Source organism: Antechinus flavipes, chromosome 4 (assembly GCF_016432865.1).
Source record: "Antechinus flavipes isolate AdamAnt ecotype Samford, QLD, Australia chromosome 4, AdamAnt_v2, whole genome shotgun sequence".
In the NCBI taxonomy this organism is placed as follows: Eukaryota; Metazoa; Chordata; class Mammalia; order Dasyuromorphia; family Dasyuridae; genus Antechinus; species Antechinus flavipes.
In genome coordinates this window covers 435,619,592-435,884,817 of record NC_067401.1, presented here as the reverse complement: position 1 = coordinate 435,884,817, position 265,226 = coordinate 435,619,592, and the positions used below count along the sequence as shown (strand labels likewise).

General features: G+C 41.2%; 4 protein-coding genes, 2 long non-coding RNA genes, 55 other non-coding genes and 1 pseudogene across 64 annotated transcripts; 35 read left to right on the top strand and 27 right to left on the bottom strand.

Moving 5' to 3' along the window:
- Nucleotides 1–21,805: 21,805 nt before the first annotated feature.
- TRNAE-UUC (transfer RNA glutamic acid (anticodon UUC)) lies at nt 21,806–21,877 on the top strand. The gene has a single exon. It is a non-coding gene; the product is annotated as a tRNA-Glu (tRNA).
- An 8,977-nt stretch (nt 21,878–30,854) lies between these two features.
- On the top strand, nt 30,855–30,926 carry TRNAD-GUC (transfer RNA aspartic acid (anticodon GUC)). The gene has a single exon. It is a non-coding gene; the product is annotated as a tRNA-Asp (tRNA).
- A 1,225-nt stretch (nt 30,927–32,151) lies between these two features.
- On the top strand, nt 32,152–32,223 carry TRNAG-UCC (transfer RNA glycine (anticodon UCC)). The gene has a single exon. It is a non-coding gene; the product is annotated as a tRNA-Gly (tRNA).
- A 4,000-nt stretch (nt 32,224–36,223) lies between these two features.
- On the bottom strand, nt 36,224–36,294 carry TRNAG-GCC (transfer RNA glycine (anticodon GCC)). Its single transcript has one exon. It is a non-coding gene; the product is annotated as a tRNA-Gly (tRNA).
- A 3,213-nt stretch (nt 36,295–39,507) lies between these two features.
- Nucleotides 39,508–39,579, top strand: TRNAG-UCC (transfer RNA glycine (anticodon UCC)). The gene has a single exon. It is a non-coding gene; the product is annotated as a tRNA-Gly (tRNA).
- A 4,098-nt stretch (nt 39,580–43,677) lies between these two features.
- TRNAE-CUC (transfer RNA glutamic acid (anticodon CUC)) lies at nt 43,678–43,749 on the top strand. Its single transcript has one exon. It is a non-coding gene; the product is annotated as a tRNA-Glu (tRNA).
- Nucleotides 43,750–44,272: 523 nt separating this feature from the next.
- On the bottom strand, nt 44,273–44,343 carry TRNAG-GCC (transfer RNA glycine (anticodon GCC)). The gene has a single exon. It is a non-coding gene; the product is annotated as a tRNA-Gly (tRNA).
- Nucleotides 44,344–44,733: 390 nt separating this feature from the next.
- On the bottom strand, nt 44,734–44,816 carry TRNAL-CAG (transfer RNA leucine (anticodon CAG)). The gene has a single exon. It is a non-coding gene; the product is annotated as a tRNA-Leu (tRNA).
- Nucleotides 44,817–47,507: 2,691 nt separating this feature from the next.
- On the top strand, nt 47,508–47,579 carry TRNAE-UUC (transfer RNA glutamic acid (anticodon UUC)). The gene has a single exon. It is a non-coding gene; the product is annotated as a tRNA-Glu (tRNA).
- Nucleotides 47,580–50,321: 2,742 nt separating this feature from the next.
- TRNAG-GCC (transfer RNA glycine (anticodon GCC)) lies at nt 50,322–50,392 on the bottom strand. The gene has a single exon. It is a non-coding gene; the product is annotated as a tRNA-Gly (tRNA).
- Nucleotides 50,393–53,771: 3,379 nt separating this feature from the next.
- On the top strand, nt 53,772–53,843 carry TRNAD-GUC (transfer RNA aspartic acid (anticodon GUC)). Its single transcript has one exon. It is a non-coding gene; the product is annotated as a tRNA-Asp (tRNA).
- Nucleotides 53,844–55,970: 2,127 nt separating this feature from the next.
- TRNAE-CUC (transfer RNA glutamic acid (anticodon CUC)) lies at nt 55,971–56,042 on the top strand. Its single transcript has one exon. It is a non-coding gene; the product is annotated as a tRNA-Glu (tRNA).
- Nucleotides 56,043–56,597: 555 nt separating this feature from the next.
- Nucleotides 56,598–56,668, bottom strand: TRNAG-GCC (transfer RNA glycine (anticodon GCC)). Its single transcript has one exon. It is a non-coding gene; the product is annotated as a tRNA-Gly (tRNA).
- A 2,221-nt stretch (nt 56,669–58,889) lies between these two features.
- On the top strand, nt 58,890–58,961 carry TRNAD-GUC (transfer RNA aspartic acid (anticodon GUC)). Its single transcript has one exon. It is a non-coding gene; the product is annotated as a tRNA-Asp (tRNA).
- Nucleotides 58,962–60,000: 1,039 nt separating this feature from the next.
- Nucleotides 60,001–67,352, bottom strand: LOC127561653 (pre-mRNA-splicing factor SPF27-like; annotated as a pseudogene).
- On the top strand, nt 62,580–62,651 carry TRNAE-CUC (transfer RNA glutamic acid (anticodon CUC)). Its single transcript has one exon. It is a non-coding gene; the product is annotated as a tRNA-Glu (tRNA).
- On the bottom strand, nt 63,037–63,107 carry TRNAG-GCC (transfer RNA glycine (anticodon GCC)). The gene has a single exon. It is a non-coding gene; the product is annotated as a tRNA-Gly (tRNA).
- Nucleotides 64,593–64,675, bottom strand: TRNAL-CAG (transfer RNA leucine (anticodon CAG)). The gene has a single exon. It is a non-coding gene; the product is annotated as a tRNA-Leu (tRNA).
- Nucleotides 67,221–67,292, top strand: TRNAG-UCC (transfer RNA glycine (anticodon UCC)). The gene has a single exon. It is a non-coding gene; the product is annotated as a tRNA-Gly (tRNA).
- Nucleotides 67,353–69,478: 2,126 nt separating the features above from the next.
- On the bottom strand, nt 69,479–69,549 carry TRNAG-GCC (transfer RNA glycine (anticodon GCC)). Its single transcript has one exon. It is a non-coding gene; the product is annotated as a tRNA-Gly (tRNA).
- Nucleotides 69,550–71,063: 1,514 nt separating this feature from the next.
- TRNAL-CAG (transfer RNA leucine (anticodon CAG)) lies at nt 71,064–71,146 on the bottom strand. Its single transcript has one exon. It is a non-coding gene; the product is annotated as a tRNA-Leu (tRNA).
- Nucleotides 71,147–75,246: 4,100 nt separating this feature from the next.
- Nucleotides 75,247–75,318, top strand: TRNAE-CUC (transfer RNA glutamic acid (anticodon CUC)). The gene has a single exon. It is a non-coding gene; the product is annotated as a tRNA-Glu (tRNA).
- A 476-nt stretch (nt 75,319–75,794) lies between these two features.
- Nucleotides 75,795–75,865, bottom strand: TRNAG-GCC (transfer RNA glycine (anticodon GCC)). The gene has a single exon. It is a non-coding gene; the product is annotated as a tRNA-Gly (tRNA).
- A 584-nt stretch (nt 75,866–76,449) lies between these two features.
- Nucleotides 76,450–76,532, bottom strand: TRNAL-CAG (transfer RNA leucine (anticodon CAG)). The gene has a single exon. It is a non-coding gene; the product is annotated as a tRNA-Leu (tRNA).
- A 4,601-nt stretch (nt 76,533–81,133) lies between these two features.
- TRNAD-GUC (transfer RNA aspartic acid (anticodon GUC)) lies at nt 81,134–81,205 on the top strand. Its single transcript has one exon. It is a non-coding gene; the product is annotated as a tRNA-Asp (tRNA).
- Nucleotides 81,206–89,352: 8,147 nt separating this feature from the next.
- Nucleotides 89,353–93,668, top strand: LOC127563006 (uncharacterized). Its single transcript, XR_007953860.1, has 2 exons — nt 89,353–90,585; nt 93,293–93,668. It is a non-coding gene; the product is annotated as an uncharacterized LOC127563006 (long non-coding RNA).
- TRNAG-GCC (transfer RNA glycine (anticodon GCC)) lies at nt 90,705–90,775 on the bottom strand. The gene has a single exon. It is a non-coding gene; the product is annotated as a tRNA-Gly (tRNA).
- On the bottom strand, nt 91,436–91,518 carry TRNAL-AAG (transfer RNA leucine (anticodon AAG)). The gene has a single exon. It is a non-coding gene; the product is annotated as a tRNA-Leu (tRNA).
- On the top strand, nt 92,284–92,355 carry TRNAD-GUC (transfer RNA aspartic acid (anticodon GUC)). The gene has a single exon. It is a non-coding gene; the product is annotated as a tRNA-Asp (tRNA).
- Nucleotides 93,669–97,066: 3,398 nt separating the features above from the next.
- TRNAE-CUC (transfer RNA glutamic acid (anticodon CUC)) lies at nt 97,067–97,138 on the top strand. Its single transcript has one exon. It is a non-coding gene; the product is annotated as a tRNA-Glu (tRNA).
- A 1,072-nt stretch (nt 97,139–98,210) lies between these two features.
- TRNAG-GCC (transfer RNA glycine (anticodon GCC)) lies at nt 98,211–98,281 on the bottom strand. Its single transcript has one exon. It is a non-coding gene; the product is annotated as a tRNA-Gly (tRNA).
- Nucleotides 98,282–98,951: 670 nt separating this feature from the next.
- TRNAL-AAG (transfer RNA leucine (anticodon AAG)) lies at nt 98,952–99,034 on the bottom strand. The gene has a single exon. It is a non-coding gene; the product is annotated as a tRNA-Leu (tRNA).
- A 2,132-nt stretch (nt 99,035–101,166) lies between these two features.
- Nucleotides 101,167–101,238, top strand: TRNAD-GUC (transfer RNA aspartic acid (anticodon GUC)). Its single transcript has one exon. It is a non-coding gene; the product is annotated as a tRNA-Asp (tRNA).
- A 9,004-nt stretch (nt 101,239–110,242) lies between these two features.
- On the top strand, nt 110,243–110,314 carry TRNAE-CUC (transfer RNA glutamic acid (anticodon CUC)). The gene has a single exon. It is a non-coding gene; the product is annotated as a tRNA-Glu (tRNA).
- Nucleotides 110,315–110,605: 291 nt separating this feature from the next.
- TRNAG-GCC (transfer RNA glycine (anticodon GCC)) lies at nt 110,606–110,676 on the bottom strand. The gene has a single exon. It is a non-coding gene; the product is annotated as a tRNA-Gly (tRNA).
- Nucleotides 110,677–111,146: 470 nt separating this feature from the next.
- Nucleotides 111,147–111,229, bottom strand: TRNAL-CAG (transfer RNA leucine (anticodon CAG)). Its single transcript has one exon. It is a non-coding gene; the product is annotated as a tRNA-Leu (tRNA).
- A 1,541-nt stretch (nt 111,230–112,770) lies between these two features.
- On the top strand, nt 112,771–112,842 carry TRNAD-GUC (transfer RNA aspartic acid (anticodon GUC)). The gene has a single exon. It is a non-coding gene; the product is annotated as a tRNA-Asp (tRNA).
- A 1,123-nt stretch (nt 112,843–113,965) lies between these two features.
- TRNAG-UCC (transfer RNA glycine (anticodon UCC)) lies at nt 113,966–114,037 on the top strand. The gene has a single exon. It is a non-coding gene; the product is annotated as a tRNA-Gly (tRNA).
- A 9,256-nt stretch (nt 114,038–123,293) lies between these two features.
- TRNAE-UUC (transfer RNA glutamic acid (anticodon UUC)) lies at nt 123,294–123,365 on the top strand. The gene has a single exon. It is a non-coding gene; the product is annotated as a tRNA-Glu (tRNA).
- A 631-nt stretch (nt 123,366–123,996) lies between these two features.
- On the bottom strand, nt 123,997–124,067 carry TRNAG-GCC (transfer RNA glycine (anticodon GCC)). The gene has a single exon. It is a non-coding gene; the product is annotated as a tRNA-Gly (tRNA).
- Nucleotides 124,068–126,061: 1,994 nt separating this feature from the next.
- TRNAD-GUC (transfer RNA aspartic acid (anticodon GUC)) lies at nt 126,062–126,133 on the top strand. The gene has a single exon. It is a non-coding gene; the product is annotated as a tRNA-Asp (tRNA).
- Nucleotides 126,134–130,641: 4,508 nt separating this feature from the next.
- On the top strand, nt 130,642–130,713 carry TRNAE-CUC (transfer RNA glutamic acid (anticodon CUC)). Its single transcript has one exon. It is a non-coding gene; the product is annotated as a tRNA-Glu (tRNA).
- Nucleotides 130,714–131,236: 523 nt separating this feature from the next.
- TRNAG-GCC (transfer RNA glycine (anticodon GCC)) lies at nt 131,237–131,307 on the bottom strand. Its single transcript has one exon. It is a non-coding gene; the product is annotated as a tRNA-Gly (tRNA).
- Nucleotides 131,308–131,649: 342 nt separating this feature from the next.
- On the bottom strand, nt 131,650–131,732 carry TRNAL-CAG (transfer RNA leucine (anticodon CAG)). The gene has a single exon. It is a non-coding gene; the product is annotated as a tRNA-Leu (tRNA).
- A 7,567-nt stretch (nt 131,733–139,299) lies between these two features.
- On the top strand, nt 139,300–139,371 carry TRNAG-UCC (transfer RNA glycine (anticodon UCC)). Its single transcript has one exon. It is a non-coding gene; the product is annotated as a tRNA-Gly (tRNA).
- A 1,858-nt stretch (nt 139,372–141,229) lies between these two features.
- Nucleotides 141,230–141,301, top strand: TRNAE-UUC (transfer RNA glutamic acid (anticodon UUC)). The gene has a single exon. It is a non-coding gene; the product is annotated as a tRNA-Glu (tRNA).
- Nucleotides 141,302–141,825: 524 nt separating this feature from the next.
- On the bottom strand, nt 141,826–141,896 carry TRNAG-GCC (transfer RNA glycine (anticodon GCC)). The gene has a single exon. It is a non-coding gene; the product is annotated as a tRNA-Gly (tRNA).
- Nucleotides 141,897–149,834: 7,938 nt separating this feature from the next.
- Nucleotides 149,835–149,906, top strand: TRNAG-UCC (transfer RNA glycine (anticodon UCC)). The gene has a single exon. It is a non-coding gene; the product is annotated as a tRNA-Gly (tRNA).
- A 27,951-nt stretch (nt 149,907–177,857) lies between these two features.
- Nucleotides 177,858–177,929, top strand: TRNAG-UCC (transfer RNA glycine (anticodon UCC)). Its single transcript has one exon. It is a non-coding gene; the product is annotated as a tRNA-Gly (tRNA).
- Nucleotides 177,930–178,422: 493 nt separating this feature from the next.
- On the top strand, nt 178,423–178,494 carry TRNAE-CUC (transfer RNA glutamic acid (anticodon CUC)). Its single transcript has one exon. It is a non-coding gene; the product is annotated as a tRNA-Glu (tRNA).
- Nucleotides 178,495–178,940: 446 nt separating this feature from the next.
- TRNAD-GUC (transfer RNA aspartic acid (anticodon GUC)) lies at nt 178,941–179,012 on the top strand. The gene has a single exon. It is a non-coding gene; the product is annotated as a tRNA-Asp (tRNA).
- A 792-nt stretch (nt 179,013–179,804) lies between these two features.
- On the bottom strand, nt 179,805–190,541 carry LOC127563005 (uncharacterized). Its single transcript, XR_007953859.1, has 2 exons — nt 190,455–190,541; nt 179,805–181,227 (listed from the first exon to the last, which is right to left on the bottom strand). It is a non-coding gene; the product is annotated as an uncharacterized LOC127563005 (long non-coding RNA).
- TRNAG-GCC (transfer RNA glycine (anticodon GCC)) lies at nt 179,853–179,923 on the bottom strand. The gene has a single exon. It is a non-coding gene; the product is annotated as a tRNA-Gly (tRNA).
- Nucleotides 181,212–202,612, top strand: LOC127563003 (heat shock 70 kDa protein 6). 2 transcript variants are annotated; one of them, XM_051999165.1, is made up of 2 exons: nt 181,212–183,269; nt 202,324–202,612. In XM_051999165.1, exon 1 carries the CDS (start codon nt 181,291–181,293, stop codon nt 183,220–183,222), a length of 1,932 nt encoding a protein of 643 aa, XP_051855125.1. In that variant the 5' UTR covers nt 181,212–181,290; the 3' UTR covers nt 183,223–183,269; nt 202,324–202,612. The 2 variants fall into 2 exon arrangements, with proteins under 2 accessions (XP_051855125.1, XP_051855124.1); XM_051999164.1 differs by lacking the exon at nt 202,324–202,612 and adding an exon at nt 192,497–192,786.
- LOC127563001 (heat shock 70 kDa protein 6-like) lies at nt 190,378–202,612 on the top strand. Its single transcript, XM_051999162.1, has 2 exons — nt 190,378–192,230; nt 202,058–202,612. The coding sequence occupies exons 1-2, from the start codon at nt 190,518–190,520 to the stop codon at nt 202,274–202,276; spliced, it is 1,932 nt and encodes a 643-aa protein (XP_051855122.1). The 5' UTR covers nt 190,378–190,517; the 3' UTR covers nt 202,277–202,612.
- An 8,632-nt stretch (nt 202,613–211,244) lies between these two features.
- LOC127563002 (heat shock 70 kDa protein 6-like) lies at nt 211,245–214,683 on the top strand. Its single transcript, XM_051999163.1, has one exon. It carries the CDS (start codon nt 211,510–211,512, stop codon nt 213,439–213,441), a length of 1,932 nt encoding a protein of 643 aa, XP_051855123.1. The 5' UTR covers nt 211,245–211,509; the 3' UTR covers nt 213,442–214,683.
- A 7,061-nt stretch (nt 214,684–221,744) lies between these two features.
- TRNAL-CAG (transfer RNA leucine (anticodon CAG)) lies at nt 221,745–221,827 on the bottom strand. Its single transcript has one exon. It is a non-coding gene; the product is annotated as a tRNA-Leu (tRNA).
- Nucleotides 221,828–224,123: 2,296 nt separating this feature from the next.
- TRNAG-UCC (transfer RNA glycine (anticodon UCC)) lies at nt 224,124–224,195 on the top strand. The gene has a single exon. It is a non-coding gene; the product is annotated as a tRNA-Gly (tRNA).
- A 659-nt stretch (nt 224,196–224,854) lies between these two features.
- TRNAD-GUC (transfer RNA aspartic acid (anticodon GUC)) lies at nt 224,855–224,926 on the top strand. The gene has a single exon. It is a non-coding gene; the product is annotated as a tRNA-Asp (tRNA).
- A 6,984-nt stretch (nt 224,927–231,910) lies between these two features.
- Nucleotides 231,911–231,984, bottom strand: TRNAI-AAU (transfer RNA isoleucine (anticodon AAU)). Its single transcript has one exon. It is a non-coding gene; the product is annotated as a tRNA-Ile (tRNA).
- A 10,003-nt stretch (nt 231,985–241,987) lies between these two features.
- On the top strand, nt 241,988–242,061 carry TRNAN-GUU (transfer RNA asparagine (anticodon GUU)). Its single transcript has one exon. It is a non-coding gene; the product is annotated as a tRNA-Asn (tRNA).
- A 9,308-nt stretch (nt 242,062–251,369) lies between these two features.
- Nucleotides 251,370–262,444, bottom strand: LOC127563000 (low affinity immunoglobulin gamma Fc region receptor III-B-like). Of its 3 annotated transcripts, XR_007953858.1 has the most exons (6): nt 262,362–262,444; nt 261,408–261,428; nt 260,855–261,112; nt 257,471–257,725; nt 256,062–256,449; nt 251,370–253,027 (listed from the first exon to the last, which is right to left on the bottom strand). XR_007953858.1 is itself a non-coding variant. In XM_051999161.1 (5 exons), exons 1-5 carry the CDS (start codon nt 262,396–262,398, stop codon nt 253,235–253,237), a joined length of 750 nt encoding a protein of 249 aa, XP_051855121.1. In that variant the 5' UTR covers nt 262,399–262,444; the 3' UTR covers nt 251,370–253,234. The 3 variants fall into 3 exon arrangements, 2 of the variants coding, with proteins under 2 accessions (XP_051855121.1, XP_051855120.1); XM_051999161.1 differs by lacking the exon at nt 256,062–256,449 and having other exon boundaries at nt 251,370–253,413; XM_051999160.1 differs by lacking the exon at nt 251,370–253,027 and having other exon boundaries at nt 254,406–256,449.
- Nucleotides 262,445–265,226: the final 2,782 nt, after the last annotated feature.

The following is a 265,226-nucleotide window of genomic DNA, read 5'->3' as shown; positions in this document are numbered from 1 at the left end:
TAAAAGAGATATAATTCACAAGTCTTGATTCTTAAAGTCCATGCCATATGAGAAACACGCAAAAGAAATGGGGAAGTCTAATAAGACTCTGTGCACTTAAATAATCCTGGTGTGTTTCATCCTGGGTTCTGCCACTAAGTTTTCTGAGTACATAGTACTGTATTCTTCAAGGATCATGGCTCAGGCCAAGAACTTAAAAACTTTTATCAGGCTCTATAAGTCTTATCAAAAGCACAGTCTTATCTCTACCCTGCTGAGCTTGTCAGACCAAAGTTGGGGTCAAAGCAACACAACTGCAGATTTGCCTCCAGGGTAGACCTCCAATAGAGAGATGAGAGCCTCAGTCAGTCGGGATGGCTCTGCAAGTTTAGAAAGAAAGTATGGCCTGTTTACTACTTGTTTTTCATCTATGCATTACCCATGATCCTGTTTTAGTATCAAAAACAGCATAGCCATTGTGGCCTGCCTCTATTTTAAGCCCATGACTTGAGTCAGAGATTCATTAATACTTTGACCTTGTTCTGAGTTTAGTGGCTGAATCAGGGATCCCATCCCTGTTCCACAGTCCTGACTTAGTCACTTGCCTATGAGTTGAATTTGTGGTCACAGACTCAAGAAATTACCATGGTTTCTCCTCAGATAGTTGTGCTGGATTCCTCCTACTCCTACATCTTGGGTATTTTCTTTGCGAGCTGTTTCTCTTAAATGAAAGGTAAGTTACTAAAAGATAGAAGATTCTGATTTAAGCCACTGAATTGGAGCATAACCTGACATTGTATCCTGACATAACAACTTAAGGAAAAGAACTAACACAGAAAGGGGGATGAAAAGTTTCTTCTGATGGAGTTGTAGAAGCTAGAAGCAGTCAGCTAATAGAAAGCTTCAGCTATTTGGTTCCTAATTGGTGAGGGAGAGTTGATTTCATTGCTCAAGGATGACAGTGACAATTGTTGCTCTTCAGCATCACCTAGAGATAAAGAGAGATAAAGCTGTTCACCTGCTGTTCAATGCTGTCAGTTCAGGTTTGATAAGAAAAAGTGGAGGGGAATATAGAATTTACAGCTGCTTTGTGTCCTGGTGAGCTGGCTAGATGTGGTTATATTGCTTAAAGAGTAAAACCAAGTATAGACTGATCAATATGGTGGAGTAGGAAGAAGCAGCAAAGCCCTGCTCCCCTAACATCTACAAAAATTCAAGAATGCCAGCCACAGTAGGAGTGATCAGGAAATCTAAAAAGAAATCCCAATCAGTCAGCATAAAATCACAAATTTTATCCATGGGCAAATAACCAGAGAAGGAATTAAAGGAGTAGATTGGGATTGTGGACCCAGAACCCCGGCACAAAACAGGGGCTCAGAGCTATTTCTATGATCCAGAGAAAGAGTCTCAAGACTCAGACTCTTTGCAGAACAGGGCTTCAGCCTGTTCTCCAATCCACAGAGGTGATCGTGGATTCAGGTCCTGGAACTGAACAAGGCACTCTGACCAAGAAGACATTACAAACTCAGTCCAGGATTTAGAACAGGGCCTCAGCATTGTCAAACTGACCCCAGAGCAGGACCTAAACCTGGAACAACAGAGTAGGCTAGCAGTGGCTGAATTTCTTGTCTGATCCCAGAGGAGCATTGCAGACTCAGTCCCAAGGCTCAGAATAGGAGTAAAATGTATCTCTGAACTTGCTGAAGCTTCAGTTTACTGACAAGGGTTGGGGATAGCAAGTATTTATCTATTGAGCTTCCCTTGTGAGCAAGTATATAGTTATATTGCCTAGACACAAACCAGGGTTTGTATCCTAGAAATCCCAGGAAGAAGGATATTGTTTTTTATCATACCATATAGAGTTCACTGAAATGTTTCAGTGACTTGGCCTGAGCTGCCCCATCCTTTAAGAACATTGTGTGTGTGTGTGTGTGTGTGTGTGTGTGTGTGTGTGTGTGGTGCAATGTCAAAAAACTGGATAAGATAGACCAGAATCATACAAAAACACAACAATCCTGACAAAAGAGCCCAATCCTAACACAAAGTCCAAATTCAGGAAATAAGGCCAAAAGAAAAAGTAAACCAAAAAAAAAAAAAAGTTAGAGAGAAATATTATAAGTACAAGGATATCCAAGAACAAATCCAAAAGAAATTAATAACTCAAAAACACCTATATACAAAACCTCAAATAAAAACATCACTTAACCACTGGATCAATTAGAAATTAAAAAATAAAGAAATGTTCCAAGAAGAAATGAAAGAATTTTTAAAGAATTTTAAATGATATAAATAAAATGAGTGTTGGAAGAAAGAATTGTTCTAATTTGAGAACTAAAGTTTCAAGAAGTATAAAATGTTACTCAAGTAAGAGACACCCTGAAAATTAGAATGAACAAAATAAAAGTTAATGATACCATGAAGTAATGAGAAATATAAAAACAGTCAAAAAATTGAAAAATTATGTAAAATATAAGATTTCTCAAATCCAAAACAATTGACTTGAAAAAGAGATTCAGAGAGAATAATTATAAATCATTGTCTGAAATCCATGACCAAAAAAAGTAACTAAACTTTATTTTTCAAGGACTCATAAAAAACTACTCAGTTTTCTTATGATCAAAGTGAAAACAGAAGAAATACACCAATAACCTCCTGAAAGAAACCCCAAAATTAAAGAAATCCTGAGAAAATCATAACCAAAATCCAGAGCTTCTGGGTCAAAGAAAAAGTACTGCTAAGAGAAAGAAAGAGTTAAAAGTATCTAAAAATTAGTCAACATCACAGGAGATTTCACAGCTACCACCAAAAAAGTCAAGAAGAGTATAGAATATGATATTTTGAAAGGCAAAAAAGAGAGAATTGCAGCCTTAACCCATCAGTTAATCAGGAGGGTGTCTACTACAACCATATGACAGAGGGGATACTTGTATCATCATTCCAGTCTCACTCTCATTATAAAGTGAAGAATTCATTCGTATAAAACTTTCCTGTTGCTTACCTTTTTATTTTTCTCTTGAGTTCTGTTTGTATTCCAGATTTTTTTTTTTTTTTGCTGAGGCAATTGGGGTTAAGTGACTTCAGGGAAGGGGGGAGGGGGTCACACAGCTAGGAAATATTAAGTGTCTGAGGATATATTTGAATTCAGATCCTCCTGACTTCAGGGTTGGTGCTCTATCCACTTTGCCACCTAACTGCCCTAGTATTCCAGATTTTTTATTCAGCTTTGGTCTTTTCATCAGAAATGGTTGGAACTACTTTCTTTTATTAATTAAATAAATTAGACAGAATTTGTTCCAATGGCCATGAAGGTGCCTAAAGTAGGGTCTCTGGAGCACTTTAAGCTTGGTCAGACATCACAGATGCCAAGATCATCCACTGCATCCTAGGCCACCATTTGTTGTCCTGACTTCTGTCTTGCCACTGGATTTTGAAGACTCAAGAAGAGAGAATGAGGCTGACAACTTTACAAATCCCTGCTTTACTTAAATCAAATTCAGATGCAATTCGAGACATCATCCCATGATGTCACTGATCTTCAAAAACAAAGGACGAACAACATCCAATAATAACTTATCAGCAAAACTGAGTATAATTCCACAAGGGAAAAATAATATCTTTAATGAAATAAAGTAGTTCCAAGCATTCCTGATGAAAAGACCAAAGCTGAGTAGAAAATCTGGAATACAAACATAGAACTCAAGAGAAAAATAAAAAGATAAGTACAAGTAAGTAACTGGAGGATTTTATAAAAATGAATTGTTCACATTATAATGAGAGGAGGACAGGAGTGATAATACAAGTATCCCCTCAGAACCCTGTCATTAGAAGAAATAGGAGTAAAATAAGTTATAAAACCTGGGAATCACTTTGTTATTTTTGTTTGTTTGTGAGAGGTAATTGGGGTTAAATGACTTGCCCAGAATCACATTGCTAGGAAATGTTTGAAGTTGGATTTGAACTCAGATCCTCCTGACTCCAAGGCCAGTGCTCTATTCACTTTGTCATCTAGCTGCTCCAATTTTGTTATTTTTGATGATCTTAAAATAAAGAGAGGAAAGAATAAATACAGAAGAAAATAAATAAAAGTCTGAGAAAGTGTGTGTGTGTGTATATATATATTCAGGGTTCACAAGTAGAAATCAGTAGAAATGAGGAAGGGGTTGTGACTCCAAAAGTAAACAAATCAGATGATGGGGAAAGTTCAACTGAACTGTTTTGCTGTGAGCTCTATTGTTATTGGACAATACAAAAAGTCATTTTGCAATTTGCTTTCATATTAACTGGTAAAATGAGGATAAGACAGGGATAGAGACAGACAGAGAGAGTGTGCTTGATGCAAAAATTCATTCAATTCAACTGGAAAACAAGAGATAACAGGGAGAGAAAAGGGGAATGGAACTAAAGAAATAGTTGACCCAGAGAGGGTTTATTCATAAAAAAAATAAATCTTAAGGATGAATTAGGAAACATGAAGAGATAGCTAAATGGAAAGAAAGAAAGGATAAGATTCTGTGTTTGAGGTCTGGGCAAAGGGAAGAGAAAATAAACAGAGAAATAGAATCTGATTATTACAAGCATAGAGCATCAGTGTTAAACACACTACTTACACATGACCTTCTTTTTGAAGAGGATGAAAAAAGCAAAGAAAAGGGGAAAAATGTATGTGTAAGAGAATAGGACAGAGAGAAATGTGCAGTGGATGATCATAACTGTGAATGGGATGAATTCATAAAACAGAAGAGGTTAGCAGAATAGGTTAGCAAAAAAAAACAGAATTCAAAATAACATTGTCTACATAAAACATAAAGACTCAAACAGGGTTAAATAAAGAAGCTAGAGCAGAATCTATTATGCTTCATCCTAAATCAAAGAAGCAGAGGAAGCAGAGGAAGCAAGCATGATCCCAACAGAAGAGTTCATTCAACTATGTGTTGCCTGCTATCTTCTCACCTACATATTTTCTCAGATTTCTGTTTACTATTGGTCTGGATAAGTGTATTTATTTGTTGTGTTCTTTCAGAAATTTTGTGGAAAGAGAATCAAGCCTTAGATATAATAGCTGGGGGATCACTCCTTTCCCATTAAGGAATAATGATCAGGATCTCAGCTTGAACCTAGAACTATTTCCCTTAAATAAGCAATACTTAGGAAGGCAGATAAATGTAATTCAAGTCTGAAACCATTTTTCTCCCAAGACAACAATATAGCCAGCCTCTGACCCTAACCTCTTGCTTCTCCTCTGGTCCGAAATCAAAGTTTCTCGTAAAAGAGTAGATGCAGGATGCTCTAGAAATATTTATTCATACCTCCCAATGAACAACTAGACAGATCCATGTGGACACACATGGACATACACGGGCAACACATACCACCCCCATTATATTTGCATTTATCTTTTTCCTAGATAAATACACCAGATGATGGGGAAAATTCAACCTGAACTGTTTTACTGTGAGCTCTATTATGATTGGATAATACAATATACAGGGAAGTGAATGGACTGGGAGGGGCTGGACTGGACTGAGTTGAATTGGACCGTACAACCTAGAGGTGACCAATCTGATGAGCTTTGAAGTTCTTTCATTTAAAAGGAATTGCTATTCATATAGAAAGATAATACTTTCTAAAAATTCTTTTAAGATTGCTTTTAAGTTGAGTTTATAAATACAAAAGAAGAATAAAGAAGGGGGGAACTTACAGATATATAGTAAACAATGATAGAGTATAAATTCCTAAAGAAACAGATAGCATCAAAAAAATTTATTTCAAAGTAGCAAACTATGCCCCAAAGGCTTCAGATAGAAAGAAGTGATTAATCTGATCTTGAAAAAAAAAAAAAATCCACAGGTTTCTAAATGTTAGAGTAGGAATCAGGAAAGAGTATTTATCAAGCTGGGGACCAGTCAGTGCACCAGTTTGGAGATATGAAATGGAGTGTTATTTCTGAAGACTCATAAAAAGGACAATTTGATTTAATCATAGAATAAGTGCAAGAGAGTGATGAATAAGTCTAAAAAATGCTGTTTAAGCCCAGGTTGTTAATGCATCAGTATAAATCAACTCTTAAAAGAATGATCTAGAACAGAGTCTCTTACACTTTTTCCACTTGCAACCTCTTTTCACCTGAGAATTTTTATGCAACTCTGGGCATATAGGTATATAAAATAGGTATACAAATCAAACATTTACTGATAACAAACCATAAAGAATTTTATTTTAAAACAAATTTTTGGCATACATATAATTTTACCATTTATTAAAGATAAAGGAAATTTGAATACTAATGAGATAGGTGAACTTTATTTTTACATAAATAATTAAATTTTAATGTAATATTTGATACTTTTTACTGTTGTCAAATTTTTCACAACTTGTAACTTTAGTTAGTACCCCATATGGGGCGCCAATTTAAGAATCTTTGATCTAGGAAATGATTCTGCATTTTAAAGAGTAAAGTAAATTTAAAAAATTATAATCACAATTAAGTGCTAATTGTTCCAAACACTAACACAATTAATCTCACCCAAATTAATCTCATACATCCTTAGCTTTGAAATTTTCCATGTAATCTAGATTGTAGATTTCAAGCATTGTAAATCAGCTCCAAATGTTGGCCTTTATCCTCCCACTAAGTAGTCACAGTCAAAAATTAAATTTTTTGAAGCTTACAAGACCATATTTGGTGTCATTTATTGTTTAGAGATAGTCACAGGAAGGAAGGGGGAGAGACAGAGACAGAGACAGAGATAGAGACAGACAGAGAGGTCTATATAGATATGTAAGTAAGGGGAAGACTACTTTCAAGATATTTGAATATACATTTCCCAGAGCTGAGACCTAGAAAGCTGGCCATATTTTTTTTTTCAAAAAAAATAATGATATGCTAAAGATCATATAGTATTTTTATAATAATCCTTTAGTCTCTGGACAATCTTACCCTCTAGCAAAATGTATTGTTTTGACAAGCACCAGGTGTTCAATAAGAGATTTAAAGTTTTCATGTTTATCAATAACTGTTTAGATTCATTGGTGCTCCCTCTATTTCCCATGGACCTAAGGATCAATGTGTTACATATTTCCTACAGCCACCCATCACATTTAAGGGAGCCTTGATTAAATATTTATTATATCTCAGGCATTGAGACACATACTGTGAATTCAGAAATACCCCAAAAAAGTTTTGTTCTCAAGGAATTTCCATTTTACTAGGAAGATACAAAATGTCCATAGATGAATACAGAATATATAAATGAATATTGACAGTCATTATACACATATAAATAAGCATGTATATATAACACATATTTATCATTTAGTGAGGAGAGCTTCTTTCAATTGACTTAGTGGACAAAAAAAAAAGCTGCATCTTTAAAAACTGCTGGAAGGAGACACTCACTTTTTTTCCAACTGCTTACAGAAAGGATGAAGATCCATGTCCAAGGCCAGAAAAAGAGATTGGATCCAAGTTATGAGAATGTCTAAGAGATTATGCAGTTCAGATTCACTCCTGCAATGTTACCACTTTTAGCTAAATAAGATAGTTTAATGACTATGATAAAAGTAGAATAGTACAATTGCAACAACAACACAATAGTAATAAGCAAAATAGCAAAGAGAAAAGAATAAAAGTAATAATATTGAAAGAAAAACATCACCAGTTCAGGGAAGCAGCAACACCTGAGTCAAATAGCTGGGGAATCCAGAGTCACAACTCTTAGAATCCTGATTGGGAAGGTCCCACGCAGGACATCCTCTTCATGGGTGAGATTCCAAAGAGATTCTGCCTTAAAGGGTTTAAATATTATTTTAGACAAAGAAGGCTTAGGGCCAACCAAGAAAGCAACCAAGAAGGCCGAATTTTCCCAGGTGCCTGCTTGGGGAAGGGGAAGGATAGCCAGCCCCCTCAATGAAGCTCTCATGAGTTGTTTATTTTGAGCGAACTGGCCGGGTTCCTGAAGATAAATCACCCAAGATGTTTTGACCTTAAAGAACTGGCAGGATACCTCAAGGTTATATATTGGCCTTCATCTAAAGTCTATCACATCTCCAGGTTTAGTCTCATCTTTAGAGCAAATATGTGCAGATCCTGCAATGATACATGGAGGAACTTCTATACTATGTATTTACCAATCAGATAAAAAGTAGCAGGGTAATATGGCTTGAGTGTCATGAATTATCTGACTAGAGGGGGAAGACCTAACTTTCTTCTCCTCCTCTTTTCTGTAAAGGACTGAAACTCTGAGTAGATGCACTGGAATCAGACAACTGAGCACTTAAGACTAATTACCATTGGACAATACTCTATTAGCATATGCTTGGAAAATGCCTTTCCCACTATTCTGTGCTGGCTTGAACTTTTGGTGTATACAGAGAAATGTAGGAGGGATTAGGAGGTGGAGTAAGACAAGCCAGGGTCACTTTGGCTGAGGATGAGGAGAAGGGAGGTAGGGGAGAGCTTGTGTTCATTCCCTTCACTTCTCCCCCTAAAGACCAAGAATAAAGACCAAGGCCTTTTGCTTATCCTGGCTCCAGCTGATTCTAAGGCATCCAGGGTGCTAACCCGGACTTCATACTTCTTCACTTTTACCCCATGCCTCTGAGAAATTTAGGGGCTTGGCACTGGGGCTGGGATTGGGTTTTGGCTTGGTTGTTTGATATTTTCAGTTCCAGGTACAAAGAGGTATAATTCTTACTAAATCCAAAATCAAACCATAGCAAATTTGAAGGCAAAATTCCAGATCTCACATTAGGCAACCTTGCAGAGAAGCCCTGAGAAGACAGGAAGGCTGAGATTTGAACCCAGACAGGAATTTGGACTTGGGACTGTGCTATGTAATAACTGAACTAAGTTGTAAGCCTAATCTTTTTCCCCTTCCCAAAGGGAAACAGAGAAGGGATGAAAGGAACAGGGAAGAAAGGGAGGTTATGCCCCACTTGTTGCAAACATGTTTTATACCTTTGTTTTTGTTAAACCTTTGAACTAAATCTTCCTTTTTTAAAAGCTAACCTGACTGTTAAGTAATTAAATAGAAGTGAGATGCAGGGAATCTCCTAAGATTAGGGGAACACCATCAAAGGGATGCTAGAGCCAGTGATAGATAACCTAAACATCTGTTAGGATGCTGGATAACACTGGGGAGGAGTGAAATGTAATACATCAAGTTTCCAGGCAATGGGACCCTAGGTTAATGACTTCTACACTAAGTATAACAAGGGGCTATGACAGATTGACTGGAATACTGACTGTTGTTGTGACACAGTTCTCTTCTAATTGTCCTGATTCAGTTTCCCTAAATTGTTCTGCCTCAGTTTCCCTAAATTGTTCTGCCTCAATCCCCTCAGTTGCAAACCCCCCCCCAGACTCTGGTTCATTAAGATTGAGGGTCACTTGCTCTAAGGTTATAAATTGTCAATGTGAGACTCAAGATAAGGGGGAGTTCAGACTTCCTGGCTCCTAACTCCTTCTGTCATCAAGAATTTATGGTCCTACCCCTTATCCTGTCATTGTTCTTCTTTATCTCAATTTACCAGAATGGCTGGTGTCTCCCACCACCCTGTCAGAACCAGATTGATAGTCTGTTCCCACTCTCAATGTTCTGACTCCACCCCTGCCTTGGTCTACTCCTGTAGCTGAGCCATATGTGTATATATGTCATTGAGAACTCACATTCACTACAGGATACTTTGAGATGAGAGTCCTGTCCAGTCAATCAATCAAACTCTCCAATAAATAAAATATTAAAACTCTCTAATCTCTAGCTTGCCTCAGTTTCTCCGGCATTACAACTGTCAAGAGCTGTAATGTGAAATAAGGCCACAAAGAGAGATTAAAGCCACTTTGTGAGGGCTTTATATGATAAGCCAAAGAATTCATATTAATGATATAAATGATAAAGGGAGCCACCGGAGATTTTCTGGAGACTGGAGGAATTACATAGTAAGTCCTGTGCTTTAGGAATATCATATTGGCAACTCTGTGGAGGATGGGTCATCCTAAGGAAGAGATATGTAGACTAGAAACCTATTGCAGGAAACTAAACAAGAGGTGAGGAGAATCTGAAAACTATCTGTTGTTTATGAATTAGCCTGACTTGATTATAAAACATTTGAGTACTTTTAAAACCAGAACAATCCATATTGACTTCAGGCAAAGAGTACTCCATCTGAATAAATGGAGGAAAGGGCCACACTGAAGTAATCCTGAGTCCTTGCAGTACTGAAACAGGTATTTTTTGTTTCATTCTTTGTGTAGAGAGAATTCAAATGTGTAATGTCTTTGGAAATATTTTACCAATGAAGCATATGTACCAATTTAGCATATCAGTAACTTATCCTCAGATACTTGTCTGGCACTCAGAGGCAAGGTGATTTCCTTATAGTCACATATCTGGTATGTGTCAGAGGAAGAACTTAAATGACTTCAGATCTTTCTATTTCTAAGATCCATTTCTCAATGCTGGGCCACATTGTTTCTCAAATGTTGCATATTAATTGAAATAAAACTATAAGATTTAATAATTCATAATAATAATGTTGCTCTTCTTTCTTTAAGGAGGTAATCCGGGTTAAGTGACCATGGTTATACAGCTAGTAAATGTTGGAAGCCAGATCTGAACTCAAAGCTCAAAACTGCTTTCCTACCCACTGTATGACATAACCACCCCACTCATTCTTTTTTTAAATAATATTAATAGTTCAGTGAAGCTAGTCTACTGGCTCCTCTCCATACTTAACATTCCATTCCCCAACCATGGTGCTTTTCCAAAAGTTATTTCTGATGCCTGCAAGGTTCTCTCTCCTCCCCCTTGCCTCTTGAAATTCTATTCAAGTGGCAAACATATGTGGTTCTGACATCTAAATCAAGGAAGGATAAAGCAGAAAATGAAAAAACTGTTAGATCTAATGTTAGTACCAATGAAAAATAAATACTAAAATAGAGGTTATAGCAACATATTTTGTTTTATTTCATTTTTTTATTTTTCTAATTAACAAGTACATGTTTTCTCTTCGTCTTTCTAACCTTCTTCCCCTAAACATAAAATAAAAATAAAACTCTCATAACAAATATGCATCATCAAGTAAAACAAGTACTCTCATTGGTCCTGGCCAAAAATGAATGTTTCATTCTGCATATTGGATTTAGGAGATGGGTAGCAGTTACAGAAACATGTAAATGTTTTATCCACTATGACCTAGTTGAATTTATGCCAAGATTTCAGGGGTAGTTTAACTATAAACATAATGGAGTGCATTAATACACTCTCTTATGATGTGACAAAATCATATGCAGAAACAGGGTTTTTTAGCACAAAAAAAAAGTCTATTTTTAAAAATACTAAAATAGGGCAGCTAGATGGTACAGTAGATAGAGTGTTGGCCCTGTAGTCAGGAGGACCTGAGTTCATGGGGACACATGGTTCTTTCTTCATTAGCATAGAGAAATGTCAGATGTTCACTGTCATTGTTATCATTGGTTATAATTCCAGAAATTACTGTATAATAATATCAGATCAATTAGAGGAATATGCATAAGTAAAGTGTAAACAAAGTGATTTTTCTTCTGTAAAGATATGGTTGTTTACTTAGAGAACTCTAGAGATTCAACAATGTAATTGTTTTAATACATAACTAAATGAGTTGCTTCTTGAATTAATCAAAAAGAAAAAAGAAAATCCATTTGGATAGGGAAAAAAGTGAAGAATCTCAAAGGGGAAAAATTTTTTTAAGTGGAAAAGGTTTAGCAGTATCAAATTTCAATCTGTACTACAAAGCAATAGTACCAAAATATTTTGGTACGGATTAAAAAAAAAAAATAGAAAAGTTGTTCAATGGAACAGAGGCCCCAGAATGAATCAAATGTAGTTGTCAGGTTTGATAAACCTGAGTACTAAGTACCTCTTTAAATACTGCAGTAAGATACTTGGTATTTGATAAAAACTATTGAGAAAACAGGAAATCGAATTGGCAAAAAATAGATTCAGACTAACACCTTGTACCAAATACCACATTTAACTCCAAAAGGTACATGTGACTTAAATATTTAAAAATCAAATTATAAATTAAGAAGGTAAAAATCATCTGTCACAACTATGGATAAGGGAAGATACAAATGGACAATTCCAATTATATAAAACTGAAAAGCTCTTGAACAAATTGTATCAATTAGAATTAGAAGGGAATGAGTTAATTGGGGGGACGAGCTTTATAGCCATTTTTCTCAAAACAGCTCTGGTATCCTGAAATACATAAGGAATTTACATAAATATAAAAGAACAATAGCCATTCCACAGCAGGAAAATTGCTCAAAACATATGAGCATCCATTCAGTCTTCGAAAGAAGAAACAAAGCTATAAACAATTAAATTTAAAATGTTCCAAATCATTAAAAACAAGAGAAAAACAAATTCAAACAACTCTAAAGTTCCATCCCACATCCATTAAATTAACAAGAGTGACAAAAAAGGAACATGATCACTGTTAGACTATGGGAGTTCAAACATACTAATCCATTCTTGGTAATGAAATGAATTGGATTTTCTTGGCAAAACTACTTGAGTACTTTACTATTTCTTTCTCAAGCTCATTTTATAGATGAGGAAACTGAGGCAAACAGGATTAAGTAACTTGACCAGAATTCCACACTAGTAAGTGTCTGAGCTTGAATTTGAACTAGGTCTTCCTGGCTCCATATCCAACACTTTATCCACTGCAACACCTTGTATATAAGTATTATTTTTAAAATCATCTTGTGATTATAATGAAGCAAAAAACTTTGTAGAACTCTGATCAATGCAATAAATAACCATGATTTAAAAAAAAAAAGAAAGAAAAAAGGATAATAAAACATCTTCCCACCTCTCAGGAGAGAGGTGATGGACTAGAAATACAAAGTAAGATATATGTATTCAGATATTATATCTCTGTGGGTTTTTGTCTGAGTATTTTCACAAAGAATTTTTATTATTTAAGGATGGGGTAGTGTTTTAGGAGGTCGATATTGATAACAAAAAAAATTATATAGAAAGGAGCATGAGAACTTTTAGAAGGGATAGAGACAAGGAGGCAGCATTAGATTTACTGTGCAAAATTACAATGAAATATATGAAAATAAATGGCATACTATAAGTTCAAGGTTTAATGTGCAATTTTCTTTCTCTGTTCTTTATATATGAAAATGTTCATTTTGTTGATAATCATTAGATTCATAATAAAAAGTATTTTTTAAAGAGAAAATCTGACTAGATCTCATGAAACAACTCATAAAACATTTTAATTACTTTCCTAGAGAAGAAAAAAAACTATTTCCCAGACTTATAATTCATGGTATGAGATCAAAACAAACCTTTGAATGATTGTTTTAGAATTAAGTTAGGCAGGTACAGTTGTTCCTAAAGTTTTTTACATATGTAACATATGCTCTGCAGTTCTTCTACCAACCCACACTTGCCTATCAGATTGAACCTGAAAAACAAGACTGCTACTAGTCCCCTCTGTTAGAAATGAAATTTCTTGGAGTGAAGGAAGGCTTTATTACATTTCTTGTAAGAAGTGGACACCATATCTCTTTGAGGGGGCATAAACATTTATAATTCCATAATCTCACCTCCCTCTTTATCTCCTCCTCAGAATTTTCAATGGAGGAGACCCTTTCAAAATCTAATATTTCATGACACTCCCATTACATGCACTCCTTTATATGTTTCCATGTTCCCTCTCCCCTTGCCACATCATCATATGTTCTGTTAATGAGGTCCTAATTTTAGAGTCAGTTTATATGAATGAGGATTATTAAGCATGCTCAATTAAAAATGTTGTTTGTCTGGGGCATATATCCAAGTCATTTCCACTCAGCCAGCACCTGTGGTCACTTTTGTTGACTTAATTCCCTTCAACCAAGATGTATTTATATCCCATTCTTTTTAACCACGGCAATGGAGAGGGAGGTTGTAAGACTAAAACTTGTGGAAACAAAACTATGGAAACAAAACTTTACGATTTTACTTCTCACACCTCTGAGTCTAGGGGTAACCTGAGGAGTTGGAGAGATGTTTTGTAATCTGTAGCTGACAAACTCATAATGATCATCGTTTGATAAGGATTAGTTAGCTGACTCTAATAAGCTTTGGACTTGAGTATTTACAGCAATGGCTTAAATGGTACAAAATATCTTACAAAAAGTCTGTGACACACTCTCCTACCAATACAACTAGAATCCAAGAGAAAACAGACTCAAGTTCCCAAAGGTTCTACATACAGCTTCTATATTCTTTTTCTAAGATCCTCAAGATTTTTTTTTTAGATATGGTGGAGTACTTTTTTTTTAATAGGATTTTTCCAATAACTTATAAAGACAATTTTTAACTTTCACTTTTACCAAATTTTGAGCTCAAAATATTTTTCCTTCCCTCCTTTCCTTTCCTTTATCCCTAAAACAGTAAGCAATTTGATATAGATCAAACATATCCATTTTAGTCATGGTTGTGAAAGAAGAAACAGACCAAAAGGAGAAAAAAAAATAAAAAATAAAGAAAGTGAATATAGTATGTTCATATCTGCATTCAGAGTTCATTGTTCTTTCTCTGCATATGGGTAGCATATATATGTCTTTTGTATTTGTCTTGGATCATTGTATTGCTGAGAAGAGCCAAGCCAATCATAATTGATCATGATACAATGTTGCTGTTACCATACACAATGTTCTCCTGGTTCTGCTCATTTCATTTTCTATCAGTTCCTCTAAGTCTTTCCAGGTTTGAAAGGTACCTGCTCATAATTTTTTAATGCACAATATTATTCCATTACAAGCATATATCACAGTTTGTTTAGCCATTACCCAATTGGTGGGCATCCCCATGATTTCCAAATTTTTGCCACCACAAAAAAGATGGAGAATTTTTCTGCTGGACTCCTTGTAGAACTCTGACTCTGTTTTTCCTCATCATACCCAATCTGTCTTGATTAATGCAGACATTGTTGTCAGCTGATCCAACAACATTTCTAGAAGGGAATGTTCCAGATCCTTTAGACTGCTTAAGGTTACAAAGTCCTGGAAGGGAAAGAGGTTAAATTGAAAATGAGAGTATGGTTCTTCTCTAAAGAGAACTTTCCAAAAGCAAATTTTAAGCTTAAGTCTCTCCCTCCTCACTGCTAATTCCAAACTGACTTGCTTTTTTGCACAAAATCCATCAGGAGTAGCAATCAATACAAACATATTTTTGGTTGACTTTTCATTTAACTTCATTTGTGTCTTTTATGCTTTCCAAATTGATAAAGGGTTTTTTTTTAATTTTTTTCTAAATTTGTTATAAAATCTTGACTGTTGCTTTAATAAAAGTATTTAGGCCTGGTTCATATCTCTAACACATTAATTCATAGTTCTCATATGTAAAAGGTATTGTTTATTAGCAACTTTTCATTTATTTTAATTGAGTGATAAGTTTCCACCTTGATATTCATTTATATAACAATGTTTATATTTACTCCTGTGGATATGTGTTATTTTTGTTCTTTAGAATTTATTCTGCCTGGAGGCAGAGAGAAGTTTCAGGTTTTATCTTTATATTCTTAGTTCTTCATGCAATGCTCTGCACATAGCAGACATTTAATAAATATTTATTAAATTGAATTGATCTAAATTAAATTGTGGATACTAGCACATATTCTAAGTGAGAATTGAATGATTTTCCATTTGAACTGTTTGTCTCATGTCTCCAAATATATGGGTTTCTGGAATACAAACCCCTACTTGCTAGTAAGTGGGCTAACAATTTTGTGCTATTTTAAAATGCAACATTTGTATTAACATCTTTTAAAAAGTTAAATAAGCAAGATTTAAGTAACATTGGGCTGATTAAGGAAAGATGCTACCACTAGATGGCAGAATTTACCCAGTTATTTAACAAGGGCTGCTAATCTGCCCAATTTTAATTGCTGCTGATTCAAAAAATAAATTAATCAATGGGTAAATGGCATGTTTAAAATACACACACACACACACACACACACACACACACACACACACACACACACACACACACCACTTATGTAGAACTCCTAATAAAGCACACATTTCCATCCCATCTTCTTCATGGATTTGGACACAGGCCACATTTCAACCTTTATTTTTAATCTCAATAGTGTCTAGCAAAAATGAATTGTATAATCTCAAATTTAAAAAAACTTCAGAGAACCTGAAATCCTATTATTCATTTCACAGAAGAAACTGATGTCTATCAAGAGAAAGGAGGTTACCTAAGATCACAAAGGGTGTGAATGAAAAGTCAAGAAAATTCAAAACCTCTGATTTTCAATCCTGTCATCTTCTCACTGTACCAGATTGTGCTAAAAACACAAAATTTTCCTATTTATTCATTAAGACAAATGATGCTTCAAATTTTCCAGTTTTATAAATTAGCAAGTCTTTGTTGTTTAAAAGTATTTGTATTTGCTAAATGATTTCCATTGATCATTGAAAGTTTATACAGATAACTGAGTGGTGATTCCATCCCAGATTAAGAATTTTTACAACTCTATACAAAAGTTTATCACTAAACTAAAATCTAAAATCCCAAACTAAATTTGTTAGAGACACAAACTCTGTTTTTTTAAATGAGCCTGTAAAGTTCATTAGAAATATCATACCTATATTAATTAAATCAATTAATTTCTCTCATCCTCATTTTCTTCATATGTAATATGAGTTGAGGATACAAATATAAAAAAAATCTTATACATATATATGTACAAAATAAATATAAGGTCATGGGGGAATGGGAAGACAATAATGGGGAAAAGGAGGGTGAAAATCAAGAAAGACATGCTTTCATCATGTAGAAAATGGCACTTGAGTTGAAGTAAGGATTCTAACAAGTAGAAATTTGGAAGGAGAAAATCCCAATCATGAGGTATGGTCTTTTCAAAGACATAAAGAAGGAGATATGGTGTTATTGTGAGGATCTTGAAAGAAATAGAGAGAAGTCTATAAAAAGTATAGAGAAAATAGAGCCAGATTGTGAAAGAATTTAAATGCCAAGCAGAAGTTAGTATTACCTGGGTAATTAATATGCCCTGTAATCCACTGAACAAGAAAAGAATTTGGTCAGATCTCTACTTCAGTGAAAATCACTTTGGCATTTGTGTGAAGAATGCTTGTGAAAAGGAGCTTAATTAGGCATGAAGACCAATTAGAAAACCATTATAATCTTATAGGCAAGAGGTCATGAGAACTAAACTAGAGAAATAGCCAACTGAGTAGAGAGAAAGGTGAAATTCACCTCTGGATTCAAGGTTGAAGTATTTCACAGATAAATCCTAATTAATGAATCTCAATGTACAGGTAGAGAATGAAGATACAATATTGAAGATGTTATCATTCACTTCTTGAACCTGAACTGACAGAGTCTAGTTTCTCATATCTATAAAGATACTACATAAAATTATTTATTTTATAAATATATAAATTATATTAAACTATATATAAATATAAAATTATTTACTTTTATAAAATTATTATTAATTTAGTACCAGGGATTTTAATCTAAAAAAGACTTAGGAGAAACATAATGGTGTCATCAAGTATTTATTTGAAGGTGTTATCACTCAAAAGCAGAAAAAGGCTTCTTCTGATTGGCCCCCATTATACTGACTCCTTGAATCATGCATGACTCTCTAGTCCCAACTAGCACATTTGACAGTTGAGGAAGATCCCCCAGCATATTTAGGAAGGCCACACAGAAGATGAGCATCAAGCATAGAAAAAGTTTTCACAAGTATATAAGTATATTCTTCAAGGAATTTGGGGGTTTTATTTAGAAGAAAAGACCTGATGGGAGAGGTGAGGCACATTATTACTTTTTTTTTTTTTAACTATTTAAAGGTCTGTCCTGTGGGAGCAGAGAGGAAGCCTACTGTAGTGACAACTGATAGAACAAAGGATTTGGAATCATCAAGACTTAGATTCAAATCCTAACCCCCCTGTAACCCTGAGTAAATCAATTAACTTCTCTCAGACACACTTTATTCATGTATAATCTGAGAATAACAATACCCATAGCACTATGCCCCAGAGATTTTGTGAAAATAAAATGATATATTTTATGCAAAGTGCATTGAAAACTTTAAAATGTATGTATGTAATATTATCAGTTATTGTTATGATTATTATCAGATGATTTTTTCTTCCTCAAAAGGCAGATCCTGTAACAGTGAAACCCTAAAAATCAATGCTGCCCCCAAATGGAATGAACTGTCTGAGAAGGTTGTTTCCCTGTTTGACTGCTTGTCAAAGACAACATAAAGGGAATTTATACTTCCTATGACCCCAAATGACTTCTGGAGGGTTTTTCAACTCTATAATTCTACAAGTCAATGATTTTTTTTAATTAAATGTACTAAATAGGAGATCTAAAGAATCATTATTATCAATATCCTGATCATCATTGATTGGAAATTTTCAGAGCTTAAAGATTTATGGTACTTCACTAGACTTTATCCAGCTAGTTCTGAAATCCCAGACTGTTGGACCCTAAATAATGATAAGGAGCGTACTTTTTCATCTTTTAGCAGGTGGTTTGGTGAATAGTATATTGAAAGCTGAAAAACATGACTTCAAATCCCAAGTCACTAGCACAAGGAGACTGAATAAATTACTTAACTTTTCTCAGCCTGAGTGTCCTCACCTGTAAAATAGGAATTCACTTACTTCACAAGATTATTATGAGGAGTTAACATTCAAAGCACTTTGCAAACTTTAAAACTCTATATGCATGCTAGCTATTATTATTCTTTTCATTTTACTTCAAAACCATACAGAAATTGAAAGGAATCATTTTAGGAACCATTAATGTCATCCCAAAGATTCCAGGGATGTTCCCAATCAACCTATCCTAAAGTGACTCTTCCCTCCTCCCAGCTCCTAAAGTAATTGTTTACTGTCTAAGACATAATAGCAAGGCTTGGATTGGCTGCTTTCCGATTTCATAATGATTTCCTCCCTTCCTGACCAAGGAAGAAATTAACTCCCAAGATTTTTAGCAACTTAGCTTCTACTTGCAAGAAAGTAAATTCCAGCCTTAGCAAAATGGATATCATCGTTATATCATCATTTGACAATTCCTTTTGTCCTACCTTAAAACATCTGTAAAAATCACAATCTCAGAGTTAAAAAGACCCCAGAGACCATCAAGTACAATGCATAACCACCTACAACACATTTGACATGTGGTCATCAAACCTTTGTTTTGAAAACAACACAAGAAGAGGAACCCAGTATTTGCCAAGGCAGTTTGTTCCAAGATCTCAAGAACAGATTAGAGTGCTACAGGCTTTCATACCAAAGAGGTCTGGCCCATGACAAAGTTTGAATGCTGCCCCTCTGGTCTGATCTCTATGATTTGAATCTGGACAAGAGCAGATGCCAGTGGATTTCACCCCATCAGTCATCTGGAAAAACTATGTCTTGAGAGTAACAAAATAGTAGATTCCTTTTTGGTCTGGAAGCCCTGCCTCCATTATTCCTGTTTAGACTGGAAGTGAGACTTTATTTTGTTCCAGGACCAAATACTACCACTGCTGCTGCTGCTGGCTTCTGAACATTTCTTTTGCTCAGTATACTGCCCTGGGCCTCTCTTCCAGGATCACCAGAGGTGCTTACTAGTCCACTTTTCACTACACACTGAATATTTAACCAGAGACTATGTAACTATGGTCCAGGTTCTCAGCTCCTCCAAGCACTCTAAAACTTTAATCTGGTCCATAAACTTTTTTTTTTAATTTGGCAACTCTATTTCAGTAAAAATGTAACATGAAAGTAGGTGGCACAGTGGATAGAATGTAGCAGTTACAATCAAATAGATTTGAGTTTGAATCCTAGCTCAGATGCTGACTAGGACAAATATTCTTTTGTATGTCATTCTCATGATAATAACATCTCCCATCCTAAGGTGGTCCTGGGAATGCAGTATGATGAAATTTATAAAGCACTTTACAAAACTTAAAAGCACCATATAAATGCTACCTGTAGTCAATAATTATTTTATCACATGCTATGTTGAACTGGAAGTCTGGGGGGAAAAAAACAACAACAACTTCAAGTTTCATGGCTATTTCTTTGGGACGTATAAAAGCTAAACACTTTTTAGCCGAATGATATAAATAGCAAGTTTTTGAAAGAAAAAAAAATCCAAGAGAGCTCTCTGTATCCAGAGAGAGGATTGAAGAGGGACTGAATGTGGATCACAACATAGTATTTTCACTTTGTTTACTTTTTGTTTTCTTTCTCATTTTTTTCTCCTTTTTGATATTTCTTGTGCAACATGATAAATGTAAAAATATGTATAGAAGAACTGTAGAAGGGAGGAAGGAAAAACTGGGGAAGGAAGGGAGAAAATTTTGGAACACAAGGTTTTGCAAGAGTGAGTGTTAAAAACTATCTTTGCATATAATTTGAAAATAAAAATCTATTATTTAAAAAAATCCAAGTTATCAATAGTTATATGAAAAATGCTCGAAATTACTAGTCACTAGTAAAAACGCAGATTACAATTGTTGGTAAAATTATGGATAGTTTTTTATTATTATATCTTTTTATTTACAAAACATGCATGGGTAAATTTTTCAACACTGATCCTTGCAAAACCTTTTGTTCCAACTTTTCCCTTCCTTTCCCCCCATCCTCTCCCCTAGATGGCAGGTAGTCCAAAACATGTTAAATATATTAAAGTATATGTTAAACACAATATATGTATACATATTTATACAATTATCTTGCTGCGCAAGAAAAATAGCATCTAGAAAAAAAAGGAAAAAAAAAACCTGAGAAGGAAAACAAAAATGCAAGCAAACAATAACAGAAAGAGTGGAAATGCTATGTTGTAGTCCACACTCATATCCCACAAACTATGGATAATTCTAACCATTCTGGAAAGTAATTTGTAACTATGTCCAAAAAATTATTAAACAATGTATACCCTTTGACCCAGCTATATCACTACTTTGGTTTATATACCAAAGAGACCAAAGAAAGAGGAAAATGACCATTATGTACAAAAATATTTATAATAGTTATTTTTGTGTAGCAAAGAATTGAAACTGAGGTGGTGTCCATCAACTGAGAATGACTGCACAAGTTATGGTATATGTGTGTGATGGCATACTAACGCCTCTGTAAAAAATGCTGAAGGAAATGATTTTGGAAAAACCTTACAAAGCCTTTTATGAACTAATTCAAAGTGAATAAACACAACTTGGGGAACAATGTATACAAAGAAACAATTTTGAAAGAAATAAGATGACTCCAAACCATTTTCAAGCAAAAAGAAAGACATGGCACAGAAGAAAAGGTGAAGCAAAGTTGATTCAATAAATTAAATATGGAAGGCCACCCAACACTGGTAAAGTGTGGAATCAAAAGAGATTTGATGCAAGAACTCATCATCACCACCACCATCATCTGCAAAGCCAAAAAACAAACAAACAAACAAACAAAAAAGATATCATTATCCCCACTTTACAGATGAGGGAACTGAAGCAAAGAGAGGTCAAGAAATTTGCCCACTGATAAATAGCTGAGAAAAGAAGAAAATGTAAGAAAAGAATCTGGTCGGAATTATTGCGTAAATTATTTGCTTTGCTCAGTCCGGGTGAGCTCTTTGAAGCTTTTAAGGGAATAGCCTGAGAAAGAGGCGGAAGTGGAGAGAGAGCAGTCGGAGCTGAAAATGAAAGGGAGAGGTTATTGTGTCGGTGACAACAGATAGGCCTTGAGAAAGCGCAAGTAGTCCAAAATTGCAAAAGGCAGAAATTACAGTGCAGGAGGAGTATTGCTATAGAGTCCCTGGTGGTCTAGTGGCTAGGATTCGGCGCTTTCACCGCCGCGGCCCGGGTTCGATTCCCGGTCAGGGAAGTTATTTTGCAGACTCCCGATTACCTTCATCCAGACCCCTCGGTTATGTTCTCTTTTTACTTTCATCCTTTCTTCCCTGAAAGTCAGACCCCACCAAGTCCCCAAAAGCAAAAAGAAATCTTTATTTGATTGCACACCCTTTCTATGCGAGGGTTCCTCTCACCTGCAGGACCCATGAGAGCAAAAATTCCAAAGGACAAAATTAACTTTGTCTTAAACCTTTAGATCAACAGAGCTGAATACCAAAGTACAAGGGCTCCAGAAGGCTAAGCGCCAGGGGGTGAGGGGAGGCAAAGTGTGCTTGAGCCGAACTTCCCAGAAAAGGAAAGATACTCGAGATTTTCTCTCACTGGAGAGAGACTTCACCAAGGAGAGGGTCCAAACTAGGATGGTCTCTGGGAAAGCAGCATGCAAGATACTTCCAGAATCCACCAGAAAATGAGTGGGGCGAGTGTAATATGAGCTCCGGAAGCTGTAACAAAAGGTTTAAACCATTAGATTTAAGGACTGAGAATACTTCGACTCGGATAAGATACTGCCGAGAGATGGGGCAGATATAGGAGTGAAAGCGGAGAAAGACAGAGAGCTACAGAGATAGGGATCAAGAACTGTGCAAGACTGGACGTAAGAAGGAATAGGAAGAACACTGAGCATAAGTGAACAGCGAGCCGCAGAGAAGAAATTGGTTTCGAGCAGAAGCCGAAGAATTCCGGGAGAAACCATCTGCTCTGATTATATTCCCGCCGCGTCCAACTAACTTCCACTCTAGCTTCCAAGAGCTTTTTCCTCCTGGCTCTTTTTCTCATTCACCACTCCCTGTACTGCCTTTTCTCCTCTTTCTCCTTCTTTTTCTCCCGCCTCCCCCAACTTCTCCAACTCTTCCCTTTTCTCACTTCCTCCTTCGTCTTCACATCAAGCTTCAATCCTCTGGAAAGAAAACATTCACATGGTAACAACGGGCATCCTGGATCACGATGGACACTAGTTGTGTTGGCTCGGGCATGGAGTGTACGAGCTGAAGGGGATGAGTCAAGCTACTGTGGTAAGGAAGGTGGAAAGGTCTGTGAAACTCTGGAAACTGTTGAACTCTTTCCATGTTAGTATAGTGCTAGTATAATATATTTGATGTTTGTTTTAAATACATACATACATATATATATATATATATATATAATGGGGGGGGTGGAGTATTTCCCACTTCTGTCGGACAAGAAATTCCCAAATGGGAAGCACAAAAAAAATTGTTTTCACACCACTCCACCCACCTTACTTCCACTCTTGAGTTCTCTACCTGCCCAAAGGACTTCCACAGAGGCTTAGCAAAACGTAGGGTTTGGGCACACTAGCTACTCTCATTACCCATTTGAGGGCCCTTCCCTGACCTCAGGAGCCCAAGGGCCTCTCTGTCTCCCATTACCTATACATGCAACCTGGGATGACCCTCTCTCCCTCTCTGGGCAGTTGGACAACTGATGGAATCTTTACAAACTGCTAACTAATTAGAATTGATCTGATCTTACAAGAAGATGTTTGGGGCCAGAACCTGAAACAAGGTACTAAGTAGAACTAATTACTACAATGCTTGTGTTTGCACCTTTACTCATTGGAGTTCACAAGTATGGGAGTTTCACAAAGTAAACTTTGTAACTTTGTGAATTCACACCTCCCTTGAAGCTCTTAAAGCCAGAGAGCACTATGGGAGAAAACCCATAATCCCCCTCTCTCGTATCCCACAATTCCTCTCTCTCATATAAAAGAAACAGACAGAGGCTCTCGGTCAGATTTTCAGTAGAGTTATACCAGAAGCCCTCTCTCCGAGGCAAGGGAGAATATTTTCCACTTGGCGGCTGGTGGCGGAAGAGAGTTCAGTTGGATTGGAGAGGAGCACTCTGGTGCAGACACAGAGCACTTTGGGAGATTGAGAGCCAGAAGCCCTCTCTCGGAGGCAAGGCAGATTCATCTTGGAGCTGGATTGAAGGCTGGAGAAAGCAGAGGCAGAGGCAGAGGCTGAAGGACAAAACCTTTGCATTTGGAGAAATTCGGAGGGCTCTAAGCTAACCGGGCTATATTAGAGACAATAAAAGATCTGAACTTTTTGTCACCTGGCTGCATTTTGAGAGCTTTTTTCTTGTGTAGCAAGATAACTATAAATATGTATATATATATATATATATATATATATATTGGATTTAACATATTTTAACATATCTAACATGTATTGGACTACTTGCCATCTAGGGGAGGGGGTGAGGGAAGGAGGGAAAAAATTGGAAAAGAAAGTTTTGCAAGGGTCAATGTTGAAAAATTACCCATGCATATGTTTTGTAAATAAAAAGCTTTAATTTAAAAAAAAAAAAAAAAGAAGAAGAAGAAGAAAAGAAAAGTCATAGTAGGCAGAGGGGTCAATTATTAGGCTACTGCCATAGTCCAGCCAAGATATTAGGAGGCCTTGAATATGATTCTAGGCAGGGATTATATCGTGCACAGAAAGGGAAAGTTGTTATAAATATAAAAGTAAGAGATAGCAACTGATTGGCTCCATGGATATTGAAAGAAAGGGAAGGTGAAAGATGACCTAGATATAAATCCAAATGACTATAAGGAAACTGTTTCCATCAACAGAAATGCAGAAGGTTAGAGGCAGAGATTGTATGCAGGTAAGTTTTAATAAGCAAAACAAATAAAAAGTGAGACTGGAATTTCAGGGAAGTTAGGTCTTCACTTCTAGATTTAGGATTCATGTGAAATCTTCATAGAGACAATAATGGGACTCACAGGATGTAAGAAGATCACCAAAGAAATTGTAAATGGAGAGGAAAAGCCTACATGTGGGGTGAATGGGGAAGGGGAGAGTATGAGATGCTCATACTTAGGGGACTGGCTGGAGAAAAAATAAGACCTGCCAAAGCTTGCTACAAAGACTATAGGTAAGGGAATCCTACATGGGGCAAGCGGAAGTTAGAGAGCTCCAGATCACAGCACAGAGAGACAGACACAGAGACACACAGATAGCTAGAAGAGAGTCAAATTGAGACATAGAAAAACAGAGAGAAAGGAGGCAAAGGGGAAAACCAGTCTAGAAAGGAAGCAGTGCCCAATATTCAGATAAGTGCCCACTGGAGGGAGGGTTAGACAAATGTCCTCAGTTGATTAAGCAGCTGAGTTTAAAAAGCCCTTGATTGTCATAGAAAGGGCAGTTTCAGTATAAAGTCTGAAATCTGATTGCAATCAGTTTCAGGAGTGGGAAATGAGTAAATAAAGGCAACTAGCTTGCATCACCTTATCTAAGAGTTGGGCTGTGAAAAGGAAAAGAAATACAATTCCATAAACTGGTGGAATGGCAGGGACAAGAGAAGTTTGCTTGATGATGAGAGAGGCCTGTCAGTGAAAGGTCAAAAGTTGAATAAGAGAGAAGTTGAGTCTGGAGAGAGTAAAGATGAAACAAAAGGATGGAGGGAATAAAATTCCAGAGGAGACAGAAGAGCATGAGATTAAGAGCACAGGAGAAAGAGTGAGTGTTGGTAGGAAGGCCTACTTCATCAATTGGAAAATGGCATAAAGTAGGGAGAAGGCAGAAAAGGGAAGCTTTTTAGGTATGGAATGAGGGATTGGAAGAAGCTGGCTGATAGGGTAATCTCCATAAAATCAGTCAGTTCTGCAGAGGAAGAAAGGTTGCTTCAGGGGTGCAGAAAGTTTTAAGGAGAGTCAGAATAGAAGATGCTTGAGGAGGAAGAAGGAAAGGGGTTGTATCTTCAAGGTAAGAGGACTTAGGGGCAGTGGTGGTGTAGGATATGCTAAGCCTAGGCTGGGACAAAGCAGAGTGACTGTCTGGGAAAAGGGGAAGTAGGGGAATGGTTGAAAATGATGTAAGAGAAACCAATGTCATACTTTTGAACTGTGCACTCTTGGTGTCAAGACAGGGAAAAGATGTGGAAATGGGAGTAAATGGAGGGAGGGCATGGAAAGGGAGCCTAAAAGGTCTAGGTAGGAATGAAGAAGAATTTTAAGTAATCTGGAAATTTTCATGGTCTCCCAAAAGGCCCTCCCTGTTTTTCCTTTTCTGTATACAGCTGGAAGGGCTATCAGAATGACAGTTCATCTTCATTTACCTTGGATATCTCCAAAAACTTAGGAAATGGAGGATTACAAAGTTCACTTCACCTCAAAAATACCCCTAAAGCTTTCCAAAAGTTGTGAAAACTACTAAGTGGTGTGAAATTTGTCCCAATTTCAAAACAGTGTTTTTCTTTTCTGGCTATCTAGGACAATGTATGTGAGAGAAGGTAAATGAGCATCTCTTAATAGTACAATTAGAATGTCCAGGGGAAGAAAGGAAAGATCTGTCTTGGGTCTAATGAGTCTCTAATAGTGGTTGAAGAGGATACAGGAGGGGTGTAAATGTTATGCTGTACTGAATAAGGAAAGTCTTCTGGCTTTTCCCTAGATAAAGACATGCTCCCTAATAGTCTGGTGGTTAAGCTTGGGAACCCTTTATCTCAGTGACCTGTTATGATTCCAGTTCATAAAAGGCCTTTTGCAGTTCTAAGAGGCCCCTCAACTGGCAACCATCAGTATCAAAAAGAGTATCCGTTCTTCTCAGCTCCACTACCTAGTCCTAGCTACAAATGGTCCCCAAATGTTGCCCACTTACTGTCTTGCTTCATTTCATAAGCCAAAATGCCAAGTCCCAGGGAAAAAAGAAAAAAAAAAAAAAAAAAAACAAAGTGAAATGACTCCTATCTCAAACACCATCAGTTCTGCTAGCCTTTGCTGTCCATCTTGAGGAGAGAGAAAGATGAGGAGAGAAGCATCTGATAGATAGTTGGAGACAGAGCAGGGTAGGTAAGATCAAATTTTTCCAGAAATCTAGGCTTCAGGGTGCCTTGGAAATTAGCCAGAGCAGAGGCTCCTCTTAGATCGCCTCCAAGATTTTCTCTGACCATCTTGTTAGTGTGGACAGGGTGACAAAGTGTGCAGAGACAACTGTAGATGACCATCCACCAGAAGTCAGGATCTTAGTCCTGGTGTTGCCAGAGTATTGAAAGGAGAGAGTCCAAAAGGAAAGTCACAATCAGAGTACTCAAGGAAGAGATTCTGGTAAGAACATAAGTGCATGGAATAGGTCTCGAACCAGTGGCCTCCGGTGTGGCAGGCAAAAATATTACCATTGAACCAGCCAAGCAAGATAAAGAAAGCAGTATAGAAATGAGCCTTTCTTTTTCGTCTCTTATTTCTTAAAACAGCCTGATGAGTCAGGATCTGCACCTTCAATTTTATACCATACTTGAAGAATCTTACCTAGACTTTTTACTTTCTGCTTTGGACTCTCTCCCCAATCCTTCCCCTAAATTCTCTTCCTCCTACTAGATGCTCTTACATCTAAATGACCTCAAGGTAGGTTATCTGAAAGATTTACTGTTGAGGAGGGTGGAAAAAAGCTGAGTCCAAGTATACTTTTTTCTTCCAATCTACCCTCCCAAAAAAATCCAATAAGGATCCTCCACACACCCCTCATACAAACACAAGCTTATCCAGTTCGTGGCCTAAAAAGGACTGTGAGTTGGGAAGGTGGGAGTAGGGTTTGAGTCCAGGGCCTAGGCGAATAGATTACTCTTGTTCTGGTCACAGACCTGTGTCACGAGGTGTCTCAAAAGAATTTACAGACTTGATCCCACATCCAAGTCAAGGGACAAAGTTTATTATAATTGTAACACCAATTGAAGCAGGCTAAAGTCCAAAGATTTTAGCAAAAAACCTGGAGCAAGGATACAAATTTATCTAATTCTTCATGTCACTGATATGCTAATTTTATGGCCCAGAAGTAGAACTGAGGAGTGGTCTCAGGAATTTGGTTATTACTGACCAGTAAACCTAGGACCATTCTAAAATCAGAAGACTTTAGAATCATTGACAGACAAAATAGAAAAATAACATCCTAAGATTAGAGAGTCTCAGGATCACTAATATATCTTCCCTAAAGTTTAAGGGAAGAAATCATATTATATTCCCAGGCCAGAAGACTTTTATAATCATTGACAAAACAATAGCATTTTTAGATCAGAGGGCCTCAGGATCACAGATTCCAAAGCCAGGAGATTTAGAATCACTACTAGATTGTTAATACAGAAGCATCCCAAGGTCAGGGGACCTTAAAATTATTGCTATCTCCCCTAGAAGTCACTTTCACACATGCTGAGTGCCTTCCTGCTAAATTCTCAGTGCAGAAACATCCTACTACTCTTCCCAAAACCAGAAAAATAAACCATCCTCATCTTTCCACAATCACCATCCCAGACCCCACTCTTTCCACTCCCTGCACAGCAGCATCTGTGGCTTTCCACAACTGCATCCCAGACCTTGCCTCTCTCTTTAGGGAACATCTGAGGCTGAACCACGAGGCTAATCCTTCCAGAACTTTTCTCTTTCCAGCTGGTCTCAAGAACTTACTGCTGATAGCTCTTCAATGACTCACCCAACACTGGGGCAGAGGACAAAAGTGGGGAAGTCTCAGGCAGGGTCCCATCTCCTTTGGGAAAACAATTCCATGGAATGTATCCCAAAGCAGAAGGGTGCCTGCAGAGACTTCTAAGTGCAACCCAGACAAACCGGAGAATGAGTGTACAAGTATTGTGTGGATTGTAAGGTTTGAGAGAGAGAGAGAGAGAGAGAGAGAGAGAGAGAGAGAGAGAGAGAGAGAGAGAGAGACAGAGAGACAGAGAGAGAGAGAGACAGAGAGACAGAGAGAGAGAGAGACACAGAGACAGAGAGAGAGAGAGAGAGAGACAGAGACAGAGAGAGAGAGAGACACAGAGACAGAGACTCAGAGGCCTAGAAGCAATGAGAAAATTTCCACCTGATAAAATGCTGGGGAAGAGTATCCCAAAATGAGTGGACAAGAGTGAAGGAGGAAAGTATTGCCTAAGGACCAAATCAACCTTTCAGTGAAAAAAAAAGTTGACCAGGAAGGAAAGAGGCTGGCTTAATGGAGGAGTGTATAAGGTTCCAGATCCTACAGATGCTCTGCCTTCTCAATCCACTATCTATCAGATTGCACTATCTTCCCCTTTTAGGAAGAAGCCCACCCAGTTATTATCAAATATAACCAGATTATTCTGTTTGTACAGAATGATGTCAGGTTGGAACTCTTTTCTATCCCTCAAATCTCTGTGCATCTTTAAACAACCTTTAAGATATTGATTAGCATATCTTTAGACAGGACTAGGACCTGCCCTGCCAGGTGCATTCCATCTGGTTCCATAATCACCTACCTCTGAGCTCCCTGGCACTTCCTCTTTCTTTGATCCTTCTTCTGACTTCTCTCCTGGGAAACCATAAAGGCTGTATTTTTCTTATAAAGGACCTGTTAATGATGTTAATGATGAAGAGCTTTGCTAAATTCTTTTCAGGACTAAACCCACCATGGGGTACTCTCTCCTTCATAGTGCTTTTCCAAAGCGCATCAGTACCCTAGGTAATCTGATTAGTCTGCTAAACTCCTCTATGGCTCTCACCTGGCAGTCATCGGCTTACTCCCACCTCATGGAGTATTTCCTTTCTCCTGATTAATTGTAAGTTCCCCTGGGAACTAGTTTTTTCCTTGCTAATTATATGTTCTCCCAACTCTTTCAAATTTGCCACTTCTGGTGCCTGTTTTACCACTTCTTTTTTTACTTTAACCCCTTCTCTTAAACCTTTCTTTTGGCAAAGAGAATGGCCATTGTGAATTTGTCATGTTTATTTCCAAGTAGATATTGCTACCCTTACCTCACCATATCCACCTTCAAATAATCTTCCAGATCTGTTTCCTCACAGTTCCATCTTTCTGAATTATATTTCCTCAGCCGCTTTGGTCCCACTCCTCTTCGATCCATTGTTTCACCTTCTCCTTTTTTCTACTCTCCTCTTCCCTCTCCACTTCCTGTCTCTCCCTTGGATTCTGAAAGAGAGCACACATGCACACATACCCCTCCGATGGAGAAAAAAATAAGGATTTTAATTTGAGTTCATGAACTTGGTTTCTGTATATATATTTTTTAATATATTGATATCTCTATTTCAATAAAAATTTGTTTCATGGCTAATTTTTTGGATTTCATTTTAGGCATTCAAAAATGTTTCCTGAGAAGGTTGCAACAAACATTTAAAGAGATCAAATAATCACTCACATGAAGGCACCGTAAATAATCCCATCCTTGGGAAATCCGTCTTTAATGACGGAAAAGGTTAGAGGTTTTAGAGGACATGAGAGGAAAGGAACTATGAGATCATTCCTGGACCTTCCTCTTTCTAAAGACATGTTCCGAGAGCTTGTTGCTAAGAGCCCAGTAATGACTAATAGATCCGTGGTCTCTCGAAAGGTTAAGTTTGAGAGGGGTTTGAGGAGGGTAGCTGAGATAGCTGAGGAAAGGGGTCTTCCAGGTTTGGGAAGAGTGGAAGCCGTGGGGCCTTAAGAAACTCCAAAGCTGACGCTGACTTGGAAGAGAAAAGGGGAGGGGATCTGGGTCTCTTTAGTTGTTGTCCTTCATTGGCGAAGAGGACCAAAATGACATCACTATGTTAGAGTCCACTTAAGGGTCCAGCTGTGGCTGATCAGACCAGTTCGACCTCGGAATGCTCTCCACAGGTCAGACACAAATAATCCCTATGAACATTTGGAGCAGGTTTTCTAATTTTACGCATCTCGCATTTGCTTTGGGCTAAATGGTTTTGCTCATAGAGCATCTTCTGTGATGAGCGCACGCCAGGACAAGGCGATCCTGTGCCAGTGTCTCCCATGTCATACTAATGGATTCTAAAGTGCTTCAGTGTCCTTGTATCGCTTTTTCTGACCATCTTGTGAGTACTTGCTCTGAGTTCTCTATAAGATATTTCTTTTTGGCAAGAATACAATTGCTAGAGAGTGGTGAGGGGAAGTAATCACTTTGTGTCGGTGTCTTGTATTTCTGGGATGCTGAAAGAGTAGCAGCTACTAACTCGTTCCTCGTTAGTATAGTGGTGAGTATCCCCGCCTGTCACGCGGGAGACCGGGGTTCGATTCCCCGACGGGGAGGAGTTGATACATTTTTGATTGCACAACGTCAGTCCACCTACTTACCTCCTCTGCCTGACACACACACACACCCCTTCCCCCTAGGCTCTCGGTCCTCTTTGGGAGCAAGAAACATCTTTAGCATCTTATTGATCACAACTCCATCTCAAAATTCCCCTCCCCCATCCATCTCTGAATGCAAAAGATGTCATTGTGGCGCTGTGGGAACAAGAGTCACCCGCAGCATCTCCCGTAGTATTTAGCTAACCAAACGAAGAATTGTTGATAGACTAACCATCGTCAGCTGCAGATGCCCAAGGGCCTCTGTGTCTCTTAGATATTAAAGCCCCAGACATGGGTTCCCTTTTTCGCCCGATCCCCAGCCTTCCACAGAAAAGGAAGACAAAGCAAAAGGCAGAACTTGACTCTTGACGTACACAGGAAAAGCTTGTGGGCCGCTCACAGCTGCCGACTAGAGTTGGAGAAGGCTCTGGGATTGCCCAGTCGCCCCGCTTCCAAAGGGCTCACCTGCCCAGTCTCTGACCCCACGTCCCCTTGCCTACAGGTGGTTCGCAGCCTATCCAAACACTCAGTCCCATTCATATGCAAGAATACAATCCGATAACCAGAAAGTGAAGAAAAAACTCCGTGGCAGGGAGGAAGAGAGAGCCTTGAGAGCTGCCAGGGACGTAGAGGACTGGGACAAGACACACGGAGGGCAACCCAATCCATGGAGGTCATAATTCGATTCAGGCGCCGTTTGGGGTTTTGGTCCTGAATACCTAAACCGAGTGTAGCTCAGTCTACCGCACTTGTTCCATCGCCAACCCTTCAAAGATGACGGACTCCGGCTGGCCTGCCAGCGGGTTGTGTCTATGGTGCAACCAGTCTTAATACCTTGGTACTAAGTAGCCTTGATACCCGCCTTGACTACTTTACCGACGTAAAGCACCCCTCAGGGATGCAGAGGCGCTGAAAGACCGGGGACATGAAGAAAGCGGCTGAATTCGTGCGGCGCGCACCATGTCTCGGCAGATATGGCAGGAGCCATGTGAGGGCTGGAGGCTTCGGGAAAGGAAAGAGACCCAGGGGATTCTAGGCTGGCTTTGGCTCACGTGAGGAGCTAGCCAGCCTGCCAGAGAGTACAATTCCGAACAGAGCTCTAGTACTGGTCCCAGCTGGATCATCTGCCAGAGAACTTGAGGAGCTCTCACTAGACCTTGGGAGACAGCTGTTGCTAACAGAAGCGTTGGTGGTATAGTGGTGAGCATAGCTGCCTTCCAAGCAGTTGACCCGGGTTCGATTCCCGGCCAACGCAACAACTCTTTTCTGCAATTTTCTCCTTCCCCAACGTGTCTCTACATTGCAATGTGTCTTTATTGATTTCTCACTTCCTTGGCAGTCATTGAGTATATTCCCCTTAGCTCTGGGATGCCAAGGTCTCTCCCAACACAAAAGACACCTTTGTGACATTAAATGTTTTTCTTCCTCTCTCATCCTGTGGATCTTTCCCTTTTTTCTAGATACACACTGGATATTGTGTCCAATATTTCACTTCAACTTCACAACAGCTGAGTATTTATTCTGTGCAAAGGGACTGCATCTTTGGAAGATAAACCCGAAAGGTAATGAACTTTCATTCTGGCCCACTGAAGGATGAACCCAGAGATGTAATAGCTTGCATAGAGCAACAGCAAGGGGGAAGATGTCATTGTTAGGGTATGTAGAAGGAAGTGAAATGGAAGACAACTGGAAAGGAAAGAAAGGGCTGTGGTAGAATTAAATTTGAAATTAACCCTCAGGAGTCATTACTCACCAATCTCAGTAGGTTCGTGAGGATGGAATAAGTATGAGTCCTTAGATAAAATCTTTTTGGCTGGCCAGGTAAATACTCTACAATGTGAAAGCATCTACAGCAGTATTCTGCAGCATTAGCAAGAATAGTTTAAATCAAACATAACAAACGTCAATTTTTACATTGGGAATGGACAAGTGTAGTTTATTTCAGAGATAGATTTCCAGAACAAGATACCTTGTCCCATGAAAGGTAGGGGATCATGCATTTTTCAATTTATGAAATTTAAAATAACAAAAGTTATTTCCACAACTATAATCTACAATCTCATATCCCCAGGGCCAGATAGATTTACAAATTTATTCCACACACATTTAAAGAATGATTAATTCCAATATTATATAAATTGGGAAAAGGAGTCCTACCAAATTCTTTGTATGACACAAATATGGTGCTGATACCCAAACCAGGAAGAGCTAAAACAGGGAAAGAAAATTATACTCCATTTTTTCTGATAAATATTTTCTGCAAAAAAAATAAATAAAATATTAGCAAGGAGATAACGCACTATATCACTAGGACCATACTCTATAATCAGATGGGATTTATGCCAGGAATGTAGGGCTAGTTCAATATTGAAAACTATCAACATAGTTGATTATATCAATAATAAAACCAAAAGAAATCATGTTTTTATTTCAATAGATGAAGAAAGCGCCCCTGACAAAATACAGCTCTTTAATACTTTAATACTCTTTTAATACTCTTAATACTTACATTGGTAAATTTTAGAGAAGGAACACAAAGGAGGTGGCTTATGGGGTGGAATGAGAGAGTAAGTGGGGTTTGAGGCAGGAAACATAGATAGGGAAAGGAAAAAGTCCCTTCCCGGATTGCAAAACTGCAATTCTGAAACCCAAGAACCCCAGAATAGAAAAAGATCTGCAGAGCAAAGCTTGTGTTTGCAAAACCTGGGATGCAGCCTGCAGAATGCCACCATCTGGTGCTTTTCTTGTTCCTGTGGTGGTGAATATCTCTGGTCAGTCATATAGGACACCAGGATTTGATTCCCCTTAAGAGAAGATTCACCTTTTATTGCACACCTCACACACTGAATCCTATTCTCTCTCTCAATGCCAGCAGCACAGCTCCAGAATGCCATGGTCCCTCCCAGCACAAAAGACACCTTCATAACATTAAATGTCTAAGAGGTAACTTCAACATGATAGCCAACCAAAGGCACTCTCTATGGAAGCCTGCCATGCTGGCCAACCTTGCTCACCTGTCCTCCCAAATCTCATAGGCCTTCTTTGTCTGGCACCCATTGTACTTGTGGCCCCAAGGTGCCCTCTTGTCAATTTTTTGTTTCCAATGGAAAAGGAAACCCAAGCCAAGGCCCTGTTCCCAACCTCAACAAAAAACTGAGGGCCAGTTCACTCCCTTGCTTCTCTAATCTGAGAGGCGCCTGGAGGTGGCCAAACCTAGCACACCAGAATGATGAAGGACTAAAGAGTTTGCCTACATGTAGCATATATATCGCCAGACTCAGTCCCACTCATGCAACAACAATTTGCAGATGCAACTGATAAAAGTGGGCTCAAGAGAACTCCATGGCAGCAACAAGAGGACAGTCTCCAGAGCAAAGGCAGCGAGGTGAATTGGGACAGGACACTCCAGAGGCAAGAGCCATGGCAACCCAATCCACCAGAATTGTGGGCTTCCAAGATCAGAAGTGATATTGGGCTTTGGTCCTGGGGGCTTTTTTTGGTTCAATCCCCCTCAGCAAGCTAACTGGCTCAGGAGCCACCTTCAGCTGCTAAGTAATCCCCATCCCAGGAAATGAGAGCAGCCCTCTAGCTCTGTTCTTTTGCAATCTCTCCTTCTTTCCCATTGTTTGCCTAGATTCTGGATCTTCAACTCAAAACTTCACTTCAGTTGAGCTACAATGGAGTGCTTACTTAATCTGTGCAATGTTCCTCACCATGCTGCTGCATCTTTGGAAAACTGAGAAGAAGACCCTAACTTCCCCTTCAAGAAGCTTTTGTCCTGCAGAAGACCAATTTACTCATGTACTACAGTGGATCTGGAACTTCATCTATCAAGACATTCCTTCCAGAGATGGAGATCCAACTTAAGCCAACTTAAATTCATCTTTTGGCATTTCTGTCCATCTCCTCCAATAAGATTTCGACAGGATATCAGATGCCACTGAATATCACTTCTTTTTTCCATTTTCAGTGCATTAAAAGGGAAAATAAAGGAACAAATTGTATGTATCTTTTTTTTTTCAGTGTGTATGTGCAAATCTAGTCCTTTACATAACAATCTACTGAATCCATTCTTTTGGTTATAAGTTAATCAGTAAATTTATATTATGTGAACACTGTATCAAACAATATGCTAAACCCAAAGGATATAAAGTAAGGCAAAAGACAATCTCTTCTCCAAAGGAGCGAAAAAACAGTCTATTGGGGGGAAGATTACTGGTGAACAGCTCTGTTCAATCAGATAAGTGTGTGTGCATATATGTGTGTGTGTGTCTATCTGTCTGCATATATGCATAAGAGCTATTTTACATGGTAGTTTCAAAAGAAAGAGACTGGGATTGGGGAATAGGGAAGGCTTTTTACCAAAAGTGCAACTTTAACAGACTTGAAGAAAGCTAGAAAAGCTAGAAGGCGGGACTGAGGAGGCCTAGTTCTGGTCAGAGACTGGATGAGAAAATTCATAAGTGAAGAAGAGTGAAATGTAAGAAGACTGAAAAGATCAGAAAGGGTCAGGTTATGAAGTAACCCCTATTACTATTAAAGCTAACAGATATATATATATATATATATATATATATATATATATATATATATATATATATATATATATATATACACACACATATATAAAGGTATTTATGAATGTATATGTATATATGCACATACATACCTCAAAACAATAGGAAACACGGAGCATTTATTTGAATGAATAAGCTAGAGCTAAGTCTAAGATCAATTTGATAGATTAGAGGAGGTTAGATTGCAATGGAGAGAAAATGGAAACAAGTAAATTGAAGAAATGTTAGGGAAGTAGAAATGACTGGACTGAACAAGTGATTGACTATGGGAGGGAGATGGAATGGAATTAAGGAAGAGAAAGAAGAGGCTAGGGTGGCATTAAAGCCTGGGTGCCTGTGAAAAAATGGAGTAGAATGGAGTTCATCTCAGGATGATCCCCTTCGTTTTTCCTTTGGAAAAGTCTGGGTGGAGATGAAGAAGGACTGCTGGGAAGAACGGCTAGCGTCAGATCAATGTGGGCTTTTTCCACAGGAACATCTTTGCATCTTTCCTAACTCCTCTATTTCATCTTGTCCCCTTAATGGAATGAAACTTGAGTAGCACAGCTTTAATGACCAAGGTTTAAAGATGGCTGAAGATTGAACGAGTTCTCTATCCTGGAAGATGCAGGAGTCCAACTTATAACTTAGGTACGACCAGTCTGTTAGGGTGTTACTGAACTTTCAAAAGTACACATATGCATGGGCCGGGAATCGAACCCGGGCCTCCCGCGTGGCAGGCGAGAATTCTACCACTGAACCACCCATGCGTTATAGACTTCAACCTCTGTCTGCCCCAAATAGCGATGAATTCTCAGAGATAACGGGTTAGGTTCAGTGCCAAAAATTGGAAACATACATTCACCACAACCTAAAACTTTCGCCATCCTCTTTGATTTTCTTCTCCTTTTTAACCTTTTTTCTTCTTTCTCCTCGTTTTCCTTCTCCTACAAACTCCTTCCATTTCTCCTCCTACTGCTCTTACATTTTTTTCTTCCAAAAAAGTTGGAGAAAAAAATCACCCGAAGTCAATTGTATTGTAGAGGGCTGATGTCCAAATGTGCATTTCTCTTATCTAAAACTCTGGTCTTCAGATGGGACCGGCTCTCTCTTACAAAGTGTAGCCGTTCCCTGCCTTTGAGAGCAAGTGGATCGGGAAGAAAGAGAATGACGTTAGTGGAATCTCTAGCCTAGCCTGGTCCTTCTCTCCTTGTAGGGCGCTGAGGTAGCCGCGCCCACAGTAGCTGAACAGAATATTCTTCAGACATGGGATTCGAACCCCAATCCCAATAAAGGGACTGTAAACTGTCTGTAGTGCCTTAGACTAGTCCGCCAACTGCATAACACTCCTGCTTCACCCCCTCCCTCTTTTCAAGTGATCTCTGACACAATGTAATCTCGATCCTAGATTATTATTCGGTTCATCTCACCCCCAATCTTTCCAATAAGACATCACTTTTCACATGCCCTGCCTTCTCACTCTGGAACGAGCACTGTCTAAGCAAATCCACAAGTCCAGAACCATCCTTCCACACGCGCTGCGCACCTTCCCTCCCGAAGGTCCCGAAGACAAGTATCACAATGAACCCTCAACTAGCCTGACCCATCCCACGCTTCCCGCTCCCAGCATAGCAGCTCTGCTGTGGCCTTCCCCAGCTGCATCCCCTATCCCACGCTACGAAGGCCATTCTTTCCAGGACCCACATCTTTCCAAAAACCAGATCCCAAGCGCTGCTGAGGGCTCAGCTAAGATTTTCCCGACCCTCGACTGGGGATGAAACAGCGAAGAGGGACTGACACAGGCGCCTGCGGAGGGAACGTCAGGGGAGCGCGATCGGGAAACGCAAAGAACCGGAGACTCGCTCTCACGCCGCATGCAATCTTCCGAAACGAAATGGGATTTTGCCAGTGAAAGTGTCCCCAGCAGGAGAGCCTCTGCGGAGGCACCTGCGTAGATGAGACCCAGACAAACTGGGGGATGGGTGTGCAAGCGTCGTATCGTCTGTGAGCCGGAAGCAAAACTTAGAACGGGAGGGGCCTAGAAGCAGATTCCTCCATTTCCACTCTGTGAACCACTACCAGAGAAAAGCTTTCAAAAGTAGAGTGGAGGACTGTAGGGAAAATTAAAATTGGCCAAGAGGGAAGAGCATGGCTCAAAGTGGAGGTCACTTGTGATGTAGTTACAGTGGGAAAGAAGTATGTGAAACATGCATAGAAAATGGGCGAAGTGTTAGCTATACCTTGCTAGGACACAAGAATTACAAGGAAAGAAGTAGAGAAAGCCGGGTAATTTATTCAAGCGTTATTAGATTAACGATTTACAGTAGTTCCTGAAATAGCATTGGGGAACAAGTAGCAGGCCATTCGTCTTTAAGTTATCTATATGGGTGGTTGTGTGTGTGTGTGTGTGTGTGTGTGCCCGCGTGTTGTTGAAATTACTTAAGGAAAGAGTGACCTGAAACTTGCAGAATATAGTTGAAATAGTAGGATGTTCAACCAAGACAGAGTGGGCAGCTAGCTTCCCACACACATCATTCTTGACTTAGCCAGACTATTTACGAGTTTCTGCTATAAAGATTTTTTGCACATATGGATTCTTTTCCCTTTATGATCTCTTTTGGATACATTAGGGTTGCATTAAAGGGTATGCACAGTATGATAATCCATTGGGCGATTCAGAATGGTTGGATCAGTTCACAACTCCACCAGTTTTTTGTGTCCCAGTTTTCCCACATCCCCTCCAAAATTTACCATTATCTTTTCTTGTTATTTTAGCCGATCTGAGAAGTGTGAAGTAGTATCTCAGAATTGTCTTAATTTACATTTTTCTCATCAATAGTGATTTAGAGCATTTTTTCACATGACTAGAAATGGCTTTAATTTCATCTGAAAATTGTCTGCTTATATCCGTTGACCATTTATCAGTTGGGAAATGACTTGTATTCTTATAAATTTGAGTCAGTTCTTTATATAATTTTAGAAATGATGGGCCAAGAAGATTAAAGGAAAGAATGGCAGGTAGAGGTGTTGGATGCTTTCCCCCCCCCACCCCCCTTTGCAGTTAAGACTGGATATGGAGTCTTACATACCATTATGACACAATGAAGGATGGAAAACAAAAACAATGATCCAGGTACTCACCACTCTGACTCCATTCTGGAGTAGAATTGTTATCTCGCTTTCTGCCTATGCCTTCATTAGAAGTCCCTATCTGTCTATCCAAGAATGGTCCTATTCCCTTCTCTGAAAGGAACTGAGCGGGGATCCAAGGCTGTAAATACTTAGTTGACTCTTCTCTCTCAGGTCTTTTTCTAAAGTAAAGACAACAGCTGTAAAATGTTAGACTAATTGCCTTTTCAGCTCCTGTATCCTGCTTGTAAACGCTAATTAGCCAAGGACCCTTTAAAAGTTCCCTAAATTGCTCCGGTCAAATGATTTTGAATGTGAGTTCCGTTCCACCGGGTAGTCTAAACTCTCCACAATTAAAAAATTAAAAACCAATTTTTGTCTTGCCTCAGTTTCTCTGACATTACAGAGGAAAATGTGTGTTTGCAGAGCCTGGAATAAGGGCGACATAAAGTCACACAGCACCTTCTTCCTTTAGTGTAGTAGTAAGTAACTTTGGTTGTCATGTGGAAAACTGAGATTTGTGTACAAAGCGCACAGACAAACCAACTCTTCTCCAGGCCACCAAAATTTCTCCAAATGTAAAAGGTCTTTGTTTCTAATGTGTTATAGCCTTGGTCTAGTGTCCCTCACACCTCTGAGTTGGGGCAGCAACAGGCTGAGTCTCTGGTCCCTGCGACAAGGAGAGCAGCTGCTAAGAGCTAGGAGGAGCTCTGGACAAGCCTCACTCAAGTAAGGAGCGAGCCAGCCTCAGGGAAGGGGGTGTGTCTCTAGTGATGAACCATCCTCGCGGATCAGGATCATAATAGCCTTGATTTTCCCAGTGCTGTGACAGGGAAGACGCAAGTAAGATATCTGCGTTGGTGGTATAGTGGTGAGCATAGCTGCCTTCCAAGCAGTTGACCCGGGTTCGATTCCCGGCCAACGCAACTCTTATAACTAGCCTACTCTTTTTCTCGCCACATTGCCTTAGCGCTAACACGTAGTTATGAATGACTCCTTTGCGCCGGCTTCCTGACCTGTCCGCTACTTGATTTCTCCCCTCCCTTGGTAGCGCCTGGGCCTTCGAATTGCCTTTAATCCTTCAGATCTTTCCCGTGGACTCTAACATAGTGATGTCATTTTGATCCTCTTCGAGGATCAACAACAATCTTCTCGATCTGTCCGGTTCACAGGCCGGATGCTACGTTTCCAGCCCCAAACTCCACCTCAATTCACTTCCCTTGAGGTGAAATCGGGTGCCTGATCTTAGTAAGATACGAAGATGTCAGCTTCTTTCAAAGACAAACAGAAAATAGGGCCCTTCCAGCTCAGGGCAATTTCATGCTGGAGGGCTGCATGGCATAGAATGCATACTCACACACAGCAAAAGATCTGGGATCTCACTCATCAGAACATTCCCTCTAAAGATAGAGATCCTGGTCTGCCCATTCCTGTCCCTCTTCTCCAATAAGATTTCAATAAGAATTCCTGTGGATCTGGGTTTTCTCGCATTTTTCTCTCCTGGCTCTCACTCCTTGTTCTTTTCAGTGCAATTAACACTGAACGGGGGAAATGTGTGAATGCTTTTTTTTTTTTTTTTTTTTGCATTTATGTATGTCCACGTTTGATGTGTTACACACTCACCTGGAACAAAAAGAATCCGATTAATCCATTTTTTTTTGGGGGGGGGATATCAGTCTGTTAGTCAATCAATAGATTTGTGCCTACAATGTATAAGAAAAGGGGGGAAAGCCTCCGTTCTCAAGGAGCTAGCATTCTAATAAGGGAGACAATATGCAAACAATTAAGTACAAGTGAGATCTGAGGAGTGATGAACAAAGGGTTTTTCGTTGCTAACTCTTCCAAATACCTTTTTAGAATTTGGAGTTAATCAGGGAAAACACAACCTTGGAGAAAGACACTTGTTAACAGTCACACTAAACCAAAGTTATTGATACGTGATAGTTATTGTGGTTCTTGTAACAAACAATTTGAACACATGGTTCTCCAACTCTACATCTTTTTGTCAAGTGTATGATAGAGATATGACGTGTCTAAAGGAAATATCATTTGTGAAAGCCTTTCCGTGTCCTTATAATGCAACAGAATGTTCCGGACTGAATAAATGTAAAGTATGTGCAAAAAAACCCTGGAAAGTCCTGGGAAAAAATCTAGGGTGGGACGAGGGTGGGGGATCGCAGAGAAGAGGCTGAGAGTTACAGTCCTAGATATGCCACTGAATTTAAATCTTTCTTCCGGCATTTAATAGTCGAGGTAATTTCTTTAAAAAAAAAAAAGTTTTCCTTATTTCCAAAAGCATATGATAAGCTGAAAGAAGTGAGAATCCTTTCTGTCTAAAAACGGTTTCCAACACTACATTTAAGATTGGAGCAAGCAAGTGGCTTCTGAGCTGAGCAATGAAGGTATCTTGGGATTATTCCCATCTGAAACAAGAGGGAATACTACTCAGACACGGAAGACCTCAGGTGGGAATCATTTACGTTATGTTTGAGAGGGCCAGCTTTGAATGTGATCCATGGAGGATACTAGCAAGCCAGTGTGACAGCAATGGAGAATGTGGGAAGAGAAGCGAGTGGCGTGGGGAGGTGGGGAAGAAGCAGAAGGGGAGAGGACCCGTATTAGTGTTGGGAAGAGGAATAGTTCTTGCAATAGGAAAGAGGTCCTGGAGGTTAATGATGGTGGCAGGATGTACTAAACCTAGGCTGGAACTTGAGCAGGAGTGACTGTTTAGGACCAAGGAAAGTAGGGAATGGAGAATGATTTAAAGGCAGTTGGTGAAATATTCTGAACTGTTCAATCTTAGGGTCAAGACAAGGAAGGAAAAAGAAGTGGAAATGAGAATGGAAGGAGGAGGGAGTGGGAGGAGGGGTTTTCATGATCACACAGATCCTTCCTGCTTTTTAGATTTTCGTGAGAAATTAGAGGGACTACCAAAATGATAGTTCAATCTCATTTGCTTGGGAGAAATCAACAAAAACTCCGGAGGCAGAATTACAGTCTGCTCGATATCAAGCATATCCATTATATTTCCCAAGAGATCAGGGGCTTGGATAAGGGGAAAGCTATCAAATGTGTGAAAGTATTCTAGTTTATGAACAATGCTTTTCTTTTCTGATTGTGGAAATGGCAGTTGAGAATAGTCAATAAATCAACAAGCATTTATTAAGTCATTACTGCAATATGCCAGGTACTGCGTCAAGTGCTCTGTTACAAAGAAAGGACTAGGAGGAGGGGGAAGAACGCTGGGGGGGAGAGGGGGGAGGAGGAGAGACAATCAGTTTTGGCTTCCGTCCAAAGCAAAAGACTATCTGCAAAGAACCCCATGGTGGGGGGGGGGGGAGAGGAAAGGAGGAAGGAGGGGGGGAAAGAGGAAAGGAGGAAGGAGGGAGGGAGAGGTGGTGGTAGTCTCAGAGGGAGTCCCCAGGCCTAAAATTAAGGAGTGGGAATGAGAACAGAAGCTGTGAGACAAAGTTCCAGGCATAGATGACTCCCAGTGAAAAAGTTGAGAGTAAGAAAGATGGATATGTGGAAGAGGGGTAAGGTTGACCAGGTTTAAAAGGACTTTTAAAAAGAGGATTGTAAGTATATATGATACTTCAGCAACCCCTGGAGTTCTGAATGAACAGAGTAGCAATATTATCAGACATTGGCTTTAGGTGAATCAGTTCAAAAGCTTGGAGGAAGCTGAATTGGAGTGGAGAAAGAATTAAATCAGGGAAACCAATTAACAGACAAATAGGGGAAATATTAGGAAGGTAGAATTGATTTCATTGGACATTTGATTCACCGTGGAAGAGGTGTATAAAATTGGAAGTGATAGTGAAGAATCTAGGATATCACCTGTTAAGAACCATGCCTAAGTGAGGGGGGCAGGTCAATTCTCTGAAAGCCTCCACAGCTGTGAATCATAACACCTTAAAGAGTTGCTAAGCAGCCTTTGCTAATACAGATGTTCCTTGTGGATTGGGAATGAAATAAATTGGAGGTAAGAGGGAAGAAGACAATGCAACTGCCTCTCAGTGGAGAGGTCAGGCAACACAATTGCCTTTCAGTCTCCTTGTATCGTCATCATTCTCTCACATGAAAAGATCCATTCTACTGGTCTGAATTAGACCTCCAGCAGCTACTGGCAGGTGGCTCCTGTATCTCAACAATCACCTAGTTACCAGACTGGGAACATCTGGGAAATTGGAGGTACTCTTTAGAGTTAGGGAAAGGAAAAGATTTGGGAAGATGAATCATGACATCAGTTTTGGATGTGTAAGATTAAGATTCTATGGGATTTCGGCTTCAAGAAGATCTAACAGGGACAGAATAGGGGCTTTGCTTGAGCTCTTCACGCTGCCCCGCAGGGACTTCGTATTTATAATTGCACATGCTCTAAGATGGAGAACAAACAGTACAGAACTTGGAGCGTTTGAAGGTGGATTCTCCCATGGTTGAACACATCCAAGAGAGCAGAACTCCTCTCCGAATGTGCAAGCCCTTCCTCCTTCAAGCGCTTAGCGCAGAACCAAGTTGTCTCTGGATTACTCCTGCCATATTGATGGAGTTGATACTGACTAGAAAAGAAGAGAAAAAGCCAGAGAGGAGCACAGGAAGAGGCTGTGCAAATGCACCGGAGTATCCGCAAAAGTCCTGAAGAGAGAAAGCATGAAGCAAAAAGGCAACTGAGGTGACCCGATATGTAAGGGTGGTAGGCGGCAAGGTGTGGAATGAGGGGAGGTTCAGTCTGGGAAAGAGGGCAAGGGACGTAGGTATTGAGGCTCCGAATTTGTATTGTTCTTATTTGTTTAGGCGAGGTGATAAGATGGCAGCATTTAGGGGAATGGACCACCGTGTGGGAGAGGGACAGAGGGGGACGTTGGGTCCGTTGGCAGTGCAGTAGAATGGCGAGGGTCAGAGGTCTAAGAGAGAGGCTAGATTTGGATCCAATGGATGTGGAAAAAATTCAACAGGAAACTGGAGGGTTATAGGAAGGAAGTGTTAGATTCCTTAGGAAAGATGGAACCCTTCATAAGCGTTCCCTGGTGGTCTAGTGGTTAGGATTCGGCGCTCTCACCGCCGCGGCCCGGGTTCGATTCCCGGTCAGGGAAGTTCGACTTTTGGCCAAGAGGATTCCGACCTTCCCTTCTGGGCTTCGGGCCTGAAATTGGTTTCCTTCTCCAGTTCCCCTTCATTTCCCCGCGCAGCCCCCAAAGCGTACATTAAGTGGTGCCCATCGCAGGGATCCGTTCTATTCAACTTCACTCTACAAAACTTGACCCATAGACTGCGGGGAGAGAAATCGCCTCAGGTGAGGAAGCTTGAAGGCCGAACACTGTGGGCAACATATATTTTCGCCAGAGAGCTCGGCATTTTGGTGCCCTAGAAATTATAAGACTATCTTCAACCGGGACCGCTTTCTCTGCTGTCTTAGGGACCAAGAGCCAAAATCTTCTCTGGCTTCTTAAGGTGAGTAAGAGATGGGTAATGAGCTGGAGAGTCAAGGTGTGAGAGCTGGTTTGCCTGAGAGAGTGCTGTATTCCAGGAATGCAAGAGTCCATGCTTAACGATCCAAAATGTAGTTAAGGGAAGGACAAGAGTCCTCAGAAGGGGTACTTTTTAAAAGAATTTCCTTGCATGGGCCGGGAATCGAACCCGGGCCTCCCGCGTGGCAGGCGAGAATTCTACCACTGAACCACCCATGCAGATAATAAAGGAGGATCCCTTTTATTCTACCTTTGATCTGGATGAATATATTTTTTAATGTCACAAACTTGACTTTCAAAATCGAAAGTGGGATGTGTTCATTCTAATGCAGAAATGTTCCAACTCGTACTCGAATCCTCGTCTTTCTCTCCTCTAAACTTTTCCTCTTGTCTTTCTCCTACGTACTCATCCTCTTCCTTATTCTTCTACTGCTCCTTCCCCGGGGAAGGTCGAGCAAATGCTCGGAAGGTAAATGCATGAAACTATTGGTGGATAAAAGCGCAAAGCATTCGCATTTCTCTTCCAATCTGCTCTATGGCAAAACGTCCAACTCGGTACTAAGATGTGGTCTGGCGCTCAGAAGGATCTGGTGAGGTTCCCATAAGAAATGTCAGGAGTGGGATTCGAACCCACGCCTCCAGGGGAGACTGCGACCTGAACGCAGCGCCTTAGACCGCTCGGCCATCCTGACTTGGCGCCAACTGTTTCCCCTCCCTTTATTCTCCCGTTGTCAATTTCGAAATTACCAGGTGTTCTGATTTTCATTTCACCCCAGGATCGTCTTCATTCATCCTGATCTGTATCTTGCCACTGGACTCGGATGTCTCTGGCAGTGAGACTGACGACTTTGCACGGCACTGCTTCACTTAAATCCAATCTCTCCCAACAAGACAACGCTTTCCCATGCACTCCTCACCTTGGCATCAGCAGTGTCCAAGTAAGTCTTTTCATATCCTTTCATACACAAGCCCCTTCCCGCCCACCTCTCCCGGCAAACACTGCGGTGCCGATGCACACACAAGAAACTAACCTCACTTGGCTCGATCCCCTCCCGCCCCCGCCAGCTCACGCTGCTTCCTGCATCGATTGCCTAATGCCCTTTTTATTGCACAAACTGTAGGAATACACGAACGCGAAGAATTTGTAAAAGTAAGATGAGATAATATCAAGAGGGAGAAAGTGATAAGAAACGAGCGGAGTAGTGTAGGTTTCGGATTGGGAGGAGATGGGGAGATGAGACAACAAAGAGACTCTCCAAATAGGCTGCTGAATTGAATCTGGAAGTATCGGAGTCCAATCCAATCTCAGATGCTTACTAGGTGCAGTAAATCTGGGTAAGACACTTGACATGTTTCACTTTCCCTATTCCAAAGTGAGGAGATGAGGGGAAGTGATGATTTGACTTCTAAAACTTCCAGCTCTAAAACTCTAAGTGGTGCTTTGTAGCAAGTAGGTCACACCTGAGCTGAGCTTTGAAGCACTAAGAGGGATCTTTTCCTATCCGAATCCGGGAAAGAGTGAGATCCAGAAACCCTCGATTCTAGATGGGAACTACTTATGCTATGCCCGAGAAGCCCAGGTATGAATGTGATCCAGAAGGAATAAGCAAACTAGTTTGGGAGGGATAGAAAAATAAACCAGAAAGAGAGATGAAAGACATTCTGGGAAGGAACTTCAGTGTCAAGCTAAGGATTCAGTATTTTATCTTATTATCTATATGGAGCTCCTAGAGGTCATTGAATGATATTTTTCTTAGAGTGAGTGTGGGTATGTGTGTGTAAGAGAAGTGATATATAATTCATCATATGTTGAGGTCGGTGTTTTAGGAATATCCACAAAGCAGCTATAAATACAATAAGTTGGCAAGGAGAATGAAGTGTGGGGGGGAAAGGAGGAGATAGTGTGATAATGAAGTGTGGGGGGGAAGTGTTGGGAAGAGAGGAGATAATTATGAGATATTGCCAAAGTCTAGGCAAGTTATTAGAAGACTTTGAATGTGAGTTTGGGCAGGGATTCCTCCATCCATACAATGGTAAATTATTGGTTCCATAGAAAATGAGGGAAGGGAAAAGTCAAGGACGAGTCCAAGGACGTGAATCTGGATGATTTGAAGGGAAATGGTTCCATGGGAAGAAATAGACAAACTTAGAGGAGGGTTGAACCTCAGAGGAAATGAGCTCAGTTTTGGACATGTTACCTTTAAGATACCGGGAAGTCCAGGAAGAAATTTTGTACAGTAAGTATTTCTAAATAAATAAATAAAAACACATATAGATTGGAGTTTGGAAGAGGTTAAATCTAGACTGTTAGATTTAAGAACCATCTACTATTTGCATTGAAATGATCATTGGGACTCATGAGATGTTTAAATTACCAAAAAGAGCCATATTTAGAGCTTCTATGGAAGGTCTTCCAAAAATTAGGGAACAAACTACAAGAACAACATTGCTTGGCAAAGCCTACCACAGATGTTGTGAGTAATGTGGTGGCTATGTCTGCAAGGGGCAAGGGATAGATTCAGAGAGCCACAGAGACAAGAAAAATACAGAAACAATGAAAAAGAACAGTCTGGCGGAGAGAATGAAAAACAGAGAAATGGGGGAAGGGACAGATTCTGTCAAAATTACAGATTCCAGGAGGCACCAATCTAGATGGGATTTCGGCATAGAGAAATCCCCATTTCAGAGAAAGTGAGGGAAACACCTTTTTGCCTTCCAAAGATTTTTGTAGTAGCACATACGTCAATATGAAGAACTGCTACTGGACTTAAAAGGATTTCACAAGCTCTTATGATTTAGCAAGGTCGGAAGAACAAGACTCCCCTTTGGATGGGCAAGCTTCCCCCCTTATAGGGTTCGGGGCTCTATCAAGTTTTTTTTTCTGAGTAATTCCTGCCATATTAGTGAAGCTGATGTTAACTAGGAAAGAAAAGAAACAGAAAGTCAGGACAGAGCCAAACAAGTTGTTTTTAAGGCCGAGGAAGAGATTTTGCAAAAATATCTAGGTATCCGCAGATGCTCTAAACAGAGAGGAAGATGTGGAGACAGCTGAGAAGACCGGATGAATGAAAGATGTAAAGGGGAAATGACATTTAAACCGGGAAAGATGGCAAGGGGTTGTAGGGCTGCGAGTTTTAGATTCTTATTGTGTAGCGCAGTGCTTTGTTCAGGCGAAGAGAGTTGGTGGAATTTAAAGGAATAAATTTTCCTTTATTCTCCCTACTCTCCCTATTATCCCTATTCTCATGAGAAAGGGGCAGCGAAGTAGTGGACATCAGTAAAGAATGATGAAAAGTCAATTGTAAATTCAGTGAAATCCTAAAAGAAATTGGAGAAGCAATATTGAAGGGCTGAGCGAGTAAGGAAGTACAGTGAATATGTGTTCCCTGGTGGTCTAGTGGCTAGGATTCGGCGCTTTCACCGCCGCGGCCCGGGTTCGATTCCCGGTCAGGGAAAACTACGTTTTTCCAAAACCAGAGAGCTACTGTTCTTCGTGCTCCATTACCAGCTCCCAACTATATGTGGTTCCGCCAATCTACTCCCTTACAGTCTCGTCTCATTTCATCCGCCCTGCCACCAAGACCCTAGGGCAGAAAAGAAATTAGAATAGAACAAGACATCCCAAACATTCGCCTTGTGAGATTTCACAGGCTAGGAGAACAGAGGAACTCTATTAATAGTGAAATAGTGATGAATGAAAGATATAGGTATGTATGAAAAATATATAACACTTGCAAAAAAAGGGGCAGAGCCAAGAAGAAAGATTGAAGTAAGAGTAGGATGCCCAAGATCAACTTTATCACAACCGTTCCCTTTAGGTGTTCTAAAATCTTATGGATCTATTTTGTATTAAGACGGCTTTCATTAATTTCCAAGAGCCAGAGAGCTCCTTTCTCCTATGGCTCTTCTCAAGAGGTCGAGGGGTGGATGGCTAAGATTGGCCAGATAAGATGAATGTGATGTCCTTGATAGGACAAGGGGCTCCCGTCTGGGAATGCTACTGATCACCAGGGAGCTGTCTGTCCAAAAAGTGCCAAAGGCTAGCCTGAATACTCGGGAGTGGATTTGTATATGAGTGAACAAATGAATAATAAAATGAATGAATGAATAGCTCGTTTCTTTAGATCGGGAATCGAGCCAAGGGACTATTGTATGACATGGGAGAATTTCGTCACTGAATTACCCACTTGATACCACTTTGCCCCGGACTCCATGAACATATGATGAGTTCTGATGGGATAAGATCCATACTCAAAATTTGACACAATAAGAATCTATTCTTATGTAAAAATTTTGCCGTTCCTTTAACTCCTCGGTTTTGCACTTTCTCACCATCCCCACAAACACTACAAGCTTTTCCTTTTCACCTTCTCTCCTTCTCCCCCGGTAGCAATGCATTGCTACTGAATCATAAGGAAAACTTGAGCAAGACAGAATCAGCGATTTAGAATTCTAGTGCTGGATACTTTTGAGAATCACCTAGACAGCAAAGAGATCAAATAAGTCAGATTAAAGAAATTAATTCATATTGAAAAGTCAAACTTTGAAGCTGAAGCTTGAATATTTTGACCACATAATGAGAAGACAGGAATCAATGGAAAAGACACTGAGGTTGGGAAAGACAGCAAAAGAAAGAGGAAATGGCAAAGAATGAGATGGATAAATAATGTCACGAAAAAAACGAACATGAGTTTGTATAGATTTTGTGACCTAGTGGAGATTAGAAAAAATCTGGGATACTCTAATCCATGAGATCACGAAGAGTTAGGAAGGAATGAACCTAATAAATAAGCCCGATAAACCAAATCTTTGAAATGTCAATCATTCAGTAAAATTGTGTGGCAGGTAGTATACTGATTTCAGGTGATAAAACAAAGGCAAAAGAAAATCCCTGCTTTCAAATTACTAACAGCCAAATAACAATGTAGAAACCCGATAATTTGAGGAATGACTGAGGTCGCTGAAAAAGGGATCGCCTCTCCCAAGCATTACTGTAGAATTGGGAAGTAAGGAGGGGAAACACTTTGGGGAAGAGTCAGTGTTTGTGTGCAACAAAATCAAATACTGTTGAGTTGTATTGGTGATGGGAATTCTTGTGAGATTCCACAGGCTAGAAGAACAGAGGACCTCTATTAATAGTGTAATTGTGATGAATGAAGGATATATGTATGTATGTATGAAGAATATATAACACTTGCAAAAATCTGTATTCCTTTTGATACAACAAATTGTACATCAGAATGAAAACATGTGCAAGAAGCAGAAAAAAGTTTGTCAAAAGGAAGAGAATATTAAGAAATGGTCTAGTAACGGCCATAGAGCACCAGGGATCTGAGAGAAAAAGCAAAAACAATTCCAAAGCAGAGACTGTGGGGGGAGTGAAGTGTGTGCTCAGAACTACTTGATGCTTCAAGTATAATTAACCTGCGGCCATCTTCGTTAGTATAGTGGTCAGTATCCCCGCCTGTCACGCGGGAGGCCGGGGTTCGATTCCCCGACCGGGAGCACTTTTGCCCAAGCCACCAACTTTTCTTTCTATATACCTCTGTGGGGGAGAGGGGGAGAAGTCTCTCCAAACTCAAAAGAAGCCTTTGTAGCAATAGGCTGCCAAGAGTTACTCTCAACATCTGTGCGGGGTCCAGATACACGCATATTTCTTGGAAGCTTCTTGCTGTCTCAGTGTTCATCTTGCTCTCCAGACCCATCTCAGGCACTCAAGGGCATCTCGGTTTCACATTCAGTGTAGCCGAAACTGATGGGTTCCCGTCTTGCACCATTAATCTCTCGCCTCTCCCAAAGGAAGCACTAACACGAGCCAAGAACGTTGTGTACCGACTTTCTCAGGAGAAACAATTTGTCCAGCTCCTGGGACAAATTTAAAGAAGGACCTGGGGCTGCCAACTCCCAACGTTCCAGTTCTCGTCCGACGCAAAAAGCCATGTGGGTCTGAAGGTTGTAGGCGAAGGAGGCCGGCTGCCAATATGCCAAAAGGTCTTGTGGGCTGGTCTCTATTCGAGTGTGAAATGAAATAATTGCCAAGTGAGTTAAACCGTGGGCAAGAGGCTACTAATCCTTGAGAGATGAAGAGATGTACAGTGACTTCGTTAGTGGTTATAGCATGATAATCGTGACAAGCAAGGTTTTGTTTTCTGGAGATAATAGCGTCGGGTGGGCAGTGCCAAGTAAAAGTCCAACTATGCATGGGCCGGGAATCGAACCCGGGCCTCCCGCGTGGCAGGCGAGAATTCTACCACTGAACCACCCATGCAAGTTTCACTAAAGTTCACTGCAATGTCTCTAATCTTTGTGGACATACAGGTAGACCGCGAATCAAGCTTAAAATTTGATATATTATGTGCCCACCCTAATCTAATAACTTACTTTTCTTGACTTCCCTCCTAAATTTCTTTTGTTCTTCCTTTTCGTTTTCCTCCTACGTACTCCAATATTCTCTTCCTTTCTTCCTCTCCTCATCTTCCTTCTCTTCTTCCTCCATCTTTATTCCGTTTTCTTGCTCTTTCTCCTCTCTCATTTCCTATTCCTCCACTTCCTCCTGGTTCTACTGCTGCTGCTACATCAACAACTCCGGGAACGTATTGTGTGTGTGATTGCCTCGAACCTGAGTGTCTGAAGTAATATATGTTGGGAAGTTTCCAAAAGTCCGCGTCCACGCCGGGATTTCTCTTCAAATCTACATACTGAAGTTACATGGCTGAAGTTTGGTCCTCAGGTGGACTGCAGTTCCTCATTCAACCTCTAGCATGTGGAGGTTCGGCCAGTGAAGAGTGAGAGAGAAGCATCCGGAAGCCCCAGCAAGTCAGTCTCGCTCACTAGTCTGAGGCTTCGGCGGGACCGTGGGACAACAGCAGGAAGCAAGAGAGAAGGAATCAAGAGTGGGATTCGGAGATTGCGCCCAGAGCAAAGAGCTTTAGGATGATCAGCTGTTATGACTCGGTCCCCAAAATCTCTGTCACTCTCTTTGGGGATTACAGTCGCAGAAGTCACATTTACAATTCCTCTAGCCCTTCTTCCAATGTTCCCTCACCAGCACTTTCTAAGAAAGTCTACACGACCCAAAAACACTCTTCTACAACCTTGCGCGATTTCCTGCCCGCCTCTGTACTTCAGCACGTAAACCTGAAGACCACTACTACAAACTTCCTTCAGTTGACCCGGCTCTGTCCAGCATCGCCAGTTTCCTGATCTCCAACTGCGCCCACCACTTTGCCTCTGTCTCTCTGCTGAATACGAGCGCTCAATCCTAAGACCATTCTTTTAGGGTCCTTTCCCTCACAACAAGCAGGTCCTCCGCACCTGCGGAGAGCCAAGCACTGGTTCTCCCTATACTGGAGCTGCAGATACAAGTGGACAGCGTCTCAGAGAAGAGAGAAAAGGAGACTTGCTTTCATGCCCTGTCCAATCATCTGCGGAAAGCCCGATTTCGCCTAACATATTTCCAAAGCAGGAAAGCCTCTGTGAAGGCTCCGACTTACGCATACCTGGGACACACACGGGAACTGTAGTGCAGACCTCATTCAGACTGTGGGGCCTGAGCCAAAGTTTAGACTCGAGTAACCTAAAAACTCTGAGAGGATTTTCACCGAGAACAGAGTGCTGGAAAGGACTATTGTCAAATGAAGGGAGGGTTGACTGGTAAGAATGGGGTTGGCAAGGAACTGGGTACTAGATTAGTGTTTCAAGGAAAACGTCCTTCATAATTTAGTGGTTAGTATCCCTTTCACGTGGGAGATTGGGTTCACCTTCCCCCACAAACACACATACCACCCAATCATACTCTTCTCTTTCTCCTTGCTGCCATTTCAACTCCGGGCAATCTAAGTCACTCCAAGAGCAGAAAGTGCCAAACCTCTGTCAAGATGGAAAAGGCAGGAAGAGGTAGGAATGGGGGTGGAAGAATCGAGGGAATGAAAAGAGAATAGTGGGATGTGAGGGCGTCTAGAGATAGAGAGGAAGATTTTTCTCAGACTTATCTTGTTCCCTTACTGTTTTGCTTCATTTTATTTGAACACACTGCTATGTTAAAGGGGTGGATTGAGGTAGAAGTAAAACCAGAGGAGATTACTTCTCATCCCAAGCATTCGTTCTGCTTGCCTTCACTGTTAGCCTCAGCAAACTAGGAGGTTGAGGAGTGATTGGAAGGAAGGTTGGAAGTAAAGCAACCTGGTAGAGATCTACTTTTGCCAGTGGCTTTAACCTTCATATGTTCTGGAAGCCTGAGGGCCTACGATTCTATCTTGTACAGGGGGAGTGCTTTAGCAACTATCCAAGAGCCCGGAGACTTTTAGGACTTGTTTGGCTTCTTCAACTAGGTATGGCTGGGTGGCAAGATTGGCAGTCCTTTTTATTTTTTCTATTAGGGTGAGAATAATAGTCCTGACCAGGCAAGGTGCTTCTTTCGGGGAGCTATCCAAAAGGTAAAGTGGATAACAAAAGATCCCAGGAAAAGACTTGTGCTTAAAACGGAAAAAGAAAAAGCATAAGTGCATGGATGCACAGAGAAAGGAATTCAGGCCTCCCACCTAGCAGGTGAGAATTTTACCATTATAATCTAGTGCAAAGAGTAATTTAGCTGAATTCTTAGCCTCTGACCTTACTGAACACTTCTATTGGGCCAGAACCAAAGTCCCAAATATGACAAAACATGCAATCATTCTTCACTCTCCTAATCTTTTCTCCTTACCTTTGCCTTCCATTTCCTACACAGTCCTTTCTTCTGCACCTCTTTTTTCTTCTTCCCTGTTCTTCTACTTCTCCTTCCTCTCTTTTTCCTTCTCTTTCTCCACCTACACCTTCTTCTTGTAGAAAGTGGGGTGAAAGCCCTAAAGCTATATTGCTGAGTTTTTTTCTTCCAATCTAACCTCTGACAAAAATCCAACTTGGTCCTCAGGTGGGGCCAGCTCCTTTACACACTAGAATGAAACTCGAGTCTGAAACTGAAGGCCAGTGAACTGGGGAGAAGGGGTTTGTGTCCATTGGAATACTCGGTATAGGCGGCCTTCGTATCCCTCTTCCTCTTCTTCCTATCTTCTCTTCCTCTTCTCCCCTTCCCTCCCCCCCCCACTCCATTTAACCCCAGCTCCGGAGACTTCTTCTTTATGCAAAGTAACTGCCAGCTTCCTAAATGCTTTTACCCTAGAATCCCTGAACTTGGTTAAATTTTTTAAAAGCATATTGATAGTTCTATTTAAAAAAAATCGGTTTCATTGTTAATTTATTGTATTTCATGTTATGCACTGAAAAACATCCTGAAAAGGAGTCCATAGACTGCTGGAGATTTTGAGGGAGATCAAACACACAAAACATACACACTCACATAAACTGAGAGACTAGGTTGAAGAATTTTTTTTGGAAATGAGCCTTTTTAATTGCAGCCAAGGAAGGCAGTCCTAAAGGACAGTGGACAAAAGGTATGGTAGCTATATAGGTAACTTTCGGGATGAATTGAAAGCAGGAGATTGCTTTGAGAAAGGCAGGAAGCAAAGCTAGGGTACGAGGAAAGAACCATTGTGGTTTGTCAAAATCCGAGGCTGAGAGGCCTAGAGAAGCCCAAAGCAGAGATTGGTGAGGAGAGCAAAATGTGTCGTGGAAGCTACTTGAGGCTTCATCAGAGACTCTAACTGGCAAGTTCCTCGTTAGTATAGTGGTCAGTATCCCCGCCTGTCACGCGGGAGGCCGGGGTTCGATTCCCCGACGGGGAGTGCACGTTACTTTTTGAGGAAGTCCCTCTTCCCCTCCGGGCGGCCAAAGGCAAAAGAAACCTTTGTGGCTTTAGGCTGCCAAGAACCACCTTCAGAAACTTCTCAGGAGCTAGACATGCAAGTTGCTTGGAAGTTCCTTGCTGTCTCACCCGCGATTCTTGACTCGCCAGCCCAGTCTTAAAGTAATCAAAAACAACTCCGCCTCAATTTCATTGTAGCCAAGGCTGATAAGACCCCTTCTAGCTACCTACCCAAAACGGATACAGTTGAGTCTGAAGACTGTAGACAAGTAAAACAAGTGCTAGGGAGTCTAAAAGAGCTCTAGGCCAGTCTCTGTTTATATGTGGAGCGTGTGAGCCTGATAGAAAGTGCAGGTGCAGGAGCACAGGATTCTAGTGCTTGGCCTATCTGCAGGAGAACTGCACGGGCTTTCACTGAGGGGATCTTGGCTGAGAAAATATCACCGGCATCGGCGTTCATGGTAGATTGGTAAGCTGCCTATTTGGAAGTAGTTGACCCGGCTTCGATTCCCTGCCCACGCAACCTTGAATGCCTCTCTTATTTTGACACATCCTAAAGAGAGGTAAGAATGTCATTTCTTCATTTTACAGCTCTATGGAGCCCTCTGGACCTGTTTTCCAACGCTCACATAAGTGAGCTTGTATATCCCTCCTCCAATATCCCCGGCAATTTTCCCCTACTTGCTTTGGATGCTAAGTGTAGTGTCCAAAACTCCAACGCTCAAGTATTTATGTGAGCAAAGTATGGCGTCTTTTTTTTTTCTCCAAATGTTGGTGGCGTGGGAGCCCGGGACTTTGATGTCACCTTGTCCAGTTAGGGAAGGAAGAGTCTAGGAGGGCAAAACAAACAAATATATAAATAAATCGCCAAATGAATTTTGGGCATGGTGAGTTTAAGATGTCTTTGGAACTTCCACATCCAAGAAGGCAGATAGACATGAAGGAGAGACATTGGAGATCAGGAGAGAAATTAGGTATTGTGAAAAATCTAGGAGTCATCTTCACAGGGATGATCGATAAAGGAACAGGACCCCCATTCTTGAGATTTTGTAAAATGGGACGGGACACTGGACTTTTTGACGAATCTCCTCACCTTGAATCTCCTATTCCCAGTTTGGATGAGTAGTTACACATGCTCCAGAATGAAGATAGGTAAGACGACTTGAAAGATCTGGAAAGGAATTCTTTTGCGATTGAGGACATCTAGGAGAATGAGACTCCCTGTTTCAGGGAATCCGGTCAATCGAGCTCTGGAAGGTTTTTTGTTTTGTTTGTTTGTTTGTTGTTGTTTTAATAGCTTTTTATTTACAAGTTATATGAATGGGTAATTTTACGGCATTGACAATTGCCAAATCTTTTGTTCCATTTTTTCCCCTCCTTCCCCCCTTCCCCTCCCCAGATGGCAGGGTTGATCAATACATGTTAAATATGTTAAAGTATAAATTAAATACAATATTAGTATACATGTCCAAACAGTGATTTTGCTGTTCAAAAAGAATCGGACTTTGAAATCGTAGACAATTAACCTATGAAGGAAATCAAAAATGCAGGCGGACAAAAATAGAGGATTGGGAATTCTATGTAGTGGTTCATAGTCATCTCCCAGAGTTCTTTCGCTAGGTATAGCTAGTTCAGTTCATTACTGTTCTATAGGAACTGATTTGGTTCATCTCATTGCTGAAGAAGACCACGTCCATCAGAATTGATCATCATATAGTATTGTTGTTGAAGTATATGATGACCTCCTGGTCCTGCTCATTTCACTCAGCATCAGTTCATGCAAGTCTCTCCAGGCCTTTCTGAAATCATCCTGTTGGTCATTTCTTACAGAACAATAATAGTCCATAATATTCATATACCATAATTTGTTCAGCCATTCTCCAATTGGTGGGCATCCATTCAGTTTGCAGTTTCTGGCCACTACAAAGAGGCCTGCCACAAGCATTCTTACACATACAGGTCTCTTTCCCTTCTTTAAAATCTCTTTGGGATATAAGCTCTGGGGTAGGAATTGATCCAATGGGTCCCCAGAAGAGTGAAGAAAGCATGGGAATAATACAAAAGGCCACTGAAATGTGGAAAGAAGAAGGTAGGTACCACAACCCCTTCCCTGGTGGTCTAGTGGTTAGGATTCGGCGCTCTCACCGCCGCGGCCCGGGTTCGATTCCCGGTCAGGGAACGTGCTTTTAAGCTGGTTATCTCTTAACTAACATCACAAAATCTCTTCAAGTACTTTTAAATTGTTTATCACTAACATCATGACAAGATATCTTCCTGCTGCTTTCTCGCATCTTCTCAATTTCTTCACTAATGAAAATTTGCCCTCAGTGTAAAAGGAAAAACAGAAGTATCAGTCCCAACATATCTGCCCAAATAAACACTTTTTCAGTTTCCCCAAGAGAAGTGACAATCCCAACATCCTCTTCGGTCTGTCAAAATAAACTGCTGGATGAGGGAATGAGGGGGCGTGAAGGCAGAGAAAAGGGACCCAGCTTACTTCTCTTTTACTAGAATCCTGGTTCTTTCTTTAGATGCTTAGGAAGGAAAGCTCTCCCGTTGTCCATGGACTTCTCTGTTGTCCGCAAAGTTGGGGGTAAGGATAGCAATGGCAAGCGGAAGGAAGTAGGGATAATGTTCGTGATGTAGAAATAAGCTGATTAGTGAAGTAAGAGTCCTGTGACAGCAGTCCGAAAGGACTAGATCCGGGGAGACTTTTGTGCTAAAACGCCTGTTCTGCATGGGCCGGGAATCGAACCCGGGCCTCCCGCGTGGCAGGCGAGAATTCTACCACTGAACCACCCATGCAACACACGCCAAGTTATTCGTATCTTAAGTGACATCGCTGACTTTCCTAAAGAGGTAAGTTTTTTTTTTTTCTTTAATCGCGTCTCCAATCCAAAATTTGACATATCACGTACTAACCCTAACCTACAACATATCTCGCCAGGCTTCATAGGTCTCTTCCATCCTAAACTTCCCTCTTCCATTGCACTTCTTTCCTTCTACGTATTCCTCTATTCTCCTTCCTTTCCTCCTCTCTTTTTTCCTCCTTCCATCCTCTCTTGTTTCCTCCTTCCATCCTCTTCAGCTTCCTTTTCTCATTCTTTTTCTCTTTCTCCTTCCCCTACTCCTCTCTTTATCTTCTAGGTTCCCCTACTGCTCTCTACATCACACTCTCAGGGAAAGTCCTATTATTGCCTTAAAGTCAGTTTCTAAAGCTACATTGTTGGAGCTTTTCACAAAGCGCGCGTTCCAAGTGACCGTTTTTCTTCCAGCCTATGGCAGTAAAAGAGTAGTTTGATGCCCCTACAGGAGCGCACTGCTCCACCAAACTTTTCCATATGAGGGCCGCGAGTTTCAGATAAAGGACTGTATGTAGTCTGAGAATTTAAGAACCTGAACAAGTTGTGGTCCCACTTCATTATCATTGAGGGACAGGATTCAAATCCATATCTCTAGGATACGTAGAGTGAACGTGAACCTCAACGTACCGGTTTAGACCGCTTGGCCATCCTGAGTCAGCACAAACAATTGTCATTTCCATTCCCACGTAGCAAAATAACCAAGTGCCCAGACCTCTCAGCTCACCTACCCAGTTCCTTCCACCCTCTCTAACCTGTCCCTCCCGCACCCAACGCTGTCTATGAAAACACATGTACAGAAACACTCTTCCACGACTCTGCTCGCCTCTCCATAACACGGAAACCCATAGACCCGCGCCACTACAAGCTTCCCTCACTTGCCTCAACTCCTCGCGTTCCTCTTGTTCCTGGCCACGCCAGCTCCCTGATCTTCTCCAACTGCGCCTCCAACCCCTTGCCTCTGTCTCTTTGAGGATACACGCTCTCATCCCCGAGATTCCCTTTTCCCAATAAGCAGGTCCCCCGCATCTGCTGGAAGCCAAGCACTGGCTCTCGCGACACTGGAGCTGAGGATACAAATAGAGAGCAGATCAAAGAAGGAAAAAAAGAAAAAACGGAGACTTGCTCTCACGCCGCGTTCTGGGAAAACCCGACTTCACCTGATACATATTTCCAAAGCAGGAACAGGCGTTCTTGTTCTAAGAAGGCACCGGCTTAGGCGTGACTAGGACCCATCGAGGAATGGTTGTGCAAGAGTCACGTCTCCTGTGAGGCCTGCGAGCCAAAGCTTAGACTGCGCGTGACCTTGAAGCTCTGAGGGAATTTCCACCAGAGGAGAGGATGCTGCGAAAGGCCATTCCCAAATCAATGGAAGGCTGACGGGTAAGGATGGGCTTGGCAAAGAACGAGGGACCAGATCAGTATTTCAGGGGAAGTAAAGATTGTCCAGGCGGGAAAAGACCGGCTCAAAGGAGCAGCCGTTGCGGCCTCTGAGCAGTCAAATTCTCTCCCGTCTCGCCCCAACACCCACCTGCCCATCGCCCACCTCCCTCCCGGCGCAGCACCCTGACAGCACCGCTCTTTCTCGGACACATCTCCCCTCCCACGCCCTTGGTAATCTTCCTCCTGCGGCACCTCTCCCTCCTCTTTTCTCGCCCCCCCTTTTAACTTGTTCCGGAGACTGACTCCCTTTTATCAATAGCAATTCCCAGTTTTTTGTTTTTTGTTTTTTTTTCCAGAGGATATGGTGAAAGGAAGGCTGTTTTACCCTAGTAGTTTTCGAATATGCTTAATTTTTTTCAATCGCATTGATAGCTCTCTTTCGGTATCTTTGGCTTCTTTGGAAAGGTACTGGGTTTAATTTCATGGATTCAAAAATGGTCTCCTGAAAGGTCCATAAGCTGCTGGATACTTTCAGAGAGCTCAGACCCAGACGCACACACACACGCTATGGGGAGGAATTTCTTCTTTTGTAAATGAGCCTCTAATTGTTGGAGTCAGGCAGACCGCAGAGGTAGGGGAGGCGGAAGGGGGCTTCAAGGTATTTTGTAAAAGTGAGAGGAGGCTGTATCCTCTAAAAAGGCCCAGAGCAAAAACTAGTAGAGGATGAGCGAAGTGTCTGGGGGAAGCAAGCTGAGTCTGCAAGCTGAGAGGTCCTATCATCTTCCTCGTTAGTATAGTGGTCAGTATCCCCGCCTGTCACGCGGGAGGCCGGGGTTCGATTCCCCGACGGGGAGGACATAACGATTATTTTACCGCAGAGCCTCTCCACTTTGGAACGGCCAAAATCTACCCGAACGCAAAAGAAGCCTTTGTGCCATTACGCTTCCAACAACTACCTTCACCATCTTCCCAGGAGCTTAAACACACAAAAGCTGCGTGGAAGCTCCCTACGGTTTCATCCGTGATGCCTTCGCTTACCGGATCTCTTCTAAGCTCAAGTAACAAGGTCATCTCCTCCTCAAATTCATGTAGTCAAGGGAGGGCATCTACCTTTAAAGTCATCCATCCCTAGCTTCTTACTCAAAAGGGGCGATCAGCAAGACCCAAAAATCTGTGCCCGGACCTCCAACAGGGAAAGCCTGTGAGTTGTTCACATCAGGAAAAGGGCCCGTGCTTGCCATCGCACAGCGCCCCAGTTCCTGCTTTCCAGAAGCTCCGACCCGAAGGCCCACTTTACAACTGCAAGCATTCCTTCTGCTCTTGCGCCTCTCCCACATTCCCAGACAGTTCTATTCACATGTAAACTCGTGTGTTCACATCATAAGCAGAAGCCGTGCTCAAGCGAATTGGGAGGCAGGGAGGCAGGGAGAAGGGAAGATTGATATGGGCCAGGCAGGCAGTGAGGGACTAGAGGGAGCGCTAGGAAGATATGAACTTTGGTGCGGGTTTGCTCTCCAGGGCACGTTCCTGCTTCACAAGCTCAACTCAACAAATATTGTCGATGAGACAATTGATGAGAGGAGGAGGGACTGAGGTAAGAGAAATTGAAAAGACATCTGAGTTGACAGTGTGGCATAATATTATTTTTTAAAGTAAAAATTTATTTGTCAAGAAATATACAAATATAATTAAGTATAATACAAAGAACTATTAATTCACGCATTCTGTACAGTTTCTAAGTTTCTTTCATATTCTTAAAGCATTCACAGGCTATTCGGGTTATTATCATTCTCTCAACAGGTTCTTACCATGATTTAAGAATCATTCAACTTCATGATGCCTTAAGAATTCCTAAGATGCCCTTCCTCTCCCTTCCCCCTATACTCCAGTTTTTCAGAAATCCTGCTGGATGTTTTCTTGTTTGCTTCCCCATGCTGTTGCTCGATTTGGAAGATTTCATTTTCTAGCTGTACAATTGTCCAGTCGATCTCATAATTTTTACTGACGAGACCCAAGCCGACTCCATTTCTCTTAATTTAGATCCAGCAGTGAGTTGCATGTTCTTCCTCTGCCACTTCAAATCCTGAATATGTTTTCTTAATTTCTTCAGTTCCTTCTGGGCTTGTTCAATCATATGAACTAGATTTTCATTATATACTTTCCAGGCATTGCAAGCATGCTGTGACATCAACTCAAGGTTTTCAATGTGAACTGCCTGATGCTCCAGTTGGGCCATGGAATTGTTTACACATTCCTGCCATGCAGTGATATCATTCTTCTGCTCAGAAGAAGGAGCTGAAAGTTCATATCGTTTCATGCTAAGCAATTCTAAGCAATAGCTGTTGTCCGACAGCCAATCTTTCAAATTCATTTCTCATGTCAGTCTCAAAGGCTGAGTAATCTGGGGCTGGTAGGTATAATGACGGCCTATTTAAAATCAGCCGGAGTCAGGAATTCAATATTTATTGAAGTGAAGAGGTGAATAAAGATTGCAATAGCAATATGGGCAAGAAAGATTGCTATAGCAATATGGGCAGCTGCGACAGGAAGCCAGCTAACAGAGAGCGATCTGAGCTGAGCAAACCGTTGCAATAGCAATGCCAAAAGTCTCTCCTTCCCCTTCCTTTTCCACTCCCCTGCCTCCACCCACCAAAATCGTCATTTCCTATACAACACATCAGGACTTGCACAAAGAGTGGGCAGGGGCCATTCTTTCTCCAAGCTTATATATTAATAGAGTATGGTCCAATTACTATTTAGCCTCATGTGCTTGGGACCTCAGTGCATCAACTCAAGCCTCAGCCCATTACAAGTAGGTAGCTCAGATAGTTCTTGGTAGGCCGGTACCTATGTGTTTCTTCCTCTATCAAGGCAGCAGCAGCCTCCCGCACACCCGGAGCTTTGTAACCCTGATCGAAGTAAGACAGGGATCCACCACCTCCTCAGCACTTAGACCGATACTGCCATCCTGCAGGTAATGTAATATTCTCTTCTCTAAAATAAAAAGTTCTCTGGGAGCAGGTTTCTTGGGGGGCTTCTGGAGGCAGCCTTAGTTATTAAAGTCCAAATCCTTTATTGTCTCCTTCAAAATAGCCCGGTTAGTTTTTTTAAGGCCCATCTCTCTTCTTGGTTCTGAGAGCTCTTGCCGCTAGTCCTTTGTCTCTTCCAGCTTCAGCCTCTGGCTCCCTCCAAATCCAAAGTCTCCAGCCAGCACAAAGGTGGAAGTCGGAATGAATCTAACTCTGTCTCCAAGAGTGGACTTGTGGGCTTCTGTGACTTTGTGAATCTTCTCCACTGAATCCTGACTTGTGAATTTCCCCAAAGTCAATCTCTAGTTGAGCCTCCTAGCTTATATGCGCTCTCTAAAGGTGTGAACTCTAATGTGTGAACTCTCTTAAAGGTATGAACTAAGTATATAAACATTATCTCTATCAATTCCAGTGACAACACCTTGTTTCAAGTTCTGGCCCATAACAGTCTGGGACATTGATAATACCTTGTTCAATTAGTGGAAGAGAAAGATGTGAGAGTAAAAGATCATGAGATCAGTTTTAGGCATGGTATTTAAGATATTATTTAAGGAACTGCTACATTCACTAGAGCGGGCAGATAGATAAGATAGGTAGATGGAAATGAGAGACTGGAGGTCAGGAGAGAGATTAAGTTTTGTATAAGAAAGTTTAGAAGTCACCTCCATTGGGATGATCGATGAAGGAAGGGAACCCTCATTCCTCAGAGTTTATAAAATAGGACAAGACACGAAGTTTTTGTCTAAGGTCCTCACTCTGACTCTCCCACACTCGGTTTGGATGACTATCCAGAACGAAAACAGGTGAGACAATTTGAAGGATTTGGCGAGAGATGAGAATGAGACTTTCTGCTTCCGGAGATAAGGACCAATTAATTTTTTATTTTTATTATTTTTTTTTTTTATGAGTGGGTTCCTCCTGGCGCACTGAGGGAGCTGATATTGACTAGAAAGGGGGGGAAAAAAACAGGCAGCTAGAAAATAGCCATTCAGATTGCTCCTTAAACAAAGAAAAAGGAGGTGCAAAAGCATTTATTCAGGTATCAGCAGAGACCCCGAAGAGAGAAAAACGTGGCACGGAAAACAAAGGGGCAGTTGAAGGTTCCCTTTGAATCAAATGACAGGCAGCATGTAGTAAGATATGGTATCGGGAGATGCTGGGGTCGGGGAAAGATAGATAGAGGTTAGGGATTCGAATTCTTATTATGAAGGTTCTCTGTTCATTCGAGGAAGGGGATGATGGTATTTAGGGGGAGAGACTGGAGTCTAGGAGAGGATCAGCTAGATAGGTCGTGACTAGTGGTGCCTGTAGGAAGACAAGTGAGATCAGTTCAAGGAACAGGCTAGTGATGAATCCAATGGATTGACAGAAGAAACTAAGAAAAGCATGGGAACATTGCAACTGGAGACTGTAGTACAGAAGAGGAAAACATCTTAACAGGCTTCCCTGGTGGTCTAGTGGTTAGGATTCGGCGCTCTCACCGCCGCGGCCCGGGTTCGATTCCCGGTCAGGGAAAGTTGTTTTAAGTTCAAAACTCAAGAATTTGAGAGCGTTCTTTGCAACTGCTAACCCCCTGTTGCCTTCCTCAATTGCTTCACTTCCCCTAGCCACGTCGTCCAGACTTAGAAAGAAAAACCAACAATAGAAATAAATGACAAAAACTTCTTAAGGATCTCTCACACTCCAAATTAGTTCTTTAGATGCCTAGGGACAAAGTCCCTCCCTCACTCACTGTCAATCTCTATCCTCGGTAAAGTAATCGCAGGGCGTAGAGATAGAAGTGACAAAAACTAGTGGAAGAGAGTGGGGATAATAATGGTCATGAACAGAAAATGCGACTCTTCATAGAGCAGCAAGCGGTCCAAAAGCACAGAAAGGACTTGTGTTAAAAAGCTACCGTTGCATGGGCCGGGAATCGAACCCGGGCCTCCCGCGTGGCAGGCGAGAATTCTACCACTGAACCACCCATGCAAGATACTCCAAACACCACATTTGGTTCACTGACGTCTCTGATCTTCCTGAACAAATGCTTGTTAATCGTGTCCCAGACCCAAAAGTTGACTATGATCTCACCCTAACCTAAAACTTATTTCTCTAGATTTCATAGCCCGCCTTCTTCCTAAACTTCCCTCATCTTCCTTTCCTCCTATCTACTCCATTCTCCTACTTTTCTTCTCTCTTCTCACCTTCCTTCTCCTCTTCCTCCTTTTCTCCATTCTCTTGCGCCTTCTTTTCATTTTCTTGCTCCCTCTCCTTTCTCTAATCCTTTTTTTCTTCCATGTTCTTACTGACTTCTACATCATTACTTGAGGGAAAGTCTTATGATTTCCCCTGAAAGTCTGTGTCTGAAGCTATAATGTTGAGCCTTCATTAAAGGTGCACTTTGCTCCTCCACACACCTTTCCTCCATCCGCAAGAGGCTTGGTAGAGGCTATCTCTGAAGGCCTAGGAACTGGGGAGAAGAGATCAGTATAGGTGGAGTCAGGGGCTCAGGCAAGTCGTTCTCTCTTCTTCCGGTAGCTCTCAAGGCTGTCAAATGCCTTCAATGAGGACAAACATGGAATCACAGTCAGCTACCTCACTGGTGGTAAATTCTTCATCTCGTGAAGGCTACAAGTCAAAACTAAAGTGGAGGGAGTGTTGGAGCATGATTTTTTATTTGCAGGTGATTGTGCACTCGATGCAGCCTCAGAAACTGAGGTGCAACAAAGCACGGATCAACTCTCTGTTGCTTGTGCTAAGTTAGGCCTAATAATTAACACCAAGAAAACACAGGCCCTCCATCAGCCAGCAGCACGGCATCCATATGTGGAACTATCAGTTACAGTAAACGCCTTTGAACATTGAGAATAAGTTATGGATAAGTTCTCTCACCTTAGCAGTATACTTCCCAGGGATGTCCACATTGATAATGAGATTGACACAAGCATTGCCAGAGCTAGCTCAGTGTTTGTGAAACTCTGAAGGAAAGTGTGGGAGAGGAGAGGTATTAGGCTGATTACCAAACTGAATGTCTATAAAGCCGTTATGAGAACACAACTCCGTTGTTCCAATGTCAAATGTACACTGGCCAAAAGCATGATTTTATAGAGAACTCACACAGGGCAAGCACTCACAAGGCGACCAGAAAAAAAAAAAAAAAAAAAAAAAAGCGATACAAGGACACTTTCAAGGTCTCGCTTAAGAACCTCCCAGCATGGCGTGTCCTCATCAAACAATGAGAAAAGCAGAATTCAATTGGCCCAAAAGACACGTGACATAGGAAATTCAGAAAAGATTCCCCAGCTGTGCATATGGACTATTTGTGTCCGACCTGTGGCAGAACACTCTGATGCACAGTGATATCATTTTGGTCCTCTTCAACAACGAAGAACAACAAGCGGTCAACTGAGTAACCAATCGCCTCTCAGCCAGCCGCAGAATTTTGGTATCAGACTAAGAAGCTTAAAAGGGAATTGTCAGAAGTGGGATTCGAACCCACGCCTCCAGGGGAGACTGCGACCTGAACGCAGCGTCTTAGACCGCTCGGCCATCCTGACTCGCGCTAACATTTTTTTCCCTCTATTATGGGAATGGGAGTCACAATACCACTGTTTCACACAGTTCACCTAGCTAGTTCCTTACACGCGCTCTAACTTCTCCCTCTCCCATCAGTGCTAAGAAAATTCAAATGTCCATAAACACTCTTCCACAACCCTGCTCCCCTCTCCATATCAACACGGAAACCCATAGACTCGCGCCACTACAAACCTCCCTCACTTGCTTCGACTCCTCCCGTTCCTCTTGTTCCGGGCATCGCCAACTCCCTGGTCTTCTCCAACTGCGCCCCCACCCCCTTGCCTCTGTCTCTGTGCGGAATACGCCCGCTCAGCCCCGAGACCATTCTTCTAGGACCTCCCTTTTCCCAACAAGCAGGTCCCCCGCACCTGCTGGAAGCCAAGCACTGGCTCTCAGGACACCGGAGCTGAGGATGCAAAAAGGGCAGATCAAAGAAGGAAAAAAAGAACAAACGGAGACTTGCTCTCTCATGTAGCGTTCTGGGGCCCGACTTCACCTGATACACATTTCCAAAGCAGGGACGCCTCTAAGAAGGCACCGGCTTAGGCGTGACCATTAAGGAATGAGTTGAACAAGCGTCACGTTGCCTGTGAGGCCTGCGAGCCAAAGCTTAGAGTGCGCGTGACCCTGAAGCTCTGAGGGGATTTTACACCCGAGGTGAGGATGCTGCGAAAGGCCATTCCCAAATCAATGGAGGGTTGACGGGTAAGGATGGGCTTGGCAAGGAACGAGGGACCAGATCAATATTTCAGGGGAAGTAAAGACATAGCTCTCCTCCCTCGCCCTTTGTACCCTTGCTCCTGCGGCTCCTCCCCCTCCTCTTTTCTCGCCCCCCTTTTAACTTGTCCCAGAGGGTGGCTCCCTTTCTATCAATAGCAATTCCCAGTTTTTTCCACCCAGAGGATATGTTGAAAGGAAGGCTGTTTTACCCTAGTAGTTTCGAATGTGCTTAATTTTTTTTTCAATCGCATTGATAGCTCTATTTCGATATCTTTGGCTTCGTTGGAAAGATACTGGATTTAATTTTATGGATTCAAAAATGCTCTCCCGACTTTCAGAGAGCTCAGACCCAGAAGCAGACACATACGCTATGGTGAAGAATTTCTTCTTTTGAAAATGAGCCTCTTTAATTGTGACAGTGTTTGTGGAGGAATAAGGAGAGACGACAGGTGTGGTGACTGCGTGGGTAGCTTGTGAGGTGAAGAGAGAGAGCTACAGTGTGGTTGGAGTCAGGCAGACTGGAAGGGAAGGTGGAAGGGCAAGTGCGAGATGGCTGTATGCCCTAAAAAGGCCCAGAGCAGAGACTGGCGGGTACGAACGAAGTGTCTGGCGGTATGTACTTGAGGTACAGGCTGAGACACTTTAACATCTTTCTTGTTGGTATATTGGTCAGTATCCCCGCCTGTCACGCAGGAGGCCGGGGTTGGATTCTCCGACCCGGAGGGCAAGTTATCTATTTTCCGCGATGCCTTTTCAATTTGAGGCGACCAAAATCTGGCCAAACGCAAAAGAACCCTTTGTGCCATTAAGCTGCCAAAAACCACCTTCAACAACTTCCCAAGAACGCAAGTTTCTTGAATGCTCCCTACCGTTTCACCCGTGATGCGTTTGCCCCCTTCCAAGCTCAAGTAACGAAAGTCATCTCCTCCTCAAATTCATGTAGTCGATGGAGGGCATCTACCTTTAAAGTCATCCATCCCTAGCTTCTTACTCAAAAGGGGCGACCAACAAGACCCAAAAATCTGTGCCCAACATTCAACAGGGCAAGACTGTGAGTCGTTCACATCAGGAAAAGGGCCCGTGCTTGCCATCACACAGCGCCCCAGTTCCTGCCTTCCAGAAGCTCCGACCCGAAGGCCCACTTTACAACTGCAAGCACTCCTGCTCTTGCGCCTCGCCCACATCCCCAGACAGTTCTATTCAAGTAAACTCGTATGTTCACATCATAAGCAGAAGCCGGGCTCAAGCGAATTAGGAGGCAGGGAGGCAGGGAGGCAGGGAGAAGGGAGGATTGATATGGGCCAGGAAGGCAGTGAGGGACCAGAGGGAGCAATTGGAAGATATGAACTTTGGTGCGGGTTTGGTGCCCCCGGCGCGTTCCTGCTTCACAAGGTCCCTCAATTAGACCGCACGATTTGCTGGGCTGCAGGAAAGAGCGTGTGCCGAGATCACACAGCTAGTTTGTCTGTAGCAAAAAAAGGTACGGGTCTACCGGTACCTTGAAGCTAGGACCAGAGGCTTGGGACAACTTGACCGGGAGAGGTGTGGCAGAACTGGAGCAGCAACAGATTTACGTGAATGGCTGGAGCCAGGTTGGGTCTGAAGACTGTAGGGAAGGAGAGCGGCTGCCAGAGGGTCTAAAGAAGTTCTAGGCTGGCCTCAGTTTGGTGTGGAGCCGCGCACAGATTAGTTAGTAAGTGCCGGTGCAGGAACACAAGACTCTGGTGCCGGCCCTAATTGGCCAGTCTGCAGAAAAGCTACATTGTCTGTCACTAAAGACGAACAGAGGAAGTCTAGTTACCCCCTGCGTTGGTGGTATAGTGGTGAGCATAGCTGCCTTCCAAGCAGTTGACCCGGGTTCGATTCCCGGCCAACGCAGTCGTTAATTCTGATCTTGCCACGTTGCTGAAGGATTCGAAGGTTTTCTGCGTTCGCCATGCCTCTTAATAATATCTCTCTTCCAATAAATAATCCCCTACATCTCTCTCGCAGTTGCGTTGATTGCTGAGTCTCGATTCCAAAACTCCACTCCAACCAAAATGGAGTGCTTACTATGTGTTAGATATGGTTCCTTTTTCTGTCGCTTCCAACTCTTCGTGATCTCATTTGGGATTTTCTGGGTAAAGATACCGTAATGGTTCCTTCAGGTATGGTGAGATCTTAAGGTATGGTCTTAAAGAGCTGCGTCTCTGGTAGATAAACAGAAAAAGCTTTTATTCTGGAGGCGACTAAGGATCTGGGGCTTATCCATCAGGATATTCCTTCCAAAGATGAGATCCAAGTGAAACCATGCCTGTCCATTTTCTGGCATTTTTATCCATCTCTTCCAGGAACATTTCGGCAGGGGGTCGAAGCTATTACAACAGTCTTGTTTGAGATGGTGAGAATTTGTCCTGGGGGTGATAGCACTGGACGTAAATGGGAAATTTTAGGAAGATAGAAAAGACTAGAATCGACAAATATTGGTTATTAGAAGTAGGGTGAGAAGAGTGGGGGCCGAGGTAAGAGAAACTGAAAAGTCTAGGGAAACATCTGGGTTGACAGCCTGGGACATTGGTGACAGGCACCCTGTCTAATTAGTGGAAGAGAAAGATGTGAGAGTAAAAGATCATGAGATCAGTTTTAGGCATGACATTTAAGGTATTTAAGGAACTGCTACATCCACTAGGGCGGGCAGATAGATAAGATAGGTAGATGGAAATGAGAGACTGGAGGTCAAGAGAGAGATTAAGTGTTGTATAAGAAAATCTAGAAGTCATCTCCACTGGGATGATCGATGAAGAAAGGGACCCCTCACTCCTCAGAGTTTATAAAATGGGACAAGACACTAAGTTTTTGTCTAAGGTCCTCACTCTGACTTTCTCATACTCGATTTGGATGAGTATTTATGCACGCTCCAGAATGAAAGCAGGTGAGACAATTTGGAGGATTTGGAGAGAGATTCTCTTATACTCAAGAACATCCATGAAAAGGAGACTCCCTGCTTCCGGAGACCAGGACCAATTAGTAAATTAATCAATTTATGTGTTCCTATTGGCACACGGATGGAGCTGATATTGACTAGAAAAGCAAAAAAAGAGGCAGCCAAGAAGAGCCATTCAGATTGTTCCTTATCCAAAGGAAGAGGAAGTGCAAAGGCATTCATTCAGGTATCAGCAAAGACCCCAAAGAGGGAAAAGCGCGGCACGGAAACAAAGGGGCAGCTGAAGATTCCCTAGGAATCAAAGGATAGACGGCATGTAGTAAGATATGGAATCGGGAGATATTGGGGTCGGGAAAAGATAGGTAGAGGTTAGGGATTCGAATTCTTATTACGAAGGTTCTCTGTTCATTCGAGGAAGGGGGTGGTGGTATTTAGGGGAGAAAACTCGAATGTGGGAGAGTAGCAGCTGGATAGGTCGGCGTGACTGGTGGTGATAATAGAAAGACAAGTGAAATTAGTCCAAGGAACAGTCTAGAAATGAATCCAATGGGTTGCTGGAAGAAATTAAGATGTGTGAACAATGCAAACGGTGATTAAGCTTATCGGCTTCCCTGGTCTAGTGGTTAGGATTCGGCAGCGGACCAGGTTCGATTCCCGGTCAGGGAAGGTTGTTTTAAACTCTTCGCTAATCAAAAATTGAGTCAGTTCTTTCCTCTTTCTACGGGTTATCTGCAACCGCTACTCCTTATTCCCTTTCTCAGTTGCTTCAATTCCCCTAGCCACGTCGTCCAGAGTTAGAAAGCAAAAGCAGAGGAAGAAGTGATTTAACTCCCAGTCCAGTCCTAATGTCTAGCTGGACAACTAGGGGAACGAAAAACAACTTTTGGCAGAAACCTAGTTCTTTAGGTGCCTAGGGAGGAAGTCCCCTCTCCCCTCCCTCCCCACTCCCCCCACTGTCAATCTCTGGTCTCAATAAAGTAGTAGCAGGGCGTAGAGATAGATAGAAGTAACAAGAGCTAGCAGAAGAGAATGGAGATAATGGTCATGAACAGGAAATGCGAGCAGTAAGCGTCCTGTGGTAGCGGTCCAAAAGCACAAAGATAGGACTTGAATTTTAAAAAAATAAATAAATAAGTCAGTTTGCATGGGCCGGGAATCGAACCCGGGCCTCCCGCGTGGCAGGCGAGAATTCTACCACTGAACCACCCATGCAATATGTGTTAAGTGTTATGTATGTTCGCTGACGTCTCTGATCTTCCTGCACAAATACTTGTTAATCATAGCCCTAACCTAAAACCTATTCTAGACTTCATACCCCGCCTCCTTCCTAAAGTTGGTTCATCTTCCTTTCCCTCTATGTATTCTTCCATTCTCCTACTTCTTTCTTCTCCCCATCTTCCCTCTCCTCTCTTTTCCTCCATTTTCTTGCTCCTTCTCCTTCCTCTAATCCTTTTTCTTTTCTTCCACGTTCTCCTACTGACTTCCACACCACTAACTGAAGGAAAGTCCTACGATTGCCCTGAAAGTCTGTATCTGGAGCTATATTGTTGGACCTTTTCAAATAACCCCGCCTTCATTAAAGATGTTCCTCCATACACCCTTCCTCCACCTACAAGAAGCTTAGAGGAGGCTGCCTAGGTTTTGGGGAGAAGAGATCGGTATAGATGGATCCGGGACCCTGGCAAGTCCTTCTCTCTTCTTCCCGTAGCATTCAGGCTGCCAAATGCTTTCGATGAGGCAAACATGGAATCACAGTCAGCCAACCCACTGGTGGTAAATTCTTCATCTCGTGAAGTCTACAAGACAAAACTAAAGTGGAGGGAGCGTTGGAGCATGATTTTTTGTTTGCAGGTGACTGCACTCAATGCAGCTTCAGAAGCTGAGATGCAACAAAGCACGGATCAATCCTCGGCTGCTTATTCTAATTTTTGCCTAATAATTAACACCAAGAAAACACAGGCCCTCCATCAGCCAGCAGCACGGCATCCATAGGTGGAACCATCAACTGATGGTTAAGGTAAATTGTGGATAAGTTCTCTCACCTTCGCAGTATACTTCTCAGGGATGTCCACATTGCTAATGAGATTGACACAAGCATTGCCAGAGCTAGCTCAGTGTTTGGGAAGCTCCGAAGGAAAGTGTGGGAGAGAAAAGGTATTAGGCTGATTACCAAACTGAATGTCTACAAGAGCCGTTGTGAGAACACAACTCTGTTGTTCGAATGTCAAATGTACACTGGCCAAAAGCATGATTTTATAGAGAACTCACACAAGGCAAGCAAGCGCTCACAAGGCGGCCTGAAAAAAAGCGATAGAAAGACACTCTCAAGATCTCGTTTAAAAACTTCAGAATATATTGTACTAGTCCTGTGGGACCTCCCAGCATGGCGTGTCCTCATCAGACAAGGAGCGGTGCTGTGCTGTAAGAGCAAAGCAGAATTCAATTGGCCCAAAAGAAACGTGAGATAGGCAAATTCAGAGAAGCTTCCCCAACTGTCCATATGGACTATTTGTGTCCGACTTGTGGCAGAACACTCCGAGCTCGAATTGGTCTGATGAGACAGTCGCACACAGTGAAATTCGACTCTAACACAGTGATGTTCTTTTGGACTTCAATAACGAAGAACAACAACCCGCCAACTAACTAAATAACTAAGTAACCAACCGTCTCCCAGCCAGCCGCAGAATTTTGGTTTCAGACTAAGCAGCTTAAAAAAAAAAAAAAGTTGTCAGAAGTGGGATTCGAACCCACGCCTCCAGGGGAGACTGCGACCTGAACGCAGCGCCTTAGACCACTCGGCCATCCTGACTCACGCTAACACAGCCTTCCCTCCTTTATGGGAATGGGAGTCACAACAACACCACTGTTTCACACTCTTCAGTTCATCTACCTAGCTTCTTACACGCCCTCTTAGGCTTCTCCCTCCCGCAGCGCTGTCTATGAAAACACATGTCCAGAAACACTCTTCCATGTCCCTGCTTGCCTCTCCACGACAACGCGGAAACCCATAGACCCGCGCCACTACAAACTTCCCTCACTTGCCTCGACTCCTCCCCTTCCTCTTGTTCCCGGCCACGCCAGCTCCCTGATCTCCTCCAACTGCGCCCCCACCGCCTTGCCTCTGTCTCTTTGAGGATACCCGCGCTCAGCCCCGAGACCGTTCTTCTAGGGCCTCCCTCTTCCCAACAAGCAGGTCCCCCGCACCTCCTAGAAGCCAAGCACTGGCTCTCGCGATACCGGAGCTGAGGATACAAATAGAGAGCAGATCAAAGAAGGAAAAAAAGAAAAAACGGAGACTTGCTCTCACGCCGCGTTCTGGGGAAAGCCGACTTCACCTGATACATATTTCCAAAGCAGGAACAGGCGTTCTTGTTCTAAGAAGGCACCGGCTTAGGCGTGACTAGGACCCATCGAGGAATGGTTGTGCAAGAGTCACGTCTCCTGTGAGGCCTGCGAGCCAAAGCTTAGACTGCGCGTGACCTTGAAGCTCTGAGGGGATTTCCACTCGAGGAGAGGCGAAAGGCCATTCCCAAATCAATGGAGGGTTAACGGGTAAGGATAGGCTTGGCAAGGAACGAGAGACCAGATCAGTATTTCAAGGGAAGTAAAGATTGTCCAGGCGGGAAGAGACTGACTTAAAGGGGCAGCCGAATGCTCTCCCGTCTCGCCCCAACACCCACCTGCCCATCGCCCACCTCCCTCCCGGCGCAGCACCCTGACAGCACCGCTCTTTCTCGGACACATCTCCCCTCCCAAGCCCTTTGTAACCTTCCTCCTGCGGAATCTCCCCCTCCTCTTTTCTCGCCCCCCTTTTAACTTGTTCCAGAGGCTGGCTCCCTTTTATCAATAGCAATTCCCAGTTTTTTCCACCCAGAGGATGTGAAAGGAAGGCTGTTTTACCGTAGTTGTTTCGAATATGCTTTTTTTTTTTTCTCCAATCACATTGATAGCTCTATTTCGATATCTTTGGTTTCGTTGGAAAGGTATTGCATTTAATTTTATGGACTCGAAAATGCTCTCCCGACTTTCAGAGAGCTGAGACCCATGGGGAGACAGACACACACGCTATGGCGAAGAATTTCTTCTTTTGTAAATGAGCCTCTTTAATTGTGGAAGTGTTTGTGGAGGAATAAGGAGACAGGTGTGGTGACTGCGTGGGTAGCTTGTGACGAGAAGCAAGAGAGCTAGAGTGTGGTTGGAGTAAGGTAGACCGCAGAGATAGGGAAGGCGGAAGGGGGCTTCAAGGTATTTTATGAAAATGGGAAGAGGCTGTATCCTTTAAAAAGGCCCAGAGGAGAGACTGGTGGGAACGAGAAAAGTATCTGGGAGAAGCTAGTTGAGGCTTCAAGCTGAGATAGTTGGACATCTTCCTCGTTAGTATAGTGGTCGGTATCCCGCCTGTCACGCGGGAGGCCGGGTTTCGATTACCCTGTCGGGGAGGACAAGACAATTACTTTAACGCACCACCTCGGCTCTTTGGGGCGCCCAAAATCTGGCCAACTCAAAAGAAGCCTTTGTGCCATTAGGCTGCCAAAATCCACTTTCAACAACTACCCAGGAGCTAAACACACGCAAGCTACTTGGAAGCTTCCTGCTTTTTCACCCGTGATGCGTTTGCTCAGGTAACCTAGACTGCTCCAAGTTCATTGTAGCCTAGGCCGAAGCGCTCCCAGCAGAAATGAGACCCGGTTTGCTATCTCCCATAATTCTCGGCTTCGAGGACCTCCGATTCAAATGTCAAATTTACAGCCGCATGCTCTGTCCCTCAGATTGCGCCTTGCCACATCCCCAGATACTTAATTCTACTTACACGCTAATTTGGGTGGACACAAGCATAACCAGAACTCCCGGGAGCAACAGAACTCCGAGGCAGGGGGAGGGGAGGTTTGAATGGTGGCGGCAGACCATGGAGAATTAGGAAAGGGTGGGGGGACACTTGGGAACCAAGAGCTTTGGCAACTAAATTCAGCATAGTTCCCGAATTGGTATTGTGGTGGTCCTGGACTTTGGCCGACTACAGGTCATATTCCTCGAGCGTATTCTTGCTTCATATTCCCTAGTACTCCAACAAGAGTAGGCAGGTTTTAGCTGGACTGTGGGAGGATTGTATGCTGAGTTCTCTTTTCCATTAGGCACACCATTGGCTTTAGTGACGCTCTCAGCTGCCGCAGAGAAACGCCCGCATCTATAGTTCGGGATGATACCCAGAAGCTAGGAGACCAACCTTGGCACTACTTGACCTTGTGAGATGTAGCTGAGCTGTGGTAGCAAAAGCCTTCCAAAAATGGCGAGCGCTATGTAGGGTCTGAAGTCTGCGGGCATGGAGCGCGGCTGGCATGGAGCTCGGCTGCCAGGGAGCTTAAAGGAGTTCTAGGATGACCTTTGTTGTGACGAGAGAACAGGCTAGCAAGAGCAGATGCGGGAAGCAGGGCTTTGTGCTGACCACAGCTGACCTATCTGTAGGGGTGCTACCGGGGATCTCACTGTACCTTGGCAGAGGGAAAATTACCGGACGGTAGCATTGGTGGTAAAGTGGTGAGCGTAACTGCCTCCCATGCAATTGACTCGGCTTCGATTCCCAGCCAACGCAACTTTCTCTTTCTCTTCTCTTGCTTCATTGAATCCTACTCAGAGTATTCTCTGAGTATTCTACTCAGACTCTTCTGCGCTCCTTCTCCTCCTCGTTTAACTCCTTTGGAGCTTTCTTAGTATGCTCCCCAGACCCCATCTATCAGTATCTATCTTTCATCTTCCTAGTTGTGGGATTGGATGCAGCATCTCAAAGACAAACCTTATGGGAGCCCCTAATATGTGCAAAGTGTGCTTCCCCCTCCCCCCCCCTTGCGTCTGACTCTTCATGACTCCAATTTGGATTTTCTTGGCAAAACTACTGGAGTGGTTACTACTTCCCTCTCCAAGGGCAAACCATAGTCTTAGAAGGCTATATCTTTGGTAGCCAAAGAGAAGCTTTAGCTTTAGTACACAGGAACTTTTATGCTGGAGAGGAGCAAGGATCTGACTCTTACCCATCATGACGTTCCTTCCAAAAATCGAGCTCCAAGCTGGCCTGTCCATCCTTTAGCATCCCTGTCCGGCTTCTCCTGTAATGTCTGGACAGAGGTTCCCGATGCAGAGGCGGACCAGACCATTTAGCGGAATGGCTCAAGTGTAGGAGGGGTGCGACTGAATCGGTAGGCCTGGTTGGTAGTGACAATAGAAAAGTAAATGAGACCAGTCCGGAAAAGAAGTCCAGAAGAGAGAGTGAGTCCAGAAGTAATAGAACTGTATCCCCTGATCTTTGTGGAGGATGGGCCACTTGGCCTGGAAAATGCCTAAAAATGATCCCCACCCACCTGCATCTCCCTTGAGAAAGCTACCTGGTTTCCTAAGGGAATCGCCCATCTCCAATTAATCTGGGAATCACTTTGGTCTGGGAAACAATCACCATCCTGTTACTGATTTGAAAATTAGCCCTTAATCGCTCCCTAGCCCCAAACCATAGAAAGCTAATAAAAAACGAGTCTGTATCCCAAACCTTTGCTATTTCCTATAAGGAGCTGACTCACAGAGTAGTTTCTGAGTGTAAACCCAAATTTGCAAAAAACTACCTTTGCTAATTCCCGAAAACCTGGAACACCGGCCTGGGAAACCCATCCAGGGATCCTCAAACTACAGCCTGCGGGCCAGATGCGGCAGCTGAGGACGCTTATCCCCCCCACTCAGCGCTATGAAGTTTATTTAAAGGCTCACAAAACAAAGGTTTTGTTTTTACTATAGTCCGGCCCTCCAACAGTCTGAGGGACAGTGAATTAGCCCCCTATTTAAAACATTTGAGGACCCTGAAAAAACTGAAGATATGTGAATGATGAATAAGGTCAGTATTATAGTGAGAAAACTGTCCTCTGTGGTTCCCTGGTGGTCTAGTGGTTAGGATTCGGCGCTCTCACCGCCGCGGCCCGGGTTCGATTCCCGGTCAGGGAAGTGTGTTTTTACCCAGTTCTCCTACGGGACCTATTGAATATAAAAGAGTGAACGTACTTTTCAGTTTCACTCCCCCTCTTTAGTTGCAAATTATGGCCTGGTTGCGCCCCTTAGATCAATTGCTAGAGCGGAATGAGAAATGGAAACAGTATAAAGAAACGCACCAGTTTCAAGCATCTTTTCAGACGGTGCAAACTATTCCCTTAGCAAATTGGTGAGTGAAATGCGGGGGCGAGGATAGGGAAGGCGTCCGGCATAGAAGGCTAGGAACAACAGAGAGCAACAACTTCTGCCAAAAGACTTGTTCTTTATGTGCCTAAGTAGGAGGCTTTTCTCCGCTGTCCGTGAAAGTTAAGAGACTGTAAGGATTCGGGATTGGCAAGTGAAGGTGGAGAAATTGGTCATGATGACTAAAAAAGTGCTCTTTCCTTGGAGATAGGAACTCCCTTGGCAAGGGGTCCTCCAAAATATGCGGATGCATGGGCCGGGAATCGAACCCGGGCCTCCCGCGTGGCAGGCGAGAATTCTACCACTGAACCACCCATGCAAGATTCTTATCGCTTTCCTCAGCAGCGCCTTTGACCTTCAATGACACATCGATTTCTAGGTTTTGCTCCAAAACAAAATTTAACATATCATGTGCCTACCCGAACCAACAGTTTTATCCCTATTACTTTCCTCACCCTAAACTTCCCTCTTCCTTTTCGTCTTCTTCCCCCCTACATACTCCTCTTATTGCCCCTCCCCATTCTCTTCCTCTAATTGCTTTCCCCCACCCTTACTCCTCTTTTTCCTGGTACTCCAACTGCTACACCACCTCAACGGGAAAAAGTCTTATGACTGGCCTAATCATCTAAAGCTATATTGTTGGGGTTTTTCAGAAGGTCTGTGTTCCATGTGTCCGCTTCTCTTCCAAACTACTCTCCAGTAAAAATGCAGCTTGGTTCTCAAACGGGCCATAGCCTCTCTCCACACACCCTTCATCCATCCACGGGAATTTATGTGGAGGCTCAAGCGAACTGAGAAAGTATTCATGTCGTTGGACTAAGGGGAATGAGCAAAGTTGTCTCCACTCTCTCATACACCACTGAGAAGAGCCAGAACGTTAGGAGACAGCAAAAAGAAACTTGATGTCAGAAGTGGGATTCGAACCCACGCCTCCAGGGGAGACTGCGACCTGAACGCAGCGCCTTAGACCACTCGGCCATCCTGACTTCTGTATCCACTTCTCCCCACTTCTATTTTGGTGGTAGGCATCTCAAGATTACCATTGTTCCAGACAATCTTCAGATGAAGAAATTTAAACTATTTCTTTTTTTTTTTTAAATTAAATAACTTTTTATTGACAGAACCCATGCCGGGGTAATTTTTTACAGCATTATCCCTTGCACTCACTTCTGTTCCGATTTTTCCCCTCCCTCTCTCCACCCCCTTCTTCAGATGGCAAGCAGTCTTCTACATGTTAAATAGGTTACAATATATCCTAGATACAATATATGTATGCAGAACCGGACAATTCTCTTGTTGCACAGGGAGAATTGGATTCAGAAGATATAAATAACCCGGGAAGAAAAACAAAAATGCAAGCAGAAACTATTTCTAGTCATAAAAAGATGCTCCAAATCATTGTTGATCAAAGAAATGTACATTAAGACAACTCTGAGATACCACTACACACCTCTCAGATTAGCTAAAATGACAGGAAAAGATAATGACGAATGTTGGAGGGGATGTAGGAAAACTGGGACACTGATACATTTTTCTTTCTAGATGTGATTTTTCTTGTGCAGCAAGATAACTATAAATATGTATACATATGTTGTATTTAACATATGCTTTAACATATTTAACATGTATTGGACTACCTGTCATCTAGGGGAGGGGGGAGGGGGAAGAATGGGAAAAGTTGGAACAGAAGGCTTTGCAAGAGTTAATGTTGAAAAATTATCCATGCATATGTTTTGTAGATAAAAGGCTATAATAATTTAAAAAGAAAGAGAAGAAAAAAAAGATTACCATCGTTTCACATTTAGTTCATCTAATCCAGCCCCTTTCATGTGCTCTAAGCTCTTCCTCCTGCATCTGTGCTAAGAAAGTCTACGTGTCCAGAACCGCCCTTCCACAACTGTGGGTTCCCACCCGCCACTCCAAACCCACACATACATCCTCAGTCTGGCACAGCAAACTACCTCACTTGTCTAAAGTCTTCCTGCACCTCTAGTGCATTGAATATCCCAAATCGTGACTTCCTCCAATTGCACTCTACCAGCTTTTCTCTGTCTCTTTCGGTAATACGTGTGTTCAGCCCAGAGACCATTCTTTAAGGGCCTCCCTTTTTCCATCAAGCAGGTCCCTGACAATTGCTGGGACCCAAGCAATTTCTGCAATACCGGCGCTGCAGATACAAGTGGAGAGCGGTTCATTTGGGGGGGGGGGGGGGGGGAGAAGGGGGAATGGAGACTTGCTCTTACGCAGTGTCCAGTCTCCCAGGGAAAACTGACTTTGCCTAATACACATTTCCAAAGCAGGAGAGCCTCTGTGAAGGCTGTGCCCTAGGTGTGAGCAGGACATACCAGGGAATGGTTGTGCAGCATCAAGTCGATTTGTGAGGCCTACAAGGCAAAGCAGACTAGGTGCGACCTAGAAGCTCTGAGGGGATTTTCAATCAAGGAGAGAGTGCTGGTAGAGACCATTCCAGAAACATTGGGGGCACCTGACAGGTAAGGATGGGGTTGGCAAGAAACAGGGACCAGGTCATCATTGCAGTGGAAATGAAAATTGTCCAAGAGGGAAGAGACCAGCTCAAAGAGGAAGTCAATGAGATCCCTGGATAAACAGCTCTCTCTCTTCTGACCCCATCATCCACCTGCCCATCGCTCTCCAACCTTCAGGCTCAGCTCCCAAAGAGCACCAGTCTTTTTCAAAAATATCTCTCCACCCACCTGCCCTCTGGAATCCCCTTCTCTTTCTTGGGTAGTCCCCTTTCTTCCTCCCCCTTTGATTATGTCACTTTCCCCAGGAATTCCTTCTTTGGTCGATAGTAACTCCCAGTTTCCTAGAGGATATCATGAGACTAAAACAATTTTACGCTAGTTTCCTGGAAGTGGTTTAAAAATTTTTTTGGGGGGGAGGGCATTTTTAAAAATATTTTACACATAAATACAAAATGAAAAAAAAAATGTCATGTCCACAGTTGACCATAAGAGAGGATTCAATACAAGACCTATTTCCATTTCAAGATAACCTATATAATAACAATATCTTCCTTCATTAGTCTTTTTGTGTATTTCTAAATCAACCAGCTCATGATTTACTACAACACAGCATTATTTCTTTCTGGATTCAACTACTGTTTCCCTTCATAGGATTCTTGAGATCACTTAGGGTATTTATAATAGTCAAAATGACTTGGTTGGTCCAGGTTATTATTAAAATAATGCTGCTGGGAGCCAAGATGGAAGAGTGAAGCCAGGAAGTTGCTTGACCTCTCTCCAATTTCCCTTGGAAACAACATGAAACCAAGATTCTGAAAAGATCCTGGAAGTTCAGAACATATAAAGAGAGAGATTGAAATAATTTTCCAGTTCAAGATAGTTTGGAAGGACTTCAAGAAAGTTCAGTCTCACTTGGTTAAAAGAGGAAAGCAACCCAGTGCAGCAGGTATACTGGCAAGCCAGCAGAAGATTCTTAACCACAGTAAATACCAACACCGGAGACTCTTCTATCAGGCTCAATAAAACACCAGCACAACAAACCAATGGGGCATTCAAAAAACAAATTGCCAGTTTGGAAAACCAGGCAATAACAGGTGGAATTATGTCAGGCTACCTCCAACCCCTGTGAGCAAATCCAGAACACTAGGTCTCTGTGCTGAAAGCCAAAGCTCAAAGTTGAACAATAAGGAAAAAGGAAATGAGAGAGAGAGAAAGAGAGAAAGAGAGAGAGAGAGAGAGAGAGAGAGAGAGAGAGAGAGAGAGAGAGAGAGAAGAAAGGAGGGAGGGAAGGAGGAAGGGAAGGAGGAAGGGAGGAAAGAAGAATTAGCCAAGTGGGAAAGGAGATATAAACGCTAACTGAAGAAAATCACATTTAAAAACTAAAATTGGGCAAATGGAAGCTAACAACTCTACAAGACATCGAGAATCAGTTAAACAAACTACAAAGAATGAAAAAAAAAAGAATAAAATGTAAAACACCTCAGTGGAAACACAACTAATCTGGAAAATAGATCCAGGAGAGACAAAAAATTATCGAACCGAAAGCCATGATTTAAAAAATAGCCTAGATGGTATCCTTCCAAAAATCATTAAAGAAAATTGTCTTAATATACTAGAGCCAGAGCTCAACTAGTCATTGAAAGAATCCATCGATCCTCTCTTGAAAGGGATCCTACAAGGAAAACTCCAAGAAACATTGTAGCTAGATTCTACAAGCTGCCAAAAACAAACAATTCATTTCTAATAGCTTTTTAGTAGAATGTCTGGGGTTCTCTAAGTATACCATCATATCATCTGCAAAGAGTAATAGTTTGGTTTCCTCATTGCCGACTCTAATTCCCTTAATCTCTTTCTCTACTCTTATTGCCGAGGCTAGCGAGAAACAATTCATATGGGGAGGAATCACAGTGAGGATTAACCCAGGATTTAGCAGTCTTTACAATAAGGGATCTTAAATCCTGGAATACCATATTCTTGAGAGCAAAGGAGCTTGAATTTCAAACAAAAACCAACTGCCGCAGGACAGAGCACAATCTTTCAGGAGAAGAGATTAACCTTCAGCAAAGTGGGGGAGTTTCAGTCATTTCTGATTTAAAAAAAAAAAAAAAAAAACCGAACTAAATGGAAAATGTGATCAAGAAAATTTGCTTCAAGAGAAGCAAAAAAAAAAAAAAAAAAAAAAAAGGTAAATGGAAAGGAAAGAAGTTATTTAAAGGTTAAACTGTTCACATGGGAAAGATACTTAAAACTCTTAAGAAGAGTATCTTTAAGGCAATTAGAAAGAGTATACCTAGACAAAGGGTCTGGATATAAATTGATTTTAATGTTATATAAAAGAGAGGGTGGAAAAACAACATTTCTATTACTGTATGAAATAGTCTCTAAGTTCTTCTCATTTCGCTCTTCATTATTTCGTGGAAGTCTCTCTAAAATAATTGACCTCATCTTTTTTCTTTTTTTTTTAAATAGAAAAATACTTTTCCATTATGAACATATACCACAATTTATTTAACCGTTCTCTAATTGTTGGACATCCCCAAAATTTTCAGTTCTTCGCCTTCACAAAGAGAACTGCTCTGAATATTTTAGAATAGGTAGATTATTTTCCATTTTCCCAAATCATCTTGGAAAACAAGACTTAATAATGGTATTGGTGGCTAATTTCTTAAAGCATATTGAAAGCTCTCAATATCCATGGTTTCCTTGTAATTTATTGAATTTCATTCTCTACCTTTAAAAACGTGATTCTGAGAAATTGTAATTCCGTAGGCTGCTAGAGACTTTCAGAGAGATGAAACACACTGAAACACAAAAGCACTAAAGCTCAGTTGAATTTCTTTTGGAAAAGAATCTCCTTAATTGTAGCCAAGGACAATCGTCTGTCCTGGATGACAATAGACAAAAGGTATGGTGACTGGCTGCGGAGAAGGCTTTCGGGTTGGACTGGACTAATTCGAATCAAACCGCAGTAGGAGGGTAGGAGGAAAAGAAAAAGGAAAGTCATAGGACTTGTTAAATTAGTCTAAAGAGAAGCTGATGAAGGAAGAGTAAAGCGTGTGCTCAAAACTACTTAAGGTTCCAAATGTAAATATCTGTATCTTTCCTCGTTAGTATAGTGGTCAGTATCCCCGCCTGTCACGCGGGAGGCCGGGGTTCGATTCCCCGACGGGGAGGAGAAAAATGTTTATTTGCGCAAACAAACTCTTTTCTTTTCGCTTTTTCGTCTGAAGGCGGCCAGAGAGTCATCTTCGCTAGGGCTCCTTCTTAGAAACTTCCTGCTATTTCATCCGTGATAGTTCAACAGTCGGCTCTTCTTCAATCTCAGGTACCCAAGGATATCACCGTCTCATATTCATTTTAGAATGTTTTTTCTTTCTTTTTTTCCCCTTTTCTAGTCAATATAAGCTGTATCAGTATGCCAGGAGTAATTCAGAGCTTGATTGGTCCTGATTCCCTGATACAGGGAGTTTTATGGGTTCCCCTCTTTCGCCATCAATCCTTCGCCTCCTCCCCAAAAGGAAGCACCAGCAAGAGAAAGGACTCTGTGTCCGACGAAAGCTGTGAGCCGTTCACAGTTGTCCTGGAGAGAGAAGCACCGGGGTTGCCATCGTCCAGCGCCCCCAGCCCCTGCTACGAGTAGCTCCGACCCAAATGCCAGTTTACAATCGCATGCGCTCTGATCTGCACGTTGCTCCAAGTCCACATCCTCAGACACTCAGTCCTACCCACAAGCAAACACTGATGGACACAACATAACCAGAATCCGGGCGCAAGATAACACAATGGTTTTGAAAGGACTACGAGAGCAAAAACAGAGCCATAAAGTATGGAGTGGGGTACTCGGGAAGCAAGAGCTCTGATAACCAAATCCAGCAAAGTTCACGAGCTACTCTCCGGGAGGTGGAGGGCTTAGGCCTACAACAAAAGAGACTTCGTGTGTGCTCTGTCTCCCGGACATGCTATCCTTTCATACCCGCTCGAACCAGCTGAAAGCTGGCGGGCACTGCGGGAGGGTTGTGGACCGAGCCTTATTTTCAGCAACCACGCTACTGACTGGCTATGTCTTTGACCCGCACTTTCAGCTGCAGCGGAGGAACTCCTGCCCTGTGGTATGGAGCGGTAGCCGGAAGGCAGGAGCAGATGCTTTGGAACAATCGGGAAGTAACTGAGTTAGTTGGGGCAGCAACAGCCTTCCAGAAAAAGCAAGAGACAAGTGGGTCTGAGGGCTTCAAGCAAGGACAGCGGCTGCCAGGGAACCAGAAAGAATTTTGGCCTGGGCTCTGTTCCTTTGCGGAATAAATGAGCGGGCCCCGGCCGGCAGATCCTCAAGGGAACTGCCCCTATTCTCATACGGAGCTGTGATGTTGGTGGTATGATGGCGAGCATATCTACCTTCCAAGTAATTGACTTGGGTTCGGTTCTGGGACCATGCAACTTTTTTTTTTTAAATAACTTTTTATTGATAGAACGCATGACAGGGTAATTTTTTACAGCATTATCCCTTGCATTCACTTCTGTTCCAATTTTTCCCCTCCCTCCCTCCACCCCTTCCCCCAGATGGCAAGCAGTCCTTTACATGTTGAATGGGTTACAGTATATCCTAGATACAATATATGTGTGCAGAACCGAACAGTTTTCTTGTTGCACAGGGAGAGTTGAATTCCAAAGGTATAAATAACCCGGGAAGAAAAACAAAAATGCAAGCAGTTTATATTCATCTCCCAGTGTTCTTTCTCTAGGTGTAGCTGTTTCTGTCCAAGATCAATTAAGGCTCTCTTTATCGAAGAGATCCACTTCCATCAGAATACATCCTCAAACAATATCGTTGTTGAGGTATATAAAGATCTCCTGGTTCTGCTCATTTCACGCAGCATCAGTTCATGTAAGTCTCGCCAGTCCTCTCTGTATTCATCCTGACCATGCAACTTTTAACCCAGTTCTCTTTTGCTACATTGCATGGCAGAGTATGAAGTATGAAAAGTGTAAAGACTCTTCTGCGTCAGCTCTCTGCCACGCTTTTGTCTTCATTCCTTCCCCTTTGGGGACCTATCGGTATGTTTCCTACCCCAGATCTACTAGGGAGCTTTCATGAATCTCCGACATCCCCTGCTTCTTTCCAGTTGTCAGGTTAGATGCTGCATCTCAAACCTCAAACTCACTTCACTTCACGTCAATTGAAGAACAATGGAGTTCCTAATATACTGGCGATATGGTCATTTTTCAGTTGTGTCTGACTCTTTGTGACCCCATTTAAGATTTTCTTGGAAAAGTCACTACAGTCATTTGTCATTTCCTTCTGCAAGGTATGATCTGAGAAAGCTGCATCTCTGGTAGACAAAGAGAAGCTTTAACTTTAGCTCATAGGAGCTTTTGTGTTGGAGGGGACCAAGGATCTGGACCTTTCTTCCAAAGATCGAAATCCCCCTGAAGCCACGTCTGTCCATTCTCTGGCATTCCTGTCCATGTCCTCCAGTTTGAGATGAGGAGCACCTATAGTGGGGTGGTAGCTATGTCGCTGAGAAAAGGAGGGTATATAGGAGAAATATTAGGAAGGTCTAACCAACTCAACAATTACTGCCTTTGGGGCCGTGGGAACTGGGATGAGGGAAAGTGACAAGTGTAAGATAACATCTAGGTTGCCAGGCTGAGAGCGGAGGACATTAGTGATTGTTAGATGATTTTAGGTATACATGGCAAAAGGAGCTGTATAGCAGGAAATAACCTGAGGAGGAGGAACAAGGTGTGCAGAGGAGGAAAACAGGAAGGTAGTAGTGAAAGGTTGTTTACCCCAAGATTAATGATTTTGTTATTGAGTAGCTTGTACGGTGATGGGGTAAAGACAAAGATAGCTGGGTATGAGATGATGTAATGAGATGGTATATAAGAAGGAATGTAACTGTGAGAAGCTGCAGATGCCATTAGAGAAGATGTAGGGTGCTTAATAAACGCTTGCAGTTACTAAGTAACATCTAGTGTGTCGGGTGTTCTGTGGGGAGGAGAGCAGCTGGAGGGAGCTGTTTCGGAGGCGTCCCAAGTACCTGGAGGATAATAAGGAACCCAGTTATAATTCCCCTTGGTGAGTAGGGGAACTCAACAATTGAGACCCTCTTTGTGAGAAGGGGAACTCAACAGGTGATAATCCTCTCCAATTAGGGAAATCATGAGATCAATTTTTGGTATGATGAATATAAGGTGTCTATGAAGCTTCTACTTTGAAAATGATGCACATTTGGAAATGAGAGATTGGAGGTCAAGGTAGAGGTTAGGTGTTGTATAAGAAAATCTAGAGTCATCTCCATGGAATGATACTTTAAGGAGAGGGACCCTCATTCTTGAAAGTTTTTAAAATGAGAGAGAATACTGGGTTTTTCCCCGTCCCCGAGTTGGATTTGTAGTTTCGTGTACTCCAGAAAGAAGACAGGGGAGACAACTGGAAGGATTCGAAGAGGGATTATCTCGGAGTTGAACACACCTCAGGACTGTGATTCAGGGAATCAGGACCAATCAAGCTCTGAGTTACTCATAGCATACTGATAGAGCTTATATTGACTAAAAAAAAAAAAAAAAAAAAAAACAGATTGCCTGAGCAGAGATTGTACTGCAGGAATCCAAAAAGAGAAAAAGCATAGCACAGGTACAAAGGGGCAGATGAAGAGACCCTATAACAAAAAGAGGAAAGGCAAAAAGTAAGAAGGTGTGAAATGAAATGTTAGGGTCTTGGAAAGATAGGATATTAATTTGGGGTTCCAATTCTTGTTGTATAGCTTTTTTGTTCAGGTGAGTTAATGGGGAAGTAGTATTGAGTTCAAGATATGATAAACTGATGCAAAACATTGGAAGCACGATCCCTTTATTAGTCAAGCTCTAATTTGCCCTAAGATCTGGGTTTCCTTCAGCAAAGATAAAACACTCAATGAGGGACACAGTTCTGTTTATAAATTTGGGGAGTACACTTTTAAAAAAGGTTTTAATACTATGTATTTTATTTTCACAATATGTATTATGGTTTAATTTCTAGAAAGTTAGCAAACTACATCAGACCTCTCAGAATATTTTTAGTAAAATTTATTTGTCCAACTTTTCACATTTGTATATGGGCATGTGTGGTATATATAGGTATGTAGGAATGCATATACATACATATATATATATATGAGTATATGAATATATATATATATATATTTGCAGAGATATATTATCTAATGATGTTACAATTTCATTGATGTATTTCCTCCAAGGCTGTTGATTATAATCCATCTATTCCTACTCATCCTGGGAGAAATCTCGCCTGTATCATCTCACAAGTTCACTCCTACAGAAGATTTATCCATTTTACTAAAAGTCTTCCTCAAAGATATCCATGGGGTATTACATGGATTATCACTTCTAACATATGATCTTTTAAAACTTCAATTTTTAAGACAACTCTGAGATAACACTACATATCTGTCAGATTGGCTAGAGTGACAGGGAAAAATAATGTGGAATGTTGGAGGGGATGTGGGAAAACAGGGACACTGATACATTGTTGCTGGAATTGTGAACACATCCAGACATTCTGGAAAGCAAAACTATGCTTAAAAAGTTATCAAACTGTGCATACCCTTTGATCCAGCAGTGTTTCTACTGGGCTTATACCCCAAAGAGATACTAAAGAAGGGAAAAGGACCTGTATGTGCCAAAATGTTTGTGGCAGCCCTATTTGTAGTGGCTAGAAGCTGGAAAATGAATGGATGCCCATCAATTGGAGAATGGTTGAGTAAATTGTGGTATATGAACGTTATAGAATATTATTGTTCTGTAAAGAATGACCAGCAGGATGAATACAGAGAGGACTGCGAGACTTACATGAACTGATGCTAAGTGAAATGAGCACAACCAGGAGATCATTATATACCTCAACAATGATACTGTTTGAGGATGTATTCTGATGGAAGTGGATCTGTTCGATAAAGAGAGCTAATTCAGTTTCACTTGATCAAGGATGGACAGAAGCAGCTACACCCAAAGAAAGAACACTGGGAAATGAATATAAACTGCTTGCATTTTTGTTTTTCTTCCCCGGGTTATTTATACCTTCTGAATCCAATTCTCCCTGTGCAACAAGAAAACCGTTTGGTTCTGCTCACATATATTGTATCTAGGATATACTGTAACCTATTCAACATGGAAAGGACTGCTTGCCATCTGGGGGGGGGGGGGGAGGGAGGGAGAGGAAAAATTGGAGCAGAAGTGAGTGCAAGGGATAATGCTGTAAAAAATTACCCAGGTATGGGTTCTATCAATAAAAAGTTATTTTAAAAAACTTCAATTTTAACCAGTCCTGCCAAATTTAAGTTACAAACTCAATAGTCCTTTTTCAAATAGTTTCCTTAATATAATGTCATGAGAAATATATACACATATGTTTCTCATGACATTACCTTTCTTCACAAAACCCCAGAGTCAACTTTCCTTCTTCTCTTTTTTGTCCATTTTTGCTGGTTTTTTCAAAAGACATTTTATTTAAAGTTTTTAGCTCCTATGCCCAAAGGGTTATCAAACTGTGCATACCCTTTGAACCAGCAGTGTTTCTACTGTGCTTATATCCCAAAGGTATTAAAAAAGGGAAAGGGATCCACATGTGCAAAAATGTTTGTGGCAGCCCTTTTTGTAGTGGCAATGGATGCCCATCAGTTGGAGAATAGCTAAGTAAGTTACGGTATATGAATGTTATGGAATATTATTGTTTTACAAGAAATGATCAGTAGGATGATTTCAGAGAGGCCTGGAGAGACTTACATGAACTGATGCTAAATTAAGTGAGCAGAACCAGGAGATCACTGTACACAGCAACAACAAGAATATACAATGATCAATTCTGATGGACCTGGCTCTTTTCTCCAATGAGATGATGCAAGCCTGTTCTCATGATCTTGTGATGATGAGAGCCATCTACATCCAGAAAAAGAACTGTGGGAACTGAGGGTGGATCACCATATAGCATTTCACTCTTTTTGTGGTTTGCTTGATTTATTTTCTTTCTCATTTTTGATCTGATTTTTCTTGTGCAGCAAGATAATTGTATAAATATGTATGCCTATTTTGGATTTAACACATATATTTTATCATGTTTAATATATATTGGATTACATGCCATCTAAGGGAGGGAGTGGGGGAAAGGGGAAAAACTGAAACCAAGATTTTTCAGTGATCAATATTGAAAAAAGTTATCCTTGCATATGTTTTGAAAATTAAAAAACTTCAATAAAGAATAAAAAATGATTTTTAAAAAAAGTTTTGAGGTCCGAATTCTATCCCTTCCTCGATTCCTAACTTCCCTCTTCCTTGAGACAGTAAGCAATTATGTTAGTGCTTCATTAAGTTACAAACTCAATAGTCTTTTTCAAATAGTTTCCTTAATATAATGTCATGAGAAATATATATACATATATTTCTCATGACATTACCTTTCTTCACAAAACCCCAGAGTCAACTTTCCTTCTCTTTTTTGTCCATTTTTGCTGGTTTTTTAAAAAGACATTTTATTTAAAGTTTTTAGCTCCTATGCCCAAAGGGTTATCAAACTGTGCATACCCTTTGATCCAGCAGTGTTTCTACTGTGCACTACTCTCTCTTTGAGATGTGCCATGTAGCCTATATGCCATGTCAGCTGGTAAGGTGGGCCCAGGAGATAAAAAGGGGCTTGGCTTCTGAGGCTGGAGGTTGTGTCTTGCAGGAATTAAAAAAACTAATAGGTTTTTTGAGATGGCCAAAGGCATATCCTCTTGCTAGACCTCCTCCTGAAATGGAACACTAACTCCAGAAGCCTCCCTTCTAGGGCTCCACCTACGGAGTTTTGAGTGGGCTGGACACAGGCAATCCGGGAAGAGAGATAGCATAAATAGACAGCCTTGAGCAGATCTTGCTCTCTTGTGCTCTTACTTCCTACTACCCGCACTGAGAGGATGACTGAATAAAGACAGAATGTTTGTACCTACTGGTCTGTCTGTCTTTGTGTGATCTAAGTTAGAGCCAGAAGGCAGGTGAACTGGTCTAGTCATGGCCACCAAAGGGTGGGTATATAGATCAGGCAGTGTGCTGGGACACAATTAGTTGTAGGTTATATTTGAACATACTTTTTAAAGCAGAAAACAAGTTATGATTGGCTGTGAGCTTGATAAAATGGCGAAATGAATAAGATTGGTTGTAAGATGGGGGAGAGAATGTGATTAGTTAGAAATTGGGAATGAGGAACTAGGAGCAACTCTTCCTTCCCTCTTGAGATTAAGAAACTTGCCTTTTTGAATTCACCTAAAAGGGTAGAAATAGTAGACCAGATTTACCTGGATATCAAATTTTTAAGAACAGGTTGGTGGTATAAAGATACTTGGTGATGTAAAGACAGGCTCCCTGAAGTTCATCTGCCTCCCCCAAGCATTACAGATTTCATTGAAGCAAGAAGAGAGCAGTCATTATCAGGAGCACTGGATTTCTAAACTTAACTAACTCATCACAGACCCAGTTGAAGTTTTGACTAATTTCAGATATAAAGAACTATGACTTAAGTTGGCTGATTGGTTGGCTGTTGCTGTAGAAGAGGACCAAAATGGCAGCACTAGCTTAGAGTCGAGTTACAGTATGTCAGTTTAAGGCTAATCAGACCATTGCGAGCTCAGAATGCTTTGCCTCAGGTCATTCACAAATAGTCCGTGTGAACATTTATGGTGTAGATTCCCTATTTTTGCGCATCTCATGTTACCCTGGGATAATTCCCTGGTTTGCTCATAGAGCACAGCACCTTCTCTGATGAGGCTGGGAGGTCCTGTGCCAGTGTGTCCCGAGTCATACAATCGATTCTAAAGTTCTTAAGAAATACCTTGAGTGTCCTTGTACCGCTTTTTCTGACCACGTTGTGAGCGCTTGCAATTAACTGTAAATCGGATCAATAAAAAAAGATATTGAATTAATTTAAACTTCTCAGTTGCATTTAGGGGCATGGAGTAAGGTGTAGGAAAAAAGCTCCTGGCTAGGTCGGAGGGGTTAGTAGTGACAGTGGAGCAGAGACAGTGGTCCCGGAGAGAGGCCCTAGGTGGATTTCAATGGTTCCCTAGAAGAAGGCTAGGGTAATCCAGAACAAGGAAGGCAAAAAAATACGTTTCTAATTTTCCCTGGTGGTCTAGTGGTTAGGATTCGGTTCTCTCACCACCACGCCCTGGTTCGCTTCCCAGTCAGGGAATATTATTTTATTTGCCACATCAATAGATGAATATAAACACCAAGGAGAGAGAGCTGAAGTTCATCAACAGAGAAAACAAACACCAAAGAGAGAGAGCTCGAGTTCAGAGGAACACAAACACCAAGGAGAGAGAGCTCGAGTTCAGAGCTCGAGTTCAGATGAACACAAACACCAAGGAGAGAGAGCTCGAGTTCCTCAACAGACGAACACAAACACCAAGGAGAGAGAGCTCGAGTCCCTCAACAGACGAACACAACACCAAGGAGAAAGAGCTCGAGTACATCAACAGACGAACACAAACACCAAGGACAGAGAGCTCGAGTTCAGATGAACACAAACACCAAGGAGAAAGAGCTCGAGTTCAGATGAACACAAACACCAAGGAGAGAGAGCTCGAGTTCAGAGCTCGAGTTCAGATGAACACAAACACCAAGGAGAGAGGGCTCGATTTCATCAACAGACGAACACAAACACCAAGGAGAAAGAGCTCGAGTTCAGATGAATACAGACATCAAGGAGAGAGAGCTCGAGTTCAGATGAACACAAACACCAAGGAGAGAGTGCTCGAGTACAGATGAAAACAAACACCAAGGAGAGAGAGTTCGAGTTGAGATGAACACAAACACCAAGAAGAAAGAGCTCGAGTTCAACAGACAAACACCAACACTAAGGAGAGAGTGCTCGAGTTCAGATGAACACAAACACCAAGGAGAGAGAGTTCGAGTTGAGATGAAGACAAACATCAAGGAGAGAGAGCTCGAGTTCCTCAACAGATGAACACAAACACCAAGGAGAAAGAGCTCGAGTTGAGATGAATACAAACACCAAGGAGCGAGAATTCGAGTTGAGATGAACACAAACACCAAGGAGAAAGAGCTCAAGTTCAGATAAATACAAACACCAAGGAGAAAGAGCTCGAGTTCAACAGACGAACACCAACACCAAGGAGAGAGAGCTCAAGTTCATCAATAGATGAACACAAACACCAAGCTCGAGCTTGGGGTGGACAGCCGCAGCTACAAATCGTCCCGCCTTCGAGTTTCTCTATACTTCATTTTTCCTTGGCGGCTCTCCAAGTCCTCATTGCCTAAGGAAAACCAGAGAAGTTACAATTCTAAGCATCATTTCAGTCAGTCTATGCAGTTCGGCTGACAACCTGGTGCGGGATACACAAGGGTCAGGACAAAGTCAGAGTCTCATCCCCGGCGTGGGAGACGAGGCAGAACAGAGTGGGCAAGAAAAAGCGTCGTCAGAAGCCTATGTGTCCAGGAAGGAGTGCTTTCATCACTATTCATGACCCCTAGATTCAAGGACTTCTTCGGGATCCTAGAAACGGTTAGTGGAAGAAGTTAGTTTAAGTTTAGTGGAAGGACGATGTTTCCTGGAGATACAAGTGTCTTGTGTAGGGGAGACAGGGACCTTTGGCTGGTAGTTGTCCTAAAAGCTTACCCCTTTGCATGGGCCGGGAATCGAACCCGGGCCTCCCGCGTGGCAGGCGAGAATTCTACCACTGAACCACCCATGCAAGACGCCTTAGCTTAACTGACATCTCTGCTCTTCAAGAACACAGAACTTTCTAGTTGACTATGCTCCAAATTCAAAACTTAGTGCAACTAAAATTCACCTGAACCTACAACTTTTTACCTTCCTTCTTGACTTCCTTCACTTCTTCCCTCCTAAACTTCCCTCTTCTTCCTTTTCGTTTTCTTCTGCTATATTCCAGCCATACTACTCCTTTTTTTTCTTCCGCTTCATTCTCCTCATAGTCTCCGTCCTCTTTCCCTTCTTCCTCTTCTTTGCCTTCTACTTTCTCCTTTTCCCTCTCCTAATCGTCGCCCTCTTCCTCCTATTTCTCTTCCTGCCGCTACACTACTTACTCCAGGAAAAGTCGTACGACTGACTTGAACATAAGTATCTGAAACTATATTGTTGAGCAGTTTCCAAAAGGCCACTCGCTTGTCCATATGTCAGTTTCTCTTCTTATCTACCTCCAGTAAAAGTGTTATTTGGTCCTCAGATGGGCCAGCATTCCTCCACACAATTTCATCTTCAGCATGTACTCCCCGTCATGGCCAGCGAGTTCGGGAGAAGGGATCTGTGTACTGTGTAGTTGATAGCAAGTTGCTCCCACTAACTCCAGTAGCTCCAAGATAGTCCTGGACCAGTGGGAGGTAAAAGGGAGATCTGTCAGAAGTGGGATTCGAACCCACGCCTCCAGGGGAGACTGCGACCTTAACGCAGCGCCTTAGACCGCTCGGCCATCCTGACTTGAAATCAATTGTCTCCCCTCCCCCCTTCTGGAGATACGAGTGTCAACACCATCACTGGCTCGTATTTTTCAGTTCAGTTCTTTTGGCTCCTAGGCCCGCTTTAGTTTTTCCCTCTGCTACTACTACTAAGAAAGTCAGTATGTCCAGAATCATCCTTCCGCACACACTGTGCCCCTGCTCGTCCGCTCCTCTAGGCCAACACACACACACACACACACACATACACACACACACACAAACACACACTTCCCCCGTCCTCACTACCATTCACACCTGATCCGACCCTTTCCGCGCCTCCTGTTCCTCCGATCTTTCCGAACTGCTTCCTCGACCCATTCGTTGCATTCAATCATACATTCAAAAACGTTATCATGAGAAGGGGTCTGTAAACTGCTGGAGACTTTCAGAGGAGTCAAACCCACACATACACACACAGAGAGACATACGCACTAACCCACAAGCTTAGTAAAAAGAAGAATACTTCGGAAGTTAGTCTCTGAAATTTCAGGAAAGAATGGAAATCCTAGAGAATAAAGAAAGAAAGGTAGGGTGGCAGCTGAAGGTGCATCGGACAGAGAGTGGGAGAGAGAGAGGGAGGAAGAGGAGTCATGCAAGAAGTGGAGGAAGAGAAGGAGGCTTTTGTGTTGTGTCAAGCTTCCTGGTCGTGGGTCCCAAGAACCCCCAAAACAGAGATTGTCAAGGCAATGGGAATTGTGTGTGATTAGGGACAGTACTGCCGCGGAGTGTCGTTGGTGTGGCCGTTTCCTCGTTAGTATAGTGGTCAGTATCCCCGCCTGTCACGCGGGAGGCCGGGGTTCGATTCCCCGACGGGGAGTGCGTACGCCGTTTTTGCACACCCCACTCCCAATAACGTCAGTCTCCTTGCTTGTTGCATCACCTGCGAGTCACAGAAGTCTCTCTGAGGGCAAGAGATAGACCTACCTTTAGGACTCCAAATGGTTCAGCATTACCACTTCCTCCGAGTCCAAGCCCAAAACTGGTCTGACTCCGGGCACGCTCCAAGTCCTCCCCACACACTAGGAAACCTTCGCCGTGCACCAGGAACTCTGTTGCGCACAGCGTAGTAACTGCGCATGCTTTTCCTCTTGCCCAATCCCCCGCCCGGAGCTGTGACTCCGGCAGTGGGAGAGAGAATAGGATCCAGAGTGTGAGGTGTGCAATAAAAGGTGTGCAAAAAAACTTCTCTTAAGGGGAATCCAACCCTGGTCTCCTGTATGACGGGCCAGAGATATTCACCACAAGAACAAGGAAAGCGCCAGATAGTGGCATTCTGCTGGTTGCATCCCAGGTTCTGCAAACACAAGCTTTGCTCTGCAGATCTTTCTCTGTTTTGGGGTTCTTGGGTCTCAGTATCTCAGTTTTGCAAACCTAGAAGGCATCTTTTCCTTTCCCTATCTGTGTTGCCTGCCTCAAACCCCTCTCACTCTCTCACTCCACCACACAAGCCACCTCCTTTGCGTTCCTTCTCTAAGCCTTACATTGGCTTTCCAGTATTAAAGAACTGTATTTTGTCAGAGGCCCTGTCTGCATTTATTGAGATAAAAATATGATTTCTTTGGGTTTTATTATTGATATAATCAACTATGCTGATAGTTTTCTAGTACTGAACTAGCCTTGCATTCCTGGCATAAATCCCATCTGGTCGTAGAGTATGGTTCTGGTGATATAGTGCGTTATCTCACAGAAAGCTAGTGGGCTTGAGCTGGCCTCCTACAGAACGTTTACGGGACTCTCTTTCCTCAATCTCACAGCCTGATGCAGCTGCAGCCTTGAACCGCTTCCCGGCTTGCGATGATTGTCCCGGGCTGCAGCGGCACGTGTGGAGTCTAGCGGCTGGGACAACTGGACTGCAAAAGTTCAACGGAGCAGCACCAGGTGGGCGTCTCTGGCAGGAGCAATGTCTGAGTTGAAGGCTTCGAGCAAGAAGGGCGGTCGCCAAGGAGACAAGAGAAGCTTCGGCCTGGCCTGTGCTGGTGTGTGGAGCTAGCTAGCCCACTAGCCGGTACCGGGGAGGGCAGGACTCTTGTGGTTGCCTCAGCTAACTTATCAGCAGGAGAAAAGCAAGAGCTTGGCAGAGGCAGATGCGGAGGGACTCGGAGTTGGTTGATAAAGTGGTGAACATACTAACTTGCTTCCAAGCAGTTGAATTCCCGCCAGACGCAGCCTTTTACGATACTTTCTTGCCACACCGCCGACCACTACACCACAATATAAAGGCTCTTTTCCTTAGGCCGCCCTCTGGCCTGTCCCTATCTTCATTTTACACTTCTTTAGGGTCCCTCTGGTGCTTTCTATCTTTAGGGTCCCAGAGGTGCTTTCTATTTCAGCGTTGTCTGGCTGGATCTTGGACTTCCCGGCCAGACTCAACTTCTTTATTTGAAAAACAATGGAGTGTCTGATCAGTGCTTGGTATATTATTCAGGGTCTGCATCTTTGGTAAGCAAATAGGAAAGAGCTCCTGCATACAAATTTTAAGAGCTTTTATTCTGGGGGAGACAGACAATGGCCTATAATTGATCCTTACACACTCCAAAACTTCTGGATCTCATTACTCCCTATCGAGATCCAACCGAAGCCAAATTTGCCCATTCTCTGACATTTCTATCCATCAACTCCAATAAGATTTTGGTAGGGCCTCCAGTGCAGAGAGATCAACCGAAAAGCCATTACCACAGTCTAGGTTTGTGATAATGAGAACCTGTACTGGCTATGTCGCTGAGAAAAGCAGGATATATAGGAGAAATAGAAGATAGGAAAGTAGAAACGACTTGACTCAACAATTACTGCCTTTTGGGCAATAGGAACTGGGATGAGGGAAAGTGACAAGTCTCATATGACATCAAGTTGCCAGCCTGAGAGCCTAGGACATTGATGATATCCTCTCCAATTAGGGAAATGACAAGAACAATTTTTGGTACGGTGAGTTTGAAACTTCTACTTTGAAAATGTCTAATAGGCAAATGGAACTGAGAGATTGGAGATCAGGTGAGAGATTAAGTATTGTATACAAATCTAGAGTTATCTCCACAAGGATGACACTTTAAGGAAAGAGAGACTCATTCTAAAAAGTTTTTAAAATGAGAGGGAATAGTGGGCTTTGTCCCTGCCCCTGATTTAGATTAGTAGTTGTATACACTCCAGAATGAAGACAGGTGAGACAACTGGAAGGATTTTGAGAGGAATTAGCTCAAACTTGAGCACACCTCAGGACTGTGATTCCCTGTTTCAGGGAATCAGGCCCAATCATACTGATAGAGCTGATACTGACTAGAACAGAAAGGGGGAGGGGGGGGGCAGGGAAGACTGTCTGAGCAGTCAAACTGATTGTATCTGTAGAGATCCAAAGAGAGAAAAAGCAGGTTAAAAAAAAAAAAAGACAGCTGAAGAGATTCTATAAAGAAAAGGAAGAAGGGCGGCAGGTAACAAGATGTTGAATGAGATGTTAGGGTCTGGGAAAGACATTAATTTGGGGTTCGAATTCCTGTCCCATAGCTGCTTTGTTCAGGTGAGATAATGGGGTGGTAGTATTGAGGTCAAGATATAACTGATGCAAAACATTGGAAGCTCAGTCCCTTTATTAGTCAAGCTCGAATTTGCCCTAGAATCTAGGTTTCCTTCAGCAAAGATAAGACCCTCAATGAGGGGGACCGTTCTGTTTTATAAGTTTGAGGGAGTACAGAAAAAGAAATAGCACTTGAAACAAGTTTAATATTATCTATTTTATTTTCACGATATGTATTATGGTTTAATTTCTGGAATGTTAGCAAACTACATAAGAACTCTCTATTTTTAGTGAAATTTATTTTTCCAACTTTTCATATTTGCATGTAGGTATGTGTGATATGTATAGGGATGTAGGTATACATATACCCGCACACACTACATACATATAGTCAGTATGTACAGAGACATTTAACAAATATATACTAAAGTACTCCAATGATCTTGCAATTTCATTGATGTGAGTATTCCCTCCAAGGTTGTTAATTATAATCCATCCTTTACTACTCATCTTGAAGGAAATGTTGTCTGTGTCGTCCCATAAGTTCAGTCCTATAGAGGATTTATCCATTTTACTAAAGGTCTTTCTCAAATTCTCTTGACATTGTAAAGACATCCATGGGATGTTACATAAATTATCACTCTTACCAATGACTACCTCTTAAATGCCCTTGTTTTTAAAACTTTTAATTTTAACCAGTCCTGCCTTATTTAATTTACAAATTCAACAGTCTTTTTAGAATATATTCCCTAATATATTTTTCTCAAACATTATCTACCTTTCTTCACAAAACTTCAAAGACAATTTCCCTCTTCTCTTTTTTTGTCCATTTTTGTTAGTATTTTTAAAAAACATTTTATTTAAAGTTTTCAGTTCCAAATTCTATCCCTTCCTCTAACTTCCCTCTTCCCTGGAACAGTAAGCAATTATCTAATTGTAGATTGTATTTGAATAGTATTTGTTAAGCAGAGAACAAATTATGATTGGCTATAAGCTTGATAAAGTGAAGAAATGAATAAGATTGGTTTCAGACTAGGGAGATGTGATTGGTTATAATTTGAGATGGGGAACTAGGAAAAGCCCCCTCCCCCCCGCCCTTCCCTCTTGCGATTAAGAAACTTGCCTTTTTGAGTTCTCCTACAAGGGTAGAAATAGTGGAGCAGATTGATCTCGATAGCAAACCAAACAATTTTTTAAGGACAGGTTGATGATATAAAGATTCTTGGTGATGTAAAGACAGGCTCCCTGAAGTCCATCTGCCTCCCCCAAGGACAGCAGATTTCCTTGAAGCAAAAAGAGAGCAGTCATTATCAGGAGCACTGGATTTCTAAACTTAACTCATCACAGTTGAATTTATGATTAATTTCAGGTATAAAGAACTATGACAGGTTGGTTGGTTGATTAGTTGGCTGTTGCTGTAGAAGAGGACCAACATGACAGCACTAGGTTAGAGTCGAGTTACAGTGTGTCCGTTTGAGGCTAACCATTGTGAGCTCGGAGTGCTTTGCCTCAGGTCGTTCACAAATAGTCCATGTTAACATTTATGGTAGGTTCTCTAATTTTGCACATCTCATGTTTCCCTGGGCTAATTGAGCTCTGGTTTGCTGATAGAGCACAGCACCTTCTCTGATGAGGGCATGCCATACTGGGAGGTACTGTGCCAATGTCTCCCGAGTCATACAATCAATTCTAAAGTTCTCAAGAAATACTTTGAGAGTGTCCTTGTACCACTTTTTCTGAGCACGTTGTGAGCGCTTACAATTAACTATAAATCAAAAACCAAAAAATATTGAATCCATTTAAACTTCTTAGTAGCATTTAGGGGTATGGGCCGGGGTGTAGGAAAGGGGCTTCTGGATAGGTCGGAAGGATTAGTAGTGATAGTGGAACTGCTACAAGTGATCCCGGGGAGAGACCATAGGTGGATTTAGTGGCTCCCTAGAAGAGACTAAAGAGAATTTGGAGACGATGCAGAAGGCTAGTGTAGTTCAGAATGAACAAGGCAGAAATTCCTGCCCAACTTTCCCTGGTGGTCTAGTGGTTAGGATTCGGCGCTCTCACCGCCGCGGCCCGGGTTCGATTCCCGGTCAGGGAATGTTATTTTGTCCAGCATATCAGCAGATGAACACAAACATCAAGGAGAAAGAGTTCCAGTTCTTTCCCAGATGACTGTGAAGCAGGAGGAAACTGTTTTCTTTACTAAGTTTGTGGTCCCTTCAAGATCACTCTGAGATTGTGTACCCTTTGATCAGGATTTCCCAGGTTCCAAGGAGGCGAGACAGAGCCCAAACCTTTCAGAATAAGACAATTAATTCCCACAGAAATTCTAAATTCTCATTCAATTGAGGAATTCTGATCTGAGCTGTTCCAGCCCCCATCTGGTCTGATCTGCTTGGGCGGTCCCAGCCTCCACCAAGATACCCAAAGTAACTTCCCTCAACCAAGGTCTTTACAGGTGGCCTAAGCAATTTGCCAGGACCATTCTGCCCACTGAGAAAGCATTTTCAGTGCCAAAACTCCGTTTTCCAATAGATCTGCCACGATAGAAGTCAGTCTCTTGGTAAACTGATTTTTATCCAACAATAAACTCTCATTTTGCAACTAATAATTCGGGAATGAGTGAATTCTTTCACTCTAAACCTGAGACCGATTCAAAGGGGATTCTTAACAACTCTTATTGCCACTAACCTCTTGACCACTAGGAACTGAGACCACTCAAACCGCATCAACTTCACCTTGTTAGAGTGGACATCACCAGCTACAATCGTCTCACATCCCTGCTCAGTTCCCCTATTATTTCATTTTTCCCTAGCGTCTCGCCAAGTCCCAGTTGCGTAAGGAAAACCGGAGAAGTTACAGTTTTAAGGATCTTCAGTCAGTCTAAACAGTCTGGATGGCAACCTGGTGCGGGATACACTCGGGCCAGTACGGGGGCAGAGCCCGGGACAATTTGTGCAGCGTGGGAGACGAAACTAAACAGAGTGGGCAAGCACAACTTTTGTGCCAAGAAGGACGCTTTTATCTATTCAGGACCTCTAGGGTGAAGGGCTTCTTCGGCCTCCTAGAAGATATTTAATTGGTGGAAGAATGCTGTTTCCTGAAGATATAAGTGTCTTGAGTGGGGGAGACGAGGACCTCCTGCTGATATTTATATTAAAAGTCTCTTTTGCATGGGCCGGGAATCGAACCCGGGCCTCCCGCGTGGCAGGCGAGAATTCTACCACTGAACCACCCATGCAAGACACACTATCTTAAATGATATCTCAGCTCTTCAAGGACACAGAACCTTCTAGTTGACCATGCTTCACATGCAAAATTTAGTGCAACTAAAATTCACCCGAACCTACAACTTTTACCTTTCTTCTTGGCTTCCTTGGCTTCTTCCTTCCTAAACTTCCATCTTCTTCCTTTTCGTTTTCTTCTGCCATACTCCATCCATACTACTTTTTTTTTTCTTCCGCTTCATTCTCCTCATAGCCTCCGTCCTTTTTCCCTTCTTCCTCTTCTTTGCCTTCTACTTTCTCTTTTTCCCTCTCCTAATCGTCGTCCTCTTCTATTTCTCCTCCTGCCGCTACACTACCTACTCCAGGAAAAGTCCTATGACTGAGCTGAGCATAAGTATCTGAAACTATATTGGTGAGCAGTTTCAAAAAAGACCGTTGTCCATGAGCCAGTTTCTCTCCTTATCTACCTGCAATAAAAGTGTGATTTGGTTCTTCACCAGGGCCAGCGTTCCTCCACATACCCTTCATCTACACGCACCTACGTGGAGGTTCGGCCTGTGAAGGGGAGCGAAGTGGAGAGAATGGATGGGGCGTTCAGTGTAGTTGAATTGTCTAGCAAGTCGCTCCCATTTCTTCCAGTACCTCTGAGATAGCCGCAGAACCGTGCGAGGCAAAAGGTAACCTTGTCAGAAGTGGGATTCGAACCCACGCCTCCAGGGGAGACTGCGACCTTAACGCAGCGCCTTAGACCGCTCGGCCATCCTGACTAGGACTTGTTCAGGTTTCCTCCCCCATTCTGAAAATAACAGTCTCAACACTATCACTGGCTTATATTTTCTAGTTCATTTCATTCGGCTCCTATGGCCAGCTTTAGCTTTAGCTTTAGCAGAGGGAAAACCCTGACAGCAGCACTAGGAAAGTCCGCATGTCTTTTCAACAAGATGTTGATTGAGGCCAATGGTCTTGTGATGATAAGAGCCATCTCCAACCAGAGAGGACTGTGGGAACTGAGGGTGAACCACAACATAGCTTTACCATTCTTTTTGTTGTAGTTTGTTTGAATTTTATTTTCTTTCTCATTTTTTTTGCTTTTAAATCTGCTTTTTCTTGTGCAACAAGATAATTGTATAAATATATAAGCGTATATTGAATTTAACATTTTTTTTTTTTTACCATATTTAACATGTATTGGATTACATGCCATCTACGGGAAAGGGCAGGAGGAAATTGGAACAGAAGGTTTTTCAAGAGTCAATGTTTAAAAATTATCCTTACATATGTTTTGAAAATTAAAAAACTGCAATAATTTTTTTAAGTCCACATGTTCAGAATCGTCCTTCCCCACACTCTGAGCCCCTTCTAAACGGCTCCTCCAGGCTAAACACACACACCTTCCCGCAGTCCTCAAAAAACCCGTACCACTACAAACCATTCTCACTTGGCTCAATACCTCCTGCTTTCCCTGATCTTTCTGAACTGTGGCGCCGATCCTTCTCCCTTCTGTCTCTTTGAGGAACACTCAGTTCATGCCCAAGGCCATTCTTTATAAGACCGCCTTTTTTTCCTGATCAATTTGCCTTTTAATCATTATGTTTCAAACCATTTGAACAAAAGATGGGAAAAATTTCGGGAATCCAGATAAAGTGGCACAGGTGTTCAAGGGTGCTTTCTTCAATAAAAGAATGAGTGTTAAATTGTGAAAATTGTTCTTCAGGTTTATTTTAGAACCACCTTCTTTCTAACCATCAAAACAGAAAACGGGCTGTTAACACCTAGGCAAAGCCAGTGAAGCCCTTGGCAAGCAAATTGGAGGACAAAAATGGAGACCTCTCACTAAGCGTCCAGTCTCCTAGGAAAAACTCAAATTCTGGTACGCATTTCCAAAGCAGGAGGGCCTCTGTGAAGACACCGGCCTAACAGTGACCAGGACAAACCGAGCAATGGGTGTGGAAGCATCTTGTCGACTGGGAGGCAAAACTTAAACCAAGAGAGGCCTAGAAACTTTGAGAGAATTTCCATCCTGGGATCGAGTGCTAAGGATGAGTATTCCAAAAATAGAGTGGCGAGTAAGGTTGGCAGGAGACAGGTATAAGATCAACATTGCTTCAGAGAGAGGAGACTGGCTTAAAAGCACAGCCAATGCAGTCCTTGAGAAATCAGTTTCTCTTCCTTCTAACCCTGCCAGTCTCCTGCCTATTGCCCACAATCTCCAGGCGCAGCTCCCTCACCGTTGTAGCACTCTTCCTCAGGCATATCTCCCCAATGGGAGCCTCCGATATCCTCTCCTCCTCTCTAGTCACCCATTTCACTTCTCCTGGGGCTCCCTCTTGATCAGTAGTAATTGCCATTCTTCTCAAAGGTATCTTGAGAGGACGAAGATTCTATCCTACACTTCTTGAGCATCCATGGTTAAATTTTTTGATGGATATTGATAGTTCTATTTCAATACCATTGGTTTCGTTGGAAATTCGTTGTATTACATTCGTTGCATTCAGTCATGCATTCAAAAACGTTATCATGAGGAGTCCATAAGCTGCTGGAGACTTTCAGAGGAGTCAGACACACACATACACACACAGAGACACACACACATTAACCCACAAACTAAAAGGAAGAATACTTCGGAAGTTAGTCTCTGAAATTTCGGGAAAGAAGGGAAATCGTAGAGAACAAAGAAAGATAGGGAGGCAGCTGAAGGTGCATCGGATAGAGTGGGAGAGAGAGAGGGAGGAAGAGGAGTCATGCAAGAAGTGGAGGAAGAAGAGAAGGAGGCCTTTGTGTTGTGTCAAGCTTCCTGGTCGTGGGTCCCAAGAACCCCCAAGACAGAGATTGTCAAAGCAATGGGAATTGTGTGTGGTTAGGGACAGTACTGCTTCGGAGAGCACTTGGTGCAGCCAGTTCCTCGTTAGTATAGTGGTCAGTATCCCCGCCTGTCACGCGGGAGGCCGGGGTTCGATTCCCCGACGGGGAGTGCGTACGCCGTTTTTGCATACCCCACTCCCAATAACGTCAGTCTCCTTGCTTGTTGCATCACCTGCGAGTCACAGAAGTCTCTCTGAGGGCAAGAGATAGACCTACCTTTAGGACTCCAAATGGTTCAGCATTACCACTTCCTCCGAGTCCATGCCCCAAACTGGTCTGACTCCGGGCACGCTCCTCGTCCTTCCCACACCCTAGGAAACCCTCGCCGTGCACCAGGAACTCTTCAGTTTCGCACGGCATGCTTTTCCTCTTGCCCAATCCCTCGCCTCTAGACTTAAAAGGAAGCCAGAGTACAGAACCACTTCTTGGTGCCTGATCTCAGCAGGGCAAGTATCTGGGCTATTCAGAGCGCGCCTGTTGTAGCCGCAGAGGTGCAGTGTCCCAGGAACTGCTCCCAGGCAATAACACCCGATTCCTGGGATCCAAGGAGCTCTTCTCAGTGCCCAGTCTAGGAATACACGCAATCTTGCCTGCAGGAGGCATGCACCCAACATCCCCAGAACACAGCCACTCACATGCAAACGTGTGCGGACATGGACGCACCAAAAAGTGGGGTCAGGAGAACTGCTCGGCAGGAGTAAGGGGAGGGGCCCGAAGGATTGGGACCAGGACACTCGGGTGCAAGAGCTGTGGCAACCCAGCCCATAGAGGTCATGGAGCTGATCCCGTAATAGTCGAAGGTTTTCGTTCGGTTCCATTTCTCCCGGACCCCATAGAAAGCTAGTGGGCTTAAGCTGTCCTGCCTGCAGAACCTTTTACAGGATTCTCCTCAATCTCACAGCCTGATGCAGCTGCAGCCTTGAACCGCTTCCTGGCTTGCGATGATTGTCCCGGGCTGCAGCGGCACGCGTGGAGTCTAGCTGCTGGGACAACTGGACTGCAAGAAACATAACTCAACGGAGCAGCACCAGGTGGGCGTCTCTGGCAGAAGTGGCAGGAGCCCTGTCTGGGCTGAAGGTTTCTAGCAAGAAGGGTGGTGGCCAAGGAGACAAGAGAAGCTTCGGCCTGGCCTGTGCTGGTGTGGAGCTAGCGAGCCCACTAGCCTGTACCGGGGAGGGCAGGACTCTTGTGGTTGCCTCAGCTAACTTATCAGCAGGAGAAAGGCGAGAGCTTGGCAGAGGCAGATGCAGAGGGACTCGGAGTTGGTTGATAAAGTGGTGAACATACTAACTCGCTTCCAAGCAGTTGAATTCCCGCCAGACACAGCCTTTTACCACACTTTCTTGCCACACCACCGACCACAACACCACAATATAAAAGCTCTTTTCCTTAGGCCGCCCTCTGGCCTGTCCCTATCTTCATTTCACACTTCTTTAGGGTCCCTCTGGTCATGTTCCCCAACTGAGGCCCTCCTGGAGATTTGGCGTTGTCTGGCTGGATCTTGGACTTCCCGGCCAGACTCAACCTCACTTCATCCCACTTTATTTGAAAAATAATGGAATGTCTCATCAGTACGTAGTATGTTGTTCAGGGTCTCTATCTTTGGTAAGCAAATAGGAAAGACCTATTGTAGAGGGCAGCAGATAGTGGGAGAACTCTGGGTAAGCTATAAGATCCTTCAGCCCGGAGAGAACCTGCTGACAATGTCTGGTTTGGCTCCCCATCTACCCTAAAGGCCCTCCGACCTTCCTGAGAAATCAGGGATGGTGTGACCACCTGTGTTCTGCTTGAAACCAGGCATACTTACGGTAAGACAAATTTACATATCAATAGCAGGGTGCTTATAGCTAGCACTGCCCCGAAGTGTGCTGTTGTGATGTAATGTTACCATAGATAGAACTTACTCAGTGTGATGTGATGATGTGGTGACAGAATGATTCTATAGTTGGCACATGCTCAGTGTGCTGTAGAGATGTAATGGTACTAAGATATTTAAGGGCTGAGAGGACTTCAAATAAATGGACTCTTATCTTTGACCATCCTCATGAGTCTCCTGCCTTCTTCACTCCTCCATTAAGACCAAGGACTCAGGCTGGAACCGAGATCCTCAAGAGAACTATTCTGGAAGGTTTATTTTGGGACCCCAGTGTGGGTGCTCTAGAAAGCATAGTACATTTTGGCATCTCAATTGGGGGACTCTAGAAAGCGCACTGAAACCTCTTGCATATAAATTTTAGGAGCTTTTGTTCTGGAAGAGACAGACAATGGCCAGAATTGATCCTTATACATTCCAAAACTTCTGGATCTCATTACTTGACCCGTCCAGCAGGTCATCAAAGTGTGGGTCCTGAGGTGGACATTTGTCTGTGAGGTTAGGCCTGAAAAGGGATGGGGTTAGAAATGAGGAGGGAGACCAGTTGGGGTGAAACAAAGTCTCAGTTTAATGAGTGAAGAGGGTCTAGTTAAATACATTTCTGAATGGGGGGTTGCAATGTAAAGAATGTCACACCAGATGTGTGGCAGACATCCTGGAGCCTAATCGTTATCTTGCACCTGGGCTGATAGAGCCAGTTTCCTGGGACACACATCATCTTGTCTCAGGAGTTTAGGGTGTATAGTTTGTTTACGATAAGGTTGTAGCTTCAGAATTTATGTGCAGGTGATTACATTCTTCTTTAGCTCTTTGATTCCAAGGACATGTAGCTCTTTGATTCCAAGGACATGGTCTCTGGCAATTACTTACTATGGAGAAGCCAATTGAAGCCAGATCTGGTCATTCTCTGACATTCCTATCCATCAACTCCAATAAGATTTTGGCAGGGGCTCCAATGCAGAGAGATCAAGTGACAAACTGTTACAATAGTCTAGATTTGAGATGATGAGGACCTGCTTTAGGATGGTAGGATGGTGTCAATGAAAAAAGGGAGACTATAGAAAAAACGTTGAGAAAGTACAAACGACTGGATTCGAGAGTTATTGTCTATTTAGAGGTGGAATTGGGGTAAGGGAAAGTGAAAAATCTAAGATGACATTTAGGATGCCAGCCTAGGGCTGTTACCATGTCCCATCAGAGAAATGGGAGGATTTGAGGGGAAAGATCACAAGATCAGTTTTGGCTATGGTGAGTTTCAGATGTGTATGGGACTTCTACTTAAAAGATATCTAACAGGTAGATGGAAATGAGACTGCAGGTCAGGAGAAAGGTTGGGGTACTATGTAAGAAAATCTGAAAATGATCAATGGCATAGTTAAGTCAGAGACTCAGCTGAGAGCTTCCAATTCCCTTCCAAACAACTTTATAATAATGCTTCAAAACGAATTGTGGGGAGCAGCTAAGTGATGCAGTGGATAGAACACTGCACCTGGATTCAGGAGAACTGAACTGAAATCCAGCTTCAAACATGATACTTACTAGTTGTGTGACTTTGGACAAGTCATTTAACTTCCTCTCCTCTCCCCGACCCCCCCCTCAAAAAAACCCCCACCAACATCTAAATGAATAAAACCAACAAAAGTTTGAATTGTAATGTTCAGGCTAGCTTTCTGGAGGACTTTGGGATCAGCCTGAGTCCTTGGTCTTAGTGGAGGAGTAAAGGTGGCAGGACAGCCACCACAAGGCTTGTCAGGAATAGAGTCTAGAGTCTTTATTGTCTCCTTCATGTTTCCTTTACAGTCTGTGACTGTCACAGTCTAACCCAGTATTAATCTTAGTGCAGAAGGCTGGACAGCCACCAGGAGAATGGTCAAAAATAGAATGTCTCTTTTCCGTTCCTTCTCAGGCCTAATACACCTTAGCATAATTACATCATTACAGTTTACTGAATATGTGTGAACTAGAGAACCATTACATCATCATGCTAAATACTAAGTATATATGTGAACTAGAGAACCATCATCTCTTCAATTCCACTGAGTTAACACCTTGTTTCAAATATCTTCTCCAGAGTTCTGGCCCACTACATTGGATGAAACAATTTTCTAGTGCAAGACAACTTAGAAAGCTGACTGAAAAGATTTGTCTGACTTTAGTGATAATGGATCTCAGGCCTAGCTACTCCCTTGTCAGACTTCTAGATTTCTCAGTCCACAAATGGTAAGGAACGGGACACTAGTTGGAAGGTGATTACAAGGGACTCTTTGCTGTCACTGGGTGCAAGATGTATTGAATTTTCCCATAGGTGGATTCAGGTCACAGTCCCAGGGCAAGGAGGAGCACCTGCACACTAGCACTTGCAACTGAAAGAAAGAGGGAACTCTGGTCACAGTACTAGGAAAGAAAAGAGTGTGTTCCAGCCCCCACAAAACTCACAAACCTGAGCAAAGTCCAAGAGAAAACAGTGACTACATCTCTTCTGAAATCATACTTGGAAAAACCAAAAACTTATAGCTGCCCAGTATTGGGGTTGTCAGCTAGTGCAGACCTGCTGACACTAGCTGGTATCTGAGCACTTACCCACAATTATTGTTGTCTCTGTGACCTTCGGAGTGTCTCCGGATATGACAGAGTAGTCTGACACCACTAATGCAGTTAGAGAAGCTTTATTGTTTGGTTACATCATCTTGTCTCTCCTAACTTTCTCTCCCTTTTCTGTCCTATACTTATACCCCTCTCATCTCCCTTGCCAATGTGCCCCAACAACAAATATGTGTTTAGCTTGTGTATCCAGGAGCCCAGCTCCTGAGACTGTGGGGGCAATCTCGATTTGATGCATGCTTGATGCCTGTCCTGGCGTGTCTACAGGGTGTGCCCCGGATCTTTAGCCAGTGAGGCAGAACTCACAGCTGAGGCCTCAACATCCATTCCCAAGAGTGAGCTGACTGAGATCCAACCAGCCAAAGACCACAAGGGTCAAGTTTGCACAAGACTTATCTTTGCACAGATTTCTTGCCTATGCAAACAGGGCATTTTGTGCAAGGTACATGATGAAGGGTCGCAAGATTAATGCAGACTCTTGTTATTCTGTTCCCTAGCATTTTTGTTGCTAGATTCCCTAGCAGCCCAGAAGCTAGCTCTGAAGATAGAAGCAAGAAAGGCCTGAAGCCTTGGTATGTCCTCTGCACCCAGAGAATATTGTCCAACTTTAACATAAAGTTAAAAGTGAAAAAATAGATTGGGAAAATGAACAGATGATTTTTTTTTAAAAGAACTTGAGCATAGAAAATTACTATGGTAACAGTGAAGGTCAAGACATAAAATTAGAACAATATAGACAAGTCAAAAGAGCTACATGCAAAGCAAAGAGGAAAAAGAATTCTTAAATAACTCTATTTTAGAAAAAGGAAATTAAACCATCAATGAAATAAGAAAAATCCTCATGTCCTGATGGATTTATGATTTTAAAAATTAGTTCTAATACTACATTAGCTTTTTGGGAAAATAGGCAACAGAGTCCTACCAAATTCCTTTAATTACACAAATAAGATGTCAATATGTAAACAAGCAAGAACAAAAATAGAAAGAAAACTTTAGATCAATTTCCACCAGTGAATACTGATGCAAAATTCTAAAGTAAAAATACTAATAAAGAGAATAAAATTATATTACAAAGATCATACAACATAACCAGATAGGATTATATATATATATATGATTATCTCAATCATATGATTATCTCAATATATGCAAAAAAGGCTTTTTACCAAATACAAAACTCATTCCTATTGAAAGAAAAAAAAAAACAACCCTAGAAAGCATTGGAGTAGATTTTCCTTAAAATAAGTAGTATCTCTCTAAAAGCATTAACAAGTATTATTTGTAACTGTGATAAGCTAGAAGTTTTCTCAGTAAGATCAGAGGTAAAACAAAGAACATTATGATCACAACTATTCAGTATTGTACTAGAAATGCTAGTTATAGCAATGAGAGAAGAAAAATATATCACAGGAATTAGAATAGGAATGAGAATAGAAAATTATCCTTTTCAGACAATAAGAGAGCGTAATTACTCTTTGGCATTTCTTTATTTAAAGTCCAACAGCAAGAACTAGAAAGAGAAATCTATTAAAATAACTATAGACAATATAAGATACTTGAAAATCTTGAAAAACCCAGGAACTATATAAACACAATTACAGAACACTTTTCATGCAAAGTCAGGTCTGAGCAATTGGGAAAATGTTCATTATTCATGGGTAGACTGCATAAATATAATTAAAATGACCATTCTATGTCAATTATTTCACTTATTTAGTGCCATACAAATAAACTACCAAAAATTATTTTATAGAACCAGAAAAAATGACAACACAATTTGGAAGAGCAAAAGATTAAGAATATCCAAAGAATCAGAGAAAAAATGGGAAGAAAGGCAGCCTAAGCAGTACCAAATTGTCAAAACAATCTGGTCCTGGCTAAGAAACAGAGTGGTGAATCAATGGAATAGATTAGACATAGAGTACATAGTAGTATAATGCCAAAGTAATCTAGTGCTCCACAAACACAAAGATCCAAGCTTTGGCATCAAGAACTCACTTGTGCTTGTTTAGTCATTTTTCAGTCCTGTTTGGCTCTTTACGACCTCTATTGGCAAAATACTAGACTCTTGGCAAAAATACTAGAGTGGTTTGTCTTATTAGTAGTCTTCAGTTATTTTTATAGATGAAGAAACTGAAGCAAATAGGATTGTGACTTGCCCAGGGCCATACAGCTAGTAAGTGTCTGAGGCCAAATTTGAACTCATTTTCCTTACTCCATACTCCTGCCATTTTATTCATTGTACCACCTAGTTGCTCCCTAGAAAGTAAATATAGACCAAAATATCTCGAACTACGTACTATAATAAAGCCAAAATGGCACATAATTTAGGCATAAAAGGTGATATTACAATTATAGTAGAGGATCATGGAATATTTTACATGTCAAATCTATGGATAAGAGAAAAATTTATGATCACATAAGAAAAAGAGAATTACAGGATGTAAAATGGAGAGTTTTGATTATATTCAATTTAAAAGGTTCTGCTCAAACAAAACCAATGCATACAAGATTTTTTAAAATGGGAGGGGGGATTTTATAGCAAGTTGTTCTGATAAAGATCTCGTTTTTTAAAAATATGGAAAACTGAAACAAATTTATAAAAATTAGAAACCTTCCACAATTGATAAATGGTCAAAGGATATGAAGAGGCAATTTGCAGAGAAAGAAATCAAAGCTATCTATAGCCATATTTTTAAAAAATGCATTAAATCACTATTAATTAGAGAAATCGATATCAAAACAACTCTGGGGTACCATCTCACACATATCAGATTGATTAAGTTGACAGAAAAGGAAAATGACATGTTAGGGGGGAGGGATTGTGGAAAAACTGAGATACAATTCCTGTTGGTTGAGTAAAGTGATCCAGCTCTTCTGGAGAGCAATTTGGAGCTTTGCCCAAAGGGCTACAAAAACTGGGTATACCCTTTGACCCAATAATACTACTTCCTAGGTCTGTATCCTAAAGAGATTTTTTTTTTAAGGGAAAAGGATTTCTATGTACAAAAACATAAACTTTAAAAAAAAAAAATAGTGGCTAAGTGTCCAGATCTCTTAGCAGGAGGGCTTCAATATCATTAGGCGCCCTGATCTTAAATGAGGAATGAAGAGGTGGGGACTCAGGAGGATGATGAAGCAGGGGTCCCTTTATTCACGGGAAAGCTGTGCCTTATAAATGCACTGTTTGCATCTCTGTTTATGGGAGGGAAATGCACAGACAGTCACATAGCTATAGGGAAGTGTGCAGATGCTTTTTGGCCATATCCACATACTCTGTTTCAAGTACAACACAGGTTTCCACATCCTCTGACTTCTCAGAAGAGCCCAAGGCCTGTAGGGGTGTGGGGAGCCAAACCAAACACTTCAGCAAAGTTCCTTACTGAGTCAAAAGGGTTTTATACCTTGCCCTGGGTTTCCCACTCCCTGTGGTCCTCAACAGTTAAGGATTAGAATCTAGAGTATAATCATCATTTGAGGGATGGCTACGTTATATGATAGTGACAGAATATGGATGTGTAATAAGAAATAACAAAAAACAATGATAACAAGCAGGATGCTTTCAGAAAAACCTGGAAAGACTTAACATGAATTGATACAAAGATAATTGAGTAGGACAAGGAGATCATTGTACACAGTAACGGCATCATTGTACAATGATCACCTATGAATAACTTAACTGTTCTCAGCAATACAGTGATCCGAGACAATGCTGAAGGCCTTATGATGAAAAATGCTATCCACCTCCAGAGAAAGAATTGAGAAACGCAAAGTGAAAAATACTTTTAAAAACTTTTTTTTTTCTCCCCTTGGGCTTGGGGACAACACGGTTAATACAGAAATATGCTTTGTATGATTGCACATGTATAATCTCCATCAAATTACTTGCCTTCTCAAGGACAGGTGAGGGAAGTGATGGAAAAAATTTGGAAAGCAAAATTTTGAAGAACGAATGTTAAAAAATAAAATTACATTTAACTGAAGAAAAATTAAAAAAAAAAAACAGTTATCTTCACATGGATGATAATTGAAAGAAGGAATCCTAAGACTTGAGGGTTTATAAAGCTTTGCCCATGTTCCTCAGTCTGTCCCCCTTCCTCTCCTCCCTGAGTTTGGATTTGTAGTTTCACACTCTCCAAAATGAAGACAGGTGAGGTAATTTGGAGGATTTTGAAGAGGGATTCTCTAATTTGGAAAGGGATTCTCTCACAGTTAAGGCATATGCAGTAGAATAAGACTCTCTCCTTCAATTGGTTCTCCTTGGTTCGCTCAGGACCAACCAGGTTCTTTCTGACTTCCTCCTGGCACACTGATGAAACTGATACTGAAAGAAAAGAAACAATTAGAACAGAGTCAAATGAATTGTTTCTCACCCAAAAGAAGAGGCCGTCCAAAGACATCCATGTATTTGCAGAGACTCTGAAAAGCGTGATATAGGAACAAATGATCAGCTGAAGAAACCCCGTAAATAAAAGGAGGAAAGGAGGCATATAGTAAGACATGGAATGAAGAAATATTGGAGTACGGAAAAGATAGGGTAGGTAGGGATTAGACATTATTGTTAAATTCTCTGTAGATTCGAGGAAGGGGGTGGTGGTATTTAGCTGGACAGACTCAAGTGTAGAGATAGCAGTATGACTCCCTGGTGGTCTAGTGGTTAGGATTCGGCGCTCTCACCGCCGCGGCCCGGGTTCGATTCCCGGTCAGGGAAGAAACCTTTTACACCATCTTCAGACGATCACTAATTTCATTTCCTCTGGCGTCTCGCCAAATCCTGAGTGAGAAAGAAAAACAGAATCAATCCAGTAGCTCAAATGTCAAGTTTTTGCCAAAGGCTTCTTTGGTATCCCCAAGGTATAAGTGGAAAGGCAAGAGGGAGAGAGAAACAAACGCTGCTTCCTAAATGCCAGCATCATATCTTGAGTTGAGGGGAAGGAGCCGTCCAAAAGCTGACATGGGCAGCCAAAGAGCCTTGTGCTTCCCCCCAAAATAACCTGAATGTTGCATGGGCCGGGAATCGAACCCGGGCCTCCCGCGTGGCAGGCGAGAATTCTACCACTGAACCACCCATGCACACCCCTTAACTGTTTCGCTCCCATCCCAAAATGCTTCTAAAGTTGTAGATCCCGGCTCCTCAAAGCAAGAGGCGGGCTGGCAAGCAAAGGAAAATAGACACTGCGGTCGTTAACAGGAAATTTCCTGGCGATTCAAGCGTTTTGAGGGGAGCTGTTCAAAAAGTGGGCACGGTCTATCGGACACTTTTTGGATAGAATTTATCTTACACATAAAATAGGAATGGAATCTGGATCTCCCGCGTGACAGACGATAATCTATCACTGAAGCACCCAATTGCAGGACTTTTGTTGTTCAGTTACGTCTCTGACCCTATGAACACTGGGAAACTTGACAGACACATGGACTTTCTTACACGGTGTTGGTGCCAAAAGGAAGAAACGAGGCCGATTATATCTTCTTTTACCTAGTTTTTAAAAAATCAACATGGGAAGGGAATACCCTCAAAAAGGAGTATGCAGCTAAAAACTTGTCAGGAGTGGGATTCGAACCCACGCCTCCAGGGGAGACTGCGACCTGAACGCAGCGCCTTAGACCGCTCGGCCATCCTGACTGTCACCCAAACTTCCCCTCCCTCCTTTCTGGTGATATCAGCCACAATACAATCACCCAGACAGCCCAATTCATTTCATCCGGTTCTTTTCACTCGATTTGATTTCTCCTCTGGCACCAGCATCGTCTGAGAAAGGCCATGTGTCTAGAAGCAGCCTTCCACTTACACTGCGCTCCTTTTCACGCACCTCTCCAGGCCAACACGTAGACGCTACCCCCGGGGCAAAAATCTGAACCACAACAAATCACCCTCACTTGACCCGAGCCTTTCCGCGGCTCCTGCACCGCTGCACATCTTCCTCCACCCCACCTCGATCCCCAGCAGTCTGTCTCTTTAGGGAATACATGCAACTCCAAGACGAAGTTCTAAAATAGTCTTAGAAAGCGCCATCATATTGCCAACAAGCAGGTCCCCGGAGCGTTAGTGGAGGCAAGCAATAGTTCCCTTGACAAAGGAGATAGGGATAGAAGAGGGGCAAGAGTGAGGGAAGGGGAGCGACCCGGAGAACGAATAAAAAAAAAAAAAAAATGGAGATCTGCGCTCACGCAGCGTACAGTCTCCTGGGGACTTTGCCAGGGAACTGCTCCTAAAGCTGGAGGGCCTCCAATGGAGGCGCCGACCTGGCAAAATCAGAGTCCAACGTGGAATGGGCATATAAGGGTCAAGTCTACCGCGAGGCCTGTTTAGATCCGGATGAGCTTAATTTCCACCTATGGAATTAGTGCTGAGGGGCACCATTCCAAAAAAGAGGGAGGGGAGCAGATAAGAAGGGGGATTCCCAGGAAGACCAGATCAACAATGCAGAGGAAATGAAAACCATCCTGGAGGGAAGGGACCTGCTCAAAGGATCAGCCTATGCGGTCCCTGAGCAATCAACTGCTCTCCCTTCTCATCCTCCTGAACATCGCCCACCAACCTCCCTTATAACACTTAGGCACATCTTGTCGCTCATCGTCTTCAGTATCCTCTCCTGTTCCTAATTTTACTTTCCCCAGAGATTCCCTCTTAAGCCATAGTGGTCACTCTCCTGAAGGCGTATTTTTAAAGCATATTGATAATTCTATTTCAAATACCATGGGTATTCGTTTGAATGTACATTCAAAAACATTATTCGGAGGAGGGATTCATAGGCTGTTTGAGAGGAAGAAGGGGAGGAGGCGAGAGGGAGACAGAGATTGGTGGAGGGAAAGAGGGGAAGAGAAGGAGGTGGGGAGAGGAAGAGGAAGGAAAAAGAGAAAAGGCAGAGAGAGGGAGAAAGAAAAAGAGGGAAAGACGCACTAAAGCTATGTAAGAATCCTTTTGGAAAACAATCCCTTTGATTCCGGGAAAGGATGGACGTCCTGGAGAACAAGAAACAAGAAAAAAGTGCAGAAGTGACTCAAGGAGTCGACAGAGTGAGAGTGGTTTGAATCAGGCGGGAAGCGAAAATATTGCTCTAGAGTCATGACCCCAAAAGAATCCTTAAAACAGAAACTGTCAACCAAATGGAAAACGTATTTGTAGGGCTAAGGTTGAAGACAGAAAGCGGACGTTAAGCAGCTTCCTCGTTAGTATAGTGGTCAGTATCCCCGCCTGTCACGCGGGAGGCCGGGGTTCGATTCCCCGACGGGGAGCATAAGTGCCTTTTTGAGCACACTTACCCAACTCCGGACAACCAAAGTTTCTCTCCAAGGGCAAACCTTTGTGTCACCGGCAGTTGTGTGTTTTCCCGTTCCATTTCCCCAGAATGTTTGCCAAACGCTCAACACCTCCCCACCACTAGAGCTCCCTTCCCAACCTCAGGCTTTCAAAGAACTCTGTCGACTAGTAACCGTAGTCGCATTATTCCCTCTGCCCAATCCTTGTCTCCAGACCTAAATTGAAACCTGAGTACAGAACCAGTACTTGGGGACTGTTTCAGCTGGGCAAGCTTCTGGGCTTGCTGAAGCGGAAAGGGTGCCAGAGGCTGCCCGAGGCCAGCGCCTAGGAGTTGGTCTCAGGTGATGGCGCCCTACTCCTTGTCTAAAGAGCTCTCCCCCCAGTACAGTTCAGGAATACACGCGATCTTGGCTACGGAGACACACAGCCAACATCCCCAAACACTCAGTGCCTCACACGCAAATATGCGCCTCCACAACCCGATCGCAAAAGTGGGAAGCGATGGAATATCACGTCAAAGTCAAATAGAGGGCCGCTGACCGTGCGGGAAGGCCTGTGTAGGATTCGAACAGAAGAAATGGGATGTAACCCAAACCACTGAGATCACAATCTGGTCCCGGCGTGATCGTGATCGTTGGCCCAGAACACAGGAACTCAGTTCTCTGTTCATTCCCTCTGGTAATCTGGCGAGCTCCAGAGGGCCTGTCTGTGGGAGGTGTCTGCGAGGCTCGGGTTTCTGCGGCCGCACCATCCACCTTGCCGCCAGCCTCGACCTTCTGTGGGACTGCGGATGTCTAGCGGGAATGGTCTCGGACTGTGGCCGGAACCTGGGAGCCGAGGTTCTGGGACATAGAGACAAAGAGGCAAAGGGAGCATCTCGGGCAGAACTGGTAGGAGCCATGTAGGAGCTGAAAGCTTCGAGCAAAGAGAACTCTTGCCAAGGAGCCAAGGAGAACTCTGGGTAGAGCAAATGTGGAGCGAGAAAGAAGCTAGTGAATGTAGCTGTGGGCAGGGCTCTTGTGCTGGCCCCAGTTGGAGAATCAGAGGAGTAAAAGCTACGGTTCTGAGCCAGCATAGAGAAAAAGTCCCAGCAGCTTAGCGTTGGTGGTATAGTGGTGAGCATAGCTGCCTTCCAAGCAGTTGACCCGGGTTCGATTCCCGGCCAACGCATGCCATTTTTAACTGCAGGTTGGTACCTGATCCTTCTCGTTGGACTGCCCTCGGGTTTATTCCTTCTTACGCGTCTTACCTCCTTAGGGACCTCTGGACGTATTTCCCAACCTGAGCAATAGAGTGACCCTTTCTTCTCTTATCGTCTACATCTTTCTGCTTATCTAACTGGTTGTTGGGTCTTGAGTTCAAATCACCACTTCACTTGGCTGTATTTCGCTTCAACTGAAATACAAGAGTGTCAATAAGTGCAAGTATGGCCTTCTAGGACTGAGTCTGGTAGATGACAGGAAAAAGTCCCTGTATACGCGTCCTAGAAACTTTTATTTTGAAGGAGACCAACAAAGGGATTGAGTTTATTCTTAAATTTCGGGACAGGACTTCGGAAAGCGATAATCACACAAGCTAACCCAAGCAGTCTTCCGGCATCCTTGATCATCTCCAATTTCGACAATGCTTTGATTGCATCTGGATCCTTTTTTTCATTCTGATCCGAAATCCTTATCTGTTTTCAGTAGACAGAATACAAAAACTGACATATATTTACATTTGCTTCATTATACCCATAATATATACACACGCCCTTACAAATCCATTCTTTAACATCCTATCTTGGCTTGAATCATTAAATGCTTTTCATAGTCTAGGTTTTGATTAGTTTAACTAAACTTTAGTTCTGTTCTGTTTTATTTTGGGTATTTATGGATAAACCTAAATCTGTACTCAGGGGAATCTTATGAGAGGGCTTTTCAGAGTTCTCGGGATTAGGAATCAAATATCATCTGCAAACAGAAGTTTTTGGGTGACCTCACCTTTGGGAACACACTTCTCTTTATTTAACACCTTGCCAGATACTTGGGGCAACAGAAGAGCCCTATGGAGCAGAAGGAATCTTCTCTGCTTCAATTCCCCAACAATCTTGTAGAATTTTAAGATATGCTAGGGAGACAGACCCCTTTCTGGAAAATGAATATTGTGTTCTACCGAATCAGATGTGCTTATTTTGTTCCTTCTAAAGATTCAACAAGTAATAAATAGAGAAAGATCTTATATCTTGTATTTTATATATCCATCTTTCTGTCAGTTGTGGCATGGTCTTCACTTTCAGGGAGTTTATTGAAGTACATCACTTATGAAAACATGTCTGTGTCCTTCTAATTAAAAAAAAACATATATAGAGGTATGAAATACTTACTATGTGCTAGGCACTAAGCAAAGTATTTTACATTTTTGTCATTTGATCATTACAACAACTGTGGGAGGTTATTTCACATAACATTAATTATATCTATAATATACAGTATAATAGCTTCACACTTGGCAGTTTTACAGTTGAGTCAAAAAGAAGTTATGTTACTTGCTCTGGGTCACAAATCTAGTAAGTTTATGGAGCTCAAGTTGAACTGAGGTTTTTCAGACTGGAGGCCCTGTGCTCTATTCTTTGAGTCACTGAACTGATATGAAAAATGGATGGGCATTTGGTTTTCACAGTTATGAAAATTAAATTGGAAAAAATGAAATTTAAATTAGAAAATTGAAAACTTACAGGACATCAAAGAATCACCAGGAGTACAGGTGTCAATTAATTTAATATAATGCTAGGGGCAAAACACATGACATGACATTAATTAAATTTGATATCACCATCCTTCCTTGCCCATTGTCTAATAAAGCATAACTGTTATTAAATACTACCAGCTCCTAAGTCCAGCTTAGTTCATTTAAGTAATTTGTGCTAATTAACAAAATGCCCTCATAAATTCATTTACATGCTTTGCTTAAATACCTACCCAGATTTCAAAGAAAATTTCACATTTGCATTTTGTCATGACAAGGAACTACCAACTGAGAAGATGCCCCTCTATTTGAGTTTGGCTGAATGATTTATGCTGTATAAATGAGATAGAATATTATTGCTCCCCAAATAGTGATGAAAGGAATGATTTCAGAAAAAAACAGAAAGGACTCCCTGCTCTGTTCCAGGGTGGAGAGAGCCCCAAAACTATTCATATAACAGGAAAAAAAATATAAAAATAATTTACTTTGAAAGACTTCAAACTTTTGATCAGTACAATAACCAATCACAATTCCAGAAGACTCATGATGAAACATGTTACTGATTTCCAGTTAGAAAGGTAATGGACTCAAAGTGCAGGATGAGATACATTTGATTTTTTAAATAATATATCTGGCCAAAGAGAGAATTTTTTCTTGACTAAACAAGTTTATAATAAAGATGTTATTTTCCTAGCTTTCTCAGTGAGGTGGGGATGATGGGAGGAAAAGAAGGGAGATCTTTATGAAAATATAAAATTTATTCCTTAAAAAGACAATAGTAGTAAATCTTTTTTAAAAGAAAAAAAGGAAGGAAGGAAGGAAGGTACACATAAATCCATCAATATAGGCCAGAACTTTGTAACAGATATACATGGTATACATAAATCCATCAATATGGGAGGCATTATACATAATTTACATAAGCACATAGCAATATAACACAGGCTAGTAGTAATGTAACAAATAACATGAATCATCCTGAAAATTTACACATGTCCATAAGTCCTAGAAACAGTCCAATAGGATTCCATTGTCCATTAGTTCATGTGCCAGGAATCCAATAGTTCCTGTAAGCTCTGAAGTACTGCAAAAAGTCTCATCAACAATTTTTCATCTTAAGGAACCCAATGATTCTTGCTGGTTTTTCAGGAACTGAAATAGTTTCATCTTGTGTTAGGAAATTCAAAGATTTCTGAAGATTTTTAGGGTCCTTTTGACAGTCTCATTGTCAGCCATCTGATTCTTTCTTCATCAGTGGAAATATAAGCAGATCCTCTTCCCCAAGCAGTTAATCTAATTCCCTTCTATTTACCAAATTTGGGATTTCTCCTCATCATCTGGTAATTACATTGGAGCTGTTTGCATTGGATATTGTCTTGTTGTCTTAAAAGGCCTGTATTCTTCCCAACTGTAATCCTGATTGCTTTTCTGTTGGTTGATGACATCAGAGTTCTGAATTTCTAAAGTCTCTCTGGGTGTAACCTCAGCTGCTATCATGCCCCACCTGTCCTTTGATTGATACTTTAGAGCTGGGCCCTGTCTCTCATTCCTCTGGGTCAATATACATTTAGAGGCCCAATGAAAGCCTCGGTTACATTTTGGACATGGGGTTTTGGGTTTTCTCTCACCCTGTCTTCTCACTCTATCTCCATATCTACAATGAGCTCTCAAATGTCCAATTTTTCCGCACTGAAAACATCGACGAGTTTCTCTAGAATTCCTCTGCCAAGAAGGACCTTGTCTTTCCATGTTCATCATAGTCTGGGCATAATAAGCATTTGTGCCTACTGTGGCACAGCGTCTAATGATTTCTTCTAAAGGAGCATTTTTGTCTAGCCCCCATATAATTCTCTTGCAAATCTCATTGGCATTTTCCTTAGCCAAATGTCTAGTCATTATTTCTGTTGCTGCATTGTCTCCAATGGTTCTTATTACAGCTGTTTGTAAACGTCCCACAAAATCTGCAAAAGGTTCATTGGGACCTTGCTCTATTTTTGTGAAAACATTATTTCCATCTTTCTGTCCAGGGAGAGAATTCCAAGCTTTAAATCTGTTCTGAACTCTCTGCATACTGACCTTCTCCAGTTAGTTGGTCAAAAGCAACTTGTACAATAGCTCCTGTTTGCCTATTGCATTGGGCTTGAATCCTACATAATTCATGAAACTCCGAAAGCCACAATAAATTTTGTCCCGGTTCTAGACAAGTTTTTGTTATGGATTTCCAGTCATTCGGGGTTAGGATTTCATAAGACAAATTATCCAGTAACATCTTCACATAAGATGATGTAGCCCCATAAAGAGTGCAACCCTTTTTCAAATCTTTAATTTTTCCAAATTAAAAGGAGTGTATTTTCTCTCTTTTTGACCTGAAGAGTCAATCTTTTCAATCACAGGATATGCATTTATAAAATCAGATATATCTTCTCCTTCATTTTTTGCTTTAATTAATGCTTTTTCTAATCTTGTCAAATTCTGATTTACAGGAGAAGCTGACTGTGTTTCTGCCTCTCTCCCTCCCCCTTGTTCCACCCATGAAGGGTTAATTGGGGGGGAGGGTCATGAGATGTGGAATCACCTAATTCCTCCTGCTGTGAAGTATCATACTCAGAATTGTAATTAATTCCATTCTCATCTGATTCATCCTCCTTTTCACCTAGTAAAGTTGGCATTTCTTCCTCCTGTACTTTCCTTTTCATCATTCTATCACTTAAATAACTTCTTATAGCCAATTGTATTACATTATATGTATTAATTATTGAGTTAGACCCATTTTTGTCATAGAATTGACAAAGATCCTCTCCAACCAATTTCCATTCATTTAGATCTAATTCCTTATCAAGAGAGAAACAAGGACATATGTCCTTTACAGTTTGTAAAAATTCAGTGATTTGCTGTAAACTTATAATTAAACCTTGGCTTTCCATAATTTTGACAATGCTCTCTAAACATTTCCCTTGAATAGAAACAGGCTGTTTTCTAAATATCTGTCCCATCTTAGATGAAATTCTACTTTAACTCTTTTAACAAAATTTCTTTGTTGTACTCACTCTAATTTCTGGGTTGAAGAGTCTTTTCCACTGGATCAGGATCAGAGGCTTTTCCACTTGAATCAGGATCGGAGCTTTTCCACTGAAATCCACTGAGGGTCTGTTAGCCCCACGTTCAGGGCGCCAAAGTGTGGTGAGCTTTTTCTTCTCAAAAAGCAGCCAGGTGATAAAAGTTCAGATCTTTTATTATTTCCAATATAGCCCGGTTAGCTTAGAGGCCTATCTCTCTGCTTGGTTCCAAGAGCTCTCTCCAAATGTCTTTAAATCCAAAGGTCTGGTCCTTCAGCCTCTGCCTCTGCTTTTTTCAGCCTCCAGCCAGCTCCAACTCTTCATGCCATTCCCGTGAAATCTCCACTTGTAGCGTCTTCCTCTGAAGAACTCTCCGACTGGCCCATTGGCCTATTTATGCTCCTTCCAGAGAGAGGGATTATGGGTAGTTCTACTTAGTACCTTGTTTCAGGTTCTGCCCAAAACATCTTCTTGTAAGATTAGATCAACTCTAATTACTTAGCAGTTAGTAAGGATTCCAACATTGTCTAATAAAGCATAACTGTTATTAAATACTACCAGCTCCTAAGTCCAGCTTAGTCCATTTAAGTAATTTGTGCTAATTAACAAAATGCCCTCATAAATTCATTTACATGCTTTGCTTAAATACCTACCCAGATTTCAAAGAAAATTTCACATTTGCATTTTGTCATGACAAGGAACTACCAACTGAGAAGATGCCCCTCTATTTGAGTTTGGCTGAATGATTTATGCTGTATAAATGAGATAGAATATTATTGCTCCCCAAATAGTGATGAAAGGAATGATTTCAGAAAAAAACAGAAAGGACTCCCTGCTCTGTTCCAGGGTGGAGAGAGTCCCAAAACTATTCATATAACAGGAAAAAATATAAAAATAATTTACTTTGAAAGACTTCAAACTTTTGATCAGTACAATAACCAATCACAATTCCAGAAGACTCATGATGAAACATGTTACTGATTTCCAGTTAGAAAGGTAATGGACTCAAAGTGCAGGTTGAGATACATTTGATTTTTTAAATAATATATCTGGCCAAAGAGAGAATTTTTTTTTCTTGACTAAACAAGTTTATAATAAAGATGTTATTTTCCTAGCTTTCTCAGTGAGGTGGGGATGATGGGAGGAAAAGAAGGGAGATCTTTATGAAAATATAAAATTTATTCCTTAAAAAGACAATAGTAGTAAATCTTTTTTAAAAGAAAAAAAGGAAGGAAGGAAGGAAGGAAGGAAAACAACTTTAAAATACTTAAGACTCTGATCAATGCAACCACTAAGATTCCAAAGGACAATGATTAAGAATGCTACACAGCTCTTGATAATCAATTGACAAGCATTTATTAAGTTCCTATTATATTCCAGGCACTGTAATGGTTTCAAAGAACAGAATAAGGGGAAAGATTTGAGGGCATGATCAATGCAGTTATTTGTTTTGCTTTATTATGCATATTCATTAAAAAGGATTTTGTTTTTCTTTTCAGTGGAGAATAGTTTGAGAGAAAAAATCAGTGAAATTTAATTGTTTTTAAAACAAAGAAGAGGAGAATTGGAAAACCCAGAGGAGAAAGAAGAGGTTTTTTAAAATGTGGAGTGGGTAGGAGAATCAACTGATGCTGGATATGTGAATGTAAAGTCCATGTGGATAAAAAAAAAAAAATTAGGATGTGAGTTTTTAATGGGGGAAAAATTGATCTATCAAAGACCTAGTCATATTGGTAGCCAAAAAGAGAAATAGAGAGAAGGGGGAAATAATGGATGGGCAAGCAGATTGAGAGACATAATCAGATAAAGATAAAGAGACAAAAAGAGATTTAAATAGAATTTTTGAATGACAAAGACAGGATGACATAGATACACAAATATTGTCATTGAGAATGACTCATAGAGACTGAGAAAGACTAAAAGAGACAAAAACAGAGTCAGAGAACAATAATGACAGAAATAGATCACAGGATTTCAGAAGGCAATGAAGAGAACATATCTAGAGGGAACATATTGGAATATGCTATTTGCAGAGAAGTTCCTGGGTAGGTAAAATGTGTGTGTTTGTGTGTGTGTGTGTGTGTGTGTGTGTGTAGAGGAAAATTTTTAACTGATTGAGTAGTCCGTTAAGATATATAGTTGTTCCAAAGAAGGCATGTTCAATCAAGGGATAGGGTATGAAGTCAAATAACAAGTGATTTCAGAAGTAGAGGTGAGGAAATGGAGGCAACTAGTAAAGATCACCCTGTGTAAGGAGTTTGGTTATGAAAGAGAGTTAAGGAATGATTCCATCATTTTATGAAATAGCAGTGGCAAAAGAAGGATGCATGTCTGTAGGTGCAAAAATAAGAGAAATGAAAATGAGGGGTAAGAGCAAAGAGGATAAGATCCCAAAAGAAAAAGTAGGGTATAGGAGCAAAACACAAAAGTAGGAGAGTTGGGGAGAGGGGGGAAGCTCACATGTCAGAATGGAGTAAGGAAGAGAAATTGGAAAATCAGGAGAAGAAAGAAGAGGCACTTTGACTTGTGGATAATAGAAAAAACTATTTCTGGATGTGAAAAGGTAAGTCCATATGGATCATAAATAGAATGTGAGGTTTTATTAAGGGAAAAGAATGCTACAGTTGGTACAAAGTCAGAAGAGAGAAGAGAAGGTCTGACAACTGTAGGAGTGGAATCCCTGGTAGACAATGTTAAGAAATAAAAGTATTATGGAGTTGCAGTGGGAGACCAACTGAGATAGTACAAATCATAAATTTATAGTTGTTCCACTGGGCTGATTTCCAAGATCTCCAAGATTTTTCATTGTGTATTGAAGAGGAAAGGGAAAAAAGAATGCTGGGTTGGGGAAGAGTTTGAAGTGTTCATTGGAAGTGGGAGTTAGGGGTGATAATGCAAGGTTCTGCAAATAAAGCTAATTCTTCACAAGAAATGACTGGTTTTATAACAAAGGAGGTGGGGAAATGGTCCAGAAAGAATTAAAGACAACTGATGACATACTTTTGAACTATTTAATCTTAGTGTGCTAACTAGAAAGTCGGAGAGAAAAGGCAAGAATGCATATAGAAGTAGAGAGGGAACAGGAAAAAAATGGGGAGTAGAGGTAGAGGTAGAGATGAAGAAATGTTTTAGACAATCTGGAAGTTTTCATGGTCTTCGGTAAACCCAAACTTTCTTTCTTTAGTTATTGGCTAGAGGAACTATAGAAAAATGGTTCAGTTTTTTTTTTTTTTAAATTAAAAAGACTCCAATGAAATCTTGGGAGAGAGGGAATTCCAATGTTCACATCTATTTCAGGAATACCTAAGAAGCTTTCCTACTTATCAAGGGCATGTATAAGTGAAAAGCTACCAAATGTGTTTAAAATGTCCCGGTCAAGAAAGAGTGCTTTCCTTTTCTGACCTTGAGATGCTGGAAGTGGTAGTTTTGATCAGGCCAGAAGTCAATCAACTAACATTTCTTAAAGTACCTGTCATGTACCAGATATTGCGCTAAAATGCTCTCAATACAAAGAAAAGTAAAACATTTAACACAACCAGAGACAGCGTTCCTACTCTCAATTAGGAAATGGTCTGATTGGGGAGACTGCAGTTATGTACAAATAAGTTACACACAGAATAAATAGGATAAATTCTCAGAGGAAAAGTTTTCAGATTAATGAAGACTTGAGAAAGGTTTCATGCAAAAGATGGGGCAGGGAAGGAGACAAAGAGTTCAGGCATGGGGACTCCAGAGTACAGAAATTGCATTTTTATTTTAGAGGAAAAAGAAAGCTGGTATTACTATGATTCAGGATTTATTCGGGGAAGTGAGGACTAAGAAGACAAAAGACTGGAAGGAGCCAAGTTAAGAAGGACTTTAAAAGGATTGTACATGTGATCCAGGAGACAAGATCACTGAAGTTCACTGGAGGAATGGGGCAGAGATATGGTCAGACTTTGACAGTGGAGAGGAAGTTAGATTGGAGACAGGAGAGGCTTGAAGATAGGAGACCAAGCACCAGACTAATTAGGGTTGGAGGGTGGGTAGGTGGGGTTGGGGTTGAGAGAAAGAGAGCAGGGCCTAGGATAACACCTATGCTGGGTACTTTGGAAATTGGTGGTACCCTCTACAATTGGATAAAGGGGAGGGTGTGAGAGATAAGATCAGTTTTGGACATGGTAACATTAAAATATCCCTATGCAGATGATTCTCAGGTTTGCTTACCAAAAAAAAAAAAAAAAACAAAAAAAAAAAAAAAAACCTTTCTGCTGATCTGTTTTTCACTATTAACTTAGTGTTAGACATGCGCGCAGAAGTTCTGAGAGTTCCGAAAGAGAGAGAACGTCGTGGCAAAAGAAGAAAGAGGCAGCTGAGTGACCCATGAATGAAGTCTACAAGGGCAGCAGGCAGCAAGATGAAAAGTGAGGGGAAATGGCAAGGGAGGTGATAGTTTAGGTTCTGAATTTTTATTGTGCGTGGTGGTGCTTTGTCCGGAAGAGGCAAGTGTTGGGAGAATAGGCTCACCTGGACATGGTGGAACGTCAAATTAGAGTGGTTTGGAGAAGAGATCAGACGCGAGTCCAAAGGAAACCCAGAAGAGACTAAGAGAGAAAGCAGAATATTGTGCTGAGCTGAGACGATGACAGCAACTTACAACGTGTTCCCTGGTGGTCTAGTGGTTAGGATTCGGCGCTTTCACCGCCGCGGCCCGGGTTCGATTCCCGGTCAGGGAATGTGTTTTTACACGTCCTCCCAGCCCGAGACCAAAATCAACACCGCTTGCGAGTTCTTTCCCTCCTCTGCCTACCTACCTATACCTTGCCACTGGACCCAGGCTCTGAAGGGGAAAATAAAGCAGGTGACCTTAAATCCAATTCACGTACATGTCGTGGCATCCCTTCCCTAAGTGCTCATCGCTAACGAAGGACAAACTGCTCACTTGCAACGCAAATGCTTCCCGCTCCCTGTTCCTTTGCCGTATTGCTTCTCATCAGTGCAGCCAAATCCCTTTAGAAGTATCGCTTTTATTCTTAGGGAATGTCTGTCTGGAAAATGTGGAATATCCCAAGAAGGAGGAAGTTTGGAGGCAAAGCAGAGTGGGCAGTATCAAATTTACGAGGTCATGACTTTTGGATTCCCTAAAAATGTGGATTCCCTAAAAATGTGGATTCATTTTGTACAAGGAAAACTCTAGAGGACAGGTCTTTTCTAACTTCCTCGAATTAAAGATGAGTGTTAGGGGTTGAGTACCAAGGTGGAGAATGCGGTAAAGACCTGGAGAATGCAAGGGTCTTTCTGGGAGCTGTCCAAAAGTTGGCTAAGGATAGCCCCCGACACTTCCGGAAAATCCTAAAAGTCTCACTTTGCATGGGCCGGGAATCGAACCCGGGCCTCCCGCGTGGCAGGCGAGAATTCTACCACTGAACCACCCATGCAGCGAATGTTAACTGTTCGTATGATGTTTCTGATGTTGATGAAGATAGGAAGAGTTCTGTCCGGTAGGACAGGACCTGTGCCCAAAATTCGACGTAATACGCACTCATCCTAATCTTCCTCGGCCTCCCCGCCATCCACTATCCTAATGTTTCCTCCCCTTCATTTTCTTCTTTCTCCTTCCCTTTCTTCCTTCCTTCTCATCTCACCTCCTCCTTCTGGCTGCTGTTGCTACCCGTCCTCTTCCATGAAAGGCCTATGAATAGCCTAAAAGTAAGTAGCTGAAGCATAATATTGGTGGGAAGGATCGAAGGAGACGGATATCCAAGTGTGCATTTATTTTCCAATCTACCCTGTGTCAAAGATCCAACTTGGTTCCCAAATTGTGCTCGCTCCTCCACACACCTCTATTACACACAATCATCACACGATAATTGGGGAGAAAGGAGTGATTTGGAGTTAGGGGTCAGAGAAGATAGCTTCCTCTTCCTCAACCTCAACCCTGGAACCATATTGGCGAACAAAAGATACGTATTAAAAGTAGGATTTGAAGCCGAACCTCGGGAGGAGTTGCAGACCTGACTTCATCACCTTAGATGGTTTGACTATTATGATTTTATACCAAGAAGTTTCCTCACCGGAAGAGCTTCAACATAAACTTTCGCTCAGACTTCTCGGTTCAGTGAACTCAGATCCTTCCAAAATGCCATCTTCTTCCACATTTCCTGTTCTCTCTCCGGCCACTAGCGCAGTCCAAACAATACCAGGTATCCAAAAGTATCCTTTTCCGCACGATTCTCCCTTTCCCATCTGTCTCTCGATACAGATAAAACCTTTCTGAGGAGTCCTAACACCTGCTCCACAAAAATCATCTTTACTTGACCCATTTCCTCCCATACTCTCCTGCTGAGTCTGCTGCACTATCATACTCCAGCTTTTGGGAGAATACATGCAGCTTACCCTCGTAGCCATTTATACTGGGGCCACCCTCTTTCCAATGAGAAGGTCCCCAGCGCCGGCCTAGGCTGAAAACAGGGAGAGGGTTGACATGTAGACGCCAACAGAATGGGCTTGAGCCGATTATCTCAGAGGAGGAAAAAACTGGAAATACGCTCTCAAGCCGCCTCCAATTTCCTGGGGGGAAACTGGACTTCGCCTTCCCAAAGCAGGAGGGCCTCTGTGAAGGCCCCGGCCTATCCTTGACCAAGGCACACAGAAAAACGGTGAGTACAGTGACATGTTGACTCTACGGCCTGAGGCAAAGCTTAGATCCGGGGTGACCTAGAAAAATTGGGAGGATTTCCACCTGGGGAGTGAATGAATGGTGTAGAAGTTCGTTACGAGAAGAGGAAGTTGGGGGCGGTAGATAATGAGGGAGGTAACAAGGGACCATCAACTATAGATCAACAATGCAAAGAAAGGGAAAATTGGTCAGAAGGGAAAGGATCGACTCAAAAAAAGTACGATTCTGTCCCTGAGTTTTCAGCCGCCCTGCTTTCTAGTCTCACTAGTCTCCCATCTATCCCTCACTAATTTCCAGGCGAAGCTTTTTCACAGCACCCATCTTTCCCAGCCTCATTTCCCCACCAGCACCATTTTCTCGTGCTCCTGCTCCTGCTCCCACTCCTTTCACCTTCCTTTGAGTCTCCCCCTTGATCAGCCAGCCACCTAAAAGATATCAAGAAATGACAAAGCTATAATCCCAATATCCCTGAACTTAATTAAATATATATACTTTCAGAGGGGTCAAACTTACTAACGTACACTTGTAAGTCGAAGAATTTCTTCCTTTGGAGAGCGGTCTTTTTAATTCTAGAAAGTAAAGGACTTGCTAGAGGACAACTGAGTCTCGTGAGATTGCGGAGTGACTCGCAGGGTGGAGTAAGAAAGCTAGCGGGTTTGAATCCAACAGCGGTGAACAAGAGGAATTTAAGAAACTTTGATGTCTAAGAAGTTTATACAGCCAATTTGTAAGAGAAAAACAGGTCCAGCACCTTCCTCGTTAGTATAGTGGTGAGTATCCCCGCCTGTCACGCGGGAGACCGGGGTTCGATTCCCCGACGGGGAGGACAATGCTGTTTTTGCTCAGGCTGGCAATCTTGCTCTTTCCCTCATTTAGCCTCTTCACTTCCAGGAGGCCAAAAATTGCCACTTTAGCCATCTTCTCAGGGGGCTCTGGCCATTACCGTCTCAATATTCATTGTAGCCATTGGCGATGGGAATCCCCTCTTTCGCCATCAACCCCGCCTCTCTTTCTTCTAAAAGAAGTGTGAGGGGCGGCGAAGATTCCGGAATCTTTTACATACACCATTGATCTTGCTCCTCTCCCCATCGCAACTCAACTACATCCTAGTTCCCACTTTACGACCTCTCTCCCAGTTTTCTTCCTAGCCATTTAACTGATTTTTCTCTTTCTCCTTTGCTGGATCTTCTCCTACATCACTCGCTCAAACTATAGATGTACTTCAGAGAAATTCCTTGAGTCTTCTTATCTACTCCCTCTGTTCTATTCACTTGCTCTCATAAATTGTCAACGAATTAATTATCATCTCTATGCTGATTCTCGAATCTGCCTACAACACTCTTACCTCCAATCTCGCATCTCCAAGGGCTTTTCTGACATTTCACACTGGATATTCAGTAGGTTTTTGAAACTCAGTATGTCCAAAAGAGAGCTCATGATATTGTCCCCTAAATTTTCCCCATCTTCCTTCCCTTTTATCGTAGAGGGCAACATCTTCCCAGTCCCTCAGGCTGGAAGTCTAGGAGTCATCCTTGACTTCTCACTATCTTTCTTTTTTATTATTATTATTATTGAAGCTTATTTTTTCAAAATATATACATGGATAATTCTTCGACATTAACCCTTGCAAAACCCTGTATTCCAATGTCCTCCTTTCCCCCACTCCCTTCCCAAGATGGCAACTAGTCCAATATATGTTAAATACGGTAGAAATATATGTTAAATTCAATATTTGCATACATATTTATATAATTATCTTGCTGCACAAAAAAAAATTAAATCAAACCGGAAAAAAAATGAGAAAGAAAATAAAATGCAAGCAAACAACAACAAAAAGAGTGAAAATGCTATATTGTGGAACCACATTCAAGTCCCACAGTCCTCTCTCTGGATATGATGGCTCTCTTCATCACAAGATCATTGGAACCGACCTGAATCATCTCATTGTTGAAGAGAGCCATGTCCATCAGAATTGGTCATCGTATAATCTTGCTGTTGCCATGTACATCTCCTGGTTCTGCTCATTTCACTCAGCATCAGTTCCTGTAAGTCTCTCCAGGCCTGTCTGAAATCATCCTGCTTATGATTTCTTACAGAACAATAATATTCCATAACATTCAAATATCATAACTTATTCAGCCATTCTCCAATAGATGGATATCCACTCAGTTTCCAGTTTCTTGCCACTACAAAAAGGGCTGCCTCTAAACGTTTTCTCACTTGTGGTTCCCTCCTTTAAGATCTCTGCGATATAAGCCCAGTAGAAACACCGCTGGGTATGTACAGTTTGCTCACTATCTTTCAAGCTGTCTTCCTCTTCTCCCCACATTCAATCTGTTGCCAAGGTCACTAGATTTCACCTTTGCAATCCCTGACGAATAAGCTTCCTTCACTCTCCTGACTTGGTCACCATTCTAATGCACGTCCTCATGATCCTTCACCTAGATAATTGCTGTAGCCTTCAAGGGGGTTTGCCTGCCTCAAGTCTTCCCCCACTCCAATCCATTCTCCACTCAGTCACTTAAGTAATTTTCCCTAAAATGCAGGTCTGATTATGCTAATCCCTCCCCTCCCTCCCCCCCCCTCACAAACCACATAATAGACTCCAGTTGGTTTCCCATTGCTTCCAGAATAAAATACAAAATGTTCTGTGTCATTTAAAAACTTTCATGACCTATCTTTCCAGTCTTTTATCTTATTGCCCACCCTGTACTCTTCGACGTAGAGATTCTAGTCTGGGGTTGTACAAAGAACAAGACACTCCATTTTTCGGCTTTGGGCATTTTCTTTGGATTTCTCCCAGTGCCTCTCCTGCTTCTCCCTCCAACGACCGACATCTCCGGCTTCATTTAAGTCTCAATTAAAACCCTACCTACTACAGGAACCCTTTCTTTATGTCTCTTAATTCTACTGCCTTCCTTATTTTAAATATTTCGCATTCATTCTGTGTATGACTGGCTTTGTATATGTTTGTTTCCATGTTATCTTCACTATTAGACTGTAAGCAATGTTAGGCCAGTTACTGTCTGTCGCCTCTTTTTGGAGCCTCGGCGTTTAGCTTAATGTCTGACACGTAGTAGGAGCTTAATGATAAGTTTTATTTGATTATTTACGACCGCACATGCTGTTGACAGCAGGAGATGCGTAACCTACATTCCCAGACACAGTCCCATTCAAACACACTAGGACACAACCCGATTGGAAAGCGTGAGGAAGACTACAACGTGGCAGGAGCAAGAAGAGGGCCGCGAGGACTCGGGCACGGCTGCGGAGGATCAGGGCAGGCCACACGGGAGGCAACCCAATATTCAGAGATCCTGGTTCTGGTGAGGTCATAGGCTTCGGCCAAGAACACAAAAGACTAGGTGCGCTCTGTGCGTGAGGCGCGTTCTTGGAACTTTTCTTCCAAACCCCCAGAAAACTGACGGACTCGAGGGGGTCTGCCGCAGGGGTCTGTGCTGAGCTCCCAATCCCACAGTTTTACCACCTGCTCGCCGGAAGCGTTAAACCTCGTAGCATTTGTGAAGGAAGGTGGTCCTCCAGAAGCGAGGAGCGGAAGAGCTGAAGCGGTGAGAGATGTGGCAAAGCTGGGGCAGTATTAGGCGGCCAGAAGTGGCAGGAACCTTATTGGGGCTGAAGGCTTCTGGCAAGGAGAGCAGCTCCTGAGAAGCCAAGAAGGCTGCTCTCTCTGCTCTTGTGAGGAACAAGCGAGCCGGCTAGCGAGGACGCCTGTGGGCAGCGCTTGCGCTTAGAAGCTGCCCTCTACTTCTATCCTGTCGCATCCTCCGGATCTTTTCAGTTGTCGGATGTTGAGTCTTTAGCCCCGAATTCGATCCCACCCCACTTCACGTCACTTTAGTCTACCTCATACTCACGCCACGTCACTTCAATCCACTTTACTTCAATTGAATAACAATGAGGTACCTAATACGTACATAGGTCTGGGGCGGTGAGGGAGAGCGAGAAGCTGCCTCTTTGGTAGGCAAATGGGTAAGTGCCCTTGCCTTACGCCCTCGAAGCTTTTATTTTGAAGATTGACCATGGGATAGAACATTGATTCTGGATCTCACCTATCAAGACATTTTCTCCAGAGATGGAGATCCAGCTGAAAAATACCCACACATGGTATTCTGTCTGTCAATTTTATGTGATTCAGATAAGAGCTCCCCAGAGGATTCTCCAGCGTGTTAATATTATTACTAATAATTAATTTATTATTAGTATTATGAATTATTAATGTTAATATTGAGTCGATGAGGGGCTGCATTAGGTTAATGTCTGTCACTAAGAAAAAAAAGTTTTTGGAGAAATGTTAGTAATATAGAAAAGACTGGAATCGATACTTTACTGGAAAGATTGAGTGCAAAAATTGAAGAGTCTAGGATGATTCTTAGGTTCCCAATTTAGGTTTTGGTACTTGGGAAAGTTAGGAAAGTTGGGGGGGAAAGATAATGAGATCAGTTTGGGAGTTTAAGATGTCTATAGGACTTCTACTTCGAGGAAATCTAATAGGAACTTGGAGATGAGAGACTAAAGGTCAACAGAGACATTGATGCTGGACAAGTAAATCTGAGTGGAATGATATTGAAATCATGGAAGTTCCTGCAGTGGGACAGGATACTGATCTTTGCCTGCCGTCTGCATATCTCGTCCCATCGCTGCTCACGCTCCAGAACGAAGAAAGGTAAAACGTTTGGGAGTACTTGAAGGAGGATTCTCTCACGATTGAGCACATCCAAGAGAATGAGACTCCCTCCTTCCAGGTCTCAGGTCCCAATCAAGCTCTTTCCGAGATAATCCTGGACTGGTGATGGAACTGATACTGACCAGAAAAGAAAAGAAACAGATGGCCAGAGGAGAGTCAAAAGAATTGTTTCTAAGCTCAAGATGCAAAAGCATCCAGATATTCTCAGATGTTCTGGAAAGAAAGAAGAACATTGCAGCAAAGAGGAGGAGACGCAAAAGAGGAGCAAAGAGCAAACTGATGCCATCCAAAGAGTGAAATGTGTAAGGGCGACAGATAGCTGCGTGTGAATGAGGAAAGATTCAGGAAAGATGGCGGTGGAGGTAGAAGTTTGGGATTCATATTCTAGTTCTGGGCGTAGGTACTTTGTTCAAGTGAGGCCAGAAATTAGTAGTGTTGGTAGAATTAATTTGGCATGTGGGAGAGGCACAGTAGGGTTGTGGGGATCGGTTCGGAGGGATTGCTCAGGGCTGAGAATGGAAGGGCCTAACATAGGTCCAATGGATGCCCAGAGAGGACTGAGGACCTGGGAAAGATGCACAGATCCAGTGAATTGGAGAATGAGAAAATGAAAAATTTATTATTGTCTTCCCTGGTGGTCTAGTGGTTAGGATTCGGCGCTCTCACCGCCGCGGCCCGGGTTCGATTCCCGGTCAGGGAATGAGTTTTTATGCCAACCTGTGATAATGAGCTACACGTAGGAGACGCTGTCTTTCCCCGAAGCCCTCAAGTAGTCGGTATAGACAGCCCCAGCTGCAAATGATACATCCTGTTCCCTTGTTCTGTTGCTTCATTTCCCTTGGGCCATTAGCCAAGCCTCAAGTGTGTAAGAAAACCGGAGTAGAACCTCGCCAATCCAAACTATACTGGTGGCGAATACATATGTGAATGAAGGGGCGGGGGCAGGGGCCCTACTAGGAAAACGAGTCAGAACAGAGCCAGGAAAAACAAGTTTTCTCAGAAGGCTGGTTCTTTGAGTGGCAAGGAAGGCGGGATTGTTGCCGCTGTTCATAACTCCGAGAACCAAAATGCGAGCGGGAAGGGGAGGTAGCAAGTGCTAGGGGGAGAAAGTGGAGATGATGGTCGTGATAAGGAAACGCTCTTCTTCCTAGAAATGGTATAGTGACAACCTTCGCGGAGCAGTTCAAAAGGCTCCCAGAACTTGTCCTAAAAGGCTTCTGTTTTGCATGGGCCGGGAATCGAACCCGGGCCTCCCGCGTGGCAGGCGAGAATTCTACCACTGAACCACCCATGCAAGACCCTTACAGTTATCTTCATGCCGATCTTTGATCGTCACAGAAACCTTGATTAGTCATGGGCTATGTATGTTTTGGGCATTAAGGTTCCCCTCCCTTTTTCATCTGCAAGTATATTGTTGGGGAGTTTCAAAAGGCCCGTCTTCCATATGTGCCTTCCTCTTCTGAACTTTCCAACGTCTGCAAAAATTTTAAGTTTGGCCTCAAATGACCCATTGTTTCTCCACACACGCTTAAAACCACACTGGGATAGGGGAGAATGGATCGGTGTCCGAGACAAATGGTTACGTTACCATTTCCTCCCCCGACGCTGAGGTAGCCGTGGGAAGGAAAAAGGGTAATGTCAGGAGTGGGATTCGAACCCACGCCTCCAGGGGAGACTGCGACCTGAACGCAGCGCCTTAGACCGCTCGGCCATCCTGACTGTGCTCGCCACCTTCCCCCTCCCTCCTCCTTGGCCATACCAGCCACAACACACTCTCAAACGCAGATTTTTCCAATTCATTTCAGCCAATTCCTTTCAACATTTCTTTTCACTCACTCTAATCTCTCCCTCTGGCACCAGCACTAAGAAAACCCACGTGTCCAGAACCAGCCTTCCACATACACTGAGCGCCTTCACACTCGCCTCTCCAGGCCAACACAAACATTCTCCCACGAATCTCAAAGACCCACTACAAAGTACCCAACCTGGCCCGACCCCTCAGTTCCTGCGCAGCACCTCCCATTCTTCCCCCGTCACTTTGGGGACATACGCAGCTCAGCCCTGAGGCCTTTCTTCCTAGGGCCTCTCTCTTTCCAACAAGCAGGTGCCCAGGGCCTAATGGGAGCCAAGGAATGGCTCACTTGATATTGCGTCTGTGGATGAGAGAGCGTCTCTCCCTCTCTCCCACCCTCCGTCTCATTCACCCTCCCTTGCTCCATCTCTCCCTTGCCCCTCCCTTGCTTTCTTCCTCGTTCCCTCCCTCGCGCCCCCCCTCACACTCGCCCCCTCCCTCCCTCTTTCTTTCCCTCCCTCGCTCCCTCCTTCGCTCCGCCCCTCTTTTCCTCTGTCCTCAGCGCGCTCCTGCTCACTACCCCGCCCACTTCCCCGAGCGCTCCCTCTCGCTTCCCTGCACGCTCCCTTCCCTGCTCCCTCCCTCCCTTCTTCTCTCCCTCTCTCCATCACTCTCTCCCTCCCTTTTTCTCCCCCTCCCTCCCTCTCTCCCTCGCTCCCTCCCTCTCTCTGTCCCTTGCTCGCTCCCTCGAAGAGAGAAGGGAGGAGAGAGAGAGGGATTGAGGGAGGGAGGGAGGGAGGGAGAGAGAGAAAGAAAGAGAGAGAGAGAGAGAGAGAGAGAGAGAGCATAGGAGACAGAGGGAAGGAGGGAGGGAGAGAGGGAGAGAGAGGGAGGAAGGGAGGGAGAGAGGAAGAGAGGGGGAGCAAGGGAGAAAACGAGGAAGGGAGGGAGGGAGGGAGAGGGAGAGAGGGAGAGAGAAAGTGGGGGAGCTAGGGAGAGAACGAAGAAGGGAACGAGGGAGGGAGCAAGGGAGGGAGCGGGAAGGGAGGGAGGGAGAGATGGAGGAAATGAGGGAGAGAGATTCGAAGGGAGGGAGATAGAATGGGAGGGAGGGAGAGAGAAGGAGGGAGGGAGAGAGCAAGGGATAGAGCGAGGGAGAGCACTAGGGAGGGAGAGAAAGAGGGAGGGAGGGAGGGGAAGCGGGGAGGGAACAAGAGAGAAAGCAAGGAAGGGAGCGAGGGAGGGAGCAAGGGAGGGAGGGAGCAAGGGAGGGATGGAGCAAAGGAGGGAGAATGAGACGGAGGGTGGGAGAGAAGAAGGGAGGGAGAAAAGAAGAGAGGGAGGGAGGAAGGGAGAGAGTGATAGAGGGAGAGTGGGAGAGGGGGAGAGAAAGAGGGATGGATCAGAGAAGGGAGCTTGTGGGGGAGCGAGCGGGAGCGTGCTGGGGAAAGAGGGAAAGAGCAAGGGAGAGAGCGAGGGTAGGAGTGAAGGAGAGAGCAAGGGAGAGATAGAGCAAGGGAGGGAGAATGATACGGAGGGTGGGAGAGGGAGAAAAGAAGAGAGGGAGGGAAGGAGGGAGAGAGAAAGAGAGGAAAGGAGATATGGAGGAAGGGAGGGAGAGAGAGACGGAGAGAGGGAGGGAGAGAAACGGAGGGAGGGCGTGAGGGAACAAGACGAGAGAAAGGGAGGGAGAGAGGGAGAGAGAGGAGAAAGAGGGAGGGAGGGAGGAAGAGAGGGGGAGCAAGGGAGAAAGCGAGGAAGGGAGCAAGGGAGGAAGCAAGGGAGAGAGCAAGGGAGGAAGAGAAAGAGGGAGGGAGGGAGGGGGAGAGGGAGAGAGAAAGGAGGGGAGCAAGGGAGGGAGGGAGCGAGAGGAGAGAGAGGGAAGGAGAGAGGGAGGAAGAAAGAGAGAGGGAGCAAAGGAGAAAGTGAGGAAGGGAGCAAGGGAGGAAGCAAGGGAGAGGGCAAGGGAGGAAGAGAAAGAGGGAGGGAGGGAGGGAGGGGGAGAGGGAGAGAGAAAGGAGGGGAGCAAGGGAGGGAGGGAGCGAGGAGAGATGGAGGAAGTGAGGGAGAGAGAGTAGAAGGAAGGGAGAGAGTGCAGGAGTGAGGGAGAGAGAGAAGGAGGAAGGGAGGGAGAGAGATAGAGGGAGGGAGAAAGGGAGAGAGAGGAGAGAGAAGGAGGGGGGAGGAAGGGAGTGATAGGAAGTGAGGGAAAGAGCGAGGGAGGGAGGGAGGAAGCGAACAAGGGAGGGAGCGAGGGAGAGAGCAAGGGAGAGAGCGAAGGAGAGACCAAGGGAGGGAGAGAAAGAGGGAGGGAGGGAGGGAGGAAGAGAGGGAAGGAGGGAAGGAGACAGTGATGGAGAGAGGGAGAGAGGAACAGAGGGACAGAGGGAGAGAAGGAGGGAGGGAGCAGGGAAGGGAGCCTGCAGGGGAGCTAGCGGGAGTGCGTGGGGAAGTGAGTGGGAATGTGTGGAGAAGCAAGTGGGAGCACGCTGGGAACAGAGGAAAAGAGGGAGGGAGCAAGGGAGAAAGCGAGGGAGGGAGCAAAGGAGAGAGTGAGGAAGAGAGCAAGGGATAGAGCAAGGGAGAGTGCAAGGGAGGGAGAGAAAGAGAGAGGGAGGGAGGGAGCAAGGAAGGGAGCGAGGGAGAGAGCAAGGGAGGGAGCGAGGGAGAGGGCAAGGGAAGGAGCGAGGGAGAGGGCAAGGGAAGGAGCGAGGGAGGGACCAGGGAGGGAGAGAAAGAGGGAGAGAGGGAGGGAGGAAGAGAGGGAAGGAGGGAAGGAGACAGTGATGGAGAGAGGGAGAGAGGAACAGAGGGACAGAGGGAGAGAAGGAGGGAGGGAGCAGGGAAGGGAGCCTGCAGGGGAGCTAGCGGGAGTGCGTGGGGAAGTGAGTGGGAATGTGTGGAGGAGCAAGTGGGAGCACGCTGGGAACAGAGGAAAAGAGGGAGGGAGCAAGAGAGAAAGCGAGGGAGGGAGCAAAGGAGAGAGTGAGGAAGAGAGCAAGGGATAGAGCGAGGGAGAGAGCAAGGGAGGGAGAGAAAGAGAGAGTGAGGGAGGGAGCAAGGAAGGGAGCGAGGGAGAGGGCAAGGGAAGGAGGGAGGGAGGGACCAGGGAGGGAGAGAAAGTTGAAGGGAGGGAGATAGAGAGGGAGGGAGGGAGAGAGAGAAGGCAGGAGGAAGGGAGAGAGAGAGAGACTGAGGGAAGGAGAAAGGGAGAGAAAGGAGAGAGAAGGAGAAGGCAGGAAAAGAGAGGGGGGAGCAGAGACTGAGGGAGGGAGAGAAAGAGGGAGGGAGGGAAGGAGAGAGTGATGGAGAGAGGGAGAGAGGGAGAAAGGGAGGGAGCAGGGAAGGGAGCATGCAGGGGAACGAGCGGAAGTGCTAGGGACTGAGGAAAAGAGGGAGGGAGCAAGGGAGAGAGTGAGGGAGGGAGCAAGGGATAGAGCGAGGGAGAGAGCAAGAGAGGGAGAGAAAGAGGGAAAGAGGGAGGGGGAGAGGAAGGGAGCAAGGGAGAGAGTGACAGAGAGAGCAAGGGAAAGAGGGAGGAGGGAGGGAGGGAGGAAGGGAGCGAGGGGGAGAGCGAGGGAGGGAGCAAAAGAGGGAGGGAGGGGGAAAGAGGGAAAGGGGGAGAGAGAGAGAAAGCAAGGGAGGGAGCGAGGGAGGGAGCTAGGGAGAGATGGAGCAAGGGAGGGAAGATGAGACAGAGGGTGGGAAAGAGGGAGAGAGGGAGAGAGGGAGGGAGAGAGAAAGGAAGGGAGGGAGGGTGAGAGAAAGGGAGAAAGGGAGGGAGGGAGGGTGAGATGGAAGAAGTGAGGGAGAAAGAGTCGAAGGGAGGGAGAGAGAGAAGGAGGGGGGAGGAAGGGAGTGAGGGGGAGCGAGAGAGAAAGCGAGGGAGGGAGGGAACGAGAGAGGGAGAGAGCAAGGGAGGGAGCGAGGGATAGGGCAAGGGAGGGAGCAAGGGAGGGACCGTGGGAAGGAACGCGGGAGGCAGAGAGTGATGGAAAGAGGGAGAGAGGGAGACAGGGAGAGAGGGAGAGAAGGAAGTAGGAAGCAGGGAAGGGAGGATGCAGGGGAGCGAGGCGGAGCAAGCAGGGAAGCGAGAGGGAGCACGCTGGGGACAGAGGAAAAGAGGGAAGGAGCGATAGAGGGAGTGAGGGAGAGAGCAAGGGAGGGAGAAAGGGAGAGATGGAGCAAGGGAAGGAGAATGAGATGGAGGATGGGAGAGAGGGAGACAAGGAGACAGGGAGAGAGAGAGGGAGGGAGGGAAAGAGGGAGAGAGGGAGGGAAGAAAGCATGGAAGGGAGTGTGCAGGGGAGCAAGCGAAGTGCGCTGGGAACAAAGGAAAAAAGGGAAGGAGCGATGGAGGGAGCGAGGGTTAGAGCGAGGGAGAGAGCGAGGGAGGGAGACAAAGAGGGAAAGAGGGAGGGGGAGAGGAAAGGAGCAAGGGAGAGAGCAAGGGAGGGAGCAAAAGAGGGAGGGAGGTGGAGAGGTGGAGAGGAGGAGACAGGGGAAGCGAGGGAGAGAGCAAGGGAAAGAGTGAAGGAGAAAGCGAGGGAGGGAGCAAAAAAGGGAGGGAGGGAGGGAAGAGGGAGAGAGAGGGAGGGAGGAGGGAGGGAAGAAGAGAGGGGGAGCAAGGGAGAAAGCGAGGGAGCGGACAAGGGAGGGACGAGGAAGGGAAAGAGGGAGGAAGGGAGGGAGGGAGGGGGAGAGGAAGAGAGGGAGGGAGGGAGTAGGGAAGGGAGTGTGCAGGGGAGCAAGCGGGAGTGTGCAGGCAAGCGAGCGGAAGCGCGCTAGGGACAGAGGAAAAAAGGGAAGGAGCGATGGAGGCAACGAGGGAGAGAGCAAGGGATAGATCGAGGGAGAGAGCGAGGGAGGGAGCAAAAGAGGTAGGGAGGGGGAGAGGAGGAGAGAGGGAAAAGCGAGGGAGAGAGCGAGGGAGGGAGCAAGGGAGAGATGGAGCAAGGGAGGGAGAATGAGACAGAGGGTGGGAGAGAGGGAGAGAGGAGGAGAGGGAAGGAGGGAGGGAGGGAGGAAGAGAGGGGGAGCAAGGGAGAAAGCGATAAAAGGAACGAGGGAGGGAACGAAGGAGGGAGCCAGGGAGAGGGCAAGAGAGGAAGTGAGGGAGAGAGAGTCGAAGGGAGGGAGAAAGAGAGGTAGGGAGGGAGAGAGAGAAAGAGGGAGGGAGGGAGAGAGTAACTTGAAGAAAGAACTGGAGACCTCAGATAGCGTTCGATCTCGCTGAAAACAAGACTTCTCCAGAAGAACGGGTCCCAAAGTCGGCGATCCTGTAGAAGCGACGACCTAGCCGTGTCCAGGAGACACCGGGAATGGTTGTGCAAACGTCTTGTCCATTGTGCCCAGCAAAGCAAAGCTTAGACCCGGAGGTTCCTAGAAGAACATTCCAAAAAATCATGAGATTAGTATGGAAAAGGATCAGGTTAACATTGCAGCGAAGTGAAAATTATCCAGGAAGGAAGAGACTCGCTCAAAGGAGCAGTTGATGGGACTCCTTAACAATAAACCGCTCTCGTTTTTCTCTCCTCCACTAATCTGTCCATAGCCATCAAGCAAGCGCAGCTTCCTTATCTGTTCACTTTCTCAGCCACATCCCCTTATCCGTCCTTGAATTTTTTTTCTTTCCCTCCCTCCTCCTCCGCTTTATTTTTCTTCTCCATTACTCTCCCCTATTTCACGTCTAGGGAACTGTCAGTTCCTTGTCAAGAAAGGACAAGGGTTTTTACTCTAAAGTCCTTGTAACTGGTTAATTTAAAACAAACAAACAAACAAACAAACAAACATGTTGATGATTCTATTCCATTAGCATTGATTCTTTGTAAATATTTTGGATTTCATTTTATACATTCAAAACCATTATCCTTAAAAATCCATAGGCTGCTAGAGACTTTCTAAGGAGTCATACACGAGCACACATACATACAAGCACATCCTAATATTGTACACATCGAAGTCGAAGCATTTCTTCCTTTAGAGAGCGGGTTCTTTAATTCTGAGGGGACATGGGACCAAAGGTGTAATTTGGAAAGGTGGCTCGAGAGGTCAAAAAAGAGAGCGAAAGGTTTTTGAGGCGGGCAGAAGAGATAGGAAAGAAGGAAGGGTCCTTTCTGTTTTGTAAAGCTCAGAAGCTGTGGGACCTACGAAGCCCCAAATCAGAGATTGGCAGGAGGAAAAAAAAGTGTAGAGGATAGGGAGGGTATATAGACAATTGTAATATAGACAATTGTAATGTGCTGTGTACTTTTCTCATTGATAGAGTGGTCTCTTCCTGTCACGCGAGAAGTTGGGGTTCGATTCCCAGGTCAGGAAGTTACGTGTATGTTTTGCATACGCTGTCCTGTTCCTTTCTCTGCCGGAGTCCCAGCTCCTGGCCCTTAAAGTCTCTCCAAAAGCACAAGACGCCTTTGTGGCTCTAGGAGACCCAGCCCCAAACACATCATTTCCCTGGAATCCTTGCCCAACCCAAGCTTTCGAGAGGCCCTCTTCTGTCCCTTTGCTCCCCGCTCCTCCTAGGCGCTCTCTAACTGGCCCTTCTCCTAACCTAGGCGCTCAAGAGCATCTCCATCTCTCATTCCTTGTTGAGTCTCTTTGTCAATCCTTCGACCGAAAAAGAAACCCGGACAAGAGCCAGGGTTCTTGGCAGAGGAAGCCGACGGACCGCTTTCGGAGCGTCTATTCTAGTTAGAAAAGGGTCTAAGGCTCAAAGACCCGGCGCGCTAGGCGCTTGTATCAACGCTCTCTCCCAACCCCAGGGCTCAAAGAGCTCACTCCACTGAACGTCTCTGAATGCAAGCGCTCTCGACTGCCGGTGGCACACACCTAGCATCCCCAGAAGGCGCAGTTCCACACGTGCAAATACGCGCCAACGTCATCCGACCAAAGGAGTTGTAAGGGAGCTCTTAAGTCAAGGTCATGTGGAGGACCGCTGAGGGTTTGGGCAGGGCTGTGGACCATGGGGGCAGAACACGCCGGAGACTAGATGTGGCAAACCAAGCCACCGAGATTACAATTTGGTCCCAGCGCGATGGTGGTCTTTCGCCCAAAACACATGAGACCCCTTCTTGGTTCATTTCCTCCCGAAATTGGCGGGCTGGAGCTGACCTTCGGAGATCTGGTTTCCGAAGTCTTACCTCTAGCATCGGCGGTAGTCCGCGGCATCAGATCGTGGGCGAGAACGATCCGCGATTGTAGCTCGAATCCGGGGAGATCCTGGGACCTCGGGGCAATGAGGGATGTGACTGAGCTCGGACAGTACCAGTCTTTAGTAGAAGTGACAGGAGCCCTGTGTGGGCCTCCTTGCCAAGGAGCCAAAAAGAGATCTGGGCTGGTCTCGGCTTGAGTGTGGTTCGAGCAAGACGAGTCCAGTCTCGGACAGAGCTCTTGTGCAGCAGGCTTCAGCTGGAGCATCAGCAAAGAAACAATCGGAGCTTTGGGTCTGGGAAGAGAGACTTCTATAAGGCACAGATAGTAGTTATTTTTCCATCTGCGTTGGTGGTATAGTGGTGAGCATAGCTGCCTTCCAAGCAGTTGACCCGGGTTCGATTCCCGGCCAACGCAACTTTTTAACTTTTCCGCTCTTTGCTGCGACCTCTCATCACCTTTACACCTACTGCCCCCCGTCAAGTTCCACTCTTGATTTCTCACCCCTTTAGTCTGTATTTATTCTCCAGCCTGAGAATCCGAGGGAGCCATTCATCCGTGTCCTACCGCATCTTCTAGATCTGTCCAATTATGGGGCTGGTTGCTAGTTCTAGACATCAAAACTCCACTTCATTTCAATTGAACAGCAACAGAGTTACTAATATGTGCAAGGTATTATCTTAGAAGGTTGCGTCTTTGGGCCACGAACACGAAAGAGTCCCTTCGCACTCGTCCTACCAGTTCTTATTCTGGAGACTCTGATAATGAAATAGAACTTATCCTCACGCACTCCAAAGGATCTGATCCATTAGGACATTCTTTCTGAAAGTACAGGTCCAGCTAAAGCCGGGTCCATTCTCTGATATTCCTCAATATCTCGTTCAGTTTGACTTTGACGTGGGTTCCGATTCAGAGACCAACCAGTAAACTGTTACGTCATCTAGCTTTGAAGTGAAATAGTCTTCGGGAGGTAGCTGGATCCCTGAGAAAAAAGGGATACGAGGAGAAATGTTAGAAAGATAGAAATGACAGGTCCTGGCAATTTGCTGGCTTTGGGAGAGGAAGGGGAATTGAAACGGGAGAGAGTATAGCGTCTAGGATGTCAGGGAACCAGCCTGGGTGCCTAGAACATTGGCATTACTCTTTACAAGAAGGAAAAGGCGATGAGGGAAAGATCTGAGATGCGTTTTAGATATGATGAGTTTAAGAAGTTCATGGGACTTCTACTTAGAGGAAGTTTAATAGGAGATATTTTAAGAAGTCTAATAGTTGGAGATGAGAGACTGGAGGTAGAGAGAAAGGTTAGAGTTATTTAAGTAAATCTGAGAGTCATCCACATAGGGATGATAATTGAAGGAGGAGGGTCCCCGTCTTAGGGATTCGTGCAGTGGGACAGGGCACTAGTCTTTGCCTACTATCCTTCTCTCCCCGCCCCCTTCCTATAAGTTTGGATTTGTAGTTGCATGGGCTTCAGGATAAAGCTTAGAACGTGGAAGACTGCGGTCTTAATATATAAGCCTCCCTCTCTTCTAGGATTCACGACCCATCGAGCTCTTTTTAAGCTACACCAGTCGTTACTCAGCCATTTTTCAGTTGTCTGACTTTTTGTGACCCCCATTTTGGGATTTTTCTTGACAGAGCTACGGGAGTGAGTTACCATTTCCTTCTCGAGCTCATGTTACAGATAAGGAAACAGATAAGTGACGACCCCAAGATGACACAACTAGTAAGTGTCTGAGACCAAATATAAATTCTTGAAAATTAGTCATTCTAGACTCCACGGCCGGAACTCTATTCACAGTTTGCACCTAGCAGATAATAGGTAAAAGTAAAACTAGTAAAACCAGAGTAGAGAAAAACATTGTTATTAAGCCAAAAGCTCAAATATTCTCAGAGCCCCGAAGAGACAGAAAGGATAGGATATGGCAACAAAAGAGCAAATGAAGAGACCCTTTGAACTAAAGTTGGAAGGGTGGCAGAAAATGAGGAGAGATTCGGGCCAGGAAAAATGGAGAGAGATTTGGATTTCGAATCCTTATGATAGAGATTTTTTGTTCGGCAGAGGCAAATTGGCGTAGCATTTAATGGAATGGGTTGTGAGAGAGGGCCAGGAGGGAGAGTGGCCCTAGCTTGGTACTGGCCGGAGGGAGGTGAGAGTAGTTCAGGAAAGAGTTAAAAAAAAAAAAAGTTTCCAATGAAAGCTGAGCATAGCATCCCTGGATAACAAAAGTCGTGTATTATGCTGAGTAAAGAAGAGACAAGTTTAAGAACCCGATCCCTGGTGGTCTAGTGGTTAGGATTCGGCGCTTTCACCGCCGCGGCCCGGGTTCGATTCCCGGTCAGGGAAGTATGTTTTGTTGCACTGAGTTTCAGAACAGGCAGGTAGGCGACCAAGGAATAGTAGCTAAGCAAATTCTATTCTGCTCCCTGTTCCCTGGTCAGTTCGTGCAGTATCATTTTTTCCGCCTCGGCCTCGCCACCAAATATCCGGAAGCCAAAAGAGCGGAATGGATCCCATCGCATGCAGGCGTCCTCTTGTCTCGCTTGCACTGTCTGGTGTTTCACCTTGGATGGGGAGGGTATGTGAGGGTTGCTTGTCAAGAGGAGGTCTTTGTCAAAAGGGCTTGACATTTGGAGATCTGGAAGTAAGGGAGTATTTTATTTTGTTTTTTATGTTATTTTATTTTAACTTTATGGCAGTTACGACCTTTTGGTTCTCAGTCCAAGAAGTGAGTTCCATCTGAGTCTCCTTTAAAGCCAGGTGACAAAGACTAGGAGAAGCCAGGTGAGGATGATGGTGCGGACCAGCTTCGGAGCTCGTAGGAGCGGCTAAGAGCAAGAAGAGAGCGGTGATTTTAAAAAATGTGTAGCTGCATGGGCCGGGAATCGAACCCGGGCCTCCCGCGTGGCAGGCGAGAATTCTACCACTGAACCACCCATGCTACATACGTAAAACTCGCTCCTTCTCACTCTAATCCTATAGAACTGACAGAGCATTCTGGGGGATCTGACCACGTGGTCTCTTTCTGCAAGCTCCTGCCTCAACCAGGACAGCTTCTATTCGCACTTATTTTCTCTGGGATCCACTAATTCAGGCCTTCATACCTCTTAGCAGGTATATCGTAATACTTGTTTGATCCTCCTTTTGCTAGTCTCTCTACATTTATTTCTGCCTTTCCAATTCTTATAGCTCTAACCAAAATCCGTTTCCCTGTGCTCGTTTGCCTAATTTTAACATCTTCGTTTATCCCACCGTATGTGGAGGGGGAGAGGGGTAATTCTCTGTTTACAGCTCAGGCAAAGCTAAGAATGGAAAGAGCCGAATACAGTGGAACGGAAAGAGTCCCTTTTCAGAGCAATGGTTGTATTTTATAATCCTGTACAGACCCTGAAGATTGAATAGCTTCATTGCATATGAAATTTGCTCCAAGGCAAAGACAACTCTAGAACCGTTGTTCTAGTTTTGTTTTGTTTTGTTTTTTAATTTAAAAATGTAATTTTTTTCTAATTACATGTAAAAATTATTTTCAACATATTCCAATTTTTTCCCTCCCTCTTTTACCTTCCCTCTCCCCAAGACAGCAAGCAATCTGACATAGATTATAATCATACTTTGAGTCCTGAAAAAAATTTCTCAGGCAAAAAGGGGTTTCCAACTGAAAAAGTTTAAGAAGTCCTGAGGTATGTCCTCCTGCTCAACAACCAGACTAATGGAGCCTACCAGCAGTTCAACCCATTGATGAATCAGACTAGCAAGAGCGGATAAATGTATCTAGTCAAGTTCTTTAAAGCCATCTATCCAAGAAGAAATTCAAACTCAGTCAACCAATGTACTTAACCACTCAGTCATGCACCCCCAGTGAACTTCATAAGGCCTTCAGGAGAAAGAAAGGGTTCTGAGGGAAATGCTTTATAAGAATTGGAAAAGGAGTGGATCGCCAGCAGTTGGGGAATGGCTGGACAAAATTGTGTTATATAAAGGTAATGGAATATTATCGTCCTTTAAAAAATGATGAACAAGCTGATTATAGAAAGGCCTTAAAAGATTTACATGAATTGATACTGAGACAAACAAGCAGAACCAAGAATACATTGTATACAGTAACCGCAAGAATGTGCCATGATCAACTATGAACAATTTGGTTGTTCTCAGTAGTGCAGTGATCCAAAGCAATCCCAATAGACTTTGGACAGAAAATACCACCTGCATCTAGAAAAAGAACAAAGGAGATGGAATGTAAATCAACACATGCTGTGTTCACTTCTTTTTTCTATTTTTTTTTTTTTTATCTCTTCCAAGGTTTTTCCCTTTTGCTCTGATTTTTCTCTCCCAACATGATTCAAAAAGCAATGTGTATTAAAAATCAATAAAATTACTACAATTTTTAAAATAGAGAAATGCTTTATAAGTACTGTTGTTCTCAAGCCATTTTTTGGTAAATTATTTGAATAAGACCAGAGTCTAATATTAAGTGAAATCATATCAGTAGGAAATCAGAATTAGAAGTTTAACCATTTACAAATTTGCTCCTTAATTTTAAGGCAGTGGTAGGCCCTTACAGGATTCAACTTGCTAGTGACAGGGGGGATTAGGGGAAGTCAACATATAGGGGGTTCATGTTTTAATATTTCAAGCCTTATATAATGTCTTCATATAAGCTTTCCAGTCTTATTTCATATTATTCACCTTCATGAAAAATATTTTCTGTTATGGACTTTGAATGCAACCTTTAGTTGAGTAGAAGAATTATGATCTGAAAGTCAATCAAAAAGCATTTATTAATCGACTGTGTGCCAGACATTGTGCTAAACCCCATCAATACAAAGTAGGGGAGAGAAAAAGCATGGTCCCTGCTCATAGTTCATAGTGTAATGGATTGGAGATAAGGGGAGATGCAAATAATAATTCAGAAACCAACTATATACAGAATAAATTGGAAATAACAGAAGAAAGGCACTAGTACTGAAAAAGACTTTAAAAGGTTTCCTGCAAAAGCTGGCAATTTAGTTGGAACTTGAAGGTAGTCAGGGAGGGAAGGAAATGATTGGGAGGAAAAGTAACACTGTTCTCATCTGTTTTGCATCTACTTGCCTTTTCTGAGTGGGTCTGTGTTGATAAAAGGTGAGGGAGAATAGAGAGGGGATAGTAAGCCTTTTAATCAATATTAAAACAAAATTGTGTCCCTCAAACTTAAACATAATTGGAAGTTAAGTAAATCCTAATGTTTAGCTGAATTTACTAGGCCTCATATTTAATTTGTATAATTAGCTATTGGTCAAGACTAGTTAATATGGAAGATCTTGGAAATATAAACTAAGAAATATTAAAAGATACCTAACAATTTTTGTTATCTGATCAGTTATAATTGGATTTGTATGAATAATTTGCTATTATTTGAATCCTTTAAATTTATACCTTTATCTGGTCCTGAAGCTACAGATTAGTGTGATCTAACATCACAAATATTCCTCTGATTTGTTTTCTTTTTTCATTTGATATCAAATTTCATTTGATAAATCAAATCATTTGATTTAATTTTTATTTGCATTGATCATTTTAACCTTGTAGTGTGTAGAAATATCTAGTATTTTTAAAAATTCTGTCATCTCCACAAAAATATATTAATCCCAGAACGTTTATATTGATTCAGAGCATTTTGTTGCTAGGAAGGGATCTCTCTCTATAAGACAAACATCCTTGAAACAAATGTTGAAAATAACAAATAATTTTTAATAGATTTTATCACTGAACACAACAATGAGTAACTCATGTTATTCACTTCTACAGTAAGAAGGTGGCCGATACAACAACCTCATTGCAATGAATGCATCTTCTCCGGTTCCATTGTATATTTAATTTTAGCTTTTTTTTTTTTTTCCTAATGGGAGGACTAGGAGAGAGGAAACAATAAATGCCTGATTTTTTTTTTTAAAGTAAAATAAAATACAAGATTTTTTTTTATTATTATTCATGGGCAAAATGAACTTGCTTTAGACAAAATGGAGTTGCTTTAGCTTTCTCAGCTAGATATACTGTCAAAGCTAGAGTTTGTTTATATAAGAAAAGAAAATCATAAACTTGAGAACTGTTTATGACAGTTCCTGTTGAAACTCAAAGACTGAGGATCTTGAGGCCCTGCTTCATGGTCTGTATTCATCAATTTGACAGGTTTTTTGCCATAGTCAAATGTCCCGTTCAAGTCTCTCCCTAGGAGATGTGTGAATATTCTTGGTGTGTCAGGTGTGTCAGGATAAAAATCTGCAATAAAGTGAAATTGAGGCAAAAAAATCTAAATGTTATTTCTTAGCAAGACCAGCTGTTGCCAATATTAGAGGTCAATGAATCCTCAGTGACCAAAAATACACTTTACATTCAGAGCAGCTTTTTATACACTTTGGTGATTACATAAAGTCCCATGAAGAAAACTAAACTAAGACTGTGATTGGTCAATAATTGTGCTGACTTGCAAAGGAAGTTTCTTCAGAATTCACAAGAACCAGGAAAACACAAAATTGAATATCCTCTGGAAAATCCCCAACCAGATTACCTTGCCCCTTTTTAGCAGAGAAAATCTAGGAAAAACATCTCCTAACCAGATTGAAATCTCCATTTATCTTTTTGCTCTCCCCTCAAAAGGCAGGACCAATCTCAGTTGTATGTATAATTTCTTAGGAACTTTTCAACCAAGGCCTATACAAAATAAATCTAAACATGAAAACTGATTAGTTACAGCAAGTACTTCTGGGATTACTAAAACTCTTAACCATTAATCAAAATTAGTAATCAATAATAAATTTCACATCATTTTTTAGCAAATCTAGTGATTAATTTCATCCAATTTAGTAACTTGGGCCTATAACAACAGATATATTATACTCTTTTTTCAAAATACATGACTTCATCGGTATAAGAAACATAGGTATAAATGAGAAATCTCCCTCTCTTGACATAGGTCTGCACCTTCTTCATAGTCTTACAAAGTTCTGTAGAATCATTAAAAGTTAGATGACTTGTCCAGAGTCATAAAGCCAGTGTATGTCATTCTGAGGCTAACTTGATACATGTTGTGGCCTTTCAAAGTCTTTCAAAAGGGTAAACTCAAAGCCTTTTCATGTTGCTGAAACCTATCAGGCCATCACAAAAAAAGCTTTCATTCTAATGACCTTGATCCACTTAAGAATGTCCATCCCCTGCATTGGTTGGTACACGGTCCCGCACTTCTCTACTGACAAAAGAGAAAGATATTGATCAAAGGCAGGAGGACCCTTGATTGTCAGTATGAATACAGACTGTGAAGTGGAACTTCACAATTCTTTTGATCTTTAAGGTTCAGCAGAAACTGTCATAAAAGCAGGACCTTCCCATGATCTCAAGTGTATGAGTTCTCAATTTGTGTATTTTCTTCTCTTATATGAACAACTGTAAAAACACACACACACACACACACACACACACACACACACATACTGTAATAGTATGTGCAGCTGAAAAACTTTAGCTAAAGTAACTCCATTTTGTTTATATTTCTCTGTCTTGACCCTTACCTTGTTCATCTTGCATGCCCAACCCTGTCTTTGGTCCTCCTAACTAGTGAAACAGAAAGCACAGCCATATGTATTAGAGCAGGGTTTCATAAAATCACCATTGTCATGCTGCACAAGAAAAATAAGATCAAAAAAGAAAAAATGAGAGAAAAACAAAAGTAAGCAAACAACAAAAAGTGAAAATACTATGTTGTGATCCACATTCAGTCCCCACAGTATGGCTCTCTTCATCATAAACCCATTTGGAATTGGCCTGAATCATCTCATTGTTGAAAAGAGCCAAATTCATCAGAATTGATCATCACGTAATCTTGTTATTATGTGCAATATATTCTCTTGGTTCTACTCACTTCACTTAGCATCAGTTCATGTAAGTCTCTGCAGGCCTTTTTGAAATCATCCTGCTGATCAGTTCTTATGGAACAATAATATTCCATAGCATGCATATGTCATAACATAATTAGCCATTCCCCAACTGATGGGCATCTACTCAGTTTCCAGTTCCTTGCTACTACAAAAAGGGCTTCCACAAACATGTTTGCATATGTGGGCCCTTTTTCCTTTTTTATGATCTCATTGGGATACAGGCCCAGTAGAGACTCTAATGGATCAAAAGGTGTGCACAGTTTTATAGCTCTTTGGGCATAGTTCCATATTGCTCTCCAAAATGGTTAGATCAGTTCCCAACTCTATCTACAATGTATTAATTTCCCCTCATTCCAACATTCATCATTATCTTTTTCTGTCATCTTGACCAGTCTGAGAGGTGTGTACTTCAGAGTTGTTTTAATTTGCATTTCTCTAATCAATAGTGATTTAGAGTATTTTTTCATATGACTAGAAATTATTTTAATTTCTTCATCTGAAAATTATCTGTTTATATCTTTTGACCAATTGGATAATGGCTTGATTCTTATAAATTTGAATAAAATCTCTATATATTTTAGAAATTAGAACTTTATCCAAACTCTTGGATGTAAAATTTTCCCCCAATTTTTTGCTTCCCTTCTAATATTGTCTGCGTTGATTTTATTTTTACAAAAGTTTTTTAAACTTAATATAATTAAAATTATCCATTTTGCAACAATCTGCAAACTTTGTGCAGAGACGGTATAATTTTTTTTTTTTTAAATTTTGGCATCACCAGGACCAAGCAAAGAATTTGGGAAGATATTTAACAAGTGTTTGTTTAGCTGTATTGAATTGGTATCCATATAGTAAAAATTTGAACTCTGAACCCTATAGGTTGAAGAGTCTGCAACTCTTTTTTGGCTACATTTGGTTGAGTAGTAGACCTTTTCTAATCTGAATCTGAGAGGATCTGGATATCTTGTTCTTTGAGTTCCCAAACTACTTAATGCTTTACCCCATCTTTTAATCACCTCTCTATTCTCATCTCTTTCCTTGCTTTCCTCCTTCTTTTCTCCTACTCCAATTCAAGAGGCAGGCTATGTAATGTGGCTGAATATTGATCAGGACTATTAATTGACATATATATAATATTAAGATAAACAGATCACTAAAGAAATATTTAATTTTATTAACTGAATTCTCTTAATTTAAAAATCCAGTGATCTTTTTTTAGTTCTCCTTTTTGAGCTCTCTGTAGCTACAAACATTTTTGCACATGGGGGTCCTTGTCCCACTTTTATGACTTCTTTAGGTTACAAACCCATAAGAGGCGCTGCTGGGTCAAAGAATATGCACAGATTTTACAGCCATAGTTCCAGATTCCTCTCCAGAATGGTTGGATCAGTTCACAATTTCACCAACAATGCATTAGTGTTCTAGTTTTCCCACATCCCCTCCAATATTTATCATTATCTTTTCCTGTCAGTTTAGCTAATCTGAGAAGTGTGAGGAGGTATCTCAGAGAGTTGTTTAAATTTGGTGATTTAGAGCATTTTTTCATATTATAAATGGCTTTATTTCTTCATCTGAAAAGTGTTTGTGCATATCCTTTAACCATTTATCAATTGGGGAATGACTTGTATTCTTATAAATTCTTATAAATCTGATAAATTCTTATAAAAAATTTCCTTCTGTTGCTTAGTAATGCCTCTAGAATAAATACAAAGTCTTGCTTAGTATTGAGAGCCAGAGTGATCTGGTTCCAACCTATCTTTCTAGACTGATTCATTTAATTTGTAAAATTAAATTGTAAAATTGGGTACTCAAATCCAAACAGGCCTACCTGACATTGTAGCCACTTTCTTTGAACATGTTTTAGCACAACTGTTTCCTATTTCTGGAAATCTCTCATTTCTCATTATTGCTCCTCATAATTCTTTTGCTGTTGTTCAGTCCTGGTGTCTGACTCTTCCTGATCCCACTTAGAGTTTTCTTGGTAAAGATACTGCAGTGGTTTGCCATTTCCTTCTCCAGGTCGTTTTACAGATAAGGAAACTGAGGCAAACAGGATTAAGTGATTTGCCCAGGATCTCTGAAGTCATATTTGAACCCACTAAGATGAGTCTGATCACTGTCCCAGACCCAATACTCTATGCACAATGACTTTCCTGAATATTCTTTTCCCCTCCCCTCCCCCATGTTGTTGTGCTTTTCTAATTTTGACTAACTCAACTTTGTATGTTTTGCATTTCATTTCTGCATTCGTCTTGTTGTCCCACTTGTAGAATGTATACCTAAGAAACTGATTTCAATTTCTCTTCATCTCCAGTTCTGATACAGAGTACTTGGCATTTAGTTGGAGCTTAAGAAAATATCTAATGGATAATTTTTTAATTGACCAATTAACCATTATCTCAGTTATTGTGGATAAATAGTAAATAATTGTTTAATTGAAGGGAGCCAAAGGGGAAGAAGGTAGGACTGGGGCTCAAGAACGGGTCTGGTTCCACCCACCCGCGGACTCTCCCACGACATCTTGACCCTGGGGCTGGGAACTTGGGGGACACCCAGGAACAAAGCCTCCGGTGTGTGCCTGGAGAGGGATGGAGAGCAGGGGTTGGAAAGAAATTTCGCAGAAGCCCCTTTCGGATCCAGTTGCCGGCCCTGCTTCTGCTGCTCGGCACTCGCTTCTTTTGCAAGAGGCTGGAGTTTGGGGGATGGGTCTAGAAGAACCAAATTCGTTTTTGATTTGTTTTGTTTTGCTTTGGGTTTTTCCTCTTTTCTTTCCCCTCTTCCCCTTATCCCCCGGCAGGGTGAGGATGAGACATAGAAATGGCTTGTTGCTAGTAATTGCAGCCCGGCTGTGCACATTGTTAAAATACTTGTAGAGAAGAGAGAAAAAAAAAAAGCTACAAGTTTTCCTTTTCCCAGTTTTTCTTCCTAGGATTATTCATCTGAAGAATCTGAAGCGGCAGCGTTCGTCTGCGTTGGTGGTATAGTGGTGAGCATAGCTGCCTTCCAAGCAGTTGACCCGGGTTCGATTCCCGGCCAACGCAGTGACATCTTTTTCTTTTTTTTTAACAGAACTAAATTGGACACATTTATCAAGACATCAATTCAAGCCCACAACCGCAATTGGACTCTCTCTCTCTCTCTCTCTCTCTCTTTTTCTGCCTTTTGCTCTCAGAAGAAATCGAAACTCGCCAGCCTCTATTTCCTTTTCCTAGTATTTTCCCTCTCCACCTTTCTATTTCTTCCCTTCTCTCAGCTTGCCCCATCCAAACCTGGATCTGTGTCTGCAGATGCTAATCCGGGCCCTCTCCAAGCTTCCATCTCCTCTGAAAAGGTAGGAGTGTTACTTGAGAATATCTAAGATACCTGCAAGCTCTGATATTTTATGGTGTCAAAATCATCGGCAGACATATTGTCCCTTCCTATTCCTTGAGGCTGTGTTGCTATGCTGGATATTTTCATCCTGGGATGGTGGCAATCTTGAATCTTCTCCACAGAAGGGACATGCTTTTCTTCCTTCCTCTCTTTCTCCCTTCTCCCTCCCTCCCTCCCTCCCTTCTTTCCTTCCTTCCTTCCTTCCTTCCTCCTTCCTTCCTCCTTCCCTTTCTTCCTTCCTTCTTCCCTCCCTTCCTTCTTTCCTTCCTCCCTCCCTCCCTCCCTTCCTTCCTTCCCTCCTTGTCTTCTTCCCCTTCCTTCCTTCCTTCCTTCCTTCCTTCCCTTCCTCCCTCCCTCCCTTCCTTCCTTTCCTCTTTCCTTCCTTCCTTTTTTCCCTCTTTCCTTCCTCCCTTCTTCCTTTCTTTCCCTTCCTCCCTCCCTCTCTCCCTCCTTCCCTTCCCTTCCTTCCTTCTCTCCTTCCTTCCTTCCTTTCTTCCTTCCTTCCTTCCTCCCTCTTCCTTCCCTCCCTCCCTTCCTTCCACTTCTTTGGGCCTAAAAGGAAAAGGAAAAAGGGGAGAGGAGGAAGGATGGAAGAGAGAGAGAGAGAAAGAGAGAGAGAGAGAGAAAAAGAGAGAGAGAGCAAGGGAAGAGGGAGGAAGAGAGGGAGAGGGAGAAAAGGGCAGGAGAGAGAGAAAACATGCGTATGTGTGTCATTTTATATGTGTGTATGTGTGTGTGTGCATTGGTCTTTGCATGGGAGATGGTGCTTGTGTAACAGATTTTTCTCCCTTCCTTTCCCCCATCCCTTCCTCTAGACAGCAGTAATCCAATCTATGTTAAACATGTGCAATTCTTCTATACATATTTCCATAATTATCATGATGTACAAGAAAAATCAGATCAAAAAGGGAAAAAATGAGAAAGAAAACAAAAAGTAAACAAACAACAAAAAAGTGAAAATACTATGTCATGATCCACATTCAATCTCCCCTATCCTCTTTCTGGATGCAAATGGCTCTCTCTATTACAAGTCAATTGGAAATATCCTTCATTGCTGAAAAGAACCACACCCATCAGAATTGATCATCACAGTGCATACAAAGTTCTCTTGGTTCTACACACTTCACTTAGCATCAGTTCATATAAGTCTCTCCAGGCCTTTCTGAAGTCATCCTGCTGATTATTTCTTATAGTTATATATATATATATATATATTATAATATATAATGTTCCATAACATTCATACACTGTAACTTACTCAGTCCTTCCCCAACTGATGAGCATCCACTCAGTTTCCAGTTCCTTATCATTACAAAAAGGGCTGCTAAAAACATTTTTGCACAAAAGAGTACTTTTCCCTTTTTTATGATCTCTTTGGGATATGGGCCTAGTAGAGACACTGCTGAATCAAAGGGTATGCATAGTTTAATAGCCCTTTGGGCATAATTTAAGGGGAGTTCTTAAGGTTTTCAAAATTGTTTGACTTCACCGATGTAAAATTGAAAATTGATGCTCCATTTTATTTTGTATTATTTTCATAAATCTTAGTCAACTTATTATGTATCAATGACCAATCCACTAAGTATTGGTTGGTCCTTTCATTATGTGAGTTTGAATTCCCTTAAGTTTATAACTCAAATCTGTAAATTTGGCTGAACAATGGAGATGAGTCGATCTGGTACCAGGGTGTTTGCCCAACACCAAACTTTCCAGGGGATATAAGTCAATCTGGTTATAAGCTGTGCCCACCACAAAATTTTCCAAATGATTTTAGTTAACTCCTTTCTCTGCCCCAGTCCTAGTTTCCTTGGGTTATTGAAATCAGCCTTCTAAATCAAGTCAAGCATAGCCCACCTTCCATCTCTGGTCAGACTAATCACAGCCTCAGATGTCATTTACATTATTGGACTATTTTTTGGTACCCCATATATATAAATTGTATAAAAGAGCTGTTCTGTCAAATGCATCCTTGTCTACTGAGGGGTCTTGGATCCAGTTTAATAGTTTTTGCTCATCATACCAATAAATGTATCATGCTTTAAAACTTTGTGACTCGGTTTCTCTTGATGAAGATCTTTATTATGATATTATGTTGTTGATACTGTATAAATAGTTCTCTTACACTGTTCCCTTCAGTTCACTCTTGTCTTCCTAGCTTTTCTGAAACTTCCTCTTCATCATTTCTTATAGCCCAAGAATATTCCATTATATACAACATACCATAAGTTGTTAGGTTATTTCCCAGTTGATGATCATCCACTAAATTTCCACTTCATTGCCAGCACAAAAAAAGCTGCTAGACATATTTTTGCATGTATACATCCTTTTCATCTTTTTTTGATCTCTTTGGAAGTAAAAGCCTGAAGAGTAAGTAATTCTGAGTTGAAGGGTAAAAACAGTTGAACAACTTTAGGGAGTATAGTTCCCAATTGTTTCCCAGAATGGCTATAACAGTACATAGTTCAACATAGTACATTAATAATAGCTAGCATTTATAAAGTCCTGTAAGTAAAGCTTTTTAAACTATGGATTGCTAGCCCACATGGGGTCTTGTAACTGAGTGTGGGGGTCTCAAAATTATGATTTATTAACAATATATATTTGATTTGTATACCAATTTTATATATCTACATATCGTGGTCCCATAAAAACGTCTTAGGCAAAAAGGAGTCACCAGTGGAAAAAGTTTAAGAAGCTTTGGTTTGCCAAGTATTTTACAAATATTATTTCACTTGATCTTTGGAACATTCCTGGAAGATAAATTGTATTATTATCCCCATTTTACAGATGATGATACTGGAGTCAATAGTGGATAAATGACTTGTCCAGAGTTACATAGCTAGCAAGTCTCAAATCTTCCTGATGTCAAATTCCACTTTCTATCTATCATATCACCTACTTTCCTATATAAATGTACCTAATTTCCCACAGCCCCTCTAGAATCTGTTGTTTTCCTCCTTTGCCAATCTTATGGGTATGAGGTAGAATTTTAGAATGTCTTTAACGTGTTTCTCTATTAAGATGTTGGAGCATTTTTTCATAAGTCAAACAGCTTGCCTTAGAAATCTATGCCTTAGAAAATTGCCTGTTAATATCCTTTAACTGTTTATCAATTGGAGAATGACTTTTACTCTTATATATGAGTGTTAAGATCAGTGATTAGAGAACTTGGCATTATAAACCTGGATTCAAATCTAGCTTCAAACATTTGCAAGCTGTATAAATCACTTAACTTCTTTCAGGATAAAATGAGATTATAATTAAAAAGCCCTTGGCACAGTGTCTGGCACATAATAAGTACTATAAAATGTTAATTATTATTATTATTTGAGTAAGTTTCTGATATATCTTGTATATGAGAAACTGTTATGTTTGAGGTTCAGCACCAAATGGTGAGATTTGGATTCAAGAATTGAATGATGAGATTTAGGAGAGCAAAGGCGCCAAATGTTGGGATTTGGTCATGTAAATAATTCACAATGACAATTCTCTTTGGTAAAAGTGGATTTATTACCATTTCTAGTCATATGAAAATGTGCTCTAAATCACTATTGATCAAAGAAATGCAAATTAAGATAACTCTGAGGTACCACTACACACCTGTCAGATTGGCTAAGATGACAGGAAAAGATAATGACGAATGTTGGATGTGGGAAAACTGATACATTGTTGGCTGGAATTCAGCCATTCTGGAGAGCAATTTGGAACTATGCTCAAAAAGTTATCAAACTGTGCATACTCTTTGATCCAGCAGTGTTTTGATTGGGCCTATATCCCAAAGAGATCTTAAAGGAAGGAAAGGGACCCCCATGTACAAAAATGTTTGTGGCAGCCCTTTTCGTAGTGGCAAAAAACTGGAAACTGAGTGAATGCCCATCAGTGGGAGAATGGCTGAACAAGTTATGGTATACGAATGTTATGGAATATAATTGTTCTATAAGAAATGATCAGGAGGATGATTTCAGAGAGGCCTGGAGAGATCTACAGGAATGATGCGAAGTGAAATGAGCAGAACCAGGAGATTATTGTACAAGGCAACAACATTATATGACAACCAATTCTGATGGACTTGACTCTTTCCAACAATGAGATGACTGATGCCAGTTCCAATGATCTTGTGACGAGAGAGCCATCTATACCCAGAGAAAGGACTGTGGGAACTCAATGTGGATCACAACATAACATTCTCACTCTTTTTGTTGTTGCTCACTTGCATTTCGCTTTCTTACTCATTTACTCTCCTTTTTGATATGTTTGTTCTTGTTCAGCAAGAGAATTGTATAAATATGTTTACACATAAAAAAAGTAGTTTTATTTATGAGAAGAGGTAACAGACAAAATAAAGAGATACAATAGACACCAGAAATGGCAAATATGGAATAGAATAGGGACAACATAGAATTAGAGACTATGAGGCAGAATGCCATGTAGGTTGTAGGGAATCCTAGTGAGTCTCGACCATGTCAGTTAGCGGATATAATTCAGGGAGACACAGGAAGGGAAAGCCACTCTATCTATGCATTGATTAAAAGTCTTCCTTTATAACTGACATGTTTTGCTCCAGAAACGTGGCCACTTCCCTGAGTAAAAATAGTCAACCAAGAAGAAAGAATAACTCATTCTTCTAGGTGGGCCCCTTATAGACAAAAGCACCCTGCATCTAGAAGGCTGCTCTTTCTGAAGGGCCATATATAAAACAAAAATATTATGGCACAGTGCCTTCTTTGTTCTTAGACAATATATACCCAGAGTATGAGAGAAACTTTGGAATATTATCCAGGGAAGGATGCTTTGACTGGAACCTTCTCACTCTGGGACCATGGATGGCTGACAACTCAGGTGCTGGTGCTTCCCCAAATGGTAATGTTGTATGTTGTTTGTTTGTTTGTTTCTTATATTGTCATGATTGTTGGTTGATTGTGTATTACTTTTATGTTATAAGAGAAAATTTACGTCTTGTTTGAATCAAAGATCTCAGCAGTAATAAACTTGTACTCACCCCTTTTTTAAGCCTGTGCTTTTTGAATGGGAATTCTGAACCTAGATTAACCTTACATGGGTTAGCCCCAAAAGGGTTTCAGCAAAGATGGCTTGGGCCATGGACAGATTTATAGGGGAAATTTAATCTTGGGGATTTGACGTAACTTGGATTTCTTGGACTGCTGAACACAACGAGGTGGGGCTATCCGTGACCTCCACAGAGGGTGGGACTATGAGTTGAACCGATTCATTGAAGCTTTGGTATAGCATCACAAATTACTTTGCCTTAAAACAATCACAGACTTGAAAAATAAAAACAAACATTCATTTATTAACACTATGTAAATGTAAGCTATTCCTTTAAACAATACAAGCAATTAATGTTAAAGTAATTTCATTTAACCAGCAAGGGGATGGCAGAAGTTGGGGGGCTGAGGAGCTTCAGCGAATGGGCTTGTTTTCCCACTTCTAAGGAGCAGCCACACTCAATGAGGGAAGCGTGGATTAAGCCTTCACCTTCCCAAGACAATGGACCTTTCCCTTTCCTCTTTCCCCATGCAATGTGGTGTTTTTCCTAACTCCACTAGTTTTTTTTTTACTTTGCTTCTCCTTATAGCTAACTCTTTTTTTTTTTTTTTTAATAGCCTTTTATTTACAAGTTATATGTTTGGGTAATTTTACAGCATTGACAATTGCTAAACCTTTTGTTCCAATTTTTCCCCTCCTTCCCCCCACCCCTCCCCTAGATGGCAGGATGACCAGTAGATGTTAAATATATTAAAGTATAAATTAGATACACAATAAGTATACATGACCAAACCATTATTTTGCTGTACAAAAAGAATCGGACTCTGAAATATTGTACAGTTAGCCTGTGAAGGAAATCCAAAATGCAGGCAGGCAAAAATAGAGGGATTGGGAAGTCAATGTAATGGTTCTTAGTCATCTCTCAGAGTTCTTTTGCTGGGCATAGCTGGTTCAGTTCATTACTACTCCATTGGAACTGATTTGGTTCATCTCATTGTTGAGGATGGCAAGATCTATCAGAATTGGTCATCGTATAGTATTGTTGTTGAAGTATATAATGATCTCCTGGTCCTGTATAGCTAATTCTTTTAGGGTGCTAAATCCTTTTTAGGATTTAGCTTGCCAACTAAAGGCATGACCCAGCTTCATGGGGTGTTTCCTTTCTCCTGGTAAATTGCAAGTTCCATTTGCCCTTTCCATCATAAATCTACCTTTTGCCAAAGATAGTGGCCAATGTGAATTCTTCACATGACCAAACCCCAACTTTGGTACCTATCATCATCTGGTGTCTACATAATACCACATAATACCTAATAATCTTAGTTTTCAATATTACAACAATACTGCCAAATGACTTAATTAGAAATTTCACAATTTTCATAAGTGATAGCCAAATACACATAACATAGCCTATCACAAAAATGAATAGGAATCTCGTGTAATTTATAATCAAGTTTCCAATTTTAACATATACACCAATTGGCAAAAAATTATTTTAAAAATCTTTAACTTGTGAGATTCTAACTGGTTGTTCCATTCAAACTATCAATTATTTTTGCAAATCAATATTTCTTGTCCCTTGTAAACAATCTTGTTTTTTTAAACCACCTTAAAAAAAAACTTTAAACTTTAAGATTCACAATATAGGTAATAGCTAAATAACTTTGGATCAAATGTCATAAAACTTATACATATGTCCAGCAGAACAAATTTTAAAACATAGCTCATAATTTTTACAAATTACTCAATATTCAATTTAGAAAGCAACATATTTCATCTAATTAGGAGATACAAATATATGGCCTCTTTAGGTAAGTTACCAGAAAACTTTGTTTTAATAACTAATTTTTAAAATTTCAAATCAAATGCAAATTTAAACTTCTGGTAGCAATACAATATTAATGCACATATATCTCTAAAATCTTATTCCCAAATGCATCAACTGAAAGTAATTCTATCACATAACAATAATTTAGGTTACGGGTTTTTGTGAGAAAACTTTTCTTCCTCCTCATTTGCTTCTATTGGTTGTGTACCTAATCTGTTCTGCTGATTAATCTCTCAGCTCACTACTTTTTTTTTTTTTTTCAAAGCAATCCATTCTATTTCTAGGAGGTTCTAAATGTTATTTTAAACTTTAGGCCCCAGGAAACACATATTTTTAGTTCAAATGGGAATTATTAGGGCACCCTAACTTGGTATTTTGGACCTACAATCCTGTTAATGAGATCCTGAATGGTGTTTTGGACCAAGAGAAGTTAAAGAATTGATTCCTGAGGCAAACAGGCTGAAAGTTCTGATAGAGATCAGTTTATTCCATGGTCCCATCCTTTGGGGAGGTTGTCCAGTCTGAAATCCAGTTAGGTTAAACTTCTGAGACCCACCCTCTATAGAGATCTCCAGCAGTCTCCCCTTGCCATTCCCTGTCAGGAATCCCAGTCATGTCCCTGAGGCTAATTTTCCCTATAAAATCTAGTCATGGGCCATTCCATGGCTGCTGCCTTCCTTTGGGTCAGTCTGCCACAACACTCGGTCTCATGGGATCTTTTCCCTTCCCCTTCCCCCATGTCACATGTTATCTCCCCTAACGCCACTATGCTTCCTAACCCCATTTCTCCTTAAAGCTAACTCTTAGGGTGCTAAGCCCCTTTCAGGCTTTAGCGCACCAGCTAAGGGCAATGCCCCAGACTCATGGAATGCTCCCTTTCTACTGGGTCAATGTGAGTTCCACTGAGGAACATGTCTTTCGTATGCCCTCCCACTTTATTTCATATTTACCTTTCCTGGTGTCTTGTATCCCTTCATTTTGTCTGTAACCTCTTCTCCTAAATAAATCTTTTTGCCAGAAAAAGGATGGGACCATGGAGTAAACTGACCTTTATCCTAACTTTAAGAAGGAATGGTTATAACCTGAGGCAGAATAACTGAATAGGATAATTAGAAAAACTGGGTCAGGACATTAAAAGGGAACTGTGGCATAGCATTATGATCTCTCCAAGATACAGACCTGATATTGATGGATCAAAGGGTATGGAGTAGTTTCATAGCCCTTTGGTCATAGTTCTAAATTGCTCTCCAGAATGGTTGGATCAATTCACCACTCCACCAACAATGCATAAGTATCCAAATTTCCCCACACCTCCAATATTTATCATTTTCCTTTTCTTTTATATTAGCCAATCTGATAGGTGTGAGATGGTAACCATTTTGCAATTTTACCTGTCAACTTTTGAGTGAGAAGAAAAAGAATTGTTTTTGGACCTCTGGTTAAAGAAGGAGTAGAGTGCTTGGTTATTCTGTTTCTTTTGTCTCTTTCGATTTATTTTTTCCTGATCTTAGTTAAGTGTGTACTAGAGATGGAAAGGATCAATTTGCAACCTTTTGAGTTTAAGAGTACTAGTCCAGTGTGGTCCTCTCAATATCATCTAGAAGTTCAGCTAAATTTCTCTGAGCTATAGATTAAGATAAGTTAATTTTTTACAAAAGAATACTTACTAAGAACGTAAAGCAAGGTGTGGCTAATTACTCCTCTCCAAAAGCTAAGGAATACTAATTAGAAGGGATTATGCTTTCAGATATGAGTGCATAAAGTAAAAATGTCTTTGTAAAAATCTACCCTGACAGTTAAGTGGAACCTCTCTATAACAGAAGGAAAACAATTGGTTGGGGCTGGAGCTAATTACGAAGAACTTAGCTAGCTCTAACCCCCTGAAGGGTGTTAGAGAACTCTGAGAGAAAGTTGAGATGCAGCACCTCCAGCCTGCAGCCAGTGAGATGCAGCTTAATTACTGCTACATAAGTATCAAAGAGATGGTGAAAATAAATTCTTTGTTGCTAAAATCATTCACTCCCCTATCCTCTCTTAAACTGTTGGGTCCTGTTCAGAATCATAGCCCCAGGACCTATCACAGGTCCTTGCACATAAGAGAAAGTCATTGAGTGAATGTGTATCCTGCCTTTGACACCTTTAGGAGACAGACTCCAGAAGTAGGATAGTATTCTGGCTCCTGGTATAAGGAGGATGATTCAAGCTTTTCAAGTTCTTGGGCGTGTCCCAGAATGCTTCTGATCTTGGGGCTAAAGGGAGGGGAAAGAAAAAAAGAACCTTACTTAGTAGGGAAAAGGGAGAGTCAATCCTGTTTTCTTGGAGGAAAGTCTGTAGTGTGGAGCAGATTCCCTCCTCTCACCTCACTGCTTGCAATGTCTCTTCTTTTCTTTCATATACATTTCCATAGGCCTCAGGTCAAAGGTATTCTGGATGAGGACTTGTTACAAATGGATAAAAAGGGCTACCTCCATAAAGAATTGAAATGATCCTTGATTGGTGTAAGGTTGGTGCAGCAAAAGAAACTTGTCTTGGCTGGTTGAGATTGTAGGGAGAATAATCTGGCAAAAGATGGATTGAGAGTCTAGTCAGCATCTGATAAATGTACAGGAAACAGACCCAGCCTCTGGGGCATGTAAGCTGTTTCATAATATCGTTATCCCCTCCTCCGAAACCTTCTGGATCCAAGAGATTTCAGCCCATTGACATTCAGGGATATGGGGAAAATCCTCAGAAAAAGAACCTTGTGAATTTAGGTATAAGGAAGGGAGAAAGAATAGTTTCCTTCTTGTTTTAGAATTTTTTTTCTAAGAGCCCCAACTGAGCTCTATCTGTTCCTCAAGCGTTGGGTGGCAGCTGATTCAATGTTGCTACTGCTCTCCCTAACATTTTTTGGGAGGAGTTTTGGTTTTTCTGAAGATTGTAGAACCCTGTGTATAGGTCTATCTAGTCTATAGGTCCAGCTCTGACTCCTGAGGTTAGCTAAGGGAGGCCAGACAGATAATGCATTGAACACAATCTGAAAAATTATCCCACCTATAATAATAAAAAAAAAAAGGCTAGAGTAGAGCTCTGAGTCAATGACACTTTATTAAAGGAGTCATGGTTCCTATTGGGTCTGTTTCCCAAGGAAATCATAAAGGAAGGGAAAGGACCCATATGTGCAAAAATGTTTATAGCAGCTCTTTTTTTGGTAGCAAAGAATTGGAAAGGGAGTGAATGCCCATCAATTGGGGGATGGCTGAATAAATTGTGGTATGTGAAGATAATGGAATATTACTGTTCTATAAAAAATGATGAACAAGTTAATTTTAGAAAGCCCTAGAAAGATTTACATGAACTGATGCTGAGTGAAACAAGCAGAACCAAAGACATATTGAGTACAATTAACATCAAGAATGTGCTATGATTAACTGTGAAAGGTTTGGTTCTTCTCAGTAGTTCAGTGATCCAAAGCAGTCCCAATAGACTTTGGACAGAAAATGCCATCTGCAACCTGAAAAAGAACTGAGACTAAATGTAAATCAACACATGCTATGTTTACTTGCTTTTTCTTTTCTTTTTTTTTTTTATCTCTAAAATATTTTTTTCCTTTTTGCTCTGATTTTTCTCTCCTAACATAATTCATTAAAAATTGTGTATTAAAAATAAATTATATTATTATTATTATTATTAGCAAAAAGGAGCCATGATTCTCGTTAATGAAGTGGACCTCAGATCTTCCTCACAATCTGAGATGCCTCCTCCTTCCATGGCCCTATTTTTATGGAGCTAGATGTCCAGTTATTTAAGAACATCTATACAAATACAGAATCATTTCAGTGACTGACATATAATACATAAGCTAAGTAATATGTAAAGCAAGGAATATCTCTTTTTAAAATTTTTAAATTTGATAATAGTCTTTTATTTTCAAGATACATGCAAAAAAGTTTTCTTTTCTTTTTCTTTCTTTCTTTCTTTCTTTCTTTCTTTCTTTCTTTCTTTCTTTTCTTTTTTTTTGCTGAGGCAATTGGGGTTAAGTGACCTGTCCAGGGTCACACAGCCAGGTAGTCTTAAGTGTCTGAAATCAAATTTGAACTCAAGTCCTCAACTTGTGCTCTGTCCACTGTGCCACCTAGCTGCCCCTCAAAAAAGTTTTCAACATTCACCCTTGCAAAACCTTGTGTTCCAAATTTTTCTCCCTTCCTTCCTCTATCTCCTTCCCCTAAACAGCAAGTAATCCAATATATATTAAACATGTGCAATTCTTCTATACATATATTCTTCACATATTTCCACATTTATCTTGTTGTACACATACAAAAAAAAAGATTAAAAAAAAAGAAAAACTGAGAGAAAAAAAGCAAGTAAACAATAACAAAAAAGGGATTTTTATTTTGTGATCCATATTTGATCCCTATAGTCCTCATTCTGGATGTAGAGATGGCTCTCTCCATCACAAGTCTATTGGAATTAGCCTGAATCACCTCATTGTTGAAAAGTTCCATGCATCTGTCACAGATGATCATCACATAGTCTTGTTGTTGCTATGTACAATGATCTCCTGGTTCTACTCATTTCACTTAGCATCCGTTCATATAAGTCTCCCCAGGCCTTTCCAATCTGATCCAAGCTGATCATTTCTTATAGTACAATAATATTCCATATCATTCGTATACCTAACTTATTCAACCATTCCTCAACTGATGGGCATCCACTAAGTTTCCAATTCCTTGCCACTACAAAAAGGGCAAGCAAAGGATATCTCCCACACAAGATGGACAGGCTGGGCTGGAGAAAATGGCACAAGGTATTACGGCCAGTGACCAAAATGGTTAAAAGATGGTCCTGTTGGACAAAGGATTAGTCCAGAGGTACAAAAAATATTTGGGTGGACTTTCCATGTAATTGTCCCCTCTGCCACAATGAGCTTAGTCACCATGACAAGGAAAAATAAGGCTGGAGGACCTTTAGTTAACTTCCTATAGTTAAGCAAGAGCTGCAGCTCACAGCTCTGGGGCCTTCTTTGATATGATTCTATCAAACTGATTAATACTGATTAGAATAGAGTCGGGGTCCAAATAAATCATCTCTCACTAGGGGAAGGAGGAAATAAGCATTTATATGGCACCTACTATGTGCCAGGAACTATGCCAAGTACTTTACAAATATCTCATTTGATCCTCAAAACAACTGAGAGACGTAGCTCTATTCCCCATTTTACAGTTGAGGAAACTGAAGCAGGTAGGAGTAAAATGTCTGACTTGCCCAGAATCATATAGCTAGTAAGTGTTTGAGGGTGGATTTGAACTCTTGCCTCTAAGCCAAGTGCTCTATGCAGTTTACCACCACTTTATCGGATTTTGCTAAACTGAGAGAAATTCTGAATTGCTTTTTGGAAGTCCCTAGAAAAATCCATCCTGTACTTTCTTTGTGTGTATTTTTGGATGGGGTAGAAATGGGTTGATTGGCAAGTGATCTTAGGAACCTAAGTAAAAAGACAAGATGGCAACATTTCCCTCAGTTTCTCTGGGTTACTGGGCTTCAGGCATGGGATAGGAGGAAGAATGAAACTAGGTGTCCACAGTGAAAGTGCCTTGATGTCTATTCCTCAGAATTGTTTTTCTCTCTTTTCTTTTTTAGTTTCAGTAAATAGGAAAATGGATAAGTTTCCTCTCTTCTTTTGCTGACATTCTCAGGGTTATTATTCCACAGTCATATAACACTGAAAAATGTTTGTCTGCAGACTTAATATTCTGTTGGTGATAGTTCTCCTTTCTCATCAAATGTGGCTAAATAATATAAGTCCACCTTGGGTGAATCCAGGTTGTTGTTGTTGTTTTTCCTTTTCCCCATCTACTCTTTGACCCTCAGGAAATTCCCTAAAGGCAGTACTAACCTTGCATATTTCATGGACAGTGGGGATCAGTGACTATGAGGTGTGAAAGAAATCAAATCTTCCTTTTGCTTTTGAAAATTAAAGTCAATGAAAGGCAATGGTCATATCATGATCAATTTATTAATTAGGCTAACAGAAATCATTAAATTAGTTCAATGACCAAAGATCTCAAGGACTTACCAGCCATAATACAGTTTGGGGCAGTACAGAGTTGGGCAGATGGGGAAGGCAATATGATTGGTTATAGGCAGATAAGCACCATGGGATTGGGAACAACATGATTGGATATTTTAAAGAAATTGAATTAGTGACCACTCCTCTAGGATAAGTAAGAAATGTTAATTATTCTATGAGGCCCTTCAGCATCTTGCATTCCTTGTTTGCAGACCAGATTTAGCAGACTCTCTGGAGCCTAAAAGGGTTTGTTATGAAGATAAGAATTGTACAAGAACAGGCCACGATAGACAATATACCTTTTGGGGATGATAACTTTGGGGATGGAACTTAAAAGAAAGACTAAATAACTCAGGAATGGAAAAATGTGACTTGATCGATTATACAGAATGGGGCAATAATAGCGTGGCTACAATTACAGAATATAATCAATTATTAAATGATACAGAATAATTTTAGTTATTCTCAGCCTCCTTGAATTAGGACCTTTATTTCCTCTTCTTTGTTGCCTAAACTTTAGGAATTTGTGTATAAAAGTATGAAACCATGTTTTATTTTATTTTTAAAATAATAGCCTTTTATTTTCAAAATACAAAGATAGTTTTCAACATTCACCCTTGCAAAACCTTGTGTTCCAAAATTTTCTCTCTCCCCTCCACCCCCTTCTCTAGATAGCAAATAACCCAATATAGGTTAAACATGTGCAGGTTTTTTTGTTTGTTTTGTTTTGTTTTTAGGTAGAACTGTCATTTTTATTATATTAGCTTGGACTGCCTATGAGTAATTAATATTTCTCCAAATATTTAGATCTGTCTTTGGGCAAAAAGTATTTTAAAATTCTGTTCACATAGTCCCTGGATTTTTATTGGCCCAAATATTTTATACATATCTGGCATTATTTTTTTAAAGCTTTTATTTTTTGAAACACATACAAAGATAGTTTTCAACATCCATCCTTGCAAAACCTTGTGTTCCAAAATTTTCTCCCTCCCTTCTCTGCATTTCACTCTCCTAGACCGTAAGTAATTCAATATAGGTTAAAGGTGTGTAGTTCTTCTAAACATATTTCCACATTTATCATGCTGCACAAGAAAAATCAGATCAAAAAGGAAACAAAAAAGCAAGAAAACAACAAAAATGTAAAAATGCTATTATGATCGCACATTCAGTCCTCATAATCCTCTTTCTACATGCAGATGGAAGCACGTGTTTTAATACTATTTTTTTGCCCTTTATATTTTGTCTCCTATTAACTTCTAAATGTCTCAATTGTTATTCTTTCTTCTGTATGTTTTTTGTAGTATTTAACTAGATGGATTTACAAAAAAGTTTTCTTTCCTATCCTTTTTAGTTTAAAACCCTTTAATTACATTTATGAATTCCATAGCAAATGTATTCTTATTAGTAATGTAATATGATTTTGTATTCTTATTAGTGATGTAATATGATTTTGTGGCCTCCTGACCTTGGGGGGCAATAAGTCAGTAGTCTTGAATCTTCTAGCTTTGGAATGTGTATCAGGAAACTCTTACACCCAATCTGTCTGATTCTGACCCCTCCTTAATCAGATAGCTTCTGGCCTCAGGAAATTGCCACAGATCAAACTCTTGAGACAATAGTGAATAAGACCACTTTTCAATTCATTGCGGACTGGTAATCTTGTCAGTAATAATATGGTCAACCACTCCTTCCTTCCTATCTATGAGCCATAGAATTAACATATCTATGATTGAAAAGAAATATTTCTTTTGCTTCTCTTTCTCTACTGAATTTCCTTATAATTCAGTCTGCTTGTAATGGTATTACAATTACTTTCAATAAAGGTTGTCCTTTGACTGGAAATAGGCTTAAGCCTCAACCCTAGTGTTTGTTAGATATATTATATCTCAGGTGGGGAATTAAAAATTGACATCCCACTTTATTTTATATTATTTTATTAAGGTTTAATCAATTTACTTATTCTGCTTCATTATACGAATTTATAATTCCTTGAGCCTACAACTTCGATTGCCTACTTCACCCTTGTAGCTTTCTACCAGCAAACTCTTTGGCAACAGAGGGAACAACTCCAGGTGACACATAAATTGGTGGATGGATATGGATATAGATATGATATGAATATGTATGTATGAGTATGTGTGTATGTATGTATATCTAAATGTGTATATTTATATATGTATGTATATATTAGTCTATATGTAAATGTATACATATATACACTTTTTTTTTGTTTTCTTGAATTATTTTATTTAAAAAGTTCATAGAACAAAGGGATTACTTAAAATTTTCAAAAGCCTCATTTAAAATGCTTAAACTAAAAACTTTAATGCAAAATTTGACACTCTCATATCCTGTGTTTTGTTCAATGCACACACACACCCTTTTTATAAGACTTAGCCACAAGATTCCTCCTACTCTGTTGAAAAACACTAGCATACAAACCACAAGCTCCTGCTCTTTGAAACTGTCAGCCATAGATTTAGGGTCATAGAATGTGGTTCATTTGATATGGGAGCAGCATCAACCAATTAGGAGTGAGATATGTTCTAGTTTAAAATTTATAACTGCATTTACTATAAAAGAGCTGTTCTGTCTGTAAGTTTTATTTTTGGCTTTGGCTCTTACTGGCGATTTCTAGGCAGTAGAAACTCTGTGCTTCAGTTTCTCTTATTAAAGATTTTTACAGTGACAATTAGCACCCAATGTAGGACCTAATTGAGGGACTCCTCCATTTGGGCAGCCCTTCAGGTAAACTTCCTGGAATTCTTATAGATTTTTCAAGAAAGGGGAAAATCTCTGTGGCACTTAGTTGATAGTAAGGCCTTGAAATCAGTTCTTTAGAAAACTGTGGGGAAAAAAAGGAAAAAAAGAAAACTGCACTGACTTTTAACTATCTCTTTATAAAGAAAGTAAATCCTCAAAGAGGAAGTAAGATTTGAAATAATGTTTTGTTTGTTTGTTTGTTTGTTTCCCCTAGGGATCCCAAAGGCACAGCCTTCTCTAGATAAGGAGGTCTTAGAGGAATGATAGGGAACTTTGAAGAGAATACTACTCTTTGGAATCTGCTCCTTTAGATAGAAAGAAGAGCCCTTTTAAAAAATGCAGTTGCTTTAATTGAAATCCTACTTTCTCCTAAGGAAGACTGCTATTTTAAGACCCTCAAATTCACTGGGACCAGAAGGTCTTCCTAATTAGCCCTTACAAGACTTACAACGCAACCCTAACCAGCCAGCCCATTATGCCAGGCTATTATGAGCTAGGGTTTCCTTAATCAGGGAAATGGTAAGAATAGTCTACTCCCCAAATTTGAACCAATTTCAAAAGGTTTCCCAAGAGGAAAAAGGAAACCATGATATTTCGACCTTTGTTCATCATTCCCAATCAGAGTAAATGTCCTCCTTTGTTGGAATCCTTACAAAGTGTTCTCATTAGAGTTGATGGAGACAATAATTATCTAATTTGGCATGGTTCAGTATGATTGATCTGATCTTACAAGGAGATATTATGGGCCAAAAGAAACAAGATACTAAGTGGAACTGATAGAAACAATGCTTGTGTTCACACCTTTAGAGAGCTCATATAAGCAAGAAGCTGTTAGGGCCAGAGAGCACTCTGGGACAGACACGGGAGGACTCTGGGAGGAAGCCCACAAGCCCACTCTCAGAAGTGGAGTCAGATTCATTCACTTCATCTCACACCACTGTGGTGGCTGTGCTCCTCCTGCACTTCCCACACTGAGACCAAGGCTGGTCTGAAAGGCTCTCCAGTAAGCTGCCCAGCCCCAGGCAAGGAGACAAGAGATTCATTCCATTTTCCACCTTTGTACTGGCTGGAGGCTGAAGGACAAACCTTTGGATTTGGAGACATTCGAAGGCAGTTCTTGGAACCAAGCAGAGAGATAGACCTCCAAGAAAACTAAGGACGCTATTTTGGAGGAAGCAATAAAAGATCTGAACTTTTAACACCTGGCTGCATTTGGAGTGATTATTACTTTTAGCTGAAACTAAGGCTGCTTCTAGAAAACCTCCCCAAGAAACTTGCTCCCAGAGAGATCCATTATATTTTAAAGAAGAGAACACCACACTCCTTGGTCTTAAAAAGGCTGTAAATGAGCTAAGGAAAAAACATCGCCCAATATGTTCATGAAGAAAGAAACAAAGAAAAGGTAAAATATAATAATTATCAACACACACCCTTGCAAAATTTTATATTCCAACTCTTTTCCCTCCCTTCTCCCCTCTCCCTCCCCTAAACGGCAAGTAATCCAATATATCTTGAACATATGAATATCGGTTGAGAAAGAACTAAAGAAGATTCTGATCTTTTTCAAGCAAGAGAGGACAAATTTTACTTGGGAAATGTTCACATCATTAAACTATTTAAACAGCATACCAGACCCTTGAAAGATTGTATTATGCATTATAAAAAGGTTATAGACACTCCTTTGGAATGCTAAGGATATGTTTAACAGTTTTATCCCAGTAAAAGAAACGGCAATCATAGTGAGTCCGGCTTTGTTATTGTCATTAGTCCAGACGCTCCTTTCCCGTTTGCCTTTTTATCTGAGAGAACAGACTTCTCCCTACGAGGTTAAAGGCTGCATTTAACTCAAGTACGGGCTGACCTGCCTACCTCTGAAGAGTCTTTGAGACCGATCGGGCCGTTCTAAATCGAACTGAGGCGAGACCTGTTTCCTCTTTCACTTCTTCCACCTTATCCTCCTTATTCCTGCGAGAAAAATCGAGCAGACCTCACAGTTTGAGGCAAAACAGCTCTCTGGGATCTGGGTGATTGGGAAAGGCAAGCTATTCAGAGCTCTTGGGAATCCCTTTGACAGATAAGAAAGAAGGCAATGTTTGTTTCCAATCTACAAAGTGAATTATTCACAACCAAATCCTCTTTTCAAACTCTTGTCTAATACATGTTAACATTTTCCTTTTCCTTCTTGCTCATTATGAAAGTTCGTTTCTTGATCATTCCAGGAGAGACCCTTATATATACAGCAGTGAACAGCTTAGAGAATGCCTTTGGGATTTGGGGGCAACCATCTTGTAACTTATCGATTTAATAACTTCAAATAGCAGTTTGAAAGGTTTCTTTAAAAAATGTTTTGGCCATACCAGAGATTTAACGCTTAGCCCAAGATTGTGCTATGGGCTCGCTTTCACTTTTTTTCTCTTTATTTTTTTACTGAGGTAATTAGGGTTAAGTGACTTGCCCCGGGTTACACAGCTAGGAAGTGTTAAGTGTCTGAGACCATCACTTTTACTTTAAAAAAATATTATAGCTTTTTATTGACAGAACATACACAAGAGTGATTTTTCAACATTGACCCTTGCAAATACTTCTGTCCAACTTTTCCCCTTGCTTCCCTCCATTCCCTCCCCTAAATGGCAGGCAGTCGCATACATGTTAAATATGTTAAAGTATATCTTAAATACAATATTTACATCACTTTCACTTTTAAACATTCCTGAGACTTGATCCAGCTGGATAAGCTTTGGGGAAGGAGTGCGTTTGCATTTTGCTGTGCTTTGGAAGTGCAGGCTGCCAGCCTGCCAAACATCCAGCGAGTATACTTGACAATCTTGGCTCTCTTGCAAGTAGGCAGAGTTTCATTTCAGAAAGTGTTTTAAGCAAATAGAAGAAAGAAAGAAAAGTGATGGAACCTGAAAGAGATAGGCAATTTAGAAAGGTTTAAAGCTTTTGTTTTTCTTTCTTTCTTTCTTTTCTTTTCTTTTTTTTTTAAATGGCAGTCTTTATATTAAGTGAAAAGAGGTTTTGCAGTTTTCGGAAGTTTTAAGGTAGATTAAATCAAACTTGTTTTTTAAAGTTTCTTTCACTCAGCATCAAATTTCTCAGCCTATAGTGGTTGAGCCACAGCATCAGAACTGGAAAAAAAAAACCCTACTATCAAAGGGAGGAAGGCTCCTGGCAGTTTATAATCTAGTTGCTCCCCATCCTGTCACTCAGAATTTATTTTGAAGCAACATTTTGTGTCAACAGCAAAAAATAAACGAAAAACAAACAAACAAAAAAACCCCTCAATAGTATTTAATTAATAATAGCATTGCAACTGACTACCTTGCAACTTATGCAAAGCTCCTAAAATAAAAGAGGCAGGGTGCAGCACCAGTTAGTAGACTTTACAGAATTGTATGATGATCAACTATTAATGACTTAGTTTTTCTCAGTAATACAATAATCCAAGACAATCTCAGAGAACCTGTGATTTAAGAAAAAAATAAAAAAAGCTATTTACTCCAGAGAAAGAACTGATGAAGTCTTAATACAGATTCAAGCACATTTTTGTTGTTTGTTGTTGTTTTATTATTCTTGGGGATTTTTTTTTTTTTTTGGTCTTTTAAGGCAAGCAGGGTTAAGTGATTTGTCCAATGTCCCACAACTAGTAAAGTGACTGAGGATAGCTGATACAGAAATGTTTTGCATGATTGAACAAGTATAATTTATATAGCATATAAATTACATATAAATGCCTTCTCAAGGAGGGAAGAGGAGAGGGACAAAAGAAATGGAACTCAAAATTTTAATAATTTTTGTTAACATGTAATTGAGAAAACTGAAAATTCAATGTAAAAAAACATTGTGGACTTTAATCAAAAGTCCCTAGGAAACCTTTTTCTGTCTTGTTTCTAGATTTCTACATTGGGGATGAGAATGTGATGTTATCAGGGGTAGCCTTTCATCCCTAAGTGTTAAAACTACAAAGAACAATGAATCATAAGGAAAATGTGAAATCATTCTTTGCCTCTCTTAAACCAGCTAAGAGCAACTTAAAGGCTGACAAGCAAAATTCATTTCTTGATTTAGGGTCTTCTGTCTCCTAACACCCATCTCTCAGGTGTGTTGCATAAATACATAACTATAACATATCTAGCATTATGTTAATATTAATTAATTGGATTTATTAAATTAAATTAAAGAGGTTTTCTGCCGAATGGAGAAGGGAATGGGAAAGGAGGAGTAGTCACAAGTCTTTAGCAGCCCTGCTAACATCTAAGGAAGGGATTGTAGTTTGAGAAAGTAAGGTCACTCTATGTCAGAATGAGACAAAATCCCTAGGAACCTTCTGTGTGGACAAAAGGCCTATATAAACCCTCCAACTCTGTTGTCAAACTGTGGCGCCCTTTCCAGATTGTTCTTTAGACTGGTAAATAGTTATGTGACAAGTCCTTTGTCCACTTTGTTTCCCTATTTCCATGAGGAATTAGTAATATCTACTTCCAGAATTGTAAAGCTGGAATACTTGCAATTTGCCTTGCAGATTATAGATGTCTTTGATAAACTGTCTAGCAATAATGCACTTCCAAAATATATCTTTTAATGAGATTAAAAGTCACTCATGTTGGAATAAATAATTATTTTCAAATTGGTTAAACTGTTGTTATTTTACTAATTTAAGTTTTGCATCCTAGGAATTGGATTGCTTAAAGAGTGAAATTTTTAAAAACTGTTAAATATTCAATAGGTTATTAATAATATTATCAGTTACCGTTAAGGATGATGTCATAAGATCTTATTAACTTAACTCCTCCCATTCTTCAATAGCATTTGAAGACATTTTGATGAACTAAACTTTAAGGAACCGAAACCTCTTCCAGTCAATGTGTGGAAAATTACATATCTGTATATAGTAATAAGTCTATCAGAAGACATTAGAATTGTAAAATTGTGTCTCTTTCTAAAAACAAATTATTACAGTTATAGTTTGGCAACAATGAAAACTATATTTAAGACTTACAGTAGATAACAATTTTCTTGAGGTTTTGAGTAGATTGTCATGAATTCACTCTATGTGTAAATACTGGAAAAACACATTTTTATTTAAAGTTCCAAATTTTTTCCCTCCCTTTCTCTCCCTTCCTCCTCTTCATAGTTGTTGATGGACATTTCCTTTAGTCAATCATAGAAGTTCCCTCCCCCCCTTTCTAAAGATGACCAATCCTGATGGTAATGAATGCATAATTTATGACCTCTCACGCTCCATAAACCTTTCTTGACTGTGAACTGAGGAATCCTTGACCATAAGGAAGGTCTTGAATCCAGTTGCTAAGGAAATCCCCTCCCTTCTCCCTGAGATAGTAAGCAATAAGATAGGTTATACATGTGCAATTATGTATAATATTTTCATATTAGTAATTTTGTTCAAGAAGACTCAAATAAAAGAAAGAAAATGAAAACTAGTATGCTTCAGACTGTATTCAAACAATATCAGTTCTTTCTCTAATAATATGCTTCACTCTTAGTCTTTTGAGATTGTCTTAGATGATTGTATTGCTGAGAATAGCTAAGTCATTCACATTCTTCTTATAAAATATTGCTGTTACTATGTACAGCATTCTTCTGGTTCTATTCACTTCACTCTACATTAGTTCATGGAAGTTTTTCTAGGTTTTTCTGAAATCATCCAGCTTGTCATTTCTCTTTTTTCTTTAAAAAAATGTTTTAACAATAGCATTTTATTTTCAAAATACATGCAAAGATAGTTTTCAGCATTTACCCTTGCAAAATCTTGTGTTCCAAATTTATCTCCCTCCCTCTCTCCCCTCCATCTCCTTCCTTTAGACAACAAGTAATCCAATAGAGGTTAAACATGTGCAATTCTTTTAAACATATTTCTACATTTATCATGATGCACAAAAAAAGAATCAAATCAGAAAGGAGAAACAATGAGAAAGAAAAAAAGCAAGCAAACAACAACAGACAAAAAAAAAAAAAAGATGAAAATACTAAGTTGTGATTCACATATGGATGCATATGGTTCTCTCCATTACAAGTGTATTGGAATTGGCCTGAATCCCTTCAGTAAGTCTGTTATTGTCTAGAGACGGTTAGAAGGTATGGTACAATGGATAGAAACTAGTACTTAAACTTAAAGGAGGAAGATCTTAGTTCAAATTTGTCCTCAGACACTAGCTGTGTGACACGGGGTTAGTCACTTAACTTCTGTCTACTTCAGTTTTCCTGTCTCTATAATCAGGATAACAGCTAACTTCCAGGGCTTTTTCAAGGATCAAATGAGATAATAATTGTAAAGCACTTTGCAAACTGTAATGTTAGATATTACAAGAATGCACTTCCTACATAGCCCCGGGCCCACCAAATTCATGTCTAAAAGCAGCATTGCTGCCTTCTCAGTGGTCATTCCCAAAGATTGGCACTCTATCCTTAGGGCATCAGTGCTACCCAAGCTTTAAAATCCAGCCTCTATTCTGACTCTCTGAAGTCCTGCTTTCTCACCTCATGATGTTCACAAATTGAGGGATTCCACTTTCTATGGCTAAAATAATAGAAGGATGAATAAAAAGCCCAAGGAATCAAACTTTTGTCAGGGGACTTGTGGTCTCAAAGCAGCAGATGAGACCCTGAGACTTTCCCCTTTACTTCATGGTCTCATTGGATGCTGATGAGTGAAGGAATTCTTTTACTCTCCCCTGACTTTCATGGAGCCACAATGACTGGAGTTGATTCAGATGTTTTCTCAGCTATGTAGCAAATGGAAAAAGGTTACTCTCAACAAGAATCAGTTACAAAATGTCCATGCTTAGATTTGTCCATAGCACTTCCAAAATACAGGTAATAATTCATTTGGAAGTAGCACCTTAGCATTCGATCAGGAGATCCCATCTTAGCAAAGGAATGGGGTCTGAATATCTGCCAGCCCCTCATTCTGCCTGTATTGTTTTTTGATTTTTTATGTTTTCTAATTATAGCTTTTTTGTTTTCAAAATAAATACATGGATAATTTCTAACATTCATGCTTACAAAATCTTGTATTCTAATTTTTTCCCCTCCCTTCCCCTCTTCTCCCCCAGTAGGCAAGTGATCCTATATATATATGTATATTAAACATATGCAGTTCCTCTATACATATTTCCACAAATATCATGCCACACAAGAAAAATCAGATCCAAAAGGGGAAAAAATGAGAAAGAAAACAAAATGCAAGCAAAGAACAAAAAAGAATAAAAATACTACGTTGTGTGAATTGTGAACACATTCAGTTCCCACTGTTCTCTCTCTGGGTGCAGGTGGCTTTCTTCGTCACAAGACCACTGGAACTGGTCTGAATCACCTCATTGTTGACAAGAGCCATGCTCATCAGAATTGGTCATCATATAATCTTGCTGTTGCCATGTATAATGATCTCCTGGTTCTGCTCATTTCACTTAGCATCAATCCATGTAAGTTTCCCCAGGCCTCTCTGAAATTATTCTACTGAAAATTTCTTTATAGAACAATAATGTTCCGTAACATTCGTATACCATAACTTGTTCAGTCATTCTCCGATTGATGGTATGTATATTTTTTTTAAAATAGCTTTGGCCTGATCTGATTTTCATTATCTGAACTAGAGGCATTTAGCATAGATCATATCCATGAAATACATGGTGAGTTGTACTTATGGTATATTATCTCCCAACTTTTTTCCTTTTTCTTTTCTTTCTTTTTTTTTTTTTTGATAATGAAATCTATCACAATTTAAAAATTATATTTGGATGTTACAAAAAAACCCAAAAGGATAAAATACACCCCTTTAAGTTACACAGTGCAAAATGTACTTTTGGTATATTATCAATGATTACTTTCACACAAGGCGGGACTTAAGAAACATACAGCATAGAAATAACTGAGGGAAAAATAAATCACAAGTCAATTACAAGCGTAGAGTGTTTTTCCTGTCATTGTGTCAAGACACAATGTGTCTTGTCTGTCAACAAAATGTTGACAGACCTAGGGGACAGTTATGAAAGGGTACAAATAATGATCTAAAGGAAGAGATGGTGAAGGATGACACGTAGATGAGATCATGGATCAATTAGGATGTGAGGACATTTGTAATTTAAACATTTATATTTAACATGCATTACTTATAATGTTATTATAATTTATTAAAAGTTATTAAAGAGGAAGGGAACAATTATGATTTTCTCAAAAAACTTTTAATCCTGAAAGAGGTAAGTAAAACTACCCAACTGGGGAGAGTCCATTGTCAATGGATTTTAAACTGAGAATAAAATGAGCTGGTCGCCATCTGGTGTGCAAATTGAGAAGTTAGTTACACACATAGGCTCAATGGAACTTAGGTCACATGTGATAATACAATATAAAAATTAGCAAGACATGGCCATTTTCTCAGTGGAAATCTCTCAAGCAAAATAAAAGAAATGCTGCTTGTATTCAGAAGTACCTACTTATTGTTTAAAATATAAATATGAACTTAGGTCATGCATTTTTAGCCAAGAGCTTACTTTGTAAATTATCATAACCTCACATGATTACAATTATGCCGAATTTAATTCAAACTTTTTGTGAAAGAAAAAAAAATGAAATTCTGTGTTTTAGATTCCTGCCTGCCAGAAACGATTTTATTATTTTGTATTAAATTCATTCTAAACTTTTCTCCTTAGAAGGAGAAAATCTCTCTGAAAATCTTACATGTTATTTTGTTTGCAATGTGAAGCTCAAGTTTAGTCTATAGCTTAATTATACTCTACCCTAATCGTCACTCCCAAATATTTCTCTTTTTTTATTATAGTTTTTTATTTACAAAACAAATGGATGGGTAATTTTTCATCATTGACCCTTGCGAACCTTCTGTTCCACTTTACCCCTCTTTCCCTCCACTCCCTCCCCTAGATGGCAGGCAATAAATATTAACATATTTAACATGTTAAAATATATTTTAAATACAATATATGTATACATATTTATACAGTTATCTTGCTGCACAAGAAAAATGGATTTAGAAAGAAGGTAAAAATAACCTGGGAAGGAAAATTAAAATGCAAGCAAACAATAACAGAGTGGAAATGCCATGTTGTGGTCCACACTCATTTCCCATAGTTCTTTTGCTGACTCCCAAATATTTCTAAACCACTACTAGAATCACCAAATCGAACTACTACAAGGCTCTTCAGATAGTCTGCAAAAATCTGGGGCTATCGACCTTTTGATTTTTTGAAAATATACAATATGTAGGGCGTACAACCTCTGGGCTCACTCTTCCAGCTCTCATTGTGACAATTAAGTCAGGTCCTCCAACTGAAGAATCACTCCCCTCAAAGCTCTAGAGGTAATCTTGAGGAGGGTGAAGAAAGCTTGGGAGAATAGACTTTAAAGTGGTACCTAACAATATTTTTACCAACCAAATTCACTCCTGTGTGTGGCAAAACTGATGATGTTGCTTAGCTTTCAGGATACTGTCTCAGATGCTCTGCTTCAGAAAACTGTGGCTGGCAGAGCTCTCTGATTGGCTAGGTTTATTTATTTATTTTGGTAGGGCACAGCTGGACAACTCAATATGCTTCCAGGTTAGGTCAGTTTGAAGTTAATATAGTCTGGAATTTGCATTCAACAGGCATATACTTAAAGGAAGTAAGTACAAGTTTATTACTGTTCAGATATTGATTCAAACAAGATATAAGGGAAAAGGAAACATAACGTAGACATAATACATGACTAACAAATAGGGTTATCATCATAACAATAATGACAAAAATTATAAGGAACAGACAACATCACCAATTAAGGGAAGCATTAAGTCCTGAACCTCTCAGCTGGGGAATCCTGAGTAATCTGTAATCAGGGTCTTGCACTGAGGTCCCAGGCCTCTCCACTTGTGAGATTCCAGATCTGTCTTTTCCACTATGGGGTTTTATGGCTGAGAACAGGGAAGGCACTGTGCCAAGTATTCTTGTTTGATACAAACAGCTTTCCAGATACCAGGCATTTCTGACTCCAGCAACCCACCAAGGAGAATAGTTCATTTATTCCTTCAGGTTGACTGCCTTTACTCAGGGAACTGGCCAGGTTTCCAGAGCAAAAACATGTCAGCAGTAAATGAAGTTCTTTAATCAATTCACAGGGAGGGTGGATGTCCCTTCTTGTGTTTCCTGGCATTGTGTCAAATAACTGCAAGCACATTCTCATGTTCTCAACAAAAAGTTACACAAAGGATGTGGCCAAGACTCCTTAAGATTCCTTACAGTCAGACAGGAGAGGAGAACCAACTTAGTGGCCAAGAGGCCTGCTTGACCCAACGGCACCATCTTGGTGTCCAGATGTGGACAGACAGACAGATAGATAGATAGACAGAGCTAGATAGATAGATAGATAGATGTGTTATTTAGGAAAGCTATTTTAGAATTAGTTTAGTTATTTAAGAAAGGATCGATGAAATAATAATAATAACCCACTTTCATATGGCAAATTGCCCAAGATAGACTATGGATTTTCTGTGAGAAGATAAAGTTTGCTTTCCATCTCAAGCAAAAATGTGGTTTATGTTGATGTTTTCTTTCCCATTGGACTGAACTTCTTAAGAGTAGGGACTGTTTTTTGCCTTTGTGTCCCCAGTGTGGCTGGCACATGGCAGGCCCTTCATAAATGCTTATTAATTATTGATGCTTTAAAGCACTTTGATGTGCATTGGTATTTTTATATTTCTACTCAATTTTGCTTTGATATGTGGTGTTATTTTTATTAATTTTGCAGCTCCTCGTTTTGGTGGCACACTAATTAGGAGACTAATTAGGAGAATATAGTTTGCAATTTGATTTTATTCATTCAACTTCTAAGTGAAGGCATAAAATGAAATCTCCCGATATGAAACCAAGATCTTCATCATTTTCACCTTGAGCACTCATCTTTTCTGTCATTATCTGTAAAGATAAAGTACTCCATTCCACCTTTTTTTTGTTTTGTTTTGTTTTGTTTTGTTTTGTTTTGTTTTGTTTGTTTGTTTTTTTAAAGAAACGCAGTGGGAGAGGGTGATAAAAGAGAGGGCATCTTGGGAGAGGGAATGTTCAGTAGCAAAACACTTTTGAGGAAGGACAGCATGAAAGGAGAGAGAGGATCAATGGGGGTGCTGGGGCAATACAATTACGATAGTAATCGTAAAAAAAAAAAATTTCGAAGCAAGTTTTTCTGATGGAATATTATTGTTCTCTTAAAAATGATGAGCTCCTGCTCCATGTTCTCAGGAAAAAAGAAAAAGAAAAACACCTGTGAAGTCCTCCATGAACAAAGTATATGTATGCAAAATAATAGTAATGTTCTGGAATGACCGGCTGTAAATGACTTTGTTACTGTCTATATTATAATCATCCACGACTGTTGTGAAGGATTTAGGATGAAAAATCCTAACCATATCCAAAGAAGGAATTGATTGTTTCCGAATACAGATAGAAGCATTGTCTCTCTCTGTCTCTGTCTGTCTATCTGTCTCTCTTAATTTTTCTTGAGATTTTTATTTTCATTAGGGTAGGAAAACGTTGTTTTCTTTTACAACTTGACTTTGTGGAAATGTTTTGTATAACTTCACACGTGGTTTCTTAATTGTGTGTGGGAAAAAGAGAATCTCGAACTCAAAAATATTAAAAACAAATGTAAAAAAAAAGTTTTGAATATAACTGGGGGAAAATAATAAGTAAATAAATTGATTTAATTTAAAAACCACAAATATCTCTTAAAGCTTAAATTAAAAGGAACTAATTCGAATCACTGAAAATTTTGCAGATTCTAACAAGTTCATTTAGGTTTGATAGAGAAAAAGGTTGGAGGTCTCCCGGGATCTCAGAGCAGCCTTTTTTTCCCGGAATTTAGGAAATCTGAAAATATGCATATATTTTTTGAGCAGAAATAAAAACGCACTATGACGTCTTTGGGAGACAGCTTTATTTAGGATTTTGAAGAAGGAATCTAGCGGCTGCGTTGGTGGTATAGTGGTTAGCATAGCTGCCTTCCAAGCAGTTGACCCGGGTTCGATTCCCGGCCAACGCACTTTTTCCTTTGAGGGTAAATTAAATTGGGATGCTTAGTTTTATTTATCTATCTTTTAAGCTGTGTCCCCACAGCTTATCCGGAGACCTCTGGAACCTCTTTTTGCTTTCATTCGAGTGACGAATCAGTCTGGACGGATGCCCGTTACTCGACCTCTTCTCTAGGTCTACATCAACAATCTATAGAGTCCTTGCTTGCACCCTCTTGTAGCTACATCGGAACCCGCTTTTCCTCCCTCTGAGGGAGTCCGAAGTTCATTTGTAGCTTATTCCCAGTATTGAGAGGTTTTAGAGTGAATTTGCAGCTAGCGGACAGATCCATTTGGCCAGCTGAGCTGAAGGGAGCGTAATAGCTCGTGCGCAGGCGCAGTGAAGACTCTAGGCAATGGAGAACAGGAAGAAATGAACCACCAATAAGAATTTGAATACACCTAGACATGACGTATTTTTTAAAAGCAATCATGGAGGAATACGAAGAGCGAGATACCGCGTCCTCCCTGGTGGTCTAGTGGTTAGGATTCGGCGCTCTCACCGCCGCGGCCCGGGTTCGATTCCCGGTCAGGGAAGGAGTTTTTTTGAAGCTTTTTAAATATTCACTTCAGATTTGTTTAAAAAAAAAAAAAAGAGGCAATCTTCTTGCCCTGGTTCTCCTGATTCTCTTTGTTTTAAGATACTTAACGGTCAAAAAGAACATTCTGCATTCCATTTCCTTGCGTTACTTCTTTGGTAGTGCTTTGGGATTAGTATCCTATTTGAGGGATATATTTGTCTATTTCAATCGCGAGGCGAGGTGTCGACATGTGTGAAGTGGTGAATGCATTTTCAGATGAAGTCACACTATATTAATTATATTTATTTTTTACAAGACTTCTCACAAAGAGTAATAAGGAAGTGTTTCAAATTAAGAACAAAGCAGACCAATAAAACATTAATGTCCAATAAAATATCAACACCAATACCCAAAACTCTAATTTTTGATTTGGAGAAACTAATGAAAAAGTCAAACAAGTACTCCTCGTTAGTATAGTGGTGAGTATCCCCGCCTGTCACGCGGGAGACCGGGGTTCGATTCCCCGACGGGGAGACTATAGCATGTTTTTGTCTCAGTATTTCCCAAGAAAAAAAATCTGAAAATATACATGTGTTTTAAATGGAAGTAAAAGCACACAGTGACGACTTTCAGAGTTAGCTTAGAAAAGCCCCCCAGCTTGATCCTATTAGTGCTCTCCTGGCTTTGAATCGGCCCATTCTGCTATCAATAAAACCCTAAAAGATCTGAAGGGTCTTCAGGCCAGAGAACTTAGAAGTCAGGGTTACTCCTTAAACCACAGCATGTCCTTTCAGGAACTGAGCTCGGGTAGAACCAGAAAAGAGGATTTGCACTTTATTAATGTTTAGTTATTATTGATCATTAATTTATGCATTTTATTTTTTCAACCATTCAAAAGTACTTATCTATCCTCCAAAAATAGAAAAAGAAGGAAAAATTAAAAGTCCTAAATTCAAAGTTCATAATTCAATCAACAATTATTAAGTGCCGTGTCCCACTCTTTCAGGGATGGGCGGGAGCACTTTATAAGTGCAGGTTTACGTTCCATCAGGACTAAATTTCCTCATTCCACCAAGGAATCAGGGTTCCCTGGCTTCTCTGCTGGGGTCCAGAAAGATACTCCACAGAGTAACCGAAAGAGTAGAGCAGACTGTGGCCCTGCCGGCTCCAAAGTACGAAGAATTCCTAAGGAGAGACAAATTGTCCTAGTTGCAGAGATTGGGCTGTCTTGGGGGTCTTTGGTCGAGGGTTTTGTTAGGTGATTGGTGGAGAAATTCATTCAGACTGAGTTTAATGACAAATACAAAGTTTACAAGCAATCAAAAGTTTTTTCTAGTAGCGGGAAAATTTTTTATTGAAAATAAATTTTGGTCTTGCATTGGCCGGGAATCGAACCCGGGCCTCCCGCGTGGCAGGCGAGAATTCTACCACTGAACCACCAATGCGGACAATGAAACGGACCTGAGCGAGGATGCTTTTCACTGGATGGGTGTCTACGCTCTCGCCGAATGAAGCTTTCATCAATTTTGTTGAGTAACAAGTTTTTACAAAATTTGATTACAGTTTCATTACAAACAAATTTTATTGTAAGTTTTCGGAAGAAACACGCAACTTCACTACTCCAAACATTTCATTGGCATCCTACTCTTGTTTCCTAAATGACAAATCTCGGCACTAACGTCCCAACTCTACCCATTTTTTTCCTCCATTCTTGCCTTGCCTCTTCTTTTTTGCCCCCTCACCTCCTTCCGCTTGTCTTCCGCACCCCATCCTCAACTGCCGCCCTCTCTTTTTGCTCCCTTAACTCCTTCTTCCAGCCCTGTTCCTCACGCCCACTCTTTTTTGCTTCCCCTCCCTATCTGCTCGCTCTTCCATGCCCCATCTTTACTTCTCATTCATCCTCACTTTCCACAGCCCTTTTTGTCCCTTTTTCATCACTTCTCTTTTCCATATCCCATCCTCATTTCCCACTCTCCTTTTTTGCTCCGCTTCCCACTTCACTCATCAATCCTACACCTTCATTTTCTACCTTCCTGTTTTGCGCGCTTCCTTCACTATCCTCCTCTCTGGTTTTCCCTGTCCCTTCCTGAAGAGGTGCCTAGATCACTTAGTGTCCGAAACACTTCATTTCAGGAGCCGATGCCTAGCTTGGCGCAAGGGGTCAAGACTCCCAGTTAATTTCAAGAAAGGAGATTTCTCTGGGAAGACCATTAAGACGTTCATTAGAAGCACCCTGCAAAGAAACATCCCTACCTGACAAATGCCCCCGTCAGGGCACAACCCCGAACTTTTCTGAATTCCTAAACACAGATCTCATTCCTATGACATCATCTACTAGGTCCCTTACTAGTCCTCAGAGCGACTCGCTCCGAGTCCCTCCTCTTTCCCCTCCGCCCACTTGCTCCGGAATACTAGCTCCAGCCAGAACCGCGGAGAATTTGCCAGAGAAGGCGAGTTCTCCGTCCTGATTAGTCAGATCAGGAGGAGGGGGCGGATTGTCCCCATGGGCGGGTGCCAGCTCTCGGCTGTTCAAGAAGGCACCGAAGGTTCCCGGGCAGAGGAGGAGGGAGGAGGCGGGGCTGGGGCAGCTGCATAAATAGGCCGGACTGGAGCTGGCAGGGCATATCCCAGCTAAGCCTCCACAGGCAGCGCTAGTTCTCCCCGCAGACAGGCACACGACCGGTCCGCGTCCTTCCTCCAGGGAGACCAAGAGCCTCCGAACGTCAGCCAGCGACCTTTCTCGGGAGACCTCGGAAGCCGCTTCTCGTCTGCACTTCCAGGAAAGAGCAAGGGAAGGAGTCCTACAGCGATCATGTCTGCTCCCAAGGGAACGGCCATCGGCATTGACCTGGGCACCACCTACTCCTGTGTGGGCGTCTTCCAGCACGGCAAGGTGGAGATCATCGCCAACGACCAGGGCAACCGGACCACCCCCAGCTACGTGGCCTTTACGGACACCGAGAGGCTGATCGGGGACGCCGCGAAAAACCAGGTGGCCATGAACCCGCAGAACACGGTGTTTGACGCCAAGCGGCTGATCGGGCGCAAGTTCTCCGATGAGGTGGTGCAGTCCGATATGAAGCACTGGCCCTTCCAGGTGGTGAGTGAGGCCGGGAAGCCCAAAGTGCGGGTGTCCTACAAGGGGGAGAGCAAGTCCTTCTGCCCCGAGGAGATCTCCTCCATGGTGCTGAGCAAGATGAAGGAGACTGCCGAGGCCTACCTGGGCCACCCGGTCAGCAACGCGGTCATCACGGTGCCAGCGTACTTCAACGACTCCCAGCGCCAGGCCACCAAGGATGCCGGGGCCATAGCCGGCCTCAACGTGCTGAGGATCATCAATGAGCCCACGGCGGCAGCCATCGCCTACGGGCTGGACAGGGCGGGCGCAGGAGAAAGAAACGTGCTCATCTTCGACCTGGGTGGGGGCACCTTTGATGTGTCCGTCCTCACCATCGACAACGGCATCTTCGAGGTGAAAGCCACAGCCGGGGACACCCACCTGGGCGGGGAGGACTTTGACAATCGCCTGGTGAACCACTTCGTGGAAGAGTTTAAGCGCAAATACAGGAAGGATCTGAGCCAGAACAAGCGCGCCCTGAGGAGGTTGCGCACAGCTTGCGAAAGGGCCAAGCGCACCCTGTCCTCCAGCACCCAGGCTAACCTGGAGATCGATTCCTTGTACGAGGGCACGGACTTTTACACCACGATCACCCGGGCTCGCTTCGAGGAGCTGTGCTCAGACCTCTTCAGGGGGACCCTGGAGCCGGTGGAGAAGGCCCTTCGGGATGCCAGGATGGACAAGAGCCAGATCCAGGACATCGTGCTGGTCGGGGGCTCCACCCGCATCCCTAAGGTGCAGAAGCTGCTCCAGGACTTCTTCAATGGCAAGGAGCTGAACAAGAGCATTAACCCCGATGAAGCCGTGGCTTACGGGGCGGCCGTGCAGGCAGCCGTGTTGATGGGAGATAAGTCGGAAAAGGTACAGGATCTCCTGCTCCTCGACGTGACCCCGCTGTCCTTGGGTCTCGAGACGGCGGGAGGGGTGATGACAACGCTGATCCAGAGGAACTCCACCATCCCCAGCAAGCAGACGCAGACCTTCACCACCTACTCGGACAACCAGCCGGGAGTCCTGATCCAGGTGTACGAAGGGGAGCGAGCCATGACCCGGGACAACAACCTGCTGGGTCGCTTTGAGCTGTCGGGCATCCCTCCCGCGCCTCGTGGGGTCCCCCAGGTCGAGGTCACCTTCGACATCGACGCCAATGGCATCTTGAGCGTCTCAGCCACGGACAAAAGCACGGGCAAGGCCAATAAGATCACCATCACCAACGACAAGGGCCGGCTGAGCAAGGAGCAGGTGGAGAGGATGGTGCAGGAGGCGGAGAAGTACAAGGCCGAAGATGAGGCTCAGCGGGAAAGGGTGAGTGCCAAGAACTCGCTGGAGTCTTATGCCTTCCAGGTCAAGAGTAGCATGCAAGAGGCCGGCCTTCGCGACAAGGTCCCTGAGGAAGACAAGAGGAAGGTTCTGGACAAGTGCGAGCAAGTGCTTTCCTGGTTGGAAGCCAACCAGCTGGCCGACAAGGAGGAGTTTGAGCACCAGAAGAAGGAACTGGAGAGGCTGTGTCAGCCCATCATTGCCCGGCTCTACCAGGCCCCTGGTTCTCAGGGAGGGAACAGCTGTGGGGCTCAGGCCCGCGGTTCCCATCCCACCTCTGGACCCACCATCGAAGAGGTGGATTAGATGAGGGACTTTGGTTCTCAAGAAAATTGTGAGCTAATGAACAACAGGTGCACGTGCTGCTCGAGTCTCCAGAACAAGCCCCAGGATTCTGTTCTTTTCCTGACTGCTATTGCTGGAGAGCTTTGTTCTGAGCAGCCCCACTTCCTGGGGATCGGTGACTTTTTCTTCCAACTCTTCCCTTCTCAACAGGGGAAACAAAAGATTGTTTATTTCAGTCTTTGTCTATCTGCTGTTAACATGTATCTTTTCTTATTTATCTATTTTCAATAATTTATGAGAAAATTTTTTTGTATTATTCATTTAGAATATTTCAATAAACTATGAAAAGTAATTACTAGTTTGTCTCTGCTGTCAATTAAGTATCATTGGAGCAAGGATCGAAACCTAGTTTTAAAAACATTATTTAAAAATTCATTTTTATTGGTAATTTTCTGTTTTATATCATTTCCATTTTCAAATATGTGATTCTCTTAACTAGTGAGGTATGGATTTTTTTTTTTTTGAGGGGCAGGAGAACAGTAACAGTTCAGCAAAACACATGAACACATCAAGTCTTATTCAGAGTTACTCACACTTACATTCCCCAAAATTTTGAAATGAGGGCAAGGCCCACTCACTTTTTAATATACCACATCCTATATCTTTCTGAGTGGGCAAAAAAAAAGTTGAGGTGATTTCATTCTTGGGGTTAAGAGGAAATGTTTCTTTGGCCTTGGAGTGGGTAGTTCAGTATAGTGAGATGGGATGTTATTCTAAGTGCAAGATAGTTTTATGCTCAGCAATTGTCTCCCTCCTTGAACTTGAATTGTTTCCAGACCTGTCTTGTTTTATCTTGTTCTGGGCTTACATCTATGTTCAGAACTAGACTAAAAGTAGTGTGTAAGTTAAGAAAGACTACATATATTCTCCAGGTAGCATCTGTTACTTTCTCTCTTAGTTCTTTTTCTCAGGAAACCATACTAAGAAAAAATAACACATTAATAAATAAAAATAAAATCCACTAAAAATAAAATTTAAAGTTATAAATATAAAATCCAACAAAATTGAATTTAGAAATGAAAGGAAAAATATATGACAAATTTTAACTCTGTTTTTACAGGTGAAGAAACTGAATACAAGAGAAATGTGATAGGCCTCATACCATATAGTTAGTAAATTATAAAACTGTGAATGTGTCCTAAAAGTCAATTAGAGTCATAAGTCTCAGAAAGAATTTGTTTCCATTTTCAATATTCCTTGGGTTGCACAGATATGTCCCTTGGCTTTGACAGTAGCCAAAAAAGGGGGAAAATCCTTAAGACTTTTAAAGTCTTGAGAAATCAGTTTATCCTTATAAGAAAAAAAAAAGTAGTTGAAACGTGTATTTTGCTCATGGAAAGGTGGGGGCAGAGTCAATCAAATTATCCCACATTTTCAGTGTGGGCAGTCCATATGTTAGGCTAGCTACCCTACCCAAGTGAGAATTTGTTACTGCTGAATCAATTATAGGCCTCATTCTGATTTTAGTTATGTCTGTCACCTCTCTAGCAGCAGCAAGAGGAGGAGGAAGCTAGCATTCTTGATTTTAAGGCCTCAGTATTGTGGGTTTATCATTGCAGTGATCAGGGTTGTATCAACTTTCAAAGCTGCTTTTCTTTATAGATTTTTTTTGCTAAATAGTATTTTTCCCATTTACATGTAAAGATAGTTTTCAGTATTCATTTTTGTATCATTTTTGAGCTCCAAATTTTTCTCTTACTCTCTTTTCCCTTCCTTCTCCCCAAACAGCAAACAATTTGATAATATTATATATTATACATATATATATATGAATGATCACGTTAAACATATCTCCACGTTACAGTGTTTTTATTAAAAAGTTTTCTCCCAGTTCTCATTTTGCTCATTATTAGTTCATAGTGGTCTTCCCAATTTACTTGAAAACTCCCATTTCCTCATTCCTTCTTAAATATTTCATGACATTAATGTCATAATTTTTTCAGGCATTCATCAATAGATAAGCAGTCTCTTATATTCAGGGTTTTTTTTGGCTTATATAAATAGAACTCCTTAGGCATCCTTTCTTTGATCTCTTTGAGATCCTTAAATAGGACATGATTCAAAGACTTTGAAGATTGTATGACAAAAATAGTTTGCAAACTGTTTTTACAAAATTGGACATGTTTTACTCATGTCTACTCTACTTGATAAAATTTTTTAAAATGCCCACAATTTAGAATTGCCTAGTTTAGTATAAAACAGGCTTTAAAAGAAAATCTCTAGAAATATTGTGCCCATCTTTTTGTCTCTTTAATACTAGTAATATGAGAGGTGACACAATATTGTGCAAAGATGTCACTCTTGGCATGTATTCAACTGACTTCTGCTCAAACCAGATTAAAATATAATTTTGAAATAGCAAAATAAAAGCATTAAAATAAAATAAAACTAAATAAATAAAAATACAAGAAATACAGCAAATATGAATCTTTAAAACTAAGTAAACATGTAGCCTGCAGGAGAACTTATGAAGTGTTCTGTGTCCATTGTTTCTAATTGAGTCTGGTGTTGTTTGGTAGGGAACTGGGAAGACTTGGTACAAGATCTGCTTGTGACACATACTAGCTAAGTGATCCTACAGAAATCACTTAACAATTCTAGTGTTTCTTAAAGCTCTCTTTTACTTGCCAAGAAGGTGATGAATGAATGAATGAAGAAAGCATTTATGTAGCACTTACGTGCAAAACACAATACTAACTGCTGATGATATAAATAGAAAAGTAGAATGTTCCTTTTTTCTTGTGTAGCTCACATCCAAACCACTGAAACAATGCTTATGAAAAGTTTCAACTGCAAATCAGGTGCAAAGGCCTCATGGTCTTTAGGAAGGAGCAGAAAAGCAACATTAATGTCTCTTCTTTAATGTCATTTCCACTAATAAAATCATATCAGTTTCTGATGCTGCACCATTTGACAGGGCCAAGAACTTTCCTTTATGAGTCTTGGATAGGTGTGGCTGAATCTCTTTCAAAGAGTTTACCTTCCAGACTTGGATTCCTTTATACTCATGTTTTTCCTCATTCTGCTCATTTCACTTTGCACAAATCTACAGTGATCTTCTGTATTTTCTCTGAAATTCTTCCTCATCTCTAACTCATAGAGATCTTTTCTGATACTAGTGCTGGTGCCCTCTCTCCCAGATTCTCTTGTATTTAACTCCCTTGTATATATTTTTATTCACAAATTTGATAGTTATGTTTGATAGTTTTCATGTGTTTTTCTTGTTATCCTTATTAGGATGTAAGATCAATGTTTCATTCTACTTACAGCCTTAGCACCCAACATAGTACACAACAGTATACTTAATAAATACTTGTGAATTGGAAAGTCAATTAAAAAAAAAGTATTATCCAGATCAGAAGTACAATTCAGCAATTATTCAGTACAACTCAAATATTTAAATATTAGCTTCTCTTTATCTTGACTGATATAAAATTTGGCTTTAAACTATAATCTTCTGTTGGTAATAGAAAGAGTTATATTGAATTTGGCATTTAACCTCCACCTTAAAGAAAACTAGAGAGCCTCCAGAAGAGAGTCAAGATCACTTAAAGAATGTAGCTTAATCAACCCGTTTCAATTCTACTTAAGTCAATGAAGATTGTTAAACTCCTCCATAAAGCACCAACATTTCTATAAGCCACCAATAAGACATCAGTGGGAAGAAATTTTTTAAAAAGGCAAATTCCTTATAAAATGACTGCAGAATATACAAAACACTTGGGAGTACTTTCCAGGATACACAATGGAACTATAAAAGTACAACTACAAACAGTTCAGAAATAAAATAGATCAAATTAATTGGAGAAACATTAATTGCTGATGGGTTGGTTGAACCAATATAATACAAATGACAACACTACCTAAATCAATTTACTTATTCAATGTGATACCAACTGAACTATCAATATATTAATTGAACAAGAAAAATAATAAAATTCATATTAAGGGATGGAAAAATCCAGAATCTAAAGGAGAAATAATGATAAGAAATCTTAGAATGAAATCATCTCTAATTAAGAGGCTTACCATTACCTGAAATACTGATTTGGGACATATAACATAATAAAAGGATTAAAAGGATGCAATTAAATGGAGGAGGGAATCTTTGCAAAATGATTATCTAATAAAGGTCTCATTTCCAAGCTATGTAAAGAATTAATTCAAATTCATAAGAAAAAGAACCATTCTTCAGTGGAGAAATGGTATAAGGTTATAAACAGATAGTTCTCAAGAGGAAAAGTTGCAATAAGCTAACAATAACCATATTTTTAAAATTGTCCAAGTAATTACTAAAGCAATTATAAGGAAATTCTACCCCTTCCCACCCATCATAGAGGTAAAGATGATTAAGAAAAGGAATATGACAAGGACTGGAAGGGAAAATAAATATACTGATGCATTGTTTCCATTTTGCAAAGCAATATGGAATTATACACTAACAGTTAACATTGCCTGCACTTTGATCCAGCTATTCTACTTCTAGGCCTATGCTCAAAGGAGATTAAAGAAAGTGAGAAAGGTCCTTTTCCTGCCCCCCCTCCAAAAATTATAGCAATTCTTTTTGTGGGAACAAAATGGGAGGGAGGAAATAAGGTGAGGCCAATCAATTGAAAAATGGCTGAATAATCAGTGGTATGCGAATGTGAAGTACTATTGCAAGAAATAAGGAAATAGATGATTTTTAAAAGACATAGAACAGCTTATTGAACTGATAGAGTGAAATAGTATAACCAGAAGAATAGTTCATAGTGTAAAATCATAGTATAAGAATGAAAAAATTTGAGGACTTTTCTAAACTAATTAAAATAAAATGAGAAGAACCAAGAGAACAGCTTATACAAAAACTATAAAAACCAACTTGACAAAACATGCTCTCCATTACAGAATGATGACAGATTTAGGGTTTAGAATGAAACATTCATATTTTTGTGAAGGGCCACTGAGGGAATTTGCTTCCCTTGACTACGCATTTTGGTTAAAAGGAATTTATATATATTTTCCTTTTCGTTTCCTATTTCATTTATCTATTAATCCACTTATTTCCCTCCCTTTCTCCATTAGTTCTCTCCCTCCCTCCTTCTTTCTCTTTCTTTCTGTTTCTCTCCGTCTTTGTCTCTTTGTCTCTCTGACTCTCTCTTTACTCTCCTTCTTCCCCCCCCCCCCCCCCCCCTCTCCATGGAGTGACAGGAATGTGATGGCAGGAAGAGAAAACAGTCTTGATCATTTAAAATGTGAGAGTGCTATAGAGCTCAAATGCCGTTTGCACTTTCAGATGAGGTTTTACGGATCTGTTAACTTCATTGTTAGGGTTCCCCTCGTGGGAGGCCAAAGCAGATTCACCTTTTGGACACGCCATTTTGTCAGGTTGCAATACTGAGGACCCTGGATTCATTATCTCCCCATCAAGGGACATACCTCTAGTCCAAGACCCTGCCTGGGCGTCCTCCAGCTAACCTCTCCCTAGCACTTCGTTGGGATGTTACCTTTTTATAATTGCAAAGGAATTAAAGACATAAAAATCAGCTCTAGAGCAAATGCAAAGAATCCTTTTTGACAGAAAGTACGACTAAGAGGCCCAACTTCCCACTTCAGTGAATCCTTTCTGTACCTTGTTTATAAAAACGGGTTTAGCTGTTATATTCCTGTTTAGACTTTAAACTCCTTGAGGGCAGAACCTATCTTTCGCTATTCTATGTATTCCCGGAGCTCAGCACCTTGCCTAACACGTAGTAGATACTTAGTAAATGCTTACAGTCCGAGTGGCAGATCTCTTGAGAGCTCAGTAATAATCCCACCCACAGGGAGGGCATCCTAGAGACGCCCCATTGTGAGCTGGGAGCTCCGTAACTACTTAGGGCACTTTGGGGATCCTTGCAGGATTTCCCAATAAGAGTGTGATGAGTTAAAGCGCTTCCCAAAGCGAAAGTGGCGACAAAGGGTTAAGGCGGCGTCCTGTTGGCGTTTGACTGCTACAAATCTAGTTTTGGGGGAAAACTGTTAGGAAAGAGACATTGAAATAGTAATTATTAGAAGAGGGCTTCCAAACTCGCCTACAGGGTAGACTACGACCTGAACGCAGCGCCTTCGACTGCTCAGCACTGTGTGTGCCTCGACGCGTTTCTCAGGTGAAGCTGTCTCGCCAATCGTTTTTAAAAACAGGCTTTAAGAAACTAGGTTACGTTTCCATAAGAAAAAAATTCTAAGATAAGTTTCCGGAAGACACGCAGCTTCACTACTCCAAATATTTCCTGGGCATCCTACTCTGGTTTCCTAGGTGACAAACATCCCACTCCTACCCATTCTTTCTACACTCCTGCCTTCCCACCTTTTTGCCTTTTCGCCTCCTTCCTCTTGTCTTCCGCACCCCATCCTCACTTCCCACACTCCCCTTTTGCCCCCCTCCCACCTCCTACCTCTTTCAGCCCGATTTTTCACATCCCACTCTGTTTTGCTTTCCCCACATCCTCTCTCTTGTATCTCTAATCTTAACTTCCCATTCATCCTTACTCCCCACTCTCCTTTTTTGCTCCCCCTCCCACTTCTCTCTTCTATCTTCACTTTCTATCCTTTTTTGCCCGCCTCTTTCCCCATCCTCCTCTACAGTTTTCCCAGTTCCTTCCTAAAGAGGGCTGCCAGAGCACTTCATTTCAGGAGCCGATGCGTACCTTGGGGCAGGGGTGAAAGCTTTGGGAAGTCATCAAGACGTTCCTTAGAACCACTCCCGCAAGGAAACACCCGTGCCTGACAAATGCCCTCATTAGGGAACAATGGCGAACTTTCCTGAAGTCCTAGGCACAGATCTCACTGCTATGACATCACTTTCTAGTGATGTCCCCTCCGCCCACTTGCTCCGGAATACTAGCTCCAGCCAGAACCGCGGAGAATTTGCCAGAGAAGGCGAGTTCTCGGTTCTGATTAGTCAGATCAGGAGGAGGGGGCGGATTGTCCCCATGGGCGGGTGCCAGCTCTCGCCTGTTCAAGAAGACACCCGAAGGTTCCGGGGCAGAGGAGGAGGGAGGAGGCGGGGCTGGGGCAGCTGCATAAATAGGCCGGACTGGAGCTGGCAGGGCATATCCCAGCTGAACCTCCACAGGCAACGCGAGCTCCAGTGCGGCACACGACCGGTCCGGTCCTTCCTCCAGAGAGACTAAGAGCATCCGAACGTCAGCCAGCGACCTTTCTCGGGAGACCTCGGAAGCCGCTTCTCGTCTGCAGTCCTAGGAAAGAGCAAGGGAAGAGGTCCTACAGCGATCATGTCTGCTCCCAAGGGAACGGCCATCGGCATTGACCTGGGCACCACCTACTCCTGTGTGGGCGTCTTCCAGCACGGCAAGGTGGAGATCATCGCCAACGACCAGGGCAACCGGACCACCCCCAGCTACGTGGCCTTTACGGACACCGAGAGGCTGATCGGGGACGCCGCGAAAAACCAGGTGGCCATGAACCCGCAGAATACGGTGTTTGACGCCAAGCGGCTGATCGGGCGCAAGTTCTCCGACGAGGTGGTGCAGTCCGATATGAAGCACTGGCCCTTCCAGGTGGTGAGTGAGGCCGGGAAGCCCAAGGTGCGGGTGTCCTACAAGGGGGAGAGCAAGTCCTTCTGCCCCGAGGAGATCTCCTCCATGGTGCTGAGCAAGATGAAGGAGACTGCCGAGGCCTACCTGGGCCACCCGGTCAGCAACGCGGTCATCACGGTGCCAGCGTACTTCAACGACTCCCAGCGCCAGGCCACCAAGGATGCCGGGGCCATAGCCGGCCTCAACGTGCTGAGGATCATCAATGAGCCCACGGCGGCAGCCATCGCCTACGGGCTGGACAGGGCGGGCGCAGGAGAAAGAAACGTGCTCATCTTCGACCTGGGTGGGGGCACCTTTGATGTGTCCGTCCTCACCATCGACAACGGCATCTTCGAGGTGAAAGCCACAGCCGGGGACACCCACCTGGGCGGAGAGGACTTTGACAATCGCCTGGTGAACCACTTCGTGGAAGAGTTTAAGCGCAAATACAGGAAGGATCTGAGCCAGAACAAGCGCGCCCTGAGGAGGTTGCGCACAGCTTGCGAAAGGGCCAAGCGCACCCTGTCCTCCAGCACCCAGGCTAACCTGGAGATCGATTCCTTGTACGAGGGCACGGACTTTTACACCACGATCACCCGGGCTCGCTTCGAGGAGCTGTGCTCAGACCTCTTCAGGGGGACCCTGGGGCCGGTGGAGAAGGCCCTTCGGGATGCCAGGATGGACAAGAGCCAGATCCAGGACATCGTGTTGGTCGGGGGCTCCACCCGCATCCCTAAGGTGCAGAAGCTGCTCCAGGACTTCTTCAATGGCAAGGAGCTGAACAAGAGCATCAACCCCGATGAAGCCGTGGCTTACGGGGCGGCCGTGCAGGCAGCCGTGTTGATGGGAGATAAGTCGGAAAAGGTACAGGATCTCCTGCTCCTCGACGTGACCCCGCTATCCCTGGGTCTCGAGACGGCGGGAGGGGTGATGACAACGCTGATCCAGAGGAACTCCACCATCCCCAGCAAGCAGACGCAGACCTTCACCACCTACTCGGACAACCAGCCGGGAGTCCTGATCCAGGTGTACGAAGGGGAGCGAGCCATGACCCGGGACAACAACCTGCTGGGTCGCTTTGAGCTGTCGGGCATCCCTCCCGCGCCTCGTGGGGTCCCCCAGGTCGAGGTCACCTTCGACATCGACGCCAATGGCATCTTGAGCGTCTCAGCCACGGACAAAAGCACGGGCAAGGCCAACAAGATCACCATCACCAACGACAAGGGCCGGCTGAGCAAGGAGCAGGTGGAGAGGATGGTGCAGGAGGCGGAGAAGTACAAGGCCGAAGATGAGGCTCAGCGGGAAAGGGTGACTGCCAAGAACTCGCTGGAGTCTTATGCCTTCCAGGTCAAGAGTAGCATGCAAGAGGCCGGCCTTCGCGACAAGGTCCCGGAGGAAGACAAGAGGAAGGTGCTGGACAAGTGCGAGCAAGTGCTTTCCTGGTTGGAAGCCAACCAGCTGGCCGACAAGGAGGAGTTTGAGCACCAGAAGAAGGAACTGGAGAGGCTGTGTCAGCCCATCATTGCCCGGCTCTACCAGGCCCCTGGTTCTCAGGGAGGGAACAGCTGTGGGGCTCAGGCCCGCGGTTCCCATCCCACCTCTGGACCCACCATCGAAGAGGTGGATTAGATGAGGGACTTTGGTTCTCAAGGAAATTGTGAGCTAATGAACAACAGGTGCACGTGCTGCTCGAGTCTCCAGAACAAGTCCCAGGATTCTGTTCTTTTCCTGACTGCTATTGCTGGAGAGCTTTGTTCTGAGCAGCCCCACTTCCTGGGGATCGGTGACTTTTTCTTCCAACTCTTCCCTTCTCAACAGGGGAAACAAAAGATTGTTTATTTCAGTCTATGTCTATCTGCTGGTAACATGTATCTTTTCTTATTTACCTATTTTCAATAATTTATAAGAAAATTTTTTTGTATTATTTATTTAGGATATTCCAATAAACTATGAAAAGTAATTACTAGTTTGTCTCTGCTGTCAATTAAGTATCATTAGAGCGAGGATAGAAACCTAGTTTCAAAAAACATTATTTAAAAATCCATTATTATTGGTAATTTTTTGTTTTATATCATTTCCATTTCCAAATAGGTCAACCTTTTAATTAAAGAGCTATGGATTTTTTTTTTGAAGGAGAGGAGGAGGCAGGAGAATGGTTATAGTTCAGCAAAACACATGAACTCATCAAGTCTTACTAATGTACTAGTGACACCTACATTCCAACAAACTTTGAAATGAGGGCAAGGCCCACTCCCTTTTTAATATACCACATCCCATACCTTTCTGAGCGGGTAAAAAAGTCAGAGGTGATTTCATTCTTGGGGCTAAGGAGTAGGCCTTGAAGTAGGCAGGTCAGCGTAATGGGTTGCCATGTTATTCTTTGTAAGTGCAAGATAGTTGTATGCTCAGCAATGCCTCCCTCTTTGAATTTAAATTGTTTCCAGACCTCTCCTGTTTTATCTTGTTCTAGGCTTACATCTATGTTCAGAACTAGACTACAAGTAGTGTGTAAGTTAAGAAAGAATCCACACACATTCTCCAGGTAACATCTGTTAATTTCTCTCAGTTCTTTTTCTCAGGAAACCATACTAAGAAAAAATAACAAATTAATAAATAAAAATAAAATCCAACAAAATTGAATTTAGAAATGACAGGGAAAATATATGACAAACTTTAACTCTCTGTTTTTACAGGTGAAGAAACTGAACACAAGAGAACTGTGACAGGCCTCAAACCATATAGTTAGTAAACTATAAAATTGTGTGTACGAAAGGTTACGTGGAGTCATAAGTATCAGAAAGAATTTGTTTCCATTTTCAATATTCCTTGGGTTCAATATGTCCTTTGGCTTTGACAGTAGCCAAAAGAGGGAGAAAATCCTTATGATTTACTTTTAAAGTGTTGAGAAATCAGTTTATCCTCATTAGAAAAAAAAAAGTAGTTGGAACATGTATTTTGCTCATAGAAAAGTGGGGGCAGAATCAATCAAATTATCCTATACTTTGAATGTGTGCAGTCCATATGCTAGGCCAGCTACCCTACCCAAGGGAGAATTTGTGACTGCTGAATCAATCATAGGCCTCATTCTGACTTTTAGTTAAGTCTGTCACCTCTAGCAGCAGCAAGAGGAGGAGGAAGCTACCATTTTTGATTTTAAGGCCTCAGGTATTGTGGGTTTATCACTGCAGTGATAAGGGTTGTATCAATTTTCAAAGTTGCTTTTCTTTATAATTTTTTTTTTTTTGCTAAATAGTATTTTCCCCATTTACATGTAAAGATAGTTTTCAACATTCAGTTTTGTAAGATTTTTGAGTTCAAGATTTTTCTCTTACCCTCTCTTCCCTCCCTGTTCCCCAAACAGCAAGCAGTCTGATACACACATATACACACACACACACACACACACACATATATATGAATGATCACATTAAACATATTTCCACATTATAGTGTTTTTATTTAAAAGTTTTCTCTCAGTTCTCATTTTGTTCATTATTAGTTCATAGTGGCCTCCCCAGTTTACTTGAAAACTCCCATTTCCTCATTTCTTCTAAAATATTTCATGACATTGATGTCATAATTTTTTCAGCCATTCATCAATAAGTAAGCAGTCTCGTATATTCCAGAAATTTTTATTCCTATAAATAGAGCTCCTTAGACATCTTTTATTTGATCTCTTTGAGGTATAGCCTTTAAATTGGACATAATTCAAAAACTTTGTAGATTGTATGACAAAAATCGTTTGTAAACTGTTTTCACAACATTGGATATGTTTTACTTATGTCTGCTCTACTTGCTAAAATTAAGGGAAATGCCCACAACTTAGACTTACCTAGTTTAGTATAAAACAGGCTTTGAATGAGAATTTCTAGTAATATTGTGCCAATCTTTTTGTCTCTAGTAATATGAGAAGTGACACAATATAGTGCAAAGATGTCACACTTGGCATGTAACCAACTGACTTCCGAATTATTAATTTTATTCATATTTACATATTATTTATGTATCTGTATATTTTATTAATACTTATTATCAATCATTACTCTACATATTAATAATTATATGTTAATAATAATGCAGAATAAATAAATTATTAATAAAATAGTTAAATTTGATTTATTAAATTATATATATAGATTAAATTATATTAAAATTAAAATATATAAATTTATTAAAATAAAAAATTAAATATAATTTTGAAATAGCAAAATAAAATAAAAGTATTAAAATAAAATAAATCTAAATAAATAAAAATACAAAAAATACAGTAAATATGAATTTTCAAAACTAAGTACACATGTAGCCTGCAGGGGAACTTATGAACTGTTCTGTCTCCAGAACAATTTCTATTTCTATTTCAGCCTGGTGTAGTTGGTAGGGAACCAAGAAGACTTGGGTACAAGATCTTTCTCTGACACATACTAGCTAGCAGACCCTACAGGAATCACAAAACATTCTAGTGTACCTTAAAGCTCTCTATTAATTGCCAAGAAGATGATGAATGAAAGAATGAAGAGAGCATTTATGTATACCTTATGTGCAAAATACTATACTAAGTGCTGGTGATACAAATAGAAAAGTAGAATGTCCCTTTTTTCTCATGGAGCTCACATCCTAACCACTGAGACATATGCATTTGGAAAGTTTCAACTGTAAATCAGGTGCAAAGGCCTCATGGTCCTTAGGGAGGAGCAGAAAAGCAACATTAATGTTTCTTCTTTAATTTCATTTCCACTCATAAAATCATACCAGTTTCTGATGCTGAACCATTTGACAGGATCAAGAACTCTCCTTTGTAAGTCTTGAGTAGGTATGGCTGAATCTCCTTCACAGGAGTTACCTTCCAGACTTGGATTCCTTTATACTCATGTTTTTCCTCCTTCTGCTCATTTCACAGCACAAATCTACAAAATCTACAGTGATCTTCTACATTTTCTCTGAAATTCTTCCTCTCCTCTAAGTCACAGAGATCTTTCCTGATACTAGTGCTGGTGCCCTCTCTCCCAGAATCTCTTGTGTTTAACTCCCTTGTATATATTTTTACTCACAAATTTGATATTTATGTTTGATAGCTTTCATATGTTCTTCTTGTTATCTTTATTAGGATGTAAGATCAATGTTTCATTCTACTTACAGCACCCAACATAGTACATAACAGTACACTTAATATTTGTGAATTGGAAAGTCAATAAAAAAAAACCCAAACCTGTTTTCTAGATCAGAAGTACAATTCAACAATTTATTCCCTGGTATTCAAATATTTAAATATTAAGTTCTCTTTATCTTGACTGGTATAAAATTTGGCTTTAAACTCTAATCTTCTGTTGAACTGTTTCTGAACAGAAACAGTTATATTGAATTTAACATTTAACCCCACCTTAAAAACAAAACAAAACAAACAAACAAACAAACAAACAAAACAAAAAACAAACAAACAAACAAAAAAAAAAACTAGGGGAGCTTCCAGAGGATTGTCAAGATCACTTAAACAATGTAGCTTAATCAGCCAATTCAATTTTATTTAAGTCAATGAACATTCTTAAATTCCTCCATAAATCATCAACATTTCTATAAGCCACCAATACATCAGTGGGAAGAAATTTTTTTAAAAAGGCAAGTTCCATGTAAAATGACTACAGAATATACAAAATGCTCCGGAGTACTTTCCAGGATATACAATGGAACTATAAAAATAGAACTACAAACTCAGTTCAGAAATAATATAGATTCAATTAACTGGAAAAATATTAATTGCTCATGACTCATGGTTGAGTCAATTAATAAAAATGACAATACCACATTAATCAATTTATTTATTCAGTGTGATACCAAGTGAATTATCAACAGATTACTAGAACAAGAAAAATAAAATAATAAAATTCCTATTAAAGCATGGAAAAGTCCAGAATCTAAAGAGAAATAATGATAAGAAATCTTAGAAAGAAATTGTCTCCACTAAGAGGGCTACCATTACCCGAAATACTGATTTAGAACACATAACATAAAAGAAGTAATAAAAGGATACAATTAAATGAGGGGAAATCATTGCAAAATGATTTTCTAATAAAGATCTCATTTCCAAGCTATGTAAAGAATTAATTCAAATTCATAAGTAAAAGAACCTTTCTTCAATAGAGAAATGGTCTAAAGATATAAACATAGTTCTCAAGGAGAAAAGTTGCAATAGACAATTTCTTTCTAAGATTTCTTATCATTATTTCTCTTTAGATTCTGGACTTTTCCATGCTTTAATAGGAATTTTATTATTTTATTTTTCTTGTTCTAGTAATCTGTTGATAATTCACTTGGTATCACACTGAATAAATAAATTGATTAATGTAATTACTAAAGCAAGTATAAGGAGATTTCACCCCTCCTTATGCATCATAAAGGTAAAAATTATTTAAAAAAGGAATATGATGAAGACTGGAAGGGAAAACAAATATACTGATGCATTGTTTCCATTTTGCAAAGCAATATGGAATTATACACTAACAGTTACTAAACATTGCCTGCACTTTGATCCAGCTATTCTACTTCTAGGCCTATGCTCAGAGGAGATTAAAGAAAGTGGGAAAGGTCCTTTTCCTGCCCCCTCTCCCCAAAAATATAGCAATTCTTTTTGTGGGAACAAAATGGGAGGGAAGAAATAAGCGGAGGCCAATCAATTGAAAAATGGCTGAATAATTAGTGGTATATGAATGTGAATGAGTACTATTGCAAGAAATAAGGAAATAGATGATTTTTAAAAGACATAGAACAGTTTATTGAAAGGACAGAGTGAAATAGTATAACCAGATAAATAGTTCATAGGGTAAAATCAATAGTATAAAAATGAAAATTTTTGAGCACTTTTCTAAACTAATTAAAATACAATGAGCAGGACCAAGAGAACAGCTTATACGAAAACACTATAAAAACCAACTTGACAAAAAATGCTCTTCATTACAGAATGGTGACAGATTTAGGGTATAGAATGAGACATACATATTTTTGTGAAGGGCCACTGAGGGAATTTGCTTCCCTTGACTATGCCTTTTGGTTACAAGGAATTTATCTTTATTTTTCTTTTCGTTTCCCATCTGCCTATTCATTTATCTACTCATCCATTTATTTCTCTCCATGTCTCCTCCATTAGTTCTCTCCCTCCCTATTACCTCCTTCTCTTTCTGTCTCTCTGTCTCTCCCTCTCTGTTTGTTTCTTTCTGTCTCTTTCTTTCTCTCCTCTGTTTCTGTCTGTTTCTCTCTCTGTCTCTCTCTGTCTCTCCTCTCTCTTTCTCTCTCTGTCTCTGTCTCTCTCCTCTCTCCCCGCTCCCATAAAATAGAAGGGATGCAACGGAAGAGAAAACATTCCTGATAATTTAAAATATGGGGCTGCTGCTATAGATCTAAAATGCTGTTTTCACTTTCAGATGAAATTTTATCGACCTGTTTAGCTTCAGTGTTAGGAATTCCCTCGTGGAATGCACCTTTTAGACCTGCCATGTTGTCATGCTGCAATACCGAGGATCCTGGACCCACCGTTCTCCGCATTAAGGGAAACACCCCTGGTCCAAGATCCTGTTTGGGCATCCTCCAGCCAGCCTCACAATAGCATCTCATTGGGATGTTACATTTTTTTTTTTATTACAAAGGAAGTAAAAACGTAAGAATCAATTCTAGAACAAATGCAAAGAGACTGAATGGCTCCCGCTCTCACTTCTCGGATGAATCCTTTCTGTATCTTGTTGGTAACAGTCGGGTTTGCAACTCGTTAGATCTTGAACGTAGCAACTCCTTGAACGTAGTACCTCTATTTCCCCATTCTATGTATACCCAGAACTCAGCAGGTTGCCTAACACAAAGTAGGTACTTAGTAAATGCTTACTGTCTGAGTGACAGATCTCTTGGGAACGCAGTAAAAATCCCGCCGATAGGGAGGGCATCCCAGAGACGCCCCATTGTGAGCCGGGAGCTACGTAATACTTAGGGCAGCTTAGGGATCCTTGCACCACTTCCCTATGGGAGTGTGATGAGTTAAAGCGCTTCTCAAAGTGAAAGTCGCGATAGAAGGGGGAGGCGGCGTCCTGTTGGCCCTTGACTGCTGCAGTGGACTAGTTTGCGGGGAAAGCTGGGGGAGAGAGAAATTTTAAAAAGTCATTCTCAGAAGAGGGATTCGAAACCACGCTTCCAGGGTAGACTGCAACCTGAACGCAGAGCTTTAGACGATTCAGCAAGGTGTATTTCTCTACATCCTTCTCAGGGGAAGTTGTCTCACTAATAGTTTTGAATAATAGGCTTTTAAGAAACTAAGTTATATTACCCCCAAAAAAAATTTTTTTAAAGATAAATTTCCGGAAGAAACACCCAGCTTCACTACCCCAAATGTTTCCCTGACATCCTATTCTGGTTTCCTAAGTGACAAACATCCCACTCCTACCCATTCTTTCTCCACTCCTTCCTTCCCTCCTTTTTGCGTTCTCTCCTCCCTCTTGTCTCCCGCACTCCATCCTCACTTCCCACACTCCCCTTTTGCGTCCCCTCCCCTCCTCCTCCTCCTTTCAGCCCGATTCCTCACATCACACTCTCCGTTTTTTTGTTTTCCTCACATCCTCTCTCATGTATCTCTCATCTTCACTTCCCATTCATTCTTACTCCCCACTCTCCTTTTTTGTTCCCCCCTTCCCACTTCGCTCTTCCACTCCCCATCCTCACTTCCCATTCTTTTTTTTTTTTTTTGCTCCTCCTCGCCACCCCCTCTCTGTCTCTTCCATCTCCGATCCTTACTTCCCATTATCCTTTATTGTTCCCCCTTCCCTTCTCTCTTCCATCCTCCACCATCACTTTCTATCCTCCTTTTTTTGCGTCCTTCTTCCCCCACCTTCCTCGACAGTTTTCCCAGTCCCTTCCTAAAGAGGGGTGCTTGAGCACTTCATTTCAGGACTTGATGCCTAGCTTGGGGCAAGGGGGCAAATCTCTGGGAAGGTCATCAAGACGTTCATTAGAACCACTCCCGCAAGGAAACACCCGTGCCTGACAAATGCCCTCATTAGGGAACAATGGCGAACTTTCCTGAAGTGCTAGGCACAGATCTCACTGCTATGACATCACTTTCTAGTGATGTCCCCTCCCCCCACTTGCTCCGGAATACTAGCTCCAGCCAGAACCGCGGAGAATTTGCCAGAGAAGGCGAGTTCTCGGTTCTGATTAGTCAGATCAGGAGGAGGGGGCGGATTGTCCCCATGGGCGGGTGCCAGCTCTCGGCTGTTCAAGAAGGCACCCGAAGGTTCCCGGGCAGAGGAGGAGGGAGGAGGCGGGGCTGGGGCAGCTGCATAAATAGGCTGGACTGGAGCTGGCAGGGCATATCCCAGCTGAACCTCCACAGGCAGCGCGAGCTCCAGTGCGGCACACGACCGGTCCGCGTCCTTCCTCCAGAGAGACCAAGAGCATCCGAACGTCAGCCAGCGACCTTTCTCGGGAGACCTTGGAAGCCGCTTCTCGTCTGCAGTCCTAGGAAAGAGCAAGGGAAGGAGTCCTACAGCGATCATGTCTGCTCCCAAGGGAACGGCCATCGGCATTGACCTGGGCACCACCTACTCCTGTGTGGGCGTCTTCCAGCACGGCAAGGTGGAGATCATCGCCAACGACCAGGGCAACCGGACCACCCCCAGCTACGTGGCCTTTACGGACACCGAGAGGCTGATCGGGGACGCCGCGAAAAACCAGGTGGCCATGAACCCGCAGAACACGGTGTTTGACGCCAAGCGGCTGATCGGGCGCAAGTTCTCCGATGAGGTGGTGCAGTCCGATATGAAGCACTGGCCCTTCCAGGTGGTGAGTGAGGCCGGGAAGCCCAAGGTGCGGGTGTCCTACAAGGGGGAGAGCAAGTCCTTCTGCCCCGAGGAGATCTCCTCCATGGTGCTGAGCAAGATGAAGGAGACTGCCGAGGCCTACCTGGGCCACCCGGTCAGCAACGCGGTCATCACGGTGCCAGCGTACTTCAACGACTCCCAGCGCCAGGCCACCAAGGATGCCGGGGCCATAGCCGGCCTCAACGTGCTGAGGATCATCAATGAGCCCACGGCGGCAGCCATCGCCTACGGGCTGGACAGGGCGGGCGCAGGAGAAAGAAACGTGCTCATCTTCGACCTGGGTGGCGGCACCTTTGATGTGTCCGTCCTCACCATCGACAACGGCATCTTCGAGGTGAAAGCCACAGCGGGGACACCCACCTGGGCGGGGAGGACTTTGACAATCGCCTGGTGAACCACTTCGTGGAAGAGTTTAAGCGCAAATACAGGAAGGATCTGAGCCAGAACAAGCGCGCCCTGAGGAGGTTGCGCACAGCTTGCGAAAGGGCCAAGCGCACCCTGTCCTCCAGCACCCAGGCTAACCTGGAGATCGATTCCTTGTACGAGGGCACGGACTTTTACACCACGATCACCCGGGCTCGCTTCGAGGAGCTGTGCTCAGACCTCTTCAGGGGGACCCTGGAGCCGGTGGAGAAGGCCCTTCGGGATGCCAGGATGGACAAGAGCCAGATCCAGGACATCGTGCTGGTCGGGGGCTCCACCCGCATCCCTAAGGTGCAGAAGCTGCTCCAGGACTTCTTCAATGGCAAGGAGCTGAACAAGAGCATCAACCCCGATGAAGCCGTGGCTTACGGGGCGGCCGTGCAGGCAGCCGTGTTGATGGGAGATAAGTCGGAAAAGGTACAGGATCTCCTGCTCCTCGACGTGACCCCGCTGTCCCTGGGTCTCGAGACGGCGGGAGGGGTGATGACAACGCTGATCCAGAGGAACTCCACCATCCCCAGCAAGCAGACGCAGACCTTCACCACCTACTCGGACAACCAGCCGGGAGTCCTGATCCAGGTGTACGAAGGGGAGCGAGCCATGACCCGGGACAACAACCTGCTGGGTCGCTTTGAGCTGTCGGGCATCCCTCCCGCGCCTCGTGGGGTCCCCCAGGTCGAGGTCACCTTCGACATCGACGCCAATGGCATCTTGAGCGTTTCAGCCACGGACAAAAGCACGGGCAAGGCCAACAAGATCACCATCACCAACGACAAGGGCCGGCTGAGCAAGGAGCAGGTGGAGAGGATGGTGCAGGAGGCGGAGAAGTACAAGGCCGAAGATGAGGCTCAGCGGGAAAGGGTGACTGCCAAGAACGCGCTGGAGTCTTATGCCTTCCAGGTCAAGAGTAGCATGCAAGAGGCCGGCCTTCGCGACAAGGTCCCTGAGGAAGACAAGAGGAAGGTTCTGGACAAGTGCGAGCAAGTGCTTTCCTGGTTGGAAGCCAACCAGCTGGCCGACAAGGAGGAGTTTGAGCACCAGAAGAAGGAACTGGAGAGGCTGTGTCAGCCCATCATTGCCCGGCTCTACCAGGCCCCTGGTTCTCAGGGAGGGAACAGCTGTGGGGCTCAGGCCCGCCGTTCCCATGCCACCTCTGGACCCACCATCGAAGAGGTGGATTAGATGAGGGACTTTGGTTCTCAAGGAAATTGTGAGCTAATGAACAACAGGTGCACGTGCTGCTCGAGTCTCCAGAACAAGCCCCAGGATTCTGTTCTTTTCCTGACTGCTATTGCTGGAGAGCTTTGTTCTGAGCAGCTGCACTTCCTGGGGATCGGTGACTTTTTCTTCCAAGTCTTCCCTTCTCAACAGGGGAAACAAAAGATTGTTTATTTCAGTCTATGTCTATCTGCTGTTAACATGTATCTTTTCTTATTTATCTGTTTTCAATAATTTATGAGAAAATTTTTTGTATTATTCATTTAGAATATTTCAATAAACTATGAAAAGTAATTACTAGTTTGTCTCTGCTGTCAATTAAGTATCATTAGAGCAAGGATAGAAACCTACTTTCAAAAAACATTATTTAAAAATCCATTATTATTGGTGATTTTTTTGTTTTATATCATTTCCATTTCCAAATAGGTCATTCTTTTAACTAGTGAGCTATGGATTTTTTTAAAAAGGAGGTGGGGCAGGAGAATGGTAACAGTTCAGCAAAACACATGAACTCATCAAGTCTCACGAATCTACTAGTCACACCTACATTCTACCAAATTTTGAAATGAGGGCAGAGTCCACTCACTTTTTAATATACCACATCCCATACCTTACTGAGTGGGTAAAAAAAGTTGAGGTGATTTCATTCTTGGGGCCAGGAGAAAATGGTGTAACCTCTCTGACCTTGGAGTGGTCAGGTCAGTGTAGTGAGTTGGTATGTTATTCTAAGTGCAAGATAGTTGTATGCTCAGCAATTGTTTCCCTCCTTGAACTTGAATTGTTTTCAGACCTGTCCTGTTTATCTTGTTCTGGGCTTACATCTATGTTCAGAACTAGACTAAAAGTAGTGTGTAAGTTAAGAAAGACTCCACATACATTCTTCAGTTAACATCTGTTACTTTTTCTCTTAGCTCTTTTTCTCAGAAAAGCATACTAAGAAAAAATAACAAATTAATAAATAAAAATAAAATCCAACAAAATTGAATTTAGAAATTAAAGGGAAAATACACGACAAACTCTGTTTTTACAGGTGAAGAAAATGAATACAAGAGAACTGTGACAGGACTTATATATAGTTAGGAAACTATAAAACTGTGAATGTGTATTAAAAATCACTTAGAGTCATAAGTCTCAAAAAGAATTTGTTTCCATTTTCAATATCCTTTGGGTTGCACGGATATGTCCCTTGGCTTTGACAGTAGCCAAAAGAGGGGGAAAATTCATATGACTACTTTTAAAGTCTTGAGAAATCAGTTTATCCTTATTTAAAAAAAATAGTTGGAACATGTATTTTGCTAATGGAAAGGTGGGGGCAGAGTCAGTCAAATTATTCCAATGTGTGTGCAGTCCATATGCTAGGCCAGCTACCCTATCCAAGTGAGAATTTGTGACTGCTGAATCAATCATAGGCCTCATTCTGACTTTTAGTTAAGTCTGTCACCTTTAGCAGCAGCAAGAGGAGGAGGAAGCTAGCATTCTTGACTTTCAGGCCTCAGGAATTGTGGGTTTATCATTGTAGTGATCAGGATTGTATCAACTTTCAAAGTTGCTTTTCTTTATAATTTTTTTTTTTTTGCTTAATAGTATTTTTCCCATTTACATGTAAAGATAGTTTTCAACATTCATTTTTGTAAGATTTTTGAGATCCAAATTTTTCTCTTCCCCTCTCTTCCCTTCCTTCTCCCCTAAAGCAAAAGTCTGATATAGATTATATATTATTTTTTAAATAACTTTTTATTGACAGAACCCATGCTAGGGTAATTTTTTACAGCATTATCCCTTGCACTCACTTCTGTTCTGATTTTTCCCCTCCCTCCTTTCACCCCCTCCTCCAAATGGCAAGCAGTCCTATATAAGTTAAATATGTCACAGCATATCCTAGATACAATATATGTGTGCAGAACCGAACAGTTCTCTTATTGCCCAAGGAGATTTGGATTCAGAAGGTATAAATAACCCAGGAAGAAAAACAAAAATGCAAACAGTTTATATTCATTTCCCAGTGTTCTTTCTTTGGGTGTAGCTGCTTCTGTCCATCCTTGATCAATTGAAACTGAATTAGCTCTCTTTATCAAAGAGATCTACTTCCATCAGAATACATCCTCAAACAGTATCATTGTTGAGGTATATAATCTCCTGGTTCTGCTCATTTCACTCAGCATCAGTTCATGTAAGTCTCACCAGCCCTCTCTGTATTCATCCTGCTGGTCATTTCTTACTGAACAATAATATTCCATTACATTCATATACCACAATTTACTCAACCATTCTCCAATTGATGGGCATCCATTCATTTTCCAGTTTCTAGCCACTACAAACAGGGCTGCCACAAACATTTTGACACATATAGGTCCCTTTCCCTTCTTTAGTATCTCTTTGGGGTATAAGCCCAGTAGAAACACTGCTGGATCAAAGGGTATGCACAGTTTGATAACTTTTTGAGCATAGTTCCAAATTGCTCTCCAGAATGGCTGGATGTGTTCACAATTCCACCAACAATGTATCAGTGTCCCTATTTTCCTACATCCCCTCCAACATTCTGCATTATCTTTCCTTGTCATTCTAGCCATAGATTATATATTATACATACATATATATATGTGATCTCATTAAACATTTCCACATTATAGTGTTTTTATTTAAAAGTTTTCTCCCAGTTCTCATTTTGTTCATTATTAGTTCATAGTGGTCTCCCCAGTTTACTTGAAAACTTCCATTTCCTCATCCCTTCTAAAATATTTCATGACATTGATGTCATAATTTTTTCAGCCATTCATCAATAGATAAAGAGTCTCTGATATTCCAGGATTTTTTTGTTTATATAAATAGAGCTCCTTAGGCATCCTTTCTTTGATCTCTTTGAGCTATAGCCCTTAAATTGGACATGATTCAAAGATTTTGCAGATTGTATGACAAAAATAGTTTGTAAATTGTTTTCACAAAATTGGACATATTTTACTCATGTCTACTCCACTTAATAAAATTAAGAAAAATGCCCACAATTTAGAATTACCTAGTTTAGTATAAAACAGGCTTTGAAAGAGAATTTCTAGAAATATTGTGCCCATCTTTTTGTCTTTTTAATACTAGTAATATGAGAGGTGACACAATATAGTGCAAAGATGTCACACTTGGCATGTATCCAACTGACTTTAGCTCAAACCAGATTTAAATATAATTTTGAAATAGCAAAATAAAATAAAACTTACTAAATAAAAATATAAGAAATACAGCAAATATTAATTTTCAAAACTAAGTAAACATGTAGCCTGCAGGGGAACTTATGAAGTGTTCTGTGTCCATTGTTTCTAATTGAGTCTGGTGTAGTTTGGTAGGGAACCAGGAAGACTTGGTACAAGATCTCCCTTTGATACACACTAGCTAGCAGACCCTACAGAAATCACTTAACATTCTAGTCTTCCTTAAAGCTCTCTATTAATTGCTAAGAAGGTGATGAATGAATGAAGATAGTATTTATGTATCACTTATGTGCAAAAGAGTATACTAAGTGCCGGTGATACAAATAGAAAAATAGAATGTTCCTTTATTCTCATGGAGCTCACATCCTAACCACTGACTCAATGCATATGGCAAGTTTCAACTGTAAATCAGGTGCAAAGGCCTCATGATCCTTAGGGAGGAGCAGAAAAGCAACATTAATGTTTCTTCTTTAATGTCATTTCCACTCATACAATCATACCACTTTCTGACGCTGAACCATTTGACAGGGTCAAGACCTTTCCTTTCTGAGTCTTGGATAGGTGGGACTGAATCTCCTACACAGGGGTTACCTTCCAGATTTGGATTCCTTTATACTCATATTTTTCCTCCTTCTCCTCATTTCACTCTGCACAAATCTACAAAATTTACAGTGATCTTCTACATTTTCTCTGAAATTCTTCCTCACCTTTAAGTCATAAGATCTTTCCTGATACTAGTGCTAGTGCCCTCTCTACCAGAGTCTCTTGTGTTTAACTCCCTTGTACATATTTTTATTCATAAATTTGATAGTTATGTTTGATAGTTTTCATATGTTCTTCTTGTTATCCTTATTAGGATGTAAGATCAATGTTTCATTCTACTTACAGCCTTAGCACCCAACACAGTACACAACAGTATACTTAATAAATACTTGTGAATTGGAAAGTCAATGAAAAAAAAAAAAACACCAAACCTATTATCCAGATCAGAAGTACAATTCAGCAATTTATGCAGTACAACTCAAATATTTAAATATTAGCTTCTTTTTATCTTGACTGGTATAAAATTTGGCTTTAAACTATAATCTTCTGTTGGTAATAGAAATAGCTATATTGAATTTGGCATTTAATCCCCACCTTAAAGAAAACTAGAAAGCCTCCAGAGGATAGTCAAGATCACTAAAAGAATGTAGCTTAATCAACCAATTCTACTTAAGTCAATGAAGATTGTTAAACTTCTCCACAAAGCACCAACATTTCTATAAGCCATCTATAAGACATCAGTGGGAAGAAATTTAAAAAAAAGGCAAATTCCATACAAAATGACTACAGAATATACAAAACACTTGGGAGTACTTTCCAGGATACATAATAGAACTATAAAAGTACAATTACAAACAGTTCAGAAATAAAATAGATGTAATTAATTGGAAAAATATTAATTGCTGATGGGTTGCTTGAGCCAATATAATACAAATGACAATACTACCTAAATGAATTTACCTATTCAATGTGATACCAACTGAACTATCAACATATTAATAGAACAAGAAAAATAATAAAATTCATATTAAAGGGTGGAATAGTCCACAACCTAAAGAGAAATAATGAAAGGAAATCTTAGAATAAAATTATCTCTAATTAAGAGGTCTACAATTACCTGAAATACTGATTTGGATACATAACATAATAAAAGGATTAAAAGGATACAATTAAATGGAGGAAGGAATCTTTGCAAAATGATTTTCTAATAAAAGTCTCATTTCTAAGCTATGTAAAGAATTAATTCAAATTCATAAGAAAAAGAACCATTCTTCAATGGAAAAATGGTATAAGGTTATAAACAGATAGTTTTCAAGAGAAAAAGTTGCAATAGGCTAACAATAACCATATTTTAAAAATTGTCCAAGTAATTACTAAAGCAAGTCTAAGGAGATTCCACCCCTCCCACCCATCATAGAGGTAAAGATGATTAAAAAAGAAATATGATGAATACTGGAAGGGAAAATAAATATACTGATGCATTGTTTCCATTTTACAAAGCAATATGGAATTATACACTAACAGTTAACATTGCCTGCACTTTGATCCAGCTATTCTACTTCTCGGCCTAAGCTCAAAGGAGATTAAAGAAAGTGGGAAAGGTCCTTTTCCTGCAAAAAAAAAAATAGCAATTCTTTTTGTGGGAACAAAATGGGAGGGAAGAAATAAGGGGGGCCAATCAACTGACAAATGGCTGAATAATTAGTGGTATATGAATGTGAAGTATTATTGCAAGAAATAAGGAAATAGATTATTTTTAAAAGGAACAGCTTATTGAACTGATAGAGCAAAATAGTATAACCAGTTCATAGTGTAAAATCAATAGTATAAAAATGAACAATTCTGAGGACTTTTCTAAACTAATTAAAACAAAATGAGCAGGACCAAGAGAACAGCTTATACAACAACACTATAAAAACCAACTTGACAAAACATGCTTTCCATTACAGAATGGTGACAGATTTAGGGTATAGAATAAGACATACATATTTTTGTGAGGGGCCACTGAGGGAATTTGCTTCCCTTGACTATGCATTTTGGTTAAAAGGAATTTTTATATATTTTCCTTTTCGTTTCCTATTTCATTTATCTATTAATCCACTTATTTCCCTCCCTTTCTCCATTAGTTCTCTCCCTCCCTCCTTCTTTCTCTTTCTTTCTGTTTCTCTCCGTCTTTGTCTCTTTGTCTCTCTGACTCTCTCTTTACTCTCCTTCTTCCCCGCCTCCTCTCCATGGAGTGACAGGAATGTGACAGCAGGAAGAGAAAACAGTCTTGATCATTTAAAATGTGAGAGTGCTGCTATAGACCTCAAATGCCGTTTGCACTTTCAGATGAGGTTTTACGGATCTGTTAACTTCATTGTTAGGGTTCCCCTCGTGGGAGGCCAAAGCAGATTCACCTTTTGGACACGCCATTTTGTCAGGTTGCAATACTGAGGACCCTGAATCCATGTTCTCCCTATCAAGGGAAATACCTCTGGTCCAAGACCCTGCCTGGGCGTCCTCCAGCCAACCTCTCCTAGCACCTCGTTGGGATGTTACCTTTTTATAATCGCAAAGGAATTAAAGATATAAAAATCAGCTCTAGAGCAAATGCAAACAATCCTTTAAAATTTTTTTTATTAATAACTTTTTATTGATAGAATTCAAGCAGGTAATTTTTTACAACATTATCCCTTGCATTCACTTCTGTTCCGATTTTTCCCCTCCCTCCCTTCACCCCCTCCCCCAGATGGCAAGCAGTCCTTTACATGTTGAATAGGTTACAGTATATCCTGGATACAATATACGTGTGCAGAACCGAACAGTTTTCTTGTTGCACAGGGAGAATTGGATTCAGAAGGTATAAATAACCCGGGAAGAAAAACAAAAATGCAAACAGTTTACATTCATTTCCCAGTGTTCTTTCTTTGGGTGTAGCTGCTTCTGCCCATCTTTGATCAATTGAAACTGAATTAGCTCTCTTTATCGAAGAGATCCACTTCCATCAGAATACATCCTCAAACAGTATCATTGTTGAGGTATATAATGATCTCCTGGTTCTGCTCATTTCACTTAGCATCAGTTCATGTAAGTCTCGCCAGTCCTCTCTGTATTCATCCTGCTGGTCATTCCTCACAGAACAATAATATTCCATAACGTTCATATACCACAATTTATTCAACCATTCTCCAATTGATGGGCATCCATTCATTTTCCAGCTTCTAGCCACTACAAACAGGGCTGCCACAAACATTTTAGCACATACAGGTCCCTTTCCCTTCTTTAGTATCTCTTTGGGGTATAAGCCCAGTAGAAACACTGCTGGATCAAAGGGTATGCACAGTTTGATAACTTTTTGAGCATAGTTGCAAATTGCTCTCCAGAATGTCTGGATGTGTTCACAATTCCAGCAACAATGTGTCAGTGTCCCTGTTTTCCCACATCCCCTCCAACATTCCCCATTATCTTTCCCTGTCACTCTAGCCAATCTGACAGGTGTGTAGTGGTATCTCAGAGTTGTCTTAATTTGCATTTCTCTGATTAATAATGATTTGGAGCATATTGTCATATGTCTATAAATAGTTTCAATTTCTTCATCTGAGAATTGTCTGTTCATATCCTTTGACCATTTATCAATTGGAGAATGGTTTGATTTCTTATAAATTAGAATCAATTCTCTATATATTTTGGAAATGAGGCCTTTGTCAGAACCTTTGATTGTAAAAATGTTTTCCCAGTTTATGCAAACAATCCTTTTTGACGGAAGGTATGACTGAGAGGCCCAACTTCCCACTTCAATGAATCCTTTCTGTACCTTGTTTATAACAGACGGGTTTGGCTGTTATTTTCCTGTTTAGACTTTAAACTCCTTGAGGGCAGAACCTATCTTTCTCCATTCCATGTATTCCCGGAGTTCAGCACGTTGCCTAAAACATAGTAGGAACTTAATAAAGACTTATTGCCCTAGTGGCAGATCTCTTGAGAGCTCAGTAATAATCCCGCCCACAGGGACGGCATCCTAGAGACGCCCCATTGTGAGCTGGGAGCTCCGTAACTACTTAGGGCACTTTGGGGATCCTTGCAGGATTTCCCAATAAGAGTGTGATGAGTTAAAGCGCTTCCCAGAGCGAAAGTGGCAACTAAGGATTGAGGCGGCGTCCTGTTGGCGTTTGACAGCTGCACTCAACTAGTTTTGGTGGAAAGCTGTTAGGAAAGAGACATTGAAATAGTAATTGTCAGAAGAGGGCTTCCAAACTCGCCTACAGGGTAGACTGCGACCTGAACGCAGCGCCTTCGACTGCTCGGCACGGTGTGTGTCTCTACGCGCTTCTCAGGTGAAACTGTCTCACCAATCGTTTAAAAAAAAAAACAGGCTTTAAGAAACTAGGTTACTTTTCCATAAGAAAAAAATTCTAAAATAAGTTTCCGGAAGAAATACGCAGCTTCACTACTCCAAATATTTCCTGGGCATCCTACTCTGGTTTCCTAGGTGACAAACATCCCACTCCTACCCATTCTTTCTACACTCCTGCCTTCCCACCTTTTTGCCTTTTCGCCTCCTTCCTCTTGTCTTCCGCACCCCATCCTCACTTCCCACATTCCCCTTTTGCCCCCCTCCCACCTCCTACATCTTTCAGCCCGATTTTTCACATCCCACTCTGTTTTGCTTTCCCCACATCCTCTCTCTTGTATCTCTAATCTTAACTTCCCATTCATCCTTACTCCCCACTCTCCTTTTTTGCTCCCCCTCCCACTTCTCTCTTTCATCTTCACTTTCTATCCTTTTTTGCCCGCCTCTTTCCCCATCCTCCTCTACAGTTTTCCCCGTTCCTTCCTAAAGAGGGCTGCCAGAGCACTTCATTTCAGGAGCCGATGCGTATCTTGGGGCAGGGGTGAAAGCTTTGGGAAGGTCATTAAGACGTTCCTTAGAACCACTCCTACAAGGAAACACCCCTGCCTAATGCCCTCATTAGGGAACAATGGCGAACTTTCCTGAAGTGCTAGGCACAGATCTCACTGCTATGACATCACTTTCTAGTGATGTCCCCTCCGCCCACTTGCTCCGGAATACTAGCTCCAGCCAGAACCGCGGAGAATTTGCCAGAGAAGGCGGGTTCTCCGTCCTGATTGGTCAGAGCAGGCGGAGGGGGCGGAATGTCTCCAAGGGCGGGTGCCAGCTCTCGCCTGTTCAAGAAGGCACCCGAAGGTTCTGTGGCAGAGGAGGAGGGAGGAGGCGGGGCTGGGGCAGCTGCATAAATAGGCTGGACTGGAGCTGGCAGGGCATATCCCAGCTGAGCCTCCACAGGCAGCGCGAGTTCCCCCAGCAGACAGGCACACGACCGGTCCGCGTCCTTCCTCCAGAGAGACCAAGAGCATCCGAACGTCAGCCAGCGACCTTTCTCGGGAGACCTCGGAAGCCGCTTCTCGTCTGCACTTCCAGGAAAGAGCAAGGGAAGGGGTCCTACAGCGATCATGTCTGCTCCCAAGGGAACGGCCATCGGCATTGACCTGGGCACCACCTACTCCTGTGTGGGCGTCTTCCAGCACGGCAAGGTGGAGATCATCGCCAACGACCAGGGCAACCGGACCACCCCCAGCTACGTGGCCTTTACGGACACCGAGAGGCTGATCGGGGACGCCGCGAAAAACCAGGTGGCCATGAACCCGCAGAATACGGTGTTTGACGCCAAGCGGCTGATCGGGCGCAAGTTCTCCGATGAGGTGGTGCAGTCCGATATGAAGCACTGGCCCTTCCAGGTGGTGAGTGAGGCCGGGAAGCCCAAGGTGCGGGTGTCCTACAAGGGGGAGAGCAAGTCCTTCTGCCCCGAGGAGATCTCCTCCATGGTGCTGAGCAAGATGAAGGAGACTGCCGAGGCCTACCTGGGCCACCCGGTCAGCAACGCGGTCATCACGGTGCCAGCGTACTTCAACGACTCCCAGCGCCAGGCCACCAAGGATGCCGGGGCCATAGCCGGCCTCAACGTGCTGAGGATCATCAATGAGCCCACGGCGGCAGCCATCGCCTACGGGCTGGACAGGGCGGGCGCAGGAGAAAGAAACGTGCTCATCTTCGACCTGGGTGGGGGCACCTTTGATGTGTCCGTCCTCACCATCGACAACGGCATCTTCGAGGTGAAAGCCACAGCCGGGGACACCCACCTGGGCGGGGAGGACTTTGACAATCGCCTGGTGAACCACTTCGTGGAAGAGTTTAAGCGCAAATACAGGAAGGATCTGAGCCAGAACAAGCGCGCCCTGAGGAGGTTGCGCACAGCTTGCGAAAGGGCCAAGCGCACCCTGTCCTCCAGCACCCAGGCTAACCTGGAGATCGATTCCTTGTACGAGGGCACGGACTTTTACACCACGATCACCCGGGCTCGCTTCGAGGAGCTGTGCTCAGACCTCTTCAGGGGGACCCTGGAGCCGGTGGAGAAGGCCCTTCGGGATGCCAGGATGGACAAGAGCCAGATCCAGGACATCGTGTTGGTCGGGGGCTCCACCCGCATCCCTAAGGTGCAGAAGCTGCTCCAGGACTTCTTCAATGGCAAGGAGCTGAACAAGAGCATCAACCCCGATGAAGCCGTGGCTTACGGGGCGGCCGTGCAGGCAGCCGTGTTGATGGGAGATAAGTCGGAAAAGGTACAGGATCTCCTGCTTCTCGACGTGACCCCGCTGTCCCTGGGTCTCGAGACGGCGGGAGGGGTGATGACAACGCTGATCCAGAGGAATTCCACCATCCCCAGCAAGCAGACGCAGACCTTCACCACCTACTCGGACAACCAGCCGGGAGTCCTGATCCAGGTGTACGAAGGGGAGCGAGCCATGACCCGGGACAACAACCTGCTGGGTCGCTTTGAGCTGTCGGGCATCCCTCCCGCGCCTCGTGGGGTCCCCCAGGTCGAGGTCACCTTCGACATCGACGCCAATGGCATCTTGAGCGTCTCAGCCACGGACAAAAGCACGGGCAAGGCCAACAAGATCACCATCACCAACGACAAGGGCCGGCTGAGCAAGGAGCAGGTGGAGAGGATGGTGCAGGAGGCGGAGAAGTACAAGGCCGAAGATGAGGCTCAGCGGGAAAGGGTGACTGCCAAGAACTCGCTGGAGTCTTATGCCTTCCAGGTCAAGAGTAGCATGCAAGAGGCCGGCCTTCGCGACAAGGTCCCGGAGGAAGACAAGAGGAAGGTGCTGGACAAGTGCGAGCAAGTGCTTTCCTGGTTGGAAGCCAACCAGCTGGCGGACAAGGAGGAGTTTGAGCACCAGAAGAAGGAACTGGAGGGGCTGTGTCAGCCCATCATTGCCCGGCTCTACCAGGCCCCTGGTTCTCAGGGAGGGAACAGCTGTGGGGCCCAGGCCCGCCGTTCCCATCCCACCTCTGGACCCACCATCGAAGAGGTGGATTAGATGAGGGACTTTGGTTCTCAAGGAAATTGTGAGCTAATGAACAACAGGTGCACGTGCTGCTCGAGTTTCCAGAGCAAGCCTCAGGATTTTGTTCTTTTCCTGACTGCTATCTCTGGAGAGCTTTGTTCTGAGCAGCTGCACTTCCTGGGGATCGGTGACTTTTTCTTCCAAGTCTTCCCTTCTCAACAGGGGAAACAAAAGATTGTTTATTTCAGTCTTTGTCTATCTGCTGTTAACATGTATCTTTTCTTATTTATCTGTTTTTAATAATTTATGAGAAAATTTTTTTGTATTATTTATTTAGAATATTCAATAAACTATGAAAAATAATTACTAATTTGTCTCTGCTGTCAATTAAGTATCATTAGACCAAGGATAGAAACCTAGTTTAAAAAACATTATTTAAAAATCCATTATTATTGGTAATTTTTTGTTTTATATCATTTCCATTTCCAAATAGGTCATTCTTTTAACTAATGAGCTATGGATTTTTTTTTTAAGGGGCGGAGAATGGTAACAGTTTAGCAAAACACATGAACTCATCAAGTCTCAGTAATGAGCTATTCACACCTACATTCCACCAAACTTTGAAATGAGGGCAGGGCCCACTCCCTTTTTAATATACCACATCCCATACCTTTCTAAGTGGGGAAAAAAAAGTCAGAGGTGATTTCATTCTTGGGGCCAAGAGAAAATGGTGTAACCTCTCTAGCCTTGGAGTGGGCAGATCAGTCTAATGAGTTGGCATGTTATGCTTTCTAAGTGCAAGATAGTGTATGCTCAGCAATTGTCTCCCCCCTTGAACTTGAATTGTTTCCAGACCTGTGTTGTTTTATCTTGTTCTGGGCTTACATCTATGTTCAGAACTAGACTAAAAGAAGTGTGTAAGTTAAGAAAGACTCCACACACATTCTCCAGGTAACATCTGTTAATTTCTCTCTTAGTTCTTTTTCTCAGGAAACTATACTATGAAAAAATAACAAATAAAAAATAAAATCCACTAAAAATAAAATTTAAAGTTATAAATATAAAATCCAACAAAATGGAATTCAGTAATTAAAGGAAAAATGTATGATTGGTAATTTTTTGGCTTTTTCTTCCAACTCTTCCCTTCTCAACAGGGGAAATAAAAGGTTGTTTATTTCAGTCTTTGTCTAAGTGCTGTCAATATGTATGTTTTCTTATTTAAATCTGTTTCAATAATTTATGAGAAAAAATATTTCAATAAACTATGAAAAGTAATTACTAATTTGTCTCTGCAAATAAATAGACCGGACCTTTAAGTAGCATTAGAGCAAGGATAGAAATGTAGTTTTTAAAAAATCATGATTTAAATCTCCATTATTATTGGTAACTTTTTGTTTTATATTATTTCCATTTTCAAATATGTCATTCTCTTAACTTGTGAGCTATGGATTTTAAAAAGGGGGTGAGGGGAGGCAGGAGAATGGTAACAGTTCAGCAAAAACAGTGAACACATCAAGTCTCACTCATGAGCTATTCACACCTATATTCCCTCAAATTTTGAAATGAGGGGAGGGCTTACTTCTTTTTTTTTTTGTAACCAAAAAATTCTATTAAATTCTATTAAAAATTATCTTCAACCATGGCATTCAAGGAGAGCAATACAATATTTTCTTCACAAAGTAACTAACATGAAAAATCTGAAAAATGCCATAAATTCTTTTATGAGCTACTATTCTCATATAATTCTATTAAATCATGTAATCATGTAATTCCATTAAAACCTTCCTGAGGTATTTTTGGTAGTTTAATTTTATTGTACTGTTGAATGCATTATCTCTAATCATCCTTTCCTAAAATAATTTTTAAAATACTTGCAAATTATTTTATTGTGTAGGACACTATTGGTGACACAAAGTCACTCACTTCTTAATATACCACATCTCATACCTTTCTGAATGGAAAAAAGTTGAGGTGATTTCATTCTTGCAGCTAAGAGAAAATGATGTCGCCTCTCTGGCCTTGGAGGAGTCAGGTCAGTGTAGTAAGTTGGGATCTTATTCTAAGATTTTAAAAATGCTCAGCAATTGCCTCCCTCCTTGAACTTGAACTGTTTCCAGACCTGGCCTGTTTTGTCTTTAACATTTATGTTTAGAACTAGACTAAAAGTAGTGTTTAACTTAAGACTCCACATATGTTCTCCAGGTAACATCTATTACTTTCTCTCTTAGTTCTTTTTCTCAGGAAACTATAGTATGAAAAAATAACAAATTAATAAATAAAAATAAAATTAAAATTATAAATATAAAATCCAACAAAATAGAATTTAGAAATTGAAAGAAACATATATGATAAACTTTAACTCTATTTTCATAGGTGAAAAACTGAACACAAAAGAACTGTGACAGGCCTCAGACCATATAGTTAGTAAACTATAGAACTGTGAATGTGGACTAAAGGTCACTTAGTGTCATTAGTCTCAGAAAGAATTGATCATTTTAAATATCCCTTGGGTGGCACAGGTATGTCTCTTGGCTTTGACAGTAGCCCAAAGAAGGGAGAAATCCTTATGAACTCTTGAGAAGTCAGTTAATCCTCATAAGAAAAAAATAGTTGAAACATGTATTTTGCTCATGGGAAGGTGGGGGCAGAGTCAATCAAATTATCCCACACTTTGAATGTGTGCAGTCCATATGCTAGGCCAGCTACCCTACCCAAGTGAGAATTTGTTACTGCTGAATCAATCATAGGCCTCATTGTGACTTTAGTTATTAGTCTGTCACCTCTCTAGCAGCAGCAAGAGGAGGAGGAAGTTAGCATTCTTGATTTTAAGGCCTCAGGTATTGTGAATTTATCATTGCAGTGATCAGGTTTCTATCAACTTTGAAAGTTGCTTTTCTTTATAATTTTTTTTTTTTGCTTAATAGAATTTTTTCATTTACATGTGAATAGTTTTCAACATTTATTTTTTGTAACATTTTTGAGATTCAAATTTTTCTCTTACCTCTCTTCCCTCCCTTCTTCCTAAACAGCAAGCAGTCTGATATTGTTTCTATGTGTGTGTGTGTGTGTGTGTGTGTGTGGGATGTAGAAGAACCTTACCCAAAATGACTACTCAGAGATCACTCAGTAGAAGGCAGAAAAGTTGTTTATTAAAAACCTCTGGAGGTTGAGCCATCCCATTGCCAGATAAGAAAGAAAAACCTCTCGGTAGGAAGGCTAAAGAAGTAGTAAAGATACACAGCTTTTATATAAGAAATTACATTACAAGTAAGAGAGCATTGAGAAGGGGAAGGGGAGGCATCTAATTGGCTGTTGCTATTTGGAGAAATTGGAATGGAAAGTTTCAGGGAAATCTCCTGATTTCTAGGAAATAGAAAATCAGGCCTTCTGGCTTAATCAAGCAGAGAGTGGTCCAGCTAATAGATTAAATATCAATAAATGTCAAATACCAATAAATGTCATCTGCTCAGGTTAAGTAAATATGTTTCTAGCTGGCCAAGGCTCAAGTAAATACGAGCCTGCACATATTATACAGGTCATAGGGGAAACACAGAAATAATGAAAATAAAATACAGAAAAAAATGCATACATTCCCAAAAGTTCTTCACCTTATCTCTCTCTATTCCATATACATACGTATATATGAATGATTCTGTTAAACATATTTCCACATTATAGTATTTTTATTAAAAAGCTTTCTCCTAGTTCTCATTTTGCTCATTATTAGTTCATAGTGGTTTCCCCAGTTTACTTGAAAACTCCCATTTCCTCAATTTTTCCAAAATATTTCATTACATTTCTGTCATAGTTTTTTTCAGCTATTCATCAATAGATAAGTAGTCTCTTATATTCCAGGTTTTTTGCTACTATAGGATTCCTTATGTATCCTTTCTTTGATCTCTTTGAGGTATAACCTTTAATTGGACATGATTCAAAGACTTAGCAGATTGTATGACAAAAATAATTTGTAAACTATTTTCACAAAATTGGATATATTTTATTCATGTCTACTTTACTTGCTAAAATTAAGAGAAATGCCCACAATTTAGAATTGCCTAGTTTAGTGTAAAACAGGCTTTGAAAGAGAATTTCTAGAAATTTTGTGCCCATCTTTTTGAACTGACTTACTTCAGCTCAAACTAGATTAAAAGATAAAATAAAACTAACTAAATAAAAATACAACAAATACTAGAAATACGAATTTTTAAAACTAAGTACACATGTAGCCTGCAGGGAAACTTATGCACTGTTCTGTGTCCATTGTTTCTATTTGAGTCTGGTGTAGTTTGTGACCCATATCAGATAATTGATCCTACAGAAATCACTTAACAATTCTAGTGTTTCTTAAAGCTCTCTATTAGTTGCCAAGAAGGTGATGAATGAATGAATGACGAAAGCATTTATGTAGCACTTATGTGCAAAACAGAATACTTACTGTTGATGATATAAATAGAAAAATAGAATGTTCCTTTTTTCTCATGGAGCTCACATTCTAATCACAACACATATGGAAAGTTTCAACTAAATCAGGTGCAAAGGTCTCATGGTCTTTAGAGAAGAGAAGAAAAGCAACATTAATGTTTCTTCTTTAATGCCATTTCCACTAATAAAATCATACCAATTTCTGATGCTGAACCATTCGACAGGGCCAAGAACTTTCCTTTCTGAGTCTTGGATAGGTAGGGCTGAATCTCCTTCTCAGGGATTACCTTCCAGACTTGGATTCCTTTACATTCATGTTTTTCCTCCTTTTGCTCATTTCACTGCACAAATCTACAATGATCTTCTGCATTTTCTCTGAAATTCTTCCTCACCTCTAAGTCATAGAGATCTTTCCTGATACTAGTGCTGGTGCCCTCTCTCCCAGATTATCTTGTATTTAACTCCCTTGTATATATTTTCATTCATAAATTTGACACTCATGTTTTATAGTTTTCATATGTTCTTCTTGTTTATCCTTATTAGGAGGTAAGCTCAATGTTTTTACAGCCTTAACACCCAACATAGTACAATATAGTACATTTAATAAATATTTGTGAATTGGAAAGTCAATTAAAAAACCCAAATCTATTATCCAGATCAGAAGTACAATTCAACAATTTATTCAGTGCTATTCAAATATTTAAATATTAAGTTATCTTTATCTTGACTGTTATAAAATTTGGCTTTAAACTCTCATCTTCTGTTGGTAATAGAAATAGTTATATTGAATTTGTCCTTTAACTCCAACCTTAAAGAAAACTAGGGGAGCCTCCAGAGGACTGTCAAGATCACTTAATGTAGCTTAATCAACCAATTCAATTCTTAAACATTCTTAAACTCCTCCTCCATTCATCATGAACATTTCTACAAGCTACCAATAATATATCAATGGGAAGAAATTTTTCAAAAAAGGCAAATTCCATATAAAATGACTATAGAATATATAAAACACTTGCGAATTCTTTCCAGGATCCTCAATAGAACTATAAAAATACAACTACAAACTGTTCAGAAATAAAATAGATCTAATTAACTGGAAAAATATTGATTGTTGATGGGTTGGTCAAGCCAATATAATAAAAATGATACTAGTACCTAAATCAATTTATGTTGTGTCCTGCTTTCTAGAGTCCCCAAACAGGATGATTAAAATATATCTTCCTAGTGGAGAAGTGATGAGGTAGGATTCCAGAGGATGGTGGAAAAATGGAGTCTGTTTATTTCAAGGACTTTCCTCTTTTTATAATGTAACAAAAACTGCACTGCCCATGTGGGATCACATAAACAACTGGCTATTGTACATAGTTTGCCACCTGGTATCACTCTGCTTCAATCTCAACAAAGGCTGTCACTGTCCCCTGACTTCTAGGAAGGTTAAGAGTCCTTAGAGGAGATGAGGAGGCAAACCAGGCCTTGGTTGCAGGTTCCCTCTGGGCTGAAGGGTCTTATACCTCACCCAGAATTTCCCCACTGACTGTGACCCTCTACAAATTTACTTATTCAATGTGCTACCAACTAAACTTCTATCAGATCAATAGAATTAGAAAAAAAATAATAAAATTCATATTAAGGATCCAAAATATCCAGAATCTAAAGAGAAATAATGATAAGAAATTTTGGAATGAAATTATCTCTAGTTAAGAGGCCTACCATTGCTTAAAATACTGATTTGGACACATAACAAAACAGAAGGATTAAAAGGATACATTAAGTGGGGGGAAATCTTTGCAAGATGATTTTCTAATAAAGGGCTCATTCCCAAGCTACATTAAGAATTAATTCAAATGTGTAAAAAAAAGAACCATTCTTCAATGGAGAAATGATCCTAAGGATAAAAATATTTCTCAAAAAAAAAAAAAAAAGTAGCAATAGGTTCACAATTGTAGAGGGCTGGAACTCCAGAAATATTTGCTTGAATCAGACAAGGAGCACTTAAGACTAATTATCTATTTGATGTGAGATAATGGCTCTATATGCATATTTAGATGAGATGGTGATGCGATGGCTTTCCTCACCATTGGTGCTTGCTGAATATTGAGATAATAGTAGGCAATGATTGGAGGGCGGGGGAGAGAAGTCAGTCACCTGGTGGCAGGAGGGGAAGGAGAGAAGCTGGAGACTCCAGACTTCAGAATCCAGGATACATCTTTGGCAAGCCAAGGGGCAGCTTGCCTGCCTCCTTCACTTCTCCCCCTAAAGACCAAGGACTTTGATTTATCCTGACTTTGACTGATCCTGAGGCCCACCAAGGAGCTAGTCTAGACATTATAAACAATAACCATATTTTAAAAATTATCCAAGTAATTATAAGGAGATTCCACCCCTTAAGAAGTAAAAGGTGATTTAAAAAAGGAATATGACAAAGACTGGATAGGAAAACAAATACACTGATGCACTGTTTCCATTTTGGAAAGCAATTGGAATTATACATTAAAGTTACTAAACACTGTCTACCCTTTGACCCAGCTATTCCACTTCTAGGCCTGTGCTCAAAGGAGATCAAAGAAAGAGGAAAAGGTCCTCTTCCTGAAAACAAAAATTATAGCAACTCTTTTTGTGGGAACAAAAGGGGGGAAGGAAATTAAGGGGATGCCTGTCAATTGAAGAATGGCTGAATAATTAGTGATATATGAATGTGAATTTTGTTGTGAGAAATAAGAAAATACATAATTTTTAAAAGATGTGGAACAACTTATTGACTGATAGAGTGAAAGGAGCATAACCAGAAGATAGTTCATAGTGTAACATCAATAATATAAAAATGAAAATTAATTAAAATGAGCAGAACCAAGAGAACAGCTTATACAACAACAGTTTAAAAAGCAACTTGACAAAACATGCTCTCTATTACAGAATGGTGACAGATTTAGGGTGGAGAATGAGAATAAATGTTTTTTTTTTTTATCTATTCTTTTATCCATTCATCCACTTAATTCTGTCTGTCTCTGTCTCTCTCTCTCTCTATGTTCCTCCCCCCCCCCCCCTTCTCCTCTACCTTTCCCTCCTCCCCCCCCCCCCATGGAGTGGAAGGGATGAGACAGAAGGGAAAATATTCCTGATAATTTAAAATATGGGGCTGCTGCTACACATCTAAAATGCCGTTTGCACTTTCAGATGAGGTTTTACGGATCTGCTTAATTCACTATTAGGGATCCCCTCGTGGGAGGCCGGAGCAGATGCACCTTTTAGACCTGCCATGTTGTCATGTTGCAATACTGAGCACCCTGGACCCCCATTCTGGTCCAAGATCCTGCCTGAGCGTCCTCTAGCCAGCCGCTAACTAGCACCTCATTGGGATGTTACATTTTTATTTTTTTTAATTGCAAAGAAATTAAAGACATAAATGTCAGCTCTAGAGCAAATGCAAAGAATGCTTTTAGACAGAAGGTATGACTGAGTGGCCCCCCCTCCCACTTCAATGAATCCTTGCTCTATCTTGTTTGTCACAGGGGTTCGCATGTTATTTTCCTCCTTAGGTTGTAAGCGCCTTGAGAGTTGGGGCCTATCTTTGGCCATTCTATTGATTCCCAGAGTCTAGCACACTGCCTAGCACATAGTAGGTACTCAAGAAATGCTTATTGCCCGAGTGACTGCTCTCTAAGACAGCGCAGTAAGAATCCCACTGACCCGAAGGACACCCCAGAGACTCCCCATTCTGAGCCGGGAGATCCCAAGTACTTGGGTGACCCTGGGAATCTTTGCAACACTTCGCTATGGGAGGTAATGAGTTAAAGTGCTTTCCAAAGCGTAAGGAGAGTTAGAAAGGAGAGACTGGATCCTGCTGGCGCTTGGCGCCGCTGTCTGCTAGTTTTTCGGAAAAGCTGTTAGGAGAGAGAAATTTAAAAAAAAGCAGTTGTCAGAAGTGGGATTCGAACCCACGCCTCCAGGGGAGACTGCGACCTGAACGCAGCGCCTTAGACCGCTCGGCCATCCTGACTACGAGAAAAACGCGTCCTTCTTCCTCTACAGGATACTAGTGCAAACGAGCTGCAGGTCAGCATTCTCACTACCGTAAATGTCTGGTGTGAAACTTAAAAAAAATCTGCCCACATTCAATACCAAGGAGAGAAACCCCGGGACTGCGCGGCCTCTGGGCTCTTTCCGTCATTTATGGTAACAGATCCACTCCGGCTAAAAAAGACCTGAGCGCGAGAGCCCAGCGACCCCTAGAGCTCGGGCAGGCTCCACTTGCTCTAGCCGCTCCCGGCCGCTGCAGTCCTCCGCCCTCCGCACCCACGTGGCCCTTTCCCACCGCCCTTCCCTCTTCCAGGGCCATTGGAGAGGGCTGGGCCCCAGCGGCCCGGCCTTGGGGCGGGGCGAGGAGCCAAGACTGACAAGAGTCTTGGAGAACTCGACCAACCTAGAAGGCCGAGGTTCCAGCATCTCCACCGCCCCTCTCGGATCTGGGAAGAAGGGGCGTGCTAGCAGAAGGGCGCCTCTGCAGCTACGAGCTCCGCTATGGCTCCCCAGTACTTAGGCAGCAGTTGAGTCCCGCGCGGGACAGGTTATGCTGGGAAAAGAATATCGGAGAATAGGAGAAATCTGTGCAAAGCCACAATACTGCGTCCTAGCACGCCAGCCCTGGGAGGAACTGGGAGGCCCGCGAACCAGAACCTGGCCGGATCCTCTCTTGGCAAGAAAAGAGTCCTTTAGAGGGGAGGGCGTACACTTGGGCGAGAGCAATTGGGTGGGACCTAGAGGGAGGGAGACAGACACACAGAGATGCAGAGAAAAGAGAAGCGGGCAGGAACAGGAAGAAAGGAAAATGGAAGGAACCGTGTGGCGACTCCTCCTCCTCCTTTTCCTTCCCTGTCCCTCTCTTCTCTCTCTCTTCTCCCTCCCTCTAGCCTAACACTTAGGTCCCAGGGAGGAAGATACACAGAGATCCAGAGAAAAGAGAAGAAGCGGAGGGGGAAGAGGTGGAAGAGGAGGAGCAGGAAGAAAGAAGGAAAATAGAAGGAAGGAACCGTGTGGCGACTCCTCCTCCTCCTTTTCCTTCCCTGTCCCTCTCTTCTCTCCCTCTTCTCCCTCCGTCTAGCCCAACACCTAGGTCCCAGGGAGGAAGATACACAGAGATCCAGAGAAAAGAGAAGAAGCGGAGGGGGAAGAGGTGGAGGAGGAGGAGCAGGAAGAAAGAAGGAAAATAAGAGGGAACTTTTTTCTCCTTCTCCTCCTCTTCTCCTTTTTCTTCCCTGTCCCTCTCTTCTCTCCCTCCTCTTCCTCCCTCTAGCCTAACACCTAGGTCCCATCCAATTGCTCTCGCCCACGTGTACGCCTCCCTTCTAAGGGACTCTTTTCTCCGCCAAGAGAAAGGGCCGGGTTCTGGTTCGCGGGCCTCCCAGTTCCTCCCAGGGCTGGCGTGCTAGGACGCAGTATTGTGGCTTTGCACAGATTTCTCCTTTTCTCCGATATTTTTTCCCCATCTAACCTGTCCATGGCTTGGCTCAAATGCTGCTCCTTCCAAGATGCCTTCTAGGATTGCTCCGGGAGAAAATGATCTTCGCCTCCTTTGGAAAACTACAGAGAAGAAAGTAGAGGATCTAGGCCACCTCAGAGCTGTGTGGGTCCGATCAGCTGGAAGGGTGCCCCCACCCCCCATCCCGCCTCTTAGCAGTCTCTGACCATACGTGCCACTGCCCTGCGCTTGGATCTTCAGCGGCTCCCTCTTGCCCCAGGATAGAACACATTGGCGCTGGCACTTCGGGCCGGACTTCGGTGGAGCTCCTCTGGCTGAACTGAAACTGCTTATCTCTCTTCAAGCCCCATTAGCTTACTTGCTGTTCACCGAAGTCTCCCTTCAGTTTCCAAAAAGCTCTCGGCCTTCTGTCCTCTTCCTCCACTCTTGCTCTCTTTCCTCAGATTATCCAGCGTTCTGGCTCATCCCAGAGCCCCTGCTGCAGAGGCAGGGATACAGAGGAAGCTCCCCGAGAGCAAGGCCTGTTCCGGTTCTGTCCCTGCGAGGCATATAGTAGGCGCCTAAGCATTACACTTGCTGCCAGTACAGGGCCTACAGGGCACATAGTGTCTAAGCATCGCATTTGCTGCCATCTTCCCAGTGGGGAGCGCCGGGAAGGTGGTTGTTAAAGACTGTGGGGACAGACAAGCGAGGAGCAGGATCCGGATCCTGGGGTCCTATGAGATCCAGAGAATTAGATTTAGGAAAATAAATATTCAATGTCTGGCGAGTCCCGCGTCGATCTCATCCGAGCTTATTCGGCAACAAATTCTCAGCGGCGTTGGTGGTATAGTGGTGAGCATAGCTGCCTTCCAAGCAGTTGACCCGGGTTCGATTCCCGGCCAACGCAGCCTTCTTTTCTCATTTTAAAATTTAAAAGAAAATTCAGTTTTACTTTTCTTCATCTAAAACGGGACTTATTTTTTAAAATCGCCTTTTAAAAGAAGAAGAGATAGACGGGAAAAAAGAGAAAAGAGTGGGAGAGGCAGAAGAGAGGAGGGGGACGGGAAGATGGGGGAAGGGAAGGGAAGAGAGAAGAAGAGAGAAGGAAAGATGAAGGAGAAGGAAGGAGAGGGAGACGGAAAGGGATCTTCCTCATCCATCCTCGATTCATTTCTGTGTCCCCTTTGCAAGGGCTTTAAAATTTATTAACAAATTGTCTTTCTTTGGACCAAAGTTCCTTCTTCTTCTTCTTCCCTTTCTCCTTCCCTTTCCCCTTGCCCTTCCCTCTCATAGTCTTCTTTCCCCTTCCGTTCTTCTTTTCCTCCTCCCTCGCCCTTCCTTCATCCCTTTTCCTTTTTAGGGATCTGTGAGAATCACCAGGGAATAGATGGAGGCTATCGTTTTTGGATTCATGTCTGTTCTCTCTTGGTGGAAACTTTGTCTTAGAGCTTCTATTAGATTTAGGAAAATAAATATAAATTCTAGACAAAATCAGCAAATATCCATGAAACTACAAGCGCTTGCCAATTCTCCAACTTTTCGCAGGAAGATGACGCCCACAGGTGCTCCTCGTTAGTATAGTGGTGAGTATCCCCGCCTGTCACGCGGGAGACCGGGGTTCGATTCCCCGACGGGGAGGCTGACTTCGCTTTTTTTCTATCTCTTCAATACCTCCCCACCTGTTAAGAAAAATGTTTTTTTTTTATGGTCTTCTCAAGCAACCTAAAAACGTCATTAGCTTTCACGGTAACTGGGAACGATACCTCTTCCTGCCCTTTTCTGGGCAACTAAAATTTGGACAAGCTTATAAATTTGATAGCAGTTCCTGTTTACTCACAAAGACCTTCATGATCTGCCCCCTACAATTTTCCATTATCTTTACATCTCCCTCCTTCCTTCCTTCCTTCCTTCCTTCCTTCCTTCCTTCCTTCCTTCCTTCCTTCCTTCCTTCCTTCCTTCCTTCTTCCTTCCTTCCTTCCTCCTTCCTTCTTCTTCCTTCCTTCCTTCCTTCCTTCCTTCCTCCTTCCTTCTTTCCTTCCTTCCTTCCTTCCTTCCTTCCTTTCTTTCTCTACTTATATATTTATATATATGTTTTGCATTTTTACTGACTGTACTTCATACCTGAAATTCTTTTCTTCTTCATCTCCACTCTGGTTTCCTTTGCTAAAATCCGACGAAATTCCACCTTCTGCTACAAGTCTTTTCTGGTCTTCCTTGATGCTTGTTCCTTCTTTGTGTTCTGTACATATTTTATTTGCATATAGTTGTTTTGCTTGTTACCACCTATAGATTGTAAACGTCTTGAAGAAAGCAGGGATGGTTTGTTTGTCTTCTACACCTCTAATGCCAACTACCAGTGTGACGTTCAGTAAGTTAATGAACTTCCCTGAGATGTAGCACAGATAAGGGTCGTAGTTGTCGCTTAATTTCCAAGGCAGTCACAGTGTTTTTCTTAAAACTCTTTGTAAAATGTGAGCTTCGTATTCTTACGCTTCACTGTCACTTCTGTGTGAGTCCTAGGAGACCAGATAGCATAGCCCCACAAATGACAATGAAGCCATGCTCACTGATTTGGAAGACTAGAGAGATCGGTTTCTTTTCCGGTTGATGATTTTTAGGGCTCAGTTTATGCCCAGCACTCTAAACGGCTTTCTTTTTGTGAGAGCATCCAGTCGGATCATGCTCATCTTCTCCAAAGGCATACCAGAATGTAGATCTCTCCCTTTGGCTGTATCCCGATGGTGGTGTTTAACTAGGGTGAGGGAGGAGGAAAAGAAGAACGGAAGGGGAAAGAAGACTATGAGAGGGAAGGGCAAGGGGAAAGGGAAGGAGAAAGGGAAGAAGAAGAAGAAGGAACTTTGGTCCAAAGAAAGACAATTTGTTAATAAATTTTAAAGCCCTTGCAAAGGGGACACAGAAATGAATCGAATGAATGTAGTCCATTCCCTACAGTCATTGTCTGTCCTAGTAGGATGATTTTTCCAGAGCCCCTCATCTAAAGTCCCAATAATGTGGACATTTTAACTGCTGAAAGGTGTAGAAAAAGAATTTTATGAGTGGAATATTGATAAAACCAGCTTGAAACACAACCATCAGATTTTTAAACGTGCTTAGAGAGAAACACACTATTCTGAAAGAATTAGACAGAACAGTATCACTCAAACACTAAAGCTGTGACTTAGGGTAGGGGTGACTACAAAGAATTTTTATCCGTCAGCTTACCTACATATGTTTTTTAAGACTTTTGAAGCTCCTAAAGAAGAAATCATAAATCAGACACCTATTTAAGCATTATTAAGGTCATGCTGAAAGATACACAATAGCACAGAGCTTTAAACTATAAGATAGAATTAAGTCGCTAAACAGGAGGCCCTAATTCGAAACCACTGGTAACTGAAAGAAAGATGAGAAAAAGCTGCATTGAGGAGTTAGAAGAAGCTGGAGGCAGAATACACAAGACAGTGGGAGAAGCTGCTTATTAAATACAAATCACAAGAGCTGGGGACAGCTGAGGTAGGTTTTACAGCAGATTTTAAGAGCTATTTAATTGGAAGAGACCCCTGTAGCTTTAGGAAGCTAGAAGACAGCAGGATTTTTTGCAATTTAAAGAATTGCTTGAGTTTATTGACCTTTTAATTCCATCTACAACCCAAGAGAGAAAACCACTCCAAGTGTCCATATTGCTTTTTAATGTCTCCTACAGTTTAAGAGAAGATAAAGTGGAAGACTGAAAATGGGCTTTAAAGCTGTTCTTATTTTTCTGGGATCTATGCTAATCTATTTTTGCTAAAAAAAAAAAAAAAAAAAAAAAAAGTAACACTTTCTCAGTATTCTGCCAAAAGTGACTGTGTGCTAAAAGAACCTGACACTGTTTCAGTTGTCCAAGAATAGCAAAGATGTGGTTTTGTTCCGCATAAGGACCAGACCAGAGGAGTGATTTTATAAAGCAAAAGACAATTCCCTAAAGCACATTAAGGCCTCCTCCACAGAGTCACGAATCACCTCTGGCACCTGGGCTTCCCAACCTGTATGACTCTGTACCACATTTATATGTGTGTCTCTATTCTCTCTTCCACACTTCACAGAGATTGTATATAATGTACTAGAGGATTTTTGCCTCTGCATCCTTGACTTTTCAGGTATTGCTTGCCCACTTTATGAACTACTAAAGGATTCTGTATCTGAGCCTCTGACTTTTTCCTGGAAGTTCAAAATTCCTTTGATTCTTTGAAGTCTGGCCTCCAACACCACTGACTTTAGGCCTCTCCAATTATTCTCTCCCATTCCAGAAAGAAGGGAACACAGCTCTTATAACAGAAGTCCCTAGAGAACTTTCACTGTGCCTCATAGATATAGCCTTAGCATGTCCCCCCTGAAGGCCTGCCTAAGCCCTTTAGTCTATATCTATATCTATCTAGATATATAGTCTCTCTCTCTATGGATATACATAGAAGATATGATTTTCCCAGTTATACCTAAAACAATTTTTTTACATTTGTTTTTAAAACTTTGAGTTCCAAATGAGAGTTTTTCCTCTCATTGAGAAGACACATGTGAAATAATGCAAAACATTTCCATAAAAGTTATGTTGTGAAAGAAAACATAAATCTCCATGGCATTCTGATCCTCCCTCCAAAAATTTTAAGAAAAATAAAGTTTTCAAAAAGAATACTTCAATCTATATTCAGATACAATCAATTTTTTCTCTGGGTATAGATAGCATTTTTCATCACAAGTCCTTTAGGGTAATCTTGGATCATTATATTGCTGAGAATAGCAAAGTCATTAAAACCCCTTTGTCTAACAAAAGAAGATTTAGCTACAGTCCAGAAGAGAATGCTTTTCACAACGCAAGAAAAACTCTCAAAAGGAGGGATGTAAACTAGATAAGAATATGGGACTATGGGTTTGGCTCAAATAGACTTATACTCCCTAAGAGCTTATTTGTAGAGGTCTGAAACTCTGGAGAAGTATACTTGAAACAAGGTGTTAACTCAGTGGAATTCATAAGATAATGGTTCTCTAGTTAATATATATAGTGATGTAATGGTTCTCTAATCTAATGGTTCTCATAATCAGTATGCTATAATAATGTAATTACAATAAGATATATAAGGGCTAAGAAGGACTGTCAAATAGACATTCTATCCCTGAACATCCTCGAGACTCTCCTGCCTCCTGAACTAAGATCAAACTGGCAGACTGGCAGACTGCTGGAAGAGACTGGGTCAGACAGTCAGACTGTGAGCTAGATTGACTGAGACTATGGAGCAGACTGGTTTAGACTGGAAGACTGAAGGAGACAAAAAAGACTTTGGACTTTATTCATGACTATTCTCATGGTGATTATTCTGCTGAGACCAAGACTGGTCCCAAGGCCCTCCAGAAAGCTAGCCTAAACATTACACTTATTCCTTCCCATCATGGAACAACTTTCAGCCATTGAGAACTTGATAAGTTGGTGGAACTAATTGGTGGAAGTGAATGTTGGTGGGGGACTTTTCACAGGGCTGCTGTTATGACCTGTGTTCCACTTGCCCCAAGCATAATGCATCCAAGACTCTGAAGCCAACTTGTGGGCAGTTTCCTTTTTCAGATGCCCGGTTTGAAACCCGGCAGATTGACTTCATTCAATTGCCACCTGCCCACAGTTATAAATATGCTCTGGTCTGTATGTTTTCCTGGTGATATATGGTGTGCCATACTGCCACGGCTTCTGGGATAGCAAAATCCTCTTTGAAAAAAATCATTACATTATGGGAAGTTCCTAGGGATAGAGGTACCATTTCACAGGAACTTCATTAGCTAAGCTGCTCTCATCCTGGCCAATCACATAGCACCTCCATTGTGCCCATCGCCCCCAGTCATCAAGGATGATTGAAAGAGTTGATCAGATACTTAAAAACCTCCCTTGTAAAATTTTCTGAAGAGCTAGATATTCCCTGACTCAAAGGTTTTCCTTTAACCCCGCTAAACGGTCCAGGGGTCCTCAAACTATGGCCCGCGGGCCAGATGTGGCAGCTGAGGATGATTATCCCTCTTATCCAGGGCTATGAAGTTTTTTTATTTAAAGGCCCACAAAACAAGTTTTCGTTTTTACTATAGTCTGGCCCTCCAACAGTCTGAGGGACATGAACTGGCCCCCTATTTAAAAAGGTTGAGGACTCCTGCGTCTAGACCATTTGGTTCCCATAAGTTCAGTCCCTATGAGATAGTAACAGGACACACCAAACTACTGTATCCATGGTAAGCATAAGCAGCTAAAAGTTCCCTACTACAATACTGTATCAGATTGGCTCAAAAAATATCAGAAACTTACCAACTTCTCTCAGTTCCATTCTTTAGGAATGTCAATTGGGGTTCAGGTTGGATTACCAACCAAGTGATTGAGTCTACTAGAAATTTAATGTCCTTGGAGCTAGAATGGAGAGGTCACTTTGTAGTCTTGCTCACCACCACTACTGCGGCCAAACTCTGGGGAGTGGAGCCCTGGATCCACCTCTCACATCTTAAAAGGGAAGTATTGTCTATCTGGATTATGGAACCCGCTGTTGAAAACAAATGGAATCAGAAGCATCTGATATCTGAGGTAGAAAGTTTAGACTTCAGGATGAGAGGTAGAAGATAATAGACACAGACCATCCACCCAAGAAACCTGACATGGCCTAAGGATTGTATTTACTCCCCTTGTATACTAAGCCTTTTTTTTTTTTCCTTGCAAGTGTTCCCTTAGTACCAATCTCAATGTTTATGGAAGTAGCAGTTTTCTTCCTTCCATTTTAATACTGTATTTCTTTTTAAGTGGCTCCACACTATATCACAGCCTCCCTCTTTTCTGGGAAGGCCCCCTGTGCTTTTATCTACATTGTCCCAAATTGTCCCTATTTCTAGGGAATCATTCTGCTGAAATTTTTCCAGAGTTAAAGTCATCCTTCCATCGGCAATAGAAGCTTGCTTTCCTGCCCATTGTAGCCCTGTTGGCATCTGTCCAATCCCTGACTGGTCCCGCAGCCATCGTACCCATCTGTTGGGAACCTCTCAGCAGAACTAGTTATGAGCCTGGAACATATGAGCTTGTCACCAACCTCCAAATATGTATAATGACTGAGATGAGTGTCCTGCACCATCATCAGAGAGGGATGTTGTTTCTATGTCAGCCACCTCTCAAATAGAGGAAGACAGTACTCTAAACAAGCAAGTGGAAGATTTATAGAATAGAGGTCAGAACATTCTGAAGAATGTCTCCCCCTTACCTTCCTTTGATCTATTCTTCTGATTGCTTGAAAACTTTGGCAGCATTTTCTACTCTGAGCTCCCTGGTCTGATGTTTCTCTTCTTTATTTGCCTTGCCATCTACCTTAGCATTCACTTTGTAAGTCACTTATTTTTATGTAAAATCAAAATGGTGTCTCAAATGAATGTTCCTTGTCAATTTTTAGGATTGTCCTTTTGATGGAAATGAGGGAATTAAGAAAAAAAAATTATATATCAAGATTTATGTCTTACAATGGAGTTTGAATTGATAAATCAATTCTTGGCAATCATTCTTCTCTGTATGTTAAATGAAGTAAATCAAAGATGATAAAATCTACTCCCAACACAGAACTCTATTCCTGTCCCCCACCTAGTCATAACCCCCATGATTTGAAACAATCATTTAATAAATGTTCCCACAGGACTAGAAAACACTCATATCATCCTACATACATTAGCTTCTCATGGGAAACCACTAAGGCCCTGAAAATGATTGTATTGTAATCCACCTTTCCCCTTCCCTTCCCACTTAAGATTTATGTATAAAATTTCTATCTTTCCTTCAACCTCTACTGCCTAGAAGAGTTTCCAGTTTGCAAACTGTATTCCTCACTCTGAAAGTGATTAATTAAACTACTCCTTGGTCTCTAAAACCTGTCTCTAGTCCTGCTTTGTGTAGCTCCAGTTATTCACGGTCTATATACCAAGACAGTGAAACTCTGTAAACAGATCCATTATTTAGGCATTAAAAAAAAAATGATCTCATAAGCAAAGCAGAAGAGCAAGAAAAAACTACCTTTTAGATCTGTGGATAGGGGGAGAGTTCATAACTATAAACAAGTAGTAGAAAGAATCACAGAAAAGAAAATGGATAATTTTAGTGATATAAAATTGAAAAGTTTTTGTACTAACAAATTGAATATAATAAAAATTAGAAATGGATAAGTGAGGAAAATATTTCAATAAATTTCTTGGGAAAAGTTCTTCTATTAAAGATATATAAGGAATTGGTTGCAATTTATAAGACTAAAAGTCATTCCCTAGTGAGCAAAAGACACAAACAGACAACTTTAAAAAATAGCTTTTGGTTTTCAAAATACATGCAAAGAGAGTTTTCAACATTCAACCTTGCAAAATATTGTTTAAGTTCTTTTATTAAGTTCTTTTAAATGTTTAAGTTTTATTAGAAAACTATTTCATCTGAAACATTAGAACCTTCATTTTCCAGCTGTCACTACAAGACCAGAGAAGACGAAATGATAAATCCAAATAGTGTAGCAGCTGGGATTCTAAGTCAAGTTCTCTTTTTTCCTAATTGTTTTTCTTTCTTTCTTAAAAGAAACAAAGGTGGGCGGAGGAAAAAAGAGCTGGCCCGTACGGGGATCGAACCCGCGACCTTGGCGTTATTAGCACCACGCTCTAACCAACTGAGCTAACCGGCCACGCCGCGAAGCTGAACTTTAAAAAAAAATAAATAAAAGTACTTTAAATGAACACTGCAAACTAATTTACAACTTTTCTACACCCACCAGAAGGAAGACAAGGGTCATTCCTCCATGGAACTTGATTCTTTTCGGTGCTCAGGGTCTCTGACCCAGTCCATATATATTAGCACTAAGCTCCTTTCTTTTGACAAACAACTTCAGTTTCAATTGGATTAATTTCAGTCATACATTAGTCCGCGAGCTTTCTGAAGGCAAGGAGCATGCGCAGAGCGGAGTCAAGGCCAGATTTCTTCCTCTCTTTCCCTCCGTCCAATGCATCGTCAAATACTGACTCGTAGGGCTCAGCAGCTGTCAAGCCCGTAGCGCTCCTACTTCAGCGCAGCAGCTACTCCAGAAACAGTCACAGACCATCAAAATTGGCTAAAAAAACCTAAGTGACAGACCCATTTGAGTCTGACTGCTCCATTTTGCAGATGAGAAAACTTAGAGAAGTGTTCGCCTCTGATTATATAACTTTTAATTGTTTGAGCGATGGTTTAGGGGAGGAGACTTTCTTAGACTGAGAAAATGATTGGCAAAGCAATTGCTCGCCTCTGCTAGAGCCAAGTCGCGGCTGCTGGGGGGAAAGTGACCAGCAGGTGGCACTGTCTCCCGGCAAACAGAATCTGGCTCCCTGTTTCACAGGTTCTCAATCTGCCGTGGGGCTGAGGGTGGGTGGGGCAGGGACCCTAAAAAGTCTTTCAAGGAGCAGCCAGAATCCCTAATGAAAGTCAGGAGTTGGGGGACTCAACAGGACGAGTGCTTGCAGGTTTGTCCATGAATAAAATAATCTCTATAAAGTGCTTTGCAAACCTTAATGTAGCATATAAATGCCGATAGTGACAATTTATTTTAATATCAATATAATAACATTAACTTTAATAGTAATATTATTGATAATGATTATTATTATCATTGTATTCTCCCACTAAGGCAGGAGTTTTCACTCTGGGGTACATAAAATTATTTTATAAGAATATAGTGATTTCTGTGGCAGCCCTGTTTGTAGTGGCTAGAAGCTGGAAAATGAGTGGATGCCCATCAATTGGAGAATGGTTGAATAAATTGTGGTATATGAACGTTATGGAATAGTATTGTTCTGTAAGGAATGACCAGCAGGATGAATACAGAGAGGACTGGCGACAGGTTGACCCTGTTGTTGAAAGCAGAGAATGGTATTATTTTGTATGGATGAAATAGTATCTCTGTGGACTGGCTCCTCATAATTTTAGAGCAAGAAGAGAATTTAGAGGTTATTTTTACCAGTCCTCGGGGGTCCAGAACTATTGAGTGAGACCCTCCTCTTCTGAAATCACACACCTAATTAATAATAAAGCTAGAATTAGATAGCCAGGGCTTCTGACTGATCCAGTGGATTTCTCCCCCTCTTCTCCCCCACCCCAACATGCAAGATTCTAAAGCAGAAGTTAAGTAGGAAGAAGGCAAGGGAGATGGGTTTTGGGAGGCCCCAGAAAGGTCTTGTGGAATTATGGGACAGGAGGAGCGAGGAGAGAGAAAGTTTTTTTGCATGGTGTCATGACGGACAGTCCTATGTTGTATGCTTTGTATGTGAAAGGATTTTATTTCCGATTGACTGAGGAAATGTTGAGGACTATTCTTGGTACTTGCCAAAGAGATTTGAGTTGAGTTGGGACCGGGGAGGTCGCTGAAAAAGAGAGGCAAAGCTTCAGAAAAACAAAGGAACTGGTTTCTTTCTTGAGGATGGGGTCTGTGGTTCCTGCGGCATGAATCTTGCTTTGGAACTCTGCCCCCTAAGAAACTCAGTCAGGAAGTCTGCGGTTTTGTGAGGAAATTCAGAGAAAAGTGTATAATAATTATGATGAGCCATGAATAAAATAATCTTTGTAAAGTGCTTTGCAAACCTTAATGTAGTATATAAATGCTGATAGTGATAATTTATCTTAATATCAATATAATAACATTAACATTAACTTTAATAGTAATATTATTGATAATGATTATTATTATCATTGTATTCTCCCACTAAGGCAGGAGTTTTCACTCTGGGGTACATAAAATTATTTTATAAGAATATAGTGATTTCATGATAAGCAGGCTGATTTCAGAAAAACCTGGAAACACTTACATGAATTAAATTCTAAGTGAAGTGAGCGGAACCAAGAGAGTACTATGTTGTACATAATAACAAGATCATGCGATAATCCACTGTGATGGACTTGGCTGGTTCCACCAATGTGGTGATTCAAGGCAATAGTTGGGATGGAAAGAACAATCCGCATCCAGAAAGAGAACTAGGGAGATTGAATGTGGCTCAAAGTATAGTATTTTTACTTTGTTGTGGTGGTTTGTTAGCTTGTTTTTGCTTCATTTTTTCTCATTTTTCTTGCTTGGCATGATGAATATGGAAATATGTTTAGAAGAATTGCATAGGTTTAATCTATATTGAATTGTTTGCTATCTTGGGAACCCGGAAAAGAGAGAGAAGGAGAAAAATTTAAAACAAGGTTTTGCAAAAATGAATGTTAAAAATTATCTTTGCATGTATTTGGAAAAATAAAAAGCTGTTAAAATAATTTTCAAAAAAGAATATATTGGTTCCCAAAAAGTTTCCATAAATCATTTTTGCAATTCTGTAGATTGAGCAGTGGGATAGAGTGTATCTGACCTGAAATCAGGAAGAGTCATCTTCTGAGTTCAAATCTAGCTGTGTAACCCTGGACAAGTCACTTGATTTTACTTGTCTCAGTGTTCTCATCTGTTAAAAAGAGCTGTACCACTTCAGTATTTTTGTTAAGGAAACCCTACATGGGTCATGAAGAATAGGACATGACTGAACAACAAGAGCAACATATGTATTTTATACATTTAAAAAGCATTATTCTGAAGAGGAATACAGAGGATCCACCAAAATGTCAGAAGGCTACATAATCCAAAAATACTTAAGAACCTCTGCACTGAAGGAAGTCAGGTTCTCTTCAAACTCTTTGGATCATTACAACTCCACCCCAGAAGAAAATTTTTGAAGTAGTTCATTAGTTCATGTATTGGTTCATGGACATAATCTTCCCCAAAGGGATTTATTAAGTGTCTCAAGGAACAAAATAGAACATCTATTTATTTCTCTATCACAAATGATATGCTTAAAACACTAAGCCTCATAGTGACATGACATCCTTTGGATGGTGTCATGAGGGATAGTCTTGAATTGTTTGCTTTGAATGTGGAAAATTCTACTTCAGATTGACCGAGGAAATGTTAAGGACAATTCTTTGTACCTGTGAAAGAAATTCGAGTTGGTTTGGGCCACAAATGGAGAAGCAACCTCCAGGGACGTCATTGAGAGACAGAGTTTCAAACATATATAGGAACTGGTCCCAACATATTCCTTGACCTCCAGAGTGTACAGTTCTAGGGATTGCAGAGTAGAACTCTCCAGTCAAATTATTCTCTCTTTCCTTATTTAAACTGAGATCTTATCTCATTCCTAGCTGAAGGGTTCATTTGCTCTTATTTATTCTTTGATATACTTTAATCTATAAAACTTCAATTTTCTGTTGGTTATTTTGCTTGGATGAATGGGTTTACTGTCTTTTACTAATAATAATGGTCCTTCATGTAACTGGCTTTTGGTAAAAAAAAAAAAAAAAAAAAAAAAAAAGCTAAACTGGTAAATGTAAGCTAAGGCTACCATTTCCCATAAGAGCAATCAAGGAAATATTTTCTGTTCTGAATCCTTCACATTACCCCCTAATATAGAGCTATTTCAGTCTGACCTAAAACCCTTCTTGGAGCCTGGAGAGATCTCCCACTCTCAACTGTCCTGGACTCTTTATCTGTTCCTCTCCCTTAGTCAGAAAACTGGCCTTCTTCCTACCCTCTGATTAATGATCAGACCATCTATTCCTGCTACTCAGAAGCCCTAGAGATTTATTTAGACAATCTACACACAATACTCATAAATAGGTACTTAAGAATACTTAAGACATGAAATAGCAACCCTTAGCTTATGTGCCACCCCTTTGCCCTCTTTTTATTTACTATCTCTAATCACCTATATGTAAGCTTGGAATGAGCTTACTTCCAGACATGCATGATGGAATGGTTTTTCATCTTCCTCCTTTCCTTGACTTCAAGGATGGGGCCACTATGGTCTGACAGCTTCTAGACAATAGATTTGTTCTGTATGGTGACAAAAAGTTTTAAAATTGACCTCTGTGGATATACTAAGGGAGCATCCCTTAGTAGAAGTAGAGATTTCTCAGATTTCTTCCCATTTCCAGCCTTGAAGTATAAGAATGACTATCTTAAGTTCTGCACTGTCAGGTGTCTGGGGGGTGGGGGGAAGAAGGGTGAGGAGAGGAGCAAGGTGATGGGGGAAGGTGCAATTCTTCCTACTTAGCCACAATCAATATATTCATGGCATCCCAGGCAAGTCTGTGCCTAGAATGAGGACATTTCCCATTTGTGTCCAGGACATTTCATGAGATCTCTAAAGGCAGTTAGTCTCTTCCTTGTCCCTGCACTCCATAACCAGGGTATTGTAGATGGCCACAAAAGCAAAAACAGACAGGAGAAGAAAGAAAGCTCAAACTACACATTTGGCATCAATTAGGTCATATTCTCAACAAAAATGAAATATAAAATAAATCATTTTGCTCTTGCAAAAAAAAAAAAAAAACATTTACCAGAACCCAATGAGATGTGAATATTAGCCCCTCAACTGATTATAATCATTATGTGACTCTTTATTACTTAGCATTCCCTTTGCTATAGTGTACTAAATCTGCCTTTTCAATATTGCTTTTTGTTTGTAATCTGGGTCCCTTTTTTTGTTCTTCTATTCTTCCACCTTATTGGGGGATGGGAAAGAACCTTTAGACTAAAACTAGAAATATAGTTGTTCCTTAGGAATCTGAGGTAAGAGGAGAATTGAAGCATGAGAATCCTAGTTTTTCTATCGAGAAGATGTGAAACCCTAGAGTAATAAAACCTGGACAAGCTGTGAGTATGGGTATGAATGTGTATCCAAAATTACTCTATACATACTTTCAGTCATCAATTCTTTCTTTGATGCAGATAGAGTCTTTCTTCATATGTCCTTTATGGAGAATTTACGTATTTATAATAGTCAAAATGACTTAGTTGAGCAAACTTGTTCTTAAAACAATATTGCTGAATTAAGATAACTGTGAGATACCACTACATACCTGTCAGATTGGCTAAGATGACAGGAAAAGATAATGACAAATGATGGAGGGGGTATGGGAAAACTGGGACACTGATGCATTGTTGGTGGAGTTGTGAATGGATCCAACCATTCTAGAGAACAATTTGGAACTACGCTCAAAAAGTTATCAAACTGTGCATACCCTTTGCCCCAGCAGTGTTACTACTGGGCTTATATCCCCAAGAGATATTAAAGAAGGGAAAGGAACCCATATGTGCCAAAATGTTTGTGACAGCCCTTTTTGTAGTGGCTAGAAATTGGAAATTGAATGGATGCCCATTAATTGGAGAATGGGTGAATAAATTGTGGTAAATGACTATTATGGAATATTATTGTTCTGTGAGAAATGACAGCAGGATGAATACAGAAAGGCTTGACGAGATGAACTGATGCTGAGCGAAATGAGCAGAACCAGGAACTCATTATACACTTCAACAACAATACTATATGATGATCAATTCTAATAGACATGGCTCTCTTCAACAATGAGAGGATCCAAATCAATTCCAATTGATCTGTAATGAACAGAACCAGCTACACCCAGAAAAAGAACACTGGGAAATGCATATGGACCACAAGATAATATTTCCACTCTTTCTGTTATTGTTTGCTTGCATTTTTGTTTTTTGTTCTCAGGTTTCTAAAATCTTCACTGATCTTTCTTGTGCAACAAGATAGCTGTATAAATATGTATACGTATATTATATATTTAACATATACTTTAACATATTTAACATGAATGGGACTATCTGCCATCTAGGGGAGGGGGGTGGAAGGAAGGAGGAGAAAAGTTGGAATAGAAGGTTTTGCAAGGTCAGTGTTGAAAAATTACCCATGCATATGCTTTGTATATAAAAAGCTATAATAAAAAATAATAAAAAACCAATTTTGCTGTTATACATACAACTTTCTCTTGGTTCTGCTTATTTTGCTCTTCATTAATTTGTACAAATTTTTCTGTTTTTCTAAGTTCATTGTGTACATTATTTCTTATAGCACAGGACTATTCCTTCATAATCATATACCACAGATATATAAACAACAAACAAAACAACAAAAATAATCAAATGCCACAGATATATAAACAAGTTGTGGTAGACATATGAAATTAAACAATGAAACATTTGGTGGAACCATTGGACAGATCTTTCATCTTCACCTCCATTCTAGACTCTCTGAATCATTCACTCTAAATCATATCTTTTGACAAATTAAGGAACATCTTGGGCTCATGCTCTTGAAGGTACTCACCTTCTACTTAGAATGTTTTTGTTTGTTTGTTTTTGTTTTTACTGGTCATCTGCTTATGGGCAAACGTCACTCAGACTCAAAAAAAAATCCTTTATTGAAGTCCAAAAAGAAGCTCAAAAAGATGGGAAAGAGAGTAGGTGTGATCAGTAAAGAGACCTCTCCTTTTAAAGTTTGCTTACTGGGCAGTCTTCCTGCTCAGTGACCAATATTGTAATGCAGGATTTTCCTCTGGTTTCCCATCATGGGAACTAGTGGACCAATAGAAGGATTTGCACATCACTCCCAAGTAAAAGTTGAGTCAGACAGAGCACACATCTCTCCAGAAAAGATCTGGAGTCAACCAAGAAATATCTGCCCATGCTCTTAAAAACTCACCAGGAAGGAAAGGCATGTATGAGCATCTTGGATCACACATGTGCTCCAATCCAGGTACCTACTAACTTACCTTAATAAAGACCTTTAGAGCCTGCAAAGTATTTTCAATATGTTATCTTATTTTTTCCCCCATACAACCATAAGAAATAAATATTACTTCACAAAGTCCATTTTACAGATGAAGAAACAGAGTTCCATTGAGGATAAATAATTTGCTCATGATCACACAGCTAGCAAGTTTACAGTTCGAGTTCGGGTCTCTCTCTATATCTAAGGCTTTCTCCACTATAGGATCAGGAATTTATAAAGTGATAGGAGGCTCCTAAAAGAGGAGAGAAATAAATGTTGTTAGCATGGAAAAATCTTATAAATCTTACAATAGATAAGCAGAAAAGAATCCAGGGTGGGAAGAGGGAATGTAGATGCCTGGGTCAGTGTGCATGTCTTTCATTTTATATATATACATTCCAATACACACACACACACACACACACACACACACACACACATATGTTTAATGGAGAGACTAACCAATGAGGTCTCAGTATTTGGAGGATGATCATGTTTGTCCTTCCTAGTGGATTACACAGAGCATGGGAAGATATTTCCTGCTTTATTCTAATTTGCCAGATGCAGTTTTGTTTCTCGGCAAAGTGAGCAAGGCATTGGTTTTTTGTGATGATTAAAAAAAAAAAATCAGCTTCTAATTGGCTGCTGATTTAATAAGACTCCCAGTTTGAGAGTGCTGAACCTGAATTGAGTTCCCATAAAAAAGGGATGACTCACCATCTCTAGCTACCTGTGTGATCTTGGACAAGCCATTTGAGCTTTTGGGTCTCAATTTACAGATGAGAAAACTGCAGATTTTAAGACACTATATTAATGTTAGCTGTAAATAATACATGTCCCAGTGCCTTCCTAAAATTACTTTTTATGTATCTGTCTATGTTCTGTATATCTCTCTAGTAGAATATAAGTTGAGGAATCTCTCAGGTATGTAAACTGGCTGTGAATCACCAATCAAACATAATTACTGTGATATAACTGGGGAGTGAAACAAACAAGAAATTCACACTTTATCAAAGAATTAACTTTGTCAAAGGAACTTGAAGTGCTCCAAGAGACCTCACCCAACCGGAACTGAACAAAGGGTAATGTTTGTGCTTATACAAGGAGATCTTATCAAAGTTAGAACAAAATTCTCAGTAAGGAGTGAAACTATCAAGGTGTGGGGCATATCTTCTATGTAAGGAAAGTATTTTCTAAACTGTAAATCACTATTTTAAAATGTTACTATTTCTCTCTGGTGGGAAGAAGACTGAAGTCTGAAGCAAGTTTCTAATTTTACCTCTGAGCTTTGTGACCTTAGGCAAGTCGCCTAGCCTCAGTCCCTTCCTCTTCCTTCCTTCCCCCTCTCCCCCAGACTGATCTGGATGATCTCTAGAACAATGATTTTATTTAAGACCCTATCCAGAATTAGGACTTTATTTCCTCCCTCATAATCAGCCTCAAAATCTCAGGGCAATTTTTAAATGTTTTGTCTCCCTCATTGTCCACACCTTATTTCTGTAGATTCTACTACTGAAATACCTTTCAGTTTTATCTTCCTTTTTTCCTTCCTACTCAACCTTAGTTCGATTCCCCCACTTTTTAGATTAGGGAAAAGACCATGCCCTAATTATCTTCATTTTCCCCCCAGAACTTGGTGTACATTTACTAAATCGTTCATGAGTGAATCCATCCTCTTCAGTTTGAAGTTAATTTCTCCTTCCTTGCACCTGTCATAGCATCTCCTATTCACCTGATAGTGTCTTATTGAAATAAAGAGCATCCACCCAATCTAATCTTAGGCTGCTCATATTAAGAGACACATGGTGTCCAGAATGATCCTAGGTTAGTCTGTACTACACTTGGATCATTAGACAGATTTATGTTCAAAGCTAGACAGGTCATTGACAAGATAGAGAAATAAGTCCTGAGATTTTGTGATTCTGTAATTGTGTTATAGTAGTGTGTATCCCTGCTTTCTTTCAGCTGATTACATTGTAACCTCCATCAATCCAGGAGTAGGTTTTTTGCATCTATGTATCTCCAATAACTGGCACAGTGTAGTAGTTTATATAATTAAAGGCTTTCTGAACTGGCTGAGCTATCCTCAGAACCCCTCCTTAGCCTCTTTTTCCTTTTTTGCTTGATAATGATGATAATTATGTTTGACGGATTGATGACCTGTATATATCCAAGTTCCTGCTTCAGTTAACACTATAATGAAGTCAGTGATCTCCCCAATCCCAGATTTTGCCCATTAGGACAAGTCATGGAGCCCCAGTTTCCTCCTTTGTAAAATGAATGGCGTTCATTCTCTTAGAGTCCTTTCCCTGTTAGCCAAAGGCATATCACTGCATTAACAATAGCTTTAGCTAGCATTTATACGATGCTTTAAAGTTTGAAAAGCAGTTTACAAATTTGATTGTCATAACTACACTGAGCAGTAGGTGCTATAATTATCCCCATATAAGAGATGAGAAAATTGAGGCAGTCACACAGTTAATAAGTGTCTGACACTGGATGTAAACAGCTACATAACACACACACTGTATAGATTCCCTGTAAATTATATCTATATATATGTATAGATATATATAGATATATATAGTCTATATCATAACACAGAGATGAGGGAGGTGTAGAGTGAATTGAATTGAATTGATTGAATTGAAGGAGGAAAATCAGAGGCCTGTTAAAAGTTCTTCTGTTAATGGATATTTATTTAAATCACAAATTTGAGAACAGAGTCAAGTCAACAAGCCTATTAAATGCCTATTAAGCATCAGGCACCTTGTTAACTGAGGTCTGTAAGGATTCAAATCTTGGAGATGCCAACAGTTGGCACGGTTAATGAGTGAGTTTTCTGGGGCAAAGAGGGCCCTTCCAGAATCCGAGCTCCTAAATGTGCACGAGCAGAAAACAACGCTCCAAACGAGCAGACACCAGGGGGCGCCAGAGGCGCCAGTAGAATCCTCTATTAGCACATTAGGCAGAAGAAACGCCACCTTTAAGGACAGAATCCTGCACCGGCGTCTCTCCGCAGTGAGCTGAAGGAGCAGGAAAAACGGGCTTACAGTCGTCTCTGTGGCGCAATCGGTTAGCGCGTTCGGCTGTTAACCGAAAGGTTGGTGGTTCGAGCCCACCCAGGGACGCAGTGTTTTTCCTTCCCTTTTTAAAAACTCAGATTCAGAGCTGGAGAATCACCCACCTCTAATCTCTTGTTACTTTTACTAATGCGTTTTCCAATCTTGCCCTATATCTTTCTGCTTGTTGTCCCTACTTGCTGCAATTGCTTTATTCTCTTTTCTTCTTCCACTCCGGCTGCAAATTCAGTACAGTCGTAGAGTCAGCCTTGGAATTCAAGATGGACCTCTTCCTTCTCTCCCAGAGACCACTGCATCCTCCCTGCATCCTCCCTGCCTCCCGAAGCACCTGAGTGGAACTCTAGCTTCTCCTCTGGGGAAAAACCCCAAACGCAGAGATCTGTTTTGTTCTTGCATCTGCTTTTTCAAATACTCTATTTTTCTCCCCCTGAAAGCATCCCTTGACTAAATATGCAAAATAAGGCAAGTTTTGGACTTAACCCAAAAAGGAGTTCGATGATGTTTGACTATGTATATCTGTATATTTGTTCCAAGAGTTCTGTTTCTGTTTTCCCGAGGGAGGTGGGCGGAATGGGAGGAAGAGAAAATAAATCCTTGTTAACTCAAAAACTTAAAAAAAAAAAAAACCATTGTTAAAGATTTTTATTTTCAAAATGTATGCATAGATAATTTTCTTTTCATTTCATTTCATAAAATCCATCCTCTTCAGTTAGAAGTAATTTTCCTTTCATGCACCTTTCAGCATATCTCCTTTTCATCTAATAGTTTCATATTGCAAATAAAGAATTCACTCTTGCAAAATCTTGTGTTCTAAATTTTTTCCTCTTCCTCCTTCCCCCTTTTGTTAAGGGACAAGTCAATTCTCCAAGAGCCTCCACAGCTGTGGATCATAGCATCTGAAGGAGTTGCAGGGCAGCCTTTGCTGACACAGGTATTGCCTACCGGGAATGAGATAAAGTTGAGGCAGAGGGAAGAGGAGAGAGGTCAGACAACGCAAGGGCCTCTCAGTCAGAGAGGTCAGAGAATAGCGACAGCTTCTCAGTCTGCTTGAATCGTCCTCTCACATTCTGGAGAGATTGCATTCTGGATTGGATCTCCAGCAGCCACTGTCAGGTAGTTCCCGTGTATTCCAACATATGGCTAGCCTGAACGTGGGGTAAGAATTACAAGACGAACTAGACCTGTTCATGAGAAGGATCCTTCCAGAGCTAAGAAAGATTAGCCCCAATAAGACATTTTCAGTCGGGGTAATTAAATGGGCCAGTACATCAAAGGGCCTAGCCAAGAGACTGATGAGAGACTTAAATGCTTGTTCTGACCACAGTCCTCTTCTCCGCTTCAAAGTTTGCATGGATCGACATCTGCTACAACCATCCAGAGGTGATAGTGCTGCTTGCATTCTGCAGTGTGCAGACCATGCTGTGGGGGGATAAATAACAGCAAAAAACAAAAAAAGGGAAATTTTTAAGGGACAGGTCAATTCTCCGAGAGCCTCCACAGCTGTGGATCATAGCATCTGAAGGAGCTGCAAGACAGCCTTTGCTGACACAGGTGTTGTGCACTGGGAATGAGATAAATTGAAGACAGAGGGAAGAGAAGAGAGGTCAGACAAGGCAAGGGCCTCTCAGTCAGAGAACAGCAACAGCCTCTCAGTCTCTTACCATCATCATCCTCTCACGTGAAGATATCCATTGACAGGTCTGAGTCAGACCTCCAGCAGCCACTGTCAGGTGGCTCCTGTGAATTCCAACACCCCCTTCCCCTAGATTTTTGATGACTATAAAATTGAAAAGTTTTTGTACAAATTGAGTATCATAAAAATTAGAAATGAAATGGGTAAGTAGGAAAAATTTTTGCAATCAATTTCTTTGAAAAAGTTCTACTCAAGATAATATGAGGAATTGGTTCAAATTTGTAAGAGTCATTCCCTAGTGAACAAAGGACATAACAGGTAATTTTAAAAAATAGCCTTTTATTTTCAAAATATATGCAAAGAAAGTTTTCAACATTTATCCTTGAAAAACCTTGTGTTCCAATTTTTTTCTTCCTCCCTTGCCCCCACCCCTTCCCCTAGGCAGCAAGTAATCCAATAGATGTTAAATGTGTGCAATTCTTCTATATGTATATTTCCATAATTGTTGTTCTATACAAGAAAAATCAGATCAAAAATGAAAAAAAAAAGAGAAAGAAAACAAAATGTAAGCAAACAACAACAAAAATAGTGAAAATATTATGGCAATCCCCCCCCCCCCCCACTTTCTCTTTCTGGATGCAAATGGCTCTCTCCATCACAAGACTATAGGAACTGGCCTGAATCATCTCATAGTTGAAAAGACCCAAGTCCATCAAAATTTATCATTATATAATCTTGCTGTTGCTTGTGTACAATGATTTCATGGTTCTACTCACTTCACCTAGGTATCAATTCAAAAGTCTCTCCAGGCCTTTCTGAAATCATCTTGCTGATCATTTCTTATACAACAATAATATTCCATAACATTCATATGACATAACTTATTCAGTCACTCCCAATTGATGGGTATTCACTCAGTTTCCAGTTCCTTGCCATTACAAAAAGAGCTGCCACAAACATTTTTGTACATCTGGGTCCTTTTCTCTCTTTTATGATCTCTTTGAAATATAGGCCCAGTAGATAGCCTGTCAGGTATAGTTTAAAATATTTTTATAATTAAAAAAATAAAAACTTCCCTTATTGTAGACTGAAAATTGAAACTAGTCAAATTGCTGAGGGGGCACTAAAGAAAAGCCATCACATAATAGTTTTTTTTTTAAACACAAGGCAACAAGTGCTTATTAAGCGCTTATTAGGAGTATCATAAGTCCTGGAAAAACAAATAAAAACAGAAAGAAAGATACCCCCCCCTCAAGAAAGTTTTTTTTTTTTTTGGAGGGGTCACTTTCAGTTTTACTGATGTATTTATATTACATGCATTCTTGGGAGGGAAGTAAAATAAGTAAAGCATGGGATAGTTCTAGTCTCTACTTTTTATTTTTTAAAATTCATTTAATATTTTTCCCAGTTGCAGTGAAAATATTTTTATATTTGTTTTTCAATTTTTTGAGTTGTAGTTTCTCTCCCTTGTTCCTACAAATTAATGTAAAGTTATGTAAAACATTTCCAAAAAAGTCATGTTGTGAAAGAAAACATAAATCTCCCTCCCTAATGAAAATTAAAAACCCTCAATAAAAATAAAATGTGGGGGGGAAGAGTGTATGCTTTAATCTATATTCACACACAATCAGTTCCTTCTTTGGGTATTGGTAGGATTTTTCATATGTCCTTCAGTGTAGTCGTGACTCATTGTACTGCTGAGAGCAGCAAAGTCATCAAATCTTTATTTAAAAAAAAAAAGAACTAAATCGGCTTTTCTCATCCTTCTACCTTGCCTTCCTCTTTGAGAAAAAAAGAAAAAAAAATTTGCATATTTAAGGAAGATGGGCAGTTGCAAAATTCTGCAAAGAGTTGTATCATTTGTAGGGGTGATTTGTGAGGTGGCTGGGTTATAACAGGCCCTTTTCTGTCACAGGATGTTGGTTTTTTAGTTGTGAAACCAGGAACATTTCTTTTTGAAAAACTATGATCAATTCAATGTCACCAGTGCTTGTAACTTAATGATCTCTAAGTTACTGTCCCTTTGTATTTGAACCAGGGCTGCTTGAAAGGGCCAGAAAAGGACATTTGTGTAAGAAAACCTGATAAGATCAGTTGTGTTCAATGGCTGTCCAGTGTCATAATACAAGTGGGAGTCATGTTTTCACCATATTGTACCTGAGAAACAAGGTCTTCTAGATTCATAGCAAAGTGGTTTCTTAATTCTTGTTCTGTTTCTTATACAATTTTGACATCATCCTGAAAACTAGATCCTTGTTTCTTTCCTTGTGACCAAGCTCCTATTGGGTTCCAGTTCCAGTAAGTATATGGGATCCTTAATTTATCTTTCTTATGCCAAGTTGTTGAGAGCTTCATCTGAAGCTGATATGTATTACAGATAAATTTTAAAAATTCATCCTAAAGGCAAATAATGAATCATGTCAGACCATAGCAAAAACTAGGGTCTTCAATAGAGGTAGGGGGTTGCAATCTGGGGCCACCAGCCAGTACCAAAATATAAAATACCCAGGAGGGTCAGGAAGGACAGGGTTCAGTTGGGGGGGAGTCCCAGGGGAAATACAGCATTGAGAAGTTGTCAAGTAAGTAGTTTTGCATAATAACCAAAGTCCTTCTTTGACTATGTGGGGAATGGCCAGGGAGTGGTAAGATCTGGTCAGAATGGACGCTCCTGTGATGACCGCGTATTTAAAATCAGCCGGAGTCAGGAATTCAGGTTAAGGGAAAAATCTTCAATCTTTATTCTCAGTAGAGGTGAAGAAGGATTGCGATAGCAATATGGGCAGCTGCGACAGGAAGCCAGCCAGTAGAGGTTGAAGGGGAATTGTTTGAGCTTTACGTTTACAATTTGGAATAACAAGAGAGGAAGCTAGGAGCATAGTAAAAAGCTGTACAGCTTGCCTTCCTTTCCACACTCCTACACTGCCTCCAGGGAAGAACCCTCATGGTTTGAGACCCAATGAAATCTGGCAAATGGATGTGACCCATTATAAATCTTTCGGTCATCTGTCTTTTATCCACATTGTAGTAGACACCTTTTCAGGATTCACTTTTGCCATACCAGCAGCAAAAGAGACAGCCCCAGTGGTCACTGAATTCCTTATACAAGCATTTGCTATTATGGGTGTGCCACAAGCAATAAAAACAGACAATGGTCCTGCATATACCTCCAAACATTTTGCACACTTTTGTGCACAGTATAAGATTTTACACACCACTGGCATACCCTTTAATCCTCAAGGACAGGCAATAGTAGAGAGGAGAAACAGAGACATTAAGACGCTGCTCCAAAAACAAAAGAAAGGGGGAGTCACAGGTAACCTTAGAGAACTTCTAAATCTAGCTCTTTATACTATTAACTTCTTGATTTTTGACAAAGATGCACTGGCTCCAGCAGACAGGTTTTATAACCCACCAGAAGGGCAGTGTCCAGTGCGAGCAGCTCCACTATCTTTAGATAATCGCCAGGTGATGTGGAGAGACCCAGAAAGTGGTGAATGGAAGGGACCAGATAGATTAACTGCTTGGGGGAGAGGGTTTGCTTGTATCTCTACAGGTGGAGAAAGAATCAGATGGCTGCGAATGAGCCGTATTCACGTTGTCTATCACAGAGAGACGGAGCAGACCCTTGAAACGAAGGAGAAGACCCAAGAAACATCAGGTGGTTCTGTTGCTGATTGTGCTTACCATTGAAAGAGCGTGGCAGTTATGGTGTTTGACTCATGGACATAGAAAAATGTTGGACTTCAAAACCCTGAGGAATCATTGGATTCTCTGAGACATGATAAGATTGTTGTAGGACTTGAAAACCCTCAGGAATCATTGGATTCTTTGAGACATAAGACTTGAAAGCCCTCAGGAATCATTGGATTTTCTGAGAAATGATAAGACTGTTACAGGACTTCAAAATCTGCTGGAATCACTGGATTCCCTAACACATAAAAAGATTTCTGCAGAACTTCAAACTTGGAGGGATCATTGGATTCCCTGATATGTGAAGCAATGGACAATAGATTGGTTTTGTACTATCTCTTGGCTACTGAAGAAGGCGTATGTGTGACTGCTGTTTACATACTCTCCTTCTAGGACTTCTGGCAATCTTTTACAACACCATGTTGATTTATATTGTTTGTTATATCGTTACTTGTGTGTACAATTCATGTTTGTTACACCACATCAAGCCTGCACTGACTGTGGGGAAGGTCATCACTAATAGTCTCCCCCCCCCCCCATTTTTTTAGCTGGTTTTAAGAGTTCTCCTTTCAACTTGTTTCAATTGCCCTCAGCCAATTCTAAGATCTGAGATAAGGCAAGGTCAGTTCAGAGTCACCTGCACTGAACAGTCACTGAAGAGGGATTTAAGTGGATGATCAGATTTATATTTTAAAATTATCAATTTAGCTGATGTGTGAGAATAGATAGGAGAGAAGAGAGAAACCAGTTAGGAGGAACTGTCAGAAAAACCCATTAGTGGGATCCTAAAATAAAAAGTCCTACTAAAGCTGGTGAAGAGGGTCCAAATTATGGTGATAGAAATATAATTAAAGGGAAAGAGAAAATTGGAGTTAGCATCAGTTATATGCAGCAACTGATTGAATATGAAGAGAGACAGAAAGAAGAGTCAAGAATGACTTCTCCATTGTAGACTTGGATAGCTAGAAGGATAGTGGAAATAGAAATGCTTAGAGAAGTAATTGAAGAGGAGAAATATAACAATCTCCATTTTTGAACATGTTGAGCTTGAGGTGCCTGTGGGACACTAGGATGTTGAGAAAGATACTGAATTTCAGTATGGGTCGAGTATCTGATAATATGTGAATGTGAATATCTACAGAGGTAGAACATAGAGAAGAGATATCTATGCACAAGAGAGATTTGAAAACAAGTTTTTAGATTTAATGAATCAATTTATTCATGATATATTAGAGGTAGGATGTCACATCTTCCCAAACCCATCTATCTAGATGGGCTATCTAGAGATTTAACTGATTTGATCAGACAATTCGATCAACAGCAAATTAGAAAGGCTCCAAAAGACCATTTGTCTAGAGATATGTGAGCACTAACATAGACATGTTATCAGTGAAGAAAGCAAGAGTGAAAAGCAAGTTGCCCTTGAGCTCAGTTGTGGGTTATATATCTTCAGAATCCTTACCTAGATGCTCCCCTCTGAAACAGAGACCTCCCTTTTGTTAGTCAACTTGACATCTTTGTGAACTTGTGCTGGTGCCTTGTGAACATCATATTCTTTTCTCAGTTCTCAAAAATGATGTGTTTGGTAATTCATTCTAGAATAGTTTTCTTTTTTCTTGGAATGGATATCAGAGTTATTAGACCACCTTCCCACTTCTCTTTTGAAAATCTGAATAGCATTTATTCATTTTCAACCATCTAGCACTTACATCTCTAGCAAAGGTGTGGGATTAAGACATTTGGATGAGATTACTATGCACCTCCATCCTATGAGGCCAGAGTTACTCTTCTCCTGGGGTATAACTATCTCTTCACCTATTGCCTCTGACAGGGATTTTCATCTCAAACTACGTCTAGGAAAAAGAGAAAAAGGAACATCAGCCAACTTGTCACTCCCTTTCTAATGTACTGTTGACTCAGCTGTCTGATCCAGTCAGCAAAATGTCTAAGTAGTCCCAGGACACTGATACATGGATTTGGAAACACATGACCCTCACTCCAGCTCCACCCCACTCAAAATATCAGGGCTACACTGAATTTCAAATCAGTTCTGAGCCCCCAGAAAAAGAACTGTTCTAGTAAAATATCAGAACTAAATCTCTCTCTGTCTCCCCTCTCAGGTGCTCCCTTAAAGCCTTAAGCTGCATTGGAACAAGAATACACACTCATGTGTATAGATATATGTATACATGTGCATATGTCTTTATATACATAGATCCATAATGCAATGCTCAGCTACATTTATAGTAATAGCCACACTGAGAGAAAAATGTCAACAGAAATGTAAACAAAATTTTAAGAAATCCATAAATTTTAGGACATAGGCATGTGTCTTTTGGGAGAGAGAAAAAAAAAGGGAGATGAGAAATGTTGAAATTCCCAGATTGGGTGTTCAATGATGCAGAACTGCGTAGATGTACTTCATGAATCATTTACTGGCAAAGCCCCAGTTTTAGAGTCAAATATTGTTCATCTCCTAGTCCTGCTTATAATGTGCTCAGAGTTGCTTCTATGTACTTCCCTTTCTCCAGATTTCTAGCAGCAGCTACTGCCCTTCTCCCACTGTCTTAGGTTGGTGTTTTCTCAGTCAGTTTCTGCCATCCATACCCTCTTATAATGGAAGAGATTAGCTTGACAGTCAAAGTTTGATCTGGTAAGTCCCAGAGTCAGGACAAACTATCTAAGGAGATCATGGAAAACAAAACATTGGGAAACCTCTGCCTCAAATCAATAGGCATGAATTTCCATTACACTTATTAGTAGAAATAATATCATCAGGGCAGTAATACTCCAGAGATTATTGACAGGAATTCCTTTGTTGTACCTGCCAGCTCTTATTATTATAACCTGGTGTTCACAGGTCTTCATTTGGATAGATGTTTTCACTCACTTAAATGGGGCAATTATCTCCTTACAATTTCAAAAAATAAGAACAGGTGTTTTCAACTTTTCTGTGTCAAGGGTTCCTTTGGCAGTGTGTTAAATCCATAGACTCCTTCTCCAAATATTTTTTTAATTAACAATTTTTAAAAAATGCTAAATTTCAGTGAAAGGTTAGTGAAAAATAAAGATGTCATTTTTCCCTCATACAAATTCATCGAAAAACCATTTGGAACTAGAAGTCTATTATTTAATTCTCAATTGCTACCTGTGTGATCTGGAAGCTGTTCCTCTTTTCTATGCTTCAATTTCCACATCTGTAAAGTGACTTCTTTTAGATCTAAATCTATGGTTCTGTTATAAGCAATGTCTTTCTTCTATTTTGTATTTAAGTTTTAAAATAAAAAAAAATAAAAGGGCATAGATAGTTTAATTTTTTTAAAAAAGTCTTTCTTCTAGAGAGCTCAGTGGCGAATTGGTTTTTTCTAAGCCCAGGAAAAATTTGAAAGATAAAAATAGGACTGGAGTTAGGAAGATCTGAATTCAAATGTAGTCTTGGACACCTATTAGCTGTAATACTCTTACCAACTAATTAAACTCTGTTTTACTTCAGTTTCCTCATCTGTAAAATGGGAATAATAATAGCACTACATGTTTATAGTAAGGACCAAATGAGATAATTGTAAAGCATTTAGCAAAATCTTGGCACATAATGTTAGTTATTATTTCATTGTATTCTAATTCACTTGATACTTCTTCTTAAGTTATATAGACCCAACTCACTACCTTTTGTGTCAATCTATTTCTAACTGAAAATGAGAGAAAATGACTTCTCAGTGTGTTCTTCCTCTCCAGATTGGTTGGGCTGAGGTTTCTATTTTGGACCTTTGATAGAATTAAATTGAAGCAAGTTCCAGGGTTTGTCTATTTCAGGGCCTGAGTTCTTGCTTCTTTCAGTCTCTATATCTCTAATCTTTGTCTCACTTTTCATTCCTCCTTTTTTCTCTGTTTTACTGTTTTTTTTCCCTTTCCCTTATTTGTTTCCTGTTTCAATTTTTATCTTCTCATCATTGGACTTTGATGGATTAGTTCAATGGATGAAGGGTGTGTGTCCATATACATATGTGCAATACAAATATGCAAAGACATACCATACATTTGGATTGTTTATTTCATTCTGTATAAGTTCATATATTGAAATGTCTTCTTAATGTTTCTTTGAATTTATCATATTCATTATTTTTTTGTGGCAAAGTAAAATTCATTTAATTACCAGAGTTAGTTTAACATTCCCTTATTGTGGAAATCTACTTTGTTTCCAGGTTTTTGCTGTCATGGAAAGTCTTGCTAGAAATATTTTGATATAGATAGTACCTCCCTTTTTGTTTTTAATCTCTTTGAAACATTTGTCTTCACATTTCCTGTTCAGTTCTAAGGTTGTATTTATACTCATAAGTTCATTATTTCCTATCTTTTCCTTTCAACTATTTAGTCTCTTCCAAACATCTTTACTCTCTCCCGTTACTGACAACTCCTCTTTTGTTTTCAAGCACATGTGGCTTTTACCCATCTTAAAACAAAACCCCAAACTCTATGTTCACTTGCTTGAATCTCTAGTTTCTCACTTAAAGATCACTATGTGATACAGTGGATAGAGCAATGGGCTTGGAGTGAAGAGTAACTGAGTTCAAATTTGATCTCATATCTCAAAGTTGAGCTTAAAGAACTCAATGGACCTTTGTCTCATTTTCATTTGTAAAATGAGTATAATTATACCAGGATTATAAGAATCAAATGAGATGTTTCTAAAACACTTAGCCTCATGCTTGACATATAGTAGGTACTTAATGCTTATTCTTTTCTTTTATTTCCTACTTACTGGAGAACTTTTTAAAGGAGTGGGGTAAAGCTGACTGTACTTCCTCATCACCCATATTACTTAACATCCTAAAATCTGGTTTGGATCCCCACCACCTTATGGAAATTGTGGCAATGATCTGTAGGTTTAAGGACATTGTCTCTTTTTAAATCTCCAACAGTGATTATCATAGTGCTTTGCCCATAGGGACTGTGAAAAAATATTTATTGAATAAGTAGATTGAAAAGGGATGATGGAAATTTCCTTTAAAACAACATTTGAAGTCCTGCCAGGAACAGGACAGTCTTGAGTAGGACCAGACAATACAACTACACTGGATGTCAGCTTGGTCACACGCTTTTCCCCCTTTTAACTTATTTTCTAGCTATTTGATTTGGCTTAAAATTATTGTTGTATTTTGTCTCAACACGGTAGTCATTTTCCTCTCTTCTGACAAAGAAAAGCAACCAAATAAAAATATCTTATAAGGAAACCTTGTCTGACATGTATACAATATTCTGTCCTTGTAATTCCCTTCCAATCCACTTTAGGGGAGGAAGTATATGCACATGCTTTTTCTGATGAATGAGGTGGCCTCTTCTCTTGCAGGATTCCCTTGACCCAGCCCAGTCTTTGACCTTTCCTGTGATTCTGCCTTTCTCTTCTTCATTCTTTTATTATCTTTCATCCCTCTTCAAACTCTTAGTATTAATAATCTTCTAACACTGATATCTATGACTTTCTTCAAATCATCCATGTAACAGACAGATATGGTCAAAATGTTAAATTATTAGTATACTAGTTTTGTTATTAAAATACTAAAATTATTTCATACATTTGCATTGTCCTTCTGTATCTAGCGAAGGGTCAGTAATTGTATAGCCCATAGCTCCTAGGAACTCAACAATGATAAGGGTGCTAGCTGGGGCAGCCAACTTTGCTCATAGGCACCTCTATCCTCTGAAGAACTATAGAAACTAGAGGCAAAGGGTAGGGAAGACCCCTAATCCCAAATGTGACAGGAGTCCCCCTCTGCTGCTCTTAGGAATGGACGAAGGAGATGGAGGACCAGGAGATGAAGAAGCAGACAGAGATGAATGGGTTGCTGCCATGCCAAGAGCTCAGTCATTCCACAGGCTGATGAGCCAGCCATCAGCTGGCTAACTCCATTTGCTTACAAGGTATCTTATGTTCTTCTTTGGGCTATTGACCTCTGTTTTAAGTGTGAAGTATAAACCAGTGTCCACTGCAAACAGAATTCCCATCACAAGGTAGAAAAGGATGTAGTACCAAATTTTAGAAGATGAGGACGTGGATGGATGTGGAATTACATTTGTACCTAATAAGAGGTAAAAAGAACCATTAGAATGCCAGCAAATCAATAAATCAAATCAAGAAATATCAAGCACTTCTTAAAGGAGAAAGAAAGAAAAAGAAGTAATCTGTCCTTGGTTCTGGGGTTTGGGATGGATACTGTGAGATTCTTGGATCTTTTAGGTGATCTAATGCTAAGAATCTTGGCCAAAAGGTAAGAGAGAGAGAGACAGAGACAGACAGAGACACAGAAAGACAGATGGACAGACAGACAGAGACACATATACACATACAGAAAGGCAGAGACAGAGACAGACATAGAAAGAAAACAGGAAGAATATACATTTAATAAGTAACTACTACATACCAGGCACTACGCTAAACACTTTACCAATATTATTTTCTTTGATTCTCACAACTCTAGGTTGTAAGTGCCTCTTGATCCCCATTTTAGTGTTAAAGAAACTGAGGTAGAGACTAAATGCCCAGGGACATGTAGCTATTACATTTCTGAGATTCAGTGTAAATTCAAGTCTCCCCAACCCTGCCCTGCATTCTGGGCATTAGGGCACCACCAAGTTGCCTCTGAGAACTCCTTTGACTTGGAATTAACTAGTTAAAAAATTGTCTCTAACCAACTTGTATATAAAGTGTAGTGTGTTGGATTTTTCTTCCACACTACAAGGAAGCATTCAAGAGATGGTGCAACAAGACAAGAGAATTAAGGCAATGCTTTTCACACTAAGATAGTATCTGATAACGCTAAACGAGATAAATTATATAAAGCATTGGTCATGTCCAATTTACTTCCAAGGCCAAAATCACTCCCAGGTGAGTTCTTCCTGTGGGCTAGGCTTCTGAAGATGTCTCCCAAAGAAGTTTCTTATTCCCAGTCATGGATACTTTCCTGGCACATATATATATATATATATATATATATATATATATATATATATATATATACATACATGTGTGTCCATATACATATGTGCAATACAAATATGCAAAGACATACCATACATTTGGATTGTTTATTTCATTCTGTATAAGTTCATATATTGAAATGTCTTCTTAATGTTTCTTTGAATTTATCATATTCATTATTTTTTTGTGGCAAAGTAAAATTCATTTAATTACCAGAGTTAGTTTAACATTCCCTTATTATGGAAATCTACTTTGTTTCCAGGTTTTTGCTGTCATGGAAAGTCTTGCTAGAAATATTTTGATATAGATAGTACCTCCCTTTTTGTTTTTAATCTCTTTGAAACATTTGTCTTCACATTTCCTGTTTAGTTCTAAGGTTGTATTTATACTCATAAGTTCATTATTTCCTATCTTTTCCTTTCAACTATTTAGTCTCTTCCAAACATCTTTACTCTTTCCCGTTACTGACAACTCCTCTTTTGTTTTCAAGCACATGTGGCTTTTACCCATCTTAAAACAAAACCCCAAACTCTATGTTCACTTGCTTGAATCTCTAGTTCCTCACTTAGAGATCACTATGTGATACAGTGGATAGAGCAGTGGGCTTGGAGTGAAGAGTAACTGAGTTCAAATTTGATCTCATATCTCAAAGTTGAGCTTAAAGAACTCAATGGACCTTTGTCTCATTTTCATTTGTAAAATGAGTATAATTATACCAGGATTATAAGAATCAAATGAGATGTTTCTAAAACACTTAGCCTCATGCTTGACATATAGTAGGTACTTAATGCTTATTCTTTTCTTTTATTTCCTACTTACTGGAGAACTTTTTAAAGGAGTGGGGTAAAGCTGACTGTACTTCCTCATCACCCATATTACTTAACATCCTAAAAGCTGGTTTGGATCCCCACCACCTTATGGAAATTGTGGCAATGATCTGTAGGTTTAAGGACATTGTCTCTTTTTAAATCTCCAACAGTGATTATCATAGTGCTTTGCCCATAGGGACTGTGAAAAAATATTTATTGAATAAGTAGATTGAAAAGGGATGATGGAAATTTCCTTTAAAACAACATTTGAAGTCCTGCCAGGAACAGGACAGTCTTGAGTAGGACCAGACAATACAACTACACTGGATGTCAGCTTGGTCACACGCTTTTCCCCCTTTTAACTTATTTTCTAGCTATTTGATTTGGCTTAAAATTATTGTTGTATTTTGTCTCAACACGGTAGTCATTTTCCTCTCTTCTGACAAAGAAAAGCAACCAAATAAAAATATCTTATAAGGAAACCTTGTCTGACATGTATACAATATTCTGTCCTTGTAATTCCCTTCCAATCCACTTTAGGGGAGGAAGTATATGCACATGCTTTTTCTGATGAATGAGGTGGCCTCTTCTCTTGCAGGATTCCCTTGACCCAGCCCAGTCTTTGACCTTTCCTGTGATTCTGCCTTTCTCTTCTTCATTCTTTTATTATCTTTCATCCCTCTTCAAACTCTTAGTATTAATAATCTTCTAACACTGATATCTATGACTTTCTTCAAATCATCCATATAACAGACAGATATGGTCAAAATGTTAAATTATTAGTATACTAGTTTTGTTATTAAAATACTAAAATTATTTCATACATTTGCATTGTCCTTCTGTATCTAGCGAAGGGTCAGTAATTGTATAGCCCATAGCTCCTAGGAACTCAACAATGATAAGGGTGCTAGCTGGGGCAGCCAACTTTGCTCATAGGCACCTCTATCCTCTGAAGAACTATAGAAACTAGAGGCAAAGGGTAGGGAAGACCCCTAATCCCAAATGTGACAGGAGTCCCCCTCTGCTGCTCTTAGGAATGGACGAAGGAGATGGAGGACCAGGAGATGAAGAAGCAGACAGAGATGAATGGGTTGCGGCCATGCCAAGAGCTCAGTCATTCCACAGGCTGATGAGCCAGCCATCAGCTGGCTAACTCCATTTGCTTACAAGGTACCTTATGTTCTTCTTTGGGCTATTGACCTCTGTTTTAAGTGTGAAGTATAAACCAGTGTCCACTGCAAACAGAATTCCCATCACAAGGTAGAAAAGGATGTAGTACCAAATTTTAGAAGATGAGGACGTGGATGGATGTGGAATTACATTTGTACCTAATAAGAGGTAAAAAGAACCATTAGAATGCCAGCAAATCAATAAATAAAATCAAGAAATATCAAGCACTTCTTAAAGGAGAAAGAAAGAAAAAGAAGTCATCTGTCCTTGGTTCTGGGGTTTGGGATGGATACTGTGAGATTCTTGGATCTTTTAGGTGATCTAATGCTAAGAATCTTGGCCAAAAGGTAAGAGAGAGAGAGACAGAGACAGACAGAGACACAGAAAGACAGATGGACAGACAGACAGAGACACATATACACATACAGAAAGACAGAGACAGAGACAGACACAGAAAGAAAACAGGAAGAATGAGGTTTTACACTTACACCACACTCATGCTACATTTGAATTTTGTAATATTTGACATGTTTTATTATAAATTATAATATTATTATTATTATTACTATAATTCCTGAATCAAGTTCCTTAATCTTCTAAACCCAAAGTGATATTTTCTTTACCCTCTATAATGGAAAGAGCTTGAAAGGCGAGCTCTAATTGGTCTTTTTAGGGATTCAGAAATTTAGAATTTCATCAGAAGGGCTAGATATCTGATCATTTACCCCAGGGAATGAAAGGGTAGATTTCAAGAATTCATAATAAAATTGTTGTACTGATCCTAATGATTAAATCAATTCTGGCTAAATCAGGGAGCATTGAACCTCAAGATTCTAAAAGACAGAGTGGGTTGTATGGGAAGGAGAAGTTATTCCATTCAATGGAAGAATCCAGAATTGGGCTAGTGAAGGAGAAGGTATAGCTTCTGTTCTTTTGCAATCATATTTGAATGAATGATATCCTGCCTCCAAAAAATTCTTTGTAGAATTTAGATACAAATAAAATAGTAAGCCAAGGAAGCTAGAGACTTCTAGCCTTTGTGCTGGTAGCAAGAAAAGCAATTCACAGTAATCCGAAATACCTTAAAACTACCATTAACTTTCTTCATATACATACTCCAAAGTCCCCTTCCTTCAAAGCCCAACACCCTTCACTTTTCAATGGTTTGGTGTATCTCACCTTGGACAGTAATTTTCACCACTTTTGATTCTTCTCTCCTATTTCCTATGTTCGCTGAACAGAAGTAATTTCCACTGTCATTATAGTTCACTTGATTGATGGTAAAGCTGGAATTACGTGGAGAATATGTTCTCCATTTGTCATCTTTAAAGAATGTGATTTTAGTGATGACTCTGTTTTCCCAGCTGTGACATCTCAGCACCATGGTCTCCCCTTCCATATAAACCAATTTCAAGGTTTGGAGTAGCAGCCAGTCTGAAAAAATAGAGAAAGACCAAGATTCCAAGATGTCAACTCAAAGTAGAGTCTCAAGTCACTCTAGACTGGGATGGGGAAAGAAAAGCTCATTTCCTTTATAAGTAACTAGGACAAAGAAAATGGTCAGGTATTGAGATAATCTCAATCAAAAGCACTGATTGGGAACTATAAGAGGCTAAAAACAATCTTATTGCTCCTGGAGACCTCCCGATTTCATAGGGTCATATTATAGACATCCATATGAAAAAAAAAGAACATAAGATACCAAATATATATATACATGCATGATGGAGATCTTCAAAGTGCAGAATGAGACACTCATTTTTAAACATGACAAATGTGTGAATTTGTTTTGTTTGACCATATATATCTGTTACAAGGATTCTGGTTTTTTCATGGTGGGAATTGGGGAGAAAAGAGAGCTATCAGTAGTGTTAAAAAAGAAAAAGAAAAAAGAAAAATGGTCCTTGAACCATTTTTTAACATGCAGATGAGAACAGAATGAAGTTCAGAAAGAAATAAAGAAATAGGGTAACTTTTAAAATAAATTGAATTTCTTACTTACTTAAAAAACCAAACTGTACATAACAGAGACGTGTGCTTTTTTAATCTTTTTTTGTTCTATTTTGCATATAAAATGTTTATTTTGGGGATGTTCATTAAGTTCAGAATTTAAAAAAATAAAAGACAGAAATGCACTCATGCAAACCAAACAAAATTCATCAATTTTGAGGAACAAAAACTAGAATCTTTGATGTCAAATTAAACTTTAATTAACAAGCATTAGTTAAGTACTTACTGTGGACAAGATACTGGGGGTAAAAAGGTACAAATGACATAATCCCTGCCCTCAAGGAGTTTACATAATGGGGAAAAACAAACTGTCAAGTATAGGGAATAGTAAGAAGGCCACTTTGGCTAGAATACAGAGTCCTTGAGGAGTAGTCACATTAAATGAGTCTAGAAAGATAAGTTGGAGTCAGATAATGGATTTTAAATGCCAAACAGAGAAGTTTCTATTTTATTCTTATTTTTACAGGCTAACAGGGAAATACTAAAGCTTCTTCAGCTGTGGACTGACATAGTCAAACCTATGCTTTTAGGAATATTGATTTGGGCTCTGTGTGGAAGATGCAAAGGAGAAAGGATGGGTATTGGAGGCATGGATACCAAGTAGAAGACTATTGTAATAATTGAGGAGTTATGAGCCCTTGACCTAGGACAGTACAGCCATGTGAGTGAAAAAGAGACAAATGTGGAGTTAGAATCAGAAAGATTGGAGAACTGATTAGCTATAGGAGGTGAGAGAGAACAGTGAAGAGTCAAGAATGTCTTCTGCATTGCAAATTCAAGTAAGACCCTTGACAAAAGCAGGGAAATTAGGAGGGGGAGTGAGTTTAGGGGGCAAAATGAATGAATTCAGTAGAGTTTGAGAGGCTTGTGACCCAATTTAGCTATCAAGAGAGAAGATACAATGTGTAGCTTTGGGAAATATCTGCTTAGAATGAAGCTGATGAGATCATGGAGATAGAGAGTGCTCAAAGGAAGGAGGATGCTGAACAAAGACTTTAGATGCACCCAAACTTCAAGGGCTTAACATGGATACCGAGAAAGATCAGTTAGACAAGGAGGAAGACAATCAAGACTGTTACCAAACCAAACCAAACCAAAGCAAACCAACCAAACAAACAAACAAACAAAAAAAAAAAACGAAGAGGAGAAAATAGCCTGAAGGATGGTGTGCAGTAAGTACTACAGAGAGGTCAAGAAGGATAAAGAATTAGAAAAAGTCATTAGATTTAGACACAAAGAGATCATAGGTCTAAAAGGAACCTCAGAAACCAACTAATCCAATCCTCCTAGTTTGCAAATGAGAAAATGGAACACCAGAAAGGGTTAATTCACTTGCCAAAGCAATAGAGATTGCCAATTTACTTGGAATGATGAGCTCAGCTTTTCTGATTCTGAAACCCAGATTGGTCACATGGTGCTACATTAACTTATTGAAGGGTTATCATGTTAGATCATTGGCAACTTTGGAGAGAGCAGTTTCAGTCAAATGATGGAGCAGAAGTGAAACTACAAATGTGACCTGGGAAAGTGTGGACAAATGTAAACAGCTTTGGTTTTTTTTTTTTTTTTTTTTTAATTTAAGGAAGAGATTTCATTAGTTTCTTTTGTTTTAAATTTTGCCTAATTCCTTTTTATCACATCTGAAAAGCATTCCTTATAACAAAGAATTTTCATTTAAAAAAATAAGAGAACAAATTCAGTAAAAGCAACAACACATCAAAAATACCTCACATTATATGCAATGTTCCAAACTTATGGCTCTCCCTATTTTGCAAAGAAGTGAAGGGAAACTATGATCTTTTCTAGGACTTTGGCTGTGAGAGAGAAGAGATGTAGAATACTCTGTGAAGGATGGTAGTTAAGGGAATTTTTTTTAAGGTTGGAAAGACTTCAACAGAGAGGTAGCTCATGGATAAGGAAATTTTTAAAAATTAGAGATAGAGAAAGGAATGTCTACTATGGCTAGGGACTGGGGATACACAGATAAAAGTGAAAAACTCATTATTAAAGTGCTTAATATTTATAGAAAAGAAAGTTTGCACACATAAATAAGTATAGACAAGATATACTGCCACTTTTGGATGTGGACAATTTTATTTGTGTAAAGGAAGGGAAACATAGACAGTTCTTAGAAGACCTGAAAAAAAAAAAACAGACTAAGAGAAAAGTACTTAGTGAAAATAAATATGACCACAATTGTTGGGTTTTTTTTTTCCTAATACCTAGTTTGCATATAACTAATTTGAGATTAAGGAAGAAACCTGTACAACTTAAATTTTTTGTGACTAGGTTGTGGGAATAGAATACCTATACCCATATTATATATAAATAAGGTGATTATTTAATTTATTATATTACATTATTATATGTAAATAAAATTATATAAACAAAATGATATTTTTAAAATGTGAGAATCAAAAAAGTTGTGTAGGTTTTTTTTTTCCAACTCTGTTCATCAGCATGTAAGTAGGCATAAAGTCTGTGTATGGTGAGAGTAATTCAGGTTGAAGTTTCATAGTGAAGAGATAGTTAACTTCAGGGCCCCACACTTACCTTGGAAGACTTCTAGCCTCACAGGATCACTGAGGGCCAACTGGCCTATCTGACATTGGTACTTCCCACTATATGTGATATTGTCGGCTGTGATGTTATAGTCCTGGATTTGTACTGGAAGAATCGTGTCATTGTGGAACCAAAGGGTGGAGTTGTCTTCAGAGGCACCAGGCCCTTCACATCTCAGAGTGACAAGGTCATTCCTGAGCACCCTGAACCATGGTGGATGCAGGGTCACTATTGACTTTGAGAGATTTGCTGGAGATGGAGAGAAGAGAACAAGAGTCTTTGGTCATCTCTGGAATGCAAATGACCCCCTCACTTATGATCCATAGTCAGATATGGACAATATGGGAAAAGGGGCTTTGGGCACCATTTTTTCCCTGGGTTATTTGACTCCAATGAGAATCTGGCCAGAAAAATAGAAAGTGAAACCCCATTGAGAACAGGAACCACAGATTCTGTTCCTTATTTGATAGTTAATTTGCAACATTCTATAGTTGCTGGACTCTCAGAATTCTAACAGAATTTTGAGAAACAAGAGCAAACTCACCTGTTTTCCGGCCAGGCAGAACTACAAGAGAAAAGAGAAAAGGAGTCAGCAAAGGACAGGGAGGAAGCACAGAGTGCCTCTAGTATGTTTTAAGAATTCTGTTTCGCAGAAAAAAGAAAGTACCCTTTTAGTACCTTGTGTCATTATCCTCAACTCCTGTATCCACCTTGCAGATAATAACATTGGTATGGTGTTTACTATGTGTCTGGCACTGTGCTAAGTGCTATATAATTACAAACTCCTTAGATCCTCACAATAATTCTGTAAATTAATATCCCCATAATTATTATTCCCATAGTTGTTACCCCACAGTTTCCTTGTCTGTATGATGAGGATATGGGGATATCCCCAACTATAGGAATAATATCTCTGGGGATATATAGCACTTAGCACAGTGCCAGACACATAGTAAGCACCATATTAATTTCCACTGTACCATCTATCTGCCTTGATGATACCTACCTTCTGTGATCCTGGAAGTATAAGAAACAATCATTGCCACTATCACCCCACCACCCCCTTCTGAATTTCAATCCAGAAGGTTAGAAATTCATAGAAAGAAAACATATAATTTTAAAATTCTATGCAATATTAGTTATTTTCTACTCCAAATATTATTTTATAAATAAGAAAATTGAGTTGCAATGTCTCGATCTCAATTTTTTTTAAGAAAAAAAAGGGGGGATAATAAAACCACCAAATTTACAGGATTATTGTGAGCATTGTATAAAGTAATGTATATATAACACTCAGCAAACTTTAAAGAGGGAGCCATTGTGATTCATGGACATGCAGCCTTCCTTCTCCAGCTGTGTGCAGTCAAAGATATTGTCCTTCTTCCCATCCTCCCCAATCCCTCAAAGAGACCAGTATTCTTATCTGGAAAAGGTCTCTGATAGTCCCAGAGATTAAGGATATCCTGCACCTCTCCTATTCAGGGTAAGCTTGACTCACCTAGAAGCAGCAAAAATATCAGAAGTGAAGGTTGCATTCTGCTGGAATGAAGTAGACCAGACCACGTAAATTGTCCACTACTGCCTGGGGACAGGATGTGAGATAAATGAGGTTTTTAGAATGAATTTAAAAAGCAGAAGGAAACCAACATGCCACCAGCCTCTCCACTCCATCATTAGGCTTCCTTTTCCCAGAACCAATCTTGTTTTTTGTAAAATAAAACCCAGTAGCCTGAAGCCTCTAAATCTGACCTCTGGGAAGTAAGACTTCAAAAGGAAAACAGCTATCACCCACCTGAGTCAGCAGAGTTTGGACCTCAACCTGAGGAGGTACTTCAGAGAATACTTGATTTATTCCACATATAAAGAGAGGAGGTGGAATTGGCTAAGAAGACCCAGTCATCATGAAATTGTAAAGAGGGCTGAAGACTATCCCATTTGGATTTGCGTAAGTATTGTTCCTGTTTGCTTACCACACAGAGAAGAGAAGCCTTTTCTTTGGCTGTTGACCTAGAATTGAAGATGCTTGCCAAATACTAACCATATGATTCAGTCCCTCTTCAATTCGCTGGAATATTTTGAAGAGGAGTTCTGTAAGTTTCTAAGTGTTTTGAATTTTGATGAGCAAATAGTGGGTGACAATAGTGCGTGAGCCACCAGAAGTCCAGGAGCTCAATTCCATACCAAAGTTTGCAGACAGCTAAGCCCTGTGAGGAATAAAGTCTGAAAAATCTGTTTGACTTAAGCAGAGAAGTGGACCAAAGGCAGTCAATAAAGAATGGAATGATTTGTCTTATGCTGAGTTTAGAAGCAGACTTAGAGAGATGAATGCTATGTACAGATTGCTTTAAGTTTGAATCCACTCTCCCCAGGAACCAAGGTGGTAAAGGGAAGAATGTACTCCGAGGGTTTAGGAGCAAATCTTTATACTTCTGTTCTTGCTTGATCATCCCAGTAGCTATGCCTTTGTAAAAGCTAATTGATATTAATTGTTTAAATAAAACTAGAGTGCTTTAGTGATAAGAGAGAAATAATGAGTGCACTTTGATTGATATTGAGGAACATACACTTGAACAAGAGCTTGTCATTGACATGAAAAAGATACAATTCTACTCCTAAGGAGGCATATAGCTTTGTTTTGGAGACCCACATTGGGGCTTGTTGATCGTGAGATATAGGATGAGGATCCCCAGACCTTATGTGGACTAAACATGCATATGTAATATAATTAGGGTGAACTTGCCTTCAGATTCAAAGGAGAGGACTGTCCTTTGAACATGTACAGAAATTCCTATGTGGAAATTTAGTGAGGAGTCATTTCCTGGCTATGATGGCTTCTTTTCGATTAGTTCTTCACTAAGCATGGATCTTGCTATGGCTTAGCCACGAGGCTTCTCACTGGCTATAGCCTCTTCTAAGTTTGGTGAGGTGGTATATTGAAATTTATGAAGTGACCTTCATTGTTTCCATTCTGTCTTGTTTCCAGGGAAGGTTCATTAGTCTACTGAGGGAGGCCATAGTCTTCAGCAGGTACTTTGGATAGCATCTCCTACTTGTTAATTAGGGTCATATATTCCTCTGATCTCATCTCCCTTTCCCTCTAATCCTATTTTTTTATATACTTCAGCAGTGGGGGAGGAATTTAAGCACAATGATAACATGTAGCTATCAGACTGATCTGCTCTTATTATGAAAGTCATTAAAAAAATATCCTTCATCTTGAATTTCAGCCTGGTCTTCTACTTAGGCCAGTCTATCAAGATGTTTTCTATTTTGATTTTTTAAAAAAAAATACACTCTTTTAAACTTTCTATCATTGAGTTGCAGGTGAGAGAATCATAGCTTTTTCTGTTCAACAATTTTTTCAGAATTAAGCAATAGAGAGAAGACAAGGAAGTCAAGTTATGAAAGGCTTTGAAAAACAAACAAGATTGATATGATGAAGCCTCACATGCTACATGTCTGTAGTATGGAAGTTTTATGAGGATTAAAGGCTGGTTCTTTGAAAAGACTAATAAAATTGATAATTAACTAATATGATTTTTTTTAAAAAAGAGCAGAAAATCAATAAAATAAAGTAACTGAGCAAAGTGAAATCACAACAAAAACAGAAGAAATAAAAATAATCAGAACCTTTTGTGCAGTTATATATGCTAACAAAATTGAAAGCATAAAAAAGAGGAGTACCTTCAAATCTATAATATATTCAGCATAATTGTTGCTCTTATTTTATTGTTTATTTTTGCTATTAAGATAACTTTGCAGTACTACCTCATACCTCTCAGATTGGCTAAAATGACAGGAAAAGATAATGATAAATGTTGGAGGGGATGAGGGAAAATTGGGACACTAATGCATTATTGGTTGAGTTGTGAAATAATTCAACCATTCTGGAAGGCAATTTGGAACTATGCTCAAAGAGCTATCAAACTGTGACCCAGCAGTGTATCTACTAGGTCTGTATCCCAAAGAGATCATAAAAGAGGGAAAAGGACCCTCACATGCAAAAGTATTTGTAGCAGCCCTTTTTGTAGAGGCAAGGAACTAGAAACTGAGTGGATACCCATCAATTGGGGAATGGCTGAATAAATTATGATATATGAATATAATGGAATATTATTGTTCTATAAGAAATTCTAAGCAGGCTGATTTCAGAAAAGCCTGAAAAGACCTACATGAACTTAAGCTGAGTGAAATGAGAAGAACCTGAAGAACATTATACATAGAAACAACAAGATTATGTGATGATCAACTGTGATGGACTTGGCTCTTTTCAACAATGAGGTGATTCAAGGCAATTCCAATAGACTTAGGATGGAGACAGCCCTCCTCATCCAGAGAGAAAACTATGGAAAATAAATGTGAA

What these genes read in the sequence shown, in the direction of transcription:
- LOC127563001 (XM_051999162.1), top strand. Translation starts at nt 190,518, where the DNA reads ATGTCTGCTCCCAAGGGAACGGCCATCGGCATTGACCTGGGCACCACC. An exon ending in CGGAGGAAGACAAGAGGAAG is followed by an intron (nt 192,231 to 202,057) that starts GTGCTGGACAAG and finishes GACAAGAGGAAG; the next exon opens with GTTCTGGACAAGTGCGAGCA.
- LOC127563003 (XM_051999165.1), top strand. Translation starts at nt 181,291, where the DNA reads ATGTCTGCTCCCAAGGGAACGGCCATCGGCATTGACCTGGGCACCACC.
- LOC127563000 (XM_051999161.1), bottom strand. Translation starts at nt 262,398, where the DNA reads ATGCAACCTTCACTTCTGATATTTTTGCTGCTTCTAG. An exon ending in GATATTTTTGCTGCTTCTAG is followed by an intron (nt 261,429 to 262,361) that starts GTGAGTCAAGCT and finishes TTTCTCTTGTAG; the next exon opens with TTCTGCCTGGCCGGAAAACA. An exon ending in GGTGAAAATTACTGTCCAAG is followed by an intron (nt 253,414 to 257,470) that starts GTGAGATACACC and finishes ACCTCTTATTAG; the next exon opens with GTACAAATGTAATTCCACAT.
- LOC127563002 (XM_051999163.1), top strand. Translation starts at nt 211,510, where the DNA reads ATGTCTGCTCCCAAGGGAACGGCCATCGGCATTGACCTGGGCACCACC.